This window comes from Oncorhynchus kisutch, linkage group LG2, assembly GCF_002021735.2.
Source record: "Oncorhynchus kisutch isolate 150728-3 linkage group LG2, Okis_V2, whole genome shotgun sequence".
NCBI lineage: Eukaryota > Metazoa > Chordata > Actinopteri > Salmoniformes > Salmonidae > Oncorhynchus > Oncorhynchus kisutch.
This window is the reverse complement of record NC_034175.2, coordinates 57079525-57355950: the sequence shown is the minus strand read 5'-3', so window position 1 is coordinate 57355950 and position 276426 is coordinate 57079525. Positions and strand designations below refer to the sequence as shown.

Below are 276426 nucleotides of genomic sequence, written 5' to 3'. Positions count from 1 at the left end.
CTGATCTTTAATAAGCTTTAAGTATCGGCCTCACGGCCTTCATGAAATCTCTGACGAAGGCTGTGAGGCCGATACATACAGCTTATTAAAGAGCAGTAATGCTATCAAGAGCAGTGTGCGGGTTCCTTCTTTTTTTCTCATTTTATTCAACTGTTACCATGCACCTGCAAAAAAAGATAGCTCAGATGTGCGAGTGGCTTTTGAATTTTGAGCTTCAAACTATTAAATGCTATCTATGAACAACAGAGACTCTCATGAACATGTGCATGTAACATAGCCACCCTTGTTTCCTGGAAACCATCAATAAAATCTATAATTTGACCAAATATTTAGGAAGAGGTCATAATTTCATGGAGTCTGTGAAGGAAGACACTATATGGAAAAGGTGGTAGGCAAAAAAAATAAGTCAAATTAATGTATTATGTTGGTGGTTTCATGATGCTTGTATCTAAACCAAGGTAGATTTATTTTTATTTATTTTTACAGAATTTGGAGATTGTTGTGACGCACTAAAGCGTAGTGGGTGTGGAGTCAAGCGCAGGAGGCAGTAAGTACTGAGTAGTGCTTTATTTAGGCGCGGGGAAAAATCGTGCGTGCCAAAACTCACGGGCGCATCAAACACGATACCCAAAACCAGGACCTAACAAGTCCAGAGGGAAAAACCCCAAAACGAAACACGCTACCAATACACTACCACACACAAACACAGTGGGAAAAATAAGACCGCACAAAGAGCAGGCGGGCCAACCAGTTTAAATAGCCCAACTAACCGTAAACAAGAAACAGGTGTAACTAATAAGACTAAACCAACAGAAAAGGGAAAAGGGATCGGTGGCAGCTAGTAGACCGGTGACGACGACAGCCCAAACAGGAAGAGGAGCCACCTTTGGTAGGTGTCTTGACAATTGTTCTACACATCAGTTGGGGTCAATATGAGTAAGATATGAGTAAGCTTCAATATGAGGCCCTAAACCTAGCATGAAAGTGCCTCCTTGTACCCATGTGGGCTAATATAGTCAAAATGTTTGCCTTGGGGTAAGTTTAGCCAAAGGTTGAGCCAATGGCAAGTTGAGAAAAATGTTTTCTTCTCAGGCCTAAAGTTGAAATATGTAACATTTTGGGCGACCGGACCAAATTCACATAGAAATGCGAGTTATAGATCTGTCATTCTCATTTAAAGCTAGTCTAAGCAGTAGATATTTGCTATGTGCACTTTCTATGCTTCCGGTTCTTAACTGTCCATATTTGTGGTTATTGAAAAGATATTTCACAGCAGTTTAGATGGTACAATGATTCTCTACACTATACATTGATTGTTTTGCCACATACTTAAAGTAGGTGTTTACTTATATTAGAATTTTAGCAACCAGGAGATGGCAGAGTGTTTTCTACATATTGCACCTTTAATGCATGGCATTATTGCTGGGATATAAGATAAGGCAGTAAGTACATTGCAGTATGAACGTTCAATACATAGTTGGTTTACTGGTGAGCTTAATGTGTCTCTTTTCACACCGGTTTTAAAGTCCACCAATAAGTGCTATGATGCTAATATCTGTGAAAACTCTTCACAGTAGTGTTCTGTGGGTGTCACTGAGTAAGTGGGCTGATACCTATAGATCTTAGGTCCATGAAATGGGGTAAGCCTGTACATTGCATATACAGTGCATTCTGAAAGTATTCAGACACCTTCACTTTTTCCACATTTTGTGACATTACAGCCTTATTCTAAAATTAATTCCAATATTTTTTTTACTCATCAATCTACACACAATACCCCATAATGACAAAGCAAAAACAGCACCTTTGGCAGCAATTACAGCCTTGAGTCTTCTTGGGTATGACGTTACAAGCTTGGCATTTGGGGAGATTCTATCATTCTTCTCTGCAGAACCTCTCAAGCTCTGTCAGGTTGGATGGGGAGCGTCGTTGCACAGCTATTTTCAGGTCTCTCCAGAGATGGTCGAGCGGATTCAAGTCTGGGCTCTGGCTGGGCCACTCAAGGACATTCAGGGACATGTCCCAAAGCAACTCCTGCGTTGTCTTGGCTGTCTGCTTAGGGTCATTGTCCTGTTGGAAGGTGAACCTTCTCCCCAGTCTGAGGCCCTGAATGCTCTGGAGCAGGTTTTCATCAAGGATCTCTCTGTACTTTGCTCTGTTCATCTTTCCCTCGATCCTAACTTGTCTCCCAGTCCCTGCTGCTGAAAAACATCCCTACAGCATGTTGCTGCCACCACCATGCTTCACCGTAGTGTGTTATTTTTATTTAACCAGGAAGGGCTCATTGAGATTTTAAATCTGTTGGTATTGGCCAGGTGATGAGCGGTGCCTGGTTTCCTCCAGATGTGACGCTTGGTTTCATTAGACCAGAGAATCTTGTTTCTCATGGTCAGAGTCCTTTAGGTGCCTTTTGGAAAACTCAAAGTGGGCTGTCATTTGCCTTTTACTGAGAGGTGGCTTCCGTTTTGCCACTCTACCATAAAGGCCTGATCGGTGGAGTGCTGTCCTTCTGGAAGGTTCTCCCATCTCCACAGACGAACTCTGTCAGAGTGACCATAGGATTCTTGGTCACCTCCCTGACCAAGGCCCTCCTCCCCGATTGCTCAGTTTGGCCAGGCCGTCAGCTCTAGGACGAATCTTGGTGGTTAGAAATTTCTTCCATTTAAAAATGGAGAATACTGTGCTCTTGGGGACCTTCAATGTTGCAGAAATGTGTAGGTACCCTTCCCCAGATCTGTGCCTCGAAACAATCCTGTCACGGAACTCTACAGACAATTCCTTTGACCTCATGGCTTGGTTTTTTCTCTGACATGCACTGTTAACTGTGGGACCTTATACAGACAGGTGTGTGTACCTTTCCAAATCATGTCCAATCAATTGAATTTACCACAGGTGGACCCCAATCAAGTTGTAGAAACATTTCAAGGATCATCAATGGAAACAGGATGCACCTGAGCTCAATTTCGAGTCTCATAGCAAAGGGTCTGAATCCTTATGTAAATAAGGTATTTCTGTTTTTCATACATTTGCAAACATTTCTAAAAACCTGTTTGCGCTTTGTCATTGTGGTATTGTGTTTATATTGATGAGATAAAAAATATATATCTTAGAATAAGGCTGTAATGTAACAAAATGTGGAAAAGATGAAGGGGTCTGAACCATTTCCGATTGCACTCTAAGTATGGCCCCCATGCAATACTAAAGTCTAATATATTCACAGTGAGATTTCAACTGCAATTAACTCATTTGTATTTTGTTGAATTTATATAACATCCCGACCTTGTTTAGCATTATCTAGTTCAAATATGGCATGATTCCACTATTTGTATCCGTTTAAATCGATTTCAATGAGATACTTTTTTATTCTGAAGCAAAAAAGCAATCATCGTTATTGTGGCTAGCTTCAAACTGATTCCGCGCAGATAGGCTACCTATTTATAGCCAGTGCTTAATCATTTCTAAATTGGGACGGTCCAGAACAAAAAAGTGAGCGCAGAATCCTTTTTAATACCGCACAAATAAATTATCGAAATGTCAGGCTACTTTGATATTGATAAACTGAGATCAATAAAACGACCTGGTCTTGAATGCATCAATAGCCTAGTCCTACGTGTGGAGACATATTGTTGGCTACAATATGACGAGAAATTATAGTCCTAAAAATGCTTTTCACTTTCACTGACTCACCCAATGATGCGCAGCTCACTTGCTGGTGATTGCGGATGCGTTCGTACAAAAAGCCTATGTCTTGTTTTACTTTATAACACTATATTTGGAAGTTGATCTAATATTTTGGTAACCTACAGCATAGAGTCTTCTCTTTTCAGCAGGAGCCATTTGCTTTCCAACCTGTGTTTTCCCTCGATTGTATTTGACAAATGGCGAAAGGCCTGTTTTGTCTGCATGCTGTTATTTCGCTGAAAGATTTGCCTCGCGTTCCCGACTGTAGGCTATTCCTTGTTATTTGGCTACAATCCACAGCTAGGCTATTTAAAAAAAGAAGCTATAGATCCTCTGTGGCTAAATTATAGGCCTTTCCATGGTGTAGTAGGCTATTCTGAATTATTTCATTTCTTTCTGAACAGACAGTGGTAATTATAACTTTGGCAAATGCATATACATTCATCAGGGGTGCTGCAGTTCCTTCAGATCCCTTCGCGCGATTCTATTAGGAAATACATATAGTGCAACGTTGGAGAGATGAGAGTTGCAGGCTCATGTCTATCAGAGCAGAGAGGGAGATATCATATGAAGTTAATCTCATTCTAGTTATGTGAGAGATACTGGCACGCTTCTCACACAGCCACCGCCACCCGTTGGTCTCAAACGTAGGTTACAATGTTGAGCAAATCATAAATCCGGCCCAGCCCACCCCGAATCAACTCTTAGAATATTAGGCCCAGGCTGAAAAGCAACTTTTTCATATTACGTTTTTTTTTGTGGGGGCAGGAGAATTAACGAATTTGCAACTCGAATGAACTTTGATCACTTTTCTTAGAATTTTTACATAGGCATTAATTTTTATTCTCACACTTTTTGCTATGTCAATTCCCTGGCTATTGAGCGCTGCTGGTGCACGATATTAAATGTTGGAGGACCACCCGTGCGCGTGCGGGCTCCCAATTGCGCATTCGTGGATGGCGTGAAGGCGTCAGTAACCAAAGAGGGTCGGTCGCGGTGTAGAGTAGATCTATATGATATATATCACCTCCTCCGCCCCGCTCAAACACCCAAACCTCGACCAGGGAACGAAACACCGGTACATGAGCGGGAGGACACCATTCAGAAAACAAACCCACAACTCGACAGCTTTATCGTGGTTGAGAACACAGGTGAGGAAATGCTGCGAGTTTATTCACCGTCGGTCGTTATAATATTGTAAATTATAAATAATTTCACTTTCCGTGAGGTGTGAATTTTTGCAACGGAACAAATACATTGAATGTGCGGGAATCCAAATGAATGGCTTGCTGCTGCAGGTGGTCTTGGAACCATTTCCTTCCATTCTCCTTACATTCACAGCATTATGTTTTAGCCTACTGAAATGACTCGAATTGTCTTGAAATTGAGACTTTATTATTTAAATGAACCCAAGATAGTAACCTGCTGACGACAGTTTCCCCTGAAAATGATCGTCCCTGGTCTTGTCTCATGGTCCTGTTCATTGTGCATTTAATGAAGATAGGACATCTGCATCTGTTCTATAGTGATTTATATAGAGTTCCTGTGCAGGCGGCTATTTAGATTGTCACTGGTTAACTAGCAGGGAGAGGAAAGCTTCAACCCCCTCTCATCTTCCCTTCATCCACTATCCTCCCATTCTTATAGCCTGGCTGTGTGTTTCTGTTGTAATGACTTATTTGACCCATTCTCTAATGAGAGCAGCATTCAGAGCAGTCCTGTAAAGCAGGGTTTCCCCAAACCCAGTCCTGGGGCCCCACCTGGGTGCAGATTTTGCTTGATGATGAGTTGGTTATTTGAATCCGCTGTGTAGTGCTAGGGAAGTACACCAAACCCAGTGTTGGGGAAGCTACACTGTAAAACATTCCCCTGTAAATGTACAGCATTGTACTGGCAGCAGAGTTGCCAGCTAAATAATGTGATTTTACTTGACAGCAGGGATGCTGTAAAAACATTTACAGTAAGAAAAACAGTACTGCATTATACAATACAGCATTAAACAATACAGCATTAAACAATACAGCATTATACATATAGACTCAATGGTTGCAAAAATGGGAAGAGGTCTGTCCATGATAGGGTGTTGCTCTGCCTTCTTGACACCTCAGTTGACCAGACAGGTCCTAAAGGCCCTAGTTTTGTTGCACCTGGACTACGGCCCAGCTGTGTGGTCATGTGTAGTTGCACCTGGCCTACTGCCCAGCTGTGTGGTCATGTGTAGTTGCACCTGGACTACTGCCCAGCTGTGTGGTCATGTGTAGTTGCACTTGGCCTACTGCCCAGCTGTGTGGTCATGTGTAGTTGCACCTGGACTACTGCCCAGCTGTGTGGTCATGTGCGGCAAAGAAGGACATAAGTAAATTGCAGTTGGTCCTAAACAAAGCAGCACATATCACTCCTAGACATATATGGAGGGAGTGTCAGTCACATTCATGTCAGTCTCTCCTGGCTCAAAGTTGAGGAGAGATTGACTGCATAATTATTGGTCTTTGTGCGAGGTATTGATGTGATGAAGGTATGGAACTGTCTGCTCAAGCCGTTGGCACACAGTTCAGACACTCATCAGTACAACACAAGACATGCAACCAGAGGTCTCTTCACAGTCCCTAGATCCAGAGACTGGGAAGCGCACAGTATTAAATATCGGCATGACTACATGGAACTCTGCCAACCCAGGTAACTCAAGCTAGCAATAAAACCAGATTTAAAATACACATAAAAGAACCCCTTACTGCACAAAGGGGACTGTGAAGACACACAGCCATTTTATATATATATTGTAATGTGCACTGTATTATGTATTAGACCTAGATATTGTGTGTACATACTGATATGTAGGCTGTGTGTGACATTTTAAATGTACAGCATGTATTTCAGTCCTTGACTAATAATCAAATCAAATTTGCCGAATACAACAGGTGTAGGTAGACCTTACTGTGAAACTTTTTTACGAGCCCTTAACCAACAATGCAGTTCAAGAAATAGAGTTAATAAAATATTTACTAAATAAACTAAAGTAAAAACCCAGATTTGTCCTTCGGACTGCCAAATGGTGAAACGTGATTCATCACTCCAGAGAATGCGTTTCCACTGTTCGAGAGTCCAATGGCGGGGAGCTTTACACCACTCCAGCCGACGTGGGATTGCGCATGGTGACCTTAGGCTTGTGTGCAGCTGCTCGGCCATTGAAACCCATTTCATAAATCTCCCAACGAACAGTTCTTGTGCTGATGTTGCTTCCAGAGGCAGTTTAGAACTGAGTAGTGAGTGTTGCAACCGAGGACAGACCGTTTTTACGCGCTTCAGCCCTCGGCGGTCTCATTCTGTGAGCTTGTGTGGCCTACCACTTCGCAGCTGAGCCGTTGTTGCGCATAGACTTTTGCACTTCACAATAACGGCACTTACAGTTGACCAGGACACCTCTAGCAGGGCAAAAATTTGATGAACTGACTTGTTTGAAAGGTGGCATCATATGATGGTGCCACGTTGAAAGTTACTGAGGTGTTCGGTGAGGCCAATGTTTGTCAATAGAGATTGCATGGCTGTGTGCTCGATTTTATATACCTGTCAGCAACTGATGTAGCTGAAATTACAGAATCAACTCATTTGAAGGGTTGTCCACATGTATTTGTGTATATATATAGTGTAATTACAGTGCCTTCGGAAAGTATTCAGACCCCTTGACTCTCCACATTTTGTTACGTTATGGCCTTATTCTAAAATGGATTAAATAAAAATATCTATTTACGCATAATATCCCATAATGACAAAGCCGAAACAGGTTGATAGAAATTTTTGCACATTTATTAAATATATAAATAGATACCTTATTTACATAAGTATTCAGACCCTTTTCTATGAGACTCAGAATTGAGCCTAGGTGCATCCTGTTTCCATTGATCATCCTTCAGATGTTTATACAACTTGATTTGCATCCACCTGTGGTAAATTCAATTGATTGGACATGATTTGCATGTCAGAGCAAAAACCAGGCCATGAGGTCAAAGGAATTGTCTGTAGAGCTCCAATACAGGATTGTGTCAAGGGACAGATCTGGGGAAGGATACCAAAAAAATGTCTGCAGCATTGGAGGTCCACAAGAACACAGTAGCCTCAATCATTCTTAAATAGAAGTTTGGAACCACCACGACTCTTCCTAGAGCTGGCACCCAGCCAAACTGAGCAAATTGAGAAGAGCCTTGGTCAGGGAGGTGACCAAGAACCCGACTGTCACTCTGACAGAGCTCCAGAGTTCCTCTGTGGAGATGGAAGAACCTTCCAGAAGGACAACCATCTCTGCAGCACTCCACCAATAAGGCCTTTATCATAGAGTGGCCAAACGGAAGCCACTCCCCAGTAAAAGGCACATGACAGCCCACTTTGAGTTTGCCAAAAGGCACCTTAAGAACTCTGACCATGAGAAACAAAATTCTCTGGTTTAATGAAACAAAGACTCAACTGTTTGGCCTGGATGTCAGGTGTCACGTCTGGAGGAAACCAGGCACCATCCCTACTGTGAAGCATGGTGGTGGCAGTATAATGCTGTGGGGATGTTTTTCAGCGGCAGGGACTGGGAGACTGGTCAGGATTGAGGGAAAGATGAACGGAGCAATGTACAGAGAGATCCTTGATGAAAACCCTATTTCCAGAGCGCTCAGGGCCTCAGACTGGGGCGAAAGTTCACCTTCCAACAGGACAACAACCCTAAGCACACAGCCAAGACAACGTGGGAGTGGCTTTGGGACAAGTCTCAATGTCCTTCAGTGGCCCAGCCAGAGCCTGTACTTGAACCCGATCTAATATCTCTGGAGAGATCTGAGCAGCTGTAACGGCTTTCTTCTATCCTGAGCTGACTATGTGAAAATCTGTTCCCCGGGCGGCGTGGATGTCGATTAAGGAAGCCCCCGCACCCCTCTGATTCAGAGGGTTAAATGCGGAAGACACATTTTAGTTGTACAACTGACTTTTTAAGAGCCAAAAACATTGGCCATTAGTGGGTGCAAGGATCGGACCAAAATGCAGCGTGGCTATTGCAATCCATGTTCATTCAATAATAAAGAAACACCAACTTACAAAAAACAGCCCTACTGGTACAAACACAAAGACAGGAACAATCACCCACAAAATACACAGTGAAACCCCGGCTACCTAAATATCCCAATCAGAGACAACGAGAATCGCCTGACTCTGATTGAGAACCCGCCTCAGGCAGCCAAACCTATGCTACACCCCTACTCAGCCGCAATCCCAATGCCTACAAAACCCCAATACGAAACACAACAAAATAAACCCATGTCACACCCTGTCCTGACCAAATATATAACGAAAACACAAAATACTATGACCAAGGCGTGACAGCAGCGACAATCCCAATCCAACCTGACAGAGCTTGAGAGGATCTGCAGTGAAGAATGGGAGAAACTCTCCAAATACAGGTGTGCTAAGATTGTAGCTTCATACCCAAGAAGACTTGAGGCTGTAATTGCTGCCAAAGGTGCTTTAACAAAGTACAGAGTATAGGGTCTGAATACTTATATAAAAATAAAAATTTAATATAGAAATTAGCAAAAACTTCTAAAACCTGTTTTTGCTTTGTCATTATGGGGTATTGTGTGTAGTTTGAGGGAAAAGACAATTGAATAAATGTTTTAATAAGGCTGTAACAACAAAATGTAAAAAAATGAAGAGGTCTGAATACTTTCCGAATGCACTGTATACAGTGACTACTGTGCCAAACAGACCAAGGTAATGGCAAGTACTCAACCATTTTAAAGGTCAATTCATTTGTTTTTTTCTAAAATCATTACAGTTGAAAATGGTCAACAATTAAAAATTCTATCCATAATTAAACATTCCAAATAATAAACAATTCAAACAATAAGTAATCAATCAATTAAAATTAGGCAAACCAAATAGTCATCCAATTAAACAAAAACAAAAGCGATCAAGCAGCCAATCAAAAAAATAATCCCCAAAATATGTCTTCATACAGTCATATGTCTTCATACAGTCCGTCAGTCTTGCTGCCACTCCAATCTGTCCCCTTTACACATTTAATTGTTGGAGCACTACTATCACATATCAGTTAAACTCTCACTCACGGGTGCAACAAATGTAGCTGCTTACAAGGCATGCCTCAAAATATGTTAGACAGAAACAACAATACCATGCACCTACTAATGGCCAATGTTTTTGGCTCTTAAAAAGTCAGTTGTACAACTAAAATGTGTCTTCCGCATTTAACCCTCTGAATCAGAGGGGTGCGGGAGCTTCCTTAATCGACATCCACGCCGCCCGGGGAACAGATTTTCACATAGTCAGCTCAGGAATTCAATCCAGCAACCTTTCGGTTTACTGGCCCAACACTCTAACCACTAGGCTATACTGTATTCTGTGTGGTGGAATTAAATTACATAGTAAAAAACGTAACTTGTTTTTGCGGTAACTTACTGGCAGCCAGTTACTGTAAGAAAAGGTACAGTATGTTACTGTAAATACCAAATACACTTTTGTTTAACAGTACATTGCTGTAAAGAAAGCACTTCTTTACGGTAATGTACTGTTAAACCAAAGTTTCTTTATCAATATTTGAAATTGCCCGAACAGCACCAGAACAGCACCAGAACAGCACCAGAACAGCACCAGAACATCAATCTTAAATGTATTTAGAATTTTGTTTCAGCAATATACCGCATTAAAACTAAAAGCAGATTTACCTAGCTCGGAGTACACCCTAGGAACCTCTAGAGGTAGCTATTCCTGTGAATGGGTTAGGCTAGTCAGGTGTCTATACTTAAGACGGGAAGTTTATCTAACTTTGATGTTGATGACGTAGGGCCTTGTAAACAAAAAGGGAGTAATGTAGAGATCTACGAGTCTTTAGCGAAGTCCAGCCAACCTTTTGATACAGTAATGAGTACCAAAACTGCACTATGGTAGATGGCATCCAAAGGTTTAAGAGTAGGAGCAGCTGCACTTTGATGAATAATATCACCATAATCAAGAACAAATAAAAAGTTTGACTGAATAATCTGCTTCCTTCTGCTTCGAGAAAGGCACAATCCTGTTTCTGTAGAAAAAGCTAATTTAACTTAGCTTCTTAACCAGCTCCGTTATATGTTTTTAATGTCAAAATCCATATCAATCAAAATACCTAAGTATTTTATGTGGGAACACATTTGATTGGAGAACCACCTAATAAGTGAACATGTAGTTAATCTGAAACATTCTTACAAGAGTTTGAAAATAACATGTATTTCGTTTTGCCTATATTAAGCACAAGTTTTAAAATCAGAAAGGGATTCCTGCATGGCTATAAAATCTGACTGTAGTTTTTACACAGCCAGATCAACAGTCGGGGCAATAGTATTAGGGATGCTATCATTCGCATATAGATGAAGTTTACAGTTTAACAGCTTGACCAATGGTGTTTATATAAATGGTGAAGAGAACTGGTCCCAAAATTGACTCCTGTGGTACACCTTTATGTACTTCAAGAAATTCAGACTTAACCCCATCAATCACAAATGGCCTGAGTTCTGTCACTAAGATGATCATGAAACCATGAACAGGTGTCAGAGCTCAGGCCTATCGAGGACAACTTATTCAATAAAATATCATGATCAACAGTTTCAAAAGCTTTTGACAGGTCCACAAACAAAGCATCACATTTCATTTTAGCGTCTAAAGCATTGACAAGATCATTAACAACTAAAGTGATTGCTGTAATAGTACTATGCCCAGGCCTAAACACTCATTGGTTTACATTCAAAATACATTTCTCTGATTAAAAAAAGAGCAAAATTGTACATTTAACAATGTAAAATGTAACATTTAAAATCCTTGCTTGACAAGGAAGCCCTGAAATGGATCGATATTTATTAAAATCCTCGCCCTTATGGAGTGACAGCCCATTAGCTGATTTCCATACTTTTTTGAATATTTCATGATAATGTTAAATACGGTGGGTTATTGAGCCAACAATGATGGGCACTGCACACTTAAGCAGACCGGGAACAAATTGGTTGGCCCCTGTGGATTTCTTGTTGTCTATTGCTAACAAAGCATACAGGACTTTATTTTTCTGTCAATAGCCTAAAAGAAAAGCTTTGACTATAATTTCTGATAATTCAGCAAGTTTCCCCTGTCAGCATCTAGCCTAATATCATTGTGAATAGGCTTAGAAGTTATTTCAAAGAGAGAGCCCAGTGAAAAAAAAAAAAAAGGTGATTAAATGCATCAATGATGGCATTTTTTTTCTCGTAATGAGGCCAGTATCTGAATTAATTTGGTGTGGCAGATAGGAGGATGTAGAACCCTTCAGGGATTTGTGTAACGTCTGCTTCCAACTCACACCCTCAAACACGTAGATCCCCCGAACGCAGCTCACTTTCCAGCCCACACTCTCAAACACCACCTAGATCCCCTAAACGCAGCTCACTCTCCAGATCCCAATCACCTGAATTCTAATCCCCTGTTCACACACCTGTATGTCATGATCACACACTATTTATTTCAGCTCTTTAGCCTATTGGATTTCCTGTTATCTACCTATTGCGTGATCTCCCTGACTACGTTAGTAGCCTTTTCCCTGCCTGTACTGTTGCCCTTTTGGACCCCTTGTGTATGACCTTCTGCCTGCCTCTGGACCCAGCTACCTGCTTCCTCCTGTGGTCCTTTGCAATAAACACCTGCTGCGCCCTGCGCTTGAAACCAGCTCTCTGTCTCCCTTCAAGTTCATTACAATTTGATAGTTTTCAAAAATGTTGCCGGGTTCGCAGAGCGGTTATATAGTAATCAGATATAGCCTTTCTGATTTGTCTTACACAGTGATTCTTCAGTTGCTTAAAAGCTTGCCAGTCTGGGCTTAAGCCTGTGTTTTGGACTTGACCCAAGCATCATCTCTTTGATGAATGACTTCTGACAATTCTGGAGTGTACCAGGCATTTAATCTACCTTTTCACCCTTATTTTGTTTTAAGGAAGCATGATTATCCACGATAGTATTGAAGACATCTGCAAAAAGGCACAAAGCTAAATCAGGTTCAGGGATAGCTGAGATGCAATCAATGTCACTGAAATAAAACATTTTAAAAAGCCTGTCCAGTTAAACTTTTAAAGTTCCTCTAGGTGATTACACAAGGCTTTGATTTTTGTACTCCCACATCTCTAACACAAACAACTGGGAAAGGGTCACTAATGTCTTGGGCGAAGACACCAGTAGAACTCTGGTGTGTTCATTCAAATAAGATCAGAGTTGACTTTGAAGGATCTTTAGGGTTGGGCCGTGTAGGCTAAGTTATCAGCTGGGTTAGGTTTAGATCATTACACATGTCTTTTAGATTGTCTGAAGCCTGCATTTCCCAATCATAATTTAGGTCACCCAGGATAAGGAAAAGAAGACGAAGCAGTTAACTCCCTGAGTGCACAAAGGTAAGCCGAGGCACGACAGTAGACCCCTACCAGCTTCATGCGTCTCACCTGACATGCGTAGTCTCAGTAGTCATCAGCTATTACTGTAAAGAAATACAGTATGTTACAAGAGGCTTCCAATTACAGTTAATAAAAGCATTTTTCTGCATTTACCCATAATGCACTTCAATCTGTAGCATTAATTCTGTAAAACACTTAAGTTTATTTTTACCATGCATTCTACAGTGTATTCTGAAAATATGGTTTAGCAAGCCACCAATTAGATATGTTGGGAGTACTGTTAGTGTTAAGCAGCTGCACAGTTCAGAGTCAGACATTATCTGACTACTGTTTTCTCATTAAAGTCAGGCAGACAGTCATGCACTGATACCTCAGCACTCAGCCTGTCAAAAAAACAAACACTGAGGGAGAGAAGAGTGAATCTGGGGTGGTGGGAAGAGCACTTATTTCTTGGGCATGTGTGTGTTTTCATTCTCTGTGAAAATCCTTGGTGAAAGTGTGGCAAATCTTTGCTTCAGAACCATCCTCCCGTTGACTCTCTCTCCACAGCTCCTCAGCCCACATCCCAGACTTGTCTTCCCTTTTGAGAGGAGAGCTCTGGGGAAGGTGAGACTCTGGGGAACCAGGTTTCCATCCCAACTGAATAGGACAGATTGACACCATGTTGTTTTGACAAACTGTGACTTGACTTCATCTCCTCCCTGCCTTTGGTGACGAGAACAGTTCATATGTAGTCGCTGTTGTAACTGAGGAAGCAGGATAAAGGGAGGGGAAAAGGAAGAAAGTGAGGGAGGGGAATCTGAAACAGACTTTGTACTATTCATCCATCATAGATTCAGGCAATGGCAGGAATATTTTAATAGTTAAGACTAAAGCGTACAGAAGAGCAAACCTCAAACCTAGAGGCAGTGAGGATATTGAGTTTTTAAAAGTCAGTGTCTCAGTCAAACCCTGTTGTCTGTCAGAGAGGGACAGACAAGAGAGAAATAGAGAGAGAGAACCATGACTAAACAGCATGATTAGGGAGCCGTTGTTGATCAATGCCATGAAGGGTCAGCAGGTTCTTTGATACACCCGAAAGAGAGAGAGGTGTTTCCTGCCTCGTTTGTGTATAGCTTTGATCCTGCAATTAATGATATTACCCACAAACCTCCTCTGTTCCAGTTATCCCAGACAGACAGCAGACGTCTTATTTAGAGACACTGATGATTAGTCTAAAAGCCTGGAAGCAGGATGAAACAGTGAAGGGATTCTTCTTTTGTCAGGCGAGTAAGAGCGAACAGAAAAGGTTTCATACCTCGACAGGTTACGTCCTCAAACAAATAAAGACTGCTGGAGGAAGATCTTGCAGTCAAATTGAAATGTTTGAGCACCTTAGCATTGTCCCCCTCCTCTCTCCTGGCATCCTACTCTTGAGTTTTTAGTGAAGCACACACCCAGCCAGCCCAAAGGCACCTCTATGGTCTCACTATTAAGTGACTGTTAAAATGTTTTGGTCTAAATGACTCCCTGGGTCCTGTGGCAGAGAGCAACGTGGTGTGAATACTGATCTCTTCCAGGGCCTTTTCCCCCTAAAGCAGCATTCTGCAGTTGCTACATCCATTTTTGGACTTATAAATTACTGATATATATATATATATCTATCCATTGATTCTTGAAGAATATAACTTAGAAATGGCAATAAACTTAGTTCAATTGTCATATCCCACCATAACCCAAAATAAAAGCTTGTTTTACTCCAATGTTTGTAAACCAAAGTAGATTTATACAACACTGTATAGCCTTGAAACATGGTTAAAAAAACATTTGGTATATATTGGATGGTCAGTCTTTGCATCCATAGCTCTGTCTGTGAATTTGAGAGCGGTTACATTTCTCCAGGCTTGGCCCCAGTGATGTACTGGGCCGTATGCACTACCCTCTGTAACACCTTACAGTCAGATGTCGAGCAGTTGCCATACCAGGTGGTGATGTAACCGGTCAGGTGCTCTCGATGGTGCAGCTGTAGAATTTCCTGAGGGGGTAAAGATATTGCCGTGCCCTCTTCACAACTGTCTTGGTGTGTTTGGACCATGATATTTTGTTGGTGATGTGGACACCATGGAACTTGATACTCTCGACCCTGGTCTCTAACCTCCTCCCTATAGCCTGCCTCGTTGGTGATCAGGCCTACCACTGTGTTGTGACGTGATGGTGTTGGAGTCATGTTTGGCCACGCAGTCGTGGGTGAACAGGGAGTACAGGAGAGGACTAAGCACGCACACCTGAGGGGCCCCAGTGTTGAGGATCAGCGTGGCAGATGTTTTGTTGCCTACCCTTACCACCGTCAGTAAGTCCAGGATCAAGTTGTAGAGGGAGGTGTAGGAAAGGGCAGTGTGGAGTGCGATTGAGATTGCGTCATCTCTGGATTTATTGGGGCGGTATGCGAATTGGAGTGGGTCTAGGGTTCTGGCATGATTGCATTGATGTGAGCCATGACCAGCCTTTCATGGCTACCGACGTAAGTGCTACGGGGCAGTAATCATTTAGGCAGGTTACCTTCACTTTCTTGGGCACAGGGACTATGGTGGTCTTTTTGAAACATGTAGGTTTTACAGACTCAGTCAGGGTGAGGTTTAAAAATGTCAGTGAAGACACTTGTGAAGTGAAGACAGTTGGTCCGCGCATACTTTGAGTACACTTCCTGGTAATCCGTCTGGCCCTGCGGCTTTGTGAATGTTGACCTGTTTAAAGGTCTAGCTCACATCAGCTATGGAGAGCATGATCACAAAGTCATCTGGAACAGCTGGTGTTCTCATGCATGCTTCAGTGTTGCTGGGTTTCCCTTTGTATGTAATATTTTTCAAGCCCTGCCACATCCGAGTTCCTCCTATAATCCATGAAGGAATGTGTTGAACAGGGATTCGTAATCCAGGCACTATCAGCAGCCAAAGTGAGGAAATCAATGGAATATTCCGCCACACTGCAGGAGTCTTGGCAAAGCTGGAGTATCGTCCAGGCAGACTATCTCCCGGACAACAGAGAGTCAAACCTTTTTCACCTCAGCCACGAAGACCTCCAGGCTGAAACACACGGCAGATTGTTGTTCCCACACCGCTGTCGCCCAGGCGAGAGCCCTCCCGGACATTAGCGTCAGGCTGCAGCTCGAAAATGAGGGAACTCTGGCAGAGAAACGCCCCACAGGATCCTAACCCTCCAACGAAGTGTTCCAGAGGAGGTAAGCAGGGTTCTCGGGAAGCCGGGGTGGCCTGGAGAGACGCACTGCTGACTGCGGTGTTGCTGGGGGACTGGGAGGCTACTGTCGGCTGCCTCACAGATTATCCAGCACTGTATTCAAGGCACAGTCATAGCGTTCTGCTAATGTCTGGAATCCGTCCAGAAGACCCAAAAGTAACTCCTCATGTCTCTTAATTGTGGCTCCTTCTGAGGAGATGTTGTTGCGGAACTGGTCCGTGTCTGCTGGGTCAGTCATGGCCAGTTCATACTATCAGACCTCAGGATAAGACCCAGATGCAGACAGTTCGAAATAACAAAAGTTTATTACAAAAACAGGGGGCAGGCAAACTGCAGGTCAAGGGCAGGCAGAGGTCAGTAATCCAGAACATAGTCCGAAAGATGCAGAACGGCAGGCAGGGTCAGGGCAGGCAGAATGGTCAAAACTGGGAGAACTAGAAAATGGGGATTAGAGAGAACAGGAGTACAGGAAAAACGCTGGTAGGCTTGACAAGACGAACTGGCAACAAACAAACAGATCACAGGTATAAATACACAGTGAATAATGGGGCAGATGGGTGACACCTGGAGGGGGGTGGAGACAAGTGCAAAGACCGGTGAAACAGATCAGGGTATGACACCCAGTGTCTGTCAGAAAGCAGATTGGACCAGGTTACCCTCTAGGATTTTGCCTGCGCTTAGCGCTATTCTTTTTCTTTTCATCTTAAAAGCTCCCTAGTCTTTGCCGATTATAAGCATACCCATAACAGGATAAATCCACCACCATGCTTTAAAATATGAAGAGTGGTACTCGGTGATGTGTTGTTGGATTTTCCCCAAACATAAAGCTTTTTATTCAGGACATAAATTTAACCTCTTTGCCACATCTTTTTGCAGTTTTACTTTACTGCCTTGTTGTTAAAAGGATGCATGTTTTGGAATATTTTTATTCTGTACAGGCTTCCTCCTTTTCACTCTGCATTTAGGGTGGTATTGTGGAGTAACTACAATGTTGTTGATCCATCTTCAGTTGTCTCATCACAGTCATTAAACTATTTAACCGTTTTAAAGTCACCATTGGCATCATGGTGAAAACCCTGAGCGGTTTCCTTCCTCTCCGGCAACTGAGTTAGGAAGGACGCCTGTATCTTTGTAGTGACTGGATGTATTGATACAGCATCTAAAATGTAATTCATACTTCACCATGCTCAAAGGGATAGTCAATGTCTGCTTTTTTCTACCAGTAGAAGCCCTTCTTGGAGGGGCATTGGAAAACCTCCCTGGCCTTTCTGGTTGAATCTGTGTTTGAAATTCACTGCTCGACTGAGGGAGATAGATAATTGTATGTGTGGGATACAGAGAGGAGGTAGTCATTTAAAAAAATGTTTAACACTATTATTGCACACAGCAAAGAGGGTAAGTAATAATATGGGGATGAGGCAGTCGGGTGTGCTATTTACAGATTACCCGTCTACAGGTACAGTGATCGGTAAGCTGCTCTGACAGCTGATGCTTAAAGGTAGAGAGCGAGATATAAGACTCCAGCTTTAGAGATTTTTGCAATTCGTTCCAGTCATTGGCAGCAGAGAACTGGAAGGAAAGGCGGCCAAAGGAAGTGTTGGCTTTGGGGATGACCAGTGCAATATACCTGCTGGAGCGCGTGCTACGGGTGGGTGTTGCTATGGTGATCAGTGAGCTGAAATAAGGCAGGGCTACCTATCAAAGACTTATAGATGACCTGGAGCCAGTGGGTTTGGCAACGGATGTAGTGAGGGCCAGCCAACGAGAGCATACAGGTCTAGGTGGTGGGTAGTATATGGAGCTTTGGTGACAAAACAGATGGCACTGTGATGTTTAAATGGGTGTATTCCAATTACACAGCATCAGGTTTCAAAGTTTATTTGCCACGTGCACAGGATACAAAAGGTGTAAAACAGTGGAGTGACATTTTTACCTTGAGAGCTCTTTCCCAACAATGCAGTGATAATAATAGAAAATATATTTTTTAAGCACAAGAACTATGATAAAGAAATGAGAATGCAAGTATATACAGATCAGTGCCAGTGCAAGGGTACTTGAGTGGTTGAGGTGGGTTTATACATAAGTGACTGGTAGTAGGATATACATGTAAAAAAGTGACTTGTAGCAGGAATATAGAAATAATATACTAATATAGAAGTAATAGTGATCAGTAGCAGGATATATACTAATGTTAATTGCAATCAGTAATCAATGGACAGAAGCGTAATGGAGTAATCAAATCATTTTAGCAGCAGCATGGTTGTGTCTGAGTGGGTAGAAACCTGTGGATGTGCATACATATAGGCAGTGTGGGTAGTCTGTGGGAGAAGGAGAGCAGTAGTTGTTCTCCATTTAACAGTCTTATGGCCAGGGAATAAAAGCGGTCTAGGAGTCTGTTGGTCTAAGCCTTGATGCACCTGTACTGTCTGCCGGACGGGAGCATGAAGAATAGGCCATGTCTCGGGTGGCTGGAGTCTTTGGCAAGTTTTCTGACCTTTCTCAGACACCGTCTATCATGTACATTCTGGATGGCTGGGAAATCACCCCCAGTAATGCGTTGGCCCGTCCATAACACCCTCTGTATGGCCTTCCGTTCATGGGCGGTGCAGTTGCCATACTAGACGGTGATAATATCATGCTCTCAATGGTGCAGCTGTAAACATTCCTAAGGATTTGAAAGGCCATGCCAAATCGTTTCAACCTCCTGAAGGAAAAGAAGTGTTGCCATGCTTGTTCTGGTGTAAGAGGACCATGTCAAGTCCTCAGTGATGTGAACACCAAGGAACTTGAAGCTGTTGACCCTCTACACTGCAGCCCCATCAATGTGGATGGGGGTGTGGCCACACAGTCGTGGGTAAACAGTGAGTACAGGAGGGCGCTAAGCACACGGCGTGTTGAGATTCAGCATGGTAGTAGTGGTGTTGCCTACTCTCACCACCTGGGGTCAGTCCATCAGGAAATCCAGGATCCAGTTGCAGAGGGAGGTGTTCAGTCCCAGGGACCTGAGCTTAGTGACGAGCTTGGAGTGCACTATTTGTTAGGGATCCCCATTAGCTGTTGCCAAGGCAGCAGCTACCCTTCCTGAGGTCCAAACACATGAAGACACTTACATTACATATAAACAGTACATCGTATAACATTATTACATCACTACATATCTACAGTACAAAATGTACAATACCACCACACCATACCAACAATATTACAATGTAAGTGTGTAGAGTGCGTGTGCTATCGCTTGTGTGCGTATGCGTGTGTATGTACCTTATTGTGTGTGTGTCTCTTCACAGTCCCCGCTGTTCCATAAGGTGTATTTTTACAATGTTTTATCTAATTCTGCTGCTTGCATTCATTATCTGATGTGGAATAGAGTTCCATGTAGTCATGGCTCTATGTAGTACTGTGTGCATCCCATAGTCTGTTTTGGACTTGGGAATTGTGCAGAGACCTCTGGTGACATTCTTGTGGGGTATGCATGGGTGTCCAAGCTGTGTGCTAGTAGTTTAAAACAGACAGCTCAGTGTATTCAGCTTGTCAACACTTCTTACAAAAACAAGTAGTGATGAAGTCAATCTCTTCCTATTTTAGCAATGAGAGATTGACATGCATGTCATTAATGTTCGCTCCCCGTGTACTTTTAAGGGCCAGCCGTGCTGCCCTTAAGTCCCTCTTTGTGGCACCTGACCACACGCCTAAACAGTAGTCCACGTGCGACAAAACTAGGGCCTGTAGGACCTGCCTTGTTGGTAGTGTTAAGGGAGAGCAGCGCTTAATTATGGACAGATTTCTCCCCATCCTAGCTACTGTTGTATCAATATGTTTTGACCATGACAGTTTACATTCCAGGGTTACTGCAAGCAGTTTAGTCACCTCAACTTGCTCAATTTACACATGATTCATTACAAGATTTAGTTGTGGTTTAGTGAATTATTTGTCCCAAATACAATGCTTTTAGTTTGAAATATTTAGGACTAACTTATTCCTTGCCACCCATTCTGGAATCAACTGCAGCTCTTTGTTAAGTGTTGCTGTCATTTCAGTCGCTGTAGTAGTTGACATGTATAGGTTTGAGTCATCCACATACATAGACACACTGGCTTTACTCGTTAAAATGTAAGGGGCCTAGACAACTGCCCTGTGGAATTCCTGATTCTACCTGGATTATGTTGGAGAGGCTTCCATTAAAGAACACCCTCTGTTCTGATAGACGGGTAACTCTCTTTATCCACAATATAGCAAAGGGTGTAAAGCCATAACACAACACATAACGATAATGTCAAAAGCTTCACCAGCAATATTTTTATCATCAATTTCTCTCAGCCAATCATTTGTGTAAGTGCTGTGCTTGTTGAATGTCCTTCCCTATAATGGTGCTGAAAGTCTGTTACCAATTTGTTTAATTATACGTTTTTGAAATGCATGTTTTTAAAAACCTACTCACGTCAGCCTCAGAGAACAAGATCATCCAGTCCTCTGCACGGCTCAGTGTTGCTTTTGTTGAAGCGTGCACAAAATGCATTGAGTTCATCTGGTAGAGAGGCATCGTTGGGCAGATCATGGCTAGGTCTACCTTTGTAATCCATAATGGACTGTAGCCCCTGCTTCATGCATTGAGCATTGGATCCAGGGTAATAGGATTCCACCTTGTTCCTATATTGTCCTTTTGTTTCCTGATGAAGCCAGAGACAGAGGTGGTTAGCTCGTCGACAGAGTCCCGAAACATATTCCAGTCAGTGCTAGCAAAGCAGTCCTGCAACATAGCCTCTGATTCAGAGGACTATTCCTCTACGGAGCGTATCACAGGTACTTCTGGTGCTTTTGTTTGTGAACAGGAAGCAGGTATAAGGGTACAAGGCGAGACTCAGATGCAGACACAGGAGGCAGATGGTTTGAGTCTCTGATATTTGTTATAATCCAAGGGGTAGGCAAGAGAATGGTCGTGGACAGGCAAAAGATCAAAACCAGCTCCGAGTCCAGGAGGTACAGAGTGGCAGGCAGGCTCGAGGTCATGGCAGGCAGAAAGGTCCGGTAGGTGGGTTCAAAGTCAGGTCAGGCAAGGTTCAAAACCGGGAGGACTAGCAAAAGGGAGATAAGAAAAAGCAGGCGCACGGGAAAAACACACTGGGGGGGGGGGGTGGAGACAATCACAAGGACAGGTGAAACAGATCAGTGTGTGACAGCAGGAGTATAGAGTCATGATCTGATTTGCCGAAGAGGGAACGAGGGAGGGCTTTGTATGCTTACTTGTGGGTTGAGTAACACTGGTCTAGGACTTTATCACCCCTAGTGGCAAAGGAGACATGTTGATAGAAGTTGGGCATCAAATGTCTTAGTTATGCACATGTTTAAAATCGCCAGGAAAAAGAAAAGCAGCGTCCAGGTGCATGGTTTCCTGCTTGTTTATAGCCTCGTACAGTTTGTTAAATGCCAACTAAATGTTGTTGCTGTTGTCCTGAAGTGGAATTTACACAGCAGTCACGGTAACCGATAAACTCTCTCAGGAGGTAGAAGAGTTGGCATTTGACCATCAGGTATTCCAAGATGGGTGAACAATAGGCTGAGACTTCTACTGAGCTAGAGTCTATTCACCATCTGTTGTTGATGACGAGACATACCCCTACCCATCTGGATTTTCCTGAATGAGAATGGAGAATGGAGAATCCATCAAGTTGGATAGCCATGGGGGTTATCTTGTCCGAAAGCCATGTTTCAGAAAAACAGAGAATGTTACGGTCACGAGAGTCCCATTGATAGCAAATCAATCTTATTATCAAGTGACTCAGTGTTGGCCAATAGAATGGAGGTAAGGGGTGGCCGGTTTTCCCTTCACCTTAGTTTCACCAGGAAACCAGCTCTCCTGCCTCTTTTTCACCGGCATTTCCTCTTGGGTAGCCGAAGATTGGATTGGAGGTACACAAAAAGCCCAGGGTAGATGAGTTGAGGCTGGAATTGAGATTAGTAACTGCTGATCTAAGGTTCAAAAGATTTTGTTGATCATAAGAAAAGATAGTGAATACATTTAATGCAAAAAAGATAAATGGCAAAATAATCACAAAATAGCAAAGCCATATAGTACGCCACCATATTGCATCAGGTATCAGCCCTATAATTTCCTGCTTTTGAACCTCATGCAGAATTGTGTCACTCTCTCTGACTGAGCAGTGCTCCACTTCATGATTGTTGTAAGTGAAAGACTTGAAGGCAGCAGGAGGCATAGGTTATCCCTTTGCTGCTGCTGGAAGATTGGCTCACTAAAGACTGTCAATCAACATCACACACACACACACACACACACACACACACACACACACTGACAGACTGCCGAAGAGTTTAAATTTACCACTCTGGTGAGAAACACAACATACAGTACCAGTTAAAAGTTTGGACACACCTACTCATTCAAGGGTTTTTCTTTATTTTCACTAATTTCTACATTGTAGAATAATAGTGAAGACATCAAAACTATGAAATTACACATATGGAATCATGTAGTAACCAAAAAAGTGTTATCAAAATATATTTGATATTCTTCAAAGTAGCCACCCTTTACCTTGATGACAGCTTTGCCTACTCTTGGCATTCTCTGAACCAGCCTCATGAGTTAGTCACCTGGAATGCATTTCAATTAACAGGTGTGCCTTGTTAAAAGTTTATTTGTGGAATTTCTTTCTTTCTTAATGCGTTTGAGCAAATCAGTTGTGTTTTGACAAGGTAGGGGTGGGTATACAGAAGATAGCCCTATCTGGTAAAAGACCAAGTCCATATTAAGGCAAAAATAGCTCAAATAAGCAAAGGGAAACGACAGTCCATCATTACTTTAAAACATGAAGGTCAGTCAATCCGGAAATGTAAGAACTTTGAAAGTTTCTTCAAGTGCAGTCGCAAAAAACATCAAGTGCTTTGATGAAACTGTCTCTCATGTGGACCACTACAGGAATAGAAGACCCAGAGTTACCTCTGCTGCAGAGGAGAAGTTCATTAGAGTTAACTGCACCTCAGCCCAAATAAGTGCTTCATAGAGTTAAAGTAACAGACACATTTCAATATCAACTGTTCAGAGTGACTCAGTGTTGGCCAATAGACTGGAGGTAAGGGGTGGCCGGTTTTCCCTTCACCTTAGTTTCACCAGGAAACCAGCTCTCCTGCCTCTTTTTCACCGGCATTTCCTCTTGGGTAGCTGCAAAGAAACCACTACTAAAAGGACACCAAAAAGAAGAACATACTTGCTTGGGACAAGAAATACGAGCAATGGACATTAGAACTGTGAAAATCTGTCCTTTGGTCTGATGAGTCCAAATTTGAGATGTTTGGTTACAACCACTGTGTCTTTGTGAGACACAGAGTAGGTGAACAGATGATCTCCGCATGTGTGGCTCCCACTGTGAAGCATGGAGGAGGTGTGATGGTGTGGGGGTGCTTTGCTGGTGACACTGTGATTTATTTAGAAAAAGGCACACTTATCCAGCCTGGCTACCACAGCATTCTGCAGCGAAACGCAAACCAGATAGGATGGCGTAATCATTTGTTTTTCGACAGGACAATGACCCAACACACCTCCAGGCTGTGTAAGGGCTATTTGACCAAGAAAGAGAGTGATGGAGTGCTGCATCAGATGACCTTGCCTCTACAATCACCTGACCTCAACCCAATTGAGATGGTTTGGGATGAGTTGGACCGCAGAGCGAAGGAAAAGCAGCCAACATGTGCTCAGCATACGTGGGTACTCCTTCAAGACTGTTGGAAAAGCATTCCTCATGAAGTTGGTGTGCAATGCTGTCATCAAGGCAAAGGGTGGCTACTTTGAAGAATCTAAAATCTAAAATATATTTTGATTTAACACTTTTTTTTTTGCTTACTACATGATTCCATATGTGTTATTTCATGGTTTTGATATCTTCACTATTATTCTACAATGTAGGAAATAGTAAAACATTTAGAAAAACCCTTGAATGAGTAGGTGTGTCCAAACTTTTAACTGGTACTGTACGTAATAAATAGTGTATTACTATAATACTGTCATAAGAGGTTGGTGGCACCTTAATTGGGGAGGACAGGCTCATGGCTGGAAAGGAATAAATGGAATGGAAACCATGTGTTTGATACCATTTAATTTAATCCATTCCAGGCATTATTATGAGCTGTCCTCCCCTCGGCAGGTTTCGGGACGATCCACCGTTTTAGCAATGTTTCACTGTGTTTGTGTGTACTTAATGATATGTGAGTTTATCTGACTTGAGTTGTGTTTTTCTTCTATCCATCCTTCACAAATAGAATGTCAGAGTTTCTATGACAACTGTCCTTATTCCTTCCTGCAGAATGGGAGAAGGAATGTACTGTAATGGCATCACACCTATCGCACCCTGAAATGGTTTCTCACAGCTGACTGTAGAAATATACAACTATACAGCATAGAACAGATGTAGGCTCAGTACATGGTCAGACAGTAGACCGCAGAGACTGGATAATTATGTGTGAAGTAATTATTATCTTTCTGGTGTTTTCCATATTGAATGTATTATAGTGTACTGTTTTTTTTTGTGTATTTGTATGCTGTCTTCACAAAATGAATTTCCATGTAAACGGACAATAAGGTATATCGTATCGTACAAGGTAATCAGCATGATGAGTTTCTTCAGGGTCATATGAAAGCTGCTGAATGCACTTAGTTTCCACTTTTTTGATAAACTAATAAGAAGAGGCAGCTATAGTGATGGCCACGTAGCACAGCTAAATATCCTTTGCACTTTAATTTGCACCAAACATTTAATGTCCAATCAAATAATAACCCAACATAGTTGGGTCACAGTCTTCATTTCAAATATCAAACAGACACCTTTTATTGAATATTGATTTGTATATTGATGTCTATACAGGGCTCATCTGTAAAAAGACCTTGGTCTCAGCATGACTAATCATGTTAATGATCATATTAATGCTTCAAATCATGTTTATCCAACAAGAAATTGGAATAGATGCTTGATCATTTATATGTATCTTTAAAGCCTACCTGCCATTCCCTTTTATATTCTGTGTGCTTACCTTATGGCCTGAGTTAACCTGTGGAGTGGTGCCTGTTCTACTGTGTAGACTTCAGTTAAATATGTATCTATGTTTGAGGTGGTAGAACAGTTGAACTTACTTTGTAATCAACGTCAAGTTTGAGAAAATAAAACCTCTAATATTTGCACCCGACTCAATTGTCTCTTGTTGCCTGTTTGTCCCTTACATAAGAAGATTTCATCCTCAGACAGACAGATGGATAGATGCTTTATGGCTATTCCAGGGGGGGGGGGGGGGGAACTGGTGCATTCTCCAAGCCTTGGCTGAAACAGGTCTGTTTAAATCCCAGTTCAATCTGCAGTCTGTTAAAATAGTCCCACTCAGTTTTGCATCTCCATAGGGACATGTCAGTGACTCTACCAGTCATAGCGCTTTAATCCACAGATTGACGTTTAAATGGGTACATTCCAATTACACAGCACCAGGTATCGGTCCCTACAATTTCCTGCTTTGTAAACATCATCCACAAACATGTATCGCTCTCTGACTGAGCAGTGATCCACTGTATGATTACTGTAAGTGAAAGACTTGAATGCAGCAGGAGGCGCAGGTTCTCCCTTTGCTGCTGCTGGAAGATTGCCTCACCGAAGACTGTCAATCAACAAACACACACACACACACACACACTGACAGACTGAAGCTGGCAGGTTTAAATGAACCACTCTGGTGAGAAACACTTCATACGTAAATACAGTGCACTACTAGATTACAGTGCATGCTGTTCCTTGACTTTAAATGAGTAGAAGTATTCTATATATTCAGTCAACTCTGGAGGAGCAGATTCACAGACAGCTGATATGCTGACAGACAGGAGAGAGGTCTATACAGCTGTTTGTGTGCGTGCTTGCGTGCATGTGCATGCATTTAATGATGTGTGAGTTTATCTGACTTGAGTTGTGCTTTTCTTCAGTCCGTCCTTCACAAAAAGTCAGAGTTGCTATGACAACTGTTCTATGACAACTTCTCACAGCTCACTGTAGAAATATACAGCATCAAACAGATGTAGGCTCAGTACATGGTCAGACAGTAGGCCGCAGAGACTGGATAATTACACTTAGTGTACAAATCATTAGGAACACCTGCTCTTTCCATAACAGACTGACCATGTGTATCCAAGTGAAAGATATGATCCCTTACTGATATTACCTGTTAAATCCACTTCAATCAGTGTAGATGAAGTGGAGGAGACAAGTAAAGGATTTTAAAGTCTTGAGACAATTGAGACATCAGATGGTGAATGGACAAGACAAAATATTGAAGTGCCTTTGAAAAGGGTATGGTAGTAGGTACCAGGCACACCGGTTTGAGTGTGTCAAGAACTGCAACACTGGTGGGTTTTTCACGCTCAACAGTTTTCAGTGTTTATGAAGAATGGTCCACCACCCAAACAACATCCACCCAATTTGACATAACTGTGGGAAGCATTGGAGTCAACATGGGCCAGCATCCCTGCGGAATGCTTTCAACACCTTGTAGAGTCCATGCCCCGTCGAATTAAGGCTGTTCTGAGGGCAAAACGGGGTGCAACTCAATATTAGGAAGGTGTTCCTAATGTTTTGTACACTCAGTGTAAATGTGCATTAATTATTATGTTTCCAGTATTTTCCATATTGAATGTATTGTTTTTTGTGTATTTGTATGCTGGCTTCACAAAATGAATTTCCATGTAAATGGACAATAAAGCACAGAACATCATATGGAACAAGGAAATTAACATGAGTGTCATTGCTGAATTCCCGTTCAATTCTTAACTGATCAACTCAAAATAAGTGGTAACTAGAGTACAGAGATACAAGTATACACACACCGATGAGCGTCTGCTTTTGTGCAGATTGTACCGCCTTTGATCCGTGATTGCACCTTGTGTGTGTTTGTGTGCGTGCATGTGATGATGGTCACGGCTTTGATCAGAGATCACATCAGGTTGTGTGTGTGTGTGTGTGTGTGTGTGTGGGTGGATGGATGGATGGGTGGGTGTTATGAAATCAGCGGCTGGACTCTCATTGGTGATTATTTTTCCACTGACTTTCTCTCTCTCTTTCTCTCTCCCCCTCCTTTCCTCCCTTTCTTTTTCCAGGTGTCTGTGTGAAATATTGGTTGAGTTGTCCAGAGATACCAGAAAGAAGCTACTGACACAGGTTACTGCTGGAGAGGGCACACCAATAAACACACATCACAAAGGTACACACAGCTTATACAGCTATGGAGGATTACGCTTCATTAATCATCTGCCTGGTCTATCTGAAGTCCTACATGGTTTGAGTGTGAGTACCTTTTAAACTCTTACGCATCGTTCATCTATACTGCTAGCCTTGGTGCAGAACCTTATCTTTCTCTTGTCTCCTCTCCTCTCTAGGATGGACTTGTCTAACTGTACAGAGGGAGTCTTCTCCCTGGGTGGGGGTGAGGAGGGGGATGGGGGTTCTATAACCCCACCAAGTAAAATCATCCTCACCCTCACCCTGTCCCTGCTCGCTGTCATGACAATGGTTATCAACTCCCTAGTGATCACAGCCATCATCGTAACCAGAAAGTTACATCATCCGGCCAACTACCTGATCTGCTCTCTGGCGGTGACGGACCTGCTGGTGGCCATCTTGGTCATGCCCTTCAGCATCCTCTACATACAGAGGTAGCTACAAAGATTCATTATTGCACAATTGTTTGATTTGTCTTGCAGCATAAAGTGTCTTACAGCTTTTCAGATGCCCATATAGGCTTAAAAGACATATTATCAAAGTATACAGTTTGTGGTCAAAATAATAATAAAGTGCAGTCACAAACATAATCACTATCAATATTCTGTCTGAATTGTCAGGGAAAGCTGGGTGATGGGCGAGGCTGTCTGTAATGTTTGGCTGAGTGTTGACATCACCTGCTGCACTTGTTCCATCCTCCACCTGGCAGCCATCGCTCTGGACCGCTACTGGGCCATCACTGACGCCGTGGAGTACTCACGCAAACGCACCGGCCTCCGAGCTGGCATCACTGTCGCCGTCGTCTGGTTCCTGTCCGTCCTCATATCCCTTCCCCCTCTGCTGTGGAGGAACCATGGTGGGGGGCCAGAGGAGGACCAGTGTCTGATAACGCACCACCACATCGCCTTTACCCTCTACTCCACCCTGGGGGCCTTCTATATTCCCCTGCTCCTCATCCTCATCCTCTACTATAAGATCTACAGAGCAGCTCAGACTCTGTACCTCCGCAGGGGGGCCAGCAGAGCCAGCCAGCACTCCTCCATGGTCAACGGAACCACCCCCCCCCCCTGCCCCACTGAAGGAGACCCCCAGAGCCCAGACACCCTGAACCCCCCGGAAAAGTCCTACTCAGACCCCTCCACGGAGGGCGACCGCGTGCGCATCGCCGTAAAAAGTCCCCAGAGCGAGTCGAGGCGGGAGCGTGAATGTGGGTTGAGACGGCAGCGTATCTCAGGGACCAGGGAGCGGCGCGCTGCATCTACGTTAGGACTGATACTGGGGGCCTTCGTGGTCTGCTGGATGCCTTTCTTCCTGAAGGAGGTGATCGTCAACACGTGTGGCTCATGCAACACCTCCATAGAGCTGGCTGACTTCCTCACCTGGCTGGGGTACCTCAACTCCCTTATCAACCCTCTCATCTACACTATCTTCAACGAAGACTTTAAGAAGGCCTTCCAGAGACTGGTCAGGTGTAGGCTTCGCCTCTGACACGGGCAGAGAGGACACACATTTGTATTTTATTTAACCTTTATTTAGGCAGGGTGGAGTCCCATTTAGACAAAGGTACCTCACACATACAATTATCTGTAGGGTCCCTAAGTCGAACAGTGAATATCAAACACAGATTCAACCACAAAGAACAGGGAGGTTTTCCAATGTCTCGCAAAGAAGGGCACCTATGGGTAGAAAACAACATTGAATATCCATTTGAGCATGGTGAAGTTATTAATTACAGTTTGGATGGTGTATCAATACACCAAGTCACTACAAATACAGGCGTCCTTCCTAACTCAGTTGCCGGAGAGGAAGAAAACCACGAGGTCAATGCTGACTTTAAGGTACAATATTCAGAAATCACTCCGCCATTTCCTGGTTGCTAATATATATATTTCAAAACATGCATCCTGTTTGCAACAAGTCACTAAAGTAAAAGTGCAAAAAATGTGGAAAATAAATGAACTTTACAGTGTCCTCAAAGTATTCATACCCTTTGACTTATTTCACATTTAGTTGTGTTACAGCCTGAACTCAAAATGGTTTACATTTTACTTACATTTTTTCTCACACATCTACACAAAAAAAAAGATAATGACAAACTAAGTATCAACCCCCTGAGTCAATACATGTTAGAATCAACTTTGGCAGCAATTACAGTGACTCTTTCTGGGTAAGTCTCTAAGAATTTTGCACACCTGGATTGTACAATATTTGCACGTTCTTAAAAAAAGTATTCAAGCTCTGTCAAGTTGGTTGTTGATCATTGCTAGACAGTCATTTTCAAGTCTATTCATATATTTTCAAGTCGATTTAAGTCAAAACTATAACTAGGCCACTCCAGGAACATTCAATGGCATCTTGGTAAGCAACTTCAGTGTATATTTGGCCTTGTGTTTTAGGTTATTGTCCTGCTGAAAGCTGAATTTGTCTCCTAGTATCTCTTGGAAAGCAGACTCAACCAGGTTTTTCTCTAGTATTTTGCCTGTACTTGGCTCTATTTCATTTTCTTTTCATCCTAAAAAAAACTATATTCTTGCTGATGACAAACATACCCATAACAAAATGCAGGCACCACCATGCTTGAAAATATAAGGAGTGGTACTCAGTGATGTGTTGGATTTGCCCCAAACATAACTCTTTGTATTCACATTTTTTGCCGTTTTCCTTTAGTGCCTCACTCTGTCCATTAGGTTAGTATTGTGGAGTAACTATGTTGTTGATCCATCCTCAGTTTTCTCCAATAAAACCAATAAACTCAAACTTTTTTTAAAGTAACCATTTGCCTCAAGGTGAAATCCCTGAGCCTCAAGGTGAAATCCCTGAGCAGTTTCCTCTGGCATTGGAGTTTGGAGGGTGCCTGTATCTTTGTTGTGACTGAGTGTATTGATACTGTCACGTTGGTATGAAGAGATTCGGGAGACAGGCACAGGAATGCGTAATATAGATTTTTTATTAAGCCCATATTACGGCGTGCTGTGTAAAGGCACGGGAACGAAGACCAAACAAACACGTAACAAAAAACAGGGTAGAAACCCAAAACAAAAGCGAAGAGTAACTTGAATAAATAACACGCGCACAATGATTAACACACGGGATGAGACCTGTAATCATCTGCGCAATCCACAATGGCACGAAAGCCTAAACACACAGCACAGGTACTCACACGCACCAACGGACATTGTACCGATAATGGACAGCCCAATGGAAACCAAAGGGCACACTTATACAAGTACTAATCAGTGGGAATAGGGGACAGGTGTGCGTAATAAATTCCGGAGGGATCCGTGACACCATCCAAAGTGTAATTATGTAACTTCACAATTCTCAAAGGGATATTCGATGTCTGCTTTTTTACACAACTACCAATAGGTAGTCTTCTTTGCAAGACATTGGAAAACTACCCTTTTCTTTGTGGTTGAATCTGTGTTTGAAATTCACTGCTCAACTGAGGGACATTATAGATAATTGTATGTGTGGGGCACAGAGATGAGGTAGTCATTCAAAAATCACGATAAACACTTTATTGTACACAGAGTGAGTCCATGCAACTTATTGTGGGTCTTGTTAAGTATATTTTTTTCTCCTGAACTTATTTTGGCTTGTCATAATAAAGAGGTTATATACTTTTTGACTCAAGACAGTTAAGCTTTAAAAAAAATTAAAATTGTAAACATTTCTAAAAACATAATTAAACTTTGACAGTATTGTGTACAGGCCATGCACACAAAATCTAATATTAACCAATTCTAAATGCAGGCTGTAAAACAACAAAATGTGGATAAAGTCAGGGGTGTGAATACTTCTGAAGGCACTGGATGTCCTGAAGTTGCTTACCAAGACAACATTGAATGTTCCTGAGTGGCCTAGTTACAGTTTTGACTTAAATCTGCTTGAAAATCTATGGCAAGACTTAAAAATGGCTGTCTACCAATGACTAACATCCAACTTGAGAGAGCGTGAAGAATTGAAAAAAGAAGAATGCAAATATTGTACAATCCAGGAGTGGAAAGCTCTTAAGAGACCCAGAAAGACTCCCAGCTGTAATCGCTGCCAAAGGTGACTCTAACATGTATTAACTAAGGGGGTTGAATACATATCTAATCAAGAAATATGAGTGTTTTATTTTTTATAAAGTTTTTACAAATGTTTTTTTTAATATCCAACACAGAGTATTTTGGGTAGATCATTGACAAAAAATTACAATGAAATCCATTTGAATCCCACTTTGTAATACAACAAAATGTGGAAAAAGTCCAGGGGCGTGAATACTTTCTGAAGGCACTGTAAATCTTTAGTGACAGAAGGAATTTCAAGAGTTACCATACCCGGTCACAGGGATGGCGATCTCGTACTTCTATAGGTTAATAACGATGTTAGGTTGTAATGTTACATGCACACACACACACACGCATGTGCAGGCCATTCAGTTCAGAGTTGTGTTGGATCCGGGATAGCATCTGACTGCCTGAGATCAGAGACTATCAACAGAATAAACACAAGAGACTTTAAATCTTTACCCGGAGGAAATTACCTGTAATACTCTGCAAAGACTAATGGACACTCCAGCCAGGTCAGTCTAATGGGACTGGCACATTGCTGAGCTTTGGAAGAAAGTTAAGAGGACCTCCAGATCCATAAGAGTCTATTTATAGAGAGCCATGAGGTCATCATCTCCTTGATGTTTGATTGGGTTACTGTCGTAGTCGGGATGGTGTTTAATGACATTGAAGGGACGATGTTTAAATGAACAGACAGAAACTGGTTAAACTGTAGGATGAAACTCTGGACTTAAACCATCAGCCTCGATCATTGCAAGGTCTTAGAATAGCTGAGCATGGTGTTTCTGTCTGTTCTATAACTACCAACCTCCCCAAGCTAGTAGACATATCTGAAATGTAACATATCAAAAGTTTTGACTTATTCTCCAAACAATATTTGTTGTGATCATTGTTTTTGTTGATGCTACAAAAGTAGTGATTAAAGTTATTATGATACTCAATCAGTGTTGTTAATAAGCTAGATATTCCACTTCTACAGTGAAACTTTTGTGTTATATGCCATATGGGTGCTTTATATTCAGTGTCTTAATACAGAGATCTCTATAGCTGATTAAAGAGAGCTGAGAAAGTTGCTCCACCATTGTCCTCCACCCATAGCACAGAGAGCTCTGATCCAGAGGCACAGCAGGCGAATAAGTGTGTCATTAAGAGAGGAGGTGCTAGAATACTGATTATTTAACTCCCACTCATAAACTTAGAATATGGTATGAATGCTTTTCTTACTGTAAGTACAGAGGGTAATGTTTGTGAGGCAAATGTAAGGAGATTTGTTTTTGAAATAAACAACACAATGACAAGATTTGAAAATGTTAATTTGATACAGTGTGTTCTCTTGAAAAGAAAACGATGCCAGAAAGAGGGGAGTCATGGTGTTATGGAAGAGTTCCATCAGATGATGCCTCCCCAACAGAACGTGCCTCCACTCTGATGGTTCTGTTACCTCAGACTATGGTTCCCTCCACACCCAGATGGTATTTATGTATCTATATTAGTCTAAAGATGAGTTATGTTATGATTCATACAGTATGAATCATATCTCACTGTTAACCTATATGCATTTAAATACCATCTGGGTGAGGAACTAATACAATTTTACATCATTCTGAGGCAAAGAATAGCTGGTCTTAACAGTATCTTAATAATGTATGCATGTGAATGTATTATTTTACAGAATGTGGAACAGGTTCTTGAACAGGTTGATAGATTCATCCAAGCACTGAGCACAGAAGGCTACAACAGCAGTGACGGTCCCTCAAACTGCAACACGAGCACAACGTCAGAATAGGTATGTGTGTATTGTGTAATGGCGCCGCCCTCAGGATGACAGCAGACCTGTAGGTTTTTCATTTCCGGTTTAGGAAAAATGCACATAATTCAAACTGACAACAAGTTGACTGCTTTTGGAGTTTGTTGAAAAACAATACATCTGTGTGAAACCTCAAGATGAACAACGAATCGTCAGGGAGCGAGTTGGACGTTACGGTTGAGAGGCTGAAAATGAAATATCTGGAAAGGAAACGGGTTAGTAATGTGTATACAGCTAACAAGCAAACTAGCTAAATATTTAGCTAGCTTACAGTAACTAGCTAGCAGGTTCGATTGTTCCCTTGGTAACGACCCCGAGTGCTCCAGCTAGCTATCTGTGTTTGCTAGCTAGCTGGATCACTCGGAGTCGTTACCAAGAGAAGAAGCAAACCAGCTAACTCTAGCTAGCTAACGTTATCGACTTAGTTAGTTAGCTAAATAGTTAGCTAACGTTAGTTGGCTTGTTATTACTAGTACTAGGTTGTGCACGCACGTACGTTGCAGTGACTGAACATGCTATAGCTCATTATTGCCTTTTGACAGGTCTCTACAGAGCAGAAAGCACCTGCGCTGAGTGGAAGACACTACCATGGTGGGCAGCAGAGAGTTGTGAAGTCCCCCAGGTCTAGACGCACCACCACCAGGGAGATGAGCAGTTACAATAGAGCCTTACAGGAGCTGTTCCAGGCTGTCACCAACCCTCCAGACAGGTCAGTCTTTCTCCAGGCATTTCTGTTAGACCAAGCTACCATATGCCACTGACGTGTACCTGTCTGCTTACCCAGGTTGTACAGTGACTGTAGTCGGGATGACAGTGAGGAGGACCTGAGTGAGAACTATATTTTCAGCCCTCTCCTGGACACACAGACCCACTACACAGAGACAGGTGTGTGTCGGGTCTTCTTATGTTCAGCATGTCTCAACAGATGTAGCAAGAGAATGCATTGCTTTTATGTTGATAATAAAGGTATTATATTCATATTAATAATAATCATATTAATCATACCAATACTGCTTTCTTCAAATTGAAAACACGTGACAAAAAAACAGTGTATGAGTTCTTCTGTTTCAGATGTGACCCTACCCTCCAGCCTGGCCCGTACCTTGGGCTCCCGAGAGACTGAGTCCACCGTAGGCCTGGCCAGAGAAGAGGAGGTGAGGGGGGAGAAAGGGGGGAGAGGAGTGAGGCAGAAGCAGTCCTCCCCAGTCCTCTCCCCCTCCTGCCCCTCAGTGATGGGACAGGTTTACCAGGAGATGCTGCACATCTACCAACAACTACAGGCAGAACGTTTGAGCCAGCTGCAGTGGTCGGCCCAGCTCCAGGACAGAGAGAACAGACTGCTACAGCAAGAGGAGGTAAACACACATCTTCAGCAATCCCTCAAGGTTGAATATGATCTCTTCTTCACAGTTTTTTTTAAAGTGCGTTGTGTGAGCAGTTCTGAAGATGTTTGTATTCCGTCAGCGCCACAGTGAGGAGGTGAGTCAGCTACAGGAGCAGCTGAGCGAGAGAACCAGAGAGAACAAGAGGTTAAAGTCCAGCTTCAACTCCATCAAGGAACTCAATGACAACATGAAGAAACAGGCAAGCATCTGCTTCAGCTGGCTGCTTTTAACCTAAGATCATGTGTCATGAATACTCTCCAAAGGCACAGTATATGTATGTATATTTATATGAATATATATATGTGGGTATGTATGTCTGTGTGATGTGCGTACTATATATATATATATATATATATATATACTCCAGTATAGATTTGTCCCTTAGTTATTGTCCTGCTGAAAGGTGAATTCGTCTCCCAGTGTCTGGTAGAAAGCAGACTGAACCAGGTTTTCTGCTAAGATTTGGCCTGTGCTTAGTTCCATTCAGTACATTTTTTTCATCCTGAAAACTCCACAGTCCTTAACGATTACAAACATACCCATAACATGAAGCAGCCACCGCTATGCTTGAAAATATGGAGAGTGATACTCCATAATGTGTTGTATTGGATTTGCCCCAAACATAACCCTTTGTATTCAGGACACAAAGTTAATTGCTTTGCTGCACTTTTTGCAGTAATAATTTAGTGCATTGTTGCAAACAGGATGCATGTTTTGGAATATTTTTTATTCTGTACAGGCTTCCTTTTTTTCTCACTTTTAGGTTAGTATTGTGGAGTATCTACAATGCTGTTGATCCATCCTCAGTTTTCTCTCATCACAGCCATTAAACTCTGTAACTGTTTTAAAGTCACCATTGGCCTCATGGTGAAATCCCTGAGCGGTTTCCTTCCTCTTCGCCAAGTGAGTTAGGAAGGACGCCTGTATCTTTGACTGGGTGTATTGATACACCATCCAAAGTGTAAATAATAACTTCACCATGATTTTTTTTTTACCCATCTACCAATAGGTGCCCTTCTTTGCGAGGCAATGGAAAACCTCCCTGGTCTTTGTGGTTGAATCTGTGTTTGAAATTCACTGCTCGAACTGAGGGACCTTTCAGATAATTGTATGTGTGGGGTACAGAGATGAGGTAGTGATTCAACAATCATGTTGCTCCCGAGTGGCGCAGCGGTCTAAGGCGCTGCATCTCAATGCTAGAGGCGTCACTACAGACCCTGGTTCGATCCTGGACTGCGTCACAACCGGTCGTGATTTGGAGTCCCATTGGGCAGCGCACAATTGGCCTAGCGTCGTCTGTTTTTGGCTGGGATAGGCTGCATTTTAAATAAGAATTTGTTCTTAACTGACTTGCCTAGTTAAATAAATAAATAATAAAGCACTATTATTGCATACAGAGTAAGTCCATGCCGCTTATTATGTGGCTTGTTAAGCAAATATTTACTCCTGATCTTAGACTTGCCATAACAAAGAGGTTGAATACTTATTGACTCAAGACTGAATACTTTCTGAAAGGGCTCTGGTTCTGATTGATCACTTAGTTAGAACTTTGTGTAGTGAGTTGCTCTGAATAAAAGTGTTTAACTGTTTGTATTGTATCATTGTATTGTGTTCAGCTGAATGAGCTGAGTGAGCAGAACAAGCGTCTGGAGAACCAGTTCAGGAAGGTCCAGGCTCGGCTAGAGAACCTTCAGGTAGGAAGACACACAACAAGCAAAATAGACCTGTGATATTTAGACCCTCAACCCCTATACATACTGTCTGTTAATTTACATGTGATTTTCTCTCTCTCTAGAGGAAGTATGAATACTCCATGGCACAGAAGGGGAGAGAGAACGTTTGTCAGAAGGCCATTGAGTCCAAACCTTCTAAACCTGAGAAAAAAGCCACCTCCAAGCCAGCCAAGGTGTGTATATGGCATTTCCACTGGGAATGGTGGGTACTAACTACTAGTGTTATTACTGTGTTAACTGTGATTGTAACTAATGCAGCCCTAACCCTACACATACTCCCTGATGAAGACTCATAGACTGGTACCGTAATTATTCTAATCAACAGTGGTGGTGGTTGTTTCTAACTACCTTATAAAGTCCAATTTCCTGTCAATGTGGTTGTTTGGAAAACACACAATTTAGCATGGCCAGACTCTACCCATACTGGTAACTGGTTGTCTCATTCTGCAGGGTAGTGTAAGTCCCACCCCTCTCAGGCTGCTGGCTTTGCTATTGGATTGGATTCTAGACAGACAGACGTTTCCTCCAGTAGCAGGAGACAGCAGAACAGCCCAGGGTCAGCAGCACACGTCACCAGTGGTCTCTCTCCTCGACAAGTGCTCTAAGGTGGGAGAACTGGACTTGTCCAGGGGGTCGTTTTGGCTTATTACGCGATGTGTTTATCTTGTTATGATGTCCCAGGCTTTGTGTTGACCCAGTGTTTTGTAGTTTATAATGTGTTATTTATATTGTGTTGTGGTTGACCTCCTGTCTCTAGGTTTTGCCTCTGTTGGTTGAGCAGCTGCATCAGTCCTCTGCATCACCAGACCCCTCTGGTACCCTGTCCCTGATCAAGTTTATATACTGGAGCCTGAGAGAGATAGACAACAGCATACAGGTAATACACAACACCACACAACAACACAACACTACACACCACAAACTGAGAATGCATTCTCTTCCCAGCTGTGAGAAGAAAGTAGAATTTTGTTTTCATGCTGTAAACATTGTTATTGAATCCCTTGTGTTGGACTGTGTCCTGTGCTGGCCTGGCGGCCAGTATGTGGTTAATTAGTGTGGGGTACATTAGAAGTTATCAAGTTTTATTAGCCCTATGTAGAACAGGCTGTGTGTGTGTCTGGAGAACAGACATCGCACTGACAGAGAGAGGCTCAGCCCCAATGGATAGAATCTCTGTCTGGTTCTCAATGAAAACTCCCAGCCCAGATAGTCAACAACAAGCATGGATGCCATCCCGGATCCAACACATCTCAGAACTGAAACGCGGGGAGTGTGTTTGTTTGTCTGGCAGTGTCAGGGCAACTACTTGATGTTTAAACTGGAATCTCATGCTGTAGTATAATAGCAATGTGTTGAGGGTGAACCACAAGGTCAAGAAACATGATCACAATGCTGAACTCCCACTGACTAACTGTGAGTATGTGTATCTCTGTATGTAGCCGGTGGCTTTGTCGTCCACTTTGCGGCGTCTGGGGGAGGAGGTGTCCAGGGTTCCGACCCAGCAGCAGGACCCCAGTGGCCCTCTGAAGACCAGGGGCCCTCCTCTACCTCCCTCGCTGTACAGGAGCCTCTGTCCCCACACACGTCTCCTGTCCTCCCTCATCATCCTCAGGACCGTCACCCAGGGTAAAACCCTGCTACACTACATATACACACACAACGTCTAATGCAAACACATATCCAATAATTCTATATTCTTCCTAAATCCAGGGGATATCCTTTGATATGTCTCAATTCGGTTTTTGGTGTAGTTATGTGAAGTCCCCAGCAGAGGGCAGTGTGGTTTTCCATTGGTTATGTATACAGGTTTATTTAATTGTCTCTTTCTAGTGAGTGTAACTCATACAGTAGTACTGTGCTCTATAGAGAGCCGTGCAGCTATCAATCAATCCCAACCAATCAAATGTTATTTGTTTTGTGATATTCACAAATACATTTGTAAGCAAGTTCTTAACAGCAACCCAAGCCTAAACCCCCAAAGAGCAAGCCTTCTGCCAGGTTGACTCAGCTCGGTCTCTGGATGGACATGAAACTGGTTTGTTCATATAGGAAGAATATTTCTTCTTATTTCTTTAATCAGTACCATGTCAGACTGAGGTATCAGGCTCCAAAAAGCTTTTAACCGTCTACAGAAAAACATCTGAACTAATAAAAACCTGTCGACAGACAGACAGACAGACAGACAGACAGACAGACAGACAGACAGACAGACAGACAGACAGACAGACAGACAGACAGACAGACAGAAGGGGTTAGAATGAGAATGAGAATGGTCTGGGTCGTGTAAAGAAAACAAATCATTCTGGAAACTCAGTGCCTTAATGGGTTTGGACCAGAGAGAGAGGGAGGCAGGCAGGCTTTGGGTCAGGAGGGTTCTGGTGTACCCCCCAGCCCCCTGGCTAGGCCAGTTACAGACTACAGTGCTGTGTATCTGGAGATCATCAGTGACACAGGCCCCATAAAGATGACTTCTCAGTAACCAGGATGTCACTCCTAGCCACTCTCACTCTGTCTGCTTATACTGGGTTGTTCATTATCCACTACTCCTGTCTGTACGGCTCTGACTAGGGGAGAGAGGAGCAAGCAGACATAACAGCAGTTTGTCAGAGTCACATTCAGAGTGTCAGCTCCAGTGTGATTTATCCCTGGGGCTTTAGACAGACCTGTTCACTGATCTCCCAAGTCTAGGTGAGCCTCCAGCTGGGATGGGATAAGTGTTGGTAGCAGTGAGATGGCGGTTGGATTTCAGTGGCAGCGTCCAGGTTGTCTGTGTGACCTAACTCCTATTTTCCCTCCAGCTGACATCCTAGCCCAGGTGTTGGACTCCCTCCACAGTGACCTGGTGTGTGTGGATGTCCGGGGGCTGTTTCTTCAGTACGAGGGAGTGTCAGTCCTCCTAGCCCTGCTCCGAGGAGGGAAGGGGGGGCTGCAGACCCCCCTAGACATCCTACTGCAGCTCAGCACAGAGTCACGTAAGTATAGATACACTACTTCTCTCACTATTAATCAAAGGTAACCTGTGTGTGGTGTGAAATGCATATCCCACTCCCCCTGAGACACCCTCAGAGAGTGGGGTCACGGCCACTGACGCCGACCCTGGTTAAGTGCCTTGGCTCAAGATTTCACCTGGTCTGCTCGGGGATTCAAGCTAGCAACCCTTTGATTACTGACCCAACGCTCTAACCACTAAGATACCTGCCACCCTCAGTCAGTGCAGCTCAAAGCCCCATGAGTATGGAGACACCCCACAGATTCCCACCACAATATACTCTCCATAACAGTACAGTTACAGTATGCTCCTATTATGTGCTTCATGTTTGACTAATTTGTGTCATTGGCTGATACTGAACAAAGTGTTTGTGTTTTGTGTGTACATATATACCGTGGGGCAAAAAAGTATTTAGTCAGCCACCAATTGTGCGAGTTCTCCCACTTAAAAAGATGAGAGATGCCTGTAATTTTCATCATAGGTACACTTCAAATATGACAGACAAAATTAGAAAAAAAATCCAGAAAATCACATTGTAGGATTTTTTATGAATTTATTTGCAAATTATGGTGGAAAATAAGTATTTGGTCACCTACAAACAAGCAAGATTTCTGGCTCTCACAGACCTGTAACTTCTTCTTTAAGAGGCTCCTCTATCCTCTACTCGTTACCTGTATTAATGGCACCTGTTTGAACTTGTTATCAGTATAAAAGACACCTGTCCACAACCTCAAACAGTCACACTCCAAACTCCACTATGGCCAAGACCAAAGAGCTGTCAAAGGACACCAGAAACAAAATTGTAGACCTGCACCAGGCTGGGAAGACTGAATCTGCAATAGGTAAGCAGCTTGGTTTGAAGAAATCAACTGTGGGAGCAATTATTAGGAAATGGAAGACATACAAGACCACTGATAATCTCCCTCGATCTGGGGCTCCACGCAAGATCTCACCCCGTGGGGTCAAAATGATCACAAGAACGGTGAGCAAAAATCCCAGAACCACACGGGGGGACCTAGTGAATGACCTGCAGAGAGTTGGGACCATATTAACAAAGCCTACCATCAGTAACACACTATGCCGCCAGGGACTCAAATCCTGCAGTGCCAGACGTGTCCCCCTGCTTAAGCCAGTACATGTCCAGGCCCGTCTGAAGTTTGCTAGAGAGCATTTGGATGATCCAGAAGAAATTGGGAGAATGTCATATGGTCAGATGAAACCAAAATATAACTTTTTGGTAAAAACTTAACTCGTTGTGGTTGGAGGACAAAGAATGCTGAGTTGCATCCAAAGAACACCATACCTACTGTGAAGCATGGGGGTGGAAACATCATGCTTTGTGGCTGTTTTTCTGCAAAGGGACCAAGACGACTGATCCGTGTAAAGGAAAGAATGAATGGGGCCATGTATCGTGAGATTTTGAGTGAAAACCTCCTTCCATCAGCAAGGGCATTGAAGATGAAACGTGGCTAGGTCTTTCAACATGACAATGATCCCAAACACACCGCCCGGGCAACGAAGGAGTGGCTTCGTAAGAAGCATTTCAAGGTCCTGGAGTGGCCTAGCCAGTCTCCAGATCTCAACCCCATAGAAAATCTTTGGAGGGAGTTGAAAGTCAGTGTTGCCCAGCAACAGCCCCAAAACATCACTGCTCTAGAGGAGATCTGCATGGAGGAATGGGCCAAAATACCAGCAACAGTGTGTGAAAACCTTGTGAAGACTTACAGAAAACGTTTGACCAACAAAGGGTATTTAACAAAGTATTGAGATAAACTTTTGTTATTGACCAAAATACATATTTTCCATCATAATTTCCAAATACATTCATAAAAAATCCTACAATGTGATTATCTGGATTTTTTCCCTCATTTTGTCTGTCATAGTTGAAGTGTACCTATGATGAAAATTACAGGCCTCTCTCATCTTTTTAAGTGGGAGAACTTGCACAATTGGTGGCTGACTAAATACTTTTTTGCCCCACTGTGTATATATATATATATATATATATATATATATATATATATATATATATATATATATATGTATGTGTGTGTGTGTGTGTGTGTGTGTGTGTGTGTGTGTGTGTGTGTCTGAGAGACACTGAGCAGAGCTAAGCTCTTGGTCTACTAAAGTCTAGTGTGGCAGGTGGAGATCTCAGCACCCCACTATGATTTATGGGAGAGCTGGTGATTAGCGTGGTTTACAGGGGAGTAATGAGGTGAGTGTGAGTGAAGCCATGACGGAGAGTTGGGGTTCACACCTGAAGGTCACCACTAAACCGCCTGACACACCTCCCCTGTCTTGTACTACTGCAGGCTTGCTCAGTGTCTGCCTACAATGCAGCCTCCTCGAGCCCTGTACAGTTCGGTATGGCTGGGTTCCTTCATGCAGTTCACACCAGAAGGTCAACTCAATTTCCCCTCTGTGGCTGCCCTGTTAAGATGCCTGCATACTGGGTTCGGTTTAGTGAACGTCTGTGCCTCGCATACTCCCGACTTTTGCTTAAATAATCAGAAAAAAGACGCCATTATACAGCCAGTATACATTTCCTCAAAATGGTCTGAATGAATCTAAGATAACACTAGAAATGTCATGAATTTTTACGTTTTTTGCCTAAGATGTTTGCTGCAGTATTTCTCAAGTAAATATATTTGCATGAAAACATGTTGTCTCTCTTTGAATGTCAACAAAAACTTCACTGAAGAACCCCTACTGTTGCCTCAAGAAAACATTTTGTGGCACAAACACCCAAAGACAAAACTAACAAAAACGTCACAAAATGTTGTATGTGCACAAACTGTTTTGGATGGGAAGCATGCGGACGCCTTTATACAGTACTCCTGCGTAGTGTCACACACACACACAGAGGTCTGGTTCACACCTGCAGGTCACCCTCTCCCCAGAGTGTGTCCTGTCCTACAGTAGGCCTGATTAGTGTCTGTGCCCAAGGAAAAGCCCCCATATAACGCTCTCAGGCTATATTACAGTAATCCAGTCCATGTGTCCTATAGAGACAGGGGGAGAACCAGGGGGGACCATAAAGAGAACCCCCTCCTCCCTAAATCAGTCTGGACATGGACCATTCTACCACTGACCCATAGTGTTTGAAGTTTCTCTCCCCTGTCCCACATACAGTAAGGCTGAAAGAGCCTGAAGAGAGGAGAGGCTAGGGACCAGATGGAGGTGTCTAGCTCTCTGCTACAGTAACAGGGATGGACCTCCTGGGTCTCTGCCAGTCTGCTAAAGTACAGTAGCTACAGTAACACCATGAGGCTGTCTCTAAAGCAGATTGCTTTTTCATGCACAATTACCCCACAAATTACTCTGCTCTTTTATTCCCTATTGAACCTATCACAGAGAAAATGAATGTTTGAATTGAATCCCCCAGGTCATTTTTTTACGTGTTTTTTTGTGCAAGTATGTGTTCTCAGTCAACTGAACTAGTAAAATAAAATGTGTTGATTGTAAAAATAGAAATGTGTAGTAATTTTGGGGCAGTTCTCTGTTGGTTATGAGAAGTACTGTGTCATGTTGGATCAAGTTTAAAATATACAAAATATACATTTTCACAAAGTCTGCTGCCTCTGTATGATGGAAATTTGCATATACTCCGGAATGTTATGAAGAGTGATCAGATTAATTGCAAAGTCCCTCTTTGCCATGCAAATGAACTGAATCCCCAAAAAACATTTCTACTGCATTTCAGCCCTGCCACAAAAGGACCAGTTGACATCATGTCAGTGATTCTCTCGTTAACACAGGTGTGAGTGTTGACGAGGACAAGGCTGGAGATCACTCTGTCATGCTGATTGAGTTTGAATAACAGACTGGAATCTTCAAAAGGAGGATGGTGCTTGGAATCATTGTTCTTCCTCTGTCAACCATGGTTACCTGCATGGAAACACGTGCCGTCATCATTGCTTTGCACAAAAAGGGCTTCACAGGCAAGGATATTGCTGGCAGTAAGATTGCACCTAAATCAACCATTTATCGGATCATCAAGAACTTCAAGGAGAGCAGTTCAATTGTTGTGAAGAAGGCTTCAGGGCACCCAAGACAGTCCAGCAAGCGCCAGGACCGTCTCCTAAAGTTGATTCAGCTGTGGGATCGGGGCACCACCAGTACAGAGCTTGCTCAGGAGTGGCAGCAGGCAGGTGTGAGTGGGGACTGAGGACTGGGGTAAAGTCACTCACAATTTTGCCTAAGAACACAGCCATGAATAAAGAATGGTACCAACACATCCTCCGAGAGCAACTTCTCCCAACCATCCAGGAACAGTTTGGTGACAAACAATGCCTTTTCCAGCATGATGGAGCACCTTGCCATAAGGCAAAAATGATAACTACGTGGCTCGGGGAACAAAATATCAATATTTTGGGTCCATGGCCAGGAAACTCCCCAGACCTTAATCCCATTGAGAACTCAATCCTCAAGAGGCAGATGGACAAACAAAAACCCACAAATTCTTATAAACTCCAAGCATTGATTATGCAAGAATGGGCTGCCATCAGTCAGGATGTGGCCGAGAAATTAATTGACAGCATGCCAGGGCGGATTGCAGAGGTCTTGAAAAAGGGTCAACACTGCAAATATTGACTCTTTGCATCAACTTCATGTAATTGTCAATAAAAGCCTTTGACACTTATGAAATGCTTGTAATTATACTTCATTATTCCATAGTAACATCTGACAAAAATATCTGAAGACACTGAAGCAGCAAACTTTGGAAATTAATATTTGTGTCATTCTCAACTTTTGGCCACGACTGTACACTTATGGTTGTGATTGTAGTCTATACAGACTTTTACCATACTGATTGACTGGCTCTGATTTGACTTATCTGAGAGAAACATGCTGAGATCTATGCCTACCTGTAAGACAGAGTTAACACTGACAATATGGACTCTGCTTGACCTGAAATCATGTAGATTTACTCTCGTTTGCTGAGTAGAATTGATTAGCATCTGTACTAGGACTGGAACTCTTCAGCTGGGTTCCTGGTCCATTCTGCTCGCAGCAGAGGCTGGTTGTACAGTTATAGGCCCGATGATGGGATGACTGAGCTGGTTAACAGGAGTAGACAGGACTGTGTAGGGTTCTTCAGTGGAACTGTCTGTCTGCCTGTGTGTAACAGTGCCTGTTAACTATCATCAATCATTTGAATAGCCACGCTAGCTTCACCCTCATGTGGGTGCTAGCAAGCATGCTAGATAGTGCTATGCATCAATAGCCAATCCAGTAGAGGCTGGAAGCTATAGTGAGCTTCGATTGGTCAACCGCACCGCAAGATCACAGAGTATTTGCATGAAGTTCAGCTTTCCCCAATTTAGGTCCCGCCCTGTTAACCCTCTCTCGCCCATGCTCGCATCCCCCACCGGCCCCCCCGCCTACGTCTCTCCCTCCATATAAAATAAATGGCTTCCGTTGTTTCATCACCCACATCGTCTTCAGTTAACAGTTACCGTAATGTTCTTCAGAGCAACTGTTTGTCTGTCCGTCCTTCTGTATACCTATCTAAGTGTTTCCCTCTCTGCAGGGTATCTGTCTGAGTTCCTGTCTGCTTGCAGCACTGAAGAGTTCTTCCGTACTGCAGCTCTCCTTGTGAAGAACCCCAGACTAGAACTTCCTCTTCTGGAGAAACTCTCCATCATCCTACAGAAACTCTCCAAGATCAGGTGAGACAAACTGATCATATAGGACCAAAGAATATCTAATAATATAGGACCAAAGAATATCTAGTAATATAGGACCAAAGAATATCTAGTAATATAGGACCAAAGAATATCTAGTAATATAGGACCAAAGAATATCTAGTAATATAGGACCAAAGAATATCTAGTAATATAGGACCAAAGAATATCTAGTAATATAGGAACAAAGAATATCTAGTAATATAGGACTAAATAATATCTAGTAATATAGGACCAAAGAATATCTAGTAATATAGGACCAAAGAATATAGGACAGATTATTACAAGATCCCGTGTATTTGCAACACATGTGGTGCTAGGTATACTATCATTCATAGACTCAGTGTTACATACACTCTGTTTTCTTGTTTTCACAGGAAGAACAGGCGGCTGTTTGAGCTCTGCTCTCTTCATCTGCTGCTGCAGGAGATGCACAGAACAACTGACCCTACACTCACCTTCTTGTCATTGAACCTTAGCTCTATACTTCTCAATCTGAAATAACACACTCACACACAACCTTATTGTGGTGGTGACTTTTTATTTTTGTCCAGTTTTGAAATATGTTTTTATATGATCTTAACCTATATATTGTACATTGTTTTGAACATGTTTACCATCTGCTATGAAATGAGCATCATGTTGGGAGAGGCTATGTTTGTCTCATGCATTCTGAGGTAAAGATGATTTCACTAGGAAGCTTTTAAAAGCAATAAACTAAGAAATTATGGGAAACAGTGTTCGATTTCTCTGTCTTATAGTTACGAAATACATTAGTTTATGTCACACATGTTTTCTATAAACCTGTTTGTTTGTTATGGACTAAAGCTGGAGGTTTTTAACAAGTCCAGAATGGTTCTGTTTGGTGAGGAGAATATCCCACTGACAGACATTTCTGATCTCTCCTCTGTAAAGAGCCCTGTTAGTCAGTATGTTGAATAAAACATCTAATTGAAACTTTACTGGTTTGTCAGGGTGTTGGTCCCTGTTCACCTTGGAATTTCAGGCAAAGTGTTTATAGGAAAGTTTGCCTATTATTATACAGACTTTTCTAAAATGTTGGTCTGCTGCTTAGTTTCTTCATCACCTCACAAAATAAAAGTCCTGCATAAGTGTGTGGTGTTGGCAAGCAAGCGCTGGAGAACGGTCTTGTGCATGAACCAGTTAATTTAGTAAGGCTCTATAACAGTCCTAAACACTTACTGCTTCAGAACCTGTCACTGATTTATTGACTTTCATTACTTCCATTACTCACTATGGGCCACAGTGGGCCTGCTATATGTCACACACACACAGCCCCTGCGCAGCGTCAGGCCCTGAGCTGCGGTCCCTCTAATTTATGTTAGTGTTTCCCAGTGGAGTAGGTCTCTGGAAACTTAGTTAAAGATTCCCTGGCCTCCAATCTGGCCAGTCTACCTCATGAGAACATTATTTACCTGTCTAATGTTAGTGGCTATGCTTCACCACCGATATAAAGTCAGTCCATCATGTTGGACGTTACAGACCACCAAATGTATATTATTTCTCTGAGTTGGCTGAGTTATAAGATGGCAGGGTGATGCAGTTAAGGCATTGTGCTTCAGTTATGTACTTGACTGTAAATCTAGTCCTGAGAGAGTGTACTGTGAGTGGAACCATGTGGTTGGCAAAGTGCTTGTTGAGAGAGCGAGCATGACCACAGTGGCCTGTTGGCCTGGGTATTCACTCCTTATTAATGCAGGGGACTGGGTCTTGTCCTGAGCTCTCTCTCTCTCCCTGTACTATTCAGTGCCTCCCTCTACTCCTACTTTCTTATACTTTTGTATAAACAGTGTATGTGGACTCCCTTCAAATGAGTGGATTCGGCTACTTCAGTCACACCCGTTACTGACGTGTATAAAATTGAGCACATAGCCATGCAATCTCCATAGACAAATTTGGCAGTTGAATGGCCTTACTGAAGACCTCAGTGACTTTCAACGTGGCACCATCACAGGATGCCACCTTTCCAACAAGTCAGTTCGTCATATTTCTGCCCTGCTACAGCTGCCCCGGTCAACTCTATGTGCTGTTATTGTGAAGTGGAAAGGGCTCAGCCGTGAAGTGGTAGGCCACACAAGCTCACAGAACGGGACCGCTGAAGCTCGTAGCTCGTAAAAATCGTCTGTCTTCAGTTGCAACACTCACTACCTAGTTCCAAACTGCCTCTGGAAGCAACAACAGCACAATAACTGTTAGTCGGGAGCTTCATGAAATGGGTTTCTATGCCCGAGCAGCCACACACAAGCCTAAGATCACCATGTGCAATGCCAAGCATCGGCTAGAGTGGTGTAAAGCCTGCTGCCATTGGACTCTGGAGCAGTAGAAACATGTTCTCTGGAGTGATGAATCACGCTTAACCATCTGACAGTACGACGGACGAATCTGGGTTTGGTGGATGCCAGGAGAACTCTACCTGCCCGAATGCGTAGTGCCAACTGTAAAGTTTGGTGGAGGAGGAATAATGCTCTGGGGCTGTTTTTTTATGGTTCGCGCTAGGCCCCTTAGTTCTAGTGAAGGGAAATCTTAACGCTGCAGTATACAATGACATTCTAGACGATTCTGTACTTCCAACTTTGTGGCAGCAGTTTGGGGAAGGCCCTTTCCTGTTTCAGCATGACAGCATGCAAAAATCGAGGTCCATACAGAAATAGTTTGTCGAGATCAGTGTGGAAGAACATGACTGGCCTGCACTGACCTCAACCCCATTGAACACCTTTGGGATGAATGTCAATGCCGACTGCGAGCCAGGCCTAATCGCCCAACATCACTGCCCGACCTCACTAATGCTCTTGTGGCTGAATGGAAGCAAGTCCCCGCAGCAATGTTCCAACATCTAGTGGAAAGCCTTCTCAGAAGAGTGGAGGCTGTTATAGCAGCAAAGGGGGGACCAACTCCATATTAATGCCCCTGATTTTGGAATGAGATGTTGATACAGCACTAGTTTAACACATTAGTCCTCAGATGCCCTGTCCTCTGCTGCCTTTGCTTCTAATGTAAACTGTCTGCCATTGTGCTGTATTTTCAGATAAAGGCTTGTTTGTATTATGCAACATGCATGCTAGAAGGCTGTATATCTGGGGAATGACTTTCCCTCCTATAGTTCTCTCTATGCTGCTGCATATCTTGGTTGGCTGGGGAGAATACATTGTTTCCCATATTTGTCTGACAGTGATTAATAATGAATGACATCCACAGTGTTGAATTGTTCCCTGCATATTCTGGGATTAGACAGCAACGGGCCTTCATTATATATTATACTACTGTACCAACATTAGGATATAGGATGTCACTGTACTAGAAACATAAAGATATTGGATGTACCAGAGATATGAAACAAGCTGGAGCCCTGTTTGGGGAATAAGAGTAAGCAAGTATGTATTGGTGGAAAATGTGTATGTGTGTGCATTCTTGTGTTAGTGAGCAACTGTTGGTGTTCACACTGGTAGGTGTGTGTGTGCGCGTGTGTTAGCAGCTACGGTAACTAGCTGAGCTGTATGAACCTTGACTGTTTGTTGGCACTCCCTGCCCTTAGGAGTCCAGCTCTCTGTCTCACCTCGCTGCGATCACGCTAAGCCAAGTGCTAATAACTGGCCCTCATGGGCCTGAAACACACACACACACACCTAAGTAGGGAGGATTCTCTCTAGCTGAGCTATTTGTAATGTGATGATCCACGTCTTCTCCAGCCTAGTCACAGGAGACCGTCTATTCTCTGTACACCTCACATCTCAGGCCAGTAGAGAGATGGACGTCATGATTTATCACAAACGATGGCTGTGTGATATCTTGGCAGACAGACTAGCATGGCAGAGCCTGGTTAGTATGATGCTTCAAGGTCTGATGTCATGATTTCACACAAATAGATATCGAGTAACTAGATTTCCACCAGTGCCCGGCTGTGGTGTAAATCTCTCCAGTAATCTGAGATCTATGGTAATTGGCTGTTCCAGCAGATTCCTCTTATTTGACAGAATAGTTTGATCGACCGCAGAACACATGACATCATTTATGTTAACTACAAGAGGGAAAATAAGTGGTATTATTATTGGAATAACTGTTGACAAAACCTTTGTTAAACCGTCAAAATATCCTGTTATCAGTTTATCTTCATCAAAATAAATAAAAACATGAACTTTTAAATTGATACTTCTTTATTGATGCATACAGTATGTACAATAATAAGTTATATATACACTTACGTTTGTTTCCATGAAAAATAGTTTGTTTCTGTAGTCTAATCAGTGGAGCTTTGTGATACTGAGGTAAGAGAACCAGGTTCTGTACATACAGTACAGTCAATCATCTTCTGTCATTCAGCGGCCTACCTAACCTACGAGCCTTCCGTTGATGCTGTGTTTGGATTGGAAAGAACAAGGATAAACTAAAAGAAGCCATTATGGATACCTGCTAAATGATGAGCATTGTACATGCACATTTATGATTCATATACACTACCGGAGTCCAGACCCTTTAAACATGGCTAACTTGAAACACCAGAGCAGTGAAGACACACTGAGAGATGGGATTGTGCCTCCCCAGTCACTCAACAGAAACAATATACATGGAGGTATAGAAAGACACCGTTTAAACCATATAAACCAAACACACGTTCTCTTGTTCCTGAAATGTCTTTAGCTAGGAGCTTATCACCATTAGCTGATATGTGCTGAATGGCACAAAATGGCTGCCGTCCTGTGGCATCACCCAGAATAGCATCAGAGCCAGGCTGACCATAGTGTAGTGTAGCGCTGGGTCTTCTGGTGTCCTGTTTTCCTGCATTTCTCAGGCTGCATAGTCTGTCTATAAGCTAAGCTCTTTAATGGTCTCTGGCATCTGGTATTTACTGGTTCATTGGTTTTAGTGGTTAATTAGGTGCTGAAAGTCTCGACTGTAAACCACAACATTATTAGATCAGACTGCCACAAGTCAACCAATTAGAGCCAGTGGTAGCAGCTGACCGCTGGGGGGGGGGGGGGGGGGGGGGGGGTTGAGAGGATATGGGGCCACGGGGATCCTGGCAGAGAGAGGTCCATTATGCCCTTTTCAAAATCTCATATTATAATATGTACAAAATGTAATTTATATAAAATCTCTATATATTTTTTTATCAAAAGCTTTTGTTGAGGCATCCAGCACAATGTTAATTGCCAGAGGGAGAAAAAGAGACGAAAAGAGAAGGAGAGAGATCTGAAATCTAGGAAGGCCTACTGGCATTCTTCATGTGGAGGGGTACGGGTGTTTGATTGTGAATGTATGTGTGCGGGTATGTGCACATGGGTGTACTGCATCTGTGCATAAACGTGTGTTCATGTGTGTGTGGGAGTCAGACGCTTGCACAGCGTGGTGAGGACAGAGGAACAGTGTGTGTGTCTCCTCCTCCCAGTACATCAGAACACAGTGACTCCACAGCATCCAGTCTCTCTATCTGCACCAGTCTGGTGAGCAGGTCTGGGATGCTATAGCCGGCGGTACTGATCCTTTCAAACAGCTGCAGGCCGTCACTCATCCCTCCGATCTCATCCCTCTTCAGGCCAAAGCTCTCTGCCAGGTGTCTCCAGGTCTTCACCACGGCTGCCTCGCTACTGTAGGAGGAGCTCAGCATCCGACTGGCCTTCTCCAGACAGTCAAACGGTAGTTCTGTAGGACTCAGACCTGGGGAGAGGAAGGGAGAGGGAGGGTTAGGGATGTGTGTGTTGTAGCAAGAGTTCAGCATACAAGTGTCCTTCGCTAGACAGTTGAAGGGTAGTTCTATAGGGCTGAAGCCCGGGGTGGACATGTGAGTTCTCACCCTCGGCTACACTGCAGGCTCTAGCATACAGATCCAGGATCTTCTTCCTCCGGCTCTGAATCTGAAGGAAGAGACAGAGTGAAAGGTAGAGTAGGTTATAAAGTAATTACATTGCAATGCATTGTAAAAGTACATAGTTGGATGTGAATGACTGTGTTCTCTCTCACCCCTGTAGCCTTGTTGTAGTTGTTGTTATTGATGATGTTAGCATTGCCATTGCTAATGTTGTTAGCGTTGATAGGGCTGGTGGGGTTGGATCCAGTCTTATCCCTGTCGAGAAGCCCCAGAGAGAGCAGGCAGAGGTCCGGCTTGTTGCCCAGGTTCAGAAGACAGAGGCTGGGGTTAGGATCAGCCGCCCCCTGCCTCTCCAACGCTGCCTCCTCATCACTGTCCATACTACGACTCAACAGCTGCTCGTTCTCTGACGATGCATCATTCTCACTGGGGAGGAGAGAGAAAATCAAGTTGAGTTGTCAAAACTCAAAATCGGTCAGCATAATAACAGTAAGTCTTCATGACCTTTTATTTTGCAGTGTCTAGTTATGGTAATGTACTGTAGCTTCAACCTTAATGTTATACTGCAAATAGACTCATGTTTTATATTACATATTTAGCTTCAGATCCACAGAATGTTATTAACAGCGTGTGTAAGACTGGGAAGTTCTCCCAAAAACACCTTGTTGACAAAGATTCTCAGAGATACGCACACAATAGCAATGTTTCACTGACACACACACACACACACAAACACACACACACACACACACACACACACACACACACACACACACACACACACACACACACACACACACACACACACACACACACACACACACACACACACACACACACACACACACACACACACACACACACACACACACACACACACACACACAGGCATTGTTTCCTAGTCACCCTACACCTACTCAGCGAAGACGGTGAGTTAGCACATCCTCTGGCATGCAGCTACCCACACTGTTTACCACTGCTGAGTCTGGCTAGGTGATGTAATGCTAATGTTAATGTGTGTGTTATTGTGTGTGATGACATGTGAGTAGGTCATACAGACCATATACAGTGTGTGTACATGTGACTTGTGATACTGTGTGTATGACACAAACTCATCCTCTGTGTCTACCCATATTTACGTAAATGTGTATGTATCTTCCCCTTGCTCTACCTGTCTGTCTGTCTGTCTGTCTGTGTCATAAAGAATAAGGCTTCATTGTCTGCTAGTGTGGGGTTGAGACAGACAGACAAACAGAAAGCGAGGAGAGAACAGAGAGGGGAAGGAGAGCGATGGAAAGGGAGAAGAGGACAGAGAGGGGAAGAAGAGAGAGGGAAAGGGAGAAGAGGACAGAGAGGGGAAGGAGAGAGGGTGAAAGGGAGAAGAGGACAGAGAGGGGAAGGAGAGAGAGGGAAAGGGAGGAAAGAACAGAGAGAGAAGGGTTTAGCTGGGCTATAGAGTATTTAACCCCATCTCTCCTTACTTCTCTTTGCCTCTCTCTACTACCCACCCACCCCCCTTCTCTCTTTCTCTCTCTATATCTCTCCCTCACCCCCCTCTCCATCCCACCTCCAGGGCTAATCTGTGCTTAGCTAGTTTGCCCTCCAAAACCAGAATCACATTGCTTCAGAAAAATCCTCCGTTTTTCAATGACCCACACAAAGGGGCAGACACACACATACACACACACACACACACACACACACAGACACACACACAGTCTCCCCACTAAAAGGGCTAGCAGCGATGGTCTGCTGCAGTGACTTGTCCTGTGGTAGTCTAATTATGGGCAGATCCCGAAAAACAGATAAAAGAGCCTCTCTGTCTCTGAGGCCCCCAGTCAACCCCTACACACACACACACACACACACACACACACACACACACACACACACACACACACACACACACACACACACACACACACACACACACACACACACACACACACACACACACACATGCACTAAAACACGCTTGCAGACAAGCACACAAACACACTCAAACGCACAAACAAATACAGACAGACCCAAACATGATCTGAGCGATATTGGTAACCATTTCACATCTTTTGCGTTTGTCTGTTCAGCGTGTGTTTGATGTGTCATGTGCGCTGGTGATTATGATACCTTACCTTTTCACCGTCTTCGGAGGTGTGGGTTTGAGTTTGTCGAATTCATCCTTTTCAGAGAAAATTACAACGTTGTCTGAAAAAAAAACATTTATAAAATATACAAATTAGGATGTTTAATAAGTGACACAAACAACAAATACACTACAAGCAAAAGTATGTGGACACCTGTTCGAACATCTCATTCCAAAATCATGGGCATTAATATGGAGTTGGTCCCGCCTTTGCTGCTATCACAGCCTCCACTCTTCTGGGAAGGATTTCCACTAGATCTTGGAACATTGCTGCGGGGACTTGCTTCCATTCAGCCATGAGCATTAGTGAGGTCAGGCACTGATGTAGGGCGATTGGGCCTGGCTCACAGTCGGCGTTCCATTTCATGTGTTTGATGGGTTTGAGGTCAAGGCTCTGTGCAGGCCAGTCAAGTTCTTCGACAAACCATTTCTGTATAGACCTTCCTTTGCCATAAGGTTGGAAGCACAGAATCGTCTACAATGTTGTCACTGGAACTAACAACTTGCTAGTTAAGAACACTATAGAACCAATAACACTACCTAAAACACAACCCTATGGAACTATCCTTGTATAGAGTTTCAGAACGCACCGGTAGATTGGTCCACTTAGAACATGAAAGGCATAAAAACCATAAATGATATGGTAATAGGATAATTGAACTGACCAATGCAGATATTTTCAAATACATGCAACTTACATTCAAAAGTTTCACATCACAACATTTGGATTTGAAATATTTTGGACATCAGAGCAACCTTGAGGAAATCATATTTGAGTCATAAAAGGATGTTCCTATGATAGGGAAGATATACAAAACCTTTTCAGAGCCCATATCCAACTGACAATCTCATAAAGAAAAGGAACTATTGGAACCAAGACTTAAAAAGACCTGATGTTGAGACAAGATGGAGGGAAAGTTGGAGCATAACTAATGAAATTACAGTTAACTAAAATGTATGCTTAATCCAATATAAACTAATGTATAAACTAATGTATAGAATGTATTATACAAGAGACAAAATGCACAAATTCTACATCACAATGATATCATGTCTTAAGTGTAAAACTTACAATGACTCAATAATAAAAGCTATGAAGTCCAAAAGTTATGGGCGGAGTGAAAAAGCTGTCAGAAGTATTACAACGTAATTTTAGTTTTACTCCGTCTGTCTGCATATTTCAAGACATGGCATATTTTTTGAATGTTATCTTTATTTAACTAGGCAAGTCAGTTAAGAACAAATACTTAATTACAATGACAGCCTACTCCGGACAAACCCGGACAACGCTGGGACAATTGTGCGCTGCCCCAATCACAGCCGGATGTGATAGAGCCTGGATTCGAGCTATGTACTGTAGTGACGCCTCTAGCACTGAGATGCAGAGTCTTAGATCGCTGCGCCACTAGGGAGCCCACATGAGGGTGCAGTGAAATTCCTGATGGATTGGATGATACTCGTCTCGTAAATTATCTTGAAAACGCATACTTAAAAACTGGATATGAACCAATCCTCCATCTTTAAGACAATGGAAAAAGCGTGCATGACTGAGAGTAACAAAATGTTGCCATTTGAGGACATGTAGTGCAGGCATTGGAGATAGGGGGGAGAATAAGTGGGTCTGGGCTAGAGGTCGACCGATTATTATTATTTTCAACACTGATACCGATTATTGGAGGACCAAAAAAAGCCGATACCGATTAATCTGCCGATTTGTATTTATTTATTTGTAATAATGACAATTACAACAATAGTGAATGAACACTGTTATTTTAACTTAATATTAAACATCAATAAAATCAATTTAGCCTCAAATAAATAATGAACAATTTTCAATTTGGTTTAAATAATGCGAAAAACAAAGTGTTGGAGAAGAAAGTAAAAGTGCAATATGTGCCATGTAAAAAAGCTAACGTTTCAGTTCCTTGCTCAGAACATGAGAACATATGAAAGCTGGTGGTTCCTTTTAACATGAGTCACCAATATTCCCAGGTAAGAAGTTTTAGGTTGTAGTTATTATAGGATCTTTTAAATATTTTTTATATATATATATATTTTTTTATAGGACTATTATTTTTATAGGACTATTTCTCTCTATACCATTTGTATTTCATATATCTTTGACTATTGGATGTTCTTATAGGCACTCTAGTATTGCCAGTGTAACAGTATAGCTTCCGTCCCTGTCCTCGCCCCAACCTGGGCTTGAACCAGGAACACATCGACAACAGCCACCCTTGAAGCATCGTTAGCCATTGCTCCACAAAGGCCGCGGCCCTTGCAGAGCAACAACTACTTCAAGGTCTCAGAGCGAATGACGTCACCGTTTGAAACGCTATTAGCGAGCACCCCATTAACTAGCTAGCCATTTCACATCGGTTACACCAGCCTAATCTCAGGAGTTGATAGGCTTGAAATCATAAACAGCTCAATGCTTGAAGCACAGCGAAGAGTTGCTGGCAAACCCACGAAAGTGCTGTTTGAATGAATGCTTACGAGCCTGCTGCTGCCTACCACCGCTCAGTCAGACTGCTCTATCAAATATCAAATCATAGACTTAATTATAACATAATAACACACAGAAATGCGAGCCTTAGGTCATTAATATGGTCAATTCCAGAAACTATCATTTCGAAAACAAAACGTTTATTCTTTCATTGAAATACGGAACCGTTCCATATTTTATCTAACGGGTGGCATCCATAAGTCTAAATATTGCGGTTACATTGCACAACCTTCAATGTTATGTCATAATTACGTAAAATTCTAGCAAATTAGTTCGTAACGAGCCAGGCGGCCCAAACTGTTGCATATACCCTGACTCTGCGTGCCATGAACGCAAGAGAAGTGACACAATTTCCCTAGTTTAATATTGCCTGCTAACCTGGATTTCTTTTACCTAAATATGCAGGTTTAAAAATATATACTTCTGTGTATTGATTTTAAGAAAGGCATTGATGTTTATGGTTAGGTACATTCATGCAACAATTGTGCTTTTTTCGCAAATGCTCTTTTGTTAAATCATCCTCCGTTTGGCGAAGTGGGCTGTCTTTGTTATGAAGAAATAGTCTTCACACAGTTCACAACGAGCCAGGCGGCCCAAACTGCTGCATATACCCGGACTCTGTTGCACAGAACGCAAGAGAAGTGACAATTTCCATAGTTAAAAGAAAGTCATGTTAGCAGGCAAAATTAACTAAATATGCAGGTTTAAAAAAATATACTTGTGTATTGATTTTAAGAAAGGCGTTGATGTTTATGGTTAAGTACAAATTGGTGCAACGACAGTGCTTTTTTCGCGAATGCCTTGTTAAATGACCCGTTTGGCAAAGTAGGCAATGATTCAATGATTAATTTACAGGCACCGCATTGATTATATGCAACGCAGGACAAGCTAGATAAACTAGTAATATCATCAATCATGTGTAGTTAACTAGTGATTATGTTAAGATTGATTGTTTTTCATAAAATAAGTTTAATGCTAGCTAGCACCTTACCTTGGCTCCTTGCTGCACTCGCATAACAGGTAGTCAGCCTGCCACGCAGTCTCCTCGTGGAGTGCAATGTAATCGGCCATGATCGGTCTTCAAAAATGCCGATTACCGATTGTTATGAAAACTTGATCGGTCGACCTCTAGTCTGGGAAGGTGTGATGTCGTTGATGTTTGTGTGTGTATGTATGTTGTCTCTTTTGTGTTGTTTACCAATCGTTATTTCTCACACGGTTCCATGAACGCGGGTAAAAGTCTGAAACAAAATAACCAGGGGTCTGCATCGCAGACTCTGGGTTTGAGCCCATGCTCTGTCGCAGCAGGCCGCGACCGGGAGGTCCGTGGGGCGACACACAATTGGCCTAGCGTCGTCCGGGTTAGGGAGGGTTTGGCCGGTAGGGATATCCTTGTCTCATTGCGCACTAGCGACTCCTGTGGCGGGCCGGGCGCAGTGCACGCTAACCAGGTCGCCAGGTGCACGGTGTTTCCTCCGAAACATTGGTGCGGCTGGCTTCCGGGTTGGATGCGCGCTGTGTTAAGAAGCAGTGCGGCATGGTTGGGATGTGTTTCGGAGGACGCATGGCTTCTTTCCCGGGCCCGTACGGGAGTTGTAGCGATGAGACAAGATAATAACTACTAACAATTGGATACCACGAAAACGGGGGTCAAATTCCTAAAAAATACAAATAAATAACCAGGGGAACAGAGGTCCCATTATTTTCCAAATAAATCAATTAACAGGACTGTAGTGTTCAAATGCAATCACATCAATGTTTAAAGCCTGTAAATGACTTGCACTGCCAGCCTAGATAGTGTATGCCTCAGAGACGTCAGACCTACACTCATAGTTCCCAGCTCTACCGGAGATGTGAATCATAGAGTTACGAAACAGCTACTCAATACACACAGACATGCGTGCACACACACTTTTCCCAATACATAAACACACACATACAGTATGCTTTCACCAATACATAAACACACACATACAGTATGCTTTCACCAATACATAAACACACACATACAGTATGCTTTCACCAATACACTTAGAACATATAAACATACTGTACATTCAGTTTCGTGAATAAAACACTTTTGTTTGATTCTTAATTTGCAAGCCTAAACAGGTTGATTTCTAAACCTAAAGGACTGTATGTATAACTATTACCATACCAGAGGTAAAATGGTAGGCCTACAGTTTGTGAGACGCCAGTAGGTGTATTATTGTCAGGTAGAATGTTGATAACATTCTAGTTAGTGAGAGGGGAACACTGACAGCCTAGAGCTAGGGCCACAGTCTAATCTAAACATTCCAACATGCTACGCTCAATCAGTGTCAAACCCACAGACACCAGGCATGACAGACAGCCACCACGGATGAGAATGCCTTTATGTTAGTAATAGACTAGACTATAGATTAAGCCTGAGGCCCCAGCCGGTACTATACATTATGTTAGTAATAGACTAGACTATAGATTAAGCCTGAGGCCCCAGCCGGTACTATACATTATGTTAGTTATAGACTAGACTATAGATTAAGCCTGAGGCCCCAGCCGCTACTATACATTATGTTAGTTATAGACTAGACTATAGATTAAGCCTGAGGCCCCAGCCGCTACTATATATTATGTTAGTTATAGACTAGACTATAGATTAAGCCTGAGGCCCCAGCCGCTACTATACATTATGTTAGTTATAGACTAGACTGCAGATTAAGCCTGAGGCCCCAGCCGCTACTATACATTATGTTAGTTATAGACTAGACTGCAGATTAAGCCTGAGGCCCCAGCTGCTACTATATATTATGTTAGTTGACTGTCGTGTGGTTTTCTGTTTCCTGAGGTATCATTTTGTAAAGCTGTGTTGTAGTGTCTCACCTGGAACATCTTTCTTGTCCTCCTGTTTGTTGGTCTGAGCCTCCACAGCCTTCACCACCTGACCTGAGCAGCACGCTGCACACAGAGAGAGAACATTCAGTAACTGTGCACACTGATGTCCCATTTAACACAGGGAGGGAACCTAACTGAAACTGTGTGTGTATGTGCATGTGTGTGATTGTTACCCTGTCCGCTGGGCTTGGCTTTGAGGATGTAGAACATGATAATGAGGACGATGGCGATGGCCATGATGAAGATGGTTGACATGGCAATGATGAGAGCGGTTGCTAGGTGACCCTGTCCTGTGGCGTCTTTGTGAGGGTGAGGGAACATGGTAGTACTGCTGGTTGAGACACTGGGGACTTTGGTAAGCATGCCTGGAACACACAGATACTACACAGTTACTACACAGATACTACACAGTTACTACACAGATACTATACAGGTAATTCATCTAAGGGTAGCCATGACCCTCATGATGTCTTACCCCTCAGGGGTGTGTGCTTAGTCCCCTCCTGTACTCCCTGTTCACCCAAGTTTACCGAAAACACAACGATGGTAGGCCTGATCACTAGCTAGCTAACATTAGCGTTAGCCACCTAGTCACCTAGCTAACTTTAGCCACAACAAATTGGAATTTGTAACATATCATACATTTAGCAAATTGGTAACATATTGTACGTTTAGCAAATTGGTAACATCATATGAATTGTAATTCATAAACATATCATGATGGACTTCCACAAATTAACACAAACTATATGAGACGTAACATATCATACTAAATGGAGTGTCTCGGATTTACGTACAGAATAATACAACATTCTCTGAGACCACATTGTTCCTACAGTGAGACATCAGAATAGACCAAGGCTTTCAACCCTACAGACAGATGTCAGAATAGACCAAGGCTTTCAACCCTACAGACAGACATCAGAATAGACCAAGGCATTCAACCCTACAGACAGATGTCAGAATAGACCAAGGCTTTCAACCCTACAGACAGACATCAGAATAGACCAAGGCTTTCAACCCTACAGACAGATGTCAGAATAGACCAAGGCTTTCAACCCTACAGACAGATGTCAGAATAGACCAAGGCTTTCAACCCTACAGACAGACATCAGAATAGACCAAGGCTTTCAACCCTACAGACAGACATCAGAATAGACCAAGGCTTTCAACCCTACAGACAGACATCAGAATAGACCAAGGCTTTCAACCCTACAGACAGATGTCAGAATAGACCAAGGCTTTCAACCCTACAGACAGACATCAGAATAGACCAAGGCTTTCAACCCTACAGACAGACATCAGAATAGACCAAGGCTTTCAACCCTACAGACAGATGTCAGAATAGACCAAGGCTTTCAACCCTACAGACAGACATCAGAATAGACCAAGGCTTTCAACCCTACAGACAGATGTCAGAATAGACCAAGGCTTTCAACCCTACAGACAGACGTCAGAATAGACCAAGGCTTTCAACCCTACAGACAGACGTCATCTCCTCTAAAGCTTTTGGACATCTTTATGCTGCTTCAGACTTTATTTATTCACTGATCAGATCAGACTGATGAGGTCTATCATTGTATGAGACTGCTGCAGTTACATTAGACAAACCTTTAAACCCAGTCTGTTACAGTAGATGGTGGTAAACGGAGGCCAGACAGAGGTGGTATAGATATGTATAGGTGCATATAGCCTGGAGAGATGGTATGACAGGCTGCTGTTGAAGAGACGACCCAGTGCATGTGGAAACATGTTAATCATCATTTTCATGCCCTCCAAACTTTTTAATTATCACACCGCGCCATGCTGGGAGCTAGCTGGGCTCAGCGGTAACACACACACACGCACACACACTGAGCTGGAAGACGGAGTAATTGACAGATTACTTGGCGAGTGCTAGCCTGTCTTGACCCTGAGCTAGTAACTCTATGCTTCAACTACATATTTCAAGACTTCATTTAAAACAGTTAATTAAAATGTACCCTCACACGTTCCCTCCCTCCCTCTCTTCCTCCCTAACTCACTCCCTGCCTGGAAGAAACAATTAGACACTTGTTAAAACGTTTCTGTTTGTTGGTATACACTCATCTGTCCTCCTCCCTCCTTCCCTCTCTCTCATCCTCCTCATAGCAGCTTCCAATCTGTTTGAGGTTTTCATATTTCAAAACACAGTCATTCAAATTACACATATATATTAATTTCCGGTCAAAACAATGTGCCAGTGAGTGTTGGTTTGAGCGACGGACACAAAAACAATTCCTGGGTTTGAGCATTATCATGAGGAAGCTGTTCCAGACGCTGGCGAGTTAACATCCTGCTGCTTCGCCCTGTCTGTCTGTCTGTCTGTCTGTCTGTCTGTCTGTCTGTCTGTCTGTCTGTCTGTCTCTGTCTGTCTGTCTGTCTGTCTGTCTGTCTGTCTGTCTGTCTGTCTCTGTCTGTCTGTCTCTGTCTGTCTGTCTGTCTGTCTGTCTGTCTGTCCGTCTCTGTCTGTCTGTCTGTCTGTCTGTCTGTCTGTCTGTCTGTCTGTCTGTCTGTCTGTCTGTCTGTCTGTCTGTCTGTCTGTCTGTCTGTCTGTCTGTCTGTCTGTCTGTCTGTCTGTCTGTCTGTCTGTCTCTGTCTGTCTGTCTGTCTCTGTCTGTCTCTGTCTGTCTCTGTCTGTCTGTGTTCATTAACTGGTCACAGCCCTCACTCGCCTGACCTTACAGTGATCGCTCTCCGTCCCTCTCGCTCTGTGCTCTGTCTGTCTGTGTTCATTAACTGGTCACAGCCCTCACTCGCCTGACCTTACAGTGATCGCTCTCCGTCCCTCTCGGACTGTGATTCGGTGAAACGGTGTGTTTGTGTTGTAGAAGTAGTATAGTAGAACGTACACTCTTTAGTGTTGCGCGGTGCGTTCTGACACGAGTGACAGACCATCCCATACAGGTTCCTGGGCCGGTTCTCCTGGATGTAATACCTGACAGAAAGGAAACACAGAGAGAACCTTTAGAAAACAATACTGATACAGTACCTAGTATTGTCTACTTATATACAGAGATGTTAGATATATTGTGAATATGTACGTATTTGACAGGAGAAGTCTCACAATAACAGCTGAGGTGAAAAGGCTGAACTGACTGCTGTATTGATGCCCAGAGGAGAAGGAGTGATACTGTATACCATTAGGTTAGATAAGGTATTATATAGCCCTGAGCTGTGACAGAGGACGAGAGGGGAAGCTGCTTCAGAGCGTGGCGTCCTCTAGGCCTCTAGGGCAGAGAGGCTATCATTAATCAGAGATGACTATTAAACCAAATTCAATCAAACACCAACACCCGATCTCCAGGTTAGAGCACCGACAAAAGCATTAAACGTGAGATTAATAAAACCTAGAGGAATTTGGTGAGTATTTTGATTCCATCACAGCAGCTGTCAGACAGTGTTCAGTATTCCTGCCCCCAATACAGTACAGCTGAAAGAGAGTATCTATTAAAGCAGCCAGTAATGTTATGCTAAAACACTCCAGTCTGTATATTGACTTTAAACTCAATTGAAACCAGAGAATGCCTTTGAGGTGGTCCAGCCACTGAATGATATCATATGGTGGAAAGGGAGGAAAGGGGTAGAGAGAGAAGGAGAGAGAGAGAGGGAGAGAGAGATCAGACCTTTAAATCAGTCCTGTAACAGTTTATATCTTCTCCTGCCTCCATGTTGGTGGGTGACCAGATGGCAGCTGGGTAATTGAGGCTGGTAGCGTGGCCAATGGAGGGTTAGCCTAGGCTGTGTGTGTGATATGGGAGTTGTGCGGGAGAAATGTCCTATGGGGTGGTCCTGTCTCATCAATGACACTCTGATAGTGAGAGTATGTAGGCTTGTGTGTATATGTGAATATGTATGTGTCTGTATGTGTGTACATACCCGGGTAAGCAGGGTCCACAGTCTGCGTCACTGTCTGGTGTCCCAGGTGTGAGTACTGTAGCGCGGTACAGACCTTCACAGTCCTTATGTCTCCTGCAGATCTCATACTTCCCCTTTGAGTACTTCCCCGCAGGACAAGACACACACACAAAGTTCTCATCCTTAGTCCCATAGCCACAGTTCTGCAACAAAACACACATAAACAATGTTAGACATGTGTTATGCATGTGTTGTGCTCACACACACACACACACACACACACACACACACACACACACACACACACACACACACACACACACACACACACACACACACACACACACACACACACACACACACACACACACACATATAGACACATACACACACATGCACATACACACACATACACACACATACACATACACACACATACACATACACATACACACACACACACATACACTGCACTTGAAACGAGTGGTGCTGTTCATAGACCTGTGTGTTAGTGTATATACTAATGCTGCCTTCTGTGTTCTGCTGAGCGCAGCCTAGATCTGACAGTCTGAGTCTGAGACTAAAGATGTGAAATGTGATCGCTAACAAGAACAGGAGTCATTCTGAACGGATCTTTGTGTAGTTTGTCTACAGATGTAGGATCTTCATTTGATCACCCTGTTGTAGAATCATTTGCAATTCAGGAAATGTAAAATGTAAGTTTTAAAAAGGTTTATGAAAGTTTGTAATTTCCACGAATGATGCATCAACCACCACAAAAATGGCTCAAGTTAAGATCCTACTTCTGTAGTGTGTGTGTGTGTGTGTTTATGTGTGCATGCGCATGCGTGCAGCCTAGTAGATGAGGGGAGGAAGTGGAAATGTATGTTCTAGTATAGAATGAGGATGTTCTAGACTGATGGGGGGGGGGATCTGTGACAACAACCAATACTCTACATAGTCTGACAGACAAGCAGGTAGGTGTCTTATGTATCTTTATTAAAACTGTTAACGCCAAGATGCTGCCTGTCCTACAGACTACAGAAACACTATATTCACTTCAACTTCCTACTTTATTGGCTTGTCCAATATAGCCACTGTGACATCTGATAAAAACTGGATTAAATTATCAGTAGGATTCTGTCAGGATGGATCAACCCAGCGTCAGATCTCCTGGCTGACTTTACTTCTGTTGGTTCATATAAACCTTCTCCAGACTCTCCAGATCAAATTGATTTCCAGTCTCCATAGTTGTGGTAAACCAGTGTGTATCACTGCAGTAAAATGATCTGCTCTATCAGATCACAGTAGATCTGTGTGGGAGTTGAAAGAGTCCTGTTTGATATGTGTGTGTGTGTGTGTGTGTGTGTGTGTGTGTGTGTGTTTGGGGGGGGGGATTCTCAGGTGGGTGTAGATTATCCCAGTGATTATAAGGAGACAGAGGGAAAGCACAGGGCAAGATTACAGACTAACGACTACTACTGATCACAGACGAGAGATGGGAACAGAGCTGAATGCCTGGTTAGTTATGATGTTGATGCTCTGTCCTTACCTAAATAGACAATCATGAGCAATGATAGGCTTACTTGTCAAGGTCACATTATAGTCATTTTCTGTAATTAGATAGCAGAGTTGAATAACTATCACTTAACTGTAGAAGGTTAATGAACAACAGACTATTCAAACAGTTGGACATGTGTTAGGATTGTTGTTTAGATTAAGAGGAAAAGGCGTGCACCTGTTGGAGTTGTTCTGTGTAGTTGTGTGAAGTAGTCTATAGGTGTGTGTGTGTGTGGTGTGTATGAGGTGTGTCTCCTGCTGCCTGCTGTGCTTTTTGGTTTGACCGGGACACTGATGAATCATGGTTACTGACAGACTACTGTACCATTCCTACCCACGGGGCTTCAATATTTGGAAAAAAATCTAAATGGTGTGACAAACCGTGAAAATGGTTCATTCCCCTTTATGAATCTGAACAGGCTTACAGTACTGGGATTTAGGTGGTAACTCTCTGAGCTGGGAGGTGTACAGATGTAGGCTCTTAATTTGATAACTCTTTTGTTGCGGAGAATGCAAACTTGGAAATGTATACTTCTAATGTATTTGAGTTTTAAAAAGGCTTCTAAAGTTTCTAATTTCTGATTTGCCCTAATGAAAAATGTATCAACCCCTACAAAAATGTTTTCCTGCTGTAGAAAATTGGCTCAAATTAAGATCATACATATGTACCTGTGTGTATATCAGTGAGTCAAGTAAACTACCTGGGTGGTCTGAGCAGACAGGCAGACTAGAGAGTATTGTCACACCCTGATCTGTTTCACCTGCCTTTGTGATTGTCTCCGCCCCCTCCAGGTGTCGCCCATCTTCCCCATTATCCCCTGTGTAGTTATACCTGGGTTCTCTGTTTGTCTTTTGCCAGTTTGTCTTGTTTGTCAGGTCAACCAGCGTTTTTGTGTCAGCTCCTGCTTTTCCCCAGTCTCTGTTTTCTCGTCCTCCTGGTTTTTGACCCTTGCCTGTCCTGACCCTGTACCCACCAGCCTGACCACTCTGCCTGTCCCAGACCCTGAGCCTGCCTGCCGTTCTGTACCTTTACCCCACCTCTGGATTACCGACCTCTGCTTGACCAGACCCTGAGCCTGAGCCTGCCTGCCGTCCTGTACCTTTACCCCACCTCTGGATTAACGACCTCTGCCTGACCAGACCCTGAGCCTGAGCCTGCCTGCCGTCCTGTACCTTTACCCCACCTCTGGATTAACGACCTCTGCCTGACCAGACCCTGAGCCTGAGCCTGCCTGCCGTCCTGTACCTTTACCCCACCTCTGGATTAACGACCTCTGCCTGACCAGACCCTGAGCCTGAGCCTACCTGCCGTCCTGTACCTTTACCCCACCTCTGGATTAACGACCTCTGCCTGACCAGACCCTGAGCCTGAGCCTGCCTGCCGTCCTGTACCTTTGCCCCTTTTGCTGTAATAATCATTGTTACTTCGACACATTCTGTATCTGGGTCTTACCTTGATACCTGATAAGTATGGCTGGGAGGTAGGTAACAGGGGTCAGGGTTTACACGATATGGACACTAAAGTTATTTCACCACAGGGAAAGTATGTCTCACCATGTGGGGCTCCTGTCCAGGCTGGCATGGGGGACAGGGCCGGCAGCTACTGAAGGTCTGGTTGTAGAATTCAAACTCTCCACAACTACTGTACTCTGACCTGAGACAGGGAGGACAGGACACCTGAGATAGAGAGAGGGGGGAGAGTTCAAATATAAAAGCGTGCAAAGAATCAAACTGAAATGTATTTTTTATTCAGGTTGTTGGTTATACATACGGTAGTCCTTTCCACTCACAGCCCCTGTCATATGCAGTCATATGCAGGTTGAAAATGGAATATCTGTCATTGATAAATGCCTAAATTGGAACGAATCTGCTGTACAGTAACATTTTATACATGACGTGAGAGCTCAGGGTTCTCCACTTCACAGCGCTGTATGGGTTTTGACTGACAGCCGTTTTAAACTTGAGCACCGTGCTCGACAAGAAGATGCACCCATCCCTCCTGCTAATTGGGATGCTTTTGCACATGTCACACCCTGACCTTAGAGAGCCTGTTTATTTCTCTATTTGGTTAGGTCAGGGTGTGATTTGGGTGGTCATTCTAGTTTTCTATTTCTTTGTTGGCCGGGTAGGGTTCCCAATCAGAGGCAGCTATCTATCGTTGTCTCTGATTGGGAATCATACTTAGGCAGTCTGTTTTCCACCTGAGTTTGTGGGATCTTGTTTTTGCACAGTAGCTGTCTAGCCCTGTAGAACTTTATGTTCGTTTATATTTTGTTGTTTCGTCTGTGTTTCATTATTAAATTATTATGAACACTTTCCACGCTGCGCTTTGGTCTCACTCTTTCAACGACGGACGTAACAGCACATTTACTGTCGTCTCAGTGAGGGAAATGCTGTCAATTGAGAGGAGTCACTGTCACTGTGAGATGTTGAGGATTATAATAAACTCTGCTTTGATGTCATACAAGCAAACCACAAACCCATGAGTCCAAATGTGCACTTCATGTCAAAACTCATGTCATTTACAGTATCAATTTATAGGATTTCTATATGTGATCCACAGTTACAGGGATGACAGGTGTTGTACCCTGGGTTGTCCTGAACAGAATAAGGCTGTTTGTCATATTGTGAAGACAACTAACCGCAGGACATGCATCTGAATGCACTCATGACTCCATTCTATGCGCACCACAACTACAATCTGTTTATCTGAAGTGCCTTTTGAAAGCCTAACACTGTAAGATCATATTTTGTGCTTGCTTCAGTTCCTCAACGGCACAGCTAGGAGAGCTCAAAAAGCACCTTATAGTTGAAGGCTCTTTCCTTGAGTCATAAAAGTGCGTTGAAATGATTTAGGAACTGTGCAGTTTGGAGAGATGTGTTGCCACTTGGAGACACCAGTTAGACCTCTCACTCAAACTCTTGTTTTTTTCTTATTTTGCACCAAATTTCAATGAATATTTTTATGTTATTGAATTTATCCAAAGTGTTTTCAGATTTCGTTATTGACAAATGCTGTGAAAAACACAGTCAATGTAAAATGCACATAAAATCAACAGTGTAATGTTTGGATTCAGTCTTGTGTCAGGTGAACTGTTGTGTCCTCAACTTTGGTCTGATCATTTCCCCATAATCTCAAGTTTTGGTAACATGGTCATGCATATGCTTTTTATAGTTCAACATTTCAAATCGGCCCTATCCATATAGGCCCATTTCTACGAGTGTAAGGGGTTAGGATGAATCTTTTTGTTCTGCTTCAACTCACTACAGGATTCTTCAGTATATAGCCTTTAAGCTTGTAGACTTTAACTACAGCTTTCAATAACTCAAATTCAAATTATTGAGACTATATTAATCCCCTCGGGAACCTTTCAGAGACCAATCAAGCCGTTGTCATTAATGTAGCCCTAAATCTGTCAGCCAGTGAGAGAATGTTACATCACTATCTCTCCCACCATCCAACCCACACAATAACATACTAACCAAACCGCAAACGCTGGGTGTCAGAGTGAACTTAGGGACTGACCATAGTTGTTTAAATGTGCATATAATTGATTTATCGAGTGGCTGAAGTGTGTGTGTTTGGTGGGCATTTGTTCGTGCACCGTAAAGGAAAACTGTAATTTATACGGTAATTGGGAGTATTATCAACAGTAAAATACTGTGAAACATTTTACTGCAGCATACATTAAATTATGGTGCATTTTGGGAAGATTTTGTGGGTAGGAGAATAATTGCTGTATTCCAAATGGTACTGTAATTCCATCCCACAGAATACAGTAGCGTACCATCTTTTTGGAGCCAAAAACCTTTTGACCACTAGTGGGTGCATGGTCTTGTTGTTTCTGGCTCATTAACATATCTTGAGGCATGTTTTGTAGAAGGCTATATTTGTTGCAGGTCAGCGTTTTTCGTCATGAATCTTGCTCTGGAGGCAGCTCTACAGAGTGGTCACTAGCTGGCATAGCCACAAAGTCTTAAAGTCTGATTTTAAAACTAACCCTAACCTTAACCACACTGCTAACCCAAATGCCTAACCGTAACCTTAAATTAAGACCAAACAGCACATTTTTGCTTATATGAATTTTTACAATATAATGGTAAATCGCTCCTAAAAGACTCATGACAATAAATGTCAACCTGCACCCGTTAGTGAGCATGCTGCACCGATTGAACTGGTATGTAGTAGTAGTGCCCCATCTATTTAAAATAGATAAGGGACAGATTGGAGCGGTAGCAAGTCGTAAACTGTTAATGGTTAAGTATTATGCCTTGTCCTTTTGGTCTCCTTGCCTTGTAGTCCCTGCCACTTCGGAAGCCGTTGTTAGGCCTCGAGAAATGGAAGTGATATAAAACACCACATATGAATTGATATGCTGTGATGTGGAAACACATGACCTAGCAGCCAACCTGCTTGCACCAATCCCATGTAATTATAGTCAAATACAAACCCCAATCCCCTCAATCATGGCTGTGGGAAGATGTTTTGGGTTGGGGGGTGCTGTAGCATTTACGTTTTACAGTACAATAGAGTCAATTTTACGCTATTGTACCATGTGTCATTGCTTTGATACTGTATTTAAATTACAATAGGTGTACTGTAACATTATATACAGTAACTTACTTACCATTAGCTACCTGCCTGCCTGGCTCTTTGTGTGTGTGTGTGTGTGTTCCGTTGGCTGTTCTCCTCACAGATTTGCTGTCCAGATCCATCCATCAGAACCCACAAATAAAACAGCACACACTCAGCTCTCCCCAGCTCACGGTCAAGAATGTAATTTTCTAATCACAACAACAAGTTACACACTGCTGTTCAAACACATGGAGACTGAAATGAAACCAGTTACTGTTTGCAGTGGTGGAAAAAGTACCCAGTTGTCATACTTGAGTAAAAGTAAAGATACCTTAATAGAACATGACTCAAGTAAATTGAAAGTCACCCAGTGAAATACTACTTGAGTCTTAAAGTATTTGGTTTTAAATATAGAGTAAGTATCAAAAGTGAATGTAATTGCTCAAATATAGTTAAGAATCTAAAGTAAAAGTATAAATAATTTAAAATTCCTTATGTTAAGCAAACCAGACAGCACCATTTTCTTGTTTTCTTTATTAACAGATAGCCAGTGGCACACTGCAAAATTCAAAAATCATTTACAAATGAAGCATGAGTGTCTAATGAGTCCGCCAGATCAGAGGCAGTAGGGATGACCAGGGAAGTTCTCTTGATAAGTGTGTGAATTTGACCATTTTCCTGTCCTGCTAAGCATTCAAAATGTAACTAGTACTTTTGGGTGTCAGGGAAAATGTGTGGAGTAAAAAGTAATTATTTTATTTAGGATTGTAGTGAAGTAAAAAAAAGTGACATATTTTTACTCAAGTACTTTACACCACTGACAAACTCTATAACAACAAACACAAGACAGACTGAGCAGCAGCTGGGGAGCTGGAGAGAACTGAGACATCTGACAGGAAGACGTGAGTCTGAGGCTGTGTATGGAGGAGGGGGGAGGAGGAAGGAGGAAGAGGATGTGAGGAGATGGGAAGAGGTGAAAGGAGGAAGAAGAGATGGGATGAGGTGTGAGGAAGAGGTTGAAAGAAGAGAAGATAGGAGGATGAGGCAGAAGGAGGAAGAGATGAGATGGGAGGAGGATGAGGCAGAAGGAGGAAGAGATGAGATGGGATGAGGAAGAGGTCTCTCTCTCTCTCTAATCCAGCCCTCCAGGAGTGGCTTTAGTGGGGATCATTAAATGAGCTCTGAGGGAATACAGCCAACACACACACACACACAGCCAACAGGTTTCAACATCAGAGGAAGAGAGGAGAGATTCAGGCCCAAATTAGAACTGCTCTCTTAGAGCTCCACGGAGGAACCTGTGATGTTTCACAACCTCTGGCAAAGACCTGCTAAAGTCTGGTAAAGTACCTCTGCCAGTGTTATGTCTGTACGAGTGTGTGTGTGTGTTCAGTGTGTGTGTGTGTTCAGTGTGTTTGTGTTCACGCATGCGTCTGTGTATCTGTTACACTGTTTCATTGCTGAAGATGGGTGAGGATGAGAAGAGGAGGGAAAGGAGATGGAGGCGAGGAGGAGAGAAAGAGGAGTAATATAATTTGAAAGATACTCACCAACAACAAACAGAGGAAGAGGGACTCTATGTGACTTCCTTTCTGAAACATCTTCTCACCTTCCCCTGAGAGAGAGAGAGAGAGAGAGAGAGAGATAAATAAGAGGGTCAGAAATACATACACTCATGACAGCAGTGTCCCCTCTACTGTTTTTGTGGTAAGTCTTCCACTGCTTAAGAAAGCCGTCACTCCTCATAAACATTTGATCCACACACACACTATGCGTCATCATTTGCGTGGGTTATACTTGACTGAGTGTGTGTGTGTGTAGGTGATACTGTTCTCTACTGTAGGTTACTCCTCTGCCCTACTGATGTGATGAGATCATTAATGATCCCCCTATCAGAGCTGCCAGCCACTGAGGAGAGAGAGTGAGAGAGAGGGAGTATGTGAAAGGAGGAGAGCAGCCTGGTGGAAGAGGAGAGGATCAGCTCGTCACCTCTCTGACACAGATGGATTATGGGTAACCAGTCCAGGCCTGGGCAATTATTTTCCTTGGAGGGCCACATTAGAATATATTTTTGCCATTGCGGGCCACATTAGAATATATTTTTGCCATTGCGGGCCAGAACCATATTACAGGATTATACATGTGTATGACTGTGTTGACAGATATCTACTGTAAATCACATCCAGATATGCTACTCATTTTACTTTTTTAACATGCACAGAAATAAACCACATCCACATTCTCCTTTTGGTAGGTATTTTCATTATTAAACATGCAATGAACTACACGGTGGGAAAGGTACACTGTGCATTCAGCACCACGGACAGAACTCTTGTTAACAGGTATACACAAAAACAAGAGAGCGCTCAACATTACATTTAATCTACTCAATCAACTCTCTGATGGGCATTGACTAGAGCAGTGAAGTCAGGTACAGTTTCTGACGTCGCTATGTGCAGGATTGCTGAGAGGTGAGAGTCAGTAAGAGATTATCTGTGCCTTGACGTGTTATATTCTGTTCACATACATAGGTTGACCCAAACAGTACAAACATCTTCTGAGCAGAACTCCTAATCTTTGGAAAGTTTTGTTCATCAAGAGATGCATAGAACCTCATCAGTGTTTGAATAGTTCTCCAATCACTGCATCACTCTGAAGATCGATAAGCTCAAGTTGCAGGTCAGTAGAAGCATTATCCACATTGAAGGTGAAAGGAGAGGAAACCAACAGCATGTCATTTCCCAACACTTTGAAATCCTCAACATTCACTGTTCAAAGCACGCAGCAGCAATGCATACTTCTCCTGCTGGTCATCTGATAGGGAACAGACTAGTAGTGTCGGAAGGTGGGTGAGATTGTTGGCTTCTACTTGGCAGGTCAGGATGAGTCATTTTCCCTTGAAGGCTGACAAGGCTGTACATCTGATGTGCAAAAAGGCCCTTCCCTTGTAGTTTGGAATTCAGTTCATTCATGAGGGCCATGATGTCCACAGTGAAGGAAAAATCAGCCAACCATTCTTTATCTTGCAGTTGATGGAATTCCACATATTTCCTTCCATTTGCAAAAACGAAGTAATCTCCAACTTCAGGTCCCACACCCTTTTAAGCACCTTCCCCAAACTCAGCCATCTCACGTTTGTGTGGAAGGGGAGCTCTGCATGACCCGACTCTGTCTCTTCCAACAGTGAGACAAACTGGTTGTGGTTTAATGATTTTGCTCTTAAGAAGTTTACCACTTTAGTGACTGTATCAAACAACATGGCTCATTTTCAGAACACATTTACAGAGCACCTTCTGATGAAAAATGCAATGCAGGAAAATTATTTTCTGATCTGGGTTCAGCTCAGCTACTTGATGTTGTATCCTTTTCAAAATCCTTTTCAAAAGGCCAAGTTTGGGCAACCATCAGTGGTCACACTGGATAACCTTTCAATACTCAGTCCCAGCTTTGCCACACACTAATTAACCTCCTCCAATAAATATTTCCCTGTGGTTGTGTTCTTCATTGACTGCACTGAAGAAAGCTCCTCTGTAATTGCACCGTCTGGGGTTATGCCACGTGTCACATGCATCACGGCTCTCATCCAGGGCCAAGGAGAAATAGGTGAAATCCTTTACCTCGTCTTTCAACTGTTGTTCCATATTCTCTGCGAAGTCCTCAACACGCCGTGTCACTGCTCATCTCAGCTATTTCTTGTTGGGGAAAAGTATTGCTGCAGAGTCAAATAAAACCTCTCTGGGATATGTGGGACGGTAGCGTCCCACCTCGCCAACAGCCAGTGAAATTGCAGGGTGCCAAATTCAAAACAACAGAAATCCCATAATTACAATTCCTCAAACATACAAGTATTTTACACCATTTTAAAGATAAACTTGTTATAAATCCAGCCACAGTGTCCGATTTCCAAAAGGCTTTACGACAAAAGCACACCAAACGACTGTTAGGTCAGCACCAAGTCACAGAAAAACACAGCTATTTTTCCAGCCAAAGAGAGAAGTCACAAAAAGCAGAAAGAGTTAAAATTCATCACTATCCTTTGATGATCTTTATCAGATGACACTCACAGGAATTTATGTTACACAATACATGTATGTTTTGCTCGATAAAGTTCATATTTATATCCAAAAATCTCAGTTTATATTGGTGTGTTATGTTCAGTAGTTCCAAAACATCCAGTGATTTTGCAGAGAGCCACATCAATTTACAGGAATACTCATAATAAACATTGCTAAAAGATACAAGTGTTATGCATGGAATTTTAGATCCACTTCTCCTTAATGCAACCGCTGTGTCAGATTTCAAAAAAACTTTATGGAAAAAGCAAACCATGCAATAATCTGAGTACGGCGCTTAGACACAAAAACAAGCCATGCAGAAACCTGCCATGTTGTGGAGTCAACATAAGTAAGCATTATAAGCATTATAAATAGTCACTTACCTTTGAGGATCTTCATCAGAATGCACTCCCAGGAATCCCAGTTCCACAATAAATGTTTGTTTTGTTCAATAAAGTCCATCAATTATGTCCAAATACCTCCTTTTTGTTTGCGCGTTTAGTACACAAATCCAAACTCAGGAGGCGCGGGCAAGTCCAGGCGAAAGTTCAGATGAAAAGTCATATTACAGTTCGTAGAAACATGTCAAACGAAGTATAGAATCAATCTTTAGGATGTTTTTATCATAAATCTTCAATAATGTTTCAACTGGAGAATTCCTTTGTAGAAATGCAATGGAAAGCAGCCAACTCTCACGGGAGCGCATGAGACTGAGCTCATGGCACTCTGCCAGACACCTGACTCAATCAGCTCTCTTTACCCCCTCCTTCACAGTAGAAGCCTCAAACAAGGTTCTAAAGACTGTTGACATCTAGTGGAAGCCTTAGGAAGTGCAATATGACCCCATAGGAACTGTATATTCGATAGGCAATGACTTGAAATTGGATTAGATTCTGGGCTTGAGTAGCAGGCAGTTTACTCTGGGCATTATTCATCCAAGCTACTCAAGACTGCCCTCCAGTCCCAAATAAGTTATTAAACATTATTTAATTCATTTGACCTCAGCAAATGGCTTGCTATGTTTAGCAATTGTGTAGGACAGTATATAGCTAGCTCTCGCAATTCCGTCGTTTGCTGAATGCAGTTTTGTGAAAAGTCTTCCTGCTTCTGCAACTGAGAAAGCAACTCTTTCGATGCACTCAGAAGAAATATTCCTATATTTCTCTGAATGTTTTGTCTGGAAGTGTCGGGACAAGTTGTAGTCTTTCAAGACAGCAAAGCTCTCTCTGCACACTAAGCACACAGCTTTCCCTGATATCTTAATAAACAAATATTTCGATGTCCACTCTTGCTGGAACACCCTACATTCATTGTCTACTTTCCTTTTCTTTGAAAAACACATTTTTGCACAATTTCTAGCTAGCTACTATTTGTAACTATGACGTGTGTCAGCCTGTCATTCACTGTCTGTCCTCGTTCAGTTGTTATTTATATGTGCCTTCAAAATAAATGCCCACAAGCGGCGAGTATTCATTGGGCTTTTAATTTGAATAACAAATATGTTTTTCAAAACTTTACTATCGCTAATTCTTTATGTGATCTGAGCATGATTCTGCGGCCGTATTGAATAAGGTCGCGGGCTGGCCGTTGCCCAGGCCTGCATTAGAGGGACTGTACTTTGTTTGTTTCAGTTACAGTAGTACTGTCACAGATCTGTAAACCCTTCAAATACAGCACAAAGTTACTACACTTATATAGGCACTCACAGGTATGTCACGGTCAAACACACACTGTCTCGCTCTTCTCTCTGATCTGTAGTTACTAAGGTATACAGGCACTCACAAGTACATTGAAGAACATATAAAACTAAAATTAGATCAAACTTCAAACATGATTTATCCTTCTTTATTCTTGTATTTTAGAGAAAAATATCAATGTAGAGGATTTAATTGATTTAATTATGTTTATAGCAAAGCTATAGACTGTGTTTGACAGAGTTGCGTGTGTGTGGAAGTATGCGTGCTTACGTATGTACATGTGTGTGCGTGCTTATGTGTGTATTGCATCCGTCTGTGTGTGTGTATTGCGTCCGTCTGTGTGTGTGTATTGCGTCCGTCTGTGTGTGTGTGTATTGCGTCCGTCTGTGTGTGTGTATTGCGTCCGTCTGTGTGTGTGTGTGTATTGTGTCCATCTGTGTGTGTGTGTATTGCATATGTCTGTGCGTGTGTGTATTGCGTATGTCTGTGTGTGTGTGTATTGCGTCCGTCTGTGTGTGTGTGTGTATTGCGTCTGTCTGTCTGTGTGTGTGTGTGTGTGTGTGTGTGTGTGTATTGCGTCTGTCTGTGTGTGTATTGCATCCGTCTGTGTGTATGTTGCCAGGCCCTTACCTAGAGGAGACAGATTTTTATTGGCCCACTCCCAGCATTATAATAACTGTCTGCTCTTATTTCACTCAATAAAGGATAAATGAGTGTGCACACGTGTGTCAGTAAAGTATAAGTAATGTGGTCAGTGTAATTGGAAGGTCTTGGCGAGAGAGTCTTTTCCTCCAGAAACATCATTACCTAAAGTTGAGTTAAACCGTTAAACAGAAACATCATTACCTAAAGCTGAGTTAAACCGTTTAACAGAAACATCATTACCTAAAGCTGTGTTAAACCGTTAAACAGAAACATCATTACCTAAAGCTGTGTTAAACCGTTAAACAGAAACATCATTACCTAAAGCTGAGTTAAACCGTTTAACAGAAACATCATTACCTAAAGCTGTGTTAAACCGTTAAACAGAAACATCATTACCTAAAGCTGTGTTAAACAGAAACATCCTTACCTAAAGCTGTGTTAAACAGAAACATCATTACCTAAAGCTGTGTTAAACCGTTAAACAGAAACATCATTACCTAAAGCTGTGTTAAACCGTTAAACAGAAACATCATTACCTAAAGCTGAGTTAAACCGTTTAACAGAAACATCATTACCTAAAGCTGTGTTAAACCGTTAAACAGAAACATCATTACCTAAAGCTGTGTTAAACAGAAACATCCTTACCTAAAGCTGTGTTAAACCGTTAAACAGAAACATCATTACCTAAAGCTGAGTTAAACCGTTTAACAGAAACATCATTACCTAAAGCTGTGTTAAACCGTTAAACAGAAACATCATTACCTAAAGCTGAGTTAAACCGTTTAACAGAAACATCATTACCTAAAGCTGTGTTAAACTGTTAAACTGAAACATCATTACCTAAAGCTGTGTTAAACAGAAACATCCTTACCTAAAGCTGTGTTAAACAGAAACATCATTACCTAAAGCTGTGTTAAACCGTTAAACAGAAACATCATTACCTAAAGCTGAGTTAAACCGTTTAACAGAAACATCATTACCTAAAGCTGTGTTAAACCGTTAAACAGAAACATCATTACCTAAAGCTGTGTTAAACCGTTAAACAGAAACATCATTACCTAAAGCTGAGTTAAACCGTTAAACAGAAACATCATTACCTAAAGCTGAGTTAAACCGTTTAACAGAAACATCATTACCTAAAGCTGTGTTAAAACGTTAAACAGAAACATCATTACCTAAAGCTGAGTTAAACCGTTTAACAGAAACATCATTACCTAAAGCTGAGTTAAACCGTTAAACAGAAACATCATTACCTAAAGCTGTGTTAAACCGTTAAACAGAAACATCATTACCTAAAGCTGAGTTAAACCGTTTAACAGAAACATCATTACTAAAGCTGTGTTAAACCGTTGAACAGAAACATCATTACCTAAAGCTGTGTTAAACAGAAACATCATTAGCTAAAGCTGAGTTAAACCGTTTAACAGAAACATCATTACCTAAAGCTGTGTTAAACCGTTAAACAGAAACATCATTACCTAAAGCTGAGTTAAACCGTTTAACAGAAACATCATTACCTAAAGCTGTGTTAAACCGTTAAACAGAAACATCATTACCTAAAGCTGAGTTAAACCGTTTAACAGAAACATCATTACTAAAGCTGTGTTAAACCGTTGAACAGAAACATCATTACCTAAAGCTGTGTTAAACAGAAACATCATTAGCTAAAGCTGAGTTAAACCGTTTAACAGAAACATCATTACCTAAAGCTGTGTTAAACCGTTAAACAGAAACATCATTACCTAAAGCTGAGTTAAACCGTTTAACAGAAACATCATTACCTAAAGCTGAGTTAAACCGTTAAACAGAAACATCATTACCTAAAGCTGTGTTAAACCGTTAAACAGAAACATCATTACCTAAAGCTGAGTTAAACCGTTTAACAGAAACATCATTACCTAAAGCTGTGTTAAACCGTTAAACAGAAACATCATTACCTAAATCTGTGTTAAACAGAAACATCATTAGCTAAAGCTGAGTTAAACCGTTTAACAGAAACATCATTACCTAAAGCTGTGTTAAACCGTTAAACAGAAACAAACAGGGTCTCAGATTAGTTTCAACACTGTCCAGGCTCAGGGGAAACTCTTGGTCATTACAAGCCTTCTTAGATACAGATGAATTATTTTCTCATTCTGTGAGGACACCGAGAGTGTAGGTTTTCTGACACACCACAGTAATGACCGGCTCCAGTCTTTAATGGGGTTGCATTATTAAACAAACACTGATTTTACTAGAGCCTAATGGCCCCCACCATGGCTAGTGTGTTCTCTCTCTTCTGCAGAGGGAGTGTGCGTGTGTGTGTGTGTGCAGTAAATCAAACAGGCAGTAAATCCTGCAGCCCTGCAGTCAGGAGGAGGACTGAGCTGTTGCCTTGTTTGGTTGACTGTTTACCTGCCTGTTTATCTCCCTTTATAAACCACAGCATGCACATGAACATACACAGGAACAGAACAAACGCTCTAATCTCTGGCTGAGCGTATTCACATTTACTATTGCACAGCAAACATAATATATCAGGCCTCATTGTGCCAGTGTGTACAGTACTGTATGGTGCACAATCATGACACATTACAGATGGATCCAGCAAGCAGCCAAGTCTTTAAAGGTGAATCTCAACACTCCACCATGCTGTCTCTTTAGTTTGTGGAAATACATTCCCAAAATAATAGAAACCTTTACACTACATGCAGACAATGCTGCTGATACTGCTCCTGTTTTACCTCCCAAATCTTGAACTAGTCCCATACTGTCTCTATACAGCCCCTATGCTATCTAGAACCTGAAAGGGTCTTCGGCTGTCCCCATAGGATAACCCTTTTTGGTTTCAGGTAGAACCCTTTTGGGTCCCATGTAGAACCCTTTTTACAGAGAGTTCTACCTGGAACTTAAAAGCGTTCTCCTATCGGGACAGCTGAAGAACGCTTTTGGATCCCTTTTTTCAAAGAGTGTAGTAACACACTAAGGAAGTGTAGCTCACTCTCACACAAACACACAGCACATAAAGTCATTTAGACAAACCCAGGACTGGACGGGGAAATTCACATGCAAGACATTCTGACTCAGACCCACAGGATGGGCAACATCTAAGCCTGTCTGCCTGTCTTTAGGGGGAATTATATTCACTGCAAATATGTATTTGAATAGTAACTAAGACAAAAACAGTCTCTGAAGCGGAGAGGTTGTGTAAGACACACACACACACACACACTGTAATTATTGTTATCAAGTAAATTTCTCATGGAGTCTCTCTGACAGATAATTGCACCATATGCAAGAAACAACAGGTTGAGAGAGAGCGAGAGAAAGAGAGAGAATTAGCTGGATTTTACTGTGGTTTCAGATATTGAACAAAGCCTTTATCCAGACATTAAGAGGCTATAGTGTTGGTGAACTACAGTGTTGGTGTGTACTGTAGTGTTGGTGAACTGTAGTGTTTGTGTGTACTGTAGTGTTGGTGACCTGTAGTGTTGGTGTGTACTGTAGTGTTGGTGTACTGTGGTGTTGGTGTACTGTAGTGTTGGTGAACTGTAGTGTTGGTGTGTACTGTAGTGTTTGTGAACTGTAGTGTTGGTGTGTACTGTAGTGTTGGTGTACTGTAGTGTTGGTGTGTACTGTAGTGTTGGTGAACTGTAGTGTTGGTGTGTACTGTAGTGTTGGTGTGTACTGTAGTGTTGGTGTGTACTGTAGTGTTGGTGTACTGTAGTATTGGTGTGTACTGTAGTGTTGGTGAACTGTAGTGTTGGTGTGTACTGTAGTGTTGGTGTGTACTGTAGTGTTGGTGTGTACTGTAGTGTTGGTGTACGGTAGTGTTGGTGTGTGCTGTAGTGTTGGTGTATACTGTAGTGTTGGTGAACTGTAGTGTTGGTGTGTACTGTAGTGTTGGTGTGTACTGTAGTGTTGGTGTACTGTAGTGTTGGTGTGTGCTGTAGTGTTGGTGTATACTGTAGTGTTGGTGAACTGTAGTGTTGGTGTACTGTAGTGTTGGTGTGTACTGTAGTGTTGGTGTGTACTGTAGTGTTGGTGTGTACTGTAGTGTTGGTGTACTGTAGTGTTGGTGTGTACTGTAGTGTTGGTGTACTGTAGTGTTGGTGTACTGTAGTGTTGGTGTGTACTGTAGTGTTCGTGAACTGTAGTGTTGGTGTGTACTGTAGTGTTGGTGTGTACTGTAGTGTTGGTGTGTACTGTAGTGTTGGTGTGTACTGTAGTGTTGGTGTACTGTAGTGTTGGTGTGTACTGTAGTGTTGGTGTACTGTAGTGTTGGTGTGTACTGTAGTGTTCGTGAACTGTAGTGTTAGTGTGTACTGTAGTGTTGGTGTGTACTGTAGTGTTGGTGAACTGTAGTGTTGGTGTGTACTGTAGTGTTGGTGTGTACTGTAGTGTTGGTTAACTGTAGTGTTGGTGTGTACTGTAGTGTTGGTGAACTGTAGTGTTGGTGTACTGTAGTGTTGGTGTGTACTGTAGTGTTGGTGTGTACTGTAGTGTTGGTGTACTGTAGTGTTGGTGTGTACTGTAGTGTTGGTGAACTGTTGTGTTGGTGTGTACTGTAGTGTTGGTGTACTGTAGTGTTGGAGTGTACTCTAGTGTTGGTGTGCTGTAGTGTTGGTGTGTACTGTAGTGTTGGTGTGTACTGTAGTGTTGGTGTACTGTAGTGTTGGTGTGTACTGTAGTGCTGGTGAACTGTAGTATTGGTGTGTACTGTAGTGTTGGTGAACTGTAGTTTTGGTGTACTGTAGTGTTGGTGAACTGTAGTGTTGGTGTACTGTAGTGTTTGTGTGTACTGTAGTATTGGTGTACTGTAGTGTTGGTGTACTGTGGTGTTGTTGGTGAACTGTAGTGTTGGTGAACTGTAGTGTTGGTGTACTGTAGTGTTGGTGTACTGTAGTGTTGGTGAACTGTAGTGTTGGTGTACTGTAGTGTTGGTGTACTGTAGTGTTGGTGAACTGTAGTGTTGGTGAACTGTAGTGTTGGTATGTACTGTAGTGTTGGTGTGTACTGTAGTGTTGGTGTGTACTGTAGTGTTGGTGTACTGTAGTGTTGGTGTGTACTGTAGTGTTGGTGTACTGTAGTGTTGGTGTACTGTAGTGTTGGTGTACTGTAGTGTTGGTGTGTACTGTAGTGTTGGTGTACTGTAGTGTTGGTGTACTGTAGTGTTGGTGTGTACTGTAGTGTTCGTGAACTGTAGTGTTAGTGTGTACTGTAGTGTTGGTGTGTACTGTAGTGTTGGTGAACTGTAGTGTTGGTGTGTACTGTAGTGGTGGTGAACTGTAGTGTTGGTGTGTACTGTAGTGTTGGTGAACTGTAGTGTTGGTGTGTACTGTAGTGTTGGTGTGTACTGTAGTGTTGGTGAACTGTAGTGTTGGTGTGTACTGTAGTGTTGGTGAACTGTAGTGTTGGTGTGTACTGTAGTGTTGGTGTGTACTGTAGTGTTGGTGTACTGTAGTGTTGGTGTGTACTGTAGTGTTGGTGAACTGTTGTGTTGGTGTGTACTGTAGTGTTGGTGTACTGTAGTGTTGGAGTGTACTCTAGTGTTGGTGTGCTGTAGTGTTGGTGTGTACTGTAGTGTTGGTGTGTACTGTAGTGTTGGTGTACTGTAGTGTTGGTGTGTACTGTAGTGCTGGTGAACTGTAGTATTGGTGTGTACTGTAGTGTTGGTGAACTGTAGTTTTGGTGTACTGTAGTGTTGGTGTACTGTAGTGTTGGTGAACTGTAGTGTTGGTGTACTGTAGTGTTTGTGTGTACTGTAGTATTGGTGTACTGTAGTGTTAGTGTACTGTGGTGTTGTTGGTGAACTGTAGTGTTGGTGAACTGTAGTGTTGGTGTACTGTAGTGTTGGTGTACTGTAGTGTTGGTGTGTACTGTAGTGTTGGAGTGTACTGTAGTGTTGGTGAACTGTAGTGTTGGTGTACTGTATTGTTGGTGTGTACTGTAGTGTTGGTGTACTGTAGTGTTGGTGAACTGTAGTGTTGGTGAACTGTAGTGTTGGTGTACTGTATTGTTGGTGTGTACTGTAGTGTTGGTGTACTGTAGTGTTGGGTAACTGTAGTGTTGGTGTACTGTAGTGTTGGTGAACTGTAGTGTTGGTGTGTACTGTAGTGTTGGTGTACTGTAGTGTTGGGTAACTGTAGTGTTGGTGTACTGTAGTGTTGGTGTACTATAGTGTTGGTGTGTACTGTAGTGTTGGTGTACTGTAGTGTTGGTGTGTACTGTAGAGTTGGTGTACTGTAGTGTTGGTGTACTGTAGTGTTGGTGTGTACTGTAGTGTTGGTGTACTGTAGTGTTGGTGTACTGTAGTGTTGGTGTGTACTGTAGTGTTCGTGAACTGTAGTGTTGGTGTGTACTGTAGTATTGGTGTGTACTGTAGTGTTGGTGTGTACTGTAGTGTTGGTGTGTACTGTAGTGTTGGTGTACTCTAGTGTTGGTGTGTGCTGTAGTGTTGGTGTTTACTGTAGTGTTGGTGAACTGTAGTGTTGGTGTACTCTAGTGTTGGTGTGTACTGTAGTGTTGGTGTGTACTGTAGTGTTGGTGTGTACTGTAGTGTTGGTGTACTGTAGTGTTGGTGTGTACTGTAGTGTTGGTGTACTGTAGTGTTGGTGTACTGTAGTGTTGGTGTGTACTGTAGTGTTCGTGAACTGTAGTGTTGGTGAACTGTAGTGTTGGTGTGTACTGTAGTGGTGGTGAACTGTAGTGTTGGTGTGTACTGTAGTGTTGGTGTACTGTAGTGTTGGTGTGTACTGTAGTGTTGGTGTGTACTGTAGTGTTGGTGAACTGTAGTGTTGGTGTGTACTGTAGTGTTGGTGTGTACTGTAGTGTTGGTGAACTGTAGTGTTGGTGTGTACTGTAGTGTTGGTGAACTGTAGTGTTGGTGTACTGTAGTGTTGGTGTGTACTGTAGTGTTGGTGTGTACTGTAGTGTTGGTGTACTGTAGTGTTGGTGTGTACTGTAGTGTTGGTGAACTGTTGTGTTGGTGTGTACTGTAGTGTTGGTGTACTGTAGTGTTGGAGTGTACTCTAGTGTTGGTGTGCTGTAGTGTTGGTGTGTACTGTAGTGTTGGTGTGTACTGTAGTGTTGGTGTACTGTAGTGTTGGTGTGTACTGTAGTGCTGGTGAACTGTAGTATTGGTGTGTACTGTAGTGTTGGTGAACTGTAGTTTGGTGTACTGTAGTGTTGGTGTACTGTAGTGTTGGTGAACTGTAGTGTTGGTGTACTGTAGTGTTTGTGTGTACTGTAGTATTGGTGTACTGTAGTGTTGGTGTACTGTGGTGTTGTTGGTGAACTGTAGTGTTGGTGAACTGTAGTGTTGGTGTACTGTAGTGTTGGTGTACTGTAGTGTTGGTGTGTACTGTAGTGTTGGTGTACTGTAGTGTTGGTGAACTGTAGTGTTGGTGAACTGTAGTGTTGATGTACTGTATTGTTGGTGTGTACTGTAGTGTTGGTGTACTGTAGTGTTGGTGTGTACTGTAGTGTTGGTGTACTGTAGTGTTGGTGAACTGTAGTGTTGGTGTACTGTAGTGTTGGTGTACTGTAGTGTTGGTGAACTGTAGTGTTGGTGTACTGTAGTGTTGGTGAACTGTAGTGTTGGTGTGTACTGTAGTGTTGGTGTACTGTAGTGTTGGTGAACTGTAGTGTTGGTGTACTGTAGTGTTGGTGTACTGTAGTGTTGGTGTACTGTAGTGTTGGTGTGTACTGTATGCAGCACCATGCAGTGTGTGTAATAGTTCTATTCATGGAGCTGTTATTGTATCAAATGATCCATAAAGAGAGAACGAGTTTAGCCTGTCTGCTATAGGGGTCCCGCTGTCACCCTAACTCTGCAGGTATCACACACACACACACACACACACACACACACACACACACAGAGACACACAGACACGCACACACACACATACACACAGCAGGAGAAAAGAGCATTGTGTACCCTCTGACACCCCGACTCTTCCCTCTCTCTGAGACAGCTCAACTGAAGAGCTGGAGAGACACTGACGTTCACTAACAAAACAACTGATGGGATTCAGAGATAGAGTTACCACTAACTACTAAACTATAAATAGTCAGTCAATCAAACACAGATTAGATCGACTACACTACTTTAATTAATCAGAGGGAGATGAAATCCACGCCCTCTTTCTTTCATGGTTTCAGGAGACTGGATGGGGGATTGTGGGCCGGGGGTGGTGGGTAAGTGGAATGGGAGGGGGTCGGTTCCTGTGTTCCAGATCAAGGTGCTACTGTAACTGGAGAGAAACGTTCACATGTTGAACGGAGCTGATCGTCTGAAAGGGTCATGTCCTTTTCCCTTTGATCCTGTTTAATCACAGCCCCCATGCACTGGGTGTCCTAAACACACACACACACACAAACACACACACACACACACAGACCTGACTTCGGAGCTGAAATTAGCTTAATTGTGCAAATCATCGTGGAGTGTGTGTGTGTGTTTGTGTGTGTGTGTGTGTGTGTGTGTGTGTGTGTGTGTGTGTGTGTGTGTGTGTGTGTGTGTGTGTGTGTGTGTGTGTGTGTGTGTGTGTGTGCGTGTGTGTGTGTTTAGGAGACCCAGTGGCGCTGCCGGGCTTTCAGGATAAAAGAAGAAAATGTAACTTTTTGTTTTGATAAAAAGCTTGTCTTCTGAACAGGAAGTGAGAGCTGCCAAACGACGCTGCCCCGAGCACCTCATTATCAGACTAAACGAACACACACGCACACACATACACACACACTCACCCTGATGCTTTCATCAGGCTCCAGCCCCTTAAACCCCCGCGAGTCCCCTGCACCCCGTACACATCCACTTCCACACATACACGCACCCACACATACACACACTCCCTACTCCCCTGGACTGGAATGTATCACTCTATTTCAAGATCATCTCTCTCCCTTCTCTCGCTCTTTCTCTCTCCCTCCCTCACTCTTTCCTATCCCTCTCCCTCCCTCACCCTTCCCTATCCCTCTATCCCCCTCACCCTTCCCTATCCCTCTAGCTCCCTCACTCTTTCCTATCCCTCTAGCTCCCTCACCCTTCCCTATCCCTCTATCCCCCTCACCCTTCCCTATCCCTCTAGATCCCTCCCTCTTTCTGATCCCTCTAGCTCCATCTCACACTCCCTTTGCTCTTTTCCACTTCCTCTCTCTGCCTCTCACTCATATTCTTCTCCCCATCTGTCCCCCACCTCTCCCTCTATTTGTCCCTCCTCTCTCCTTCTCTTCCTCCTTCCCTATCCCTCCCTCTCCCTCACCTCACTGTCGGGACATGTCTGTGTTAAAAGCCAACCTCAGTCTCCCCAGGCCCAAGGGTATTAATCTTCAAACGAGAGTTAATCTCACATAAACACACTGACAGTCATTATCGGTGTCATTAACGGCATGACAGACCCACACCTCAGGCACAAAGAACGACTTTCTGCAGACCGACACCTCAGGCACAAATAAATACTTTACACAGACCTGCACCTCGGGCACAAAGAAATACTTTATACAGACCTGCACCTCAGGCACAAAGAAATACTTTATATAGACCCACACCTCAGGCACAAATAAATACTTTATATAGACCTACAACTCTGGCACAATTAAATACTTTATATAGACCCACACCTCAGGCACAAATAAATACTTTATACAGACCTACACCTCAGGCACAAAGAAATGCTTTATATAGACCCACACCTCAGGCACAAAGAAATACTTTATACAGACCTGCACCTCAGGCACAAAGAAATACTTTATATAGACCCACACCTCTGGCACAAAGAAATACTTTACATAGACCTACAACTCTGGGACAAAGAAATACTTTATATAGACCCACACCTCAGGCACAAAGAAATACTTTATACAGACCCACACCTCAGGCACGAAGAAATACTTTATACAGACCTACACCTCAGGCACGAAGAAATACTTTATACAGACCCACACCTCAGGCACAAATAAATACTTTATACAGACCTGCACCTCGGGCTAAAATAAATACTTTATACAGACCTACACCTCAGGCACAAAGAAATACTTTATATAGACCCACACCTCAGGCACAAATAAATACTTTATACAGACCTGCACCTCAGGCACAAAGAAATACTTTATATATACCCACACCTCAGGCACAAAGAAATACTTTATACAGACCTGCACCTCAGGCACAAATAATACTTTATATAGACCTACACCTCAGGCACAAATAAATACTTTATATAGACCTGCACCTCAGGCACAAATAAAGACTTTATACAGACCTACACCTCAGGCACAAATAAATACTTTATATAGACCCACACCTGAGGCACAAAGAAATAATTTATACAGACCCACACCTCAGGCACAAAGAAATACTTTATACAGACCTGCACCTCGGGCTAAAATAAATACTTTATACAGACCTACACCTCAGGCACAAAGAAATACTTTATGTAGACCCACACCTCAGGCACAAATAAATACTTTATACAGACCCACACCTCAGGCACAAAGAAATACTTTATACAGACCTGCACCTCAGGCACAAAGAAATACTTTATATATACCCACACCTCAGGCACAAATAAATACTTTATACAGACCTGCACCTCAGGCACAAATAAATACTTTATATAGACCCACACCTCAGGCACAAAGAAATACTTTATATAGACCCACACCTCTGGCACAAAGAAATACTTTATATATACCCACACCTCAGGCACAAAGAAATACTTTATATATACCCACACCTCAGGCACAAATAAATACTTTATACAGACCTGCACCTCAGGCACAAATAAATACTTTATATAGACCCACACCTCAGGCACAAAGAAATACTTTATATAGACCCACACCTCTGGCACAAAGAAATACTTTATATATACCCACACCTCAGGCACAAAGAAATACTTTATATATACCCACACCTCAGGCACAAATAAATACTTTATACAGACCTGCACCTCAGGCACAAATAAATACTTTATATAGACCCACACCTCAGGCACAAAGAAATACTTTATATAGACCCACACCTCTGGCACAAAGAAATACTTTATATATACCCACACCTCAGGCACAAAGAAATACTTTATACAGACCCACACCTCAGGCACAAAGAAATACTTTATATAGACCTACACCTCAGGCACAAATAAATACTTTATATAGACCTACACCTCAGGCACAAAGAAATACTTTATATAGACCCACACCTCAGGCACAAATAAAGACTTTATACAGACCTACACCTCAGGCACAAATAAATACTTTATATAGACCCACACCTCAGGCACAAAGAAATACTTTATACAGACCCACACCTCAGGCACAAAGAAATACTTTATACAGACCTGCACCTCGGGCTAAAATAAATACTTTATACAGACCTACACCTCAGGCACAAAGAAATACTTTATATAGACCCACACCTCAGGCACAAATAAATACTTTATACAGACCTGCACCTCAGGCACAAAGAAATACTTTATATATACCCACACCTCAGGCACAAAGAAATACTTTATACAGACCTGCACCTCAGGCACAAATAAATACTTTATATAGACCTACACCTCAGTCACAAATAAATACTTTATATAGACCCACACCTCAGGCACAAAGAAATACTTTATACAGACCGACACCTCAGTCACAAATAAATACTTTATATAGACCCACACCTCAGGCACAAAGAAATACTTTATACAGACCTACACCTCAGGCACAAAGAAATACTTTATATAGACCCACACCTCAGGCACAAAGAAATACTTTATATAGACCTGCACCTCAGGCACAAAGAAATACTTTATATAGACCTGCACCTCAGGCACAAAGAAATACTTTATATAGACCTGCACCTCAGGCACAAAGAAATACTTTATATAGACCTGCACCTCAGGCACAAAGAAATACTTTATATAGACCTGCACCTCAGGTACAAAGAAATACTTTATATAGACCTGCACCTCAGGCACAAAGAAATACTTTATATAGACCTGCACCTCAGGCACAAAGAAATACTTTATATAGACCTGCACCTCAGGCACAAAGAAATACTTTATATAGACCTGCACCTCAGGCACAAAGAAATACTTTATATAGACCTGCACCTCAGGCACAAAGAAATACTTTATATAGACCTGCACCTCAGGCACAAAGAAATACTTTATATAGACCTGCACCTCAGGCACAAAGAAATACTTTATATAGACCTGCACCTCAGGCACAAAGAAATACTTTATATAGACCTGCACCTCAGGCACAAAGAAATACTTTATATAGACCTGCACCTCAGGCATGGCTTATAAAACATAGACCTGCACCTCAGGCATGGCTTATAAAACATAGACCTGCACCTCAGGCATGGCTTATAAAACATAGACCTGCACCTCAGGCATGGCTTATAAAACATAGACCTGCACCTCAGGCATGGCTTATAAAACATAGACCTGCACCTCAGGCATGGCTTATAAAACATAGACCTGCACCTCAGGCATGGCTTATAAAACATAGACCTGCACCTCAGGCATGGCTTATAAAACATAGACCTGCACCTCAGGCATGGCTTATAAAACATAGACCGTACAGATTGCCTGGCACAGTAAAGCATTAGAAAGGAGAGACTCTCCTTAGGCATTGGTTTACAGAGCTCACTTTTACGGACGTGATGATACACTTTAAAAAGTGGGACGACGTTGTTGTTCATCTGATTGGAATGAGGAAAATTACGCTTTGGTTAGTTCAACCTATTCTTTTTTTAAATTACATTTTTATCTTTATTCTTATTTTTATTTTCTAGTTGGGGGAGGCTACATGCACAATAAATACATTCCTATACTTTAATAGTCAGCTTGAATCCACCCGTGGGCTGTCACTCAAAATAAGATAGATCTATTTTTAAAGGTACACAAATACAATGCATTGATCCTCATGATCCTAATACAGAGCCAACAAGAAACCATACATTTAGTATGTACACTGAACAAAAATATAAATGCAACATGCAACAATTTCAAAGATTTTACTGAGTTACAGTTCATATAAGAAAATCAGTCAATTGAAATATATTCAAAAGGCCCTAATCTATGCATTTCACATGACTGGGAATCTGTTGGTCACAGAAATTATGAATCAGAAAACCAGTCAGTATCTGGTGTGGCCACCATTTTCCTCATGCAGCGCAACACATCTCCTCCACATACAGTTGATCAGGCTGTTGGTTGTGGCCTGTGGAATGTTGTCCCACTCCTCTTCAATGGCTATGCAAAGTTGCTGGATATTGGCGGGAACTGGAACATGCTGTCATACACATCGACCCAGAGCATCCCAAACATTGCCATAGATAACATGCAATTATGTTCGTTGTCTGTAGCTTATGCCTTCCCATACCATTCCTACGGTTAGATGGAGCATGCCAATGGCACGCTCCCTCAAAACTTGAGTATTCTGTGGCATTGTGCCACATGATAAAACTGCACATTTTAGAGTGGCCTTTTATTGTCCCCAGCACAAGGGGGACATTATGATCATGTTATGATCATGCTGTTTAATCAGCTTCTTGATATGCCACACCTGTCAGGTGGATGGATTATCTTGGCAAAGGACCAGTGGCGGATTTAGGTATTGGCAACATGGGCAGCCGGGGGTGGCTCGGGGTTCCCGCAAAAAAATACATAGTACACTATTAGCAAAACCTTACACTCAAGAAGCAAAACATCAGCCCATATTTGCACAACTATAAGCACATTCTCAACCTCACACTTGTTGCAAAACTCTACACACAGTGATTTGCAAAACACTAAACACACTTAACATACATTACACACAAACATCTATCATGAAGTCACATCCTTGCAATACCAAAGCACTGACTGTCAAATTACCACACCGTCCAACCAATTGGTTCAACACAGTCATCAGGTGTGTTAACACACTAAAATGACATGCACAGCACAATTATTTAAACTGACACACAGAAAGCAAAACCTCTTCTCAAGTCTCCAAAAGTCTAAACACATTTTCTGCTTTACACACATTTTGCAATTCAAAATGGCACTTTCTAAATGCACTGCACACGGTTCTCTGCATAAGACACAACAATCTGACATAAAGTCACATGTTTGCCATTTCAAAACACTGCCATTCAAAATGACACTACATGAGCTAATTGGCCAATACATGTGCCACCTGGCCAAACACCTCAATGGTTAAATGTTACCACTTCAATCAGGAAGTAATCACTATGAAAAGACCACAGGTTTTACCACTATGAAAAGACCACCTTTTGTTTTACAACAACAATGGAAGCCGTTGCAGAGAGATGAAGAGGAAGAGGGTGGCTGAGACTGAGAGGGGGAGGAAGAGTTAGAGGTATGGGTAGAGCTGGTAGAGAAGTTCATGGCCAAAGAAGACAACATCTTTCAAATTAAATCAGAGCAACCTTAGTTGATCATGTCATCAACCATGGGCTGACAATGCGAGAGGCTGGACAGAGAGTGCAGCCCAACCTGAGCCGTTTCACTGTCGCCTGTGTCATCCTGAAATTTAGACTGGAGTACAGGTATGTAATCAAGATTTCTTTCACACTATGTAGTACACCCCATGTTATAGTGTATCAGTTGGGTGACACCTGTTTACTTCATGAATGGCTGAAGTCATACACTAACTGCACAAATTTCCTGCAGAATTTACTCTACTGTGGGGGAAATATCTTTAGGCTGCATTCTCCAAGCCCTATATTTTTATTTTTTTGTTTTTCTAAAGGACTGAGAGACGCAACCATGGTGGAGGAAGGGGCCAACCATGGTGGAGGAAGGGGCCAACCATGGTGGAGGAAGGGGCCACATGTTCACCGGGGTACAGGAAGCTAACATTGTAAACTTGGTTTTGGAAAAGAATGAAATCAGATTACGAGAAATTCAAAGCCACATCATCCACGACAACACCATATTCAACAACATTCAACGAGTCAGTCTGTCCACATTGGCTCGCATTCTCACGCGAAACCAAATCAGAATGAAACAACTTTATAAGGTGCCGTTTGAGAGAAACTCTCAAAGAAACAAAGAGGTCAGACGAGCATATGTGGATGTAAGTACAATATTGACTGCAGTACACTACACACAACATTGTTTCCCAGTGTACTGGATAACACCATATTGACTGCAGTACACTACACACAACATTGTTTCCCAGTGTACTGGATAACACCATATTGACTGCAGTACACTACACACAACATTGTTTCCCAGTGTACTGGATAACACCATATTGACTGCAGTACACTACACACAACATTGTTTCCCAGTGTACTGGATAACACCATATTGACTGCTTTTGTTCTTTGTTTTCAGGGAGTACTGGAAATGGATGCTCATGCAATCCCACATGAGTTCATCTTTATAGATGAGGCTGGGTTCAACCTAGCAGAGACCAGAAGAAGGGGGAGAAACGTCATTGGCCACAGAGCCATTATAGATGTTCCTGTCCGACGTGGTGGGAACAGACGTGGCCAGACCCAGCTGTGACGTGGACGAGGCGTTGTGGCCAGACCCAGCTGTGACGTGGACGAGGCGTTGTGGCCAGACCCAGCTGTGACGTGGACGAGGCGTTGTGGCCAGACCCAGCTGTGACGTGGACGAGGCGTTGTGACCAGACCCAGCTGTGACGTGGACGAGGCGTTGTGGCCAGACCCAGCTGTGACGTGGACGAGGCGTTGTGGCCAGACCCAGCTGTGACGTGGACGAGGCGTTGTGGCCAGACCCAGCTGTGATGTGGACGAGGCGTTGTGGCCAGACCCAGCTGTGATGTGGACGAGGCGTTGTGGCCAGACCCAGCTGTGATGTGGACGAGGCGTTGTGGCCAGACCCAGCTGTGCGGCAAGATGCTGCCTAATTATTTTTCTTGACTCTTTTTTTCTATATATTTTTTCTGGAATTTTCTGTTTTTTTGTGAGCATATTTTTGTTCAGTCCAATGTAAATATATCTGCTGTGCATATGTTGCACTGACTTGTTTGGTGAAAAATGAAAAATAAATAAACTGTTTCAACAGCATGTGTGTGTATCTGCAAATACTTCTGTGCATCTGAAGATTTTCTACTATTTGAACTATTTTCGTATTATGGCAAAGCATACTAAAGATGAGAGTGCTTTTCATTATGTCCAACAGTGTGTAGTTGGTTAGACAAACATCTGGTTATATGAATGAAGTGTGGGCCATTTCATGCAAACGTTTGATTTTGATAATGCTATCTGTAGTTTTGGTTGCAGTGCTTCATTTTGCAGGATATATAATGTATTTTGCAGTTTGGGTGTGTGGTTTTGTGAATTGTGTTAAGTATTTTGATAAAACCAGCCTAGTTTGCAAAATTGTGTTTTAGCAATTGGGGAAAAACTGTAATTGTAGACACCAATCAGGTGTATAAGCACTATAAAAAGCAGCAGGTGAGTTCATCGGACTTCAAGCACAATGGAAAGAGTCAGAGAAAGAGTAAGACGAGGAGGAGGAGGACGAGAAGGACGACGACGAGGAGGGCGAGGAGAACGAGGAGAAGGAGAACGAGGAGGACGAAAAAATAGGTATTGTAAAAACATCATCATATCAAAAACATCTGCACGGTTTCAGTAACTGCTTACAGTACTGTATTCTATGCACTATCAGCACTTCTGTTACCTTTTCCTGTGAAATTACTGTATGTATACTGTTTTTTTTTCTACATAGGATTGAGGGTCAGGGACGACAAGGGGGAAGGCCTCCTATGTTCACAGAACAGCAAGAGAGGGAGATAGTAAACATGGTTTTGGCCAACAATGCTATAACACTCAAGCAGCTACAAGCTAACATTGTCAATAACCACGCCATTTTCAACGATATCCATCAGGTCTCAACATCAACACTGATACGCATCCTAAAAAAAAAACATATTCAAATGAAGCACATTTATCGAGTGCCTTTCGAGCGCAATTCCGAAAGGGTGAAACGACTGCGGCATGATTATGCAGAGGTATGTATTCACTTTAGCAGTGTGATCTTGCATACTGTCTCATAATATTTTACTGTACTGTAATATGTATACTAGATCTACACTGAACTACACAATTTTGCCTGACACTGTTTTTCAGAGAGTTTTACAAATGGATGGAGAGGAGATCCAGCATGAGTTAATTTACGTAGATGAGGCTGGGTTCAACCTGACGAGAACACGAAGGAGGGGAAGAAACATCATTGGCCACAGGGCTATAGTCAATGTCCCAGGGCAACGTGGGGGTAATATAACACTCTGTGCAGCCATTACACAGAATGGGGTCCTCCACCGCCATGCCCATATGGGCCCTTACAACACAGCACTCATACTTACATTCTTGGACCAATTGCACAACATAACAGCAGCAAATCAAATCGATCATATGCAATACATTGTTGTCTGGGACAATGTGTCTTTCCACCGCTCTGGTCTGGTTCAGATCTGGTTTCAGCAACATCCACATTTCACCGTCCTATATCTTCCACCATACTCTCCATTCCTCAACCCTATAGAATAGTTTTTCTCGGCATGGCGGTGGAAGGTATATGATCTCCGTCTCCAGGCTGAGGTACCCCTCATCCAAGCCATGAAGGAGGCCTGTGACCAGATGGAGGTAGCAGCAATGCAAGGATGGATTCGTCATTCAAGATGTTTCTTTCCAAGGTGTCTTGCTAATGACAACATTGCCTGCGATGTTGATGAAATTCTCTGGCCAGATCCAGCTAGGCGAAGAGACAATGTCTAGTTATTTTTTATTTTATTTTTTTAACTTACAATACGAAAAGTGACGTTTGGTTACAGTATTGTGAATCTCCATGTCAACATTTTGGGCGTGTTGAGAAATAAATGAGGTTCTTCAGTCTGCAACATTGGTCTTGTGTAGTGTTTGGGAATTTACATTATATTTGTACTTTGTTGATAGTAGCCTACTCTAGTCATAGGGAAGTAGAAGTGCTAAAAGTGTTTTAGGTTTATCACAGCAGAGTGTAACTCGTGCAAACAGAGTATAGTAATGTGAAACGTGTGTGTTTCACATGGTAACAAAGTGTGGTTTTTAAAAAGAAGTGTATAGTTTTTACAAGAGTGTTTAATTTTGCAAAGGATCTGTAGTGTTTTGCTAAGTGGGTGTGTGGTTGTGCTAATTATGTGTAGTGTTTTGAAAACACGGGCCCTGTTTTGAAAATCGTGCTTAAGCAATCAAAATAAACTGTAATATAATATATATAATATAATACATCAATAAAATCTATTTAGTCTCAAATAATAAACAATTTTGTTTAAATAATGCAAAAACAGTGTTGTAGATGAAAGTAAAAGTGCAATATGTGCCATGTAAAAAAGCTAACGTTTTAGTTCCTTGCTCAGAACATGAGAACATATGAAAGCTGGTGGTTCCTTTTAACATGAGTCGTCAATATTCCCAGGTAAGAAGTTTTAGGTTGTAGTAATTATAGGAATTATAGGACTATTTCTCTCTATACCATTTGTATTTCATATACCTTTGACTATTGGATGTTCTTATAGGCACTATAGTATTGCCAGCCTGATCTCAGGAGTTGATAGGCTTGAAGGTATAAACAGCACAATGCTTGAAGCACAGCGAAGAGCTGCTGGCAAACGCAGGAAAGTGCTGTTTGAATGAATGCTTACGTGCCTGCTGCTGCCTACCACCGCTCAGTCAGACTGCTCTATCAAATCATAGACTTAATTATAATATAATAAACACACAGAAATACGAGCCTTAGGTCATTAATATGGTCAAATCCGGATACTATCATTTCGAAAACAAAATGTTTATTCTCTCAGTAAAATACAGAACCGTTCCGTCTTTTATCTAATGGGTGGCATCCCTAAGTCTAAATATTGCTCTTACATTGCACAACCTTCAATGTAATGTCATAATTATGTACAATTCTGGCAAATTAATTACGGTCTTTGTTAGAAAGAAATGGTTTTCGCACAGTTCGCAACGAGCCAGGCGGCCCAAACTGCTGCATATACCCTGACTCTGTTGCACAGAACGTAAGAGATGTGACACAATTTCCCTAGTTAAAAGAAATGTATGTTAGCAGGCAATATTAACAAAATATGCAGGTTCAAAAAATATACTTGTGTATTGATTTTAAGAAAGGCATTGATGTTCATGGTTAGGTACACATTGGTGCAACGACAGTGCTTTTTTTGGCGAATGCGCTTGTTAAATCATCCCCCGTTTGGTGAAATAGGCTGTGATTCGATGATAAATTAACAGGCACCGCATTGATTATATGCAAAGCAGGACAAGCTAGATAAACTAGTAATATAATCAACCATGTGTAGTTAACTAGTGATTATGTTAAGATTGAATGTTTTTTATAAAAATAAGTTTAATGCTAGCTAGCACCTTACCTTGGCTCCTTGCTGCACTCGAATAACAGGTAGCCATGCCGCTTAATCGATCAACCTCATATATATATATATATATATATATTTTTTTTTATCGGAATGGTGACATTTGCGCGATTGGTTTTCTATTGCTCATTTGCATGCCATGCTGAAGGTGGGGTTCGCCCAAGCTAGAACCACCACTGCAAAGGACACTAAATGCTCACCAACAGGGATGTAAATACATTTGTGCAGAAATAAGCTTTTTATGCGAATGGAACATTTATGGGACCTTTTATTTCAGCTCATGAAACATGGGACCAACACTTTACATGTTGAATTTATATTTTTTATTTATATTATTATTATTAATTTTTTTTAAAGCTCCTAAATTGCTTTCAACACCTCATGCTGGAGGCGTGGCTTATTGCGGGTGTGGTTTTCCATTGTTATTTTTCTCAATCATAGTCTACTAGACTACTAACGTCAGTAGTAGGCTATGCTTTGGAAGGGGAGGGACAGGTAGCCTACACACGCACAAAATAACAGATCCCTTCTGGAACACTATACACGCACAAAATAACAGATCTCTTCCGGAACACTATAGATCACTTTCGTTCCCGGTTCTGATTCTGTCCCTCGAAAAATGTCATTGTTTTCTGGTTCTGTTCACTAAACCTGTTCCCCTCTCTCTCTCTCTCTCTCTTCTCCCTCTAACATCCCTCCCTCCTCCTACCTCTTTATCTCTCTCTCTCTCTCTATCTGTCACTCTCTCAATAACCATCACTAATTAGCAGTATGGAGCAGGTTGAGCAGCTGCATTTATCAGTACCATGTTGATTGAAGGTGATTTAGCATTCTAGTAACATCCTGGCACACAGTTTAATTCGGGATGTATCTCACCCTCCAATGAACAATGTAAAACACTTTGAGCACTTTATACTGCATTAGTTATTTGCAACAATAGTCTTCCATTACAGCAGTAAATCAGAGTGAATAGTAGCCAGTGTATACTTCATCTGATCTAACAGTTACAATTATCTCTAACTATTAACTGTTATTAAGTCATTAGTGACCCTGTCAGGGTTGTCAGTGTTGGTATTCAGACAGACTAATCTATTGGAAAGTCCCCCTAGAGACGCAGCAGGGGCAATCATCTACACACACACACACACACACACACTAGTGGTAGGTAGGCGCCAAAACTACAGCCTTATTTAGATGTAGCGGAGAGCAAGGTAAAAAGCATCGTCCTAGTAGGGTTAGGATGGGGTTTTATCCCTCTGTCTCTCTCTGTCTCTCTCTCACTCCCTCTCGCTATCACTCTTTCTCTCTCCATCTCTCCTTCCCTCTCTCTCTCTCTAACAATGATTGACAGATGTGGAGCAATAGATATAGAACCTGATATATTGTCTATGTGTGGGGCTCTCTGTGTCTTTGTCAGAACAGGGTGACAGCTATGAACTCTATAAGGCATGGTTTTGTTTTTTGCCTTAGCATTACACAGCTGATTCAGGACCGAGTTTGGTACACTGCTATAGGGAACACTGGGAAATATTCTACCAATACCACAGGATGAGACAGATACCCTATTCTTCCCCTAAAGTGATGAATGTTCAGAATGATCCTAGATATCCAGTCTAGTTTAACTTTCTACGTGATTCCTAATGTTCACTCTTGTAGCAAAATATGTTTTGAAGTTGGTTCTGTAAACCTGGTAAACAGATTTGATTGAATAGTGCCCAAGGTTAGTTTAAAAAAGGTTTGCACCTCTCTGTTCCCCAATCCCCAACCCTCCCCATAACCATAACGCAGAACCCTTATGATATCCCAAATTCCCTTCCTCTACATTAACCCTATCTCTCTCTAACCCTCACCCCAGTTCCCTGATCAGGAACTCAGTGGTAACAGATGGGATCTGTCACCTAAAGGATGTGACGGAAATGAATGTTTAACCCCGTAATGGATATTTACTGTGAGTCGATAATGACTCTGTCAGATTAGGAAATGGCTTCTCACTCTCATCAATCAGGAAGGAGATGCACTCAAGAACCCAACTAAATCCTTTCTCACATACACGTGCATGTGTGCAAACACACACAAATAAATACACACACACACAAAAACACACATACACACACACAGACACACACCATCCTACTGCTTCCAGTTTGTTGGCTGGAAAGTTCTATTGAAAACAAACAACACAGGTATCAAACATACATTGAAATGCACCCACACACTCACCAGCAGTTGGGAGAGAGAAAGGGCTGGAAGGGATAGAGATAGATTCATCTAGTGAAAGACTACCCTCTTTTGGGCTCTTGTGTGGTGCAGCGGTCTAAGGCACTGCATCTCAGTGCTAGAGGCGTCTCTACAGATCCTGGTTTGATTCCCGGCTGTATCACAACCAGCCGTGATTGGGAGTCCCATAGGGCGGTGCCCAATTTTCCCAGTGTCGTCTGGGTTAGGGTTTGGCCCAGGTAGGCCGTCATTGTAAATATGAATTTGTTCTTAACTGACTTGCCTAGTTAAATAAAGGTTAAATAAATAAATAGCTTCAGATGATTCATGGTGATAAAGCTAAAATCTGATTGTTTCCATGTTTTCTGAAAACTAAACTCCCAGACTTAAACAGGTTCATATTATCACAGGGTTGTACTGCTACAACTGTGAGCGTGCATGTGTGTCTGGTGTAGTCTCTTCATCTTCTGATTGCTTTAATTACAGACTGATTGTCAGCTCCCCTCTCAGAGAGCAGGAAAAACAAATTCTTAACGCACATGAAAAGGAGACACCACACACGCACGCACGCACACACCCACACACACACTTCAGCAGTTACACTCAGTAGCCCCTTTGATTTCTATCTGACGGTGATCTGTCTTTCATCGTCTCCTCTCCCTGATCCCTCTCTCCTTCTTTACCTCCACTGGGGCAGAACGTCTCCCTCCATATCTCCTTCGTCTCTCTCTTTGTCTACTGAGTGTTAATACTGTATGTGGGCAGGGTAATTTACTGTGTCTCTTTGTCTCTCTAACACATTAGTAGGTGGGCAAAACTGTTTCTGTCTGCTTTTCTCTATTCCTTATTATTTAGCATGACAGCATAACGACTGACTCTCTGTCTGTCAGCCTATTTGTGTTTAGTGTAGAATGATTACGGCATCTGTAGCCTTGTTAAGAACCAGGCTTCCCTAGTTTGAGGCTGGCCTCTAGTGTGTAAGAGGACTCAGAGCAGTGGGTTATAGGACCTTGGGATTTGGTCTGATGGACTGACAACGTCTCTGTAGCCTTAAACAGCCAGCCATACAGAAGAAGAGAGAGAGAGAGAGAGCGAGCAGTGACCTCTCTGCCTCTACTCCGTCTTCTCTCATAATTACTACTGTAAGTTAATTGATGCATAGAACATACATTATCTATCTACACATCTACTGATAAGGAGTTCAACATCCTGTTTGATCTGAGGTCAAAATATTCAGGAACTCTTTCCTCCTGTGATGATAGCCTACAGTGGGAACTGAGATGAGCGCAGTCACAGAAACTGCTTAAAAACTTGTTACATTTCAATATATATTAGGCTACATTTTGTTTAAATATTATCTGGCATAATATTATACATTTCTGCCATGTGTCTGGAGAAGGGATATTAACATGAGCTGATTGCATGTGTTTGTTCTACAGAAATCTGCATTCATTTGTAAACTGAATATATTAGGCCTGTTATATATAGTCCTAGACCTTCAAAAGAGCATAATCATTACGCATGATTTTTATATTTAAAAAAATAAAAAATCATATGCCTATGTTCTTAATATGACCAATGCTGTGTGTTTTTTGTTATTAGGCTACTGCATCAGTAGGCTATATCCTTTCATCCACTTAATCCCGCGGCGCCACACTCGCTTTTGAAGATAATTTACATCTTCTTTCTCCCGTTTCTTCTTGTCTTTTTCCTTTCTAACTCAAACATGAAAGTCTGCGGCGGTGTGCTGGGGGCAGAGAGGGACAGAGGAGCAGAGACAGAGAGAAAAAGGGATTGATTTCCACCGTGAGCGCTGCAGCAGTTGTTCAAAGCTCCAGACGTCAGAAAGCGGCAGGACTCAGCATGTCGAGGCCGGCCTAGGCTGCCTGTCTGCGCCCTGGACTTCCCCCAGGGCCCGGGGAGGGCGACAGCCAGGCGGCACCGTCAAAACAATTATGAGGAGAGCAAACTACACAAACCACACACTGGGACCAGGACCCGCCGCTGTCTCAGAACCCGTTGTCTCTCTCAGGAAGATGAGAATGAACTATGATCCCATGCTCCCTTAATGTAACAATTACCTCGAAGATGGTAGGCTAGAGGTCTAATGGATTCAGTAATAGACCTGGTGTCCTAAACGTTCTTACTATGTAACCCACCACTTAACGACCTATATATCCACTCATACACTGCGCTCTATTACTACATGGTCCAGGCTACTATGAACTGCCATGTGAAAAAACAACCAACCTCCGGTTTGAAGCAATTACTTGATTATCAAATCTTTAAAGCAGAAAAACATGCCTATTTAAAACTGGAGAACATTTCGATGTTGTCCATTTGCCAAACTTATCTGACATTTTTTTTGCTACATTTCTGACAAACATCGTAATGCATGCAGTTCTTTTCGAAAGATAAAATTACTGTTAAGTAGGCTACATGTGTCTGTAGCATAAATGCTCCAGGAATTTCCCCAAATCTTGCAGCAATCCCGCTTTACATTCCAGAGCGCCTTACCTGCGTGTAGAGCGGGTTTTCGACGGGACAGGTCTTGCGGGGTGTATCTCCACGACAGAGTGATGGTCGGAGCAATGCTGTGGTCTGTCAGCACGGACTGCTGTAGCCTAATGATTAGACTGTATTGGTGAGTCTGACAAGCATCACCGATATCAAAACCTCTGTAACAGATCCTCCGTTAATCTCTCTGTCTTCAGTCCGCCGTGTGCATGCCCGGTGATCCAGAGTAGCTCCTCTTCACAGAGAAAAATATAAGTTTTCCCCGCCCCAGAAGATGAGGTAAACCTGATGCAGGTAAACGAACTGTAGCCTATATGTGGCTCCATTACTCCACAACGACATCTAGAGGTGAACCCCAAACATTAAAGCTCCTCTTAGGGTAGCCAATTGAATTCGTGTAGGATAGCAGAAGCTACAGTACAGTTAGGCTACTGATGTGGTGAGACAGAACAATTTCATGAATCCATTTATCTGAATCTATCCTTTCATCAGTGTGCCAGTCATCCAACTGAGAGAGAGAGATAAAGAAATAGCGAGATAGAGAGAGGGAGAGGAGGGGGTTGTGTTTTTATCCGGTATCAGTGTTGTAGATCCATCAATAAAAAGGAAGCATTACGTGTCATACTTTGAGCTTTAAAAGACATGAAGGATTCAGATTGTGGTTCATTTATCTAAGGATCAGATTTCAAATGTTCCTTAATGTGATATTTATTTTTTGGTTTGTTTACCCATCAGCACCAGTTTAGGACGGACCGAACCGAACCCTGAACTTTACCTGAGGCACAAGAACTGACCAAAGAGACTCCACCACTGTCCAGCTGCCTGTTTCTCTCCTATCAACTCTGTCCGGTCTCTCTATTCCCCTTCCTCTCAGCTCCTCTGCAGGAAAGAGCAGATTAAAGAGGTGCTTGGCGCTTCTGAGGAGAGAATGGTGTGTTTGAAGAGCTAACCCCCCCCCCCCCCTCTCTCTCTCTATCTCTCTGTCTCTCTCTCTGTCTCTCTCTCTGTCTCCCTGTCTCTCTCTCTCTCTCCCTCTCTCTCTTTCTCTCACTCTGGCAGCCTTGAGCCCGGTGGCCCTCTCCTCTGATCCTTACAGGAGCTCCTTCCTTCCTAACAGACAGACAGACAGACAGACAGACAAGACAAGACAAGACAAGACAAGACAAGACAAGACAAGACAGACAGACAGACAGACAGACAGAGAGAGAGAGCGAGAGACAGAGAGAGACAGACAGACAGACCAGCGGAGAGCAACAGAGCATCACTGGGATGAAAACACCTATCATATTACTTTACCCCAGATCACTATTACCACAGGACCACAGCCAGAGAAAACAGAAACCCAGTCAGCTGTCTTCTAAAGCCAACAGCGATAAGGCCAATATCAGCTCTTTCATAATGGCAGCAGAAATAGGAAGATGTTATCTAGCTACTGAAACCAAACAAATATCACAGATATCTCTCTATTTAAAGTTGAAACTGTGTATTAAGACATGCAAATCACAGGGATTGGGATGGGCTGAGGGAAGCTGAGGGTTGGTATGTGGGAGTGGAGACAAGTGGGAGTGGAGCTGCTGTGTGGGAGATGATGGTCAAAGATACAAAATAAAACATAATATAAAGTACATTTGAATGACACTAAGTGGCAGTGTTTTTACAACTAATGCCATGCATGTGTTTGTACACACACACTCTCATTCAAAGAAACACATACATTCATGTAATAGTGAGGGACAGCTATTGAGGAATTGTGGGGGGGTTCAGGTTAATGTTTTTTGGCCTGATGGTAGAGCAGGGAATTGACCCTGGATGCTTCTGTGTGTCGCTCTGAATGGGAATTGTTTTATTTATCTGTTATTTTACCAGGTAAGTTGACTGAGAACACATTCTTATTTGCAGCAACAACCTGGGAAATAGTTACAGGGGAGAGGAGGGGGATGAATGAGCCAATTGCAAAGTGGGGATTATTAGGTGACTGTGATGGTTTGAGGGCCAGATTGGGAATTTAGCCAGGACACCAGGATTAACACCCCTACTCTTACAATAAGTGCCATAGGATCTTGACCCATGACCTCAGAGAGTCAGGTCACCCATTTAACATCCCATCTGAAAGACAGCACCCTACACAGACCAGAGGGAAGAGTGCCTCCTACTGGCCCTCCATCACCACTTCCAGCAGAATCTGGTCTCCCATCCAGGAACTGACCAGGACCAACCCTGGTTAGCTTCAGAAGCAAGCCAGCAGTGGTATGCAGGGTGGTATGCTGCTGGCAATCTGTTGGATGACTGGTATGATGTGGCTGTTGAGCGGCTTCACTGCAAGTATGTTGTATGTTTCGAATTTTCAATCAATTTTAAAATGGTAAAAATGTAAAAATCAAAAGTCACAGGGATTGCTGGCTCCTGATGCTATGCATGATGGGTAGGTCTACTCTGTAAAGGTGGGCATTTTTGATCCTCTCCTCTAACTACTCGTCCACACACACCAACACAGACACACACACTCACACACATGTGTATGTTGTCCTCTAATCACTATGCCCCTCAACAGGAGAGCAGATTTCATTACCATATTGACTGCATCGTTGGCTAACCTAGTTTCCACAATGAAAGGGCATTGGGTGAGGAGAGGAGGCTAGCCTATACCTATAGGTTACATACAATTAAAACGCTATACATCAAGATACAATGATAATATAACATTATTGATGTACAGTAAGCTTTAAATATAGCATTTGTATTGGATAAATGTATCAACGTGAATTGTCAACGTGAAAAAATGTAACTGTTTTCTCTACATGATTCCACACACACACGCACACACGCACACAAACACACACACTACCTGTGCATCAGGAGGTTTAGGCCCTGTGCTCGTCTCTGTGTGTGGTAGAGAACATCAGCCAGGCAGGATGTCAGATCTGAGGAACACAGCTTTCCCCGGGGGCAGGAGTTAAACGTGAGAAAAGGGCAGGTAGAGACAGGCAGAGACAGGTAGAGAGAGACGGTTCTGTGCAGCTGACAGACCTTCTGCTCCCTCAGCCATGAGGCTCTAACAGCAACAGAAACTAAGGCTGCATCTGAAATCGCACTCTATTCCGTATAAGGCTCTGGGCAACAGGAGTGCATCATGGTGTCGTTTCAGACCAGATTTGCTCATAATCAGAAACATGGTTTAGATGGCAACTAGGAATGTGTGTGTGTGTGTGTGTTCAGTCCAAAAGCATTAGATCTTATAATATAAGCTCAAGCAGTTAAAATATGTATTGAGGTCAAAATGAACTGAAACCTCACAGAAAAAATGAGATTCTATTGTAGCTTCATCCAAACATCTGGGTTATTGATTAGTTCAACATTTCACCAGCAGGCGGCAGAATAACCCCTCTGTTACCAACAATACTTGGCTACCTTACCTACCGTCCACAAGAAAAGACAGACTAACTATTATTTATCTAGTTGTCCGGGGGGTGGCAGTGTCTTCACACATCTGTCTGCTCTGATTTATGTGTTTTTTTATTGAGTATCTATCATCGTCCATTGGTTATTTTGTGGTAGAGTAACCTACCATCCCACTCTCCTAACAGAGTCCACCAAATATCTGATACACTTTGGTTATTGACTTTACACATGATTTATAACACCTAAAGATAAACCTGTGTTCCAACACTACTATTTCTGGAGCGCATCCCAGACGATGGTGACAGGTTTTTGGTGTTAATCTGTGTTGCATTATTTCTGATGATATGCATTCTCCACTCTGAAACCCACACAACTGTTTCATTATCACACACAGAGCTCTGCTCTCTCACACAGCCTTATAATCACTGGTTATCACCTCTCTCTGGTTGGCCTCACTGAGCACCTTTAACCTATACCCATCTGACACATATAGGTAGCCTAGCTGTATGAATGAATAACTGGTAGGGTGCTAATTGTAAAGAATTAACGGTCAGTTTGATTCCCAATTCTCTCACCTCCTTCATATGGTGTGTGTGTGTGAGAGAGAGAGAGAGAGAGATGAGAGCGTGACCTCACTGCAATCTGCACAGCTGCGCGAGGGAGAGCAAGCAGAGAGAGCGAGAAGAGAGAGAGGGGTTGCCTGGTTGCCTTAACGGGCTCAGTTCGGGGAAATAGCACAACAGATTGCGCTTTTAAACAGCCTACGCCGATATGTATTCTTCAGTTTCTGGTGCATTAAACGCGAAATCAGAAACCAACACCCACTCGGTTAACGTCAATAATAATCGGTAAGGAATATTCGCAGAGTGAGATGGACGAGTCGTCTCTGTTGGATTTGCTGGAGTGTTCAGTATGTTTGGAAAGGCTGGACACTACAGCTAAAGTCCTGCCTTGCCAACACACCTTCTGTCGCCGCTGCTTGGAGAACATAGTCAGCTCCAGAAACGAACTGAGATGTCCCGAATGTCGCATCCTAGTCGGCTGTGAGGTGGACGACCTCCCCGCGAATATCTTGCTGGTCCGCCTGCTGGACGGGATCAAACAGCGGCCACGGAATGCAGGCAGTACCAGGCAGTCCCAGGTGGGGGGCGGAGAGTCATTGGGTTGTGCAGCCGGGATCAGCGCCTCTCCCCCGGGCAGTGGGATCAGGGACCTGCCGGTGGCCACAAGGAGCTCCCCCGTCAAGGTACTTAGCTCTGCTACTTGGTATTTGGACTGGTTGGCTGCCAACTTGCTGTACAGAATGTTCCTTGGCTAGAATTCTGAAGAACCGAGTTGCTGTATACATGTGTTGGGGTGGTGGGGTTGCATAGCTGGACAACTGAGAATCTGTTTGGGAAATCTCATTTCACACACTAATGTGTTGAAAGATTTCCTATGTGTGCTCTACCCCCAACTCCTGCAGCTAAAGACACAATTAGACAGAATTGAGCTATGGAGAGAGAGAGAGGGAAAGAGAGGGGAGGGGAGGGGGTATAGAGAGAGAGAAAGTAAGAGATACAGTCACCTGTGCTATTCATGTTATTGCTAGACAGACAAGCGAGGTATAGCTGCAAGATATGATTTAGTTACCTCAGTGGCATGGCTGTGCTGTGTTCAGGTAGTCTAGAGATGCAGCAGGCCGACAGTTGCATATGTTTCATAACGGAGGCTGAACAATGACAGCCAGCACAGTGGGCCTTTAAATATAAGCTACTCTAGGTTTATTAACAGTATCCTAAGGGTTTTGGATGTTAGGGACTATACTGTATGGATGTTTTATAGGCAGGTAACAGATTTGTTAATGCTTTCAGCTCCATGTCATAGCATGCCAAGTCTTTGGCCAATAGGCCAGATCATGTCATTAAGAGTGCCTTTTATTCTCACACTTCTCAATCCTCTGAAGGGGAGCAGGGTGACTATTGAACATGAGCCCATGACTGAGAGAGTGTGTGGTGGGCTGCAGGCAGCTGACCTGCCAGATAGAACCACTAGCAGAAGCAGTAGACTCTAAACACTCATCGTGAGTTGAGTACTGGAACGCTTACTCTCCCCCACTCTTTGTCTCTCAATGTATTTCTCTTTCTCTCTCTCTCTGACCAGTCACTGTTTGTTTTAGCTCCTTTGTGAGAGCAGGACACTCTGGAGACTCGGAGTAGAAAACACTCACAACCTCTCCCTCTCTCCCACCTAATTGATGGGAAGTTCGGCTCTTTTTTACTGAATCCAATCTTTCAACTAATTTCGTTCATTTGAGTCAGTAATGCCAAGAGCACGCAGGACCTACTGTCCGCGAACAATGAACTGAAAATTTCGAAATAGTAATAATTATACAAGCCTCTCGTTCACATGTCGTTCCCCATAAAGGGCTTATTGGAGCTGTCATTTTGCCTGAGATTTGTAATTGTGCTTTAAACGATGTGAAGTTGTTTATTGCTAGGCATACAAATAAGATGATTTATTGGTACAATTGAAAACGAGGTCTAGTTGTGGCCGCAACCGGACTAGATTGTGAACGACTCTTGGAGGAATGCATTGCTTGGGGTGATTAGCACAATATCTTTCGCCAAGTGGGTGCACCCCAGACGATTCGCTCTCGAGTTCGAGTGTTGAGAAGAGGCTGTGTATGTTTTGGCCATACAAAGCTGGGTCCATCAAAACATTCAATAATCAATTAATTGCATTCATTCATTCTTGCACCATGCGATCAATTACCAGTTATACACATCTTTCTTTCTTCTATATACTGCCTGCAGCGTGATCTACTTTGTCTGTGCGCATAATGATATGACAGACAGTTGTTGACCGGAGCACGTCTCTGAAGTCACCGGAGGAGCGCACATTAATCATACTGTAGAATTCATTGCGGCCAGCAGGTCAAAGGAACGACTAAAATGAACGAGTGACTCAGAAAAACTAGTCATGACTCTGAAGTCACTCAAATTAGTCTATCAAAATGAACGAATCGTTTGCGAACATCACATATATTCACTACCCAAACTCCACAGGACGTAGATATGGTGTGCAATGTGTGTGTATGTACAATGAGTATACAACACATAAAGGACACCTGCTCTTTCCATGACATAAACCATAAACCGGACGGTACACGTTTCAGTGGGGGAGCTCAGGTAATATCATTTTGTGCACAAGCATAAATCACATCCGTAATTTAGTCCTGTCCGAATCTGCCGCGTCAGTCATTTTTACTTGGCAGGAAGAATTTATTCCAGCCCTAAAAACCTACTGTTTTCGTCAATCTCCCAAATCCTCTGATAATACTTATCATGTGCGAGTCGTCATCCCAGTATTTGAAGGGATATTACAGTTTATCAGGTGCTGCAACCCGTTTGGGTAAGAACATGGGAACAGATGTATTGTTAAAACAAAGTGTTGCACGTCGCCTACATATGAATCTGTTTTGTCACATATGAACTTTCCTAGTACCATGTTTGTCTTTTAAAAGATGAAGTGGACGATATTGTCCCAGTGAACTGATAAATGACCAAATACGTCAGTTAATTAAATGTCTGCATAGGTTACAGTTCATGCTTCTTATTGGTTATTGTTTGGACTTTCTCTGAACTGAAGACCATTAGGCCAACATTAGGCTATCCCTGTACATGTGAAATATCTTCACTCTACAGGAGCCTCCAGGCTGCCGTCATACCGGTACATGTTGAATGAGGAAAACAAATAATTACAGGGGCAGCTTGGTAAAACTAATCCCTTCCCGAATCATCGACTGTAAAACGGACATGCTGGGGTAATAATTACATAATGGACATTCTATAGTAATACTAGTCCAGTGCCAATAGAGCTATAGACTGACCAGGTGAATCCAGGTGAAAGATATGATCCTTTATTGATGTCACTTTTTGAATCACTTCAATCAGTGTAGATGAAGGGGAGGAGACAGGTTAAATAATGAGTTTTAAGCCTCGTGACAATTGAGACATGGATTGTGTATGTGTGCCATTCAGAGGGTGAATGAGCAAGGCAAAATATGTAAGTACCTTTGAATGGGTTTGGTAGTAGGTGCCAGGCGCACCGGTTTGTGTCAAGTACTGCAAAGCTGCTGGGTTTTTCCACACTCAACAGTTTCTAGAGTGTTTCAAGAATGGTCAACCACCCAAATGACATCCAGCCAACTTGACACAACTGTGGGAGGCATTGGAGTCAACATGGGCCAGCATCCCTGTGGAATGCTTTCGAGGCCTTGTAGAGTCCATGCCCAATGAATTGAAGCTGTTCTGTTCTGGGGGGGGGGGTATGTTTTTGAGGTCAGCCTTTCCCCCGCTGAGTTTCAGAGGTGCCTCATGGTGACATCACCACCCACAGACCAAGGCTTTGAAGTATGTTCACCTGTATTTACAGGTAGTCCTGAGCCTTGATCTCTGCTGCCATTAGTAACACACCCTGGTGATGACAGGGCAGCGCAGACCACCACCTTACATTACTACTACACTAATAGCAGCAGAGGGGGTTGGAGTGTTTGTTTTGTATCTGAGTTCAGGCAGACAGACTGACATTAAAGTTTCATAGAAGCTTTTACTTCTGACAAGAGAGGAGGACACAGCTGCCACCACTGACACCATCACACACACACACACACACACACACACACACACACACACACACACACACACACACACACACACACACACACAGCTATGTATTACTATAATTGTGAGGAGTTTTTTGGGGATCAACAATTGATTCCCATTCAACTTCATAAACTATTTTCCTTAACCCCTAACCTTGACCCCTAACATTAACCCCTAACCCTAACTCTAACCCTAACATTAACCCCTAACTCTAACCCTAACCTTAACCCCTAACCCTAATTCTAACTCTAACCTTAACCCCTAACCCTAATTCTAACTCTAACCCTAACATTAACCGCTAACCCTAATTCTAACCCTAACCCCTAACCCTAACCCTAATTCTAACCCTTAACCTAATCCCTATGCCTAAATAGCCTTTTTATAAGTGTGGACTGGCAAAATATCCTCACCTTTTTACATTTTAGTTGGTTTACTATTCTTGTTAGGACTTGGTACTCACAAGTATCGTAAAACATGTCCACACACACACACGCGCACGCAGACACACACGCACACACACACATACTCTCTATTTCTCTCTCTCTTTTTCTCTCTTTCTCTTGCTGCAATCCTTTAGCTCTGTGAGGAATGCTTTCGACAGTCATTTTCATGAGTGTGTGTGTGTGACAGAGAGGGAGGGAGAAAAATTGCAAGAGAGATGTCCCCTACAGACTAGACAGCCAACCGTAGCTGTGCTTTATTCCACTGAACACTTACACCCTCATCATTTATTAATTAAGGAGCAAGAATATAATTTAATGTGTGTGTGTGTGTGTGTGTGTGTGTGTGTGTGTGTGTGTGTGTGTGTGTGTGTGTGTGTGTGTGTCCGCGCGCGTGGGACTGCTGCTGTTCCAGTTCGAAGCAGGGGATAAAGGGCAGAGAGGATTCAGAGGGGACCTTTTGTCTTTGCTGACACACACAAACACACACACTTAAATATACAGTACACACACAGCTCAGCCCACAGGGAGAGCCTCTGATATGGAGAGCACATTGAAGGCAAGCAGACACATGCAGTATTAATGCAGTATTAATGTGGTATTAATGAAGTTTTAGTAAAGGTAATGTGTAATGTGTATGTAATGAGTGTCAGGTTGTTGATTTTGGAGATGACTGATCTCCATGGTAATGAACTGACTTACTGGACTGTTACTGCCTCTCAACCTTTTTTTTCTTTCACCATGATAGGAAAATTAACATATTACAAGGTAACTATTTACAAATGATTTACAAGTATGGAGAGCTGCTGACTTACTTCTGTGATTGTGAAAAAATGAAAACAGTGCTGTCACGAGGTTGCGTGTCACGCAGGTTACTATGACAACGATCACAACAACAGGGTCAAAGTTGAATGTCTCTTGCTCTTTCCCGCCAAAAGCAATGGCGATATAAAAGGCGAATCCTGACAAGAATGTGGTAAACAATTATTTTTTCAGGCAGCATACCGCATATCCTATGTATTTGGTATTTTCGTTTTTTATTAGTATCCCCATTAGCAGTTGCGAAAGCAGCAGCTACTCTTCCTGGGGTCCACATGAAACATGACATAATACAGAACATTAATAGACAAGACCAGCTCAAGGACAGAACTACATACATTTAAAACATCACACACAGCCTAAATATCAGTGCATACACACAAAATATCTTGGTGAAATAGGAGAAAGGTGTTGTGAGGTGTTGCTTTATTATAATTCTTTTAAACCAGGTTTGCTGTTCTCTTGGGCAATCTGAGATGGAAAGTAGTTCCATGCAATCATGGCTGTACATTTTCTTAAATTTGTTCTGGATTTGGGGACTGTGAAAAGACCCCTGGTAGCATGTCTGGTGGGGTAAGTGTGTGTGTCAGAGCTATGTGTAAGTTGACAACGCAAACAATTTGCCATTTTTAACACATTCATGTTTCTTATAAAAACAGGAAGTGATGCAGTCTGTCTCTCCTCTACTTTTAGCCAAGATAGACAGTCATGAATAGTATTGATATTAGCCCTCTGATTACAGTGAAGAGCAAGATGTGCCGCTCTGTTCTGGGTCAGCTGCAGCTTAACTAGGTCCTCCTTTGCAGCATTTGACCAAATGACTGGATAAGATGAAACTACAGCCTGCAGGACTTGGTTTGTGGAGTGTGGTGTCAAAAAAGCAGAGCATCTCTTTATCACAGACAGACCTCTCCCCATCTTAACAACCATTGAATCAATATGTTTTGACCATGACAGTTTACAATTTTATTTTTTATTTTACCTTTATTTAACTAGGCAAGTCAGTTAAGAACAAATTCTTATTTTCAATGACAGACTAGGAACAGTGGGTTAACTGCCTGTTCAGGGGCAGAACAACAGATTTGTATCTTGTCAGCTCAGGGGTTTGAACTTGCAACCTTGCGCTCTAACCACTAGGCTACCCTGCCGCCTCTGAATCCAAGGTAACACCAAGTAATTTAGTCTCCTCAACTTGCTTATTCATTATCAGATTCAGCTGAGGTCTAGAACGTAGGGAATTATTTGTACCAAATACAATGCTCTTCATTTAGAGATGTTCAGGACTAGCCTGAGATTTCTTGCCACCCATTCTAAAACTGACTGCAACTCTTTGTTTAGGGTTGCACTAATTTCACTAGCTGTGGTTTCTGACTTGTATAGGGTGTAATCATCAGCATACATAGACACACAGGCTTTGTTTAATGCCATTGGCAGGTTATTAGAAAAAAAGAGAGTCAAGAGAGCTGCCCTGCAGTACACCACACTTGTTTTATTAGAGAAGCTTCCATTAAAGAAAACCCTCTGTGTTCTATTAGATAGATAGCTATCCAGGTTGAAAAGCCATAACATGTTCGTTTTTTTCATCAGCAGATCAAAGTTAGGGCTGTTACGGTGACCGTATTACCGCCACACCGGCGGTCACGAGTCATGAAGGCAGTCAAATTCCACATGATCGTTTAGTCACGGTAATTAGGCTTCTCCAACTCTGATGCTGCTGATGCTCATTAGCAGCCTACTAAACTTGATAACTGCCTGGAACTCAGCACTCCATTGTTCATCTAATCACTCTGACATCAATGCAAATGTATTTGAAAATCTAATCAAACACTTCATGAGAGCCCATGAGCTCATGTTGCTCAACATTTCAATAAGCTATGCAATTGTATGAGAAAACAGAGTTTTGATGTCCTCTATTAAAAAGAGGAGGATCCCATCAGCTTTCTATAGGCTAGGCCTACTATATTTATTTCTAAACTTTCCTAATATTAAGCACATTGTTTATATTTACAACAGGAGTATAGCCAACCTGGCTGGTATGAAAATAAACCACGGGGAAAAGCGTCCTCCATACACTATTTAAGTACATAGATGACATGTATTTTATCCCGCTGCCCCTGTTTCGATATGTAAAGACAAGATTAAATCAAGAATATTCTGATGTGTGACAATATTAGCTTATCACTTGTGAATTATATTTTATCACTTGTGAATGAAGCCCAGCATAAGAAACAATGCCTTTTTATTGATACTTTTTTCAAATCATAGTCACACAGCTCATGTACCCTAGCCTATAGGCCTATATGTTTTAATAAGGTTTGTATCACAACTAAAGTGGGAAAATAACTTCTTAAGATTAAGAACATTAATTTGCTTTACAAGGGGTGTAGAGCCTAACTGGCATATATAAGCAGCACATGAGTTTCAAGTTTGGGGAAGATACTATTCACCATAAAATGCACCTTTATAATAAAAGCATTACATGCATAACTGCATTTGTGGTCACTTTTGAGAATGGTGTTTACCGATAATGGAACATTCGCGCTTATAGCCTACTGCCGTGTGCGCATTGCTACGCGTATAATGTGAAGAAATACCCTAATAGTTTATCAACATTTTAAGCTAAACGTTCTGATCTGTTGCGTCAGCCACATTGCGTAAAAAACATTTTTTGATGCTTGTGGTTATATTCATTTTGGATCTATCGCATCCTATATCTGTCCCAGACTATGTTTGGAATATGTATTTCTCACACAGAATATAATAGGTCAACTTTTGTACTATGGGGGATAGTAGATTGACATAGGCTAGTGCATTTGCTGTTCGTTAGGCCTACTCATCTTGTTGGCTGACGAAAAGCAAATGTGGACAGTTCTTCCAATATCTTCAATATGCGCCTCGGAATTGGATAAGGACACGTGCAGTAGCGTCCCCGATGTGCCTGTCTTCACTTGTAGCCTGTGAGAAAGACCCAATCCCATGATGGAGCACACAGCATTCAGGGAGAAGGGCACAACGGCCACTGGCCACAAAAGGCATGGATTTTTTTAGGGTGCATTACGACCACACAAAGGGGATGCCGCCATGAAATTCTAGGCATTATCAAGTGCTTGTCAAATTGTGAATGAGTGACTGATGCAGTGTTCACAGCCTGCACAATAAACAAAGCAGAGCTCATGCCTTTCAAGCAACTTTTTTCAAATCATCATTAGAATCTCATCATGCAGGCTTAACAATATATTAAAAATCTAAACATATAGCCCAAAGTTTGTAGAACAACTGAAGTTACATTAACAACTCTAAATGAAGCATATAGGAATATTTATGTGTTAACCGTTCAACACAGAATAACAGCATGTGCGCACTCCCTCAAATCGTTTGGAGAAAATATCCTTTCTATTTTATTCAGCTTTGTTCAATTGTATTCTACATACTATAAAATAATGCCATGGAATTCTAAGCAAATATTGTAACGGCGTTCTTCGTTTTTTGAGAGAAAGTCGGACCGAAATGCAGCGTGGTGGTTACTCATGTCTTTAATGAAGAAAAGTGCGATACATGAAAATAACTAATAAATACAAAAACAACAAACGGAACGTGAAACCTAATTACAGCCTATCTGGTGAAACTACACAGAGACAGGAACAATCACCCACGAAAGACAAAGCGAAACTCAGGCTACCTAAATACGGTTCCCAATCAGAGGCAACGAGAATCACCTGACAGCTGATTGAGAACCGCCTCAGGCAGCCAAGCCTATACAACACCCCTAATCAGCCGCGATCCCAAATACTACAACCCAATACGAAATACAATAACATAAACCCCTGTCACACCCTGGCCTGACCAAATATATAACGAAAACACAAAATACAATGACCAAGGCGTGACAGAACCCCCCCCCCAAGGTGCGGACTCCCAAACGCACCTCAAAACCATAGGGAGGGTCCGGGTGGGCGTCTGTCCATGGTGGCGGCTCCGGCTCGGGACGTGGACCCCACTCCATAAATGTCATAGTTCCTCCCCTTCGCGTCCTGGGATAATCCACCCTCGGCGCCGACCATGGCCTAATAGTCCTCACCCAGAACCCCACAGAACTGAGGAGCAGCTCGTGACTGAGGGGCATCTCGGGACTGAGGGACAGCTCGGGACTGAGGGGCCGCTCGGGACTGAGGAGCCGCTCGGGACTGAGGGGCCGCTCGGGACTGAGGGGCCGCTCGGGACTGAGGGGCCGCTCGGGACTGAGGGGCAGCCCGGAACTGGGGGGCAGCCCAGTACTGAGAGGAAGCCCAGTACTGAGATGAAGCTCAGGTAGGTAGTAGGCTCCGGTAGATCCTGGCTGGCTGGCGGATCTGGAAGATTCAGGTTGACTAGCAGATCTGGAAGATTCTGGTTGACTAGCAGATCTGGAAGATTCTGGTTGACTAGCAGATCTGGAAGATTCTGGTTGACTGGCGGATCTAGCTGCTCTATGCAGACTGACAGCTCTGACTGCTCCATGCAGGCTGACAGCTCCTTGCAGACTGGCAGCTCTTTGCAGACTGACAGCTCTGACTGCTCCATGCAGGCTGGCAGCTCCTTGCAGACTGGCAGCTCCTTGCAGACTGGCAGCTCCTTGCAGACTGGCAGCTCCTTGCAGACTGGCAGCTCCATGCAGACTGGCAGCTCAGGCTGCTTCAAACAGGCAGGAGGCTCCGGCAGCACTGTAGAGAGAGAAGGCTCTGATAGCGCTGAACAGGCGGGAGACTCCGACAGCGCAGGAGAGGAGGAAAACGCTGGCTGCGCTGAACAGGCGGGAGACTCCGACAGCACAGGAGGGAAGGAAGGCTCTGGCTGTGCTGAACAGGCGGGAGACTCCGACAGAGCAGGAGAGGCGAGGCGCACTGTAGGCCTGATGCGTGGTGCGGGCACTGGTGATACTGGAGCGAGGACACGCACAGGAAGCCTGGTGCGGAGAGCTGCTACCGGAGGACTGGTGTGTGGAGGTGGCTCTGGATAGACCGGACCGTGCAGGCGCACTGGAGCTCTTGAGCACCGAGCCTGCCCAAGCTTACCTGGCTCGATGCCCACTCTAGCCCGGCAAATACGAAGGGCTGGTATGAACCGTACCGGGCTATGCACCCGCACTGGAGATACCGTGCGCTCACTAGCATAACACGGTGCCTGCCCGGTCTCTTTAGCCCCTCGGTAAGCACAGGGAGTTTGCGCAGGTCTCCTACCTGGCATAGCCATACTCCCTGTAAGCCCCCCCCCAAGAAATTTTTGGGGCCGACTCTCAGGCTTCCATCCGCGTCGCCGTGCTGCCTCTTCATACCAGCGCCTCTCTGCTTTAGCCGCCTCTAGTTCTTCCTTGGGACGGCGATATTCTCCAGGCTTAGCCCAGGGTCCTTTTCCGTCCAGTTCCTCCTCCCATGTCCAATTCTCCAAGTGATGCAGCCTCTCCCACTGCAACTGCTCTTCACGATTAGCAGGGAGAGTTGGCTCAGGTCTGACACCCGACTCAGCCACTCTCCCTCTGAGCCCCCCCCCCCAATACATTTTTGGGGCTGCTTTTCAGGTTTCCTTGCCAACCGTGTTCCCTCGTATCGTCGGCTCTTATCTCCGGCTGCCTCTGCTCTCCTAAGTGCCTCCACCTGTTCCCATGGGAGGCGATCTCTTCCAGCCAGTATCTCCTCCCAAGTGTAACAACCTTTGCCATCCAATACGTCTTCCCATGTCCATTCCTCCTTTCGCTTTTCCTGCGGTCGCTGCCTGTAACCACGCCGCTCGGTCCGTGTGTGGTGGGTGATTCTGTAACGGCGTTCTTCGTTTGTTGAGAGAGAGTCGGACCGAAATGCAGCGTGGTGGTTACTCATGTCTTTAATGAAGAAAAGTGCGATACATGAAAATAACTAATAAATACAAAAACAACAAACGGAACGTGAAACCTAATTACAGCCTATCTGGTGAAACTACACAGAGACAGGAACAATCACCCACGAAAGACAAAGCGAAATCAGGCTACCTAAATACGGTTCCCAATCAGAGGCAACGAGAATCACCTGACAGCTGATTGAGAACCGCCTCAGGCAGCCAAGCCTATACAACACCCCTAATCAGCCGCGATCCCAAATACTACAACCCAATACGAAATACAATAACATAAACCCCTGTCACACCCTGGCCTGACCAAATATATAACGAAAACACAAAATACAATGACCAAGGCGTGACAAATATTGTCTGCTAAATGAACTAGTGTAGCCCACAACCATATATCATAGCCAGATCAGGACCTAACACAAGGACAACTTAGAGTATGCTATTCTATTCTTCTGAAATAGACTACATTTTCTTCATACCATGCTTCTTTAGACCAGTCTAAAATAAATAATGGGTTTATTGTGAAGGTGTAGGCTATATTACATGTATGTATTAGACTTTTAAAATGTAGATGCTCCAAAGGTCTGCATCAGGTCTGCATCATATGTGGAAGCCAGGAGATGCTAAATATGTTTATGTTAATTACAGTCAATTACCGTGAGACCAACAGTTATTTGCTTGACAATCACCGGCTGGTTAAATTTCGTGACTGCCCCAGCCCTCATTATGGTTAATAATGTCAAAGTCTAACAGTACAGCTCCCATAATCTTCTTATTATCAATTTATTTCAACCAATCATCAGTCATTTGTGTCAGTGCAGTATATATTGAGTGCCCTTCTCTATAAGCATGCTGAAAGTCAGTTGTTAATTTGTTTACAGAGAAATAGCACTGTATCTGGTCAAACACAGTTCTTTCCAAAATGTTGCTAGGAGTCGGCAGCAAGTTGATTGGCCGGCTGTTAGAGCCTGTAAAGGGTGTGCTACCATTCTTGGGTTGCAGAATGACTTTGGCTTCTCTCCAGGTCTGAGACAAACATTATTTTCCAGACACAGATAAAAAAAGATGTCAAATAGGAGTGGCAATATAGTCCGCTTCCATCCTCAGTAGCTTTCCATCTATGCTGTCAATACCAGGTGGTTTCTCATTATTGATGGACAACAATAATTTTCCCACCTCAACCACACTAACTTTACAGAATTCAAAATTACAATGCTTTTCTGTCATTATTAGGTATTTTATGAATGAATATGATGTCTCACAGTTTGTTGTTGGCATTACATTCCTAAGTTTGCCTACTTTGCCATTGAAATAGTCATTGAAGTAACTGGCAACATCAAAAGGTTTTGTGATAAATGAGCCATCTGATTCAATGAAAGAGGGAATTGAATTAGTCAACCACCTATAATTTAATTGAACATATTCCAAAGCTTTTCCGTCATACTTATGTCATTTATCTTGTTTTCATAATACAGTTTCTTCTTTTTGTTCAGTTAAGTCACATAATTTCTCAATTTAAATGACGTTTGCTAATCAGATGTGCCTCGTCCCTCTCAACCATACAGCTTTTCAATTCCTCATCAATCCATGGGGGCTTAACAACTCTAACAGTCAATTTCTTAATAGGTTCATGCTTATCAATAACTGGAAGAAACCATTTCATAAATGGTCCAAGTGCAGTGTCTGAATGCTCCTCATCAGACCAACAAGTATTTTGTTGTATCTTAAACATAGGAATCAGTACAAAAATGTTGTATGATCTCTTATACACTATTTTAAGCCCAGCCTTTCAAACATTGTATTCTCTAGATATGGCCACTATATTATGGTCAATACATCCAGTGTGTACAGATACAGCTTCATTGCAACGTTCTGCAGCATTGGTAGAAATTATACATGTGGATGATCTAGTTCCTGTACTGTTTGTAAACATCCTGGTAGGTTGATTAATAACCTGAACCAGATTAAAGGCACTGGTTACAGTGAGTAGCTTCCTCTTGAGCGGACAGCTATCTGTTAACATCACACACATTGTCAAGAATTGCAAACATATTATCCAGATAATTCATTTTAGCACTTGGTGGCATATAACAGCACCTCAAAAGAAATAGCTTTAGATGAGGCAGGTGAACATGCAACCACAACACTTCAACAGCATTATACATGAGATCCCCTCCCAGCTATACAGAAATATGGCTCTGAACATATACAACAATGCCTCCGCCATAGGCATTCCTGTCTCTTCTGTGGATGTTATATCCCTGTATTGTTACTGCTGTATCATCAAAGGAATTATCTTAGTGAGTCTCAGAGATGGCCAATATATGAATGTTATCTGATTTGAGCAGCCTTATTTCCAAGGATACATATATTAATATGGGCAATTTTAAGCCCTTTTTAAGCTCTTTCCTGGGTAGCTGATCAGAGATGGACATAATATGAAGGGAAAAAACACACAAAGCATGACAAGAACATTGTTCGGCTAATAGAGTCAGTCAATCAGGCACTTGTGAGTGTCAGTTGGTGTGTGTGTGTGTGTGATGTGGGGCTGAAGCTACCGACCCGGAGGCTAGGCTCTCTCACTCTTCCTATTCTTTTGGGAGGGAGGGTGGACAATGAGCCTGTCGTAGCGGATGTACCCAATGTCCCCACGCTCTCTGATAGATTTCATGGCTGGGATCAGTTCTTTCCTCCTCAGGCGCACAGCTTCCGATTAGTCCTCGCTAAGGAAGATGTTGGTTCCTCTCAAGTTCTTGGCTCTCTCCAGAACAGCCATTCTGTCCTCAACCTCAGGAACTTGACCACTAAAGGCCTGGGTCTGACTCCTGGGCTGGTTACAGGTTTTTTCAGACTTGTGGGCGCGCTCCACCTCAATCTTCATATGATCTATCTGCAGCTTTTCACTGATACTTTTTCTTACCTTCTCCTCAGACTCGGCCCAGTGCTCAGTGCTCTGGTATGCCATCCACAATGATGTTATTCCTCCTGGACTGTCCCTCTAAATAGTCTGTTTTCCCATTGTTAATAATGAGAGGACTTACTGTTTGTAGTCATATTGCTGCAAGATTCTTTCAGGACATCCACCCCTTCCTGGGAGAACTGCAGACTGTTCTTAAGGCCCTGGACCTCTCTGGTCAGATCGTCCATTCTTTTGTTGGTTGAGTCCATCAGAATTTGGACAAGGCTCTTTAAGCTCCAGTATTTTCCTAATGTTATAACAACTGCTTGTAGAACCGTTTTTGTCCGCTTAAAAGATCCTTTACCTGTGATAGAGAAACACTGTCCTCTCCATGACTCCCACCTTCGGATTTGGGTCCCATGGTAGCAATGTAGGCTAACGCTGGTAGTCCCACTCAGTCCCAGACAGGGCAGGTCTCAGGGCAGATTTAAACAGAAACAAACAGCAAGGATTTAGACAGCCACAAGCAGGAGACAATCCGCGGTCCCAGCCAGGGCTAACCATGTCGTAGGCTGTGTTCAAGCTGTCAAGGAAATCTTGCTAGCTTGATAGCTAGTTAGCAGCTAGGCTAGCTGTTACGCCAAGCAGCTCTTCAAACTTTTATTTGGTTGTCAGGATCCTTTGACAGATATACCTGTAGTTGTCCCAGCAACTTATACTAACCATGTTGCAGAATCCAAATTCAAAAGGTAGCTAGTAACCAAACTTTTTCAACACAATACTTTTTCAGACTTTTCAGACAACAAACCGAACTCTCCCTCGTTCCGCGTTCAGCACACATCACCTCTGGATGCACACCTCAAAGTAATCACTTTGTATGTGGATTAGGTTATAGTATACATAGTGTTCCCAATTTTATTGCTGCCTGGTCTGATATAATACACACTGTGCTGTCAGTGAGCTGATCAATATGGGAGTGTTGTAGTTGTGTGAAGAAAGAGTCTGTTGTAGTGGGAGAGAGCTGGAGAGAGAAAGAGAGAGAGAGAAGGAGATGGAGATAAAGAGAGAAATGGGAGATTGAAAGAGAGAAGTAGTGTGTAGCTGGGGGTGGAGATGCAGAGGGGTGTATAGGCCTAGATGAGGGTGTTGTGGGCTAAACAAGTTTTGAGCTTGGCTGTATTTCCCATGGGGTTAAAGGTTAACTCCTACCCCCCCCCCCATGACACGCACACACACAAGGTTAAAAGGTTAACCCCCCGCCATTGTAAGTATGGAGATCAGGGTGAGAAGTCAGTCAGGTCTAGCGGCTGGCCTAGTGTAATTCATACACGGAGGGAAGGATAATAAGAAATTATCAGTCACCAATCTGACTGACCAGATCATCTCTCTGTGCAATTCAACAATGTATCAGCCCACTGAGACAAAGCCTGATGTATTATCACAGGATCTAACGTCAAACCCCAGACATGGTTACTCATCCTCCAGGTCGACACTACTATAAACATTAGGTATTAATGTTCTCCTGTGGAACACTTCTCTGAAGAATTATGTAATGAAAATGTGTTGTCCTGTCTCTGTCTGTCTGTCTGTCTGTCTGTCTGTCTGTCTGTCTGTCTGTCTGTCTGTCTGTCTGTCTGTCTGTCTGTCTGTCTGTCTGTCTGTCACATGTGTGAAAGCAGTGTGTCACATCCTGTTGCGACCAGGGTCTGATTTCTCTTTGTTTAGTCTACAGGAGGAGAGTGAAAGAGACAGAGAGACATAGTCAACAGGAGATAGCGGGATGGAGAGAGAGGAAGAGAGAGAGAGGTGTGAGCTGTAGGTCTTGTCAAACAAAGAGACATTGCCGGAGGAAATGTGGACATGATGTCATTGATCAGTCTGATTAGCTCACACACACACACACACACACACACACACACACACACACACACACACACACACACACACACACACACACACACACACACACACACACACACACACACACACACACACCTCAGCTCCGATCTCTGTATTGACCAGCTTGCAGCAGAGCAGTTCCACAGTCCTGACAGATAATTTAAAACCCATTCTCTGTATGCTGTCTGCCAGTGCCTGGAATTGGCTATCTCCTCTGTGATGCAGTGTGTGTGTAATTGGCTATATCTCTGTGGGTGTAAAGGGAAATGGAGAGTCCATCATCTTTAGAGCCTCTCTCTCTCTCCCTCCATCCATCCCTCTCTCTCTTTCCCTCCATCCCTCTCTCTGCCAGGCTGAGTGATGCTGATGATTATTCTGCTGCAAATTAAACCTCTGTTTCATCAGGAGGCCTGGTGATCTCTCGCTCTCTCTCTCTTCCTCTCTCTCTCTCTCTCTCTCTCTCGTGCTCTCTCTCCCTCTCCCTTTCTCTCTCTCCCTTTCTCTCTCTCCCTCTCTCTCTCCATCGCGCTCCCTCTCATTGTGGGGTGAAGTGATGTTTATCCTCACGGCAGATGCTTTAACGCTCTTCATTCTGAGGTTAATTTATTCTGATCAGCTTGACAGAGAGACTAGTTGCAACATACCAAACCCATCTCTCCTACCCTATCCTCACATCCTTACTGACTGGTCACATACCAAACCAGCCTCTCCTACCCTAACTCACATCCTTACTGACTGGTCACATACCAAACCAGCCTCTCCTACCCTAACTCACATCCTTACTGACTGGTCACATACCAAACCCATCTCTCCTACCCTATCCTCACATCCTTACTGACTGGTCACATATCAAACCAGCCTCTCCTACCCTAACTCACATCCTTACTGACTGGTCACATACCAAACCCATCTCTCCTACCCTATCCTCACATCCTTACTGACTGGTCACATACCAAACCAGCCTCTCCTACCCTAACTCACATCCTTACTGACTGGTCACATACCAAACCCATCTCTCCTACCCTATCCTCACATCCTTACTGACTGGTCACATACCAAACCAGCATCTCCTACCCTAACTCACATCCTTACTGACTGGTCACATACCAAACCAGCCTCTCCTACCCTAACTCACATCCTTACTGACTGGTCACATACCAAACCAGCCTCTCCTACCCCATCCTCACATCCTTACTGACTGGTCACATACCAAACCAGCCTCTCCTACTCTATCCTCACATCCTTACTGACTGGTCACATACCAAACCAGCCTCTCCTACCCTATCCTCACATCCTTACTGACTGGTCACATACCAAACCAGCCTCTCCTACCCTATCCTCACATCCTTACTGACTGGTCACATACCAAACCAGCCTCTCCTACCCTATCCTCACATCCTTACTGACTGGTCACATACCAAACCAGCCTCTCATACCCTATCCTCACATCCTTACTGACTGGTCACATACCAAACCAGCCTCTCCTACCCTATCCTCACATCCTTACTGACTGGTCACATACCAAACCCATCTCTCCTACCCTATCCTCACATCCTTACTGATTGGTCACATACCAAACCAGCCTCTCCTACCCTATCCTCACATCCTTACTGACTGGTCACATACCAAACCAGCCTCTCCTACCCTATCCTCACATCCTTACTGACTGGTCACATACCAAACCAGCCTCTCCTACCCTATCCTCACCCAACCTCAAGTTCACATGGTTTGGATATATCTTATTCAATAGGGAGGTAATGGATGAAAAAAAACGATTTACGTGCACAATACTATGTTAGCCCACTGAGCTAAAGCCTAGGCATTTAATCAGGGAGCTTACACACGTCTTCAGGTCTCAGACAAGGTTACCCATTACATGAGAGTGGTTTACTGAACCATCTGCACCACACAGAGCTGCTATAATAGAGAGCTACTGTAGAAGGCAGAGGGAAACTGGGACAAGCAAACCCCCGCAGCGATACTTGTCTTCAAAATACACTTTTCTCTTTTCTCTTCTACCTCATTTACACCAATTCTCAAATTCACCGCTCTCCGACCATTTCTCTCTCAACCTCTCTCCTGCTCGCTCTTTCTCCCTGTCTCCCGCTCTCTCTTTCTCCCTCTCCCTCTTTCTCTATCCCTCTCTGCTTCTTTGTCTCTTCCTCAGCCTCATGCTGGTATGAGTGGCATGATAATGCCTATCTGCTGAATACAGCTGCCAGCGCTCTCTCTCTCTCTCTCTCTCTCTCTCTCTCTCTCTCTCTCTCTCTCTTTAAAAATAAAACAAAGTATCATCAGGAAAGGATCCCTCCTTTCTGTTCACGCCTTGATTAAAGGAAATCATTAGATCCCACCTCTTCACTCCTAGTCAGTCACAGCGTTATAATAGTACTGTACCTGTCTACTAGGAAAAAAGTAAAATGGAATTGTTCATGTGATGTTTCGTTCTAAATAAGTCACTCATATTCATTGAGACAGAAGTACAGTCAGCCACACTGTGTGTGTGTGTGTGCACGCGCGCGCATGCGTGCCTCTGTGTGTGTGCTTGTGATCAACTACAGCTTCAGGGATTGTACTTTTCTCTCTCTCTCTCTCTCTCTCTCTCTCTCTCTCTCTCCCGCTGATCTCTCTCTTGTCACATATTGTCTTTGATGTCCTATTTTGTTTTGTGTATCTCATTACTATTATAAAGCAGAGTGTTTTTAAATATCACACTCTCATTCTCGACTCTATCTCAGTCTACAGTTCTGTCTAGTCTATTCTGAGAGCCAGGTTAGAGAGAAAGGTGTGTGAGCAATGATTCTCACAGGCTATATTTAAGCAATAAGGCCTGAGGAGGTGTGGTATATGGCCAATATACCATGGCTAAGGGCTGTTCTTAGGCACGACGCAAAGCAGAGTCCCTGGACATGGCCCTTAGTCGTGGTATATTGGCCATATATCACAAACCCCTGAGGTGCCTTATTGCTATTAGAAACTGATTACCAATGTAAATAGAGCAGTAAAATAAATGTTTTGTCAAACCTGTGCTATACGGTCTAATATACCACGGCTGTCAGCCAATCAGCATTCAGGGCTCGAACCACCCAGTTTATAACTAGATACATTCCATCCAACAGATCTACAGAACTGCCTAGAAGATGTAGGGGTTGATTTGGGATGCACACACGCACACACATACACACACACACACACACACACACACACAGTGGTGGTCTATGGACAGACAGGTGGGACAGACTGGTGTCTGCTGGTGGTCTGTGGACAGACAGGTGGGACAGACTGGTAACTGCTGGTGGTCTGTGGACAGGTGTGTCTGGGTACATGCATGATTGTGGAAGTGACATGTGGGTCAGCTGGCTCTGTTAGAGTCTATTTCTCTATTTGTTTTAAATCAATGATGTGGACTATTAGAAAATAAATGAACAAGAAGGGTATACAACTGGACCCCATTTTAAGACATATCTCTCTCTCTTTCTGCCTCTTATTCAAACACATTCTCTCTCACTCTGTCTCTCTCTGTCTCTCTCTGTCTCTCTCTCTGTCTCTCTGTCTCCCTCTCTCTCTCTCTTTTTCTCTCCCATGGGCAGGTTAGGGTTAACCCACAGGACAGAGAGAGAGAGAGAGAGAGAGAAGGAAGGAGGGAGGGAGGGTGGGTGGGTGGGTGGGTGGGTGGGTATCTGTCTGTCTGAGTTGTGGCTGTGTTTCAGATGTCAGTGTGGTTTCCCCAGACTACACAGTGGTATGGACTTCTGCCCAGACTGGATACGGGCGCGCGCGCACACACACACACACACACAGACACACACACACACACACACAGGACCACTGCCTGCTTTATTCTACCACTGAAAATATTATATTTAGCACCAGAGCTAGATCAGTGTGTGTGTGCGTGGTGTTTGTGAAGAGGAAGTGGTTTTCCTGTCAGTCTCTAGTCACTCTCAGGCCCAGCCAGGTCACCAATGATACAAGGCAGTATTCGACGTCCATCCATGTCTGAGGACGTCAGGAGATGACAGGGAGAAAGGCCACTAGGGGCAACAGTGAGTTCTGTTACCTTCAAGTAGCTTTCGGTTTTGATAGGGCGTTGTGGACGGCGGATGGGCGTAAGCAGCGACCTCTGGTGTGAAAAGTTGCATGTTCGAATCCAGCGATAAAACGTTTATTTTTGTTTTAAGCCTATCCCAAACCTTAACCCTTACCTTAACCATTCAGCGTTAATGCCTAACCTTAAGATTTCAGAGTTAATGACTAAACTTAACCTTAAACACTTAGAAATTTGACGTTTGGAACAACTTTGAAAATTGAAGTTTGAGAAATATGGATGAAATATGGATGTACATTTAACCGGTGGGCAGGGGGTTTGAGGGAGCTGGAGAAAGACAGATATTTTCATTTACTCCCTCCTTGTCGCTCATCCTTCTTTCTGTATTTCATAAATCCTTCTTGTTATGGGAGAGTTGCTCTAGTCTCATTTAAAGATGGAATCCGCAGTAAGGGAAACAGTGCCACAATTCCACAATTATTGTTTTTATTTTGTTGACAAAGAGGTTAGGAGCGTCGCGGAACATAAAAAAGAAAGTCATTTAGTGCTGTTCTGTCATAGGTCCATTGATGTCCGAGGTAAGGAACAGTGTTCGTTGTTTACAGTAACTTCTTTGTTGTAATATCTCATGACTGGAATGACAGATTTCCTCCGTTTGGCCACATGATACCTTTGGCTTTATGTGTGTCTAGAATTTAGTAGTGTGCATGTGTACGTGTATTCAGGTGTGTGTGTGTGTGTGTGTGTCTGTGGATGTGTGATATGATGACCTGATCTCCCCTCTTAGTTCTCAGCTGCTCTCAGCTGTCCCCTGCTAGTGATGTCACCAGACAGCTGCAGCACAGTGATGACATCACTACATCAGCACTCAATATCAGCCAAGCCACAGAAAGACGTCAGCTGTGACAGCTGTCTCCATGGTGACTGAAAGGGGTGAGGCTCCTTTTGAAGCCCAGGACATGCGCTGGGGAGACCTGGGTCCTCTGGGTGAGGCATCAGGAGGGAGCTTTATGGGCCTAAATGGATGTGTGTGTGTGTGTGTGTGTGTGTGTCCATGCTGTGGAGGACTCACCCTACCACTGTGGTGACTGGAGATGTACCCAGAATGCTTTGTGTCTAGGGTCCATCTGCTCTCCATCTGGGATGACACTGACAGACACTTCTCCCTCTCTCCATCTCTCTCTATCATCTCTTTCCTTTCCCTCTTTCTATCCTCTCTCTCATCTCTCCCTTCTTGGAACATTGCTGCGGGGACTTGCTTCTATTCACCTACAAGAGCATTAGTGAGGTCAGGCACTGATGTTGGCCGATTAGACCTGGCTCACAGTCGGCATTCAAATTCATCCCAAATGTGTTCAATGGAGTTGAGGTCTGGGCTCTTTGCAGGGCAGTTAAGTTCTTCACACCGATCTCCACAAACCATTTCTGTATGGACCTCACCTTGTGCAAAAGGGCAAACTGTTGCCACAAAGTTGGAAGCAAAGAATTATATGGAATTTCATTGTATGCTGTAGCGTTAAGATTTCCAGTGGAACTAAGGGGCCTAGCCCAAACCATGAAAAGCAGCCCCAGACCATTATTCCTCCTCCACCAAACCTTACAGTTGACGCTATGAATTGGGGTTGTCCTGGTATCCGTCAAACCCAGATTAGTCCGTCGGACTGCCAGATGGTGAAAGCGTGATTCATCACTCCAGAGAACACGTTTCCACTGCTCCAGAGTCCAATGGCGGCTAGCTTTACACCACTCCAGCTGACGCTTGGCATTGCGCATGGTGATCATAGGCTTGTGTGCACCTGCTCGGCCATGGAAACCCATTTCATGAAGCTCCCGACTAACAGTTCTTCTGCTGACGTTGCTTCCAGAGGCAGTTTGGAACTCGGTAGTGAGTTTGCAACCGAGGACAGATGATTTTTACGCGCTTCAGCACTCAGTGGTCCCGTTCTGTGAGCTTGTGTGGCCTACCACTTCACGGCTGAGCCCTTTCCACTTCACAATAACAACACTTACAGTTGACCGGGGCAGCTGTAGCAGGGAATACATTTGACGAACTGACTTCTTGGAAAAGTAATGTAAGTATATAGTGTAAGTATACTGTCAGTTTGAAGCAGAAGGAGCTAAGGTGTTGTGATGAGGTTAGATTCAGGTATTTGTTTTATGGCAGTAAGGTGTGGAACTAGATTGCTATAGGCTTGTGTTCCACTTCCAGTAATGTACTATAGTAATAAAATACATTCCAGGTTTGTATATATATATATAGAGAGAAGAGAAGAGAGAGAAGATTTTGCCTGGGAGGCTACCACACAATGAATACTCATACAAAACCATAGTTACACATCAATTAAAAACTCAAATTCCTCCTCCACAGTAACTAAACACAACAGCCTCTGAATACCCCATATACTCATTAACAGATCAATATTGTTGACAAGTTTATAATAGGTAAACTCAACCCTTAGTCTCGCTGCCAACATTTCCTCCACAAAGCTCTCCCTCGCCACCCTCCAGATGGCGCCGGAGGAGAAGGCCGCCGTTTTACGGTCTCCTAACCAATTGTGCAGGGTTTTTTGTGATATTTGTAAATTATTTTGTACATAATGTTTCTGCAACCGTATTTTATGGCAGAAAAGAGCTTCTGGATATCAGGACAGAGATCACTCACCTCGGATTAGACTAAGAGGTTCTAGATATCAGGACAGAGATCACTCACCTCGGATTAGACTAAGAGGTTCTAGATATCTGGACAGAGATCACTCACCTCAGATTAGACTAAGAGGTTCTAGATATCAGGACAGAGATCACTCACCTCGGATTAGACAAAGAGCTTCTAGATATCAGGACAGAGATCACTCACCTCGGATTAGACAAAGAGCTTCTAGATATCAGGACAAAGATCACTCACCTCGGATTAGACAAAGAGCTTCTAGATATCAGGACAGAGATCACTCACCTCGGATTAGACAAAGAGCTTCTGGATATCAGGACAGAGATCACTCACCTCATATAAGACTAAGAGTTTATGGATATCAGGACAGAGATCACTCACCTCAGATTAGACTAAGATTTCTTCAACAACAACAGCAGCAAGCAGGACACGATATTCTCCAAACACCCCACAGGGCAGACATCCCAATTATTCTCAAAAGGAAGCGACGCAGAGGACGAAGAGCCGGATGCCTCGTCCGGACCCACAGAAGACAACTAGGAAAGCTGCCGTTACCGTCAATATTACTCGGCAACGTGCAATCATTGGACAATAAACTAGACGAGGTACGATCACGAATATCCTACCAACGGGACATCAAAAACTGTAATATCCCATGCTTCACGGAATCTTGGCTGAATGACGACATGGATATTCAGCTAGCGGGATACACGCTGCACCGGCAGGATAAAACAGCACACTCTGGTAAGACGAGGGAGGGCGGTCTGTGCATATTTGTAAACAACAGCTGGTGCACAAAATCTAAGGAAGTCTCTAGATTTTGCTCGCCTGAAGTAGAGTATATTGTGATAAACTGCAGGTCACACTACTTGCCTAGAGAGTTCTCAGCTATACTTTTCGTGGCTGTTTATTTACCTCCACAGACAGATGCTGGCACTAAGACCGCACTCAGTCAGCTGTATAAGGAAATAAGTAAACAGGAAACCACTCACCCAGAGGCGGCGCTCCTAGTGGCCGGAGACTTTAATGCAGGGAAACTTAAATCAGTTCTACCAAATCTCTATCAACATGTTAAATGTGCAACCAGAGGGGAAAACATTCTAGATCACCTGTACTCCACACACAGAGACGTGTACAAAGCTCTCCCTCGCCCTCCATTTGGTAAATCCGTCCACAACTCTATCCTCCTGATTCCTGCTTACAAGCAACAATTAAAGCAGGAAGCACCAGTGACTTGGTCTATAAAAAAATGGTCAGATGAAGAAGATGCTAAACTACAGGACTGTTTTGCTATCACAGACTGGAACATGTTCCGGGATTCTTCCGATGGCATTGAGGAGTACACCCCATCAGTCACTGGCTTTATCAATAAGTGCATTGTCATCCCCACAGTGACTGTACGTACATAACCCAACCAGAAGCCATGGATTACAGGCAACAATCGCACTGAACTAAAGGGTAGAGCTGTCGCTTTCAAGGTGTGGGACTCTGACCCGGAACCTTACAAGAAATCCCTCTATGCCATGCGACGAACCATCAAACAGGCAAAGCGCCAATACAGGGCTAAGATTGAATCATACTACACCGGCTGCTCATGTGTTCTCTCTCTCTCCCCTCGCTCTGCTGTGTTCTCTCTCTCTCCACTCTCTCTGCTGTGTTCTCTCTCTCTCCACTCTCTCTGCTGTATGTTCTCTCTCTCTCTACTGTGTGTTCTCTCTCTCTCCGCTCTCTCTGCTGTGTGTTCTCTCTCCCCTCTCTCTACTGTGTGTTCTCTCTCTCTCCGCTCTCTCTGCTGTGTGTTCTCTCTCTCTGCTGTGTTCTCTCTCTCTCCACTCTCTCTGCTGTGTTCTCTCTCTTCCCTCTCTCTGCTGTGTGATCTCTCTCTCTCCACTCTCCCTGCTGTGTGTTCTCCTCTCTCTCTCCACACTCTCTGCTGTGTTCTCTCTCTTCCCTCTCTCTGCTGTGTGATCTCCCTCTCCCCACTCTCTCTGCTGTGTTCTCTCTCTCTCTCCCCTCTCTCTGCTGTGTTCCGCTCTCTCCCCTCTCTCTGCTCATGTGCTCCCGCTCTCTCTCCCCTCTCTCTGCTCATGTGTTCTCTCTTTCCCCCCCTCTCTCAGCTCATGTGTTCTCTCTTTCTCTTTCTTCTCTTTTCTCTTTTCCTTCCTTTCTCTTTTCTCTCTTCTCTCTCTCTCTCTCTCCTCTCTCTCTCTCCTCTCTCTCTCTCTCTCTCTCTCTCTCTCTCTCTCTCTCTCCCCCTCTCTCCTCTCTGCTCATGTGTTCTCTCTCCCCCCTCTATGCTTGTTCTCTCTCCCCCCTCTATGCTTGTTCTCTCTCTCTCTCCACTCTCTCTGCTGTGTGTTCTCTCTCTCTCCACCCTCTCTGCTGTGTGTTCTCTGTCTCCCCCCTCTCTGATGTGTGTTCTCTCTCTCCCCCCTCTCTGCTGTGTGTTCTCTCTCTGCTGTGTGTTCTCTCTCTCTGCTGTGTTCTCTCTCTCTACCCTCTCTCTGCTGTTCTTTTCTCTTCTACATCTCTCTGCTGTGTCTCTCTCTCTACCCTCTCTCTGCTGTGTTCTCTCTCTCTCTACCCTCTCTCTGCTGTGTTTCTCTCTCTCTACCCTCTCTCTGCTGTGTTCTCTCCTCTACCCTCTCTCTGCTGTGTCTCTCTCTCTACCATCTCTCGCTGTTTCTCTCTCTACCCTCTCTCTGCTGTGTTCTCTCTCTCTCTACCTCTCTGCTGTGTGTTCTCTCTCCACTCTTCTGCTGTGTTTCTCTCTCCACTCTCTCTGCTGTGTGTTCTCTCTCTCCCTCTCTCTGCTGGTTCTCTCTCTCTACCCTCTCTCTGCTGTGTATCTCCTCTCCCCACTCTCTCTGCTGTGTTCTCTCTCTCTCTCCCCTCTCTGCTGTGTTCCCTCTCTCCCTCTCTCTGCTCATGTGCTCCCGCTCTCTCCCCTCTCTCTGCGCATGTGTTCTCTCTTTCCCCCCTCTCTCAGCTCATGTGTTCTCTCTTTTCTCTTTTCTCTTTTCTCTTTTCTCTCTCTCTCTCCTCTTCTCTCTCTCTCTCTCTCTCTCTCTCTCTCTCTCTCTCTCTCTCTCTCTCCCCCTCTCTCTCTCTGCTCATGTGTTCTCTCTCCCCCCTCTATGCTGTGTTCTCTCTCCCCCCTCTATGCTGTGTTTCTCTCTCTCTCTCCACTCTCTCTGCTGTGTGTTCTCTCTCTCTCCACCCTCTCTGCTGTGTGTTCTCTGTCTCCCCCCTCTCTGATGTGTGTTCTCTCTCTCCCCCCCTCTCTGCTGTGTGTTCTCTCTCTGCTGTGTGTTCTCTCTCTCTGCTGTGTTCTCTCTCTCTACCCTCTCTCTGCTGTGTTCTCTCTCTCTACCATCTCTCTGCTGTGTTCTCTCTCTCTACCCTCTCTCTGCTGTGTTCTCTCTCTCTCTCTACCCTCTCTCTGCTGTGTTCTCTCTCTCTACCCTCTCTCTGCTGTGTTCTCTCTCTCTACCCTCTCTCTGCTGTGTTCTCTCTCTCTACCATCTCTCTGCTGTGTTCTCTCTCTACCCTCTCTCTGCTGTGTTCTCTCTCTCTCTACCCTCTCTGCTGTGTGTTCTCTCTCTCCACTCTCTCTGCTGTGTGTTCTCTCTCTCCACTCTCTCTGCTGTGTGTTCTCTCTCTCCCCTCTCTCTGCTGTGTTCTCTCTCTCTACCCTCTCTCTGCTGTGTTCTCTCTCTCTCTACCCTCTCTCTGCTGTGTGTTCTCTCTCTCCACTCTCTCTGCTGTGTGTTCTGTCTCTCCCCTCGCTCTGCTGTGTGTTCTCTCTCTCCACTCTCTCTGCTGTGTGTTCTCTCTCTCCACTCTCTCTGCTGTGTGTTCTGTCTCTCCCCTCGCTCTGCTGTGTGTTCTCTCTCTCTCTCTCTCTCTCTCTCTCTCTCTCTCTCTCTCTCTCTCTCTCTCTCTCTCTCTCTCTCTCCCCCCTCTCTCTCTCTGCTCATGTGTTCTCTCTCCCCCCTCTATGCTGTGTTCTCTCTCTCTCTCCACTCTCTCTGCTGTGTGTTCTCTCTCTCTCCACCCTCTCTGCTGTGTGTTCTCTGTCTCCCCCCTCTCTGATGTGTGTTCTCTCTCTCCCCCCTCTCTGCTGTGTGTTCTCTCTCTGCTGTGTGTTCTCTCTCTCTGCTGTGTTCTCTCTCTCTACCCTCTCTCTGCTGTGTTCTCTCTCTCTACCATCTCTCTGCTGTGTTCTCTCTCTCTACCCTCTCTCTGCTGTGTTCTCTCTCTCTCTCTACCCTCTCTCTGCTGTGTTCTCTCTCTCTACCCTCTCTCTGCTGTGTTCTCTCTCTCTACCCTCTCTCTGCTGTGTTCTCTCTCTCTACCATCTCTCTGCTGTGTTCTCTCTCTACCCTCTCTCTGCTGTGTTCTCTCTCTCTCTACCCTCTCTGCTGTGTGTTCTCTCTCTCCACTCTCTCTGCTGTGTTCTCTCTCTCCACTCTCTCTGCTGTGTTCTCTCTCTCCACTCTCTCTGCTGTGTGTTCTCTCTCTCCCCTCTCTCTGCTGTGTTCTCTCTCTCTACCCTCTCTCTGCTGTGTTCTCTCTCTCTCTACCCTCTCTCTGCTGTGTGTTCTCTCTCTCCACTCTCTCTGCTGTGTGTTCTGTCTCTCCCCTCGCTCTGCTGTGTGTTCTCTCTCTCCACTCTCTCTGCTGTGTGTTCTCTCTCTACACTCTCTCTGCTGTGTGTTCTCTCTCTCCACTCTCTCTGCTGTGTGTTCTCTCTCTCCACTCTCTCTGCTGTGTGTTCTCTCTCTCCACTCTCTCTGCTGTGTGTTCTCTCTCTCCCCTCTCTCTGCTGTGTGTTCTCTCTCTCCCCTCTATCTGCTGTGTTCTCTCTCTCCCCTCTCTCTGCTGTGTTCTCTCTCCTCTCTCTCTGCTGTGTGTTCTCTCTCCCTTGTCTCTGCTCATCAGAAAGGGAGAGAGAGAGAAACAGTGAATGATAGATCAAGTTTCCTTCTCTCTCCCTCAGAGATATGTTATCTGACCCACTGGCCCTGTTACGAGGCTTACATTCTGCTCTCACTCACTCTCCCTCCCTCTCCTCCCACTCTCCTTTTCCATCTCTCTTTTTTCTCCTGAAGTTTCTCTCTGTCTCCCCCTCTCTCCCCTTCTCTCTTTCTCTCTCTCCTTCCCCTTCTCTCCCTCTTACTCTTCATCTTTTTCTTTCTTTCTTTCTTTCTCTCTCTCTCGCTCTCTCGCTCTCTCTTTTTAGCTCTGTTTCTCTCTTGCCCTGTATTAGCGATGTCATCCCATTAGTTCTGTGGTGTAGGGGATTGGTACTGTGTCAGCAGAAAGACATGCTTCCTTTGTAAAAATAGATAAATGAAAAGCTATTATTTTTCTCGACTCCCTATAGAAAATCTATTATATTTACATAGTCACTAATGTACACACATTCATGCACATATGCAAACACATACACACACATCTCACACTTTCTTATGAGAAAATCCCACGACCAGAACTGCAATGTGCTGAGCCAGGATCTGAACGAGTTGTGTAATCAATCAGTGTGTGTATGTGCGTTTGAGAGAGATGTAAGGCCTAGCACTTAAAGGGGGATAATTCCAGCTGAGGATGTCAGACAGTAAAGGCTTAATCTCTTCAAAGCAAATTAGGACCGAGTTTGGGAAACCCTACTATAGGGAACACACACACACACACACACACACACACACACAGAATATTCCTACTGTATATGACTCAACACACACTCTTCCAGGTACACTGTGTGTTAATCCATCTCTCAACACCATATCTAGATATTTTGGGGGAAATTATGATTTATTCATTGTGGACTGGTTTTAACAGCCAGATAAGTATGTGTGTCTCAGTCTCTCTGTGTGTGTATCTCTATCAGAGCAGATGCAATCAAATGTTCTTGTTCCGGCAAGTACACACACACAGACACATATATATGCAGGCACACACATTCACACACAAGTGTGACTCCCAAACACAACTTCTACTTAGGGAATTCGGAGCTGAAAGTGTTTTGAATGATTGTTTACACAGTTATGTGTTCTCTCTCTCTAACCAAACTACAGACAACATAAACAGCTTGTAGAAAACCCAAGGCACAGCTTGTCTTTCCCAGCTCTGACATGGGCTACAGTCCACTGACAAGATGCTACATGCCTGCTCAGTGTGTATGTGTTTAGTGAGTTGTTCAGTAATATGAGAGAGAGAGTATTTACAGAGAGGAGAGACTGATATGTAGAGAAAGGAGTGAGTGATATGTAGAGAGGAGTGAGTGATATGCAGTGAGAGAGTGATATGTATAGAGAGGAGTGAGAGAGTGATATGTAGATAGAGGAGTGAATGACAGGTAGAGAGAGGAGTGAGTGATATGTAGAGAGAGCAGTAACAGAGTGGAATGTAGAGAGAGGAGTGAGTAATATGTAGAGAGAGGAATGAATTATAATGTAGAACGAGGAGTGAGAGAGTGATATGTAGAGAGAGGAGTGAGAGATATGTAGAGAGGGGAGAGAGTGATATGTAGAGAGAGGAGTGTGTAATATGTAGAGAGAGGAGTGAATGATATGTAGAGTGAGGAGTGAGAGAGTGATATGTATAGAGAGGAGTGAGAGAGTGATATGTATAGAGAGGAGTGAGAGAGTGATATGTATAGAGAGGAGTGAGAGATATGTAGAGAGAGGAGTGAGTGATATGTAGAGTGAGGAGTGAGAGAGTGGTATGTGGAGAGAGGAGTGAGTTATATGTAGAGAGATATATATGTATTGAGATGAGAGATAAATATGTATAGAGGAGAGAGAGATATATGTATTGAGATATGACAGGAGTGAGAGAGTGATATGTATAGAGAGGAGTGGTAGGTATATAGAGAGAGGAGTGATTGATATGTAGAGAGAGGACTGAGAGAGTGATATATAGAGAGAGGAGTGAGTGATATGTAGAGAGAGGAGTGAGTGATATGCAGAAAGATGAGTAAGAGACTGAAATGTATAGATGAGAGAGATAAATATGTAGAGAGAAGAGAGTGATATGTAGAGAGAGGAGTGAGTGATATGTGGAGAGAGGAGTGAGAGAGTGATATGTAGAGAGAGGAGTGAGAGACTGATATGTATAGAGAGGATTGAGTGATATATAGAGAGAGGAGTAACAGAGTGAAATGTAGAGAGAGGAGTGAGATATGTAGAGAGAGGTGTGAGTGATATACAGAGAGAGGAGTGAGTGATATGTAGAGAGAGGAGTGAGAGAGTGATATGTAGATAGAGGAGTGAATGACAGGTAGCGAGAGGAGTGAGAGAGTGATATGTAAAGAGAGGAGTGAGAGAGGAGTGAGAGAGAGATATGTATAGAGAGGAGTGAGAGATGTAGAGAGGGTAGTGAGTAATATGTAGAAAGAGGAGTGAATGATATGTAGAGAGAGGAATGAGAGATGGATATGTATAGAGAGGAGTGGGAGAGTGATATGTAGACAGAGGAGTGAGTGATATGTAGACAGAGGAGTGAGTGATATGTATAGAGAGGAGTGAGTGATATGTAGAGAGAGGAGTGAGTGATATGTAGAGAGAGGAGTGCGATATGTAGAGAGAGGAGTGAGTGATATGTAGAGAGAGCAGTAACAGAGTGGAATGTAGAGAGAGGAGTGAGTAATATGTAGAGAGAGGAGTGAATGATATGTAGAACGAGGAGTGAGAGAGTGATATGTAGAGAGAGGAGTGAGAGATATGTAGAGAGGGGAGTGATAGAGTGATATGTAGAGAGAGGAGTGAGTAATATGTAGAGAGAGGAGTGAATGATATGTAGAGCGAGGAGTGAGAGTGATATGTAGAGAGAGGAGTGAGAGATATGCAGTGAGAGAGTGATATGTATAGAGAGGAGTAAGAGAGTGATATGTATAGAGAGGAGTGAGAGATGTAGCGAGAGGAGTGAGTGATATGCAGAGAGAGGAGTGAGAGAGTTATATGTATAGAGATGAGTGAGAGATATGTATAAAGATGAGTGAGAGATATGTAGAGAGTGGAGTGAGTGATATGCAGAGAGAGTAGTGAGAGAGTGATATACAGAGAGAGGAGTGAGAGAGTGATATGTCGAGAGAGGAGAGAATGATATGTATAGAGAGGAGTGAGAGATATGTAGAGAGATGAGTGAGAGAGTGATATTTATAGAGGAGTGAGAGATTTGTAGAGAAAGGAGTGACTGATATGTATAGAGAGGAGAGAGAGAAATATGTATAGAGTTGAGAGAGAGAAATATGTATAGAGATGAGAGATAGAGATATGTAGAGAGAGGAGAGAGATATGTATAGAGATGAGAGAGAGATATGTATAGAGATGAGAGAGAGAAATATGTATAGAGATGAGAGAGATATGTAGAGAAAGGAGAGATATGTATAGAGATTAGAGAGTGATGAGGAGAGAGCTATGTAGAGAGAGGAGAGAGAGATATGTAGAGAGATGAGAGAGAGAGATATGTATAGAGATGAGAGAGAGAAATATGTATAGAGATGAGAGATATGTATAGAGATGAGAGAGTGAATTGTACAGAGAGGATGAGAGAGAGACTGATGTAGAGAGAAGGATATTGAGTAATATGTAGAGTGTAGACTGATATGTAGACTTATATGTAGAGAGGAGGGAGAGAGCAATATGTAGAGAGAGGAGTGAGAGAGTGATATGTAGAGAGAGGAGTGAGTGATATGTAGAGAGAGAGAGAGATATGTATTGAGATGAGAGAGACAGATATGCAGAGAGAGGAGAGAGATATGCTGAGAGGGAGATATATATATCTATTGAGATGAGCAAGATAAATATGTATAGAGATGAGAGAGAGAGAAATATGTATAGAGATGACAGAGAGAAATATGTATAGAGATGAGAGAGAGAGAAATATGTATAGAGATGAGAGAGAGATATGTATAGAGAGGAGTGACAGAGTGATATGTAGAGAGGAGTGAGAGAATGATATGTAGAGAGAGGAGTGAGAGACTGATATGTAGAGAGAGGAGTGAGTGATATGTATAGAGAGGAGTGAGAGATATCACTTGCTTTGCCAATGTTAACACATGTTTCCCATGTCAATAAAGCCCTTGAATTGAATTGAATTGATATGTAGAGAGAGGAGTGAGTGATATGTAGAGTGAGGAGTGAGATAGTTATATGTATAGAGAGGAGTGAGAGATATGTAGAGAGAGGAGTGAGTGATATGTAGAGTGAGGAGTGAGTTATATGTAGAGATATATATGTATTGAGATGAGAGATAAATATGTATAGAGATGAAAGAGAGAGACATGTATAGAGATGAGAGAGAGAAATATGTATAGAGATGAGAGAGATGTGTATAGAGGAGAGAGAGATATATGTATTGAGATATGACAGGAGTGAGAGAGTGATATGTAGAGTGAGGAGAGAGAGAGTGATATGTAGAGAGAGAAGAGATTGATATAGAGAGAGGAGAGAGTGATATGTAGAGAGCGAAGGAGTGAGAACGAGTGATATGTAGAGAGAGAAGAGAGTGATATGTAGAGAGAGTAGAGAGTGATATGTAGAGAGTGAAGGAGTGATATGTAGAGAGTGATATGTAGAGAGAGTAGAGTGATATGTAGAGAGTGAAAGAGTGATATGTAGAGAGAGAAGGGGAGTGTGTGAGAGTGAAATCTTGTTGAAGAGTTGCTTGTGTCACTGCCAAGCAGCTCAGCTGATCTGTAGCTCAACACATCCACGCCTTTAACTTTGAAGGCTTTTCATATGATGTGGTCATAGAATATGTGGAAGTAATTGAATATCTTAATTTTTTGTTTGAAATATTATTCATCCTTGGGCTGGCAGAAGTAGGCTACATGTACTAGTCTAGTTCAAATACACAAATAGTGTTAATATTTCATGTTAATACATAATTGACATCCCAGATGATGAATAATACATTATTAACAGATGAAGAATGTATTTGTGGTTGATTGTATATCATTGCCTCGCTGGTTTCTCTGGCTACCCTGCTGAAACACACATTTCCTCCGCTTTCAAACACACACATAGACAACACACACATAGACAACACACACATAGACAACACACACAGACAACACACACATAGACAACACACACATAGACAACACACACACAGACCACACACACATAGACAACACACACATGGACAACACACACATGGACAACACACACATAGACAACACACACATGGACAACACACACATAGACAACACACACATGGACAACACACACATGGACAACACACACATGGACAACACACACATGGACAACACACACATGGACAACACACACATAGACAACACACACACAGACCACACACACATAGACAACACACACATGGACAACACACACATGGACAACACACACATAGACAACACATACATAGACAACACACACATGGACAACACACACATAGACAACACACACATGGACAACACACACATGGACAACACACACATGGACAACACACACATGGACAACACACACATGGACAACACACACATGGACAACACACACATGGACAACACACACATGGACAACACACACATGGACAACACACACATGGACAACACACACATGGACAACACACACATGGACAACACACACATAGACAACACACACATGGACAACACACACATAGACAACACACACATAGACAACACACACACGGACCACACACACATAGACAACACACACATAGACAACACACACACGGACAAACACACACAGACAACACACACGGACAACACACACACGGACAACACACACATAGACAAACACACACACAGACAACACACACATAGACAAACACACACACAGACAACACACACATAGACAAACACACACATAGACAAACACACACATAGACAAACACACACATAGATAAACACACATAGACAAACACACACATAGATAAACACACATAGACAACACACACATAGACAAACACACACATAGACAAACACACACATAGACAACACACACAGCTCTACTCTTACTTCTCGGGTTGTTCCTCCATTCAGGGCCGGTCTCACTTACATCATACTGTAGCATGGGTGTGTCTGTGTGTTGCTGTCTCTCTATTACACTGGACTGTATCCCAGCTGATTGAGCTGAGCAGCTGAGGTCAGGGTAAGGGAGAACACACACACACACACACACACACACTGCTGAGCGGGACATACAGGAGCACGGCTGCCTCAGTGACCTCACCCTTACCCCATGACCTCATCATCACCCCTCACAGTCGACAGGAGCTAGCAAATTCATAGAAAATTTAGCAAATTCATTGAAAATTAAATCCAGAAATATCTCATAAGTGTTATTTGGCGGTGATTTACAGCTTGGGTATGTCTGTATCAGCTTTGATGTCACGTCTAATCAAGGTGGGTGGAATCAGGCGCAGAGAGCAGAATGCGATCTTGAAGTTTATTCTCCGGTAGACAAACAAACACGGTCAACCCAAACAATCACAGGGTGAAATTATCCAACATAGGATAACAAACAAACCGGAGAATAAGAAAACCCGAAAACCACGACAGACGAAAATGAATGACAAAATAAACAATCCCGCACAAAACAAGGGTGGGACAACCTACATTAAATACAGACACTAATTAACTAAACAACACACAGGTGAAACCAATCAGACAAAACCAACAGATACACGAAAAGGGATCGGTAGTGGCTAGTAGGACGGTGACGACGAACGCCGAGCACCGCCCGAACGGGCAGGAGAGCAAACCTCGGCGGAAGTCGTGACAGTACCCCCCCCCCCCCCTGACGCGCGGCTCCCGCAGCGCGCCGCCACCGTCCTCGAGGACGACCCGGAGGACGAGGTGCTGGGCGATCCGGGTGGAGGCGGTGAAATTCTATCAGGAGAGAAGGGTCCAAAATGTCCCTCACCGGAACCCAGCATCTCTCCTCCGGGCCGTACCCCTCCCAGTCCACGAGGTACTGTAGGCCCCCCACCCGGCGTCTCGAATCCAGAATGCCTCGAACTGTATACGCCGGGGGCCCCTCGATGTCCAGAGGGGGCGGAGGGACCTCAGACACCTCACCTTCTTGCAGGGGACCAGCCACCACCGGCCTGAGGAGAGACACATGAAACGAGGGGTTAATACGGTAATACCTAGGAAGTTGTAACCTATAACACACCTCGTTTATTCTCCTCAGGACTGAACGGCCCCACACACTGCGGCCCCAGCTTCCGACAGGGCAGGCGGAGAGACAGGTTTCGGGTCGAGAGCCAGACCCTGTCCCCCGGTGCAAACACGGGGGTCTCACTGCGGTGTTGGTCAGCACTCCTCTTCTGCCGTTCTCCCGCTAACCGTAATGAGTCCTGAACGGCCTTCCAGGTGTCCTTGGAGCGCTGTACCCATTCCTCCACCGCAGGAGCCTCGGTCTGACTCTGATGCCATGGAGCCAGGACCGGCTGGTAGCCTAACACACACTCAAAAGGAGACAAGTTAGTAGAGGAGTGGCGTAAGGAGTTCTGGGCTAGTTCGGCCCATGGAACATACCTAGCCCACTCACCAGGCCGGTCCCGACAATAGGACCGCAGAAACCTGCCCACATCCTGGTTAACGCGTTCCACCTGCCCATTACTCTCGGGGTGAAAACCTGAGGTTAAGCTAACCGAGACCCCCAGTCTCTCCATAAACGCCCTCCACACTCTGGACGTGAATTGGGGACCCCGATCAGAGACGATGTCCTCAGGCACCCCATAGTGCCGGAAGACATGGGTAAACAAAGCCTCAGCAGTCTGCAGGGCCGTAGGAAGACCGGGCAACGGAATGAGACGACAGGACTTAGAAAACCGATCCACAACGACCAGGATCGTAGTACTTCCCTGGGACGGGGGAAGGTCGGTGAGAAAATCCACCGATAAATGTGTCCAAGGCCGTTGTGGAATGGGGAGGGGTTGTAATTTCCCTCTAGGTAGGTGCCGAGGAGCCTTGCTCTGAGCACACACTGAGCAGGAGGAGACATAAAAGCTCACGTCTTTAGCCAGTGTGGGCCACCAGTATCTCCCTCTCAGACTCTGCACTGTCCTCTTGATACCAGGATGACCCGAGGAGGGAAGAGTATGAGCCCACCTAATCAGCTTGTCCCGGACCACCCTCGGCACGTACTTGGTCCCTACTGGACAGTTAGGAGGAGCCGGCTCTGACCGTGAGGCCCTCTCTATCTCAGCATCCACCTCCCATACCACCGGTGCCACGAGACATGACGGTGGAATGATGGGAGTCGGCTCTACTGACCGTTCCTCGGTATCATAGAGGCGAGACAGTGAGTCAGCTTTAGTGTTTTGGGAGCCTGGCCGATATGTGAGGGTAAACTGGAACCTAGTAAAAAACATGGCCCATCTAGCCTGACGTGGATTTAGTCTCCTTAGCTGCCCGGATGTACTCGAGATTACGATGGTCAGTCCAGATGAGAAAAGGGTGTTTAGCCCCCTCAAGCCAATGTCTCCACACCTTCAGAGCCTTGACTACAGCTAACAACTCCCGGTCTCCCACATCATAGTTTCGCTCCGCTGGGCTGAGCTTGATCGAATAGAAAGCACACGGGCGGAGTTTGGATGGCACGCCCGAGCGTTGGGACAGCACGGCTCCAACCCCAGCCTCGGACGCATCCACCTCCACTATGAACGCTAAAGAGGGGTCCGGATGCGCCAACACGGGCTCATTGGTGAACAGCTCTTTCAGACGACTGAAAGCTCTGCCCGCCTCTGCTGACCAGCGCAAGCGCACCGGTCCTCCCTTCAGCAGTGAGGTGATGGGAGCAGCCACCTGACCAAAACCCCGGATAAACCTCCGGTAGTAATTGGCAAACCCTAAAAACTGCTGCACTTCTTTCACGTCGGCCAATTACGCACGGCTGTAACGCGATCATCCTCCATCACCACCCCGGAGGTGGAAATACGATACCCCAGGAAGGATACGGACTGTTTGAAAAACTCACATTTCTCCGCCTTGCAATACAGGTCATGCTCCAGTAGTCGCCCAAGTACCTTACGCACCAGAGACACATGCTCCGCGCGTGTGGCAGAATAGATCAAGATGTCATCAATGTACACTACCACTCCCTGCCCGAGCAGGTCTCGGAGAATCTCATCTACGAAGGATTGGAAAACGGCTGGAGCATTCTTCAACCCGTATGGCATGACGCAGTACTCATAATGACCAGAAGTAGTACTAAATGCGGTCTTCCACTCATCTCCTCCCCGGATACGTACCAGATTATACGCGCTCCTCAGGTCCAGTTTTGTGAAGAATCGCGCCCCGTGAAATGATTCCATTGCCGTAGCGATGAGAGGTAGTGGGTAACTAAACCCCACTGTGATGGAATTTAGACCTCTATAATCAATACACGGACGCAGACCTCCATCCTTCTTCTTCACAAAAAAGAAGCTTGAGGAGACGGGTGATATGGAGGGCTGAATGTACCCCTGTCCCAGCGATTCGGAAAAATATGTTTCCATCGCAACTGTCTCCTCCTGGGACAATGGATACACGTGACTCCTAGGAAGTGCAGCTTTTTCCAGAAGGTTTATCGCGCAGTCCTCTCGAAGATGAGGTGGTAATTGGGTCGCCTTCCCTTTACTGAAGGCGATAGCCAAATCGGCATATTCAGAGGGAATGCGCACGGTGGAAACTTGGTCTGGACTCTCCACCGTAGTCGCACCAACGGCAACTCCTATACACCTACCTGAACACTCCTCTGACCACCCCTTAAGAGCCCCCTGTCGCCAGAAAATCACCGGGTTGTGTTGAGCTAACCAGGGAACCCCCAACACCACTGGAAACACAGGTGAATCTATAAGGAACAGGCTAATCTGCTCCTTATGATCACCCTGCGTTACCATGTCCAGCGGCACCGTAGCCTCCCTAATTACTCCTGACCCTAATGGTCGGCTATCTAAGGAGTGCACGGGGAAAGGTCGATCTAACGACCCCAGGGGAATCCCTAGCCTTAACGCAAGCCCGCGATCCATAAAATTCCCCGCTGCGCCTGAATCGACTAGCGCCTTATGCTGTAGAGAGGGGGAAAAACCAGGGAAAGAAATCAATACAAACACATGACCGACAGGAAGCTCTGAATGAGTTTGGTGCTTACTCACCTGGGGTGATCGAGCAGTGTTCCGCCTGTCCTCCCGACTCCTAGACGAGTTCCTCCAGCACCGGTCGGACGTGTGCCCTCGTCGACCACAACTGGTGCAGGAGGACACTCCTCCTCCGGTCCCCCTTGAAGCCGTACCTCCTAATTCCATAGGGATAGGAACAGGGGGACTGGGGATTGGAAACGACAGGACCTGATCCGAACGCCCGCGAGCAGCCAACAGGTTGTCGAGACGGATAGCCAGATCGATAAGTACATCCAGAGTGAATGTGGCGTCCCGACATGCCAGCTCCCTGCGGACGTCCTCACTGAGACTACATCTAAAATGATCAATCAAGGCCCTGTCGTTCCATCCTTCTCCTGCTGCCAAAGTCCTAAACTCTAGGGCAAAATCCTGTACGCTCCTCGTCTCCTGACGCAGGTGAAACAGCCGTTCACCCGCCGCCCGACCCTCGGGTGGATGGTCAAAAACAGCTCGGAATCGGCGGGTGAACTCTGGGTAATTATCCTTAGCCGAGTCCGGACCATTCCACACTGCGTTGGCCCACTCGAGGGCTCGCCCAGTCAAACAGGAGACGAGGGCGCACACGCTCTCCTCTCCAGAGGGAGCAGGACGCACGGTAGCCAGGTATAGATCCAGCTGAAGGAGGAAACCCTGGCACCCAGCCGCCGATCCGTCAAACTCCCGTGGGAGTGTCAGCCGAAGAGCCCCAGAGCCAGATGTGGTCGCAGAAACAGGAGGTGCTGGAGAAGGGGTTGCTAAAGATGAGGTGGGGAGGCCACTCTTCTCCCATCGATCCATTTTCTCCATCATTTGGTCCATAGCAGAACCATTCCGGTGAATCAGGCTGGTATGATGGAGGACCCTCTCCTCCATCGATGGGAGAGGAGACGCTGCTGCTCCTGCTGATTCCATGGTGGTGCGGGATTCTGTCACGTCTAATCAAGGTGGGTGGAATCAGGCGCAGAGAGCAGAATGCGATCTTGAAGTTTATTCTCCGGTAGACAAACAAACACAGTCAACCCAAACAATCACAGGGTGAAATTATCCAACATAGGATAACAAACAAACCGGAGAATAAGAAAACACGAAAACCACGACAGACGAAAATGAATGACAAAATAAACAATCCCGCACAAAACAAGGGTGGGACAACCTACATTAAATACAGACACTAATTAACTAAACAACACACAGGTGAAACCAATCAGACAAAACCAACAGATACACGAAAAGGGATCGGTAGTGGCTAGTAGGACGGTGACGACGAACGCCGAGCACCGCCCGAACGGGCAGGAGAGCAAACCTCGGCGGAAGTCGTGACATTTGAGTTGTCTTGGGTATGTCTGTATCAGCTTTGAGTTGTCTTGGGTATGTCTGTATCAGCTTTGAGTGGTCTTGGGTATGTCTGTATCAGCTTTGAGTTGTCTTGGCTATGTCTGTATCAGCTTTGAGTCGTCTTTGGTAAATCTGTATCAGCTTTGAGTTGTCTTGGGTATGTCTGTATCAGCTTTGAGTGGTCTTGGGTATGTCTGTATCAGCTTTGAGTTGTCTTGGCTATGTCTGTATCAGCTTTGAGTCGTATTGGCTATGTCTGTATCAGCTTTGAGTCGTCTTGGGTACGTCTGTATCAGCTTTGAGTCGTCTTGGGTACGTCTGTATCAGCTTTGAGTCGTCTTTGGTAAATCTGTATCAGCTTTGAGTCGTCTTGGGTATGTCTGTATCAGCTTTGAGTTGTCTTGGGTATGTCTGTATCAGCTTTGAGTCGTCTTGGGTAAATCTGTATCAGCTTTGCACATCTGCATTTGCAGATTTTCTGTCATTCTTCCCTGCAGATTTTCTCAAGCTCTGTTAAATTACTGTAGTTGGGGAGCGGCCGTGAACAGCTTTGGCTGGGCCACTCAAGGATTTTCACATTCTAGTTCTGAAGCCATTCCAGCATTGCTTTGACTGTATGCTTGGGGTCATTTTCCTAAAGGAACGCAAATCTTCGCCCCAGTCTAATGTCGTTTGTACTCTGAAGCAGGTTCTCATCAAGGATTTGCCTGTATTTGGCTCCATGCATTGATCCCTCTATCTTTACCAGTCTTCCAGTCCCTGCTGCTGAAAGTAATCCCCATCGCATGATGCTGCCACTACCATGCTTCACGGTAGGGATGGTGTTATACAAGTGATGATCTGTGCCTGGTTTTTAACAGACCGTTGCACTCTGCATTCAATTTTTGTCTCAACAGCTAACAGAATCTTTTGCCTTATGATTTCAGAGTCTTTCACGTGCTGCCATGTGCCTTTTTCTCAGGATTGTCTTCCGTCTAGCCACTCTCCCATAAAGCCCAGATTGGTGAAGTGCTGTAGAGACTGTAGTCCTTTTGGCAGGTTCTTCCATATCAGCCAAGAGTAGTCAGTTCTTGCCCGGTTGCTCAGTTTGTTGGGAGGGACAGCTCTAGGCAGTCTGGGTAGTGCTATATCTTTTCAATTTTCTGATGATGGAGACCACTGGGCTTTTGGAAACTTTCAACACTCTAGAAATATTTTTTTTTACTCTTCCCCAAATATATGCCTCATCACAATTATATCTCAGAGATCTACAGACAGTTCCTTGGACTTCATGGTATCGTTTCTGCTCTGACATGGACTGTCAACTGAGGACCTTATATAGACAGGTGTTTCTTTCTAAAACATGTCCAAACAGCTGAATTGGCCACAAATGGACTCCAATGAGGTAATTGGATGGACCTGAGATCAATTTCGAGTGTCATAGCAAATGTGTGTGAATACTTTCACTGTAATTACCTTACTGTGATTGTTTCCAGTTAAATTGGTCAAAAAAACAAAAATAGCTTTTCTCAATTTCTCAAGCAAGAAGTTTGCTTTGACTGTCTGGTAGTGGTTTGATTGGGTAGGGGGAAAATAAAAATGAGCTGTTATCGGCAGAGAGGTTTCCCAGCTCGCACATAACATTCTGAGAAACATATTTTTCTTAGTGCTTGGTGAGAGTGTGATTCTTATATGGTTATTCAGCATACAGCCTTCCCACAACGCCCTGGGAATGGTGCAGGATAGATTATTGGCTTTGGAACATTCTCAACACATTTAAGGAACATAAAATAACATTATTGATTACTTTAACATAACTTTTCATAAAAGTTCAAACATGGTTGCATTTAATTACATTTTCGGTAATGTTCTAGGAATGTCCTCCGACTGGTGTGACAATGGGAATGTTCTCAAATAGTTCCGAAAACATAACGTTTCCTACAGGTTTCCTCATAGTTCTATTTAAAGTAATGGTCTCACAACATTATGAGAACGTTAACAAACGTCATTCTTTGGAAATTTCAGTACTTCAGCATAATCCTCTCTGCAGGTTTGCCCATGGTTATATTTAAAGGCATGTTGTCAGAACATTAAGAAATCATTAACTTAGTAACCTGGGGCACCATGGGAAAAGTTTCTTTAATGAGTTACAGATCGATATTATTGACAAATTTGTAATAGGCAAACTCAACCCTTAGTCTCGCTGCCAACATTCCCACCACATCCACAGACCCCTGTCCCCGAATGCTGTTCTTTCGGGTCTTCCATATCGCAAATTTTGCTACCCCTAACACCAAATTAAGCAACACAACTACACCCTTTTGACTGAACCTGTACTTTGGGCCAAATATATACAGTTGGGAAGAGAAAACCTCTCCCAATGTTGAGAACCAATCAGTGATCAGTTCAATCATCCCAACCAACCTGGGACACAGTAAAAACAGATGTGCCAGAGATTCAGACTCAGCACAGAATGGACACCCCTCCCCAACAGTAGGATCCAGGTGTACCAGATGCATATTGTTGGCTATAGCTCCATGTATTATCCTCCATTGGAGGTCAGCTGTCCTCTTATCAATAGGCAGTTTATATAATGATCGCCAACAGCCTTTTGGAGAGGCACCTGGACCAAGCACATCGTCGATTTTACCCCTTCCAGGGAAGAGGCATGGGACACCTTTACACATATTCTGTACATGGCCTTCTTTCCCACCTCCTTGAACACCCCCAGCTCCGGGGTATCGAAGGAAAGCAGCGTCCCCGCGTCCTCTTCAAATGCCCCCATCGCAGCACTAACAATCAATGCAGGGAACACATAATCCAGACCCTCCTTCCACCGATCAGAATTGGAAGTGTCAGTCACATACTGCAGATGAAGCACTGGCAAGGAATCGCAGACCTCATCGACGACCTTCCTCAGTAGGCGAGATGATCGGATCCCCGCTCTTTCTCCCAGCTCCTCCAATCTGCTCCTGCTCTGCATCAGATGACCCAGCTTGGTACACCCCACGCCTAACAGGCATGAACGTAGGCTAGCTGAACCCAGAACACGGGACTGGATGGCAGTGTTGTGAAAAAGAGGCTCTTCAAAAAGCCACATCCCTGGTGGCGTGCAGGCCTTACGGGACTTGACAAAGACTCTCCAAGCCTGCATAACAGACTCATAAAATGGAGTCAGGCCAGTCAAATCACCCCCCTCCAGCTTTAAGAGGAAAAGATGCTTGTCTAAGCCCAAACAGCCCGCTCTCCTCATCAATATGTAGGCTGTTTCGACCCAGCTAGAACAGTCTCTGTACAACAATCTCTGGGCTGCTTGGAGCCTGAAAGCCGTGATCCTAGAGGAAATGTCCACCAGGCCTTGCCCACCCTCGTGCAGTGGCAGGTACAGGGCTGCAGCTTTAATCCAGTGTTGCCCAGACCAGAAGAAATTGACAAGGGTCCTCTGAAGCTCTTGTATCAGACCCTTTGGTGGCTGTAAAATCATTCGTCTGTGCCACAGGGTAGAAGCAGCAAGATTATTAGCTACCAGGACCCGTCCCCTATAAGACAGCTGGGGCAACACCCATTTCCACCTTGACAGTCTGGCACACACTTTCTCCACTACACCCTCCCAGTTCTTTTTCTGAAAGACATCGGAGCCTAGAAAAAACCCCAAAGTCTTCATTCCATCTCTGCCCCACTGAAGCCCCCCTGGTAACCGTGGAGTGGACCCCATCTGAAGCTGACCTGCCCACAGCGCTTCACTCTTTCCCCAATTGACTCTAGCTGAGGAGGCCCCCTCATACACCTTTAAAGTGTTTGAGAGAACCTTAACATCCTCACCCCCTGTAATAAAAACTATCATGTCATCTGCATACGCAGACAGTGCTATCGTGGGACCCTTCATTACACCTGGCACAGAGAAACCAGTAAGCTTCGCTCTTAAAAAACAAAGCATTGGTTCAATTGCCAGACTATATAACTGCCCTAAAATTGGGCATCCCTGCCTGATGCCCCTTTCGACAGGGATGGGGCAACTTAAACCACCACCCACCTTCACCATACACGAGGCTCCAGCATACAGTAAATTCACCCAAGACAGAAAAACATCCCCAAACCCAAAGGCTTTCATCATTTTAAACAAGTACTGGTGGTCCACACGATCAAAAGCCTTCTCCTGATCCAACGAAAGTAAACCCACATTTACATCAGACAGTTTACAAATGTCTAAAACATCTCTTATCAGAAACAAGTTGTCAACAATAGAGCGATCAGGTACACAGTAGGACTGGTCCTTGTGGATCAACAACCCCAGATACTCTTTCAACCTGTTTGAGAGACATTTAGAAACAATTTTATATTCTGCGCACAGCAAAGCAACAGGTCTCCAATTTTTTATGAGAGCCAAATCCCCCTTTTTTGGCAACAGTGAAAGCACTGCACGTTGACAGGATACAGGAAGAGAACCCTCATGAAAAGATTCACACAGCACTTCATAAAAATCCTCCCCAACAGACCCCCAAAAGTGCTTATAAAACTCAGATGGTAAACCATCAATGCCAGGGGCTCGGCCTGTTGAGAGCTGCATAACTGCTGTGGACAGCTCCTGCAGTCTAATGTCAGCGTCCAATGCGACTCTCTGCTCAGGTCCCAATTTAGGAAGACCATGTAACAACTGTTCAGTACACACAGAGTCACAATCCTCCTCCTTATAAAGGGACGAGTAGAAATCCACGGCATGTTGACGCATTTCAATATCATTCGTGGTCACCTTCCCATCAGGGAGACGAAGGCAGACCATCTGTTTACGTTGCAATGTCGACTGTCCTAGGTTTTTAAAAAAGCACTAGGAGCATCCATATCCTTGAGGGAAGCGAAACGAGACCTAATCAAGGCACCCTTCACTCTTTCATGCAGAAACGACCTCAGTTCATGTCTCTTGTCCTGTAAGTTCATGACTAGTCCAGGGTCGTTCTGAGTGAGCAGCTTCAATTCAATAGATTTGATGTCCTGTTCAAGGGCCTTGATAGTCTCTTTAAATTCAGTTTGAGACAGAGCAGTATACTGTTGACAAAAAACTCGTATTTGGGCCTTCCCAACCTCCCACCATTGTCTCAAGGACTCAAAATTCCCTTTTATACCCCTCCATTTTTCCCAAAACAACAAAAACCTGTCACAAAACATGACATCATGTAACAATTTAACATTAAAATACCAGTAAGGTGATGACCTTCGTGGACAGGACAAGTGAATATCAACAGTAACCATATGATGATCAGAGAAACCCACAGGAGTAATGGCACACTTTCCAACCCTACTACAGTATTTCTCAGATACATACAACCTATCTAACCGTGCTGCACTGACACGACCTTCATTAATTTTTAGCCATGTGTACTGCCTAACTTTGGCATTCCTTACTCTCCACACATCAGAAAGCTCAAACTCAGTTAATAGGCCAGACAGGCAAGTGGCTGACCGCAGGTGAGGTTCTTCAGCGGTGCGATCAACAGTAAAATCCACTGTACAGTTCTAGTCACCCCCTAAAACCATACACCCCTCTTGGTCACACTGTCTTAACGTTTCCTTTAGTTGATCAAATACAGCAATACGCTCTGTAGCCTCATTAGGAGCATAAACATAAAAAATAAAAAAAATAAAAACATAACATCCACCTTGACCAATAAAACCCGACCCTTGACAATATCTGTTGTAGATACCACAGTCACCCCTAAGCCTGAGGAAAACAAGATTGCCACCCCAGCACTGAAATTAGTACCATGACTGAGTACATGCTGCCCCTCCCACCACATACCCCAGTCAACCTCATTTTCCTCATCACTATGTGTCTCCTGTAGAAAAACTACATTAAGCCTTTTCTGTTTTATTACTTCTAATACCCAAGCCCTCTTATTCCTGTCCCTTCCCCCATTAATATTGAGAGAACCTACCCTTAGTACCTCCATGTAGAAAAGAGAAAAGAAAAGCAGAAGAAACCACAGAGAAACCAACGAGAATAAAGACACCCTATGAAGCATGATCATCATCATTATTTTTTTTCTTCTCTTAACCTGAACACGTTTCCCACCACCTTTTGCTGCTGCAACAGCAGTAATAAATTTCCTCAAGCGAAACCGCTTCTTCTCACTCAGCTGGTCTAACCCCACCGTCTTCTGTAACCTCACAGCTGACCTCACAAACTTATCAACATCAAAATAATCTGCCAATTTGACAGATTTCCCAAAAGTCTGATCCAAAAACTCATTTACCTCCTCTAGATCATAAACTGAGTCCTCACCAGCAGCTGTCATATCTAAAGAGATATCCATATCCTTCTCTTGATCCTCCTCAGCTGAGACCACAGACAACTGACTCCCCTCTACCACATCCCTTTCAACACTCCCCACTTGCACCTCATCACTCGTACCAGGCATCTCCTCCACTATCTGGGAGACTAGCCCCACCTGAACATCACTACTCATAGTGGGCATCTTCTCCACTAACTGGGAGCCTAGCTCCACATGAACCCCAGCACTCATAGTGGGCATCTCCTCCACTACCTGGGAGCCTAGCTCCACATGAAAACCCTCCTGTACCTCATTACTCGTAGTGGTCATCTCCTCCACTACCTGGGAGCCTAGCTCCACATTAAAACCCTCCTGTACCTCATTACTCATAGTGGGCATCTCCTCCACTACCTGGGAGACTAGCTCCACATGAACCCCCTCCTGTACTCCGTTACTCACATTGGGCATCTCCTCCACTACCTGGGAGCTTAGCTCCACATGAACCCCCTCCTTTACCCCAGCACTCGTACTAGGCACCTGCTCACCAGTCTGAGGAACTGGCTCTTCAGATACATCCTTACCTTCTACAACAATACTTTTCTGTAGCATAACATTTCCCTCTAATACAAGTTGCAACCCCGTGCCCTCAACACGGATAACTTGTTCCTCAGCAACATGTGCTTTTGGCTGCTCTACCGCTGTCGGCCCACCTCTCTCTACATCAGAGGGCCCTGGCGTTACGATGACCGCCTGCGCCCCTCCCTCGGCCTTCTCCCTTTTCGGGCAAGCATGTCGTTTATGACCAACATCTCCACACTCAAAACACCGTTGACTACCCGTACTAGCATAAGCCATATACAGTCTATTATCATACTTGATTTTAAACGATAACTCTAAAGTTTGCTCCGGTGAGTCCAAAAACCTGTCGCCGAAATGACATTACCTGTTTCAACGCTGGGTGTTAACAACCCAACGGGAAAACCTTAATTGAACTGGCGAACTTGAAAAGAATAACCGCTTGGTCCTTCTTGAATTCACCTTCCTAGATACAGTACTCAATCATAACATTGATTGTTAAGAGGTTCCCTTTGTCCTCTTCCTCGTGTTGCATTTCGTGGTCACGACTAGTCATAAACCTTGGCTGCAGCGCATGGTAAACTTAGTCTGCGATGTAAATTGTTAACTTGCATGTTTTATACCCCAGGGTAGAAAGGGGCATTCCCGTCTTTATGACACCCTCTCTGGGTTCCCTGGGGCGTGGCTAGTTACAAGGCAAGGTAATAACATAACAAAATCGACATTCATTTTCATACTCCATCTATCATTGTTACCAACATTTTGGCTGATGGAATATAATGTCCCAAAGTCCATTTATTGCATGTTACAGTTCTGAGGTAGATTCTCCATAAGGCCCACACGGGCATTCCAGTCCCAAACCCTAAAGGAAAAAGGATTTGTCTGCAGCCTTAAGATTTACAATGGGCGTGAGGTGTCATAACCCCCCCATCAATCCCTCTGTACCTCCCCCCTCTGCGGGAGGGAGAGATGTCTCTGTAGAACCGTGATCCACTGTAACCTGATCCTCACAGGCCAGTAATGACAAAACGTTCCCGGAATGTTTCAATAAGACTTCCCCGGGGCCACACTGCCGGCCCTCCAGGACATCTACAGCACCCGGGGCCACACTGCCTGCCCTCCAGGACATCTACAGCACCCGGGGCCACACTGCCTGCCCTCCAGGACATCTACAGCACCCGGGGCCACACTGCCTGCCCTCCAGGACATCTACAGCACCCGGGGCCACACTGCCTGCCCTCCAGGACATCTACAGCACCCGGGGCCACACTGCCGGCCCTCCAGGACATCTACAGCACCCGGGGCCACACTGCCGGCCCTCCAGGACATCTACAGCACCCGGGGCCACACTGCCTGCCCTCCAGGACATCTACAGCACCCGGGGCCACACTGCCTGCCCTCCAGGACATCTACAGCACCCGGGGTCACAATGCCTGCCCTCCAGGACATCTACAGCACCCGGGGCCACACTGCCTGCCCTCCAGGACATCTACAGCACCCGGTGTCACACTGCCTACCCTCCAGGACATCTACAGCACCCGGGGTCACACTGCCTGCCCTCCAGGACATCTACAGCACCCGGGGTCACACTGCCTGCCCTCCAGGACATCTACAGCACCCGGGGCCACACTGCCTGCCCTCCAGGATATCTACAGCACCCGGGGCCACACTGCCTGCCCTTCAGGACATCTACAGCACCCGGGGCCACACTGCCTGCCCTCCAGGACATCTACAGCACCCGGGGCCACACTGCCTGCCCTCCAGGACATCTACAGCACCCGGGGCCACACTGCCTGCCCTCCAGGACATCTACAGCACCCGGGGCCACACTGCCTGCCCTCCAGGATATCTACAGCACCCGGGGCCACACTGCCTGCCCTTCAGGACATCTACAGCACCCGGTGTCACACTGCCTGCCCTCCAGGACATCTACAGCACCCGGGGCCACATTGCCTGCCCTCCAGGACATCTACAGCACCCGGTGTTACAGGAAGGCCAAGAAGATCCTCAAGGACCTCAGCCACCCGAGCCACGGCCTGTTCACCCCGCTATCGTCCAGAAGGCGAGGTCAGTACAGGTGCATCAAAGATTGTACCGAGAGACTGAAAAACAGCTTCTATCTCAAGGCAATCAGACTGTTAAATAGCCATCACTAGCTGGCCTCCACCCAGTATCCTACCCTGAACTTAGTCACTTTCACTAGCTGGCCTCCACCCAGTGCCCTGCCCTGAACTTAGTCACTGTCACTAGCCGGTGTCCACCCAGTGCCCTGCCCTGAACTTAGTCACTTTCACTAGCAGGCCTCCACCCAGTATCCTGCCCTGAACGTAGTCACTGTCACTAGCTGGCCTCCACCCAGTACCCTGCCCTGAACTTAGTCACTGTCACTAGCTGGCCTCCACCCAGTACCCTGCCCTGAACTTAGTCACTGTCACTAGCTGGCCTCCACCCAGTACCCTGCCCTGAACTTAGTCACTGTCACTAGCTGGCCTCCACCCAGTACCCTGCCCTGAACTTAGTCACTGTCACTAGCTGGCCTCCACCCAGTACCCTGCCCTGAACTTAGTCACTGTCACTAGCTGGCCTCCACCCAGTACACTGCCCTGAACTTAGTCACTGTCACTAGCTGGCCTCCACCCAGTACACTGCCCTGAACTTAGTCACTGCCACTAGCTGGCCTCCACCCAGTACCCTGCCCTGAACTTAGTCACTGCCACTAGCTGGCCTCCACCCAGTACCCTGCCCTGAACTTAGTCACTGCCACTAGCTGGCCTCCACCCAGTACCCTGCCCTGAACTTAGTCACTGCCACTAGCTGGCCTCCACCCAGTACACTGCCCTGAACTTAGTCACTGTCACTAGCTGGCCTCCACCCAGTACACTGCCCTGAACTTAGTCACTGCCACTAGCTGGCCTCCACCCAGTACACTGCCCTGAACTTAGTCACTGCCACTAGCTGGCCTCCACCCAGTACACTGCCCTGAACTTAGTCACTGTCACTAGCTGGCCTCCACCCAGTACACTGCCCTGAACTTAGTCACTGCCACTAGCTGGCCTCCACCCAGTACACTGCCCTGAACTTAGTCACTGCCACTAGCTGGCCTCCACCCAGTATCCTGCCCTGAACTTAGTCACTGCCACTAGCTGGCCTCCACCCAGTACCCTGCCCTGAACTTAGTCACTGCCACTAGCTGGCCTCCACCTGGTTACTCAACCCTGCACCTTAGAGGCAGCTGCTGTATGTACATAGACATGGTACACTGGTCACTTTTTAATAATGTTTACATACTGTTTTACCCACTTCATATGTTTCATATGTATGTCAAGGCCATTTTATTCAACTATTGCTGTACATATACTATTCTATGATCCTACGTATTCTTCAGATATACTACATATTCTATCCACATACCGTCCATAATGTCTAAGAAACATATGGTTCCCAGAACCTTCTGTAGCTGGCTGGGTTGGTCGTCATTGTTTTCTTGATAACCAATTAACCCCTTTGCCAAAGATCACCTTCTATCTACTACTGTGTCCCTCCCTTCTTTTTTCCACAATATATTTCTATATTTCCTATGGAGAGAGACAGGAGATAAAGCAGTCTGGGAGTGGGACTACAGTAATGACTCTCTCCTCTCTCTCTTAGACAGTCATTAGCTGAGTGATTATCAAAGAGGAGCAGATTTAATAGAGTTGATATGAACCCAGAACCCTGCAGTCTGTTACGTCCTACCTGCCCGTCCACTCTAACACACTCTCGGTGTGTATCTATGGCGGACTACTGACTCTGGGTCAGCACGGTGGGTCAGAGTGGATGGCTCGGAGGGACAGAACTGTGCTAATGAGGTTTCTATTAGAGAGGAGATTAGTCTCTCCTTATCACACGGTGTGTGTGTGTGTGTTCTCTATTCCAAGATTCCATGACAGCGAGTGAATAATGGCTATGTAGTGATCTCAGCCAGTGTCTCAGTGGCAGATTTTCCCCTGAGCAGGAGAGCCAATGGGCTGAGCCCAGCAGAGCCGGGAGAATGGAGGAACAATAGATACTCTCTGTAGATTTGTGTGTTGGTTTTCTGCCTCAGAGGGGAGAGGGAGAGAGGATAGAAAGAAACTTTAATCAAGCTTTGCCTTTCACTAATCTCCCTTTATTTAAATCTCCTCCTCTCGTCCTTGTCCTTCCCCCATCCATCCCTTTATCCCACAGTTTAATAAGAGTTTAATACGCACACACTACTGAGCCATGTCCTTTGGTGTGATACTGTTATGTTGACTCTCTATGGACACGCAGGAAGTAAAAACCTTTTCCTAAAATATACTCCACAACTGTTTATTGTTTTGACCATGTGAGAGTAATCTGTTAGTAATTGGAGAAGGCTGAACACACACACGTACACACACACTTACACACTTACGAAGCTAGGACACCGACGTCTGGAGGCTTGCCAGAGGTGGCTAACATTACACACACACACACACACACACACACACACACACACACACACACACACACACACACACACACAAACATTCTCCCTCTCTCTAACATTACACTAACTGCACAGTTGAAAGCCAGTAATTCAGATTAAAAGTTTTTAAAAAGTGTGTCCGTCTTTGGCTCTGAACTAGCTGTTACCATATGGTATGAGGAGGTAGGAAAGGGAGACGGGGAGAAAGAGATGGCCACAACGCTAAGCTAAGAAGGAAAATGTTATGAGATGGATAGAGAGGAGCGAGGCAGGGATGGAGGGATAGAGGAGGGGAGGGAGGAAGAGGGATGACAAGGTGAAGACAAGTCTGAGATGGATCAACTGGAGGATCCCTGGTGTGTGTCTGTAGGGGAGGTGGGGGGGTTGGAGCGGGATATCTCAGTCAAAGCCTAGTTCAATGGAGAGTAGACATATAAAGTTACTGGAGAAACTATCAAAAAAATGGTCTGAAAGAAACACACACACACTCTCCCCCCGTTAGTCTGTCTCAGTGAATCACTGCGTTATTGATCCACTTGCCATCTATTATTCATTACCCCCCCCCCCCCTTCACACACACCTGCACCCCTGGTCTTCCACCATAGACACTGGCTGCCTTGGCAACATGGACTAACATTCTGCACGCTGGGAAAGAAAGGGGAAACACAACACCACTTTACAACATCCATCACTTACTAACTGACACACAGACACACACCACACACACACACAACACTCTGCACTTCATGGAATGTAGGCCTAGATTCCTTTGCCATGAGGTCACCTCTGAAAGTACACACACACTCAGCTCAGGGAATGCTAATGAGGTCTAAATGCAGGAACAGACAGAGTATGTATGTCTTAATGTACATGTAAATATGTGCAACATAACCCAGCCAGGTAAAATGATGACAACGAGCTCTGGGTGACAGTCAGAATCCCATTGTCCTAACAACTAGTGGAGAGGGGGTATCATAATAACACTGTAACATCACTATACTAACATGACTATAATAACATGATTATAATGACATGACTATAATAACATGACTATAATAACATGACTATAATGACATGACTATAATAACATCCCTATAATGACATGACTATAATAACATGACTATAATAACATGACTATAATAACATGACTATAATAACATCTATAATAACGTTACTATTATAACATGACTATAATAACATCACTATAATAACATCCCTATAATGACATGACTATAATAACATGACTATAATAACATCTATAATAACGTTACTATTATAACATGACTATAATAACATCACTATAATAACATCACTATAATAACATCGCTATAATAACATTACTATAATAACACCACTATAATAACATTAATATAATAACATCACTATAATAACATTACTATAATACCGTCACTATAATAACGTCACTATAATACCATGACTATAATAACATCACTATAATAAGATTAGTATAATAACATTACTATAATAGCATCACTATAATAGCATCACTATAATAACACCACTATAATAACATCACTATAATATGGCAGTGGTTGGTCAAGGGTGACACTACTTCCAAGATGGGCATGCAGGCAAGCACTCATTAGCTAGCAAGCTCACATCAGATACCATAACTCCACTAGACAAAGTCTTAACCTGATGACTCCATACCCTCTGGCCACACATGGTTCCTGTTCCTCCTATTCTGATCAGATTTCTAACATGTGTTAACATATGTTAGGTGTAGAGAAAGGAGAGAGAGTGGAGGGACGAGAGATGACTGTGAATTCACACTCTTCCTAAATAAAAGCAGAACTCCATCCTCTGTGAGACGATAGTGTGATGAACAGACATGATATATATTTAGCTGCTCTGGTTAACTTAACACTTTGTTACCACTGAGAGCTAGAGCTGAGAAGATCTGCCAATTAACTCAGCCAATAGCATATCTTCTGTTAAGTAGCACCCAATATAATCTCCTCTGTTAGTTAACAACCAATAACATCTCTTCTGTTAGCTATAGCAACCAATATACTATATTATGTTAGTTAGCAGCCAATAGAATCTCTACTGTTAGCTATAGCAGCCAATACAATCTCTACTATTAGCTACTGTGTAGCAGCAAATTGAATATCTTCTGAGATCTGAACAGGCCTATAGTTTGTCTCTGGCCAGACATACTGAGTTAGCTGCTGACAAACAACGGGATGAAACAACAGCCTATTCTAAGGCCCATTGTGTTAAATAATTAGATTTGATGTCCCGAAACATTGGTTGGTATGTGTATGTCTGAATGAAGTTCATGTGTTAGGGACAGACTCAGTGTTAGGGCAGCCGTACGTGATCTCCTTCAGAAACAGCAGGGTTGATGGAATGCTGCTCTCGGAACAGGAATATAGTAATGGCAGATTTACTATGCCATTACTGGAGGTCTACACACACACACACACACACACACACACACTAATTCTCCAGTAGCTGTAGCAGAGAGGTAACGTAACGGCCCGGTGCCCCTCCAAGGACAAAAATTCTTTATTACTGAGAAGAGAAGGAGAGGGGAGAGGGAGACAATCGAGAGGGAGGAAGAGAGAAAGAGGAGAGAGGGAGGGATAGAGGAAGAGAAGGGAGAGAGGAGAAAAACGGCTAGCCAACAGGCTTTAAACAGACAGACACAGGAGCAGATGGGATCTCACTGCTGCATAGGGGGACTAGGCTGTCCTGACACACACACATACACACACACCAGCCCTCTCTCTCTCCTGTGGTGCAGTAATTAGAGGTGTGTGTGCCCAGTGGGGATCAGTAATGGTGGGTTTCTCCTGAAAGCCCAGGAGGACAGGGAGAGGAGTGTGTGTGTGTGTCTGCGTGTGTGTGTGTGTGTTTCCGGGGGTGGGGGCTGATGTCACACAGTTTAGCTTGGTAGCTGACTGACTGGTTCAGTAGCAGTACTTTAGCTTTGTAGCTGACTGACTGGTTCAGTAGCTGTACTTTAGCTTGGTAGCTGACTGACTGGTTCAGTAGCAGTACTTTAGCTTTGTAGCTGACTGACTGGTTCAGTAGCAGTACTTTAGCTTTGTAGCTGACTGACTGGTTCAGTAGCAGTACTTTAGCTTTGTAGCTGACTGACTGGTTCAGTAGCAGTACTTTAGCTTTGTAGCTGACTGACTGGTTCAGTAGCAGTACTTTAGCTTTGTAGCTGACTGACTGGTTCAGTAGCAGTACTTTAGCTTTGTAGCTGACTGACTGGTTCAGTAGCAGTACTTTAGCTTTGTAACTGACTGACTGTAGCTGACTGTACTCAATAAAGAATTAATGAAGATTAATAGACTGAACTCTGGTTTTACTATACCATTACACACACACACACCACACACACACACACCACACACACACACACACACACACCACACACATATACACACACACACATACATATACACACATACACACACCACACACACACCACACACACCACACAGACACACACACACAAACACTGGCAGCAAGTAAGACGTGTGTGCATGTTATCGTTATTCTATAATCTAACCCTTACCAGCTACAGTTTAAATGACTTTTTAGTCAAATTTTAAGCACTTGTGTGTGAGTGAGGCCATAAGAGGCAGGAATGTCCCAACACTGTGTATTAGTGTGTGTGTATTAGTGTGTGTGTATTTGTGTGTGTGTGTGTGTGTGTTAGAGCAGAGCTAATGTAATGATATAATGCAGGAGAATGTGTTGCACATTAGAGCTTCATGATGTGTGTGTAATGAGCCGCAGAATGGAAGAGTCCTACCCTCCCTCTCTTCTCATCTGTCATTGCCTTTCTCTTTCTATCTCCCCCTCTCCCCGCCTCTCTTTCCCTCTCTCCCTTTCTTCTGTCATCTTACTTTCTGTGTGGTGTTCATGTCAGTGGCAGGACAGTGGGGGAGAGGGAGAAGGAGAGAGAGCACACGTATACACAGTACACAGAGATATAGGTGCATTTCCTGGCCTTGCATCAGCTCTGTGTGTTGTGTTCTGGGCCTGGAGTGTCAGGCTGCTGTCAGATCAGTTAGAGCCTCAGGCTGTGCCTGTCTGTCTGTCTGTTTGTCTGTCTGTCTGTCTGCCTGTCTGCTCTCAGGGCAGGGCTGGAGATACACGCTGACATGCCTTACATCGAGTTGACATCACATGACCACTGGAGACGAACAGCATGCCATGAACATACAGCAGGGTGACTTCCTGCTTACTTATATCAACAACAGAACCCAAATCTGCAGAACCCAAATCTGTTCTTCCCAGTGTGGACAGGCAGATTTGGAATTGTGTTGTTGACATAGGCAGTGAGTACAGGGTCTAACTTCCTTAAGCGTTTCTTGATCTAACCTGTCTCTCTCTCTCCTCTCCCGGCCCTGCCCTGTGGGAAGGTCTAACGTCTCTCTCCTCTCTCCTCCAGAGTGTCCCAGCCCTGCCCTGTGGGAAGGTCTAACGTCTCTCTCCTCCAGAGTGTCCCTGCCCTGTGGGAAGGTCTAACGTCTCTCTCCTCCAGAGTGTCCCAGCCCTGCCCTGTGGGAAGGTCTAACGTCTCTCTCCTCTCTCCTCCAGAGTGTCCCTGCCCTGCCCTGTGGGAAGGTCTAACATCTCTCTCCTCTCCTCCAGAGTGTCCCTGCCCTGTGGGAAGGTCTAACGTGTCTCTCCTCTCTCCTCCAGAGTGTCCCAGCCCTGCCCTGTGGGAAGGTCTAACATCTCTCTCCTCTCTTTTCCAGAGTGTCCCAGCCCTGCCCTGTGGGAAGGCTCTCTACTCCTACGAGGGGAAGGAACCCGGAGACCTGCAGTTCGCTAAAGGTGACATCATCATCCTGCGACGTAAAGTCGACGACAACTGGTACCACGGGGAGCTGAACGGTTGTCACGGTTTCCTTCCAGCTAGTTACATCGTGTTGTTACGGCCGCTGAGCCAAACTCCACCAACAGGAAAGGCCCTGTATGACTTTGAGGTGAAAGACAAAGACCAGGACAAAGACTGCCTGGCATTCTCGAAGGTACACACATGCACACACACACGCTAAGTCGCTGTAATCCACTGTGTTTGCATCTATGATAGCCCACTGAATGGTTTATCTACTCACTCTACCTTCTCCTCTGTCTGTCTTTCTACCTCTATCTGAATATAGTTATTCTCCTCATGTGTGGGAGAGAGAGAGAGGAAGAGAGAGAGCAGAGACCCTCTCTCTCTCTCTCCCCCTTTCCCAGCACAGTGTTTGTGATAAACAGTGATTTGTATTCCCTCCGCTCCTCTCCTCTTTAAAGCTCATAATTTGTTCATGCTGTTACACACACTCATCCAGCTAAGTACACTGGAGAATGCAGCATCTCTTGTTCTCTCTATCATTCTGTGTGTGTGTGTGTGTGTTCCTCAGCAGCACCTGGTCTGGGTTCACACACTCTCTCAGGATGGATCTGGGGAAAGTGGGCCAAGTCAAAGGACAGAAAGACACAGACACACAGTTCTTTCCACACACACAGACACACACAGAATCACAGCTGCAGTTCCCTAGCTAAATGTCTGAATGGAAGGATGGGCTGAAATTCATTAGAAATGAGAGAGAGAGAGATTAATAGAATTCCTGGTGTCCTTAAAAAACTTCCTGTCTGTTTAATAGGATGAGGTTCTGACAGTGATCAGACGAGTGGATGACAACTGGGCAGAGGGCATGCTGGGAGATAAGATCGGGATCTTCCCCATCCTCTATGTAGAGGTAACAACTCACACACACACACACACACACACACACACACACACACACACACACACACACACACACACACACACACACACACACACACACACACACACACACACACACACACAGGGGGTCTTATTAGATAGAGATACATCAATAATTAAGGGTCTTCCATCACTTTGACACGGCATGGAGTGTGTGTGTGTGGTTATCTCTGCACGAGGTGGTTTGGGGGGGGCATAATTAGGGTGTCCCAGCTGGAGTGGAGCATTGAGGGAGGGAGGTGGGAGCTCTCTCTTCTCCTCTGCTATGCTATCCTCCTGGCTCCTCTCCTCTGGTTGTGTGGCTCTGCGCCATTAACCCTTCACACCCCTTTAATCACACTGCAGTTTGACTTAGGAGTGGGGTGTGGGTGGAGAAGACACACTGCAGTTTGACTTAGGAGTGGGTGAGGGTGGAGAAGACACACTGCAGTTTGACTTAGGAGTGGGTGAGGGTGGAGAAGACACACTGCAGTTTGACTTAGGAGTGGGTGAGGGTGGAGAAGACACACTGCAGTTTGACTTAGGAGTGGGTGAGGGTGGAGAGGACACACTGCAGTTTGACTTAGGAGTGGGTGAGGGTGGAGAAGACACACTGCAGTTTGACCTAGGAGTGGGTGTGGGTGGAGAAGACACACTGCAGTGTGACTTAGGAGTGGGTGAGGGTGGAGAAGACACACTGCAGTTTGACTTAGGAGTGGGTGTGGGTGGAGAAGACACACTGCAGTTTGACTTAGGAGTGGGTGAGGGTGGAGAAGACACACTGCAGTTTGACCTAGGAGTGGGTGTGGGTGGAGAAGACACACTGCAGTGTGACTTAGGAGTGGGTGAGGGTGGAGAAGACACACTGCAGTTTGACTTAGGAGTGGGTGAGAGTGGAGAGCACACTGCAGTTTGACTTAGGAGTGGGTGAGGGTGGAGAGGACACACTGCAGTTTGACTTAGGAGTGGGTGAGAGTGGAGAGCACACTGCAGTTTGACTTAGGAGTGGGTGAGGGTGGAGAGGACACACTGCAGTTTGACTTAGGAGTGGGTGAGGGTGGAGAGGACACACTGCAGTTTGACTTAGGAGTGGGTGAGGGTGGAGAGGACACTCTTGCCACAGTGTGTGTGTGTCTCGCTTGCCCTTTTCGCAGTGCAGATATCAGCTCATCAGCTGTAGTGTCAGACTCATCTAGTGTACTTAATGCACCTCACACACACACACACACACACACACACACACACACACACACACACACACACACACACACACACACACACACACACACACACAGTGAGCATAGCACTACTCAAATGAAATATGACCACAGAGAGCAAAAAAGCACATGGTGGAGGATGGGTCTGCCTCAGGGAAGAGCGAACGCAGACACACACACACGCGCGCGCGCGCGCACACACACACACACACATACGTAGAGACAATGATAAGGGACACATTCAGGTGTTTTGTGTATACTGTGGGAAAGTATGCATGAGATGCCGAGAGGCAAAACATCATATTTGGATGAAGTTATTCACTGTCTGTCTGTGTGTAGCTGACCTTCAGAAGAAAGAGAGTGTGTGTGTGTCTATTGGTCCCCTGAGTGTGATGCCGTCAGTGCAGGATCAATCTATCAGGCTCATTTCCATATGGTCTGGCTCTGATTAGCATATCTATTAATATGGAAAACTGACATGTCACACACTGAGACAGATTCACTCCTACAGTCTATACACACACGCACGCACGCACGCACACACACACACACACACAGGGAAACAGCGCAGGTGATATTGATGTAAATGAATGTAGCAGTGGCCTGAAAAATACGATGGCGCCGGGGGGGAGGGGCTGCCGTCTTATCGGCTCTTAAAACTTCTTCAGGATTGGTGGGTCCCCTGCGGGACGGTTGAGCTAACGTGGGCTAATGCGATTATGAGGTTGTAAGTAACAAGAACATTTCCCATGACATAGACATCTGATATTGGCAGAAAGCTTACATTCTTGTTAATCTAACAGCACTGTCCAATTTACAGTAGCTATTACAATGAAATGATACCATGCTATTGTTTGAGGAGAGGGCACATTTTTGAACATGGAAAGTTATTAATAAACAAATTAGGCACATTTGGGCAGTCTTGATACAACATTTTGAACAGAAATACAATGATTCATTGGATCCGTGTGCAAACTTTGTATATACACTGCTGCCATCTAGTGGCCAATATCTAAATTGCACCTGGGCTGGAGTACTCCATTATGGCCTTTCTCTTGCATTTCAAAGATGATGGGACAAAACAAAAAAACGGTAGTTTTTTTTCTTTGTATTTTCTTTTACCAGATCTAATGTGTTATATTCTCCTACATTCCTTTCACATTTCCACAAACCTCAGTATTTCCTTTCAAATGGCACCAAGAAAATGCATACTACAGACACCCAACCAGACCCAGATCCCTGTGATTTGCTGGAGAAGGAAAATGAGATTTCGTGGAATAAGATCAGGATGCCTTGCGAGGATCAGACGACGAGTGACTAATCTGCCCTTGCCTTCCACCCTGCTAGCTAATGTTCAATTGCTGGAAAATAAATGGGACATGCTGAAAGTACCACAACAGCTGGTGCACGATATCTAAGGAAGTCTCAATGTTTTGCTCGTCTGAGATAGTGTGGTCTACAGCTCATCATGAGATACTCTATCTACCTAGAGAGTTTTCATCTGTATTTTTTGAAACTGTCTACATACCACCACAGACTGATGCTGGCACCAAAACTGCACTCAATGAGCTGTATACCACCATAAGCAAACAGGAAAACGCTCATCCAGAGACCACCTTTACTCCACACAAAGAGACGTGGACAAAGTTGTCCCTCGCACGCCATTTGGCAGATTTGACCATTATTCTATCCTCCTGATTCCTGCTTACAAGCAAAAATTAAAGCAGGAAGCACCAGTGATGCTAAACTGCAGGACTGCTTTGCTGCACAGACTGGAATATGTTCCGGGATTCTTCCGATGGCATTGAGGAGTACACCCCATCAGTCACTGGCTTTATCAATAAGTGCATCGAGGACGTCATCCCCACAGTGACTTTACGTACATACTCCAACCAGAAGCCATAGATTACTGGCAACATTCGCACTGAGCTAAAGGGTAGAGCTGCCGCTTTCAAGGAGTGGGACAATAACCCGGAAGCTTACAACAAATCCCGCTATGCCCTCCAACGAAACAGACAAAGTGTCAATACAGGACTAAGATCGAATCGTACAACAACGTCTCCGATGTTCGTTGGATCTGGCAGGGCTTGCAAACTATTACAGACCACAAAGGGAAGCACAGCCGAGAGCTGCCCAGTGACACAAGCCTACCAGACGAGCTAAATAACTTCTATACTCGCTTTGAGGCAAATACCACTGAAACATACATGAGAGCATCAGCTGTTCCGGACGACTATGTGATCACGCTCTCCGCAGCAGATGTGAGTAAGACCTTCAAACAGGTAAACATTCAGGCCACAGGGCCAGACGGATTACCAGAACGTGTACTCCGAGCATGCGCTGACCAACTGGCAAGTGTCTTCACTGACATTTTCAACCTCTCCCTGTCTGAGTCTGTAATACCAACATGTTTCAAGCAGACCACCATAGTCCCTGTGCCCAAGACAACTAAGGGAACCTGCCTAAATGACTACCGACCCGTAGCACTCACGTCTGCAGCCATGAAATGCTTTGAAAGGCTGGTAATGGCTCACATCAACACCATTATCCCCGAAACCCTAGACCCACTCCAATTTGCATACCGCACCAACAGATCCACAGATGATGCAATCTAGATTGCACTCCACACTGCCCTATGTGAACACCTATGTGAGAATGCTATTCATTGACTACAGCTCAGCGTTCAACACCATAGTGCCCTCAAAGCTCAGCACTAAGCTAAGGACCCCGGGACTAACCACCTCCTTCTGCAACTGGATCCTGGACTTCCTGATTGGCCGCCCCCCAGGTGGTAAGGGTAGGTAACAACACATCCACCACGCGGATCCTCAACACGGGGTCCCCTTATGGGTTCGTGTTCAGTCCCCTCTTGTACTCCCTGTTCACTCATGACTGAATGGCCAGGCATGACTCCAACACCATCATTAAGTTAGCTGATGACACAACAATGGTAGGCCTGATCACCGACAACGATGAGACATCCTATAAGGGAGGAGGTCAGAGACCTGACCGTGTGGTGCCAGGACATCAACCTCTCCCTCAACCTGATCAAGACGAAGGAGTTGATTTGTGGACTACAGGAAAAGGAGGCCCGAGCACAACCCATTCATCGACAGGGCTGTAGTGGGGCAGGTTGAGAGCTTTAAGTTCCTTGGTGTCCACATCACCAACAAACTAACATGGTCCAAGCACACCAAGACAGTCGTGAAGAGGGCACGACATAACCTATTCCCCCTCAGTAGACTGAAAAGATTTGGCATTGGTCCTCAGATCCTCAAAAGGTTTTACAGCTGCACCATCGAGAGCATCCTGACGGGTTCCATCACTGCCTGGTATGGAAACTGCTCGGCCTCCGACCGCAAGGCACCACAGAGCGTAGTGCGTACGGCCCAGTACATCACCGGGGTCAAGCTTCCCGCCATCCAAGGCCTCTATACTAGGCGGTGTCAGAGGAAGGCCCTAAAAATTGTCAATGACTCCAGCCATCTTAGTCATAGACTATTCTCCCTGCTACTGCATGGCAAGTGGTACCGGAGCGACAAGTCTAGGTCCAAGAGGCTCCAAAATATATTCTACCCTCAAGCCATAAGACTCCTGAACAGCTAATCAAATGACTACCCAGACTTTTTGCATTGCCCCCCCAGAACGTTGCTGCTACTCTCTGTTATTATCTATCCATAGTCACTTTAATAACTCTACCTACATGTATATAATTATCTCAATTACCTTGACACCGGTGCCCCTGCACATTGACACATTGACTCTATACCAGTACCCCCTCTGTATAGCCCCACTATTGTTATTTACTGCTGGTCTTTAATTATTTGTCATTCTTATCTCTTTCTTTTGTTTAGGTATATTCTAAAAACTGCATTGTTGGTTAAGGGCTTGTGAGTAAGCATTTACTGTAAGGCCTACAACTGTTCGGCGCATGTGACAAATACAATTTGAATTGATAATGGCATGATGTCACATTGACATTGTGGCGTGTATATTTGTGGGTGTATGTGTGTGTGTTTTTGGTTTTACTATCCCTTGTGGGGACCAGAAGTCCTCACAAGGATTGTAAAACAAGGAACATTTGGACAAGAGGGGACATTTTACCGGTCCCCACAAGGAGAACGGCTATTTTAGGGTTAGGTTTAGGGTTACAATTAGGTTTAGGGTTACAATTAGGTTTAGGGTTACAATTAGGGTTAGGAGTTAGGGCTTTGGGGTTAAGGTTAGAGTTAGGTGTTAGGGAAAATTGATTTAGTGGGATTAAGTTGTTTGATCCCCACAAGGATAGTAAAACAAACGTGTGTGTGTGTGTGAGCTCTGAGAGGACCTGTGACTGTGAGACTGAGCATCCGTCTGTGAGGTAGCGTGAGTAGTATTGTTGCTGGGCAGATTCAGTGTGTTTATTATCTGACTAGAAGGAACAGACTACAAGACTACTATCATCCTCTCAGATATGAGCTGCATTACAAACGTTGTTCTCTCCTCCTCCTCTTTCACTGAGTACATAGATACTCCTAAGGCTGCGGCGTGTGGTTGTGTGTGTGTGTGTCTTTGTGTGTGTGTGATCCTTTGTGGCTGGTTTGACGTTCTGCCAACAAGAGCAGGCAGGCTCTGAGAGCCAGGAGATCTGAGATCCTCTCCTCCTCTCTCCTCTCTTCTCTTCTCTCCTCTCTTCTCCTCTCCTCCTCTCTTCTCTCTCCTCTCTTCTCCTCTCCTCCTCTCTCCTCTCTTCTCCTCTCTCCTCTCTTCTCCTCTCCTCCTCTCTCCTCTCTTCTCCTCTCCTCCTCTCTCATCTCTCCTCCTCCCTCCTCTCCTCCTCTCCTCCTCTCCTCCTCTCTTCTCCTCTCTCCTCCTCTCTCCTCCTCTCTTCTCTCCTCCTCTCCTCTTCTCCTCCTCTCTCCTCCTCTCTTCTCTCCTCCTCTCCTCCTCTCCTCCTCTCTCATCTCTTCTCCTCTCCTCCTCTCCTCTCTCCTCCTCTCCTCCTCTTTCCTCTCTTCTCCTCTACTCTCTCCTCTCTTCTCCTCTCCTCCTCTCTCCTCTCTTCTCCTCTCCTCCTCTCTCCTCTCTTCTCCTCTCCTCCTCTCTCCTCTCTTCTCCTCTCTCCTCTCCTCCTCTTCTCCTCCTCTCTCCTCTCTTCTCTTCTCCTCTCCTCCTCTCTCCTCTCTTCTCCTTTCCTCCTCTCTCCTCTCTTCTCTTCTCTCCTCCTCTCCTCTTCTCCTCCTCTCTCCTCCTCTCTTCTCTCCTCCTCTCCTCCTCTCCTCCTCTCTCATCTCTTCTCCTCTCCTCCTCTCCTCTCTCCTCCTCTCCTCCTCTTTCCTCTCTTCTCCTCTACTCTCTCCTCTCTTCTCCTCTCCTCCTCTCTCCTCTCTTCTCCTCTCCTCCTCTCTCTCCTCTCTTCTCCTCTCCTCCTCTCTCCTCTCTTCTCCTCTCCTCCTCTCTCCTCTCTTCTCTTCTCCTCTCCTCCTCTCTCCTCTCTTCTCCTTTCCTCCTCTCTCCTCTCTTCTCCTCTCCTCCTCACTCTAGCTAAATGAAACAGCCAAACAGTTGATGGAGATTGACAAGCCGACACCCAATCCCGTCCCTGGCCCCAGCTCTGACCCGCCCCCCGGCCTCCCATTGGGTCCCTGCTCCTCTGGCCCCTCCCCTAACCCATCCTCTCCAGGAAGCAGCAATGGCGCCCTCCAGAGGCGAGGGGAGGAGAGGAGAGGAGGAGAGGAGAGGAAAGGAGGAGAGGGGAAGAAGAATGCTAAGAAGCGCCACTCGTTCACAGCTCTGAGTGTGACCCAGCGGACAGCACAGCTCAACAACAGACACAGTATGGAGATCTCCCACCCTGTCCTCATCAGCTCCTCTGACCCCAGGGCTGCTGCACGAATACAGGACTCTCCCCCCGGTCCCGCTCCCTCCTCAGTAGGGGTTCTGGTTCCTCCCAGAGTGGCTTCAGTCACCTCAGAACTGCTGGCTCAAGCCAAGGTCCAACTACCACTCAACATGTAAGTTACAGTACAGTTTACTCATCACACAGGCATGGTTCACTAACTGGTAAATCTAGAGGTAAATGAGTTGACTAGCAATGCTGTCTGTTTTCTCTGAGCTGCTGTCCTATCTATATGGTGATACGTAAACTGAGATGAATAAAGAGATGCTGTCGTACCTAATTACATATTTCCCCGGGCGCAGGCAACACACACACACACACACACACACACACACACACACACATAGTATCCAGAGCAGGTTGTCCCGCTGATGAGGTCAGACACTTCCATCTCCGACCTGGCAACCAGCCCTGTTGCTATGGGGAAAACGTCCCCCAGTTACCATAGTAACCCAGAGGCAGTGCATGGAGACCTTGTTTACTCTTCCCTCCTATTATTCTTCAGACTTGTATTCAGACCTATACATTCATATATCAAACATATATCCAGCCATACAGTACCCCCCAACAGTATTTGGACAGTGAAGTCAACATTTTTCTTTGAGTTCTTTACTCCAGCCATTTGGATTTGAGTTCATGAGACAATTGTACGGAACCTCTTTTTATGTGGGAGTATTTTATTACATATTTGTTTGACCATTTGAAAAGAATACCAGTCATTTTTCCATCCCGTTATCATGAATGATCTCTGTGTATCCCAGCTACCTGGCCCTGTATGCGTATAAGCCCCAGAAGGCAGATGAGTTGGAGCTGAGGAAAGGAGAGATGTACCGTGTCACAGAGAAGTGTCAGGACGGCTGGTTTAAAGGGACCTCTCTACGCACCGCTGCTTCCGGAGTCTTCCCTGGAAACTACGTCACACCCGTGTCCAGGTGAGACACACACTTCCTCTCTCTCTCTTTCTCCTTTCACACACACTATCTCTCACTCACCATTTAAAACGCATAGCTCTGTGTGACAGGCAGTCGATAAGCAGCTATGGTGATGATAGTATCCTAGAGCTGATGTCAATGGCATCATGGTCACTATTCTTACAGGACTCATTGGAACCATTCAGGCTCTCCTCTCTCTCTCTCTCTCTCTCTCTCTCTCTCTCTCTCTCTCTCTCTCTCTGCAGAGCTCCGTTTGCGGTGGGTGGTTCGCGGAACTCCTGTCTCTCAGGGCAGGTGGGAGGGGCGGGACAGGGGAGTAAGGCAGCCTCCCCCTCCTCCTCTCGTCCCTCACCTCCCCCTTCCTCCCCACAATCTGCCGCTGCTCAGCTGAAGAACTGCCTTCGCTCTGGACAACAAACAGTTAACCAGGCCCGCTCTGCCATGCAACTGGGTGAGTACACGCACATACAATACCAGTCAAAAGTTTGAGCACACCTACTCATTCAAGGCTTTTTCTTTATTTTTACTATTTTAGAATAATAGTGAAGACTTCAAAACTATGAAATAACACATGGAATCGTGTAGTAACCAAAAAAGTGTTCAAATCAAAATATATTTTATATTGGATATTCTTCAAAGTAGCCACCCTTTGGCTTGATGACAGCTTTGCACACTCTTGGCATTCTCTCAACCAGCTTCATGAGGTAGTCACCTGAAATGCATTTCAATTAATTTGTGGAATTTCTTTCCTTCTTAATGCATTTGAGCCAATCAGTTGTGTTGTGACAAGGTAGTGGTGGGATGCAGAAGATAGTGTCACAGATCAGGGTGTGACACTATCTTCTGTCCTTGTGATTGTCTCCACCCCCCTCCAGGTGTCACCCATCTTCCCCATTATCCCCTGTGTATTTATACCTGTGTTCTCTGTTTGTCTATTGCCATTTCGTCTTGTTTGTCAAGTCAACCAGCGTTTTTGTTATCAGCTCCTGCTTTTCCCAGTCTTTCTTTTTCTCACCCTCCTGGTTTTTGACCCTTGCATGTCCTGACTCTGAACCCGCCTGCCTGACCACTCTGCCTACCCCTGACCCTGAGTCTGCCTGCCGTCCGGTACCGTTGCCCCACCTCTGGTTTACTGAACCCTGCCTGCCTTTACCTGTCTATTTCCTGCCCCTGTTGAAATATTAAACCATTGTCAATTCGATGTGTCTACATCTGGGTCTTTACCTTGATTCCTGATAGACAGCCCTATTTGGTAAAAGACCAAGTCCATATTATGGCAAGAACAGCTCAAATAAGCAAAGAGAAATGACAGTCCATCATTACTTTAAGACATTAAGGTCAGTCAATCCGGAAAGTTTAATGGACTTTGAAAGTTTCTTCAAGTGCAGTCGCAAAAACTATGAAGCTCTATGATGAAACTAGCACTCATGAGGACCGCCACAGGAAAGGAAGACCCAGAGTTACCTCCCTCTGCTGCAGAGTCAGAGCCGTCCAGAGTAGTGATGCTGGATGGGCAAGCAGGTGCGGGCAGTGATCGGTTGAATAGCATGCATTTAGTTTTACTTGCGTTTAAGAGGTGGTGCGGGAGTGCTTTGCTGGTGACACTGTCTGTGATTTATTTAGAATTCAAGGCACACATAACCAGCATGGCTACCATTGCATTCTGCAGTGATAAGCCATCCCATCCAGTTTGTGCTTAGTGGGACTATCATTTGGGACTATCATTTGTTCACCTGGAAAAGCATTCCAGGTGACGCTGGTTGAGAGAATTGCAAGAGTATGCAAAGCTGTCATCAAGGCAAAGACTGGCTACTTTGAATAATCTCAAATATAAAATATATGATAAAATATATGAACTTTTTACTATATGATTCCATATGTGTTATTTCATAGTTTTGAAGTCTTCACTATTATTTTACAATGTAGAAAATAGTACAAATAAAGAAAAACCCTTGAATGAGTAGGTATGTCCAAACTTTTGACTGGTACTGTACATACACTCACACACAAAGATGATTCAGGTTCTAGTGCTGTACATTTTATCCATCTCTCTTATATCTGGCCTCTCGCTTCCTCCTTCCCTCTCTCCGTCACGGAGAACATGATGGTATTTAAAGTTTCTCCTGGGAGCCTTATGAGTGCACAGTGAGGAATCGCTTCCCAGAATAACACGCACGCACACACACACACACACACACACACACACACACACACACACACACACACACACACACACACAGTGACATCACTGCTGTTGTTTAGTGGAGGCGTAATAATAGAGCACAGAACTCAATCTCTCCCCACCTCTCTCTCTCTCTCTCTCTCTCCACCTCCTCTCTCTCTCTCTCTCCCCACCTCCCCTCTCTCTCGCTCTCCCCACCTCCCCTCTCTCTCTCTCTCTCTCTCCCCACCTCCTCTCTCTCTCTCTCTCTCTCTCTTTCTCCCCACCTCTCTCTCTCTCTCTCTCTCTCTCTCTCTCTCTCTCCCCACCTCCCCCTCTCTCTCTCTCTCTCTCCCCACCTCCCCACTTTCTCTCTCTCCCCCCACCTCCTCTCTCTCTCTCTCTCCCCACCTCCTCTCTCTCTCTCTCTTTTTCTTTCTCACTCACACAAATCAACACATCTGGTATCCATTACAAAAGAAAGTATCTTCATAGGTAGGCTATGTGAGTTCAAACTGCCAGCTCTGATGACAGCAGAAACAGGATGCAGGTGGTGTCTAGTAACATTAAGATACTGTGTAATACTATATAAGAGTGTGTTATAGTGTGTAATGTGTTTGTTCAGTCCACAGCCCGCCCGCCAGTAGCCCAGAGCGTCCCACAGCGGCCATCTCTCCTCTCCGACATCAGAACTCCTCCCCCTCGCGCTGCGCTGGCCAATCGGCTCGCCCAATGTCCATGGTGTCCCCGGGTCCTTCCCCCCTCTCCTCCCCTGCCTCGCGCCCCCTCTCCTGCCTCTCCTCCCCTCTCCTTCCCCGTTCCTCTCCCCTCTCCTGCCTTACCCCTCCCAACGCCAGTGCTGCCCTGCTCAATGGAGAATCAACCAATCCTTTCCAGCCACCCTCACCTGGCCCCTCCCACAGCAACGCCCAGGGGGCAGTCCCCCCAAAACCAGAGAAGGTGAGTCTAGCTGTCTCTCTTTCTGTCCTCTCATCTCTCTCTCTCCTTGCTCCATGTTCACAACTGAGTCTGGTTCCCACATCACACTGCTTTAAAATCTTTCAACAGGATGCCATAGTCGGGATATAGACAGGGATTATTAAAGGAATAGCTAGGGGAAAAGGTGTTGGGGGGGAAGTTGCTTGCACCTGGACATGGTGCAGAATCCTCCAACAACTAGGCAGACTACCAGTGTAACAGGGTTGTCTCTGTGTCTGTCTTCATCTTGATATGTATATTAAAGCTGGGTCCATGGTGACAATGATGGATGGTAGAGATGTCTGTGAGAGAGGAGCCTATCTGGCTTCACAGACACAAGATGAGACAGTTTGTGGCAATAAGATTTAATCTGAAGCTGGGCAGAGACTAAGACAAATAGACTAGGGAACGACCACGATAAACATTCTTTGGCTATGAGCTGTGATAGATCATCTATAGTATGATTTAGTCTTATAGCATCAAGCCTCCTATCTTTCCTAACCATTTTATTTCCCACATGCATTGGCTTATTATGCGTTGGAGTTTGCTGCCTGATTGAGCTGTGTGTGTCAGGGAGTTTGAGATTTGTGGTGTGTGCGCGGATGTCTTTGCGTGTGTTATGAGTCCTGCTGTGCCGTCACAGACGCCTCCATACTCATTATGCGCTGATAATTGGCTCACCCATCACCTCTAACATGCACACAGGCACATGATTACACACACACACTCACTCACACACACACACACACACACACACAGAAACACACACACACAGAAACACACACACACAGTAAGTTCCACCTCACATACATCGAAACTAAACTATCTGCTCTGTATATGTGCTGCTCTCTAGTGGCAGGTCAGAGAACTACACTCAGATTTCAGATACTGTACTGGCAAACAGAAGGTGCCATTATTACATCAGGTAGACACCAGATAACTGTCTCTGAGACCAGGAGTGATACTGTCAGACAAAGAGAACAGATAGTCTGTAGATGAGTGAAAAGAAGAGACTTATCATTTTATAATCCCCTTCTCTTCTCCGTCTCATTCTCTCTGTCCGCAGAAAGAGAAGAAAGGAGGTCTGCTAAAGCTTCTCTCGGGAGCCGCGGCCAAGAAGAAGTCATCTCGCTCTCCCCCGTCCTCCCCCCCGACCCTCCCCCTGTCGGGTGCCGTCCTCCCACATCACACCCGCTCTGGTTCCTGTCCTATGGAAGCTCAGGGGCGTGCCGGGTCTTGTCCAATTGAGAGTGAGATGGTGGGGGCCATGGGGTTAGAGCCTCTGCACAGGAAGTCAGGATCCCTCGACCTCAACTTCCCCCGGTCGCCCCCGACGCCCCGTACCGGAAACGCACTGCTGGCCCTCCGGCCTGAACCCAAACCCCTGTCCAGAGAGAGGTATACATATACAGTATTGTGGTTACACACACTCTCATACACACACCCTGTTCAGAGAGAGGTATACATATACAGTATTGTGGTTACACACACTCTCATACACACACCCTGTTCAGAGAGAGGTATACATATACAGTATTGAGTAGTATTTATTAGGATCCCCATATATCATAAATAACACAATACATTATTACATTATTACTCTGTTAAATGTACAATATAAAATCCACAATACCACAGCATTACAATGTGTGCGTGTAGAGTGCGTGTGTTAGTGTGTGTATGTGTGTTTGTCAAAAAATCGGATAGAATTTTATGTCACATGCTTCGTATACAACAGGTGTAGACTAACAGTGAAATGCTTACTACCGGGCCCTTCCCAACAATGCAAAAAATAATTATAATAATAACACAAGGAATAAATACACAATGAGTAACGATAACTTAGTACTGGTACCACATGTATATAGCTGAGTCGATGTTCAGGGGTACAAGGTAATTGAGGTAGATGTACATATAGGTAGGGATAAAGTGACAGGTAACAGGATAGATAATCAACAGTAACAGCAGTGTATGTGAAAAGAGTGCAAAAAGGGTACATGTAGATATTCCGGGTAGCTATTGGTTAACTATTTAACTAACTATGCTGAACAAAAATATAAACGCAACATGCAATCATTTCAAAAATGTTACTGAGTTACAGTTCATATAAGCAAATCAGTCAATTGAAATAAATGTATGAGGCCCTAATATATGGGTTTCACATGACTGGGTATTTATTTAATAATTTTTTATTTCACCTTCATTTAACCAGGTAGGCAAGTTGAGAACAAGTTGGGCAAGTTGGCCAAGATAAACCAAAGCAGTTTGACACATACAACAACACAGAGTTACACATGGAGTAAAACAAACATCAACAAACAGTCAATAATACAGTAGAAAAATAAGTCTATATACAATGTGAGCAAATGAGGTGAGATAAGGGAGGTAAAGGCCAAAAAAAGGCCATGGTGATGAAGTAAATACAATATAGCAAGTAAAACACTGGAATGGTAGATTCACAGTGGAAGAATGTGCAAAGTACAGATAGAAATAATTGGGTGCAAAGGAGCATAAATAAATAAATAAATACAGTAGGGGGAGAGGTAGTTTTTTGGGCTAAATTATAGATGGGCTATGTACAGGTGCAGTAATCTGTGAGCTGCTCTGGCAGCTGGTGTTTAAAGCTAGTGAGGGAGATAAGTGTTTCCAGTTTCAGAGATTTTTGTAGTTCGTTCCAGTCATTGCCAGCAGAGTTATTTGTAGTTGTCCACATATTCTAAGTCAGAACCGTCCAGAGTAGTGATGTTGGACGGGCGGGCAGGTGCAGGAAGCGATTGGTTGAAGAGCATGCATTTAGTTTTACTTGTATTTAAGAGCAATTGGAGTCCATGGAAGGAGAGTTGTATGGCATTGAAGCTCGTCTGGAGGGCTGTTAACACAGTGTCCAAAGAAGAGCCAGAGTATATAGAATGGTGTCGTCTGCGTAGAGGTGGATCAGAGACTCACCAGCAGCAAGAGCGACATCATTGATGTATACAGAGAAGAGAGTCGGTCCAAGAATTGAACCCTGTGGCACCCCCATAGAACTGCCAGAGGTCCGGACAGCAGACCCTCCGATTTGACACACTGAACTCTATCAGAGAAGTAGTTGGTGAACCAGGTGAGGCAATCATTGAAGAAACCAAGGCTGTCGAGTCTGCCGATGAGGATGTGGTGATTGACAGAGTCAAAAGCCTTGGCCAGATCAATGAATACGGCTGCACAGTAATGTTTCTTATCGATGGCGGTTAAGATATCGTTTAGGACCTTGAGCATGGCTGAGGTGCACCCATGACCAGCTCTGAAACCAGATTGCATAGCGGAGAAGGTATGGTGGGATTCGAAATGGTCGGTAATTTGTTTGTTGACTTGGCTTTCGAAGACCTTAGAAAGGCATGGTAGGATAGATATAGGTCTGTAGCAGTTTGAGTCAAGTGAGTGTCCCCCCCCTTTGAAGAGGGGGAAGACCGCAGCTGCGGTTGAACAGGCTAGTAATAGGGGTGGCAACAATTTCGGCAGATAATTTTAGAAAGAAAGGGTCCAGATTGTCTAGCCCGGCTGATTTGTAGGGGTCCAGATTTTGCAGCTCTTTCAGAACATCAGCTGAACGGATTTGGGAGAAGGAGAAATGGGGAAGGCTTGGGCGATTTGCTGTGGGGGGTAGCAGTGCTGTTGACCGGGGTAGGAGTAGCCAGGTGGAAAGCATGGCCAGCCGTAGAAAAATGCTTATTGAAATTCTCAATTATAGTGGATTTATCGGTGGTGACAGTATTTCCTATCCTCAGTGCAGTGGGCAGCTGGGAGGAGGTGTTCTTATTCTCCATGGACTTTACAGTGCCCCAGAACATTTTTGAGTTTGTGTTGCAGGAAGCAAATTTCTGCTTGAAAAAGCTAGCCTTGGCTTTTCTAACTGACTGTGTATATTGGTTTCTAGCTTCCCTGAAAATGTGCATATCACTGGGGGCTGTTCGATGCTAATGCAGAATGCCATAGGATGTTTTTGTGTTGGTTAAGGGCAGTCAGGTCTGGAGAGAACCAAGGGCTATATCTGTTCCTGGTTCTAAATTTCTTGAATGGGCATGCTTATTTAAGATGGTGAGGAAGGCATTTAAAAAAAATTACCGGGCATCCTCTACTGACGTGATGAGATCAATATCCTTCCAGTATACCCCGGCCAGGTCGATTAGAAAGGCCTGCTCGCTGAAGTGTTTCAAGGAGCGTTTGACAGTGATGAGTGGAGGTCATTTGACCGCTGACCCATTACGGATGCAGGCAATGAGGCAGTGATCACTGAGATCTTGGTTGAAAACAGCAGAGGTGTATTTAGAGGGCAAGTTGGTTAGGATGATATCTATGAGGGTGCCCGGCTTTGGGGTGATACCTGGTAGGTTCATTGATAATTTGTGTGAGATTGAGGGCATCCTCAATTGAGGGCAAGCTTAGATTGTAGGATGGCTGGGGGGTTAAGCATTTTCCAGTTTAGGTCGCCTAGCAGCACGAGCTCTGAAGATAGATGGGGGGCAATCAGTTCACATATGGTGTCCAGAGCACAGCTGGGGGCAGAGGGTGGTCTATAGCAGGCGGCAACGGTGAGAGACTTGTTTTTAGAGAGGTGTAATTTTTTACAGACCTGGATAGTAGGACAGAACTCTGCAGCCTATCTTTGCAGTAGATTGCAAAGTTCTGTCGTTCTGCCGTTCTGTCTTGTCTGAAAATGTTGTAGTAAGGGATGGAGATTTCAGAATTTTTGATGGTCTTCCTAAGCCAGGATTCAGACACGGCAGACCATCCGGGTTGGCTAAAGCAGTGAATAAAACAAACTTAGGGAGCAGGCTTCTAATGTTGCATGCATGAAACCAAGGCTATTACGGTTACAGAAGTCATCAAAAGAGAGCGCCTGGGGAATAGGAGTGGAGCTAGGCACTGCAGGGCCTGGATTCATCTCTACATCATCAGAGGAAAAGAGGAGGAGTAGGATAAGGGTACGGCTAAAAGCTATGAGAATTGGTCGTCTAGAACGTTCGGAACAGAGAGTAAAAGGAGGTTTCTGGGGGCGATAAATTAGGTTCAAAGTATAATGTACAGACAAAGGTATGGTAGGATGTGAATACAGTGGAGGTAAACCTAGGTATTGAGTGATGATGAGAGAGATATTGTCTCTAGAAACATAATTGAAACCAGGTGATGTCATCGCATGTGTGGCTGGTGGAACTGAAAGGTTGGATAAGGTATAATGAGCAGGGCTAGAGGCTCTACAGTGAAATAAGCCAATAAACACTAACCAGAACAGCAATGGACAAGACATATTGCATGCTTAGTTGAGTGATCATAAGGGTCCAGTTAGTAGTGAGGTTGGTTGGGGTAACGGCGATTCAGACAGCTATCCAGGCCATCGGTAGCAAGCTAGCATAGGATGGTCTGTTTTTAGCCACCTCGTGCGTTTCTGTTGGTAGATTAGTGGGGTTCCGTGTGGTAGAGTGGATCAATCCAATTGGCAAAATAGATATAGTTATAGTGACTCAAGAAAATTTGTCCAATAGACCTATTCAGATAGCAGCCGATAAGACAGCTAACGATTAGCGGGCCGCAGATGGGCGTTCAGGTAACGTCACGATGGAGGGGCCAGTTGGATAACTCCCTCGGGCAGATAACGTCGGTAGTCCAGTTGTGAAGGCCCGGTGGGGCTCCGCATCGGCAGTAAAACGGGTCCGGATAGGTGATTGTAGCCCAGGAGTGGCTGATGGAACTCTTCAGCTGGCTAGCTCCAGAATAATTTATGTTTGCTCTGGGATCGACGTAAGCCAATAGTCACACGGATAGCAGCTAGCTAACTGCGAGATCCAGGTGTAAATGTCCAGAGCTTGTGGTTGAAATCCGGGGATATGGAGAGAAAAATAGGTTCTGTATGTTCTGGTCTGAGTCTCATTGTACAAAACTGGCGATAGCTTTTCGAGCTGATGACCACAAAACGTGGTTAGCTGACTACTAACGTTAGCCAGTAAACTGGCTAGCTTCTGGTTATTTATTTATTTATTTTACTAGGCAAGTCAGTTAAGAACAAATTCTTACTTTCAATGACGGCCTAGGAACAGTGGGTTAACTGCCTGTTCAGGGGCAGAACAACAGATTTATACCTTGTCAGCTCAGGGGTTTGAACTTGCAACCTTCCGGTTACTAGTCCAACGCTCTAACCACTAGGCTACCATGCCGCCCCATTAGCTTCTGGTTAGCTTCTGGCTAGCTTCTATTGTGGATTTCAGATTTGAGGTAAATAATACTTCTTTTTTTTTTATTGGTGAGGCGGGTTGCAGGAGAGTGTTTTGAAGTTGAGTTTTTGGAAAATAAAATATATAAAAAGAAAGATGTAAATATATACACGGGACACAACAAGACTAGGACAAAGGACGTCTGACTGCTATGCCCTCTTGGAACAGGAGATATGCATCTGAGATATGTATACAGATATGCATCTGTTGTTCACAGATACCTTTTTTTAAAAGGTAAGGGAGTGGATCAGAAAACCAGTCAGCATCTGGTGTGCCACTATTTGCCTTATATCTCCTTTGCATAGAGTTGATCAGGCTGACTGGGAATAGAAATATTAATCTGTTGGTCACAGATACCTTAAAAAAAGGTAGGGGTGAGGATCAGAAAACCAATCAGTATCTGGTGTGGCCACCATTTGCCTCATGCAGCGTGACACATCTCCTTCACATAGAGTTGATCAGGCTGTTGAATGGGGCCTGTGGAATGTTGTCCCACTCCTCTTCAATGGCTGTGCAAAATTGCTGGATATTGGCAGGAACTGGAACACGCTGTCATACATGTCAATCCAGAGCATCCCAACATGCTCAATGGGTGACATGTCTGGTGAGTATGCAGGCCATGGAGGAACTGGGACATTTTCAGCTTCCAGGAATTGTGTACGGATCCTTGCGACATGGGGCCGTGCATTATCATGCTGAAACATGAGGTGATGGTGGCGGATGAATGGCACAACAAAGGGCCTCAGGATTTCGTCACGGTATCTCTGTGCATTCAAATTGCCATCGATAAAATGCAATTGTGTTTGTTGTCCGTAGCTTATGCCTGCCCATACCAATAATCCCACCGCCACCATGGGGCACACTGTTCACAACGTTGACATCAGAAACCCGCTCGCCCACATGACACCTTACACACTGTCTGCCATCTGCCTGGTACAGTTGAAACCAGGATTCATCCATGAAGAACACACTTCTCCAGCGTGCCAGTGGCCATCGAATGTGAGTATTTGCCCACTGAAGTCGGTTACGTCGACGAACTGTAGTCAGTTCAAGACCCTGGTGAAGATGATGCGCATGCAGATGAGCTTCCCTGTGACAGTTCCTGACAGTTTGTGCAGAAATTATTTGGTTGTGCAAATCCACAGTTTCATCAGCTGTTCAGGTGGCTGGTCTCAAGACGATCCCACAAGTGACGAAGTCGGATGTGGAGGTCCTGGGCTGGCGTGGTTACACATGGTCTGCGGTTGTGAGGCCAGTTGGACGTACTGCCAAATTCTCTAAACGATCTCTGGTGAACGTTCCTGCAATCAGCATGCTAATCGCATCTGTGGCATTGTGCTGTATAACAAAACTGCACATTTTAGAGTGGCCTTTTTTTGTCCACGGCACAAGGTTCAGCTGTGTAATGATCATGCTGTTTAATCAGTTTCTTGATATGCCACACCTGTCAGGTGGATGTATTATATTGGCAAAAGAGAAATGCTCACTAAGGGATGTAAAGGGATGTAAACAAATTTGTGCACAATATTTGACAGAAATAAGCTTTTTGTGCGTGTGGAAAATTTCTGGGATCTTTTATTTCAGCTCATGAGACACAAACTTTACATGCTATGTTGTGTTAACATGTTGTGTTTATATTTTTGTTCACTGTATTTAGCAGTCGTATAGCTTGGGGGTAATTATAATAATTAGCTGGTTGCTTACATTTGTCCGATTTCATACATGTACTATAGAGTGCATTCGGAAAGTATTCAGATTTCCACATTTTTGTTAGGTTACAGACTTATTAGAGAATGGATTGCATTGTTGACAAAGGAAAGACAGGTTTTTAGAAATGTTTGAAAATTGATCAAATAAAAAAAAGTTAATATAACATTTACATAAGTATTCAGACCCTTTACTTAGTACTTTGTTGAAGCACCTTTGGCAGCGATTACAGCCTCGATTCTTGTTGGGTATGACACTTCAAGCTTGGCACACCTGTATTTGGGGAGTTTCTCCCATTCTTCTCTGCAGATGCTCTCAAGCTCTGTGAGGTTGGATGGAGAGCGCTGCTGCACAGCTATTTTCAGGTCTCTCCAGAGATGTTCAATCGGGTTCAAGTCCAGGCTCTGGCTGGGCCACTCAAGGACATTCAGAGACTTGTCCCGAAGCCACTGTCTTGGCTTGGCTGTGTGCTTAGGGTCATTGTCCTGTTGGAAGGTGAACCTTCGACTCAGTCTGAGGTCCTGAGCAATCCGGAGCAGGTTTTCATCAAGGATCCTGACTTGTCTCCCAGTCCCTGCTGCTGAAAAACATCCCCACAGCATGATGCTGCCACCACCATGCTTCACAGTAGGGATGGTTCCAGGTTTCCTCCAGATGTGACACTTGGCATTCAGGCCAAAGAGTTCAATCTTGGTTTCATCAGACCAGAGAATCTTGTTTCTCAGGGTCTGAGAGTCCTTTAGGTGCTTTTTGGCTAACTCCAAGCGGGCTGTCATGTGCCTTTTACTGAAGAGTAGCTTCCGTCTGTTTTCACTTTTTCATTATGGGGTATTGTGTGTAGATTGATGAGGAAAACAATTAATTTAATCAATTTTAGAATAAGGTTGTAACGTAACAAAATGTGGAAAGGGTCTGAATACTTTCCAAATGCACTATATATATATATATATTATGTGAATTGGAAATGAGTTTTTTGCATATCCCACTCTCCCGAGCCACCCTCGGAGAGTGGGGTCACAGCCAGGGATCAGCCATTATTGATGGCGACCCTGGATCAATTTTGGTTAAGTGCCTTGCTCAAGGGCACATTGACAGATTTCTCACCTAGTTGTCTTGGGGATTTGAACCAGCGAACTTTCAGTTACTGGCCCAATGCTCATAACCGCTAGACTACCTGCCACCCTAGAAGCTGTTCAGGGTCCTGTTGTTTCAAGACTTGGTGCATCGCTAACGCTTGCCGTGCGGTAGCAGTGCAAACAGTCTATGACGGGTGGCTGGAGTCCTTGACAATTTTTTGGGCCTTCCTCTGACACCGCCTGGTGTAGAGGTCCTGGGTGGCAGGGAGCTCGGCCCCAGTGATGTACTGGGCCGTACTCACTACTCTCTGTAGCACCTTGCGGTCTGATGTCAAACAGTTGCCATATCAAGCGGTGATGCAGCCAGTCAAGATGCTCTCCAATGGTGCAGCTGTAGAACGTTTTGAGGATCTGAGAGCCATGAATGTTTTCAGCCTCCTGAGGGGAAAGCGGCGTTGTCGTGCCCTCTTCACAACTGTGTGTGGACATCGAGGAACTTGAAGCTCTCGACCTGTTGCACAACAGCCCTATCTATGTTAATGGAGGCCTGTTCGGCCCTCCTTTTCCTATAGTCCACAATCAGCTCCTTTGTCTTGCTCACATTGAGAGAGAGGTGGTTGTCCTGTCACCACATTGCCAGGTCTCTGACCTCCTCTCTTTAGTCTGTCTCATCGTTGTCAGTGATCAGGCCTACCACTGTGGTGTCGTCAGCAAACTTAATGATGGTTTTGGAGTCGTCGTGGGTGAACAGGGAGTACAGGAGGGGACTAAGCACGCACCCCTGAGGGTCCTCTGTGTTGAGGATCAGCGTTGCAGATATGTTGTTGCCTACCCTTACCACCTGACGGCCCGTTAGGAAGACCAGGATCCAGTTACAGAGGCAGTTGTTTAGTCCCAGGGTCCTTAGCTTAGTGATGCGCTTTGTGGGCACTATGGTGTTGATGGCTGAGCTGAAGTCAATGAACATCATTATTCACATAGGTGTTCCTCTTGTCCAGGTGGGAAAGGGCAGTGTGGAGTACGATTGAGATTGCGTCATCTGTGGATCTGTTGGGGTGGTAAACGGATCTGTTAGAGTGGGTCTAGGGTTCCTGGCATTAGGGTGTTGATGTGAGCCATGATCAGCCTCTTCATAGCACTTCATGGCTACCAACGTGAGCTCTACGTGGCGGTAATCATTTTGGCAGGTTACCTTGCTTTCTTGGGCACAGGGACTATGGTGATCTGTTTTAAACATGTAGGTATTATAGACTTGGTCAGGGAGAGGTTAAACATGTAGGTATTACAGACTCTGCCAGGGAGAGGTTAAACATGTAGGTATTACAGACTCTGCCAGGGAGAGGTTAAACATGTAGGTATTACAGACTCTGCCAGGGAGAGGTTAAACATGTAGGTATTACAGACTCTGCCAGGGAGAGGTTAAACATGTAGGTATTACAGACTCTGCCAGGGAGAGGTTAAACATGTAGGTATTACAGACTCTGCCAGGGAGAGGTTAAACATGTAGGTATTACAGACTCTGCCAGGGAGAGGTTAAACATGTAGGTATTACAGACTCGGTCAGGGAGAGGTTAAACATGTAGGTATTACAGACTCGGTCAGGGAGAGGTTAAACATGTAGGTATTACAGACTCGGTCAGGGAGAGGTTAAACATGTAGGTATTACAGACTCTGCCAGGGAGAGGATAAACATGTATTACAGACTATGCCAGGGAGAGGTTAAACATGTAGGCATTACAGACTCTGTCAGGGAGAGGTTAAACATGTAGGTATTACAGACTCGGTCAGGGAGAGATTAAACATGTAGGTATTACAGACTCGGTCAGGGAGAGGTTAAACATGTAGGTATTACAGACTCGGTCAGGGAGAGGTTAAACATGTAGGTATTACAGACTCGGTCAGGGAGAGGTTAAACATGTAGGTATTACAGACTCTGCCAGGGAGAGGTTAAACATGTATTACAGACTCGGTCAGGGAGAGGTTGAACATGTAGGTATTACAGACTCGGTCAGGGAGAGGTTGAACATGTAGGTATTACAGACTCGGCCAGGGAGAGGTTAAACATGTAGGTATTACAGACTCGGTCAGGGAGAGGTTAAACATGTAGGTATTACAGACTCGGTCAGGGAGAGGTTAAACATGTAGGTATTACAGACTCTGCCAGGGATAGGTTAAACATGTATTACAGACTCGGTCAGGGAGAGGTTAAACATGTAGGTATTACAGACTATGCCAGGGAGAGGTTAAACATGTAGGCATTACAGACTCTGCCAGGGAGAGGTTAAACATGTAGGTATTACAGACTATGCCAGGGAGAGGTTAAACATGTAGGTATTACAGACTCGGTCAGGGAGAGGTTAAACATGTAGGTATTAAAGACTCGGCCAGGGAGAGGTTAAACATGTAGGTATTACAGACTCGGTCAGGGAGAGGTTAAACATGTAGGTATTACAGACTCTGCCAGGGAGAGGTTAAACATGTAGGAACAGCTGGTGCTCTTATGCATGCTTCAGCGTTGCTTGCCTCGAAGTGAGCATAAAAGGCATTTAGCTTGTCTGGTGGGCTTGCGTCACTGGGAAGCTCGCGGTTTGGTTTCCCTTTGTAGTCCATAATAAACCCTGCCACATCTGACAAGCATCAGAGCCGGTGTAGTAGGATTCAATATTAGTCCTGTATTGACACCTTGCCTGTTTGATAGTTTGTTTGAGGACATTGCAGGATTTCTTATAAGTGTCCGGATTAGTGTCCCTCTCATTGAAAGCGGCAGCTCTAGCCTTTAGCTCGGTGTGGATGTTGCCTGTAATCCATGGCTTCTGGGTGGATTTGCCAAATGGAGGGTGAGGGAGAGCATTGTATACATCTCTGTGTGTGGAGTAAAGGTGATCTAGAGTTTTTTTTCCTCTGGTGTCACATGTGACATGCTGGTAGATGTTTGCCTGCATTAAAGTCCTCTGCCACTAGGAGCGCCGCTTCTGGATGAGCATTTTCTTGTTTGTAAATGGCCTTTTACAGCTCGTTGAGTTCGGTCTTAGTGCCAGCATCGGTTTGTGGTGGAAAATAAACGGCTACGAATAGACAGTGTGGTAGATAGTGTGGTCTACAGCTTATCATGTGGTATTCAACCTCAGGCGAGCAATACCTCAAGACTTCTTTAATATTAGACATCGCGCACCAGCAGTTATTGACAAATAGACACACAACCCCGCTCCTCGTCTTACCAGACGTAGCTGCTCTGTCCTGCCGAAACACGTAGAAGCCAGCCAACTCTATATTATCTGTGTCGTCGTTCAGCCAAGTCTCAGTGAAACATAAGATATTAGTTTTGAATGTCCCATTGGTAGGATAGTCTCAATCATAGATCGTCCAGTTAGTTTTCCAGTGTTTGCACGTTGGCCAATAATACAGAGGGTAGTGGTGGTTTAGTTACTCGTCGGTGAATTCATACCAGGCACTCTGCCCTCCTCCCCCTTTTTCTCTGTCTTTTCTTCACGCTGATGACTGGATTTGGGCCTTGTCTTGACAAAGCAGTTTAACCTTCGTGTCGGACTCATTAAAGAAATAATCTTCGTCCAGTTTGAGGTGAGTAATCGCTGTTCTGATGTCCAGATGTTATTTTCGGTCATAAGAGACGGTAGCAGCAATATTATGTACAAAATTAGTTACAAACAATGCAAAAATAATAAATAAAACAGCACAGTTGGTTAGGAGCCCGTAAAAGGGCAGCCATCCCCTCTGGCGCCATTATAATCTCAATTAACTTATTTATGAAGCCAGTGACTGAGGTAGTAAACTCCTCAATGCCATTGGATGAATCCCGTAACATATTCCAGTCTGTGCTAGTGAAACAGTCTTATAGCTTAGCATCCGTGTCATCGGACCACTTATAATATCTAATATAACCCCTCTTTTTACTCTACTGCTACTCTCTGTTCGTCATATATGCAGTCACTTTTACCATACCTACATGTACATACTACCTCAATAAGCCTGACTAACCGGTGTCTGTATATAGCCTTGCTACTGTTATTTTCAAATGTCTTTTTACTGTTGTTTTATTTCTTTACTTACCTACACACACACACACACATAATTTTTTTTCTCTGCACTATTGGTTAGAGCCTGCAAGAAAATATCACTGTACACCTGTTGTATTCGGCGCACGTGACAAATAAACTTTGATTTGATTTATAATAATAATATATGCCATTTAGCAGACACTTTTATCCAATGCGACTTACAGTCATGCATATGCAAGCACCATGCTCTACCACCTGAGGAGCGCTTCTGTATTGAGCATGTCACTGGTACTTCCTTATTGAGCATGTCACTGGTACTTCCTTATTTAGCATGTCACTGGTACTTCCTTATTGAGTATGTCACTGGTACTTCCGTATTGAGCATGTCACTGGTACTTCCTTATTGAGCATGTCACTGGTACTTCCTTATTGAGCATGTCACTGGTACTTCCGTATTGAGCATGTCACTGGTACTTCCTTTTGGGCATGTCACTGGTACTTCCTTATTGAGCATGTCACTGGTACTTCCGTATTGAGCATGTCACTGGTACTTCCGTATTGAGCATGTCACTGGTACTTCCTTATTGAGCATGTCACTGGTACTTCCTTATTGAGCATGTCACTGGTACTTCCTTATTGAGCATGTCACTGGTACTTCCTTATTGAGTTGTTGCTTGTAAGCAGGAATGAGGAGGGTTGAGTTATGGTCAGATTTGCCAAATGGAGGGCGGGGTGGACATTTTTATTGCATATTTGTGTGGAGTAAAAGTGAGCTAGAGTTTTTTTTGCCTCTAGTTGCACAGGTGACATGCTGGTAGAAATTAGGTTAAACAGATTATAGTTTTTCTGCGTTAAATTCACCGGCCACTAGGAGCTGCCTCTGGGTGACCATTTTCTTGTTTGCAGTTCGTTGAGTGTGGTCTTAGTGCCAGCATTGGTTTGTGGTGGAAAATAGACAGCTACGAAAAATATAGATGAAAACTCTCTTGTTAAATAGTGTGGTCGACAGTTTATCATAAGGTGTTCTAAATCAGGCAAGCATAACTTAAGAGACTTCCTTCATATAAGAGATTGCGCACAAGTTCTTGTTAACAAAGAGACACAAACCATGTGGCCATGTCAGTTTACAATCTAGGGTTACACCAATATATACTGTGTTACAACAAATATACTGTCTTTACACACACTCTCATACACACACCTTGAAACATACGCTAGTCTATGCCACTGCAGCACAAAAAATAAATGAGCCTCTGATCATCACTCTTCTCCTATCCCCATCGGTGTGTGTCAGAGATAATAGTGCCCTCCAGCACACACACACGCAAGCAAGCGCAAGAAAGTGCAAGCACGCGCAAGCACTAGCGTGCACACAGAAACACACACACACACATACGCACACACACAGACACTCACAGCTTGGAGCTTGAGCTGTAGGTTATCAGTCCTTCAGCGGTCACTGTGAGCTATAGCTCCTCTGGTTTACACAGACATGTATTTTTTCTCTGAGAGCAGCCGCTTAACATACACACACACACACTCACACACACACTGCTCCAGACACACTACTCCAAAGTGTCAAGCACTTATAAATCTGTGTGAGCCATTTATGTACAAGACTGCTGAATGATGTTGACCTGAGTAGCTGCATATATCAACTCTTACTGTATGTGTGCAAGTGTGTGTGTGTGTTTATGGTGTGTGTGTGTCTTAATATGAGTTACAGTGCATCATTATTCATAACTCTCCCTCCCTAGGTATCGTGTGGTTGTGCCCTACCCCCCTCAAAGCGAGGCAGAGATCGAGCTGAGAGAGGGAGATGTGGTGTTTGTTCATAAGAAGAGAGAAGATGGCTGGTACAAAGGCACTCTGCAGAGGACTGGGCGCACTGGGCTCTTCCCCGGCAGCTTTGTAGAAATCTTCTGAACAGGATCGCTACACACACACACACACACACACACACACACACACACACACACACACACACACACACACACACACACACACACACACACACAGAGCATACAGTTGAAGTCGGAAGTTTACATACACTTAGGTTGGAGTCATTAAAACTTGTTTTTGAACCACTCCACAAATTTCTTGTTAACAAACTATAGTTTTGGCAAGTCTGTTAGGACATCTACTTTGTGAATGACACGTCATTTTTTCAACAATTGTTTACAGACAGATTAATTTCACTTATAATTCACTGTATCACAATTCCAGTGGGTCAGAAGTTTACATACACTAATTCCAGAAAATTCCAGAAAATGATGTCATGGCCGTTAGAAGCTTCTGATGGGCAAATTGACATAATTTGAGTCAATTGGAGGTGTACCTGAATGTATTTCAAGGCCAACCTTCAAACTCAGTGCCTCTTTGCTTGACATCATGGGAAAATCAACAAAAATCAGCCAAGACCTCAGAAAGTTGTAGACCTCCACAAGTCTGGTTCATCCTTGGGAGCAATTTTCAAATGCCTGAAGGTACCACGTTCATCTGTACAAACAATAGTATGCAAGTATAATCACCATGGGACCACGCAGACATCATACCACTCAGGAAGGAGACACATTCTGTCTCCTAGAGATGAATGCACTTTGATGCGAAAAGTGCAAATCAATCCCAGAACAACAGCAAAGGACCTTGTGAAGGAGGAAACATGTACAAAAGTATCTATATCCACAGTAAAACGAGTCCTATATCAACATGACCTGAAAGGCCACACAGCAAGGAAGAAGCCACTGCTCCAAAACCTCCATAAAAAAGCCAGACTACCGTTTGCAACTGTACATGGGGACAAAGATCGGACTTTTTAGAGAAATGTCCTCTGGTCTGATGAAACAAAAATAGAACTGTTTGGGCATAATGACCATCGTTATGTTTGGAGGAAAAAGGAGGATGCTTGCAAGCAGAAGAACACCATCCCAACCGTGTAGCACGGTGGTGGCAGCATCATGTTGTGGGGGTGGCAGCATCATGTTTTAGGGGTGCTTTGCTGCAGGAGGGACTGGTGCACTTCACAAAATAGATGGCGTCATGAGGAATGGAAAATGATGTGGATATATTGAAGCAACATCTCAAGACATCAGTCAGGAAGTTAAAGCTTGGTCGCAAATGGGTCTTCCAAATGGACAATGACCCCAAGCATACTTCCAAATTTGTGTCAAAATGGTTTAAGGACAACAAAGTCAAGGTATTGAAGTGGCCATCACAAAGCCCTGACCTCAATCCTATAGAAAATATGTGGGCAGAACTGATAAATCGTGTTCGAGCAAGGAGGCCTACAAACCTGACTCAGTTACACCAGCTCTGTCAGGAGGAATGGGACAAAATTCATCCAAGTTATTGTGGGAAGCTTGTGGAAGGCTACCCGCAACGTTTGACCCAAGTTAAACAATTTAAAGGCAATGCTACCAAATAGTAATTGAGTGTATATATACTTCTGACCCACTGGGAATGTGATGAAAGAAATCAAAGCTGAAATAAATAATTCTCTCTACTATTATTCTGACATTTCACATTCTTAATATAAACTGGTGATCTAATTGACCTAAGACAGGGATTTTTTACTAGGATTAAATGTCAGGGATTGTGAAAAACTGAGTTTAAATGTATTTGGCTAAGGTGTATGTAAACCTCTGACATCAACTGTATGTTTTACTATCCTTGTGGGGACCTAAAATTGATTTCCATTCAAAATCCTACTTTCCCTAAACCTATTTTCCCTAACCCTAACACTAAATCTAACCCTTACCCTAACCTTAACCCCTTACCCTAACCTTAACCCCTTACCCTAACCCTGATTCTAACCCTAAACCTAACCTCTACGCCTAAAACAGCCTTTGTCCTCGTAAGGACCTGGGAAATGTCCCCATGGGGGATAATTTTCCTTTTTTACTATCCTTGTGAGGATTTCCGGTACCCACAAGGATAGTAATACCCACACACACATAACACAACACACACCGCCACCCCAGCTCCAACCAGCCTCAAAGGAGCAGGGGCCTTTATCCACGCAGGCACTCCCAGGACAGCTATGGGAGGGGTCCTTCATCAACCTCATCAATGACTTATGATGTTGACATCATCAGGCGGTGCATAGTATTTTTCTACTGCTTCAGTGTGTATATGCTCTAAACATGAGTGTCCATATGAATGTGTGGTATGGCTAGAGACAGGCCGGACTGGTTACAGAAGCACCTAAAGACCCTGGCTTACCTTATACTTGTTCCTTCTGGTCGGTGTGTGTGTCTGTGTGTGTTTATGTGTGTTTATGTGTGTGTGTACGCGTGTGAGTGCATGCGCGTGTGACCAGCAGTGGTTAATACCAGCCATGTGGCAGCTCAACAACGGGACAGAAAGCACACCAATGGTCTCAAATGGTCTTAAACATACCTCACGTCTGGCAAGCTACATCAAACCTCCTATTTCACTGGTGAAGCACACAACAGTACTCCTCTTTCATTGGCTAAGCACACAATGGTGGTCCTTTTTTATTGGCTAAGCACACAACAGTACTCCTCTTTCATTGGCTAAGCACACAATGGTGGTCCTTTTTTATTGGCTAAGCACACAGCAGTATTCCTCTCTCATTGGTTAAGCACACAACAGTGGTCCACTCCTATCTATGCACACAACTACTGTTTCATTGACTCAGCACAAAACAGCTGTTCAACAACAGAAGTAGGATCAACTGGTTTAGAAGAGTAAAGCAGATAAGTCTACAGGTCAGGAAGACATAGTGAAACAGAAGCACACAGAGTTAGGAAGGCCAGAACAAGTTGGCTACAGCACAGATGAGACTAGATCTACAATAGACAGACAGCACACTCCGTCTCAGCACAAAGCACACCCTTGTGTGAGACCATCTGGTTCTGATTCGAGTAGCAGCAGCCGGGGAGTCTGGGTAATCCCCGAGTTGGGTGACAGACAGATGACTTTAAACACCCAAAGATTCAGATGAGATTAGAGTCTTTCCATCAAGCCCTGATACACACACACATACACACCAACACACACACTGTGATTTGAAAGGACTGGATGGGTCCCAGTCCCTCCCCTCCTCCTCCTCCTCCTCAGAGAGAGAATAGAGTGAAACCCGGTCCAGAAGCAACCCTTAGCCCCAGATGAATCAGCTGTAACCCTGTTTCTACTGAACCCAAAATGCCAGCCTGTTTGTCTGTTTCTACTATTTGTCTGTGGAGCTAAATCACCTCCTTGTTGGAGATGCAGCACTTCCACATGATTCAGTCACCACACAGCACCCATCTTGCTATTCCTGCTCCCCAGTGTTCCCATGAGTCAGTGTGTTCAGGTCAACTGTCTTTCTGGTTTGTCTGACAAAACATTACAGATTGTCTGGTGTGAGTGCTGTACCACTGACAAGACTTTACAGATTGTCTGGTGTGAGTGCTGTACCACTGACAAGACTTTACAGATTGTCTGGTGTGAGTGTTGTACCACTGACAAGACTTTACAGATTGTTTGGTGTGAGTACTGTACCACTGATAAGACTTTACAGATTGTTTGGTGTGAGTGTGTGTTTGGTGTGCTGTACCACTGACAAGACTTTACGGATTGTTTGGTGTGAGTACTGTACCACTGACAAGACTTTACAGATTGTTTGGTGTGAGTGCTGTACCACTGACAAGACTTTACAGATTGTTTGGTGTGAGTACTGTACCACTGACAAGACTTTACAGATTGTTTGGTGTGAGTACTGTACCACTGACAAGACTTTACAGATTGTTTGGTGTGAGTGCTGTACCACTGACAAGACTTTACAGATTGTTTGGTGTGAGTGCTGTACCACTGACAAGACTTTACAGATTGTCTGGTGTGAGTGCTGTACCACTGACAAGACTTTACAGATTGTCTGGTGTGAGTGCTGTACCACTGACAAGACTTTACAGATTGTTTGGTGTGAGTGCTGTACCACTGACAAGACTTTACAGATTGTCTGGTGTGAATACTGTACCACAGACGAGACTTTACAGATTGTTTGGTGTGAGTACTGTACCACTGACAAGACTTTATAGATTGTTTGGTGTGAGTGCTGTACCACTGACTTCTCATGCTGAATCTAATGCTGTCTAACTATGAGAGAAGTGTTACAAGAGTAGTGTTACATTACTGCAACAGAAAATAAAGAATATATATATATATATATTTATACAGTACCAGTCAAATGTTTGGACACCTACTCATTCCAGGGTTTTTCTTTATTTGTACTATTTTCTACATTGTAGAATAATAGTGAAGACATCAAAAATATGAAATAACACATATGGAATCATGTAGTAACCAAAAAGGTGTTAAACAAATCAAAATATATGTTATATTTTACATTCTTCAGAGTAGCCACCCTTTGCCTTGATGACAGCTTTGCACACTCTTGGCATTCTCTCAACCAGCTTCAACTGGAATGCTTTTCCAACAGTCTTGTTGCTGAGCACTTGTTGGTTTGTTTTCCTTCACTCTGCGATCCATCTCATCCCAAAACATCTCAATTGGGTTGAGGTCGGGTGATTGTGGAGGCAAGGTCATCTGATACAGCACTCCATCACTCTCCTTCTTGGTTAAATAGCCCTTACACAGCCTAGAGGTGTGTTTTGGATCATTTTCCTGTTGAAAAACAAACGATAGTCCCACTAAGCACAAAACAGATGGGGTGGCGTATCCCTGCAGAATGCTGTGGTAGCCATGCTGGTTGAGTGTGCCTTCAATTCTAAATAAATCACCAACAGTGTCACCAGCAAAGCACCCCATCACACCTCCTCCATGCTTCATGGTGGGAACCACACATGTGGAGATCAGCAGTCTCCTATGAACAGTTGATGTTGAGATGTGTCTGTTACTTGAATTCTGTGGAGCATTTATTTGGGCTGCAATTTCTGAGGCTGGTAACTCTAATGAACTTATCCTTTGCAGCAGAGGTAACTTTGGGTCTTCCTTTCCTGTGGCGGTCCTCATGAGAGACAGTTTCGTCATAGGTCTTGACGGTTTCTGAAACTACACTTGAAGAAATTTTCAAAGTTCTTGAAATGTTTCCAAATTAACTGACCTTCATGTCTTAAAAGTATTGATAGCCTATTGTTTCTCTTTGCTTATCTGAGCTGTTCTTGCCATAATATAGACTTGGTCTTTTACCAAATTGGGCTATTTTCTGTATACCATCCCCTATCTTGTCACAACACAATGCATTAAGAAGGAAAACATTTCCACAAATTAACTTTTAACAAGGCACACCTGTTAATTGAAATGCATTCCAGGTGCCATGATTCTGGTTGAGAGAATGCTATGAGTGTGCAAAGCTGTCATCAAGGCAAAGAGTGGCTACTTTGAAGAATGTGAAATATAAAATATATTTTGATTTGTTTAACACTTTTATGGTTACTACATGATTCCATATGTGTTATTTCATAGTATTGATGTCTTCACTATTATTATACAATGTAGAAAATAGTAAAAAATCTAGAAAAACCCTTGAATGAGTAGCTGTGTCCAAACTTTTGACTGATACTGTATATTGTCCAGATTATTTATATTTCGTGGGTGCCAGAGTTGCCCTCCGCTGGTGACCAGCATTCTACCATGTGATCATGTGATCATTAAACATTGTCTCGTAATGATGACCTCGTGGTTTGGTTGGTTTTTCATGTCAAGTGCATTTTTGCAATAAATGCCTTTGTTTTAATACAACCTGTCTCGCCTCGTGCCTGTTGACAAACATGCTATCTCACTACTGCCTCCTCTCCATCACTTCCTTCCTCCCTCTCTCTGTCCCGGTGGAGTTGGGTGACAGCAAGGCTGTCAGGAATAATCACCAAACACCTATTTGCATTTAGAGTGAAGCTAAGGCCTGGCTGACACACATGCTATATAGGTGGAGAGGTGTGTATGTGTGTTTGACACTGTGTGTGTGTGTGTGTGTGTGTGTGTGTGTGTGTGTCATCACAGGGTAGAGAGGTGTGTGTGTGTGACACTGTGTGTGTGTGTGTGTGTCATCACAGGGTAGAGAGGTGTGTGTGTTTGACACTGTGTGTGTGTGTGTGTGTGTGTGTCATCACAGGGTAGAGAGGTGTGTGTGTGTTTGACACTGTGTGTGTGTCATCACAGGGTAGAGAGGTGTGTGTGTGTCACCACAGGGTAGAGAGATGTGTGTTTGACACTGTGTGTGTGTGTGTCATCATAGGGTAGAGAGGTGTGTGTGTGTGTGTGTGTGTGTGTGTGTGTGTGTGTGTGTGTGTGTGTCATCACAGGGTAGAGAGGTGTGTGTGTTTGACACTGTGTGTGTGTGTGTGTGTGTCATCACAGGGTAGAGAGGTGTGTGTGTGTTTGACACTGTGTGTGTGTCATCACAGGGTAGAGAGGTGTGTGTGTGTCACCACAGGGTAGAGAGATGTGTGTTTGACACTGTGTGTGTGTGTGTCATCATAGGGTAGAGAGGTGTGTGTGTGTGTGTGTGTGTGTGTGTGTGTGTGTGTGTGTGTGTGTGTGTGTGTGTGTGTGTGTGTCATCACAGGGTAGAGAGGTGTGTGTGTGTCACCACAGGGTAGAGAGGCGTGTGTTTGGCACTGTGTGTGTGTGTCATCATAGGGTAGAGAGGTGTGTGTCATCACAGGGTAGAGAGGTGTGTGTGACACTGTGTGTCTGTGTGTCATCACAGGGTAGAGAGGTGTGTGTGTGACACTGTGTGTGTGTGTGTGTGTGTCATCACAGGGTAGAGAGGTGTGTGTGTGACACTGTGTGTGTGTGTGTGTCATCACAGGGTAGAGAGGTGTGTGTGTTTAGGAAACTGGGCTGTAAGGACACTGATCACCATTCTAGTCAACACTTCTCTGATGCCAACAGCACTTCTGCATGCCAGGTTCTGTGTTGGTGGGTTTCTATTCAGGATACAGGTCACCCCAACCCAGATATCCCATCCTTCTCAACAAGGTCAACCCAGCCCACTACCCACTCCAACCCACTACCCACGCACATGCTTCATCCACTGTTTCCACGCACACACACACAAACACCCCTGGTCCGGCACAAGATAGGTTTGACCTCGTTCAGTCCCTCACCAAGCCTAAAACCTCTATATACAAACAAACATGCACAGCTCAGCTGCTGCAGATACTGTATTTATGTAGATTCCACAGCATCAACTGGCCACATTCCAGATCTGTGTGTGTGGCAGTTAGCCAGGCAGCACAGCAGGGTGTCAGGAGAAGGTGAGAAGGGCATAGAGCTTCATGAAGAGAACACTGAAGATCATAGATCATCTCAGTAGGGCAGTAAACACCCTTTAAATAGTATACAGACCACTAGAAACATAGCTGAAAAGAATAAAACATACATTCTTGAGAGGTTGGTGAGAGATTGATGAAAATATCTAGATTTCTTTGTTGATATTCTGAGTGTTCTATTGGTCGTTATTTAATATATAAATTATATAATGAGGATGAGAAATAATTTTGAACGAGAAATGTATCATAGTGCATGGCAGTTTCTCTCTATAGTTTAAAGCAGTTGTTTCGCGCCCTCTAGTGTCTCAGGACTACACTGCAACCACAAATATTTCCATGAGGACAATGGCCAGGGCCACGTTCATTTGCCAAACGTTGCAGATAGAAATGTCAACAGAAATGCCAAATTAATAGAGAAGAAATGATTCCTTGTCGGAGAAGCATGTTTGTTCTAGCTACATTACATAGTTATATCTGAACATTCCAAAACATTGTATCCTGCTGAATGCGCACCAGGACACAGCAGAGGAAATGTAGAAAAATATGATTATGATTATGATTATTATTGATCAGCATAACAATAACACAATATTTTAGTTGTCTGTGTTTATTATGATTTTAATGGCAAAGCAACATTTTTAAATCCAAATATGAGGTAATCTCCCAGCACAGCCCCAAGTCCAATGGTTACATCACCTTGATGATCATGATCATGATCATGAATGTCCTCTGTAGGCTATCCATAGCCAGAATCCTTTTGCAGTGCATGGTGATCGAACAGGTTTCCTGTTATATTCATCAGAGGTGTAGGGAGGATGAAGTTTGTGAGTACAGACAATTATACAGATGATTAACAAAACCTACACATGACAGTACTCATACCTTGGTTTTTGTGGTCAAAAAGAGTATTCACTTTTGACAACGGTTTTCATACACATTACCTTGTCCATAATGTAGAGTCCTTTGGGATCTTCATTGAAGAGTCCTACAAGGTTTTAGAGAAACCATTACAATTAACTGTAGATGATACACGTGATCTGCATAACATTATGCAGCAAACCAATACCAATTGCACATACATTTGTGTGCCTCGTCGTCAGTATACCTGTAGACATAGACACACACAAATAAGGGAGCAGTTTAGTCATCTGCCCCCAATGCAGCAATAGTGTTTATCATATTCTAACTAACCGTGCATTGTTGAATACTCCTTTCAGATAGCCTTGAAGGGCATTCTAAAGCGTGCATTATTTCCCTTTATAAACTGGGTGGTTTGAGCCCTGAATTCTGATTGGCTGAAAGCCATGGTATATCAGACCACCAAGGGTATGACAAAACATTTCGTTTTACTACTCTAATTACGTTGGTAACCAGTTTATAATAGCAATAAGGCTCCTCCGGGGTTTGTGATATATGTATATATACGTAATATGACATGTGTAATGTCTTTATTGTTTTGAAACTTCTGTATGTGTAATGTTTACTGTTAATTTTGATTGTTTATTTCACTTTAGTATATTATCTACCCCACTTGCTTTGGCAATGTTAACACATGTTTCCCATGCCAATAAAGCCCCTTGAATTGAATTGAATATATGGCCAATTTCTCACGGCTAAGGGCTGTTCTTAGGCACGGCGCAAGCAAGAATTCGATTTTCATAATAGCAAGCAAGCTAGGACTGTTCTTGGAAGAACCTTTTGGGGGCATTTTTCGGTGTCAAGAACCCCGAGGTTCTTCAAGGAACTTTGAGGATCTTAGAAGAACCCTTGTTGAACCCCTATTTTTTTTAAACTCTGCAATTCACATAAATAAAACGAAATTTTAGGCTACATTTCGGGAATTTTTCACTTTCTTTGTGAACAGCAGCGGTTTGTATGATTGTAGATAACGTTGCACTTACATAAATGATTGGTAACCCCTTCTTTAAACACAATGGTCTCATCCAAATGAAAACCTTCCACAGCTACCATGGTGGCTCTATCAGGGATGGAACCCCTGTTCATTTCAAACAGAACTTTGGATCCAAAATGGCCAAACAAGTATGCCAGTTTCACTGATCTCTAATTACGTTGCTATGGGAGGGGGAGGATGTTTTTATGTTTACTGCGACCCCTGTCTGTCACACACGGTTTGTCTCTTGGAGGAGAGAATCGGAGAGTAGGGATTAGGATGATGGTGATAATGAATATGCTGTTATCGGCGTACTTCAGAGACCTGTCAGTGATGCACGGATGAAACGATGCAACGTGGAAAAGAAACATTTTAAACATTTATTGTGTTGGCTATTTCCACAATTTATTCTAAATGGCGACCGAATGCACAGAACAAGCCGTCTTGGAGTTCCTAACGGAGAGAGGAGGGTTGGTCAGACATATGGACCTGATTGATCATTTTGAATCCGTGTGGAAAAGTGATGCGTCAAAGAAAACACTGTTCAATGAAAGGTTGAACCGTCACGTTGACAGCGTTGCTTTCATAAAACTGGAGGATGGAGTGAAATTCGTGTGTTTGAAGGAAAACAGCACAAGCTCCGTGAAGCGCACAGACCCTGGCAACGATGGAGAGAGTAACGGCAACGGGGTGTGTGGTAGGGACCGCCCACTATCTGAATCTGGAGAACGGGATGGGAGTAGCAATGTCAGCCGAGATGGAAACGGACATTCTAGTGATAAATGTGATTCACCTGAAGAAGACTCAAATGCACCCGAAGCCCTATCTTGGCTTGATAATGGCATGGAATCAAACGATAATCTTCATCATCCATGCTGCCTAGAGGAAGGTAAAGTTAGTGATGTTACCTCAGGTGTAGTCACAGAGGTGAAGCTTAGAGAAGTTAGTGATGATACCTTCTCAGGTGGAGAGGTGAAGCTAAGAGACAGGAGGAGGAGAGAGTCAGCTCCAGCACTGGGGACAGACTCAAGTGTTTTGGCTGGACAGGTGCAGGTGAGGGGAAGTAGGAGGACCTCCCGGGGCTCCCAGAAGGCTCTGCTGACCAGCGCTCTGTCAGAGGACGGTGGATGGGAGGGACTGGATGGAGACTGGAACACCCCCAAGAGCAGCCGCAGGAACTTCATAGAGCTGATGATGAGCAGTTCCCCACAGGTAGACTACTCACACTTTTATTTTATTCTATTGTATGTACAGATTTTCCACACTGGTTCTGGTCTAAGGTTGTTTAGGCTGCCATTTCTGAGATGTAGCCTACTAATTGTTCCTTTCTGTCTTTGCCTGTCTCCAGGTACGTCGGTCTCTGATCAACCGCGGCTCTCGTCTCAGAGACTCTGTCAGGAGCGACGGTGACTCCACATCTCTCCTGTCGTCTGCAGACGGGGACTGTGTCTCAGTGGCCCTGGACCCCCTGGAGCACGAGTGGATGCTGTGTGCCTCGGACGGCCAGTGGGACAGTCTGTATCCGCTGCTAATCCTGGACCCCAGCCTGCTGACCAAGAGGGACTTTGTGACTGGCTTCTCCTGCCTCCACTGGGCTGCCAAGCAGGGCAACGAGGAGCTGTTGACACAGCTACTGGAGCATGCCAAGCAGAACAATGTCCCTGTGGATGTTAATGTACGCTCTAGTGCTGGGTACACTCCCCTTCACCTGGCTGCTATGCATGGACACACACAGGTAGGTGCTCTCCTCCTGCCCTGCCCTCCACCCTGCCCTGCCCTGTCCACTGATATTGTTTTCTGTGGCGTGCTTGTTAGGTGATTTAAATCAAGTTTTCTGTGCTGTGATTGTCAGGTGGTGCATGTGCTGGTAGACCAGTGGTCTGTAGACCCAGAGGCCAGAGACTACAGCGGGAGGAGAGCTGGCCAGTACCTTCCCCCTGGAGCCCCCTCTACTGCAGTCCTGGAGCCAGGGGGTGGGACCAGCCCTGTAGGAGGAGGAGAATCAGACACGGAGAACGCAGACAGTGGGGCACAAGGGCGGTGGAGATTACCCAGAGTTCTCCAGTCCAACCTGAACCCACTGAGGCTGCTGAACGGATCAGGGGAGGGGGCGGAGGTGAGGGGAGGGGGGGCAGGAAGGAGCAAGGCTGTTCAGAGGAAGTCATCTCTGAGTCGGATCAACGCACGGCTCCACCGGGGACGCCATAAGACCCAGATCATCCACAGCACCTCCTTCAGAGGGACGGGGGAGGGAGTGGAGGAGGGAGAAAGGGGGGAGACCAGCCCAACCAGCCCCCTCAAAGGCAGACCAATTTCCAATCTGTTTGGATAAGTCACTGCAGTGTTAGAATCGCACATGCAGTAACAGATCAATGGCGGCCCTAATAACCAGCCTACTGATTATGATACCATTATGACATGGGATCTAGTACTAAGGGCCCAGTTTCCACCCAACACATATTACATTTAGTCCTGGACTAAAAAACATGAGCATGCTTTTCCATCCAGGTGTAGGCTTAACCTGGGTCTGGGAACTGTAGGCCTACTTTCAACTTTAGATTTGGCACCGTTTACTAGTCACTGGGAAATTAATCCCTGAACTAAAATATTGTGTAATTTGGTCAGATGCTCATACCGTTTCTGTTTCTGTAATCTGTCCTTGAGAGATTACTGAGAAATAGATCTGGGATAATTTTACTGTACGAAAAATGTTCACTCAATAGATCTGAATCCTGTGGGGATTTAAGATGCTGCTTACAGTAATTACCTCTACATAATTCTTTAATATATTTAACATAATTATTTAACTTCTACAATTATTATAAAGACAAGTCAAAATAACCACTGAACACCTTCAACATGAATCTCGATGTAACTGCACATGTCACTTTGGAGGTTTAACCAGAATGAAATAGGTGAGTCTATAACCTATGGATTGTGTAGATGTTTTACCAGCAGTAAAGTTAGAAAAACTCTGCACATTTTAAGTTACATTCGCTAGACTGTGAATGGTCTATTCCTGAAATGGTCAGGAATAGAAAAAGAAAGGGTCAGAACTCCTAGAATTGAGATGGGGGGAAAAGGAGTCCCCATGTAAAAGGGTCAGAACTCCTAGAATTGAGATGGGGGAAAAGGAGTCCCCATGTAAAAGGGTCAGAACTCCTAGAATTGAGATGGGGGAAAAGGAGTCCCCATGTAAAAGGGTCAGAACTCCTAGAATTGAGATGGGGGAAAAGGAGTCCCCATGTAAAAAAGAAAGAAAAAGTAATCACTTGGTTTTCTTTACAGCAGATCAAATCCATATAGGCAGAACTGTAGCCAATGAGTAAGACATACTGTACATCTATGGCCCATTCCACAGACCCTGCTCTACAAACAGTCATTCAATCACGTTTTTTACTTGTTCATGAATTTACCATAGAATAAATACATGTTTTCATTCTGTGGAACAAATGTCCCTGAATATTTTTACCTATATTTTCTCACAATAAATGACTGTTAATATTTCAAATGTTTTTGGACATACCCTCAAATTCTCCAGCATGAACATCGTAGTGTTGAGCTGAAGTTCCTCACTCATATGTTGCAGTTTAGATGTCGTCATTGTCCTTGTATACTATAGATAAATACTGCATATTGTACAGACCAGTCTGACTGATGGGCACCTGATGTCACTTTTGCTAATGTTGGATGAATGCAAGGATGCTGTGCACTGCCTGTCTGTCTGTGTCTGTCTATGTGTTTTCTTGGTCTGTCTGTCTGTCTGTCTGTCTGTCTGTCTGTCTGTCTGTCTGTCTGTCTGTCTGTCTCTCCGTCCGTCTGTCCGTCCGTAGTCTGTCTGTGTCTGCTTGGTCTGTCTGTCTGTCTGTCCGTCCGTCCGTCCGTCTGTCTGTCTGTCTGTGTCTGTCTATGTGTTTTCTTGGTCCGTCTGTCCGTCCGTCCGTCTGTCTGTCTGTCTGTCTGTCTGTGTCTGCTTGGTCTGTCTGTCTGTCTGTCCGTCCGTCCGTCTGTCTGTCTGTCTGTCTGTCCGTCTTTCTGTCTGTCCGTCTGTCTGTCTGTCTGATATTGTCTGATTCCACTCCAGTTTTGAGCCATTGTATATGTATTATACACTTGAATGTTTCTCTTCTCTTCCCAGATTTCTTTCATAGTCCCCCTTCTTTTCACTTTGAATCTTATTGGGGAAATAAAGCAATAACTGTTTTCATACATCTGACGCCTGTGTTTTTGTAGTCAAAGCAGAAGTATACAATTACTTTACACAGAGGTATTGCTATTGATATTGAATGTCTATACGAGACTAATGCTGAAACGCAATGATAGGTCTGCTGTGGTGTGGTTGAATTATTGATACTCTTTGATTGGCTATAAACAGTTGAGGTTAATCTAGTATTCATTACTCTGCAGGTGTACAGGCTGTTTGATGGAGCTACTATGCACCTGTTACTGTTCACAGTCAACTCCCAGTCAGCACCTGTTGTGTTCATGATGTGTCTCTGCTCTCCTCTTTCCTCTCCTCCCTCATCTCACGTATCCTCCCTCATTTCTCCTCTCATCCCTAATCAGTGCTTGACTTGAAATAGGTTCCAGTACTCATTTTGTGTGTTGGTACTGTTTATATTTAGGTGCAGGAGCTCCACAATACTTTTGAGCTAATATTCTATAAGAGAAACAGGAGCTCAAGCAGTAGAACATTTGAGGTGCCCAAGTCAAGCACTGTCCCTAATCTGTACTGAAGGGAGTTTAGTACTGAGTTGCCCCCGCAAAGAAGTTTACCAATTTCTCTTCTTGTAAAAAAAATGACTGAAGTTCAGTTTATCTGTGATGATGACAGAGCAGGGTGCACAGTAGAGCAGAACCTGGTGAGTGCTGCCAGGGCCTCATGGCTGCCTGCCTGACCTACATACACACTGAGGGGAATAATGCCTATTATGTACATTCCCCCACATCTTTTCAGGGAAACTGTGCCAACTTTACTGCCCGGGGCTCTAGCTCTCTATAGCACCGCTGAATCAATGAGAGGAATGAGAGAGGGAGGAAAGAGAGAGCGGGGTGCTGCTCACTGTACTTCACTCTATTGAGGTGCTCACTCTACTTCCCCTACTCTCATGCCTACTCCAGCCGTAGGTTTCCATTTGCAGAAATCTTAGAAAGACGAAAGGAAACGTGTATTTGCCAATATTATGTTTTGTCAAAATGTAATCATGACGTTTGCTGCTCTCTAGTGGATATTTTTGATACCATTTTTTGTTGTTGACAATTTGCAATTTATCTGTGCACGATTTTGTATTTAAAAAAATATGAAGAAATGTCATATGTTACATATTCAACCAAAATATTTCTTAATTTCGTTAGTAAATCATTACGGTATGCACAAATGCGCTTCAGGAATCGTCGCAAGGTGGCGATAAATGTTTAATTCTTCAGTAAAAGGCTTTCGTACGTCTATGGTAAGTTCAAAGTTCACCCAACTCTAAAGTTTCCGCCAGTAGCTTCATTTGTTGTGGAGATAACTGCAGTTAACTGACGTATTGTGAACATATTCTCGTTTTAACACATACAAACAACATAAAGTACATATATTTAGCTGCTGGTGAAACAGGTTGGTGTATATACGTCACTAACTGTAAATTATTACAGTGTTTGTTTTGAGGGTAAAAGTGCTGCGGCCGCATTGGTTACCGTTAGCCAGCTAACGTTACTGTAACTGCTGTGCTAGCTATCTGAAACCACTCAGTCGTAACGTTAGCAGCTAGTCGGCTAGCTATCTTTGGTTTTTAGTTTCAGTGCTAACCAGCTACATATCGGATATTTATCTAGTTTACTACCAAATGTGTCACAGTGATGTCTGCTTTCCAGTGACTCGATAAAAGACGCCAAGATCATGGCTAATGTTTGAAATGAAATACTATTAGCTAACGTTACAGTAGCTAGCAAAATAAATACATTAATTGGCAGTTTCTGTATGAATTATAGTTAGTTGGCTGGCCAGACAGATATCCAGTGATGGTAGGCAATTAGTGTTTGAAAGACACAGCACATCTACACATTTTCCACACGGATCCCATTGACTATCTCCTCTCTCTCACCCCCCTCTTTCTCTTCATCCCCCAGCTTTCTGTAGTCAGGTGTCATGATGACCACCATCGTCCATGACACCACTGAGGCGGTGTGTCTGTGTCAGGAGTACAACCTGTTCTTGAAACCCATCGCCAAGATGACGGTGAATGATACACATCTATACTATCACATACACTTGGACCTAAAGTAGTTAAATGAGCATCTCCAAATTAATGTATTTGACTTCCAGGTGAGCATGTATTGTGATATGTATTGTATGATTTCTCTTTCAGGTGAGTGTGGCACTGCCCCAGCTGAAGCTGCCTGGGAAGAGCATCTCTAACTGGGAGGTGATGGAGAGGTTGAAGGCCATGGTAGCTCCTGAACAGTTCTCTGCCCTCAGGTAGGCATGGGCCCTATGGGCAATTCCACAGTAACAGTCATGCTGACAATATGCTTTTTCACTTTAAAATGTATGTCAAACATAAACCAATGATTGCAAAACAAACCATACAACTATATGCACAAGGATGACTTTTAACAATTTACAAATGAAATTTTACAATAACACATTTACTTGAAGAACAGTTCAGATGCAAAGTTTGGTAACAGAATGACTGTTTGAGCCATCATTCTGTTACCAAACAGTTCTTCAAATAAAATTGTACTATTTTCTACACTGTAGAAGATATCAAAATTATGAAGTAACATATGGAATCATGTAGTAACCAAAACAGTGTTAAAGAAATCAAATATATTTTATATTTGAGATTCTTCAAAGTAGCTACCCTTTGCCTTTGACAGCTTTGCACACTCTTGGCATTCTCTCAACCATCTTCACCTGGAATGTTTTCCAATAGTCTTGAAAGAGTTCCCACATATGCTGAGCACTTGTTGGCTTCTTTTCACAGCCACAACTCATCCCAAACCATCTCAATTGGGTTGAGGTCGGGTGATTGTGGAAGCCAGGTCATCTGATGCAGCACTCCATCACTCTCCTTCTTTGTGAAATAGCAATTACACAGCCTGGAGGTGTGTTGGGCCATTGTCCTGTTGAAGAAAATATTATAGACCCACTAAGCCCAAACCAGATGGGATGGCGTATCACTGCAGAATGTTGTGTTAGCCATGCTAGTTAAGTGTGCATTGAATTATAAATATATCACAGACAGTCACCAGCAAAGCACCATCACACCTCATCTTCCATGCTTCACAGTGGGAAACACACATGCGGAGATCATCTGTTCACCAACTCTGCGTCTCACAAAGACATGGCGGGTTGGAATCAAAATTCGCAAAGTTGGACTCCTCAGACCCAAGGACAGATTTCCACCTGTCCATTGCTCGTGTTTCTTGGCCCAAGCAAGTCTCTTCTTATTGGTGTCCTTTAGTAGTGGTTTCTTTGCAGCAATTTAACCATGAAGGCCTGATTCACGCATTCTCTGAATAGTTGATGTTGAGATATGTCTGTTACTTGAACTCTGTGAAGCATTTATTTGGGCTGCAATTTCTGAGACTGGTAACTCTAATGAACTTACAGTGCCTTGCGAAAGTATTCGGCCCCCTTGAACTTTGCGACCTTTTGCCACATTTCAGGCTTCAAACATAAAGATATAAAACTGTATTTTTTTGTGAAGAATCAACAACAAGTGGGACACAATCATGAAGTGGAACGACATTTATTGGATATTTCAAACCTTTTTAACAAATCAAAAACTGAAAGATTGGGCGTGCAAAATTATTCAGCCCCTTTACTTTCAGTGCAGCAAACTCTCTCCAGAAGTTCAGTGAGGATCTCTGAATGATCCAATGTTGACCTAAATGACTAATGATGATAAATACAATCCACCTGTGTGTAATCAAGTCTCCGTATAAATGCACCTGCACTGTGATAGTCTCAGAGGTCCGTTAAAAGCGCAGAGAGCATCATGAAGAACAAGGAACACACCAGGCAGGTCCGAGATACTGTTGTGAAGAAGTTTAATGCCGGATTTGGATACAAAAAGATTTCCCAAGCTTTAAACATCCCAAGGAGCACTGTGCAAGCGATAATATTGAAATGGAAGGAGTATCAGACCACTGCAAATCTACCAAGACCTGGCCGTCCCTCAACTTTCAGCTCATACAAGGAGAAGACTGATCAGAGATGCAGCCAAGAGGCCCATGATCACTCTGGATGAACTGCAGAGATCTACAGCTGAGGTGGGAGACTCTGTCCATAGGACAACAATCAGTCGTATATTGCACAAATCTGGCCTTTATGGAAGAGTGGCAAGAAGAAAGCCATTTCTTAAAGATATCCATAAAAAGTGTCGTTTAAAGTTTGCCACAAGCCACCTGGGAGACACACCAAACATGTGGAAGAAGGTGCTCTGGTCAGATGAAACCAAAATTGAACTTTTTGGCAACAATGCAAAACCTTATGTTTGGCGTAAAAGCAACACAGCTCATCACCCTGAACACACCATCCCCACTGTCAAACATGGTGGTGGCAGCATCATGGTTTGGGCCTGCTTTTCTTCAGCAGGGACAGGGAAGATGGTTAAAATTGATGGGAAGATGGATGGAGCCAAATACAGGACCATTCTGGAAGAAAACCTGATGGAGTCTGCAAAAGACCTGAGACTGGGACGGAGATTTGTCTTCCAACAAGACAATGATCCAAAACATAAAGCAAAATCTACAATGGAATGGTTCAAAAATAAACATATCCAGGTGTTAGAATGGCCAAGTCAAAGTCCAGACCTGAATCCAATCGAGAATCTGTGGAAAGAACTGAAAACTGCTGTTCACAAATGCTCTCCATTCAACCTCACTGAGCTCGAGCTGTTTTGCAAGGAGGAATGGGAAAAAATGTCAGTCTCTCGATGTGCAAAACTGATAGAGACATACCCTAAGCGACTTACAGCTGTAATCGCAGCAAAAGGTGGCGCTACAAAGTATTAACTTAAGGGGGCTGAATAATTTTGCACGCCCAATTTTTCAGATTTTGATTTGTTAAAAAAAGTTTGAAATATCCAATAAATGTCGTTCCACTTCATGATTGTGTCCCACTTGTTGTTGATTCTTCACAAAAAAATACAGTTTTATATCTTTATGTTTGAAGCCTGAAATGTGGCAAAAGGTCGCAAAGTTCAAGGGGGCCGAATACTTTCGCAAGGCACTGTATCTTCTTCAGCAGAGGTAACTCTGGGTCTTCCTTTCCTGTGGCGGTCCTCATGAGAGACAGTTTCATCATAGCGCTTGATGGTTTTTGCGATTGCACTTGAAAAAACGTCCAAAATACTTGACATTTTCCGTATTGACTGACCTTAATGTCTTAAAGTAATGATGGACTGTTCTTCTTGCCGTAATATGGAATTGGTCTCTTACGAAATAGGGCTGTCTTCTGTATGCCACCTCTACCTTGTCACAACACAGCTGTCATCAAGGCAAAGGCTGGCTACTTTGAGGAATCTCAAATATAAAATCTGTTTTGATTTGTTTAACACTTTTTGTTGGTTACTACATTATTTCATGTGTTATTTCATAGGTTTGATATCTTCACTATTATTCTACAATGTAGAAATAAAGAAAAACCCTTGAATGAGAAGGTTGACTGGTACTGTACGCTTTAAAGTGAAACATTTGAGTCTCAGCATCACCCTGTCACCATGCAATTGCCCCTATCTATAGGAGCATATTCATACTGTTAGTCATAGGCCACATGTTTTCTATGTGTGGTGTTATAGCTATAACCAAGCTAATAACTCTACAATAACCAACATTAAACTGTGACAATACTGATAATATGGCCAATGGGTTGCCTGGTATCAATATTTTCTGGTACTGATATATTTATTGTATGGAGAGGTAAACATCCCACCTCTGTCTCTCCGCAGGATCTCTAAGAGCACCATGGACTTCATCCGTTTTGAGGGCGAAGTGGAGAACAGAGGGGTGGTGAAGATCCTGCTGGCCAAACTGGATGGGAAGAGCATCAAACTCAGCGGCTTCACTGACATACTCAAGGTAGCGGAGATAATGTTGTGTAGGCTTGAAAATGTACGGGGGAAATGTAAAGTGTAACAGTCTGTATTTTTGGTCATGGACAGCCTTCCCCAGGTTCTTGCAAAACAGAACTTTCTTTCTCCCAATCGACTGATAATAATGAATAATTTCTCTGTGGGATGTCTAGGTGCGTGCGGTAGAGAATAAGATGGACTTCCCGACACGTTATGATTGGGACTCGTTCTTCCGTGACGCCAAGGACATGAACGATACTGTTCCAGGAGAGAGGCCAGACACCATCCACCTGGAGGGCCTGCCCTGTCGCTGGTTTATCCTGCCTGACGGACCCCCCGACCGGCCCTCCGAGACCGCCCTGCAGGCGGTCTTCCGGGTACGGAGGGACGCACCATATACCTAGCAATCACTCAATCCATCATCGATCGATCAATCAATCACCCTAACACACACATCCCCACCAACCCTAACATACACACCCCCTAACCCCTATCTCCTCCCAGGGTTTTGGTCCGGTGCGTCACGTGGACATCCCCATGCTGGACCCGTACAGAGAGGAGACTCTTGATAAGAACTTCAACACCTTCACCTTCGGCGGCCATCTTAACTTTGAGGCGTACGTCCAGTACCAGGATTACGATGGCTTCGCCAAGGCCATGGACACACTGAGAGGCATGAAGCTCATGTACAAAGGAGAGGACGGCAAGGCTGTGGCGTGCAACATCAAGGTACTGAACTACACACACTATCCATGATAGAAATATTTTCATGCATGTTAACATCAGAGGCCTCCTCCCTAAGTTTGTTTTATTCACTGCTTTAGCACACTCTGCCAACCCTGATGTCCTAGCCGTGTCTGAATCCTGGCTTAGGAAGGCCACCAAAAATTCTGAAATTTCCATCCCCAACTACAACATTTTCTGACAAGATAGCACTGCCAAAGGGGGCGGAGTTAGCCTGCAGAGTTCTGTCATACTATCCATTTCTGTGCCCAAACAATTCGAGCTTCTACTTTAAGAAATCCACCTTTCCAGAAATAAGTCTCTCAACGTTGCCGCTTGTTATAGACCCTCCTCAGCCCCCAGCTGTGCACTGGACACCATATGTGAGTTGATTGCCCCCCATCTATCGTTAGAGTTCATACTGTTAGGTGACCTAAACTGGGATATGCTTAACACCCCGGCCGTCCTACAATCTAAGCTAGATGCCCTCAATCTTACACAAATTATCAAGGAACCTACCAGGTACAACCCTAAATCCGTAACGCGGGCACCCTCATCCTGACCAACTTGCCCTCTAACTATACCTCTGCTGTCTTCAACCAGGATATCAGCAATCACTGCCTCATTGCCTGCATCTGTAATGGGTCTGCGGTCAAACGACCACCCCTCATCACTGTCAAACGCTCCCTAAAACACTTCAGCGAGCAGGCCTTTCTAATCAACCCGGCCCGGGTATCCTGGAAGGATATTGACCTCATCCCGTCAGTAAAGGATGCCTGATTGCTGTTTAAAAGTGCTTTCCTCACCATCTTAAATAAGCATGCCTCGTTCAGAAAATGTAGAACTAAGAACAGATATAGCCATTGGTTCACGCCATCCTGTTTCGTACTGTATTAGCATCGAATAGCCCCTATGGTATGCAACTTTTCAGGAAAGTCAGGAACCAATATACACAGTCAGTTAGGAAAGCTAAGGCTAGCTTTTTCAAACAGAAATGTGCATCCTGTAGCACTAACTCCAGAACGTTTTGGGACACTAAAGTTCATGGAGAATAAGAGCACCTCCTCCCAGCTGCCCCCACTGCACTGAGGCTAGGAAACACCGTCACCACTGATAAATCTACGATAATCAAACATTTCAATAAGTATTTTTCTACATCTGGCCATGCTTTCCACCTGGCTACCCCTACCCTGGCCAACAGCTCTGCACCCCCTGCAAAAACTTGCCCAAGTCCCTCCAGCTTCTCCGTCATTCAAGTCCAGACAGCTGACGTTCTGAAAGAGCTGAAAAATCTGGATCCCTGCAAATCAGCTGGGCTAGACAATCTGGACCCTCTCTTTCTAAAAATGACCTTCTGAAATTATCTGCAACCCCTATTACTATGCTGTTCAACCTCTTTCATATCGTCTGAGATCCCCAAAGATTGGAAAGCTGCTGCGGTCATCCCCCTCTTCAACGGGGGAGACACTCTAGACCCAAGCTGTTATAGAACTATATCTATCCTGCCCTGCCTTTCTAAAATCTTCTAAAGCCAAGCTAACAAACAGATCACCGACCATTTCGAATCCCACCGTACCTTCTCCACTATGCAATCTGGTTTCCAAGCTGGTCATGATATCATAACCGCCATCGATAAAAGACAGTACTGTGCAGCTGTCTTCATCGACCTGGCCAAGGCTTTCGACTCTGTCAATCACTGCATTCTTATCGGCAGAGTCGATAGCCTTGGTTTCTCAAATGACTGCCTCGCCTGGTTTACCAACTACTTCTCAGACAGAGTTCAGTGGGTCAAATCGGAGGGAATGTTGTCAGGACCTCTGGCAGTCTCTATGGGGGTGCTACAGGGTTCAATTCTTGGGCCGACTCTTTTCTCTGTATATATATCAATGATGTCGCTCTGGCTGCTGATGACTCTCTGATCCACCTCTATGCAGACGACACCATTCTGTATACATCTGGCCTTTCTTTGGACACTATGTTAACAAACCTCCAAACGATCTACAATGCTATTCAACACTCCTTCCGTGGCCTCCAACTGATTTTAAATGCTAGTAAAACTAAATGCATGCTCTTCAATCGATTGCTGCCCACACCCGCCCGCACGACTTGCATCACTACTCTGGACGGTTCTGACTTAGAATATGTGGACAACTACAAATACCTAGGTGTTTGGTTAGACTCTCCTTCTAGACCCACATTAAGCATCTCCAATCCAAAATGAAATCTAGAATTGGCATCCTACTTTGCAACAAAGCCTCCTTCACTCATGCTGCCAAACATACCCTCGTAAAACTGAACTATCCTACCGATCCTTGACTTCAGCGATGTCATTTACAAAATAGCCTCCAACACTCTACTCAGCAAATTGGATGTAGTCTATCACAGTGCCATCCGTTTTGTCACCAAAGCCCCATGTACTGCCCACCACTGCGACCTGTATACTCTCGTTGGCTGGCCCTTGCTACATATTTGTCGCCAAACTCACTGGCTCCAGGTCATCTATAAGTCTTTGCTAGGTAAAGCCCCGCCTTATCTCAGCTCACTGGTCACCATAGCAGCACCCACCCATAGCATGTGCTCCAGCAGGTATATTTCACTGGTCATCCCCAAAGCCAACACCTCCTTTGGCTGCCTCTCCTTCCAGTTCTCTGCTGCCAATGACTGCAAAAATCACTGAAGCTGGAGACTTTTATCTCCCTCTCTAACTTTAAGCATCAGCTGTCAGAGCAGCTTACCAATAAATGTACCTGTACACAGCCCATCTGTAAATGGCACACCCAACTACCTCATCCCCATATTGTTACTTATTTAAAAAATGTTTTGCTCTTTGCACCCCAGTATCTCCACTTGCACATCATCATCTGCACATCTATCACTCTGTTAAAGCTAAATTGTAATTATTTATTGCCTTACCTTCCTAATCTTACTACATTTTCACACACTGTACATATATTTCTCTATTGTGTTATTGACTGTACGTTTGTTTTCCCATGTGTTACTTTGTTTTTTGTCACACTATTTTGGCCAGGTCGCAGTTGTAAATGAGAACTTGTTCTCAACTGGCTTACCTGGTCAAATAAAGGTGAAATAAAAATAAATAAACAGACACAAACATACAGTGTCCAAAACATTAAGAACACCTTCCTAATATTGTATTGCACCCCCCCCTTTTCCCTCAGAACAGACTCAATTCTTCAGGGCATGGACTACAAGGTGTCGAATGTGTCCCATAGGGATGCTGGCCCATGTTGACTCCAATGCTTCTCACAGTTGGCAAGTTGGGTGGTGGACCATTCTTGATACACATGAGAAACTGTTGAGCGTGAAAAACCCGGCAGATTTGTCGTTTTTGACACAAACTGGTGTGCCTGGCACCTACTACCTTACCTTGTTCAAAGGCACTTAAATATTTTGTCTTGCGTATTCACCCTCTGAATGGCACACATCCGCAATCCATGTCTCAATTGTCTCAAGGCTTAATAGTTACTTAACCAGTCTCCTCCCCTTCATGTACACTGATTGAAGTGGATTTAACAGGTGACATCAATAAGGGATCATAGCTTTCACCTGGTCAGTGTGTCATGTAAAGAGCAGGTGTTCTTAATGTTTTTTTACACTCAGTGTATATAACCACACTAAGAGGGATGAAACATCAATAGAAGAGAGGGGCGGTAAGGCTGAGTTAGATCTGGGTTAGGGTTGAGGGGATTGTCCTGTTGTGTGTTAGTTAATGAGAAGGGAGGGTTAGAGTCAGTACAGAAAGGCTTGTGTAGGGCAACAGGTTTAAGGCCTTTTAGTGAAATGAAAGTCAGGGCCGTATTATAATTCTAAGGATCACTGGGCTAAACCAGGGACCTAGTCCCTAATCCAAAACTAAGCCGTACTGCCTTAATGAAGAGGATGGAGAGAAAGAGGGCGGGGCAGAGGGAGAAATGAGGAGAGAGATCTGAGTGTCTAATCCACAGGGGTCAAAGCCTCTCAACCCAAATTAAGAGAATGGGGGGAGGAGATGTGGGGGAGGGGGTGGTAGGAGAGTAGCATTTCTGTCTGTCTTTTTGTCAGGTGACCTGAGTGTCACTAGTGCACCCTGCAGTCCTACCCCAACTCTAATTAGGACTCACTGTATTTTTCTATTTGTCTGTCAGGTGACCTTTGACACCAGTAAGCACCTGAGTGACGTGGCTCTGAAGAGACGCCAGCAGGAACGACTGAGAATACAGGAGCTGGAGAGACAGAGGGAGGAGCAGAAACACAGAGAGAAGGAGGAGGAGGAACGCAAGGAGGAGGAGAGGTATAGTGAGAAAAGAGGAAAATAATTCATGTACTTGGTCTGAAAACACTGACCCCTGTCTATCTAATCCTTTTTTCTTTACTGTCCCTACTGTTTTCCTAGTCCTTGCTTCTTACGTGTCTCTACCGTGATCTTAGTCATGGTGATGGCTCTTAGGCCGGGATTCAATCCGAATCGCGCAATAGCACAGGTCAATATACAGCCAACAAAGTATTTCAAAGGCATTAGCCCGACGTTTGCAGGGACTACTTTCATGGTAAACACTGTGTCAGCTCAACCATAAATTACCTTTAAAAGTAAATGACCTAGTCTTCAAGTGTGTAAAGAGGTGCTTCCACCATATTGTGGTCACCCATCCAGTCCAGATCTGTGAACAGAAGGTGGTAGGAACCAGTGGCGGTCGGTGTCGTTTAAGATGAGGGAGGACGGTTATTTTTTTATTTTTTTTTGAGCATGGCCTTATTTCTATTACAGCATATTGGATGACTGTCATTCGTATTCCATTCACCCAGCTCAATTTAACATCAATAGGTTTAGGCTACTACATGATACTCTACATGATAGTCATGAGGTTGCTACAACCCAGCCTGTGAATGAAAGTTTACAATGTAGGTGCACAGGTCGAGAGAAATTTAACTAATCATGGTAAGACATTGATACATTCAATACTCCCTTGCACAATCTTGCCTGCCTCTTGCTGATCTCGGGTGTAATCATTGGTCCAACAGTTGCAAATTAGTTTCTTTTGGACCAATTCGGGTATGTTTATCCCCATTTTGTTCCATTTGCTTCAGTTTAGGAAAAGTCTTTCAACAGAATCGGCAGAGTGAATACACCCCTGATCACATGCAAACACAGTTCACTTTCATAGCAGCCACACACAAACAGCATGATCCTTTCAATCATTGGATAATTTGCATCTACACGCTCTCCTCACCTTTTCCTTTCGCTTGTGGACTTCTGTACACAACATATCAGCTGTCTGTGATCAGGCGAGAACCTTTTCAAGCCAAACCTTCATATTATAACCGTTAACCACTACACACAGCCTACATTATTCTCACCATATTAGTTAACGTGAAGTTAACATAGCTACTAGAACTAGTAAGCAGCAAGCAGTTTAGCAGTTTAGCAGTTACACCGGCCGGACCCGGTGACAATAAATTATTAAAACCAAAAGCTTACCTTGACATGGAAGAGTTCCCGTGTTGGATAGCCAGAGCCAGCTAGGTAACATAGCATCCCTCTCTGTTTGAGCTGGGTGTTTGAATAGGCTAAATTAGCTAGCAGCATTTGCTAGCTAAGTGAAATAGGGGGGGGGGGGGGGGGAATGAAATAAAGCTAGCTCTCTCGTTTGCTTCTTCAATTTTTTTTTTTTTTTAACTGTTCAACTACTGTCTTTCAGTAAACTATTCACCACATTGTTTGCACTGCAGTGCTAGCTAGCTGTAGCTTATGCTTTCAGTACTAGATTCATTCTTTGATCCTTTGATTGGGTGGACAACATGCTGCAAGAGCTCTGATATGTTGGATGACGTCCTCCGGAAGTTGTCATAATTACTGTGTAAGTCTATGGAAGGGGGTGAGATCCACGAGCCTCCTATGTTTTTTATTGAAGTCATTGTACAGAAACTAGCTGTCCTCCAGCTACACCATGGTGTTACCCTACATAGTTGAGGTTACTGTAGACCTTCATTTCAAAACATTGTGTTTTAATCAATTATTTGGTGATAATATATTTAGTGTAGGTTTATCCAAAAAATATAACTTTTTAAGTGTTTCACTATTTTTATTTTTATGAAATTCACTGAGGAGAATTGGTCCTGCCCTTCCTCCTCTGAGGAGCCTCCACTGGTAGGAACTAGGATACTGGGGCCTGTATTGGTTGACAGTAGCAGAACTATGTATTAGACTAGATGAAGACCATGCTTCTGCTGTGGTTGTAGGAAACACAAAGAGGTGGAGGAGGAGGAAAAGGTGCAGAGGAAAGTGGAGAGGATACGGAAACGAGAGCAGAAGCTGAGAGAGAGGGAAGAGAAGAGGAACATAAAGAAGGTGAAGAGGAGGCAGGAGGTGGAGCAGAAGAAGTTGCAGTTGAAGATCGCGACGGAGGAGAGAAGGCTGTTGTTGGCTCAGCGGAACCTGGAGTCTATACGCCTTATGGCTGAACTACTGGGCAGGGCCAAGGTACACACACAACTACAGACACTTGATATATGGCGCCATTGAACATTCAATAGGGAAACATGCTGATAGGAACCACTTAATCATTTCTCTCTCCCTTCCCTCAGGCTCTGAAACAGCAGCAGCAGGAGAAAGAGAGAGTGGAAAGAGAGGAGCAAGAGAAGGAGGAGTTAGCCCGGCAAAAGGAGGAGTTAGCCCGGCAGAAGCAGCTCGAGGCCTGCAGGCGGGAGCAGGAGGCGGAGCTGAGACGTGTGGAGTTAGAGAAGGGGCGTGCCTTGGATCTGCAGCGCAGAGAGAGAGAGCTGAGGGAGAGACTGGTTAGTAACCTGCTGAAGAAGGCTGGAGGAAAGGGAGAGAACCAGACCTCCACCACCCAGCCCTCTGCCCTGACCATGCCCAGGGGAGAGAGCTCCGACCTGGGGAAGACGGCCAGGGCCCTGGGGGTGAACGGGGTTAGACCAAGGGGAGAGGAGAGCCCCAGAGCTACCGTACGATCACACGTCACTGAGAAACAGATAGGAGAGAGGGAGGAAAGGCGAGGAGAATGGGAGGAGAGGCGAGGGGGCAGAGAGGACAGGGAAGGAGGCATGGAGGAGAGAAGAGGTTATGGGTTGAGAAGCAGAGAGGTGAGGGAGAGGAGTCGGTCCCACAGCCGGGGCAGGAGGTGGTACAGCCGGAGACGCAGCGGTAGCAGGAAAAGAAGAAGCTCTAGTAGAAAGAGGAGTGATAGTCAGAGGAGAAGGAGAAGTGATAGCAGACGGAGGAGAAGTGGTAGTTCTAAGAAGAAGAGAAGCTATAGCAGGGGGAGGAGTGGTAGTTGTATCCACAGGAGACGCAGTCACCATGGACGGGGCTGCAGCAGCAGGAGCACGAGCCGTGATTGGAGCAGAAGCTCTAGTAGCCACAGCAGAGGGAGGAGGACACATAGACATAGAGACAGCAGGCACAGATCTAGTAGCAGCAGCTCTAGGAGTAGAGAGAGGAGCAGTGAGAAAGACAGGAGCAGGGAGAAGGAGAGGAGTGGAGACAGGAGCAGCGATAGAGACAGGGACTGCAGGAAGCATAGTAGTAGTTATTCCAGACGACACTAAATGGTCAACACAGCCAGAGGAGGCAGAAGAGGACCCTATGCCTGGGCCTAGTTTAAGTAATGCACGGTCAGGGCGTCTGGTTCTGTATGCTGCTACACACTGTCTCTGGACCATATCAGCTTCTTACAGTCTCCACACACACACACCTCTTTCTCTCCCTCCCTCCACCAATGCTCTTCGTTCATCTGTAGGTTACAGAATGCTACACTGCTATAATGTTCTGTTTGACACATGTAGTGTAGATGCCATATGTACTGTAGTTTGATCACTTGGTTAGTATGTGTCTCCTTTGAGGAAAGATAGAAAAAATACTTAAACTTTTTAGGCTCACAGTGAATGGCCTGTTTTGTGTTTCAGAATAACAATATTACTGGGTTTCTGGGAACTGTAGTTCAGTATTAGAGCACTTCAGCAGGGATCTGTAGTCCTATGGCCAGACACCACACAGCCTCAGTAGATAGACAGCTGAAGTCTAAGTCAAGTGTTTTCCCCTAGGATAAAGAGAACGAAGCCAAAGACAATCAGCAAAAAACAGCTTAACCAGACACACGTTTCCGAATTCCACGTCTAACCACCAGACTAGTAGTTTCAATTCTAACTTGATGTCACTAGAACATAAAGTGTCTAGTGTCACCATGTTAACTTTTTGAATGGTGTTCCTGCTAGTTCAAGCCAGGAGCCTGCCTGTCTGTGTACATTTACTTTGCCTTATTGATGAGTGTGTGAACAGAGCAGAGTGAGTGGGTAACGTTGTATATAGGTTGTATAAAGGTTCAGGGTGTCCTCAATCTGCTGTATATGCTCATGTTTCTCTGTTTTGATGGGTGGCTGCATGTCCTCACACTGTGTCATTTTATTTGTTGAAATAAAGAAACGACAGAAAAGATGTGATTTATTTTGGATGAATATTCTGAATGGATGGATGAATATTCTGAATGGATGGATAACTTAATGCCTACTATATCATTCCTTCTAAACATTTCATTATTCTAGCTAATCTGTGGTTCTATTACAAACTGAAGTTTTTTTGTGTGTAGTTAAAGTAGTGGGTGTTAAAACAGGCCCCAGTTTAATGACAGTATGAAACAGAATGAGGTGTGTGTGTGTGTAGTGTTTATCAAGGACCTAGTGTATTGTGGTCTGAGCCCCTGACTGTAATCTGGGTTATTTGACTAATCTGATTATTCTGCTCCGACTGGGGCTGCACTCACACACACACACAAGACCTATGGGCTATCCGATTAAACTTGAGACTGAGGCAGCAGTGGTCATTAATATTACTCCCTCAGTCGTTTGCACTGCCACACATTTACAAGAGCCATTGGCTGTTTCACTACAACACACACAAGGACTAGCAGCAGTAGCAGAACCAGGATCGACTTGGGACCAACTCATACAGGATACACTACTAAAGGACTCATACCGATCTCCTTAGACAACAGGAGGCCTCGCAGGAACACTCAGTCTCATACAGCGACAGACACAAACCTACGCTGGTCAAACAGAAGTGTCTAGTGAGAGGCTGAGGGACCAGGGAAGACTTCTAATGGAGCCAGCTGGTACTACTACTGTTACTACTACTGCTGCCTACCCCCGGAAGATTCTGGACTATATGGAAGGCTTCCTGGTCTCTAAGGTAAAACACACACACATAGGATTCAAGTCCCATTCTCAACCACTGTTTGATGTGTGTGTTTGAGCCTGCCCTCTCTCCCCTAGACCCTGTTCACAGCCTGTGAGCTGGGTGTGTTTGACCTGCTGGCCTCGTCACAGCACCCCCTGTCTCTAGAGGAGGTAGCACTGGGAATCAGGGCCAGCCAGGACGGGACTGAGAGGCTCCTGGCAGCCTGCACCGGGCTGGACCTACTCAATACACACACACAGGACGGACACGGTAATGCACACACACACACACACTGGAAGGACAGGGTAATGCACACACACACACACAGGACGGACAGTGTAATGCACACACACACACACACACACAGGACGGACAGGGTAATGCACACACACTGGACGGACAGTGTAATGCACACACACTGGACGGACAGTGTAATGCACACACACACACACTGGACGGACAGGGTAATGCACACACACACACACACACACACACACACACAGGACGGACAGTGTAATGCACACACACTGGACGGACAGTGTAATGCACACACACACACACACACACAGGACGGACAGTGTAATGCACACACACACACAGGACGGACAGTGTAATGAACACACACACACACAGGATGGACAGTGTAATGCACACACACACACACACTGGATGGACAGGGTAATGCACACACACACACACAGGACGGACAGTGTAATGCACACACACACACACAGGACGGACAGTGTAATACACACAGGACGGACAGTGTAATGCACACACACTGGAATGAACAGGGTAATACACACACACACACACTGGATGGACAGGGTAATACACACACACACACTGGATGGACAGGGTAATACACACACACACACTGGATGGACAGGGTAATGCACACACACTGGACAGACAGGGTAATACACACACACACACTGGATGGACAGGGTAATGCACACACACTGGACGGACAGGGTAATACACACACACACACTGGATGGACAGGGTAATACACACACACACACACTGGATGGACAGGGTAATGCACACACACTGGATGGACAGGGTAATGCACACACACTGGACGGACAGGGTAATACACACACACACACACTGGACGGACAGGGTAATACACACACACACACTGGATGGACAGGGTAATGCACACACACTGGACGGACAGGGTAATACACACACACACACTGGAAGGACAGGGTAATGCACACACACTGGACGGACAGGGTAATACACACACACACTGGACGGACAGGGTAATGCACACACACACACACACACACACACACTGGACAGACAGGGTAATGCACACACACACACACACACACACACACACACACACACACACACACACACACACACACTGGATGGACAGAGTAATGCACACACACACAGACAGACTGGACGGACAGGGTAACTCTCTCTCACACTCACTCACTCACTCTTTCATATACCCCTGTGTCTCTAGTGATGTACAGTAACACAGAGCAGTCCAGTGTGTATCTGACCCAGTCCAGTCCAGTGTCCCTGACCCAGTCCATCCACTACAGCTCCAAGACCATCTACCTCTGCTGGCATTACCTGACTGACGCTGTGAGGTGAGTCCTTTCCTGAGTTGTGTTCACCAAGGAGAACATATTTGGATTGGAATTGAAACAGGAACCTGCTCTTTGTCCCCCCAGGGAGGGCAGTAATCAGTATGAGAAGGCGTTCGGTGTCAAATCTGAACATCTGTTTGAAGCCCTGTACAGGTGACACACTCATACACACACAGCTCTTCATCTCTACTCTACCTTTACTCTCTCTCCATATTCTCCTTCTCCTCCACATATTCTCTCTCTCCCTCTGCTTTCCTGCCTGGAGAAAAAGTGTCAGTGGAATGAGAAATGTTGTGGAATGGCCTTGAGCTTCACAGTCAATCTAATGAGAATGGTATTTTTTATGGTTCAGTGATTTTCAAGGATCACATTTATTTTAGAACAAAACACTTTCTCTTCATTATTCTCTCTGTCTCTCTTACTCTTTATCTGACTCTATCTGTCAGTCGTTGTTGGTGGTGTGAGAGGCGCGGAAGGACAGAAAGGAGGGAGGAGGAAAAGCAGGAGAAGGAATCAGAGTTGTGAATCATTCAGAGAGCAGTTTATATTTGCTGGGCACAGCTGTCTGGTACTGTATCTGTGAAAAGAGGTGTGTGTGTGTGTGTGTGTAGGTCTGAGGAGGAGATGGTAAAGTTTATGCAGCTGATGAACTCCATCTGGAACATCTGTGGTCGAGACGTGGTGACGGCCTTCAACCTCTCACCTTTCACAACCATCTACGACCTCGGGGGTGAGGAGTTGTGTGTGTTTACCATCTTGACATAAGGTGAAAGGTCACTGTGTAGAGTAGAGCTGTGTGTAATAACTCCAAAGACCACAGGGGGTAGCTGTGCAGCTACAAGCTGAGGCTGACACACACTTTATTGAAAAGGAAAGAGGGAGAGGCTAGGGAGAGAAAAAGTTCTGTGCGTTTTGTTTCCCTTTCATTCTGTTTTCTTCTTTTTTCTTCTTTGATTCCTTCTCTCCCCTGTCCTGTACTATTGAACTGTTTGTGCGTGTGTCTGTGATATATGAGTGGGTGTGTTCAGAATACAGATTCCACTAAAAAGAGTTCTGATAAAGCACACCCAACCTAAAGACTCAACAGTCTTCCAGACAGGCCAGGCCAAGTGTTCTCTGTAGACACTGTCTGGGTGTAAAACCCACATAGAGATGACACATCACATCACAAACACACACCAGGGCTGGGCGGGCTCTCCTGGGACTCACAGCACCTCATTGGTCAGTTAAGGATTATTGCTCTGCTAATTAGTTAATAGGTTACCATGGCAACATATTCCTGTGATTATAAATACTATATTACATATCACTGCATCATTCTCTCTATCTCTCTCTTTCCCTCTCTCTTTCTCTAGGTTGTAGTGGAGCGCTAGCCAAGCAGTGTGTGTTGGCGTACCCAGAATGCACTGTGACAATCTTTGACCTCCCCAAGGTGGTGAAGACATCCAGAGAACACTTTGTTACCGACGACAACCAGAGGGTCAGCTTCCATGAAGGTAGACAACTCCTACTCCGAGAGACAGCCAATCAGTGACCTCAGACAGAGCGATGGGAGGAGCCATTTTCTTTGACTGACAGTATTGTGTATTTGTGTATGTGTGTAGGGGACTTTTTCAAAGATGCACTGCCAGATGCTGACCTCTATATTCTGGCGAGAATCCTTCATGACTGGACAGACGTGCGCAGCATAGAACTACTGACCAAAGTCTACAGGGCCTGCAGACCAGGTACACACACACACACACACACACACACACACACACACACACACACACACACACACATCCTCCTCTATCTTTCTCTCTCTCTCCTTCAGTCATTCTCTCTGGTGAGAAAGATCAGATGCGACTTGGCTCTGTCTCTGTGTGTGTGTGTGCAGCAAGGTCACCTGTGATACAAGTCAGTATTCAACGCCCATCCATGTCTGACGACTTCCTGAGATGACGTGGAAACCGGCCACTAGAGGCAACAGTGAGCGCTCTCATTCCAAAGGTTGCTAGTTCGAATCCAGCAATATCATTTTTTCGATTTTAGTTTTAAGCCTAGCCCAAACCTGAACCCTTATCTTAACCATTCAGAGTTAATGCCTGAACTTAACTATTATCTTAACCATTCGGAGTTAATGCCTTATCTTAACCATTCAGAGTTAATGCCTTATCTTAACCATTCAGAGTTAATGCCTGAACTTAACTATTATCTTAACCATTCAGAGTTAATGCCTTATCTTAACTATTCAGAGTTAATGCCTGAACTGAACTATTATCTTAACCATTCGGAGTTAATGCCTTATCTTAACCATTCAGAGTTAATGCCTTATCTTAACCATTCAGAGTTAATGCCTTATCTTAACCATTCAGAGTTAATGCCTGAACTTAACCATTCAGAGTTAATGCCTGAACTTAACCATTCAGAGTTAATGCCTGAACTTAACCATTCAGAGTTAATGCCTGAACTTAACCATTCAGAGTTAATGCCTTATCTTAACCATTCAGAGTTAATGCCTGAACTTAACCATTCAGAGTTAATGCCTGAACTTAACCATTCAGAGTTAATGCCTGAACTTAACCATTCAGAGTTAATGCCTGAACTTAACCATTCAGAGTTAATGCCTGAACTTAACCATTCAGAGTTAATGCCTGAACTTAACCATTCAGAGTTAATGCCTGAACTTAACCATTCAGAGTTAATGCCTTATCTTAACCATTCAGAGTTAATGCCTGAACTTAACCATTCAGAGTTCATGCCTGAACTTAACCATTCAGAGTTAATGTCTAACCTTAAGAATTCAGAGTTAATGCCTTATTTAACCATTCAGAGTTAATGCCTGAACTTAACCATTCAGAGTTAATGCCTTATCTTAACCATTCAGAGTTAATGCCTTATCTTAACCATTCAGAGTTAATGCCTTATCTTAACCATTCAGAGTTAATGCCTTATCTTAACCATTCAGAGTTAATGTCTAACCTTAAGAATTTGGAGTTAATGCCTTATTTAACCATTCAGAGTTAATGCCTTATCTTAACCATTCAGAGTTAATGCCTGACCTCATTATCTTAACCATTCAGAGTTAATGTCTAACCTTAAGAATTTGGAGTTAATGCCTTATTTAACCATTCAGAGTTAATGCCTTATCTTAACAATTCAGAGTTAATGCCTGACCTCATTATCTTAACCGTTCAGAATTAATGCCTTATCTTAACCATTCAGTGTTAATGCCTTATCTTAACAATTCAGAGTTAATGCCTGACCTCAATACTTATCTTAACCATTCAGAGTTAATGCCTTATCTTAACAATTCAGAGTTAATGCCTAACCTTAAGAATTCGTAGTTAATGCCTTACCTTAACCATTCAGAGATAACCCCCTAGAGTCGATGTCTGCTCCCCCGCGGAAATCTAAATGGCGTAATAAAAAATCCTGATAAAAATCTGTCAGTTTAAGGTATAGATGTTGCACCTCCTCATCTGGTGTGAAAGGTGACAGAGATACAGCAGTGTTTGTCAGACATGAGACATCCCGAAAATCAGTCTTCTCACAAAATCATCTGTAGCATCCGACGGTTGAGACTGTCACACACACAATGATGTTCTCTATTTTGCTCTACGACCCCCACACTGTTCTTGGGGCTCGTCTGAAGTCGATACAGCCGATCTGCCAACTTCTGTACTCAAGTACTGTATATTGAGACTGTTTAGTGCCCAAAAGAAGGGGTTAAATACAAGTTGAAAAATTATAATAATGTTTCCTAATCTTTCTTATATCTCTCAGATATTGGACAGACATTTCAGAACAAACTTCCTAACTTTTTTTTTTTATACTTCAAGGGGTCTTAAAATTCTGAATCAAATAGCAAAATTATCCTTGGTATGATCTTCTTTAAACAATTCCATATAGCTTAGTAGGGTTAATGCCTGAACTTAACCTTAAACACTTAGACATTTGACGTTTCGAACAACCTTGAAATTTGAGGTTCGAGAAACATGAATGGACGCCCTATTCTGACATGAGACTGTGAGAACTGGTAGCCAAATTATGTTTGTTGTTGTTTGTGTGTCCCATAGCTGCACTGTCACAAATAACACCCCTCTCCTTACTCTTCTGCACCCCCTCCCTCGCCTCGGGTGACTGTGTCAAGAACAGCATCCTATCAGACAAGCCCACAAGTAGCCACACACAAACACTATGGTCTTTGAGAGCTCCGCTGTAGCCAGAGGCTTGTTACATAACACAAACACACTCACACACACACTGGCAAGAACATAACACACACACACACATTCCGCAGAGATGCAAATGAGGATATTCTTTTAACCTTCAGCTCAACCTTCTGATAGAAACTAACAGAGTAAGCAGCAGTCTGGGAAGGACAACTGAGGAAGAATGCACATTGACTGACATCACAGCCAGGCCATCGTAGCCCAGAGCCAAAGAAAGCAATCAGGCACTCATTATATGTTTTCTGTGTTTGTGTGTATGTGCGTGTGAGAATGTGTGTTTGTGTATGTATGTATGTATGTATGTATGTGTGTGTGTGTGTGTGTGTGCGTGTGAGAATGTGTGTTTGTGTATGTATGTGTGTGTGTGTGTGTGTGTGCGTTTGAGAATGTGTGTTTGTGTATGTATGTATGTATGTATGTATGTGTGTGTGTGTGTGTGTGTGTGTGTGTGTGTAGGAGGAGGTGTGTTGGTGGTAGAGGCGTTGCTGTGTGAAGACGGGTCAGGGCCTCTGACAGCACAGCTGTACTCTCTGAACATGCTGGTGCAGACGGAGGGGAAAGAGCGGACGGCAGCAGAGTACACTGCCCTGCTGACAGCCGCAGGGTTTCAAAACATACAGGTGGAGAGGACAGGCAAGATTTATGATGCTGTCCTGGGACGCAAGTAGAGAAGTCTCTATATCTACTGTTGATGTTGCTGATGTACAGATCTGCTATCTTAATTTGATCACTCTGTTGTCGCAAAGAATTTTCCAAATGCATTTCGCAGTGTATTCAACGTTTGAAAAGGCTTCTTAAGTTTGTAATTTCCACTACAAAATGTCAGACTTGATTAACGGAAAATGAATCAACCCCCACAAAAATATAAATGAATTACAATCTACATAATAATTCACATTTCCTGTTGCTGGAGGTTTATTATTAACAGGGTCAAATTAAATGATAGACCGTTATTATCTCTGTAGACCTGTCTGTCTCTGTAGCCTAGGTAGTAAACCTATTGTCTTTGTAATCTTTATTTGAATGTTAAAACCTTTGTTCTTCTGATATGATAGACTATTTACCAATTAAAACTGTGTTGTTCTACAGCTTCTCTGTTTCTGATTGGTTCTCTGATTGGTTCTCTGATTTGTTCTCTGGGGAGGTAAAGGGAGGGAGGGTGGAAGTAAAGTAGAGGAGGGGGGTTCAAGGACATTCATCATCCTCTTCCCCTCCTCCTCTTCACCAGACTAATCTGGCCTCAGGCTGGTTCACTTCCCACCACACTAACACTCTGTGATGATGTCACTGTTCTTTATCCAGAGGCCTTTGCATGACGCTCCTGTAAGACAACTGCTCCAGGGCATACTGGGGATACACTCACAGCCACTGACCATGTGTGTGTGTGTTTATGTGAGTCTTGGCAAAAGTAAACTTTTTTGTAGAGGTTATAGCAAGATTTTCCTACTGTAAATTTTGCCATGAAAACCACGTTTTGCTGTAGGAATATTATTTAAATATTAGCTCTGTATGGGCTCCTGAGTGGCGCAGCGGTCTAAGGCACTGCATCTCAGTGCTTGAGGCATCACTACAGACACCCTGGTTTGAATCCAGGCTGTATCACAACCGAATGTGATTTGGAGTCCCATAGGGCGGCGCACAAATTGCCCAGCGTTGTCCAGGTTTGGCCGATGTAGGCCGTCATTGTAAATAAGAATTTGTTCTTGCCTAGTTAAATAAAATGATCGGCCCTGGTCAAACAAGGCCTTGTTTGATTATAAGTACTTAGGTGATAGTGGCCTTGTGGTTGGAGTGTCATCCTGAGATTGGAAGGTTGTGAGTTTAATCCCTCATACCAAAGACTGTAAAAATGGGAACTGATGCATCTCTGCTTTACACTCAGCATTAAGGAGATAGATTGGGGGTAATGCCCTATGATAGACTAGCATCCTGTCCCGTGGGTGTACTTGTACATCAAGCTGCCTCACCCTACAGAAACAATGAGCCAATGAGCCATTCTGGCTCGCACAAGCCAAGATAGACACACAGACAGACACACACTTCTCACAATTCTCACAGTATAAACATTCAGTTACTCATGCTGAGGTCTCGGTGACAGCAGTATTGAGCTGAGGACAAAGCCTGTCTGCCCTGTAGTCTACACACACACAAACTATTTTCACACATTCATTACCAGACACCTGTGGCCAGCAGACATGAATTACTCTCTGAATGATTGCACAACTCTGATTCCTTTTCCTCCTCCCTCCACTTCCTCATCACTCCTCTCCCTCCCTTTCTTCCTTCCTCTTCCTCCTGCCAGAAGTAGACTGGTGTGTGTTAGGTTAGGGCTGCGGGGTTGGAAGGTTAAAGCTGTGTAAAGATGCTTCAATGAATCTCAAATATATTATATCTGTGTTTCTATGGGCTTCTCTTACTAAGTACTAATTCAGGGGTGGGTCCATGTGTGTGTAGGTGTCTGTCTCTGAGGACATATCTCAACCCTGATAATCACTTATTCCTCTCTCTCCCTTCCTGAGCAGTGAGGTTTATAATAATGAATGTAAAATTGGACAGAGAGACAGGTACTGAGGGGTGAGACAGTGATGTTTGTAATGTAACAAGACAGTGCGACAGGTATTGAGCAGTGAGACAGTGATGTTTAAGGTTAGATGGATGCGGTTGCTGTGGGTGACTGCTGCCAGGGGAAACTGGCCTTTAAAAACATCCAACCACAGTTCAACTCATTAGCGTATTCCCAATGATTATTTTCATTACAGTAAAAATGTAACGGTTCTAGGCCTGTCTCTCACAGCATCAGGCCAGACACACGCACTCAAGCATGCGCATGCACGCACACACACCACATAGCACACACATACACAAAACAGAACGATTGATCAGTTCTGCCACTGTTGATTAAGATCAAGTCTAGCTAAAGTCAGCTGTGTGCAGTCATGTCTGTCAGTGGAGAAATCTTGGTGGCAGAACTGATTAGATTATGTGGATAATTAGCCAGCTCCATTCTCATTATCTGTACATGGCAACATAATGAGCTGTAGCTCAAACATTACTATTGTATCTGTCTGTCCATCCGTCCGTCCGCCCGCTCGTCCGTCTGTTCGCTCACTCATCCGGCCCTCAGTGACATCTGTCTGTCCGTCCGTCCGTCTGTCCGTGTGCCCATCTATCCATCCATCCATCCGGCCCTCAGTGACATTACTACCGTCTGTCTGTCCGTCCGTCCGTCTGTCCGTGTGCCCATCCATCCATCCGGCCCTCAGTGACATTACTACCGTCTGTCTGTCCGTCCGTCCGTCTGTCCGTGTGCCCATCCATCCATCCGGCCCTCAGTGACATTACTACCGTCTGTCTGTCCGTCCGTCTGACCATGTGCCCATCCATCCATCCAGCCCTCAGTGACATTACTACCGTCTGTCTGTCTGTCCGTCCGTCTGACCATGTGCCCATCCATCCATCCAGCCCTCAGTGACATTACTACCGTCTGTCTGTCCGTCCGTCCGTCTGTCCGTGTACCCATCCATCCATCCGGCCCTCAGTGACATTACTACAAACCTCTGACTATCCAAACATGCTGCACGTTGCTCTACATACGTATACTGTCACTATAAATGCATAGAGACGTTTTATAAATAGATCTTCCTCACATTTTAGGAACCAAATGTAGGCTACATTAAATGTATAAAAATTCAGAAATGAGCGACTGGAAATGAGAGGAGCAGAGAGAGAGGGCTGGAAATGAGAGGAGCAGAGAGAGAGGACTGGAAATGAGAGGAGCAGAGAGAGAGGACTGGAAATGAGAGGAGCAGAGATAGAGGACTGGAAATGAGAGGAGCAGAGAGAGAGGACTGGAAATGAGAGGAGTAGAGAGAGAGGACTGGAAATGAGAGGAGCAGAGAGAGAGGACTGGAAATGAGAGGAGCAGAGAGAGAGGACTGGAAATGAGAGGAGCAGAGAGAGAGGACTGGAAATGAGAGGAGCAGAGAGAGAGGACTGGAAATGAGAGGAGCAGAGATAGAGGACTGGAAATGAGAGGAGCAGAGAGAGAGGACTGGAAATGAGAGGAGCAGAGAGAGAGGACTGGAAATGAAAGAAGCAGAGAGAGGACTGGAAATGAGAGGAGCAGAGAGAGAGGACTGGAAATGAGAGGAGCAGAGAGAGAGGACTGGAAATGAAAGGAGCAGAGATAGAGGACTGGAAATGAGAGGAGCAGAGAGAGAGGACTGGAAATGAGAGGAGCAGAGAGAGAGGACTGGAAATGAAAGGAGCAGAGAGAGGACTGGAAATGAGAGGAGCAGAGAGAGAGGACTGGAAATGAGAGGAGCAGAGAGAGAGGACTGGAAATGAGAGGAGCAGAGATAGAGGACTGGAAATGAGAGGAGCAGAGAGAGAGGACTGGAAATGAGAGGAGCAGAGAGAGAGGACTGGAAATGAAAGGAGCAGAGAGAGGACTGGAAATGAGAGGAGCAGAGAGAGAGGACTGGAAATGAGAGGAGCAGAGAGAGAGGACTGGAAATGAAAGGAGCAGAGATAGAGGACTGGAAATGAGAGGAGCAGAGAGAGAGGACTGGAAATGAGAGGAGCAGAGAGAGAGGACTGGAAATGAGAGGAGCAGAGAGAGGACTGGAAATGAAAGGAGCAGAGAGAGGACTGGAAATGAGAGGAGCAGAGAGAGAGGACTGGAAATGAGAGGAGTAGAGATAGAGGGCTCAAACGGCTGCTAGATTCTCTTCCTCCAAGCTGTCACTGACTCATCCTAACAAGTTTCAAAATATAGCTGATTTGAATGTCTAAACTTTGGGTCTTGATAATATGAATGTCTAATACTGTACCTACTGTACATACATACATACGTAATGAAAGTGGTTTGGGTTGGATGAGAAGGAACCTTGCCTGAGACATGAAGGCTCCCTGAGCTAATGCCTAGTCTTTGAATCAGTAATATAGTCTCCAGAGAGTCCTGGTTAGTATTATGTGTGTTCCAGCAGGTGTTTCCTGTGTGTAGCAGAGAGAACCAATCATTATGGTAATGCATCAGACAACTATCAGATGGGCTTCCCTGCTGCTGCTGCTGCTGCATGGGAATAAGCTGCTCATATCTTATTCTGACACTGGAGGTGTGTGTGATTACAGAGAGAAAGGCAGTGTGTGATAGCTGCCGCATTCAGAGAGGCTGTAAACCTCAGAGCTGATGTTGACCGGAGAGACGAATAGCTACAGTTGATGTCGGAAGTTTACATACACTTAGGTTGGAGTCAATAAAACTCGTTTTTCAACCACTCCACAAATTTCTTGTTAACAAACTGTAGTTTTGGCAAGTTGGTTAGGACATCTACTTTGTGCATGACACAAGTCATTTTTCCAACAATTGTTTACAGACAGATTATTTCACTTATAATTCACTGTATCACAATTCCAGTGGGTCAGAAGTTTACATACATTAAGTTGACTGTGCCTTTAAACAGCTTGGAAAATTCCATAAAATGATGTCATGGCTTTAGAAGCGTCTGATTGACATCATTTGAGTCAATTGGAGGTGTACCTGTGGATGTATTTCAAGACCTACCTTCAAACTCAGTGCCTCTTTGCTTGACATCATGGGAAAATCTAAAGAAATCAGCCCAGAAGTCCTCAGAAAAAAATTGTGGACCTCCACAAGTCTGGTTCATCCTTGGGAGCAATTTCCAAACGCCTGAAGGTACCACGTTCATCTGTACAAACAATTGTATGCAAGTATAAACACCATGGGACCACGCAGCCATCATACCGCTCAGGAAGGAGACACGTTCTGTCTCCTAGAGATGAACGTACTTTGGTGCAAAAAGTGTCATCCCAGAACAACAGCAAAAGTCCTTGTGAAGATGCTGGAGGAAACAGGTACAAAAGTATCTATATCCACAGTAAAACGAGTCCTATATCAACATAACCTGAAAGGCCACACAGCAAGGAAGAAGCCACTGCTCCAAAACCTCCATAAAAAAGCAAGACTACCGTTTGCAACTGTACATGGGGACAAAGATCAGACTTTTTAGAGAAATGTCCTCTGGTCTGATGAAACAAAAATAGAACCGTTTGGCCATAATGACCATTGTTATGTTTGGAGGAAAAAGGGGGATGCTTGCAAGCCAAAGAACACCATCTCAACCGTGAAGCACGGGGGTGGCAGCATCATGTTGTGGGGGTGCCTTGCTGCAGGAGGGACTGGTGCACTTCACAAAATAGATGGCATCATGAGGAAAGGAAAATTATGTGGATATATTGAAGCAACATCTCAAGACATCAGTCAGGAAGTTAAAGCTTGGTCGCAAATGGGTCTTCCAAATGGACAATGACCCCAAGCAAACTTCCGAAGTTGTGGCAAAATGGTTTAAGGACAACAAAGTCAAGGTATTGGAATGGCCATCACAAAGCCCTGACCACAATCCTAGCTTAAGATTTGAACTTGTATGTTGGTGCCTAAGAAAATACAGAAGAACAATTAAACAGTTTGAACCGACCTGGCAGGAACTCTGAGGATCTTATGAGGGCATAGGGAGTACTTCTCAAGGTTTCCCTATTCTCGGGGGAATGGAACTATCGGCTGGGCAGTGATACACAGTGGTGAGAACTATAGAGATAAAACTCTCCTACTGTTTGTGTGGAAGTATGTGCGTAGGATACCTACTGTTTGTGTGGAAGTATGTGCGTAGGATACCTACTGTTTGTGTGGAAGTATGTGCGTAGGATATCTACTGTTTGTGTGGAAGTATGTGTGTATGATACCTACTGTTTGTGTGGAAGTATGTGCGCAGCAATTAAATGGATGTCTTTGTATAATGGACTTTAGAACTGTCTCTGAATAAACTGTCCTAGCCTTTTGCATAAGCTGAATCTTTGACTAATTATTATTAAACCCATAGTCTTACAAACCTCAGGGGTTGTCAAAGTTATTGATTGATTGATAGTTATTATCATTGGGATTGAAAATTCTCGTGACACTAAGGCAAAGTATTTATGATGTTTATAAGGTTTATTTAGTTATTTCTTTTCCATGTTTGTCATGCTACTTTTAGCCTGCTAGCCAAGATGTTAGCCAGTCATGCTAGCTTGTAATGATGTGTACCACATTCCTCGTTTAGATAGCCTATACAATGGGGAGAACAAGTATTTGATACACTGACGATTTTGCAGGTTTTCCTACTTACAAAGCATGTAGAGGTCTGTCATTTTTATCATAGGTACACTTCAACTGTGAGAGATGGAATCTAAAACAAAAATACAGAAAATCACATTGAATGTTTTTTATTAATTAATTTGCATTTTATTGCATGACATAAGTATTTGACCACCTACCAACCAGTAAGAATTCCGGCTCGCACAGATCTGTTAATTTTTCTTTAAGAAGCCCTCCTGTTCTCCACCCATTACCTGTATTAACTGCACCTGTTTGAACTCGTTACCTGTATAAAAGACACCTGTCAACACACTCAATCAAACAGACTCCAACCTCTCCACATTGGCCAAGACCAGAGAGCTGTGTAAGGACATCAGGGATAAAATTGTAGACCTGCACAAGGCTGGGATGGGCTACAGGACAATAGGCAAGCAGCTTGGTGAGAAGGCAACAACTGTTGGCACAATTATTAGAAAATGGAAGAAGTTCAAGATGACGGTCAATCACCCTCGGTCTGGGGCTCCATGCAAGATCTCACCTCGTGGGGCATCAATGATCATGAGGAAGGTGAGAGATCAGCCCAGAACTACACGGCAGGACCTGGTCAATGACCTGAAGAGAGCTGGGACCACAGTCTCAAAAAAAAACATTAGTAACACACTAAGCCGTCATGGATTAAAATCCTACAGCGCACACAAGGTCCCCCTGCTCAAGCCAGCGCATGTCCAGGCCCGTCTGAAGTTTTCCAATGACCATCTGGATGATCCAGAGGAGGAATGGGAGAAGGTCATGTGGTCTGATGAGACAAATATAGAGCTTTTTGGTCTAAACTCCACTCGCCGTGTTTGGAGGAAGAAGAAGGATGAGTACAACCCCAACCGTGAAGCATGGAGGTGGAAACATCATTCTTTGGGGATGCTTTTCTGCAAAGGGGACAGGACGACTACACCGTATTGAGGGAAGGATGGATGGGGCCATGTATCGCGAGATCTTGGCCAACAACCTCCTTCCCTAAGTAAGAGCATTGAAGATGGGTCGTGGCTGGGTCTTCCAGCATGACAACGACCCGAAACACACAGCCAGGGCAACTAAGGAGTGGCTCCGCAAGAAGCATCTCAAGGTCCTGGAGTGGCCTAGCCAGTCTCCAGACCTGAACCCAATAGAAAATCTTTGGAGGGAGCTGAAAGTCCGTATTGCCCAGTGACAGCCCCGAAACCTGAAGGATCTGGAGGTCTGTATGGAGGAGTGGGCCAAAATCACTGCTGCAGTGTGTGCAAGAACTACAGGAAACTTGTGATCTCTGTAATTGCAAACAAAGGTTTCTGTACCAAATATTATGTTCTGCTTTTCTGATGTATCAAATACTTATGTCATGCAATAAAATGCAAATTAATTACTTAAAAATCATACAATGTGATTTTCTGGATTTTTGTTTTAGATTCCGCCTGTCACAGTTGAAGTGTACCTATGATAAAAATTACAGACCTCTACATGCTTTGTAAGTAGGAAAACCTGCAAAATCGGCAGTGTATCAAATACTGGTTCTCCTCACTGTATATTATGTTCATATTGTCTGGGTATGCATATCAATATGTTTATGGACATATACAACCACTGTCTAGCCTCATGCTACCATGTACTGTATTAAGCCTTAGCCTTATGTAGCATTTACCTCATTTAGCCTGCCATTCTCGGGGAGCAGTTACTATCCCACGTTGGTCATGTTCTTGTGCACATGCTCAGATCCTGTTTACAGTACCATCACGTTTCAGTTGCTAGAGCATTGCATTGCATTGCATTTCAAATCAAATCAAATCAAATTTATTTGTCACATACACATGGTTAGCAGATGTTAATGCGAGTGTAGCGAAATGCTTGTGCTTCTAGTTCCGACAATGCAGTAATAACGAACAAGTAATCTAACTAACAATTCCCAAAAAAACTACTGTCTTATACACAGTGTAAGGGGATAAAGAATATGTACATAAGGATATATGAATGAGTGATGGTACAGAGCAGCATAGGCAAGATACAGTAGATGATATCGAGTACAGTATATACATATGAGATGAGTATGTAAACCAAGTGGCATAGTTAAAGTGGCTAGTGATACATGTATTACATAAGGATGCAGTCGATGATATAGAGTACAGTATCTACGTATGCATATGAGATGAATAATGTAGGGTAAGTAACATTATATAAGGTAGCATTGTTTAAAGTGGCTAGTGATATATTTACATCATTTCCCATCAATTCCCATGATTAAAGTGGCTGGAGTAGAGTCAGTGGCATTGACAGTGTGTTGGCAGTAGCCACTCAATGTTAGTGGTGGCTGTTTAACAGTCTGATGGCCTTGAGATGGAAGCTGTTTTTCAGTCTCTCGGTCCCAGCTTTGATGCACCTGTACTGACCTCGCCTTCTGGATGACAGCGGGGTGAACAGGCAGTGGCTCGGGTGGTTGATGTCCTTGATGATCTTTATGGCCTTCCTGTAGCATCGGGTGGTGTAGGTGTCCTGGAGGGCAGGTAGTTTGCCCCCGGTGATGCGTTGTGCAGACCTCACTACCCTCTGGAGAGCCTTACGGTTGAGGGCGGTGCAGTTGCCATACCAGGCGGTGATACAGCCCGCCAGGATGCTCTCGATTGTGCATCTGTAGAAGTTTGTGAGTGCTTTTGGTGACAAGCCGAATTTCTTCAGCCTCCTGAGGTTGAAGAGGCGCTGCTGCGCCTTCTTCACGATGCTGTCTGTGTGAGTGGACCAATTCAGTTTGTCTGTGATGTGTATGCCGAGGAACTTAAAACTTGCTACCCTCTCCACTACTGTTCCATCGATGTGGATGGGGGGGTGTTCCCTCTGCTGTTTCCTGAAGTCCACAATCATCTCCTTAGTTTTGTTGACGTTGAGTGTGAGGTTATTTTCCTGACACCACACTCCGAGGGCCCTCACCTCCTCCCTGTAGGCCGTCTCGTCGTTGTTGGTAATCAAGCCTACCACTGTTGTGTCGTCCGCAAACTTGATGATTGAGTTGGAGGCGTGCGTGGCCACGCAGTCGTGGGTGAACAGGGAGTACAGGAGAGGGCTCAGAACGCACCCTTGTGGGGCCCCAGTGTTGAGGATCAGCGGGGAGGAGATGTTGTTGCCTACCCTCACCACCTGGGGGCGGCCCGTCAGGAAGTCCAGTACCCAGTTGCACAGGGCGGGGTCGAGACCCAGGGTCTCGAGCTTGATGACGAGCTTGGAGGGTACTATGGTGTTGAATGCCGAGCTGTAGTCGATGAACAGCATTCTCACATAGGTATTCCTCTTGTCCAGATGGGTTAGGGCAGTGTGCAGTGTGGTTGAGATTGCATCGTCTGTGGACCTATTTGGGCGGTAAGCAAATTGGAGTGGGTCAAGGGTGTCAGGTAGGGTGGAGGTGATATGGTCCTTGACTAGTCTCTCAAAGCACTTCATGATGACGGATGTGAGTGCTACGGGGCGGTAGTCGTTTAGCTCAGTTACCTTAGCTTTCTTGGGAACAGGAACAATGGTGGCCCTCTTGAAGCATGTGGGAACAGCAGACTGGTATAGGGATTGGTTGAATATGTCCGTAAACACACCGGCCAGCTGGTCTGCGCATGCTCTGAGGGCGCGGCTGGGGATGCCGTCTGGGCCTGCAGCCTGCGAGGGTTAACACGTTTAAATGTCTTACTCACTTCGGCTGCAGTGAAGGAGAGACCGCATGTTTTCGTTGCAGGCCGTGTCAGTGGCACTGTATTGTCCTCAAAGCGGGCAAAAAAGTAGTTTAGTCTGCCTGGGAGCAAGACATCCTGGTCCGTGACTGGGCTGGGTTTCTTCCTGTAGTCCGTGATTGACTGTAGACCCTGCCACATGCCTCTTGTGTCTGAGCCGTTGAATTGAGATTCTACTTTGTCTCTGTACTGGCGCTTAGCTTGTTTGATAGCCTTGCGGAGGGAATAGCTGCACTGTTTGTATTCAGTCATGTTACCAGACACCTTGCCCTGATTAAAAGCAGTGGTTCGCGCCTTCAGTTCCACACGAATGCTGCCATCAATCCACGGTTTCTGGTTGGGGAATGTTTTAATCGTTGCTATGGGAACGACATCTTCAACGCACGTTCTAATGAACTCGCACACCGAATCAGCGTATTCGTCAATGTTGTTGGCTGACGCAATACGAAACATCTCCCAGTCCACGTGATGGAAGCAGTCTTGGAGTGTGGAGTCAGCTTGGTCGGACCAGCGTTGGACAGACCTCAGCGTGGGAGCTTCTTGTTTTAGTTTCTGTCTGTAGGCAGGGATCAACAAAATGGAGTCGTGGTCAGCTTTTCCGAAAGGGGGGCGGGGCAGGGCCTTATATGCGTCGCGGAAGTTAGAGTAACAATGATCCAGGGTCTTTCCACCCCTGGTTGCGCAATCGATATGCTGATAAAATTTAGGGAGTCTTGTTTTCAGATTAGCCTTGTTAAAATCCCCAGCTACAATGAATGCAGCCTCCGGATAAATCGTTTCCAGTTTGCAGAGAGTTAAATAAAGTTCGTTCAGAGCCATCGATGTGTCTGCTTGGGGGGGGATATATACGGCTGTGATTATAATCGAAGAGAATTCTCTTGGTAGATAATGCGGTCTACATTTGATTGTGAGGAATTCTAAATCAGGTGAACAGAAGGATTTGAGTTCCTGTATGTTTCTTTCAACACACCATGTCACGTTGGCCATAAGGCATACGCCCCCGCCCCTCTTCTTACCAGAAAGATGTTTGTTTCTGTCCGCGCGATGCGTGGAGAAACCCGCTGGCTGCACCGCTTCGGATTGCGTCTCTCCAGTGAGCCACGTTTCCGTGAAACAGAGAACGTTACAGTCTCTGATGTCCCTCTGGAATGCTACCCTTGCTCGGATTTCATCAACCTTGTTGTCAAGAGACTGGACATTGGCAAGAAGAATGCTAGGGAGTGGTGCACGATGTGCCCGTCTCCGGAGTCTGACCAGAAGACCGCTTCGTTTCCCTCTTTTTCTGAGTCGTTTTTTTGGGTCGCTGCATGGGAACCATCCCGTGGCGCTGGTTGTAAGGCAGAACACAGGATCCGCATCGCGAAAAACATATTCTTGGTCGTACTGGTGGTGAGTTGACGCTGATCTTATATTCAGTAGTTCTTCTCGGCTGTATGTGATGAAACCTAAGATGACCTGGGGTACTAGTGTAAGAAATAACACGTAAAAAAACAAAAAACTGCATAGTTTCCTAGGAACGCGAAGCGAGGCGGCCATCTCTGTCGGCGCCGGAAGTCTACATTTGTGTAGATGTTGCCTATGCTTATCAGTGGTCATTCTCTGTTGTGTGCATTATTCTCCTGTATGCTTCATTGTATCTAGTCCTACAATTGCGGTAATACTTTCTGGTCATTAGTGCATGGTAATGTTTAGATATTATGTTATTACTGTATCCTGCATGGTAATGTTTAGATATTATGTTATTACTGTATCCTGCATGGTAATGTGTAGATATTAGGTTATTACTGTATCCTGCATGGTAATGTTTAGATATTATGTTATTACTGTATCCTGCATGGTAATGTGTAGATATTATGTTATTACTGTATCCTGCATGGTAATGTTTAGATATTATTTTATTACTGTATCCTGAATGGTAATATTTAGATATTATGTTATTACTGTATCCTGCATGGTAATGTTTAGATATTATGTTATTACTGTATCCTGCATGGTAATGTGTATATATTATGTTATTACTGTATCCTGCATGGTAATGTGTAGATATTATGTTATTACTGTATCCTGCATGGTAATGTTTAGATATTATGTTATTACTGTATCTTGCATGGTAATGTGTAGATATTATGTTATTACTGTATCCTGCATGGTAATGTGTAGATATTATGTTATTACTGTATCCTGCATGGTAATGTGTAGATATTATGTTATTACTGTATCCTGCATGGTAATGTTTAGATATTATGTTATTACTGTATCCTGCATGGTAATGTGTATATATTATGTTATTACTGTATCCTGCATGGTAATGTTTAGATATTATGTTATTACTGTATCCTGCATGGTAATGTGTATATATTATGTTATTACTGTATCCTGCATGGTAATGTTTAGATATTATGTTATTACTGTATCCTGCATGGTAATGTTTAGATATTATGTTATTACTGTATCCTGCATGGTAATGTTTAGATATTATGTTATTACTGTATCCTGCATGGTAATGTGTAGATATGTTATTACTGTATCCTGCATGGTAATGTTTAGATATTATGTTATTACTGTATCCTGCATGGTAATGTTTAGATATTATGTTATTACTGTATCCTGCATGGTAATGTTTAGATATTATGTTATTACTATATCCTGTATACACTATTCCTAGCATTCATATGTCAGTATGTCAGTATGTGTGTATTATATCTAGCCTAAATTGCTCTTACAGAGATGCATTATTGTTATTTATTCCAGTTCGCCATAGAACCACTTTCACTTTGAGCCATCATTAAAGAGGAGTGTGGTGTGTTGAACAACTAGCTCTCACAGTCTCACGTCAGAATTAGATGTAACATTTTGAAGTTGTTGCAAATATCACATTTCTAAGTGTTTATGCTTCGGTTTAGGCAATTTTTAAGGTTAGGTTTAAGTTTAGGCTTCAACTCCGAAATATTAAGGTTGGGCGTTAACTCTGGATCGTTAAGGTAAGGGTTAAGGTTCGGGATAGGCTTAAAACTAAAATCTCAAAAATAACTTTCTATCGCTGGATTTGAACTTGCAACCTTTAGAATTAGAGGCAGATGCTTAAAAATAAATATACTTTTGCCCCTTGTGTCTGGTTTCCATGTTCTCTCCTAACATCCTCAGACATGGATGGACGTCGAATACTGACTTGTAATCACAGTTGACCAGACTGGTGCTGAACCCAATATCTGCAATAAACCTGTTCTGTTGACATCTGACTTGTTCTTGCTGGACAGACCTGTGGTGGCTGAATCTTATCAACTGGCACCTATAGCTCTCTACTAGTGCTCATTCTACATGGTCTCCCCAGGTCAGTCCCTTACATGGAACCCAAACCATCTGCGTGCATGCGCCATCGTGCACTATCGTGCATAAATGTATTTTGTCCCCCTACACCAAACGCGATCACGACATGCAGGTTAAAATATCAAAACAAACTCTGAACCAATGACATTCATTTGGGGACAGGTCGAAAAGCATTACACATGTATGGCAATTTAGCTAGTACTTTCTAGCTAATTTGTAATATTTAGCTAGCTTGCTGTTGCTATCTAATCTGGGATATAAACATTGAGTTGTTATTTTACCTAAAATGCACAAGGTCTTCTACTCCGATAATTAATCCACACATAAAACGGCCAACCGAATCGTTTCTAGTCATCTCTCCTCCTTCCAGGCTTTTTCATCTTTGAACTTATATGGTGATTGGTATCTACACTTTTACCACGACAACCATCGTCTTTCAATCACCCACATGGGTATAATCGTATTTTTTTTACCTTCATTTAACTAGGCATGTCAGTTAAGAACTAATTCTTATTTTCAATGATGGCCTAGGAACAGTGGGTTAACTGCCTGTTCAGGGGCAGAACGACAGATTTGTACCTCGCAACCTTCCGGTTACTAGTCCAACTGTCACGATCGTCCTCCTCTTCATCTGAAGAGGAGAGGCGAGAAGGATCGGACCAAAATGCGTTGTCGTAAGTGTCCATGGTAAATCTTTAATAAAGAAAGTACTGACACTGTATACAAAACAATAAACAAATGACGACCGTGAAGCTACAACATAGACAATCACCCACAAACACACAGTGACACCCAGGCTACCTAAGTATGATTCTCAATCAGAGACAACTAATGACACCTGCCTCTGATTGAGAACCATACTAGGCCGAAACATAGAAAACCCCAAATCATAGAAAATCAAACATAGACTGCCCACCCAACTCACGCCCTGACCATACTAAATAAATACAAAACAAAGGAAATAAAGGTCAGAACGTGACAGTACCCCCCCCAAAGGTGCGGACTCCGGCCGCAAAACCTTGACCTATAGGGGAGGGTCTGGGTGGGCGTCTGTCCGCGGTGGCGGCTCTGGCGCGGGACGCGGACCCCACTTAACCATTGTTTTTGTCCGCCTTATTGTCCGCCCCCGTGGCTTTCTAACCATGACCACCCCTCTCAATGACCCCACTGGACAGAGGGGCGGAAGCTCTGGCGCCTCTGGGCTGAGGGGCTCTGGCGCCTCTGACTCCGGCAGCAGCGCCGGACAGGCGGGAGACTCCGGCAGCAGCGCCGGACAGGCGGGAGACTCCGGCAGCAGCGCCGGACAGGCGGGAGACTCCGGCAGCAGCGCCGGACAGGCGGGAGACTCCGGCAGCAGCGCCGGACAGGCGGGAGACTCCGGCCGCAGCGCCGGACAGGCGGGAGACTCCGGCCGCAGCGCCGGACAGGCGGGAGACTCCGGCCGCAGCGCCGGACAGGCGGGAGCCTCCGGCCGCAGCGCCGGACAGGCGGGAGGCTCCGGCAGCGGCGCCGGACAGGCGGGAGGCTCCGACAGCGGCGCCGGACAGGCGGGACCACCTGCAGGGAGGAGACAGAGAGACAGCCTGGTGCGTGGGGCTGCCACAGGAACCACCAGGCTGGGGAGACCCTCAGGAGGCTTGGTGTTAGGAGGAGGCACCTGAAGGACCGGGCTGTGGGGGAGCACTGGAGCTCTGGTGCGCAACCTTGGCACCACTTCCCCAGGCTGGACAACTACTCTAGCCCGGACCCTCCAGAGTGCAGGCACAGGTTGAACCGGGCTGTGGGTAAGCACGGGAGATCTAGTGCTTACTACACGCACCTCTCCCTTAGGCTCCACTCCCACATTCGCCCGGCACGAGCGGAGCGCAGGCAGAGGACGCACTGCACCCTCCCAGCGCCCCGGAGACACAGCACGCAGAGCCGGTGCAGGATAACCTTGACCAAAACTGCGTACCGACGACCAGACCCGCTGAGCAGGCACCATACGCCCTGGCTCGATGCCCACACTCTCACGGCACTTTCGGGGGGCTGCCCTATAGCGCACCGGGCTATGGGCACGCACTGGCGACACCGTGCGCTTAACCGCATAACACGGTGCCTGACCAGTAATGCGCTGCTTATAATAAGCACGAGGAGTGAGCTCAGGTCTGCTACCTGGCTTACTACCACACCTCGTCTGCCCCCCCCCAAAAAACATTTTGGGGCTGCCTCTCGTACCTGTCGCACTGCCGTGCTGCCTCCTCATATCGCCGCCGCTCAGCTTTCGCTGCCTCCAGCTCTGCTTTGGGGCGGCGATATTCCCCAGCCTGTGCCCAGGGTCCTCTCCCGTCTAGAATCTCCTCCCATGTCCAGGAGTCCTGTGATGCTGGCCGCTGTTTTTGCTGTTGTTGCTGCTGCTGCTGTCGTCGCTGCTGTTTACCACGCCGCTTGGTCCTTGGTTGGTGGGTGATTCAGTCACGGTCGTCCTCCTCTTCATCTGAAGAGGAGAGGCGAGAAGGATCGGACCAAAATGCGGCGTCGTAAGTGTCCATGGTAAATCTTTAATAAAGAAAGTACTGACACTGTATACAAAACAATAAACAAATGACGACCGTGAAGCTACAACATAGACAATCACCCACAAACACACAGTGACACCCAGGCTACCTAAGTATGATTCTCAATCAGAGACAACTAATGACACCTGCCTCTGATTGAGAACCATACTAGGCCGAAACATAGAAAACCCCAAATCATAGAAAATCAAACATAGACTGCCCACCCAACTCACGCCCTGACCATACAAAATAAATACAAAACAAAGGAAATAAAGGTCAGAACGTGACAGTACCCCCCCCCCCAAAGGTGCGGACTCCGGCCGCAAAACCTTGACCTATAGGGGAGGGTCTGGGTGGGCGTCTGTCCGCGGTGGCGGCTCTGGCGCGGGACGCGGACCCCACTTAACCATTGTCTTTGTCCGCCTTATTGTCCGCCCCCGTGGCTTTCTAACCATGACCACCCCTCTCAATGACCCCACTGGACAGAGGGGCGGAAGCTCTGGCGCCTCTGGGCTGAGGGGCTCTGGCGCCTCTGACTCCGGCAGCAGCGCCGGACAGGCGGGAGACTCCGGCAGCAGCGCCGGACAGGCGGGAGACTCCGGCAGCAGCGCCGGACAGGCGGGAGACTCCGGCAGCAGCGCCGGAGTCCAGGCGGGAGACTCCGGCAGCAGCGCCGGACAGGCGGGAGACTCCGGCAGCAGCGCCGGACAGGCGGGAGACTCCGGCCGCAGCGCCGGACAGGCGGGAGACTCCGGCCGCAGCGCCGGACAGGCGGGAGCCTCCGGCCGCAGCGCCGGACAGGCGGGAGGCTCCGGCAGCGGCGCCGGACAGGCGGGAGGCTCCGGACAGGCGGGAGGCTCCGACAGCGGCGCCGGACAGGCGGGACCACCTGCAGGGAGGAGACAGAGAGACAGCCTGGTGCGTGGGGCTGCCACAGGAACCACCAGGCTGGGGAGACCCTCAGGAGGCTTGGTGTTAGGAGGAGGCACCTGAAGGACCGGGCTGTGGGGGAGCACTGGAGCTCTGGTGCGCAACCTTGGCACCACTTCCCCAGGCTGGACAACTACTCTAGCCCGGACCCTCCAGAGTGCAGGCACAGGTTGAACCGGGCTGTGGGTAAGCACGGGAGATCTAGTGCTTACTACACGCACCTCTCCCTTAGGCTCCACTCCCACATTCGCCCGGCACGAGCGGAGCGCAGGCAGAGGACGCACTGCACCCTCCCAGCGCCCCGGAGACACAGCACGCAGAGCCGGTGCAGGATAACCTGGACCAAAACTGCGTACCGGCGACCAGACCCGCTGAGCAGGCACCATACGCCCTGGCTCGATGCCCACACTCTCACGGCACTTTCGGGGGGCTGCCCTATAGCGCACCGGGCTATGGGCACGCACTGGCGACACCGTGCGCTTAACCGCATAACACGGTGCCTGACCAGTAATGCGCTGCTTATAATAAGCACGAGGAGTGAGCTCAGGTCTGCTACCTGGCTTACTACCACACCTCGTCTGCCTCCCCCCAAAAAACATTTTGGGGCTGCCTCTCGTACCTGTCGCACTGCCGTGCTGCCTCCTCATATCGCCGCCGCTCAGCTTTCGCTGCCTCCAGCTCTGCTTTGGGGCGGCGATATTCCCCAGCCTGTGCCCAGGGTCCTCTCCCGTCTAGAATCTCCTCCCATGTCCAGGAGTCCTGTGATGCTGGCCGCTGTTTTTGCTGTTGTTGCTGCTGTTGCTGCTGTCGTCGCTGCTGTTTACCACGCCGCTTGGTCCTTGGTTGGTGGGTGATTCAGTCACGGTCGTCCTCCTCTTCATCTGAAGAGGAGAGGCGAGAAGGATCGGACCAAAATGCGGCGTCGTAAGTGTCCATGGTAAATCTTTAATAAAGAAAGTACTGACACTGCATACAAAACAATAAACAAATGACGACCGTGAAGCTACAACATAGACAATCACCCACAAACACACAGTGACACCCAGGCTACCTAAGTATGATTCTCAATCAGAGACAACTAATGACACCTGCCTCTGATTGAGAACCATACTAGGCCGAAACATAGAAAACCCCAAATCATAGAAAATCAAACATAGACTGCCCACCCAACTCACGCCCTGACCTTACTAAATAAATACAAAACAAATGAAATAAAGGTCAGAACGTGACACCAACACTCTAACCACTAGGCTACCCTGCCGCCCCAATGAGGAAAAAATGGCACGTGGGTACCTGCTTCTATAAACCAATGAGGAGATGGAAGAGGCAGGAATTTCAGCGCGATCTGTGTCAGAAATAGGAATGACTTCTATTTTAGCCCTTGGCAACACAGACACTTGTTGACGCGCGTGAGCAGTGTGGGTGCAATAATTGAATAACATGGATTTCTACATTTATTTTGCTACACTCGCGCATGCGAGTGTCCGGTCTGGCCAGCATGTTAGTATTTTTCACTGTGAGTAGTCAGTCTTGTGGACATTGAGGCAGGAAGAAAACTTTCCTATTGTGATGCTGTGTATGCATATAACACATGCACGCACACAAATTCCAACACAAACACACACACACAAATTTAAGGTGTGAATAGCCTGCTGTACTGTATGATGTGTTTCAGCTCTGTGTTGCCCGCAGGCCAACACTCTCCCTCTTATATCTGACAGGCCTTTTATTCCTACAGTTTGTCTTTGAGAACCCAAAGTCCATAGATCACTGACACACCAGCATACAGATACGCGCACTCATGTATGCACATGCACACACACACACACACACACACACATTCTCCTTTCTCTCCTCTTTTCTTCTTCTCTCCTCTTCTCTGTCCTCGCCTCTCATTCTGTCCTTAAAACATACAGCTTGTTAAGTCACTCATTCTCAACAGATGAGTCATTCCAGCCTCCAGTCTAGCCAGAGTCCTAGTAAACACACGTTTATTTCCAGCCTGAAACACAAACTACATTTTCTTATCTGAAGCCTCTGCTAAACCGTTCCTTCCCCAGGGTGCGTCCTTCCATCCATCCGTCTGTCTGTCTGCTGGATCTGACTCATTACTGCAAAACAGGGGGCTGGACACACACACACACACGGCTCTCACATCTATCAGGGTGTCATCTCTCACATCCATCAGGGTGGCATCTCTCACATCCATCAGGGTGGCAGCTCTCACATCCATCAGGGTAGCAGCTCTCACATCCATCAGGGTGGCATCTCTCACATCCATCAGGGTGGCATCTCTCACATCCATCAGGGTGGCATCTCTCACATCCATCAGGGTGGCAGCTCTCACATCCATCAGGGTGGCAGCTCTCACATCCATCAGGGTGGCAGCTCTCACATCCATCAGGGTGGCATCTCTCACATCCGTCAGGGTGGCATCTCTCACATCCATCAGTGTGGCAGCTCTCACATCCATCAGGGTGGCATCTCTCACATCCATCAGGGTGGCATCTCTCACATCCATCAGGGTGGCATCTCTCACATCCATCAGGGTGGCAGCTCTCACATCCATCAGGGTGGCAGCTCTCACATCCATCAGGGTGGCATCTCTCACATCCATCAGGGTGGCATCTCTCACATCCATCAGGGTGGCATCTCTCACATCCATCAGGGGGGCATCTCTCACATCCATCAGGGTGACAGCGCTCACATCCATCAGGGTGGCAGCTCTCACATCCATCAGGATGACAGCGCTCACATCCATCAGGGTGGCATCTCTCACATCCATCTGGGTGGCATCTCTCACATCCATCAGGGTGGCATCTCTCACATCCATCAGGGTGGCATCTCTCACATCCATCAGGGTGGCATCTCTCACATCCATCAGGGTGGCATCTCTCACATCCATCAGGGTGGCATCTCTCACATCAATCAGGGTGGCATCTCTCACATCCATCAGGGTGGCAGCTCTCACATCCATCAGGGTGGCAGCTCGTGGCCAGCAGGCTAAAAAGAGCTGAGGCCCGTGACATAAACAGCCTATGTTTTATCCTGTGCATACGTGTGTGTCTGTGTCAGACAGCAGCAGATCCACTGATCCACAGTGACAACAGAGGGACAGTAGAGCCAGATATAACACGGACTGTCATGATGATCCATAGATGCTGTCTGCTTAAACCATCTATAGCTCTAAAGAATGACATTCATGCATGAGTGTGTGATATATTCATCTTATAGGGTGCAGTCTAGAGAGATGATTGCCTCAGTACTACAGCAGAATTAGCAGACATGTAAAGTGACTTACCAGGAAGACTATGGAGTAATGGCGGCTTCAATATGGCTCCCTTTTACTGTTTTACACTAGTGAGAAATAACCACAGGAATCTGTAACCGAAGCTGTGATAACAATATGTGTATTGAAACATGATTTTGAAAGGATTTAAAAACAATATTAAAACAAAATATCGCTGGAAGCCATCTTGGAAAGGCTCTAAAGTAAAGAAACTAACTATCAATGGCAATCTGAGATTCAGCACCACAGACAGCGGGATCAGAATCCTGTGATCTGACATTTGGGAACCAGAGGACTGTGGACAGCGACCATCAGGTGCAGCCATCCCTGAATCCCTGAAATAGGCTACAGGAAAGCCTAGTAGGCAGCGGGAAGTGTGAAGGTCAAGACTCCCCACAGACTCTGTTTTCATAGACCTTTCACAAACAAGCCATTTTCCAGGATAAAAACATTTGATGAATCTTGTGTGGGTGTGTATATTGGCATTCAGCAGTGAGGCTGATGGTGGAAAGTGGTGTGTGTGCGTGTGTGCGCACATACATGTGTGTTAATGGAGGACTCCCATCTCCCCCCACTCAACTACAGCGAAACCCATTACATACTGTATCTCTGACCCCCCCCCCCCCCCCCCCTTCCCTCTCTCCTCCCCCGTCTCTCAGGAGGACTGTCTCGCCATTCTATCTGAAATGGAGTGTCTTGATGCTGTTATGGGTGAAACGAAGGAGACGGGCGATGTGTGTGCATGTGTGTATTTATGCCTGTGTCAAGAGGATGGTTTTGCTCACTGATGTGTTTTAGAGGCTGTGCCGATATGTATTTCTCCCAGCAGTCTGAACATAGAGAGGTAGATGAAGTCTTAACTCTGTAGAAGTGAAGAGGTGTGGAGAGATAAAGTCAGACAGACTGTGATCATAACAGAGCTGGAGAGCCACAGCCTTTAGATCTCTGCCATCTCAGCTCCTCAGCGAAGCGACTTCTCTAGTGCTTGTCTCTTGGTAAGCCCATTGTAGGGGATGGGTGCACTACTTTTGTGAAAATAACACTTTTATATTTGTATTGTTTGTATATATTCAGATTTTTCAGGGTGTGCTGCAGCACCGTCAGATCCCCTACTTCCTGGGGCTATGGGTAAGACTGTTAAACAGGCAGATGTGTACGTGCGCACGTGTGTGTGTGTGCGCGCGTGCGTGTGCGTGTGTGTGTGCGCGCGTGGGCCTGCGTGTCATTGAAAAACATTATTATTAAGAGCTCAGATCAGAAAGAGACATTTCAGCAGGTCTTCAAGACGTGCCAAAGCCCAGTTGATGCCTGGCACACACACACGTGTGAAGATGGAGAGAACATAGCGATGTGCGGGTGAAAGAGAGGGTGGAATGAATGTAGAGTGGAGAAAAGAGAGGATGGCGGTATGACGCAACAGGAATGAGTGGGCAGAGGGAACAATATGCCCCGGGGGTTGTCATGTCTGCTTCTGAGAGAGAGCGAGAGTGAGAGAGAGAGAGAGAGAGAGAGAGAATCAAAAATTATCTTAAATAACACAAATTATCTGTCTCCCATTGCCAAGGCGGAATAGCGATGTCTGATAACGTTCCTCCACGCAAACACACACACTCTGCTGTAAACCTGAAAGTACTTTTTGAAATGTAATTTGCGTTTTGTCGGTCAGTATTGTTAGTAATTCTAGGAGAAGATCTGGCCTATCCAATATATTGGAGGCTTTACACCACTGGCTCTGCTGGGACATATACAATAGGATGAATCAGCTAATGAAACGATCAATTACTGATTTAATAATTAAAAATGTGGCTCCTGCTGTGTGCTGTTCCTCCACACTGAGTTGTTTCTTATTCTCTTCCGTTTTATTCTGTCAATTTTTCGAACATAGTTGTTGTTGTCTAATTGGAGCATTTGGAGGAAGCAGCTTATATGGGAGAGAGATGACTCATAGCAGGAGGGAACGGGATTGTAAGTGTGTGTGCGTGCGAGCGAGCGTGAATGTGTGGCTGCTCGTATCACAGATGTCCTCTACTACTTTCAGCTTCTTCCCTCTGCTTCCAACACACACCAGCAGTCTGTGTCATTGAGATGGAGTGGCTCTAGTGATTTTGAATGTGGTATTGGGTATTGTTGACGGCAGAGGGGAGATGGTTGTTAATTCGAGGGGAAAGATAATGACTGTGTGTGTCTGAGGGCAGTGTAATGACTGCTGCCAATACTCTGGTATGAGAGCCACTAGGAGATTAACTATGATGAATAGCTATTAACAGCTCTCAATATGCTAATGGTAGTAAGAGATCTCACTATAGTTACCCATTTTAAACCTTTTAGCCCTTTACACTCATGACAATTGGCCTATATGGAAAGGGTCAATTATAAAACATGCCTGACCATGTTAGCAATTGAAGGAGAAAACTTTGGAGATTTAGGTGGAAATTGTCATACCAAAGATGAGTACACAACAGTTCACCTGACACAAGACTGAATCCAAACATTACACCGTTGATTTGTCAATAATGAAATCTGACAATACTCTGGATACATTCAGTAACATAATAAAACTATTCATGGAAATGTTGAGGTAGGTGCAACATAAGAAAAAACTATTACAAGGGTTTGAGTGTGAGGTCTAACTGGTGTCTCCAAGTGGACACAGTCATTTAGGGCACAATAATGTTTATTGAGGCTTTGCCTGGTAGAAAAGGAGGAGGTGGAGAACATCACAACAACATAAACACACTGTTCATATTGACACTATGACCTCCATATTGAACCTAACCACAGTCTTCATAGTGAACGGAAGTATTTTTCCTCCAGAGGTATAAGCACTAGATGTCTTCATATTGAACCTAACCACAGTCTTCATAGTGAACAGAAGTATTTTTCCTCCAGAGGTATAAGCAGTAGATGTCTTCATATTGAACCTAACCACAGTCTTCATAGTGAACAGAAGTATTTTTCCTCCAGAGGTATAAGCACTAGATGTCTTCATATTGAACCTAACCACAGTCTTCATAGTGAACAGAAGTATTTTTCCTCCAGAGGTATAAGCACTAGATGTCTTCACATTGCTCAAACAGCTAACAAAGGTTTTTACAGAAATATGACAATAACAAGACAAGACAGTTCACAATTTAACAATAGTTCAACTCTACATGGAAATTCACAGTCACATTCTATATCTGAGGGAGTTCGGGCACAGCACAACAAAATATATTTTGCACATCGCAAATCAATACTACCTGTATCTTGTCTGTTCTCCTGTAGCAGTCTCTGGATGTCGACAGGCTGGAATTCAAACACGTCATGGTGACTTTTATATAGTGTCTTTATTTACTAATTACTTCAAACACACACTTTCTATTCTGAAAACTGGATGTGCCAGTAAAGGTCTGTTTTTAGAAACCAAAACCCTACCCATAATAACCAACCCAAACAGCATCCAGTCTGACAGCTACAGTAACACACCCCCTCATGTCTGGAAGACATGAACCCTATGCTCAGTAGCAGAATGAGAGCTTAAACTAAAGGAAGGTTACACACAGGGTCTGTAGTTATCCCCAGTCCCGATTTACTAGTCTCTGTGGGCGTATGTGTGTTATGTCAATTAAGTTAGTTTCATATAAGCCTGAAAATCTGAGGACTGATGGTAGATACAATTACTTGCGAAAGTTTTCAACCCCTTGGCATTTTTCCTATTTTGTTGCCTATCATTTGATTTACACAACATGCCTACCACTTTGAAGACGCAAAATATTTGTTATTGAGAAACAAACAAGAAATAAGACAAAAAAACAGAAAACTTGAGAGTGTTCTATTCACCCCCCAAAGCCAATACCCCCCCCCCCCCCAAAGACACCTTTTTCAGCAATTACAGCTGCAAGTCTCTTGGGGTATGTCTCTATAAGCTTGGCACATCTAGCCACTGGGATTTTTGCCCATTGCAGCTGCAAGTCTCTTGGGGTATGTCTCTATAAGCTTGGCACATCTAGCCACTGGGATTTTTGCCCATTGCAGCTGCAAGTCTCTTGGGGTATGTCTCTATAAGCTTGGCACATCTAGCCACTGGGATTTTTGCCCATTCTCCAAGGCAAAATGGTATGGTTTGGCCATGCAATCTGGACATAACATAGTAAGCAAAAATCCAGGACACTCAGATGAATATAACATATTACGTATGGTATGTATTCATTTGTGGATGTCAATCATCCCTTTTGTCACGACTTCCACCAAAGTTGTTCCCTCTCCTTGTTCGGCGTCAACGTCACCGGCTTTCTAGCTGCCACCGATCCATGTTTCATTTTTCCTTTTGTTTTGTCTGTTTTACACACCTGGTTCCCATCTCATGATTATGTTCCTTATTTAACCGTCTGGTTTCCCTTTCTGTTTTGTGCGTGATTGTCTTTCGTGTGTTGGAGTTCGTATCCTGTTCTGTATTTGTTATATAACGGGATTTTTTTTCAGTTCTCGGATGGAGTAAATACAGTGGTTTTACTCTTACCTGTGTCCTGCGCCTGACTCCTTCGCTCTCCTCTAGATAGACTCTGACAGTTTGACACGTGTTCTGCTCAGTAAACACAGTGGTTTTACTCTTACCTGTCTCCTGCGCCTGACTCCTTCGCTCTCCTCTAGATAGACTCTGACAGTTTGACGCGTGTTCTGCTCAGTAAACAGTGGTTTTACTCTTACCTGTGTCCTGCGCCTGACTCCTTCGCTCTCCTCTAGATAGACTCTGACAGTTTGACACGTGTTCTGCTCAGTAAACCCAGTGGTTTTACTCTTACCTGTGTCCTGCGCCTGACTCCTTCGCTCTCTAGATAGACTGACAGTTTGACACGTGTTCTGCTCAGTAAACACAGTGGTTTTACTCTTACCTGTGTCCTGTGCCTGACTCCTTCGCTCTCCTCTAGATAGACTCTGACAGTTTGACACGTGTTCTGCTCAGTAAACACAGTGGTTTTACTCTTACCTGTGTCCTGCGCCTGACTCCTTCGCTCTCCTCTAGATAGACTCTGACAGTTTGACACGTGTTCTGCTCAGTAAACACAGTGGTTTTACTCTTACCTGTGTCCTGCGCCTGACTCCTTCGCTCTCCTCTAGATAGACTCTGACAGTTTGACACGTGTTCTGCTCAGTAAACCCAGTGGTTTTACTCTTACCTGTGTCCTGCGCCTGACTCCTTCGCTCTCTAGATAGACTCTGACAGTTTGACACGTGTTCTGCTCAGTAAACCCAGTGGTTTTACTCTTACCTGTGTCCTGTGCCTGACTCCTTCGCTCTCCTCTAGATAGACTCTGACAGTTTGACACGTGTTCTGCTCAGTAAACACAGTGGTTTTACTCTTACCTGTGTCCTGCGCCTGACTCCTTCGCTATCCTCTAGATAGACTCTGACACCTTTTGTACGATGTTACGAATTATAATTCGTACGATATGTTGAGAATTCAAATTTGTTGTGGCTAACATTAGCTAGGCTAGGGGTTAAGGTTAGGAGTTAGGTTAAGTTTAGGGGAAGGGTTAGCTAACATGCTAAATAGTTGCAAAGTAGCTAAAAAGTAGTATGTAGTTGCAAAGTTGCTAATTAGCTAAAATGCTAAAGTTGTCCATTATGAGATACGAACACACAACCTTTGTGTTGCTAAATGTAACATATCATACTAATTTGAGTGTCCTGACTTTAATTTACTATGGTATGTCTAGTTTATGAGGCCAGCCTGGGCCATGATAGTATGAGTTGATTGTTTAGATAAGCATGTGTGTGATTGGATGCACAGTTGAATATATATATATATATATGTGTGTGTTTTTTGTTTTTTTCTTCACAGGGGCAGACTTGCCAGATGGGCTGGTCCAGCCTACTGGGCCTGTCTAACTTAGGTTTTAACTCAAAATGATAATCATCTGGCTAATAATGAGGTCCTCAAGGAACAAAATGGCCAGTGTGTTAGAAATGACAGGGCCCATTTTTGGTCACAGTCTGCCTCTGTGTGTGTGACTGTTTGTCTTTGTCTTAATTTTGCTGAATTTTCACTGGGATATTTCCCTCCCACAATGAATGCACTGGGAGCAAAGCCAAACGAGGTAGCAGCAGAGAGAGTAGATGAAGAATCTCTCTGTCTCCTTTTCCTTTACTCACTGTCTTTCTCTCCCTCTGCCACAAATATCAGTATTGGTTTCAGTTGTGCTGCCTTTTTATGGATGCATACAAACCAATGACTGGAAGAAACACACAAACAGCTCACACACAAATACACATACTGTGCACAGAAACACACACAACGACTGGACTTGAGAGAGGTGATATGTGCATATTGATAAACCATCACTCAGCTCTAACAGTAAAAGAGAAATACCATGAGACAGGTGTGTGTGTGACTCACAGCCCAGGAGGCGGGACACAATTTAAAGACCTTCTCTCAGATGATTTCTGCCCCCTGGAGAGGAAACCAGCAGCTTTGGCAAGAATTCCACAAAATACCCTTTGCTTTCACAAGAACTGAAAATATCAGTTTCAGGCTGTGATTCACTGATGTTACCATGCTGGCTTGTTCATTGGTCCTGGACCCTCCACTCGGGCAGGGGTCAGTATATGCTTCACAGATGGATCAGAACACCAGATGCTCCTGGATGCTTCTAACATCATAATAAGCACACACACACACACTGATGACAAGTACACACAGACACATACACACACTGATGACACTTGTTTAAGACAAAAGTAAGTTCTCCCATGGAGGGAAGGTGCTTTCTGTTCTGGAAGATCTGATCTGTCAACCAACAGTCATAAGGTTGCTATGAACACTTATAAGGTCACCATTAACACTCATAGTGGCACTACAGACACTCATAGCAGCACTATGAATACCCTTAACATAGTGTATGTGTGTGTATGTTCACAGTGCCAGAGGGAGAAGGTTGCATTCCCATTAGCACATTCATTTGAACAGCATGGGAAGGGACTTAACTCTTTACGAACCAATCAAAGTCTAGCCATGGTCATCATCAGTCCAATCACAGTCTGGTGGTGAGGAGATTGTCAAAACAAAGACAACACCAGTCAGACAGACTAAGTGTTGGGTCTCAGACATCCAGTCCCATGTTGGGGGTCAGGGGTTGAAGGTCAGGGGTCATGGCAGGCCAACTTGTCTGCAGCTGGAGTCCCAGAGGCCGCGATGGAGCTGTGGGTCGTAGGTGTTTGGTGATGTCATCTCTGTGCGCCCATTGCTCCAGTCGGCTCCTCCCTCCTCCAGAGACGGAGATAGAGCAGTGTAGAGGACCGTGGACGCTCCCTGGGACGGGCTCTGGGGGCACAACACAAACTGTCAGACTGTTATACATAACGCATGCACTCAGGCACGCACACACATACACGCACACAACGAGGCTGTTATATAAACACACACAACCAGCAGAGCTTTACTGGCATAAAGATACAGCTAGATCTACACCCTAACAACAAAAGCCTACATGAGACTGACTTCAACCTATTTCTACATGAGACTCTGATAAACAGTGTGTGTGTGTGTGTGTGTGTGTGTGCGCGTGTGTATTAATGTGATAGTGCTGAGGAGCCTGTTATTAATGGTGCATTTGTAGCTGCACGGCAGAGGCTCCCTAAAAGTAATTTACTTAGGCAACTGCCTGTAGTGATTACACTCTCTAACACCCACACAGCACACACAGGGCTGTCTCCTTCCATCCCATACTCCAGACACACACAGGGCTGTCTCCTTCCATCCCATCTTCCAGACACACACAGGGCTGTCTCCTTCCATCCCATCCTCCAGACACACACAGGGCTGCCTCCTTCCATCCCATCCTCCAGACACACACAGGGCTGCCTCCTTCCATCCCATCCTCCAGACACACACAGGGCTGTCTCCTTCCATCCCATCCTCCAGACACACACAGGGCTGTCTCCTTCCATCGCATCCTCCAGACACACACAGGGCTGTCTCCTTCCATCCCATCCTCCAGACACACACAGGGCTGTCTCCTTCCATCCCATCCTCCAGACACACACAGGGCTGTCTCCTTCCATCGCATCCTCCAGACACACACAGGGCTGTCTCCTTCCATCCCATCCTCCAGACACACACAGGGCTGCCTCCTTCCATCCCATCCTCCAGACACACACATGGCTGCCTCCTTCCATCCCATCCTCCAGACACACACAGGGCTGCCTCCTTCCATCCCATCCTCCAGACACACACAGGGCTGCCTCCTTCCATCCCATCCTCCAGACACACACAGGGCTGCCTCCTTCCATCCCATCCTCCAGACACACACAGGGCTGCCTCCTTCCATCCCATCCTCCAGACACACACAGGGCTGCCTCCTTCCATCCCATCCTCCAGACACACACAGGGCTGCCTCCTTCCATCCCATCCTCCAGACACACACAGGGCTGCCTCCTTCCATCCCATCCTCCAGACACACACAGGGCTGCCTCCTTCCATCCCATCCTCCAGACACACACAGGGCTGCCTCCTTCCATTCCATCCTCCAGACACACACAGGGCTGTCTCCTTCCATCCCATCCTCCAGACACACACAGGGCTGCCTCCTTCCATCCCATCCTCCAGACACACACAGGGCTGCCTCCTTCCATCCCATCCTCCAGACACACACATGGCTGCCTCCTTCCATCCCATCCTCCAGACACACACAGGGCTGCCTCCTTCCATCCCATCCTCCAGACACACACATGGCTGCCTCCTTCCATCCCATCCTCCAGACACACACAGGGCTGCCTCCTTCCATCCCATCCTCCAGACACACACATGGCTGCCTCCTTCCATCCCATCCTCCAGACACACACAGGGCTGTCTCCTTCCATCCCATCCTCCAGACACACACATGGCTGCCTCCTTCCATCCCATCCTCCAGACACACACAGGGCTGCCTCCTTCCATCCCATCCTGCAGACATTAACAGGGTCTCCAGGCCAATGCTTTAAGATATGAAACACAATCTAAAATAACCCCAATGAAATGAACAACTATTTAGTTATCAACAAGCAAATGTTTTAACATTTAATTTTGTCTTTGTGTCTTTGTGTCTGTGTGTGTGTGTCTGTGTGTCTGTGTGTCTGTGTGTGTGTGTCTGTGTGTGTGTGTGTGTGTGCGTGTGTGTGTGTGTGTGTGTGTGTGTGTGTGTGTGTGTGTGTGTGTGTGTGTGTGTGTGTGTGTGTGTGTGTGTGTGTGTGTGTGTGTGTGTGTGTGTGTGTGTGTGTGTGTGTGTGTGTGTGTGTGTGTGTGTGTGTGTGAGTGTGTCTATGTGTGCATGCGTGTGTGTCTGTGTGTGTTGGTAGAGCATGGCGCTGGCAACACCAGGGTTGTGGGTTCGATTCCAATGGGGGACCAGTACGAAAAAGTACCAAAATGTATGCACTCACAACTGTAAGTCACTCTGGATAAGAGTGTCTGCTAAATGCCTCAACAGTAAAAGACAGAGACATGGGACATTGATTCATGCATATCTTATGGAGATTCTGAACATTCTCATCTTTCTTAAACTTGGCAAGTTTTCCCTCTTCATCTCTCTTTCCCTTCACTTCTCTCTCTGCCTAAAAATAGACTCTGAAGTCAGTATGGTACTGAAATGCCACATTTTAAGATACTTATTCTGTAATTAACTTCTTGAATAAATCGTTCCAATTTATTCTGAAAACTTTGACAGTAGCCAGATACAGGAAATTCAATGGTAGCCATTATAACTCTATGCACAATGATGACTTTTAACAGTTTACAAAAACACATTTACATGAAGAACAGAGCATATGAAAAGTTTGGTCACAGAATGATGGTACAAACAGCACAAACAGCACAAACAGCACAAACAGTCATTATGTTACCAAACGTTGCATCTGCACTGTTCAGTAAATGTGCATTTGCACAGTAAATGTGTTTCTATAAAATGTTTAGTGGAAATTGTTAAAAGGAGTCCTTGTGCATAGAGTTGTAGGTTTGTTTAACTTTACAATCATTGTTTTTTGTTTGGCATAAATGTATAAAGTGAAAAATCTGAGTCTCAGCATCATTCTGTTACTGTGTAATTGACAATACTCGATTAGCACTGTGTGTGTGTGTGTGTGTGTACCCTAAAGAGCAGGTGTGCGATGGCTGTCTGTGCGAGGCGGGCGGTGGGGAAGAGGTGGCAGTAGAGTGAAGTGTCGACCATGCCAGGGTCCACTGCACATGAGCTCACTGGAAACCCTCCTCTATCCAACCTCTGTTGCAGGTGGGAGGAAAATAACAGTAGTGCCAGCTTACTCTGGGAGTATGCCGCATGGGCCGAATAACACCGCCTGAAGACTGAAAGAGAGGGGGGAGAAAGATGTTGAAAAAAGGTCTGGAGTGGGAGGAAATTAGGAGAGGAGGGTGTGTGTGTATGTGATGCGTCGGTTGACTCATAACCCGTAGTCCCCACGGTTATATCCGCTGGGCGTGTGGGTTTAGGGTCATGAAATATTATGTGGATGAAGGGTGGCTGGATTGAATACAGAGAAAACACTACCTTAAAAATTCTATAAATATATAATTATTGTGCAATTTAAATCTATAGGTTTTTCTATCATTATTTTAGGCCATCTGGTATTAGTGCATAAGCCTAAGCTTTAGGGCCTAACTGTACGCATGCCAAATAGCCTACACACCAATCGCCAAATGCATTTGGGAAAGGGCAGAAAAAGTTAATGTCAATCCACGGAAACAAGAAGGACAATGTCAGAGTTTAATTCAGTAAGAGAAAAGCTGCAAATGGAGTGGAAGATCAAGAGACAGGAGGGCCGGAAAAGTCATGTTTGGGAAAGATTTGGTGAAGTGGTAAAGAGGATGACACCAGGCTATGTTATGTGTGATGATTGTGATGATTTCTTCCCGGTCCCTAAATGTCTTTGCGCCCCGAAAGAAGCAGAGATGACAGAGAAAACGTAACCGATGTCAACTAGATTGAAGCATTCATTCTATCGATTTATGACATTCTGGTGACCAAGCGTTTATTTAGTCTTCTAGGGCAACATAATGAGTGAAGAGAAGCTGCATGTATCTAATTATAGACGGGGCAGCAGGTAGCCTAGTGGTTAGAGCGTTGGACTAGTCACCGAAAGGTTGCCAGATCGAATCCAAGGTACAAGGTAAAAATCTGTAGTTTTGCCCCTGAACAAGGCAGTTAACCTACTGTTCCTAGGCCGTCATTGAAAATAAGAATTTGTTCTTAATTGACTTGCCTAGTTAAATAAAGGTTAAAAAATAAATAAATAGACAAGTTGATTAACAAATAGCCTACCGAAATGTCAGAAATCATAAGCAGAAACATATCTACAATCAGGCAGAAAGATTGTCCAAAAAAATCGTTATGCCTGCAGCGCATGTTCTATATTAGTGGGTTAGGGACGGGTGCGATGTTCACTTTATCACATATACTCGGGCAGTTGCGGATGGGTAATTAGTAATTGCAGGCAGGTGCAGGTGAACAAACAGCTCACCCATGCCCCACTAGTGTGTGTGTACCTGTTTAGCAGGCTGTCTAGTTGTATCTCTCCAGCACCATGAGCTGACGAGGAGAGGGTGACAACACGTGAGCAGGAACCACGTTTCCCAGAATGCTTTAATGTGTCTAACAGCAGCAAGGTCAACAGGAAGTGACCTAGGTAGTTGACCCCAAAGTGACGCTCAAAGCCCTCCTCTGTACGACCCTCAGGGACCAACATGACCGCCGCTGCACGTGTGCACAAACACAAATAGTTAAGACACAGTTCATTTAAGAATTTCAGTCTCATATCAAGCGTATAGTTTGGCAGAATGATTGGTTGATTGTGTGTCACTCACCATTGTTGACTAAGATGTGCAGCGGTAGGCCTCGTCTCTTGATATTCTGGACAAATTGCCTGACTGACTGCAAAGATGCCAGATTCAACTGATCAAACTCCACTGAAAACACAAAACACACACACACCATTAATTTAAATACAATACACAGTACAGATATAAGATCTTAATTTGATTACCCGGTTGCAGGAGATTTTTCCTGTAATACAGAACATTTTAAATGTGTAGTGTAGTTTAGGTTTAAAAAGGCTTCTGAAGTTTGTAATTTCCACTTAGAAATTTCAGACTTGGTTTTCCCTTACGAAATATGTATCAACCCTTACAAAAATCACTTACAAAAATCCATTTAATAATTCCCATTACTTGTTGCTGCAGGATTAATCTCCTGCTGTAGCAAACTGGCTCAAATTAAAATCCTACATCTGTAAATACACATATACGGGTAGAAGGTCCTATAGGCAGATCATTTGAGCACACAGAAACAAACAAACACACACACAGCATAATCAGCACTCTTGTAAAAAACAAACAAATTCTGCTAACTGTGTCTGTAGTGGAAAATCAAAGCAGCATCAATGTATTAATCTCCTACAGTAGGCTCTTCTCTAATAGAGAATACAAACTGCTGCTAGCTTCAAACACATTATACTACATGATACCAATACCTCATCCTAACATCTCATACAGTAAGTATTCTGCAGCAGCAACGCTGGCAGGACTTGCTGTAGGACCTCTGCTCTGTGTGTGTTGTGTGTGTGTCTGTGTGTGTGACTTTCAGAGTCAAAAATAGCCTTTCACAATGGATGATTTTTAGTCCAGGGCTAAACTTATCCTGGGTTAAAAGTAGCCTAGGGCTAGCTTACCCTTGTTTCACACTAGCATTAGTTTACCCAGGGTGAAACCAAAATGTCCAGCTTGAAAAGCCCTAGTCCTCTGGCTGTGTGTGTGTGATGACTATTTGTGTTTGTGTGTGTGTGTGTTTGTGTGTTTCATACACAGGCTAAGCCAGGGTTTGATACTGATATGAGAATAATTTAACTAATGCCAAATTCCAGTCCTAAACCTGTGTGCTTATAGCTAGCTTTGCCCCTGTCTGAATGCCTGTCTGCCTTTCTGTCCCTCTCTGTCCCCATGTCCCCAACCTGTCACCCTGTCTTTCGGAGTATGTGCAGATTTGGCTATAAACGGGTGGTGTTTTGATTGGCTCTGGCAAAACATAAGAAGCCTTTGGTGTACATGTGCGTTGCTATTTTCCTCTCAACAATTGGGCATTTAGGGCACACTCCACTCCTTTCCTCCTATCCTTTCCACCCCTCCTCTTCATCTCTCCCTTCCACTCCACCTTTTCTACCTGTGATAATTACAACGAGGATCTGGGCTCCATGCCAGAGAGATAAGCACATTTTACACCTACAAGCTTTTCATTCTGTTAATGTACCCAGTGCTACTCCACTCTGACCCAATACACCACTGCACCACTGCTACAGTCCATATCAAATGCACTGTTAATACACTACTGTGTATCAAATGTAGCCTAGCTACTGCAGTGTTACATTTAATATAGTGTCCAGTCATGACTAACAAAAGTAGGTGGGTAAATTCTGAGCACCTATCAAGATGACGGTAGGCAAATAACAAAACCATTACACCACTGGTTAACACACTGTTCCCTTTCAGTCGATGACTCTGTATACAATACTATGGGGAGTCACCGACCAATCAACAGCCCGAGGGATGCCAAGCCCGCCCCCAGAAGCATCCATTTCCTAAATTATTTTGCTTTTCAGCTCGCCTGATGGAAGAATGTGTCACGCAATTTACAAACTTTTCAAGCACACGAAGACTACGAGATTCGGCACTAACTAAAGTGTCTGTTAGTGGGGAGAGAGTACTCGCCCCCATAGATGTTGCGAGTTTTGGGTCTTGGTATACGTTTTTGTGTTTGCTAAAAGCTAACTACTTTCTGCTCTGTTTGTGTAGCTAATATTTCCTTGCTTGGGTAGGATTTCTGTTGGCTAAAAACCAACTCCTTTGTTCTCTGCTTGTGTAGCCAGTACTTCCTTGCTTGAGTAACATGGCTAGTGGTAAGAGTACGTTTAAAAAAAAAGGCTAACCATCCGAGTTTGAACCTCCTACCGTGCCCTTGGGCATGTGGTTTCACAATGAAAATGAAAGATACTCACGAGTGCTGTCCTGTTTGCCTGGGGTGGAAACATGCTCAGGAGGCTTTGGCTCGGACCAATTTGTGTGACCATTGTCTCCGACTGGGCTCAACTTTCATTGGACGTCGGGCTGAAAGATTGGGGCTGCTAGTGAAGGGTCAACCGGTGATTTGACCTTGATAAGCGGCAGTGGTGGTCAGAGTTGATGGGAGTGTCATCCCAGCCGTGTGAGGCTGGGATGACACCATCTGGCACCATCTGCTTAAACTAATAACACAAACAATTATACGTTAAACCGTATAAACATTAACAGTGCAGGCTGGGAAAAGTATGTGAACCCTTGGATTTAACAACTGGTTGACCCTCCTTTGGCAGCAATAACCTCAACCAAATGTTTTCTGTAGTTGCAGATCAGACCTCTACAACGGTCAGGAGGAATTTTGGACCATTCATCTTTACAAAACTGTTTCAGTTCAGCAATATTCTTAGGATGTCTGGTGTGAACCGCTCGAGGTCATGCCACAGCATCTCAATCGGGTTGAGGTCAGGACTCTGAATGGGCCACTCCAGAAGGCGTATTTTCTTCTGTTGAAGCCATTCTGTTGTTGATTTACTTCTGTGTTTTGGGTCGTTGTCCTGTTGCATTACTCAACTTCTGTTAAGCTTCATATAGCCTTACATTCTCCTGCAAAATGTCTTGATAAACTTGGGAAAGTCATGAACATCAAGGCTTTTGGAGATACTTCTGTAACCCTTTCCAGCGTTATGCAACAACGCAACAACAAAATCTTCTGAGATCTCTTTTGTTCGAGGCATTGTTCATATCAGGCAATGCTTCTTGTGAATAGCAAACTCAAATGTTATGAGTGCTTTTCATAGGGCAGGGCAGCTCTAACCAACATCTCCAATCTTGTCACAATGATTGGTTAGCTGACTCCTGACTCCAATTAGCTTTTGGAGAAGTCATTAGCCTAAGGGTTCACATATTTTTCCCAACCTACACTGTGAATGTTTAAATGATGCATTCAATGTAGACAATATTTTAAGCAGACTGTGTTTGTCTGTTGTTGTGAAGATGAAGATCAGATCAAATTTTAGGACCCATTTATGCAGAAATCCAGATAATTCCAAAGAGTTCACATACTTTTTCTTGAGACGGTATACAGGGTACCAGTGCTGAGTTGATGTGCAGATGTGCGAGGTAATTGAGTTAGACACTGTATGTACATATAACTGGGAATAAAGTGGCAGATAGTAAACAGTAGCAGCAGCGTATGTGATGAGTCAAAAAAGTTATTCCAAATGGGGCAATGCAGATAGTCCTGGTAGCTGTTTGGTTAACTATTTAACAAACAATTTAGCAGTCTTATTGCTTGGAGGTAGAAGCAATTCTGGGTCCTGTTTGTTTCAGACTTGCATCGGTACCACCTTCCATGTGGTAGCAGAGAGAACAGTCTATGACTTTGGTGGCAGAAGTCTTTGACAATTTCTAGGGCCTTTCTTTGACACCGCCTGGTATAAAGGTCCTAGACGGCAGGGAGCTCGGCCACAGTGATGTACTGGGATGTACGCACTACCATCTGTAGAGCCTTGCAGTCAGATGCAAAGCAGTTGCCATACCAAGCAGTGATGCAGCCAGTCAAGACGCTCTCAATGGTGCAGCTTTAGAACTTTTTGAGGATCTGAGGGTCCATGTTAAATCTTTTCAGCCTCCTGAGAGGCCATGTTCACGACTGTGCTGGTGTGTGTCACCATGATAGATCCTTAGTGATGTGGACACAGAGGACCTTGAAGCTTTCGACTCACTCCACTACATCCCGTAGATGTGAATGGGGGCATGCTCGACCCTCTGTTTCCTGTAGTCCATGATCAGCTCCTTTGTCTTGCTGAAATAGATGGAGACGTTGTTGTTCTGGCACCACACTGACAGGTCTCTGACTTCCTCCCTATAGGCTGTCTCATCATAGTCAGTGATCAGGCCTACCAGCGTTGTATTGTTGGCAAACTTAATGATGGTATTGGAGTCGTGTGCTGCCACTCCAGGTCAGAGGCAGGTTTCCCCGGGCCAGGGAGGACGGTTTTTGACCATTTTGGTGCTTCTGAGCAGCTTTAAACGTCTTGGAACAGATGCCATGCTGGGTCAAAGAAGAAAGGAAAGGGGGATACCTAGTCAGTACCAATGAATGCATTCAACTGAAAGCTTGGTTACTGGCCCAACGCACCTACCCGAAGAGCGGGATGGAGGCTGATTATTCCACAGGGCAGGGGAAGGAGGAGACCTTGTGACCCTAGCTGGATGTCGTGGAGGGGTTGTGTTCTCGGGGCCCTCCTTTCCGACCATTTACTGTGGCAATAGTGTTTCTAAGTGGCTCGGTCAATGGGGGCAAGTTACTGGTTGCCGAAATCCCCGAACCCATTATGAGCCGGGTATCAGAACGGCTGTACCACGAAAGCACATTGTTTCTACCCAAGGTTCCTTGGTGTTCAGCGGTGGCGTACATCAACAAGCAGGGGGAACGCAGTCTCTCTCTCTCCTAAACCTTGCCTGTTATCTGCTTGTATGGAGCAGAACACATTTCCTGTCACTCAGGGCAACGTATCTTCCCGGATCTCTCATCGTGTGCACCCAGGGCTGATGTAGATCTTTATGCATCGCGAGAAAATGCACATTTTTGTCTGTTCTTCTCAATGTTGCTGATTCTGGTGGCTCCTGGTTCGCCCAGATAACCCTCATTTCCGGAGATCATCCGCCAGTTGGGCGGGGCCACTTGGAGGGCTCTGTGTCATCGGGATCTATTGTCCCAGGCGCACAGGAAAATCTGCCGCCCACGACCGCAAATATGGATCTGTGGGTTTGGCCCCTGAAAGGTTGAATTTGACGGCTAGGGGTTTACCCTCAAATATGATTATGACTATACAGTCAACACGTGCGCCTTGTACTAGAGTGTTGTACATATATATACTGTGTGTCTTACAGTTCCCTGGCTTTATAGATGTTCCCTGTCTCACCTCCACCGTTAGCTTCCAGTAAACAACGAAGGTTGCATGGCCTGAGTCCGGTGCGCACTTTTGGTCCGGTGCACGCTTTAGGACCAAGGATATCCATGTTTGTGACCAGATTTCTGTTTGTTTCACTAATCCAGCTCGGGATTGTGGAGGCTATCTCCCTGGCATATGTCAGCAAAGGACAAGGGTTGCCTAGTGGTTGCGTGCTCACTCCACTAGGGGTGTGGAGGCTTCTTGGGCATTGTTCAGGGGCATAAAGATTGCAGATGCCTATGCTGCAGTGAGTTGGGGTTCCCGAAAAATGCTTTTGTGATGGTTTTATTGCTTAGACATAATTGCTCACTGTGTGGCTCATAGTGTTCTTAGTGTTCAGGTTGCGCATTTATCAGGGTTACGACAGTTACCTGTGGGTTTGAGCCTTGGGCTCCCGTGGTTCATCGACTCTGGTCGATGCTATGCTGTGAGCGTGTGCACTTTACCAAGTCACGACAGGTGTTCTGTTGTTTTGGGTTCCTTGATATGAATTCTGACATTTCAGGCTCGCAAGGTATGTATTTTTCATGGAACCGTTGGGTCTATGGACTTGGGCTGCAGTGGAAGCGTGTCAGTGTGCATAGCCAAGTTGCAGTAGGTTCTGGTTCCCTGTATGGGGCTCTGACAGTTCAGGCTTCAAGGGGTAAGTATTAGGGGAAAAGGTGACTTCTGTAACCCCTTTTTGGAGCCGGTGAAACCTGTGTGTGCGTGCTTGGGCTGCTGTGGGCCTCCTAGTCTGGCACCCTCTGATGCGGCTTGGGGTGTGATTTATGTCTCTATAGTATGTTATACTGAGTGACCGACTGAAAGGGAATGTACAGTTATGAATTTACTACTATTTACTACTGTTTCCTGAAGGAGGTAATGAGGTATAACTCAGTTTGGGGATTTGGGCTCGCTGAAGAGTGGTACTGAATTGAGGAAATAGATGCGAGCCCCGGTATTATACCCAGGAAGGCGGGCTCCTGAGGTCAGGCTTGACATCCATTGGCCCGTTGGGCGTGTACTCTTTCTTCTAATCTCCTCTCTCCTGCGCTGTCTCCTATGCTCCGTACACACAGACAAACATGCACAAGAGCCAGAGGACGTTTGGTGAGATGCACCTGCCTCACATACTAATGACGCTTCCGTTACATTGTCATTCAGACACACGCTCACACGCACCCCTCCCTACCCCCACCTCATCGCCCCATCGGCACATTGTCATTCAGAGGACAGAGCTACATGACCCTCACCTCCCCCCACTTCCTTCATCTCCCAACTCACCCCCGTCATTCAGAGCACCGTCATTCAGAGCACCCGTCATTCAGAGCATGCTTCCCTCCCCCGCCCCCGCCCCCACTCCTTAACACCCCTCAATGCCATACCTCTTAATCTTCACAAAGAGAAATAGATCATGCAACAGTTCCAGAGAGGAAATCTACTTCAATGACGCCGTCTCTACTTTTAACTGCTGTGACGCACTAGAGCAGAGATGCACAGCTCCAGTTCTTAACAGTCATTCTGCTTTTTAACTAGAAGCTGATTTCTACCTGCAAAAAGGTGTGTTCACTCACACTCCAATCAGTAATATCAAGAGCCATGGACGCACGAAAGCAAACAGGACTGTGTGGACTGTGTGTTACCTTTGGCCTCTCTGTTCTCCTCACAAATCCTCTTCACAGCAGACACACCCTTCAGCTCATTCTGTCCAGCTAGAGAGGGAGAGAGAAGGGAGAAGAGAGGAGGGGAGGAGAAGAGAGGAGACTGATCTAATTAATTTCCTAAGTAAACACACCCAGTAAACACTCAGAGCGAAAGAGAGAGCGAGAGACGCATACCCACACACACATCCAGACACACACACACACACAAACACAGTCCCTTGCCACGGCAGGCCTTCATGCACACATTTCTAAATTCCACAACACACAACTACCCACATACCCTCCAGGAGAAGCTGCCTATCTGAACAGATAATTAAAAACCTACCCTGAGGAAATAATTTGCCTACTAAATATTTCTGTCCGTGGGTATTAAACATATAATTAAGACATTATATTAACGAAGTATATTAATCAGTTCATGGTACTGTTGAACGGTATAACACATTCACATTGGTAGGGATGTGGTGTACAGTATGGTGTCTTTATGTAGGCCTACCTATGATAATGTGGGCCCCCAGGCTGGCCATGTGTCTTGAGGTCTCATAGCCAATTCCCCTGGTGCCTCCCGTCACTATAGCAACTTTGCCATGTTGTAAGGCCAGCTCTGGAGAAAGGAAATGAATACAATGACAAATGGAATGGGGTAATAAACATGGTGCAGACATTACCCTATCCCCTAGTGTTATTCTTTAGGCCTGGACAACTCTCCTTCCGTACATGGCCATGCAGCTTATTAAGTTTGTCTGGCATGTTTACAGGTTTATGAAGTTTGTGTGGCATGTTTACAGGTTTATGAAGTTTGTGTGGCATGTTTACAGGTTTATGAAGTTTGTGTGGCATGTTTACAGGTTTATGAAGTTTGTGTGGCATGTTTACAGGTTTATGAAGTTTGTGTGGCATGTTTACAGGTTTATGAAGTTTGTGTGGCATGTTTACAGGTTTATGAAGTTTGTGTGGCATGTTTACAGGTTTATGAAGTTTGTGTGGCATGTTTACAGGTTTATGAAGTTTGTGTGGCATGTTTACAGGTTTATGAAGTTTGTGTGGCATGTTTACAGGTTTATGAAGTTTGTGTGGCATGTTTACAGGTTTATGAAGTTTGTGTGGCATGTTTACAGGTTTATGAAGTTTGTGTGGCATGTTTACAGGTTTATGACATGTAGCTGGATGTATTTGATTATTTTCCAGCTGGACAGTCTGTTTCTGCTGTAGCAATTATCATGCCAACATCAAAGGAGAAATATGTGGTGGTGAGCAGGTCAGTGGTAAATGTCATGTTGAGGTGTGTGTGTGTTTTAAGATTATATAATTAGAATGAGTGAACAATAATGCATTCTAATTCTACGGTTGGGCAGTAGTTTACAACATGTTTGACATAGTTTAGTATGTGTGTAACAGGCCTAACCATTCCCTTTACAATATTCTTCCCTCCTGGTCCAGTAGACAACGATGTTGTGCAGGCTTTAGATCCAGACCAGCTCTAACATAGCCTGCTTCGGCTGATGAGCGGCTGCGCAAGTAGCCAGCAGATAGAACCCTCGTGACTGCGCTGTTTATATGGAGGCGCTGATGAGCAAACAAGGGCATCTGAGACTGTCTGCTAAACTTTTGTTTTGTGTTCACTTCAAACGGTTAGAAAGGACCAACAAAGCAATACTTAACAAAGTCAGTCTATGTTCTAGTTGGTGTGAACAGCAGCTCTTTCATCACTGCCTGCAGCTGCTCTTAATCGTAGCCAAACTGCCTAATTAGCCTTGTTATACACTAACCTGGCAACGTGAAGGGACGGCAGATCAATTGATTCATTAGAACTCTCAACCCAAGCAGGTACAGCCTAAGAGCAGCTAAATAACGATCCAGAAACCCCATAGCCTGGAGGTTGTGTTTGCACTTCTCTGGTCTCTTTATAATGACCGGCGTACACACGAATCCCTCACTCCACCAAGTGTCATACGTCTACTTGTCTCTTCTCTTACTCGTCTCCTTCCTTCATCATGCGGGCTAGACAGCATAACAGAAGTTTGGGCCTACAGTGAGAACCTGGGGTCTGTTCAGTTGGGTGAAACATTTCAGAACTTTTAGTTTAAATTGTGTAGAACATATATGGCTGTCACGTAGAATAGACTAGAGAAGCATGTCAGCTCTATTAGAGTGAGTGAGTTTCTAGGTTGAGGGTCAGTGACGTGGGCCATCCTTTGTATTGTTTGTGGGAATCGCATCTCACGCATGACTGGGATTATTTAAGATGATGGGACAGTATTGTGACAGCTTTGTGCGCACACACACAGACAAACACATACACATGCATATGTACACAACCAATAAGTGTCCAATAAGATCATAGACTTTGATCACAGCTTTGTTTTGTTGTTGTTGTTGTTGCTGGTAGTGTGTATATGTGTGTGTGTGCTTCATGTTGCATAACCAGGAGATAAGTACAGTGGACATAGAATATGACAGGACTTGAGGGTGTGTGTGCTAACCAGCACAGAGAATACTTTCAGCCTAACCCAGAGCTCAGAACTTGCCATGGTTAAGGATAGCCAGGATAAGTAGAGGTGCTGCAGCACCCCCTGACTTTCAGCCTAACCCAGAGCTCAGAACTTCCCATGGTTACGGATAGCCAGGATAAGTAGAGGTGCTGCAGCACCCCCTGATAAATTGATCCTCCACCAGATTTCACAGTGGGTGCGAAACACTGTAGCTTGTAGGCCTCTCCAGATCTGTGACATTTGGTGGATGATCGGTGATGATCTGGGGGTGCTTCAGCAAGGCTGGAATCGGGCAGATTGGTCATTGTGAAGGACACATGAATCAAGCCACATACAAGGTTGTCCTGAAATAAAACTTGCTTCTTTCTGCTTTGACAATGTTCCCCAACTCTGAGGATTGGTTTTTCCAGCAGGACAATGATCCATGCCACACAGCCAGGTCAATCAAGATGTGGATGGAGGACCACCAGATCAAGACCCTGTCATGTCCAGCCAAATCCCCAGACCTGAACCCCATTGAAAGCCTCTGGAATGTGATCAAGAGGAAGATGGATGGTCACAAGCCATTAAACAAAGCCGAGCTTCTTGAATTTTTGCGCCAGGAGTGGCATAAAGTCACCCAACATCAATATTTTTTTGTTATTTTTACCAGTGGTCATTTTCTGCAAATAAATGCTCTAAATAACAATATTTTTATTTGAAATTTGGGAGAAATGTTGTCAGTAGTTTATAGAATAAAATAAATATGTTCATTTTACCCAAACACAAACCTATAAATAGTAAAACCAGAGAAACTGATCATTTTGCAGTGGTCTCTTAATGTTTTCCAGAGCTGAATATATATATAGTATATATATATATATATATATATACTGAGTGTACAAAACATTAGGAACACCTGCTCTTTCCATGACATAGACTGACCAGGTGAGTCCAGGTGAAAGCTATGATTCCTTGTTGATGTCACTTGTTAAATCCACTTCATCAGTGAAGATGACGGGGGTGCAACTCAATATTAGGAAGGTGTTCCTAATGTTTGGTATACTCAGTGTATATTTATGCCACCGCCTTTGGTGCATGTAACTCTATGTCAAAAAGAGCGAGAGTGGAATTGAATCCCCACCCCAACGCTATTTCCACACCATCTTCTCTCTGTACAGAAGAAAAAAAACTAGTGCTTCAGGGCACAAGTGTTAGACGCCTGGGTTAAAGTTTATCCCTGGGTGAACCTTTATCCCTGGGTGAACATTTATCCCTAGGTTAATGTTTATCCCTGGGTGAACCTTTATCCCTGGGTGAACCTTTATCCCTGGGTGAACCTTTATCCCTAGGTTAATGTTTATCCCTGGGTGAACCTTTATCCCTGGGTGAACATTTATCCCTAGGTTAATGTTTATCCCTGGGTGAACCTTTATCCCTGGGTTAATGTTTATCCCTGGGTGAACCTTTATCCCTGGGTGAACATTTATCCCTGGGTGAACATTTATCCCTGGGTGAACATTTATCCCTAGGTTAATGTTTATCCCTGGGTGAACATTTATCCCTGGGTGAACATTTATCCCTGGGTGAACATTTATCCCTAGGTTAATGTTTATCCCTGGGTGAACCTTTATCCCTGGGTGAACATTTATCCCTAGGTTAATGTTTATCCCTGGGTGAACCTTTATCCCTGGGTGAACATTTATCCCTAGGTTAATGTTTATCCCTGGGTGAACCTTTATCCCTGGGTTAATGTTTATCCCTGGGTGAACCTTTATCCCTGGGTGAACATTTATCCCTGGGTTAATGTTTATCCCTGGGTGAACCTTTATCCCTGGGTTAATGTTTATCCCTGGGTGAACCTTTATCCCTGGGTGAACATTTATCCCTGGGTTAATGTTTATCCCTGGGTGAACATTTATCCATGGGTGAACCTTTATCCATGGGTGAACCTTTATCCCTGGGTTAATGTTTATCCCTGGGTGAACCTTTAACCCTGGGTGAACATTTATCCCTAGGTTAATGTTTATCCCTGGGTGAACCTTTATCCCTGGGTTAATGTTTATCCCTGGGTGAACCTTTATCCCTGGGTGAACATTTATCCCTAGGTTAATGTTTATCCCTGGGTGAACATTTATCCCTGGGTGAACATTTATCCCTGGGTGAACCTTTATCCCTAGGTTAATGTTTATCCCTGGGTGAACCTTTAACCCTGGGTGAACATTTATCCCTGGGTGAACATTTATCCCTGGGTGAACAAATGCCTGTGTGCAAGGAGGGTAAGCCAGCTCTAGGACAGTTTTAGCCTGTGTTAAAGAGAGGGCTAAGAAGGTGCAGTCTGAAAAGCCCTAGAGGCAGAGAGAGAAGAAAGAGAGAGAGACGGAGAGAGCGAGAGAGAGGAGCACCGCTGCAGTCGCTCTGTGCAGCGAGTCTCTGTCAGTAGCCAACTCTAATGAAAAGATGTGCGTGTGTGTAATACCTCTGGTCTTTCTTACAGTTCTCAATGATCTGGTGTTTCCATTAGTGATGCCAAACAGGAGGAGGAGCACCTCACACACCATTGTCATTGTACACACAATGTGGTGTGTGTGTGTGTGTGTGTGTGTGTGTGTGTGTGTGTGTGTGTGTGCAGGGCCGGCTCCAGGCATAAGTGACTTAAGCGGTGGCTTAGGGTCCAAGGCCGCTAGGCACCCCCTACCCCAGTATGTTTAACAGTTACATGTTTATTTTTAGAACTCTGTCAGGATCCTAACTTACTGTTGAGAGTTAGAATAGTAGAATACACAATGTGCAAGTTCAATATTTGGTTGTGCATCAGCAATTTTTCTCTTGTTAGCCATGTCAGCTAACAATTTTTAGATTGGTAAGTTAGTCTACCGATCAGTCACACAGGGCACGTGACCAGGTGCCCTGACCTCCAGGGGTCCCCCTTTCATTTTGTTAGTCACTTTCACCCAGATATCATTAAGATGGCATAAGTCATGGCAAAATATGTAGAATTGCAGGAAATTAGCTTTAAAACTACCAAGAAAATGATCTGCCCCATGGCAAAATATGTAGAATTGCAGGAAATTAGCTTTAAAACTACCAAGAAAATGATCTGCCCCATGGCAAAATATATAGAATTGCAGGAAATTAGCTTTAAAACTACCTAGAAAATGATCTGCCCCATGGCAAAATATGTAGAATTGCAGGAAATTAGCTTTAAAACTACCAAGAAAATGATCTGCCCCATGGCAAAATATGTAGAATTGCATGACGTTTGTTATAAACATGCTAAAATGTTTCTATGCCTCATGGCAAAATGTGTAGAACTGCAGAAATGAAAGACATTTTAAAAAATGTGCTCAGTGAGACGTATGGGTTAACGTTTATCCCTGGGTGAAGAAATGCCTGTGTGCAAGGAGGGAAAGCTAGCTCTAGGACAGTTTTAGTCTGGGTTAAAGAGAGGTCTAAGGAGGTGCAGTCGTTATCATTAACATGGTATAAGTCATGGCAAAATGTTTGGAATTGCAGGAAATTAGCTGCAAAACTGCCCCATGGTAAAATAGTAAAATTGGGATGGGAGAAAGGGATGGGAAAGAAGCAGGGATGGACAGAAGGAGTGGGAGGGAGGGAGGATAATGACACCTCACAACATGGGCTCATAGACACAGAGGAAAAGTGGCCTTGGGCTCATAGCACAGACACAGAGGAAACAGTGACCCTGGGCTCATAGCACAGACACAGAGGAAACAGTGACCCTGGGCTCATAGCACAGACACAGAGGAAACAGTGACCCTGGGCTCATAGCACAGACACAGAGGAAACAGTGACCCTGGGCTCATAGCACAGACACAGAGGAAACAGTGACCCTGGGCTCATAGCACAGACACAGAGGAAACAGTGACCCTGGGCTCATAGCACAGACACAGAGGAAACAGTGACCCTGGGGGGGACTTTATACTGACATCTAAAAAAATGATATCTTTATGACTCACACACAGGATAAGACTCAGACTTTACCACTGTCTACCACTGAGTGTTTGATAATGAAACATCTGAATAAGAATATGATTTTAAAAAGACAGTATGTGTATGTGTTTGTTAGTTAGAATTACACAAAAATGGTCCCCAATTTTTATTTGCTTAAATTCAGCACCGCTGGAGCGACCGTAACACAACCAAAATGTTGAACTTTAACACCACATGACAGTGGCCAGCGACTTTCTGGTGCGCAACAAGAGCAGCTATGGGTGCAGCCACTCCCCAGTACTGAGAATTCCTGAAGATAAATCCAGGAGAGTCAGAAAGTAATTAGCCTCCCCTACGAATTTACAAACTTGCTAGTTTGATTCAGCCATATTGACTTTTTCAATTCAAACTTCAGATTTAAATGGACAATTAAAGGAAATAGACCTCTCCGTTGTTTTTCTGCCTCTCCGTTGTTTTTCTGTCCTGCGGTGCGAGGACAGAGCAGACACACATCACATCAGCGTTAAGGGTTAGTCGCACTGCAGCGTGATGTGTGTGTATCTGGGTTGGACTGACAGTTAGCCTAAGGCAGTCCTATCAGAGATGGACTTTACATAACAGCTGAGTCACACAGGATCTGTTTTTTTATGTTCTGAGGTGTGTGTGTGTGTGTGTAAGATGAGGAGGGAGATGGGATGGATGGCCTGTGTATGGCACTGAGTCCCACTGAGCCTTTTCCTGCTCTACTTTCTCAGACTGTCACTAGAGCAACACACTCACCTGTCTTACACAAGGCAATCATGGACAAAGATTTGAACAGGCCACAGAGCCATCAGTGTATCACTGGCTGTTCTCTCCTCTCCCTGTCAGACACAGGGGAAATGCAGCTTCAGAAGTGTCTCAGACAAAGTTTTTTCTCTGTCTGAAAGAATACACTACGGAGGTTTTGTCTGTCTGAAAAGGTTTACTAAGGTCTCCTTGTGTCTCCTCCTACCATTTAAAATAACTGATTTACAGAAGTTTGAAACTTTTTCACATTTGTAATGAAGATTTTGTGGAACACATCTCCCAATGTGCAGACCGGATGAATTACCATCCATTATGAGATACATATAGTCAATGCATGACATACCGCTTGATTAGAGTATTGGTCACGTTAGATACACTACATGGCCAAAAGTATGTGGACACCTGCACGCCAAACATCTCATTCCAAAATCATGGGCCTCAATATGGAGTTGCGAGGACTTGTTTCCATTTAGCCACAAGAGCATTAGTGAGGTCGGGCACTGATGTTGGGCGATTAGGCCTGTCTCGCAGTCGGCATTCCAATTCATCCCAAAGATATATAATGGGGTTGTGTTCAGGGCTATGTGCCGGCCAGTCAAGTTCTTCCACACCAATCTTGACAAACCATTTCTGTATGGACCTCGCTTTGTGCAGAGGCATTGTCATGCTAAAACAGGAAAGGGCCTTCCCCAAAATGTTGCCACAATATTGGAAGCACAGAATCATCCAGAATATAATTGTATGCTGTAGCGTTAAGATTTCCCTTCACTGGATCTAAGGGGTCTAGCCCGAACCATGAAAAACATTCCCGTACCATTATTCCTCCTCCACCAAACTTTACAGTTGCCACTATGCATTGGGGCAGGTAGAATTTTCCTGGCATCCGCCAAACCCAGAATTGTCTGTCGGACTGCCAGATGGGAAGCGTGATTTATTACTTTATTACACATTTCCACTGCTCCAGAGTCCAATGGCAGCGAGCTTTAAGCCACTCAAGCCGATGCTTGGCAATACACATGGTGATCTTAGGCTTGTGTGCAGCTGCTCGGCCATGGAAACCCATTTCATGAAAATCGCAACGAACAATTCTCGTGCTAACGTTGCTTCCAGAGGCAGTTTGGAATTCTGTAGTGAGTTTTACAACCAAGGACATATGATTTTTACTCACTACACACTTCAGCACTCGGCGGTCCCGTTCTGTGAGCTTGTGTGGCCTACCACTTCGTGGCTGAGCCGTTGTTGCTCCTAGACGTTTCCACGTCACAATAACAGCACTTATAGTTGACCAGGGCAGCTCTACCCGGGCAGAAATCTGACAAACTGACTTGTTGGAAAGGTGGCATCCTATGACTTGGCCACATTGAAAGTCACTGAGCTCTTCAGTAAGGCCATTCGTCAACCAGTGTTTGTCTATGGAGATTGCATGGTTGTGTACTCGATTTTATACACCTGTCAGCAATGGGTGTGGCTGAAATAGCCAAATCCACTCATTTAAAGGGGTGTCCACATACTTTTGTACATATAGTGTATACAGGCTTTAATAATTAAGCTGACATGAATGTCTAAGTAGCTTTCCTCTCTCTTCTCATGAGTACTGTGGAAAATATTCCCAGAGGAGGAAAGGAGGAGTTCCTCAGCAGGAAAAGGAAGACAGAGAACCTTTTAAAACTCCAGAACAGTAGAAGGATTATTTTATGGGATGTGTTTGACACGTGTGTGACAGGGGAGTCATTTGGTCTTCAGGTCTGGGACACTTCTCCTGTCAGTCTGCTCTCCATCCGTTTCTCTCTCATTGTATGTGTGTGTATGTGTGTGTGTGTGTGTGTGTGTAAGATAGTGTGTTTCTAGGTTGAGGGGCAGTGAATCGACCCATCCTTGTGTGTAGATCATATGGACCGAGGTTAAGTATGTGTCACACAGGTAGATGACATTATGGAACAGATGTCTTTATATTACTAACACTTTAGGTTATGGTTCCCTTCCTTTATGCAGATGAGCTTCCACATAGACAGTGCTGTCTGGGCTTCCACACAGACAGTGCTCTGTCCGGGCTTCCACATAGACAGTGCTCTGTCCGGGCTTCCACATAGACAGTGCTCTGTCCGGGCTTCCACACAGACAGTGCTCTGTCCGGGCTTCCACACAGACAGCGCTCTGTCCGGGCTTCCACACAGACAGTGCTCTGTCCGGGCTTCCACACAGACAGTGCTCTGTCCGGGCTTCCACACAGACAGTGCTCTGTCCGGGCTTCCACACAGACAGTGCTCTGTCCGGGCTTCCACACAGACAGTGCTCTGTCCGGGCTTCCACATAGACAGGGCTATGAGTGAAGTGATCGATGTTGGCTGTTTGGAAAATGCTACTGGAAAATGCTTCTGGACTCAGGCCAGTCGACCTTTCATGGCCAACTATATATTGTCTAGATAAGGATGAATATTTTCCCAGTATTTTAGAAAATGTTCCATCCCAAGAATAAATAACTTTTCTCCCAGGTAACCCGCTATGTTACGGTTTTCTTCTGGTGAGAGAGAGGACCAAAATGCAGCGTGGTTATTCATAAACATAGTTAATGAAAGATGAAAATACAAACAATAAACGTACCGTGAAACCCGACAGTCCTAACTGGTGCAAAACACAGAGACAGGAACAATCACCCACAAACTACCCAAAGAATATGGCTGCCTAAATATGGTTCCCAATCAGAGACAACGATAAACACCTGCCTCTGATTGAGAACCACTCTAGGCAACCATAGACTTTCCTAGACTACTTAACTAAACACAATCCCATAAACTACAAAACCCCTAGACAAAACAAACCACATAAATCACCCATGTCACACCCTGGCCTAACCAACATAATAAAGAAAACACAGAATACTAAGACCAGGGCGTGACACTATTTCCCCGCAAAATGGAAGAGTCATTCAAAAGCCTTATAAAGCAAATAAATACGTCTGGATTTGATTAGAGCTTTGATCAGCATGAAAAGTCAAACCTGATGTTACCTGAGTCTGATGATCCATATATTAAATACATATTATGATCCCAAACCCAAAAAAGCCCAAATGATTGTTCCTCCAGTACATACAGTGGGGAGAACGAGTATTTTCAGATTTTCCTACTTACAAATCATATAGAGGTCTGTAATTTATATCATAGGTACATTTCAACTGTGAGAGATGGAATCTAAAACAAAAATCCAGAAAATCACATTGTATGATTTTTAAGTAATTAATTTGAATTTTATTATATCAGAAAAGCAGAACTTAATATTTGGTACAGAAACTTTTGTTTGCAATTACAGAGATCATATGTTTCCAGTAGTTCTTGACCAGGTTTGCACACAATGCAGCAGGGATTTTGGCCCACTCCTCCATTCAGACCTTCTCCAGATTCTTCAGGTTTCAGGGCTGTCGCTGGGCAATACGGACTTTCAGCTCCCTCCAAAGATTTTCTATTGGGTTCAGGTCTGGAGACTGGCTAGGCCACTCCAGGACCTTGAGATGCTTCTTACGGAGCCACTTCTTAGTTGCCCTGGCTGCGTGTTTTGGGTCGTTGTCATGCTGGAAGACCCAGCCACGACCCATCTTCAATGCTCTTACTGAGGGAAGGAGGTTGTTGGCCAAGATCTTGCGATACATGGCCCCATCCATCCTCCCCTCAATACGATGCAGTCGTCCTGTCCCCTTTTCAGAAAAGCATCCCCAAAGCATGATGTTTTCACCTCCATGCTTCACGGTTGGGATGGTGTTCTTGGGGTTGTACTCATCCTTCTTCTTCCTCCAAACACGGCGAGTGGAGTTTAGACCAAAAAGCTCTATTTTTGTCCCATCAGACCACATGACCTTCTCCCATTCCTCCTCTGGATCATTCAGATGGTCATTGGCAAACTTCAGACGGGCCTGGACATGCGCTGGCTTGAGCAGGGGACCTTGCGTGCACTGCAGAATTTTAATCCATGACGGCGTAGTGTGTTACTAATGGTTTTCTTTGAGACTGTGGTCCCAGCTCTCTTCAGGTCATTGACCAGGTCCTGCCGTGTAGTTCTGGGCTGATCCCTCACCTTCCTCATGATCATTGATGCCCCACGAGGTGAGATATTGCATGGAGCCCCAGACTGAGGGTGATTGACCGTCATCTTGAACTTCTTCCATTTTCTAATAATTGCGCCAACAGTTGTTGCCTTCTCACCAAGCTGCTTGCCTATTGTCCTGTAGCGCATCCCAGCCTTGTGCAGGTCTACAATTCTATCCCTGATGTCCTTACACAGCTCTCTGGTCTTGGCCATTGTGGAGAGGTTGGAGTCTGTTTGATTGAGGGCGTTGACAGGTGTCTTCTATACAGGTAACAATTTCAAACAGATGCAGTTAATACAGGTAATGAGTGGAGAACAGGAGAGCTTCTTAAAGAAAAACTAACAGGGCTGTAAGAGTCAGAATTCTTACTGGTTGGTAGGTGATCAAATACTTATGTCATGCAATAAAATACAAATTAATTACTTAAAAATCATACAATGTGATTTTCTGGATTTTTGTTTTAGATTCCATCTCTCACAGTTGAAGTGTACCTATGATAAAAAATGACAGACCTCTACAGGCTTTGTAAGTAGGAAAACCTGCCAAATCGTCAGTGTACAAATACTTGTTCTCCCCACTGTATATGATAGGCTACTGCATATTACACACGACAGAAAAACATAAATGCACCTAGATGTAGCTAGCTAAACTCAGCAAAAAAATAAACTTCCTCCCACTGTCAACTGCATTTATTTTTAGCAAACTTAACATGTGTAAATATATGTATGAACATAGGATTCAACAACTGAGACACATAAACGGAACAAGTTCTAGACATGTGACTAACAGAAATTGAATAATGTGTCCCTGAACAAAGGGGGGTCTAAATCAAAAATAACAGTCAGTATCTGGTGTGGCCACCAGCTGCATTAAGTACTGCAGTGCATCTCCTCCTCATGGACTGCACCAGATTTGCCAGTTCTTGCTGTGAAATGTTACCCCACTCTTCCACCAAGGCTCCTGCAAGTCCCCGGACATTTCTGGGGGGAATGGCCCCAGCCCTCACCCTCCGATCCAACAGGTCCCAAACGTGCTCAATGGGTTTGAGATCCGGGCTCTTCGCTGGCCATGGCAGAACACTGATATTCCTGTCTTGCAGGAAATCATGCACAGAACGAGCAGTATGGCTGGTTGCATTGTCATGCTGGAGGGTCATGTCAGGATGAGCCTGCAGGAAGGGTACCACATGAGGGAGGAGGATGTCTTCCCTGTAACGCACAGCGTTGTGACACACCGCCCAGACCATGATAGACCCTCCACCTCCAAATCGATCCTGCTCCAGAGTACAGGCCTTGGTGTAGCGCTCATTCCTTCGACGATAAACACAAATTCGACCATCACCTCTGGTGAGACAAAACCGTGACTCGTCAGTGAAGAGCATTTTTTGCCAGTCCGGTCTGTTTCAGCAACGATGGGTTTGTGCCCATAAGCGACATTGTTGCCGGTGATGTCTGGTGAGGACCTGCCTTACAACAGGCCTACAAGCCCCCAGTCCAGCCTCTCTCTCAGCCTATTGCGAAGAGTCTGAGCACTGACGGAGGGATTGTGTGTTCCTGGTGTAACTTGGGCATTTGTTGTTGCCATCCTGTACCTGTCCCACAGGTGTGATGTTCAGATGTACCAATCCTGTGCAGGTGTTGTTACATGTGGTCTGCCACTGCAAGGATGATCAGCTGTCCATCCTGTCTCCCTGTAGCGCTGTCTTAGGCGTCTCACAGTAAGGACAATTTTTTGCCCTGGCCACATCTGCAGTCCTCATGCCTCCTTGCAGCATGCCTAAGGCACGTTCACACAGATGAGCAGGAACCCTGGGCATCTGTCACGGCAGATTTCCTCCTCTTCCTCTGAAGAGGTGAAACAAGGATCGGTCCAATATGCAGCGTGGTAGGAGTCCATGGTTTTTAATAAGAAAAACTGAACATGAACACATACAGATTGAGAACCAATCTAGGCAACCATAGACATACAATTTACCTAGACAGGGGACAGCCCCATAAACATACAAACCCCTAGACAAGACAAGACACATACAACCCCCATGTCACACCCTGACCTAACCAAAATAATAAAGAAAACAAAGATAACTAAGGCCAGCGCGTGACAGTACCCCCCCCCCCCCCCCAAAGGTGCGGACTCCTAGCCGCACACCTAAACCCATAGGGGAGGGTCTGGGTGGGCGTCTGTCCACTGTGGCGGCTCTGGCGTGGGACGTGGACCCCACTCCACCATAGTCTTAGTCCGCTTTTGTGGCATCCTAGGAACGGCGACCCTCACCGCCGACCTAGGATTGGCAACCCTACTAAATGGCCCCACTGGACTGAGGGGCAGCTCCGGACTGAGGGGCAGCTCGGGACTGAGGGGCAGCTCCGGACTAAGGGGCAGCTCCGGACTGAAGGGCAGCTCCGGACTGAAGGGCAGCTCCGGACTGAAGGGCAGCTCCGGACTGGCTGACGACTCTTGCAGATCCTGGCTGAATGGCGGCTCTGGCAGATCCTGGCTGAATGGCGGCTCTGGCAGATCCTGGCTGACTGGCGGCTCTGGCGGATCCTGGCTGACTGGCGGCTCTGGGGGATCCTGGCTGAATGGCGGCTCTGGCAGATCCTTGCAGACTGGCGGCTCTAGCAGCTCTGGACAGGCGGGAGACTCTAGCAGCTCTGGACAGGCGGGAGACTCTAGCAGCTCTGGACAGGCGGGAGACTCTAGCAGCTCTGGACAGGCGGGAGACTCTAGCAGCTCTGGACAGGCGTGAGACTCTAGCAGCTCTGGACAGGCGGGAGATTCTAGCAGCTCTGGACAAATCAAATCAAATCCAATTTTATTTGTCACATACACATGGTTAGCAGATGTTAATGTGAGTGTAGCGAAATGCTTGTGCTTCTAGTTCCGACAATGCAGTAATAACGAACAAGTAATCTAACTAACAATTCCAAAAAAACTACTGTCTTATACACAGTGTAAGGGGATAAGGAATATGTACATAAGGATATATGAATGAGTGATGGTACAAAGCAGCATAGGCAAGATACAGTAGATGATATCGAGTACAGTATAACATATGAGATGAGTATGTAAACAAAGTGGCATAGTTAAAGTGGCTAGTGATACATGTATTACATAAGGATGCAGTCGATGATATAGAGTACAGTATATACATATGCATATGAGATGAATAATGTAGGGTAAGTAACATTATATAAGGTAGCATTGTTTAAAGTGGCTAGTGATATATTTACATAATTTCCCATCAATTCCCATTATTAAAGTGGCTGGAGTTGAGTCAGTGTCATTGACAGTGTGTTGGCAGCAGCCACTCAATGTTAGTGGTGGCTGTTTAACAGTCTGATGGCCTTGAGATAGAAGCTGTTTTTCAGTCTCTCGGTCCCAGCTTTGATGCACCTGTACTGACCTCGCCTTCTGGATGACAGCAGGGTGAACAGGCAGTGGCTCGGGTGGTTGATGTCCTTGATGATCTTTATGGCCTTCCTGTAGCATCGGGTGGTGTAGGTGTCCTGGAGGGCAGGTAGTTTGCCCCCGGTGATGCGTTGTGCAGACCTCACTACCCTCTGGATAGCCTTACGGTTGAGGGCGGTGCAGTTGCCATACCAGGCGGTGATACACCCCGCCAGGATGCTCTCAATTGTGCATCTGTAGAAGTTTGTGAGTGCTTTTGGTGACAAGCCGAATTTCTTCAGCCTCCTGAGGTTGAAGAGGCGCTGCTGCGCCTTCTTCACGATGCTGTCTGTGTGAGTGGACCAATTCAGTTTGTCTGTGATGTGTATGCCAAGGAACTTAAAACTTGCTACCCTCTCCACTACTGTTCCATCGATGTGGATAGGGGGGTGTTCCCTCTGCTGTTTCCTGAAGTCCACAATCATCTCCTTAGTTTTGTTGACGTTGAGTGTGAGGTTATTTTCCTGACACCACACTCCGAGGGCCCTCACCTCCTCCCTGTAGGCCGTCTCGTCGTTGTTGGTAATCAAGCCTACCACTGTTGTGTCGTCCGCAAACTTGATGATTGAGTTGGAGGCGTGCGTGGCCACGCAGTCGTGGGTAAACAGGGAGTACAGGAGAGGGCTCAGAACGCACCCTTGTGGGGCCCCAGTGTTGAGGATCAGAGGGGTGGAGATGTTGTTGCCTACCCTCACCACCTGGGGGCGGCCCGTCAGGAAGTCCAGTACCCAGTTGCACAGGGCGGGGTCGAGACCCAGGGTCTCGAGCTTGATGACGAGCTTGGAGGGTACTATGGTGTTGAATGCCGAGCTGTAGTCGATGAACAGCATTCTCACATAGGTATTCCTCTTGTCCAGATGGGTTAGGGCAGTGTGCAGTGTGGTTGAGATTGCATCGTCTGTGGACCTATTTGGGCGGTAAGCAAATTGGAGTGGGTCTAGGGTGTCAGGTAGGGTGGAGGTGATATGGTCCTTGACTAGTCTCTCAAAGCACTTCATGATGACGGATGTGAGTGCTACGGGGCGGTAGTCGTTTAGCTCAGTTACCTTAGCTTTCTTGGGAACAGGAACAATGGTGGCCCTCTTGAAGCATGTGGGAACAGCAGACTGGTATAGGGATTGATTGAATATGTCCGTAAACACACCGGCCAGCTGGTCTGCGCATGCTCTGAGGGCGCGGCTGGGGATGCCGTCTGGGCCTGCAGCCTTGCGAGGGTTAACACGTTTAAATGTCTTACTCACCTCGGCTGCAGTGAAGGAGAGACCGCATGTTTTCGTTGCAGGCCGTGTCAGTGGCACAGTATTGTCCTCAAAGCGGGCAAAAAAGTTATTTAGTCTGCCTGGGAGCAAGACATCCTGGTCCGTGACTGGGCTGGATTTCTTCCTGTAGTCCGTGATTGACTGTAGACCCTGCCACATGCCTCTTGTGTCTGAGCCGTTGAATTGAGATTCTACTTTGTCTCTGTACTGGCGCTAAGCTTGTTTGATAGCGGAGGGAATAGCTGCACTGTTTGTATTCGGTCATGTTACCAGACACCTTGCCCTGATTAAAAGCAGTGGTTCGCGCTTTCAG

The 276426-nt window shown here is 44.6% G+C and overlaps 7 protein-coding genes and 1 long non-coding RNA gene across 9 annotated transcripts; 6 read left to right on the top strand and 2 right to left on the bottom strand.

The window, feature by feature from the left end:
• Positions 1 to 4608: 4608 nt before the first annotated feature.
• LOC109902922 (5-hydroxytryptamine receptor 1F) lies at positions 4609 to 29316 on the top strand. Its single transcript, XM_020499615.2, has 4 exons — positions 4609 to 4832; positions 27484 to 27670; positions 27763 to 28038; positions 28225 to 29316. The coding sequence occupies exons 3-4, from the start codon at positions 27764 to 27766 to the stop codon at positions 29090 to 29092; spliced, it is 1143 nt and encodes a 380-aa protein (XP_020355204.1). The 5' UTR covers positions 4609 to 4832; positions 27484 to 27670; position 27763; the 3' UTR covers positions 29093 to 29316.
• A 4129-nt stretch (positions 29317 to 33445) lies between these two features.
• ccdc138 (coiled-coil domain containing 138) lies at positions 33446 to 46225 on the top strand. Its single transcript, XM_020458648.2, has 13 exons — positions 33446 to 33681; positions 34009 to 34175; positions 34251 to 34351; positions 34538 to 34821; positions 34931 to 35050; positions 36468 to 36545; positions 36647 to 36757; positions 37035 to 37190; positions 37342 to 37461; positions 38024 to 38210; positions 39383 to 39556; positions 45110 to 45248; positions 45641 to 46225. The coding sequence occupies exons 1-13, from the start codon at positions 33604 to 33606 to the stop codon at positions 45765 to 45767; spliced, it is 1842 nt and encodes a 613-aa protein (XP_020314237.1). The 5' UTR covers positions 33446 to 33603; the 3' UTR covers positions 45768 to 46225.
• A 3189-nt stretch (positions 46226 to 49414) lies between these two features.
• On the bottom strand, positions 49415 to 99370 carry LOC109868892 (tumor necrosis factor receptor superfamily member EDAR). Its single transcript, XM_020458639.2, has 11 exons — positions 99143 to 99370; positions 70173 to 70237; positions 65601 to 65723; positions 62508 to 62689; positions 61481 to 61566; positions 58784 to 58975; positions 58599 to 58673; positions 53220 to 53292; positions 51240 to 51513; positions 51073 to 51133; positions 49415 to 50936 (listed from the first exon to the last, which is right to left on the bottom strand). Exons 2-11 carry the CDS (start codon positions 70221 to 70223, stop codon positions 50608 to 50610), a joined length of 1446 nt encoding a protein of 481 aa, XP_020314228.1. The 5' UTR covers positions 70224 to 70237; positions 99143 to 99370; the 3' UTR covers positions 49415 to 50607.
• Positions 99371 to 103218: 3848 nt separating this feature from the next.
• LOC109868884 (E3 ubiquitin-protein ligase SH3RF3) lies at positions 103219 to 185513 on the top strand. The gene is made up of 9 exons (XM_031798391.1): positions 103219 to 103787; positions 158321 to 158596; positions 159218 to 159313; positions 166062 to 166531; positions 167178 to 167348; positions 167594 to 167799; positions 170135 to 170469; positions 171554 to 171885; positions 185289 to 185513. Exons 1-9 carry the CDS (start codon positions 103413 to 103415, stop codon positions 185455 to 185457), a joined length of 2430 nt encoding a protein of 809 aa, XP_031654251.1. The 5' UTR covers positions 103219 to 103412; the 3' UTR covers positions 185458 to 185513.
• A 9351-nt stretch (positions 185514 to 194864) lies between these two features.
• On the top strand, positions 194865 to 198867 carry LOC109904633 (ankyrin repeat domain-containing protein SOWAHC). Its single transcript, XM_020501821.2, has 3 exons — positions 194865 to 195870; positions 196007 to 196393; positions 196511 to 198867. Exons 1-3 carry the CDS (start codon positions 195073 to 195075, stop codon positions 196988 to 196990), a joined length of 1665 nt encoding a protein of 554 aa, XP_020357410.2. The 5' UTR covers positions 194865 to 195072; the 3' UTR covers positions 196991 to 198867.
• Positions 198868 to 200089: 1222 nt separating this feature from the next.
• Positions 200090 to 213902, top strand: LOC109868873 (A-kinase anchor protein 17A). Of its 2 annotated transcripts, none has more exons than XM_031798382.1 (9): positions 200090 to 200108; positions 200773 to 200881; positions 201012 to 201121; positions 204600 to 204729; positions 204896 to 205099; positions 205227 to 205451; positions 209591 to 209736; positions 211683 to 211923; positions 212028 to 213902. In XM_031798382.1, the coding sequence occupies exons 2-9, from the start codon at positions 200792 to 200794 to the stop codon at positions 213009 to 213011; spliced, it is 2130 nt and encodes a 709-aa protein (XP_031654242.1). In that variant the 5' UTR covers positions 200090 to 200108; positions 200773 to 200791; the 3' UTR covers positions 213012 to 213902. The 2 variants fall into 2 exon arrangements, with proteins under 2 accessions (XP_031654242.1, XP_020314204.1); XM_020458615.2 differs by lacking the exon at positions 200090 to 200108 and adding an exon at positions 200124 to 200260.
• Positions 213903 to 214084: 182 nt separating this feature from the next.
• LOC109902910 (acetylserotonin O-methyltransferase) lies at positions 214085 to 221553 on the top strand. The gene is made up of 8 exons (XM_020499607.2): positions 214085 to 214647; positions 214731 to 214905; positions 216119 to 216248; positions 216333 to 216401; positions 216860 to 216978; positions 217604 to 217744; positions 217853 to 217975; positions 220922 to 221553. Exons 1-8 carry the CDS (start codon positions 214558 to 214560, stop codon positions 221131 to 221133), a joined length of 1059 nt encoding a protein of 352 aa, XP_020355196.2. The 5' UTR covers positions 214085 to 214557; the 3' UTR covers positions 221134 to 221553.
• Positions 221554 to 243950: 22397 nt separating this feature from the next.
• On the bottom strand, positions 243951 to 260170 carry LOC109904622 (uncharacterized). Its single transcript, XR_004204293.1, has 5 exons — positions 260092 to 260170; positions 253266 to 253367; positions 252948 to 253155; positions 251536 to 251750; positions 243951 to 248735 (listed from the first exon to the last, which is right to left on the bottom strand). It is a non-coding gene; the product is annotated as an uncharacterized LOC109904622 (long non-coding RNA).
• Positions 260171 to 276426: the final 16256 nt, after the last annotated feature.

What these genes read in the sequence shown, in the direction of transcription:
- LOC109904633 (XM_020501821.2), top strand. Translation starts at nt 195,073, where the DNA reads ATGGCGACCGAATGCACAGAACAAGCCGTCTTGGAGTTCCTAACGGAG. An exon ending in TGATGAGCAGTTCCCCACAG is followed by an intron (nt 195,871 to 196,006) that starts GTAGACTACTCA and finishes GCCTGTCTCCAG; the next exon opens with GTACGTCGGTCTCTGATCAA. An exon ending in CTATGCATGGACACACACAG is followed by an intron (nt 196,394 to 196,510) that starts GTAGGTGCTCTC and finishes TGTGATTGTCAG; the next exon opens with GTGGTGCATGTGCTGGTAGA.
- LOC109868892 (XM_020458639.2), bottom strand. Translation starts at nt 70,223, where the DNA reads ATGTTTCAGAAAGGAAGTCACATAGAGTCCCTCTTCCTCTGTTTGTTG. An exon ending in AGCCAAGCCCAGCGGACAGG is followed by an intron (nt 58,674 to 58,783) that starts GTAACAATCACA and finishes CTCTGTGTGCAG; the next exon opens with CGTGCTGCTCAGGTCAGGTG. An exon ending in CCTCCGAAGACGGTGAAAAG is followed by an intron (nt 51,514 to 53,219) that starts GTAAGGTATCAT and finishes TCTCCTCCCCAG; the next exon opens with TGAGAATGATGCATCGTCAG.
- LOC109902910 (XM_020499607.2), top strand. Translation starts at nt 214,558, where the DNA reads ATGGAGCCAGCTGGTACTACTACTGTTACTACTACTGCTGCCTACCCC. An exon ending in TACCTGACTGACGCTGTGAG is followed by an intron (nt 216,249 to 216,332) that starts GTGAGTCCTTTC and finishes TTGTCCCCCCAG; the next exon opens with GGAGGGCAGTAATCAGTATG. An exon ending in GAGGGTCAGCTTCCATGAAG is followed by an intron (nt 217,745 to 217,852) that starts GTAGACAACTCC and finishes GTATGTGTGTAG; the next exon opens with GGGACTTTTTCAAAGATGCA.
- LOC109868884 (XM_031798391.1), top strand. Translation starts at nt 103,413, where the DNA reads ATGGACGAGTCGTCTCTGTTGGATTTGCTGGAGTGTTCAGTATGTTTG. An exon ending in TCCCCATCCTCTATGTAGAG is followed by an intron (nt 159,314 to 166,061) that starts GTAACAACTCAC and finishes TCCTCACTCTAG; the next exon opens with CTAAATGAAACAGCCAAACA. An exon ending in TCCCCCCAAAACCAGAGAAG is followed by an intron (nt 170,470 to 171,553) that starts GTGAGTCTAGCT and finishes CTCTGTCCGCAG; the next exon opens with AAAGAGAAGAAAGGAGGTCT.
- ccdc138 (XM_020458648.2), top strand. Translation starts at nt 33,604, where the DNA reads ATGAACAACGAATCGTCAGGGAGCGAGTTGGACGTTACGGTTGAGAGG. An exon ending in GACTGCTACAGCAAGAGGAG is followed by an intron (nt 34,822 to 34,930) that starts GTAAACACACAT and finishes GTATTCCGTCAG; the next exon opens with CGCCACAGTGAGGAGGTGAG. An exon ending in CTCGGCTAGAGAACCTTCAG is followed by an intron (nt 36,546 to 36,646) that starts GTAGGAAGACAC and finishes CTCTCTCTCTAG; the next exon opens with AGGAAGTATGAATACTCCAT.
- LOC109868873 (XM_031798382.1), top strand. Translation starts at nt 200,792, where the DNA reads ATGATGACCACCATCGTCCATGACACCACTGAGGCGGTGTGTCTGTGT. An exon ending in CCCTGCAGGCGGTCTTCCGG is followed by an intron (nt 205,100 to 205,226) that starts GTACGGAGGGAC and finishes ATCTCCTCCCAG; the next exon opens with GGTTTTGGTCCGGTGCGTCA. An exon ending in AACTACTGGGCAGGGCCAAG is followed by an intron (nt 211,924 to 212,027) that starts GTACACACACAA and finishes CCCTTCCCTCAG; the next exon opens with GCTCTGAAACAGCAGCAGCA.
- LOC109902922 (XM_020499615.2), top strand. Translation starts at nt 27,764, where the DNA reads ATGGACTTGTCTAACTGTACAGAGGGAGTCTTCTCCCTGGGTGGGGGT. An exon ending in AGCATCCTCTACATACAGAG is followed by an intron (nt 28,039 to 28,224) that starts GTAGCTACAAAG and finishes CTGAATTGTCAG; the next exon opens with GGAAAGCTGGGTGATGGGCG.